Below are 276,221 nucleotides of genomic sequence, written 5' to 3'. Positions count from 1 at the left end.
TTCACATAATAGGTCATCAACTTGTGATTTACAGTTGACCTAGTGCAAAACTGCAAAAATGCTGAAGATCTGTGGTTTGCAGCAGTCTGTCATTATCAGCGATAGATAGATACAGTCTGCTCTAATCTCACTGATTCTGCCTTAAGGGTGCTTCACACATAGCGAGATCGCTACCGAAATCGCTGCTACGGCACGGTTTTGTTGACGCAACAGTGACCTCATTAGCGATCTCGCTGTGTGTGACACTGAGCAGCGATCTGGCCCCTGCTGCGAGATCGCTGCTCGTTACACACAGTCCTGGTTCGTTTTCTTCAAAGGCGCTCTCCCGCTGTGACACACAGATCGCTGTGTGTGACAGCAAGAGAGCGACAAATGAAGCGAGCAGGGAGCAGAAGCCGGCATCTGGCAGCTGCGGTAAGCTGTAACCAGGGTAAACATCGGGTAACCAAGGTGGTTACCCGATATTTACCTTAGTTACCAGCCTCCGCAGCTCTACCGCTGCCTGTGCTGCCGGCTCCGGCTCTCTGCACATGTAGCTGCTGTACACATCGGGTTAATTAACCCGATGTGTACTGTAGCTAGGAGAGCAAGGAGCCAGCGCTAAGCAGTGTGTGCGGCTCCCTGCTCTCTGCACATGTAGCTGCAGTACACATCGGGTTAATTAACCCGATGTGTACTGTAGCTAGGAGAGCAAGGAGCCAGCGCTAAGCAGTGTGCGCGGCTCCCTGCTCTCTGCACATGTAGCTGCAGTACACATCGGGTTAATTAACCCGATGTGTACTGTAGCTAGGAGAGCAAGGAGCCAGCGTTAAGCAGTGTGCCCGGCTCCCTGCTCTCTGCACATGTAGCTGCAGTACACATCGGGTTAATTAACCCGATGTGTACTGTAGCTAGGAGAGCAAGGAGCCAGCGCTAAGCAGTGTGCGCGGCTCCCTGCTCTCTGCACATGTAGCTGCAGTACACATCGGGTTAATTAACCCGATGTGTACTGTAGCTAGGAGAGCAAGGAGCCAGCGCTAAGCAGTGTGCGTGGCTCCCTGCTCTCTGCACATGTAGCGATGTTATGATCGCTGCTGCGTCGCTGTGTTTGACAGCTAAGCAGCGATCATAACAGCGACTTACCAGGTCGCTGTTACGTCACAGAAAATGGTGACGTAACAGCGACGTCGTTGTCGCTGTCGCTATGTGTGAAGCACCCCTTACTCCTTCCACCAGCCCAAAACAGCAGCACATGCAGAACCAGCAGCAGTGTGATCAAGAGGAGCAATCTCTACTATCTGTACTCACAAAAGTATCACTGTATTATCTGTTGAGTTACACGTGACTGCAGGTCACATCTAATACATTATCATCTCAGGGGAGCCCACCAAAAGCAGGGTGCTGCTGGCAGAGATAGGGTACTTTCACACTTGCGTTCATCGCAATCCGCCACTATGGAAAATAGCGCAGTCCGTTAATGGACTGCGCTATTCTCCATAGACTTATATTGACGACGCACTGTGACGCAGTGTCTGCGTTTCATCCGCTGGCCGACACTGAGTCGTTATTTTGACTGAGCACCGGGAGGAGGGAACGCAGCATGTAGCGTTTTTGGTGTCGTTAAAACAACTCACCTTGGCGGATTCTGTTGGAATCCGCCAAAGTGTCTAATGATCGTCTATGGTGGCGGATTCCGCCGCTATGCGCTAAGCACCGGAATCCGCTGATGGATTCCATCACATTCTACTGAGCATATGTACCGCCCCGGGGCTTGGCCGGCTGCCGAGACGCTCGGATCCGGGCTCATCGGTGGGTGGCTCGAGCTTCTCCCGGACCCGGGGGTCACGTCACTCTGAAGGGATGCTGACGCTATGTGAGGGGTGGTGTTCGGTGGGGAGGGCCGAGGTCGCGGTTGTTTTTGGGGGTTAAGTTCGTGATGCCACCCAGTGGTGACTAGGTGACTAGGCTCCCGGGGATGGTGTTGTGCAGCTTGGTGTTGACTCCTCCGTGGGTAGGGGGTGATGGTCCCGGGGGCCCGAGGGTGCTGAGGAGGGGGGATGCGTGCTGGCTTGTTGGTGCGATGCGGTGCGCGGCCCGAGGGAACTGTTGTACTCACTATTACAGACACACTGGAGTCTCTGGTAAACCAAACAAGATGGTGGACGATGCCCACAGCCGGCTGCGCTTCTCCCCTTTTTTAAGGTTGGTGGTTTCCGCCTTTCTCCTGCACCTCACTTTTAGTAGAATGGTGACTCCTATGCCTGAGCAACAGTAGTCCGCTCCCCAGCTTTGTGTGTGCCGGTAGAGCCCGTTTGCCCGCAGACACTGGCCCGTGGGATCTCGATGCCTGGGCGGTGGCTTTCTATCCCTCTGGTTGGGGTGTTGTCTTCAGTCAGGTCTTGGGTGGGAAAGGACCTAAAGTCCAGACCCCAATCAGTGAATTCAACTCGGTCCAGTGGCTTCTGGGCCTCGTACTGGGTCTGAGTACCCCTCCTGGTGCTCTGGTTTCCAATCGGTTCCCCGGTTCGGTACCGGCGGGCCACTACCCGGTGCCGGTTCCTTACGGTTCCACCGGCTGTAATCCCTGCTCCTGTAGGCGGCCACCACCGTCTGCCCTCTGGCCACAGGGTATCCGGGCTCCAACCCAGATCCCTGACAGACATGCACACTTTGCTACCACTCTCCTCCACTCCTGTCACTGAACTCTCTGTTTTTCCCGCCTCAGGCTCTCCGAACTCCTCGGTGGGTGTGGTCAACTGCCTGGCTCCACCCCCAGGTGTGAACATCAAGTCCTGAGAGGGGTGACTCAGGGTTTTAAGGTTGGCTGCTGGTACCTTTTTAGGGGAAGGTGTTTGTGCAAGGGCCTACCTGTGACTACCTGGCTAATCCAGGGCGTCACACATGCTCAGCATGTCCAGCAGAACGATCTAAATTGTTTAAAATCACTCCTGGTCTCTCTATTGCTCTCTGTCGGTCGGTCTCTCCCTCTCACCCCCTCTCTCATACTCACCAATCATGGGCGCGGCGCTGCACAGCTGTCACCATGCTCTGGTGGCTTCTCCTCTTTTGAAAATGTCGGCCGCTCATTATTCCATCTCGTATTCCCTGCTTCCCCCGCCCACCGGTGCCTATGATTGGTTGCAGTCAGATACGCTCCCACGCTAAGTGACAGCTGTCTCACTGCAACTAATCACAGCCGCCGGTGTGCGGGTCTTTATCATGCAGTACAATAAATAAATAAATAATTTTAAAAAAACGGCGTGCGGTCCCCCCCAATTTTGATACCAGCCAAGGTAAAGCCACACGGCTGAAGTCTGGTATTCTCAGGATGGGGAGCCCCACATTATGGGGAGCCCCCCAGCCTAAAAATATCAGCCAGCAGCCGCTCGAAATTGCCTCATCCATTAGATGCGACAGTCCCGGGACTCTACCCGGCTCATCCCAAATTGCCCTGGTGCGGTGGCAATCGGGGTAATTAGGAGTTAATTGCAGCCCATAGCTGCCACTAAGTTCAAGGTTAATCATGGCAGGCGTCTATGAGAAACCCCCCATGATTAACCTGTAAGTGAAAGTAAATAAACACATACACCCAAAAAAATCCTTTATTTGAAATAAAAGGCAAAAATACACCCTTTTTCACCACTTTATTAAAATCCCCAACTACCCCTCCAGATCCGACGTGATCCACAGAGGTCCCATGACGCTTTCAGCTCTGCTAGATGAAGCTGACAGGAGCGGCCACAGACCATTACCGCTCTCTGTCAGCTCCACACAGCAACTGAAGTGAATCGCGCTGTCAGCGGGGATGTCACTGAGGTAGTGCTGGTGTGTGCATTAATGATGGGGGTGGTAGTACCTGCGTGTGTGCGGTGATGATGGGGGCGGTAGTGCCGGTGTGTGCGGTGATGATGGGTGCGGTAGTGCCGGGATGTGTGGCGGTGATGATGGGGGTGGTAGTGTCGGGGTGTGTGCAGTGATGATGGGTGCGTTAGTGCCTGCGTTTGTGCGGTGATGATGGGGGCGGTAGTGCCAGGATGGGGGCGGTGATGATGGGGGCGGTAGTGCTGGGGTGTGTGCGGTGATGATGGGGGCGGTAGTGCTGTGGTGTGTGCGGTGATGATGGGGGCGGTAGTGCCGCTGTGTGCGGTGATGATGGGGGCGGTAGTGACGGTGTGTGATGAGATGATAGGGACAGTAGTGCCTGTGTGTGGGCGGTGATGATGGGGGCGGTAGTGCCTGCGTGTGTGTGATGATGATGGGGGCGGTAGTGCCGGGGTGTGCGGTGATGATGGGGGTGGTAGTGCCTGCATGTGTGCGGTGATGATGGGGGCGGTAGTGCCTGTGTGTGTGCGGTGATGATGGGGGCGGTAGTGTCTGTGTGTGCGGTGATGATGGGGGCTCTCTCTCTCTCGGCTAAAGAAAACTAACGCAACGTGTTATTTCACAGGAATCTGTTGCCTTTATTATCACACTATTTACAACGCATCCGTCACATGCGTCACACAACGCATTGTGATGGATGCCAAACAACGCAAGTGTGAAAGTAGCCATAACTGGTCCTGAAAGCCCCAAAGGCACAGCAGAGAGGTGAAACTCTGTCGCTTGTACCACCTTGTGTTCGTGCTGGGAATGTATGATATGCTTTGCAGTGGTGTAACTAGAGTCCAATGGGCTCCAGTGTGAAATTTGGACCTGCCCCCCCCCCCCCCCACTCACACATGTTCTCACATGTGCGGGCCCTTGTAGTGTTCTAACTTCTATCAAGACTTATGAAGTGCCTCCCCTCCCCCTTCATTATGTAGTAATGTCCTCCGTCCTGGTATATATGGCCATCATCCTGGTGAATATGTCCTCATCCTGGTGTATATGACCCAATGCTGGTATATAAGGTCCTCATCCTGGTATGTATGGTCCACGTTGTCTCCATCCTGGTATATATGTTCCCATCCTGAGTTACATGGTCCCCAATCCTAGTGGGCATTCATGTCTGTTGGCAATTTTCTGTGGACATTTTTCACATATCATGTAAACATCCTCACCTTGCACCTCAAATATCATAGATCTGAAATTTTCTGATGCTGCAATTGGCAATTTTCTGTGTGGGCAATTTTCCATGTGGGCAATTTTCCGTGTGGGCAATTTTCCGTGTGGGCAACTTTCTATGTGGGCAATTTTCCGTGTGGGCAAATTTCCATGTGGGCAATTTTCCATGTGGGCAATTTTCCGTGTGGGCAATTTTCCGTGTGGGCAATTTTCCGTGTGGGCAATTTTCCATGTGGGCAATTTTCCTGTGGGCATTTTTCCTATGGGCAATATTCATGTGGGCATTTTTCCTGTGGGCAATTTTCCTGTGGGCATTTTTCTGGTCACCGTCTGTGGATGTCGGTGAATCTCCCTCTGTCTGTCGGTCGGTCTCTTTCTCTGTCAGTTGGTCGCTCTGTCTGTCTCTCTCTGTCGGTCGGTCTCTCTCTCTGTCTGTCTGTCCCTCTCTCTGTCCGTTGGTCAGTCTCTCCCCCTCTCTCATACTCACCGATCCCCGATCACCAGCGCGGCGCTGCACGGCTGTCCCACTGCTGGCAGCTTCTCCTGATTTGAAAATGCCGGCCGCTCATTATTCAATCTGGTATTCCCTGCTTTCCCCGCCCACCGGCGCCTATGATTGGTTGCAGTCAGACACGCCCCCACGCTGAGTGACAGCTCTCTCACTGCAACCAATCACAGCCGCAGCTGGGCAGGTCTATATCGTGCAGTAAAATAAATAATAAAAAAAAAACGACGTGCGGTCCCCCCAATTTTGATACCAGCCAGGGTAAAGCCACACTGCTGAAGGCTGGTATTCTCAGGATGGGGAGCCCCACATTATGGGGAGCCCCCCAGCCTAACAATATTAGCCAGCAGCCGCCCAGAATTGCCGCATCCTTAGGCTGGTTTCACATCAGCGTTTTTCTGCCGGTCGGCAAAAAAACGCAAAATGCAAGTTACCGGATCCATTGTCTGCTCAATGCAATGTCAATGGACTTGCGGCAACATACGTTTGCATGCGACAGTGTCAGTGTACCGCCCTGAGAGGGCTCGGCTGCTCCGCTGCTCGGGCCGAGCCGCTCGAGGTCCGGGCTCGGGTGGTCGGTGGCTCGAGCGCCTCCGGACCGGGGGGCCACGTCACTCCATTAAGGGGAAGCGGTGGGGGTGGTGGTGTACGGTGGGTGTCGGGTGAGCCGTGACGCCACCCACGGTTTGTGGTGACGGGATGTGTGTCGCCCTGGGCAAGCCAGGGGACACAGGTCACAACACCACCACACCCCACACTCCAGGTAGGCACATCACAGCTAAACTACAAATCCTTGTTGCCTTCCTCCAGGAGTCTGATGATGCACACCAGTGGGTGGGCCAGGCGGTTGGCTCCGCCCACCGAGAAGCTCACAACTCTGGAGGCGGGAAAATCAGGCAGATTAGCCCAGGCAGGGCTTGAGTGCAGTCTAGTCAGGGAGGAGGAAGTGGAAGGAGTGGAGGAGTAGTCTAGACAGGGCAAAAGTCAACAGCAAAGTGAAAGTGAAAGTAGAGAAGTAGAAAAAGGAGGAAAGCAAGTGAAGTGACAGAAGAGAAAGAAAGCCTGAAGGGTCCAGCTTTGTGTAGGGCCAGATCAGCAAGGTCAGCGACGGCGGTGACTGTCTGGAGGGGGACCGTTTGGAAGTTCCTGGAAGGACCCCGTTGGCTGTGTGCCCGGTGGTCTGGAGCAGTGTTCCGAAGGACAGTCAGCACCAGGGCAGGGGCCTCTCGGACCCCGGCAAGGCTAGGAGTCGCCAGATTTGCCGAATCCGTCAGTGAAGGGGACGTAGATCCCCCAACAACCAAGTCCCGATTGAAGGCAACAGCCCAACCTGAACCGGAGAGACACCGCCACCGCCACGGCACTAGTTTCTCAGGGCCAGCACCTGTGGGCAAAGTGTAGAGCTCCTCCGGCCCAGATTGCAGCCGGGGAGCGGGTAACCAGAGGGAATCCACCGCTACCACAAGTCAACCATAGGTGCAAGGAAGAGGGACATCACCGTCACCTACCGGGAGTGCAGGTGCAGCCGTCTGTGGGACCGTCCTACCAGCCGTTTGGTTTACCGTACAAACTGTGTCCACGTCTCAGGCTGAGTGAGTACCACAGTGCCGCAAGGCACAGCGCTGCCCCCGCGTCCCTGCGCCCACCAGGCCGTACACTTTACATCTCTTCACTGGGCCCCGGGATCACCAACCCCTACCCACGGAGGGGCAACACAACACCTGGCTGCTCCGCATCACCATCCCCGGGACCCCCATACTGAGCAGCGGTGGTGCAATCACCACAACCGTGGGTGGCGTCACGAACTATAACAATCCCCACACCCAACAAATCCCTTTCACTCACGGGCGAGGAGTGTCGCTCGAGAAACCCCGGGATCCGGCCCACAGCTCGAGCCACCACTGAGCAGCTGACGGACCCGAGCAGAAGGGGTGAGCGTAGTGTGCCGACACCCTCCTCCCCGCCCGCGACAACTTGGCGTCACGAACAGGATCTTACCGCTCTGCCGTCTGGTAGAGGTGCGCCTTGTTACCGCCGGAGGTATCCGGCAGAAAAATTTCAGAGGCCGCCATCTTTGGCGCGAAAAGTTCCCGCTCGAGCGTCTTCTCGAGCAGTAGAGGCGCGAAAGCCAAAACCCCGCCCCGAGAGAGGAGGGGCCGGAAAGAGCTAAGGGGGACGCGATGGCGGCTGAACGCATGTAGCAGCAGCTATAAAAGCGGGGACGCCAGGACCCTGCAAGCAAACCGTTCCTGGAAGAAAGAGAGGAAGATACCATGTGGATGCCGTCCCGAAACACCGTGGCCCCCGCACCGGGAACCGCAGCGTGGGTGGAAATCCGGACCGCGCAGCTCCATCTAATGCTGCAGGTCAAGATGCAACTCCTCTTGGAGGAGTGGGAGACCGACATGGCGGATGTTATAGCCACCGTGCGGAGACGCGAGGAGGAAGCGGAGGAAGGGAGGGTGAGTGACCCACGCCCCTATGTCCCGGAGGGACCGGTCGCTGCGGCTGAGGGACCCGGTCCAAGCCCTCTCCCCCCGTTGCCTCCCTCGCCACCCGTCTCGGGGGCCGTGACCCCGCCACTAGGCCCGCTACCACCGCAACCGGTAGCGATACCCAGCCCGTCCGCCCCAGCGGACCGACCTGTAGCCGGAGCCCGTAGCAAACCGGAGGTGTTGCCATGGAAGGCCCCGAAGATTGTGCCAGAGACAGTCCCCGAGCAGCTTCCCGAGCCGGAGCCGATGACCCGCTCCGAGCCGAAGGCCCAGCTGCGGAAAGCCCCGGTGCCCATCCCCCACACCTCGGCTGAGGTGGCGCCGGGTTGTTGTTGCAAGGCAGCGCCCAAGGCCATGACACCGCGGGATACGCCGCCCACCTTCCTGACAGTGGGTAACGTTCTGGATGTCCCGCGGGGCCCGACCCGTGCGCCGGCGCTGGCAGCAGCACCATATTGGGACAGGGAGCCGACAAAGCTGGGCCTGGAGATCGCGGAGAGGGAGAGAAGGAAGGCCGAGCTGGTAGCCCGAGCCATTCGGGAGAAGGAAAATCTGCGGCAGGCGACCTTCCGTGTCCGGGGCCCGTTGTATGAAGGGCAGGTGAGGCGGTTTGATGTCCACCGGGGCTATGGATTTATATATGAACCGGGCCTGGAGGCCGAAGTGTTTGTGGCCCGGCGGGACGTGAATGCCCATCTGCCCGAGGAGCATCCTGGCCGTAACCTCATGCCAGGGGATATGGTGCGGTACACCCGACACTGCGGAGAGAGGGGGTGGTTTGCCCTGGATGTGAAGCTCAGGGGCAGCAATGAGAGCAGGGTGAGCTCTGCACCCCCTCCCTCGGATGAAGCAGCAGAAGGACCGGAGTAGGGCAGCGGATGCCCGTTGCACCGTCCCCGTTGGGACCACCACTGAGTTTAAGTTTGCTGTTGTTTAAAAGTTTTGAAGAATGATGAAAATGATTAATCCAAGAAGCAGTTACCAGATTGTCTGATGTGATTGAACCGGCTGGAGCCGGCACCGTTGTCCCCGTGAGGACCGTTAAAAGTTTTGCATAAGGGACTCCTTATGGACAAGCCCGTGAACTTGCAGGGCACCACAAACGTTAAGTGGCTTGTAAATATGTTGGTTACCGTTACCGTTTCCGCTATGCCGCCTCCGGAGAGGCAGGTTGGAGGGAAGGCCCTGAGCAGAGCAGGCTAGGGCCCAGCCACCAAAGGAACCGGTGGCTACCCTCTGGAGGGGAAGGACAGATCCCGCTCGGGTAACTTGTGCTGGACTGTGGGTCAAGGGGTGCTGCCTGGGTTTTAGGGGCAGCATCAGGGCCAGGTTGCTTGGGTGGGAGAGAGCGGAAACCGTGACCGTATACCGTTGCAACGTTTAAGTAAATGTGCCTCCCGTCTTGGGAAGAGTTTTGATTAAAAATGTAAATATGTTGATTTTTCAAATGTTATCTTTTTCAGAAAAATAAAACCGGTGTAGGACGGCAGCCCGCGGACGGTCTGCATTTTGCTAAGGGGGAATGTGTCGCCCTGGGCAAGCCAGGGGACACAGGTCACAACACCACCACACCCCACACTCCAGGTAGGCACATCACAGCTAAACTACAAATCCTTGTTGCCTTCCTCCAGGAGTCTGATGATGCACACCAGGGGGTGGGCCAGGCGGTTGGCTCCGCCCACCGAGGAGCTCACAACTCTGGAGGCGGGAAAACCAGGCAGATTAGCCCAGGCAGGGCTTGAGTGCAGTCTAGTCAGGGAGGAGGAAGTGGAAGGAGTGGAGGAGTAGTCTAGACAGGGCAAAAGTCAACAGCAAAGTGAAAGTGAAAGTAGAGAAGTAGAAAAAGGAGGAAAGCAAGTGAAGTGACAGAAGAGAAAGAAAGCCTGAAGGGTCCAGCTTTGTGTAGGGCCAGATCAGCAAGGTCAGCGACGGCGGTGACTGTCTGGAGGGGGACCGTTTGGAAGTTCCTGGAAGGACCCCGTTGGCTGTGTGCCCGGTGGTCTGGAGCAGTGTCCTGAAGGACAGTCAGCACCAGGGCAGGGGCCTCTCGGACCCCGGCAAGGCTAGGAGTCGCCAGATTTGCCGAATCCATCAGTGAAGGGGACGTAGATCCCCCAACAACCAAGTCCCGATTGAAGGCAACAGCCCAACCTGAACCGGAGAGACACCGCCACCGCCACGGCACTAGTTTCTCAGGGCCAGCGCCTGCGGGCAAAGTGTAGAGCTCCTCCGGCCCAGATTGCAGCCGGGGAGCGGGTAACCAGAGGGAATCCACCGCTACCACAAGTCAACCATAGGTGCAAGGAAGAGGGACATCACCGTCACCTACCGGGAGTGCAGGTGCAGCCGTCTGTGGGACCGTCCTACCAGCCGTTTGGTTTACCGTACAAACTGTGTCCACGTCTCAGGCTGAGTGAGTACCACAGTGCCGCAAGGCACAGCGCTGCCCCCGCGTCCCTGCGCCCACCAGGCCGTACACTTTACATCTCTTCACTGGGCCCCGGGATCACCAACCCCTACCCACGGAGGGGCAACACAACACCTGGCTGCTCCGCATCACCATCCCCGGGACCCCCATACTGAGCAGCGGTGGTGCAATCACCACAACCGTGGGTGGCGTCACGAACTATAACAATCCCCACACCCAACAAATCCCTTTCACTAACGGGCGAGGAGTGTCGCTCGAGAAACCCCGGGATCCGGCCCACAGCTCGAGCCACCACTGAGCAGCTGCCGGACCCGAGCAGAAGGGGTGAGCGTAGTGTGCCGACACCCTCCTCCCCGCCCGCGACAGATGCACCACTGCTGCGGCAGGAGTGGAGGGTATTCCCGGGATCGGTGTTGGTGGCGCAGCCTCGGTGTTAACCCCTCCGTGGGTAGGGGTGGTGCGTCCCGGGGCCTGATGGGGACAGCGATGGTGATGTGGTGCAGGTCGCCGCGCTGCGGTGCCCGGATGGCACTGGTGTACTCACGATTAATCACACTCAGAGTCACTGGTAAACCAAAGTTCGAGGATGGTCGGTACACGCGGCCGGCTTGCTGATGTCCCCAGTGAGGTTGGTGATGATCCCTCTTCCCTGCACTTCTGGTTTTGTTGTTCAGCTCCCCTGCCTGGGCAGTGGTAGCCCGCTCCCCGGCGTTCAGCTGCCGGAGGAGCCCTCTGTTGCCCGCAGGCGCTGGCCCGTCGGGTGGTTGGCCTTTGGCGGTGGCGCTCACCCGGTCTCGGTGGGCTTTTGCCTTCTTTCGGGTCTTGGGGTGAGAATGAACCCGTGAGGTCCAGACTGCAATCAGTCAATTTGCCTACACTCAGTGGCTTCCAAGCTAGGACAGGGTCTGAGTGCCCGGTTTCTGGTGCTCCGGTAAATGGTTGACTCCCCGGTTCAGGTCCGGCGTGCTCCAACTCTGCCCGGTCCCTACGGTTCCGCCGGTCGTACACCGGTACTCCTGCAGGCGGCCACCACCGTCTGCCTGCTGACGTTACAAGGGTCCCAGGCTCCTACCCGGGTCCCTGACAGCTCTGCTCCTCTACACCTCCTGTCACTGTTACTCTACAACTCTGTCTGTTTGTATTTCCTGCCTCAGGACAGTAGTCTCCTCGGTGGGCGTGTCTTTCCACCTGACTCCACCCACCTGGTGTGCCCTACTTGCCCGGAGGGAGGCATCAGGTCTCCCTTTCGGGTGACTGTTGTGTCCTCACTAAGGATGGGGGGGGTGTGGTGTTGGTAGTGTTGTTACCTGTGACCCCTGTGGTCCACGGCGTCACATCAGGATCCGGTGAGTTGCAGTTTTTTTACCTTTTTATCTCTCTATCTCTCTCTCTCTTTTTTTCTCTCTCTTTCTTTCTCTCTCTCTCTCTCGAAACATGCGGCAAAAAACGCTGATGTGAAACCAGCCTTATTGGTAATCATTTCTAAAGTGCAATATGCCGCATTGAATGGTTTGCCGGACAGCGGTCACAAAGGACCTGTCATCCGATCAATAGTGGCCATTGCTCCTCTGAATGCTGGTTTCACACTACGTTTTTTTTAACATGCGTCCTGAACGTTTTTTTGCAGCAAAAGCGGATCCAATGCAAATTCGTTTTCATTTCAATGCATTTGCAATGGACGCGCATCAACATGCGTTGACATGCGTTTGCGTGTGGTATAGTGAGGATCTAGCAAGTTGCAGTATTTTAACATATTTTAACATTTGAGCTGCATCCAAATACTGTTTGTCACCCCTGTCCCGGTCCACTTCGGGTTCCTTCCTACAGCTCAGCTTGTTCCAGCGGTCCCAGAGCTCACTGTCCACTTCAGTTCCCTGAGCTTACTCCTCACTTCAGCTCCCAGACCTTATCTCACACTGCACTCTTCCACAGCAGCCCAGGAGCACCAACCGCTGTCTGCTCTGCTCTGCCTCCCTCCTCCCACTGCTTGTTTCCTCCCCAGACACTTCATAACCCCTGAGTGGGCGTGCCAATTGTCCTGGGGGGGTGGCTGTTTGATTGTAACAGTGTGGGATCAGGTGGATCTACCAAGGAGGAGTGAGTCCTGCACCCTTTTGGTGGATGCAGTCCTCTGTGACAAACTGGTTTTGCCAGGGCGGCACACCTGCGTGTGTTCGGTGATGATGGGTGCGATAGTGCCTTCGTGTGTGCGGTGATGATGGGGGCGGTAGTGCCTTCGTGTGTGCGGTGATGATGGGGGCGGTAGTGCCTGAGTGTGTGCAGTGCTGATGGGTGCAGTAGTCTCTCTCTCTCTCTCTTTTTTTCTCTCTCTCTCCCTCTCTTTTTTCTCTTTTATTTCTCTCTCTCTTTTTCTCTCTCTTTTTTTTCTCTCTCTTTTTCTCTCTCTTTTTTTCTCTCTCTTTTTCTCTCTCTTTTTCTTTCTCTCTCTTTTTTCTCTCTCTTTCTCTCTCTCTCTCTCTCTTTCTCTCTCTTTTTTTCTCTCTTTCTTTTTCTCTCTTTTTTCTCTCTTTTCTCTATCTCTCTTTTTCTCTCTCTTTTTTCTTTTCTCTCTCTTTTTCTCTCTCTATTTCTCTCTTTCTCTCTCTATGTCTTTCTTTCTCTCTTTCTTCTCTCTTTTTTCTCTCTCTTTTTTCTCTCTTTTTCTCTCTTTTTTCCCCTCTTTATTTCCCTCTCTCTTTTTCTCTCTCTCTTTTTCTCTCTCTTTTTTACTCTCTTTTTCTCTCTCTCTTTCTCCATCTGAATTTCCAGTCTATCACGTTCAGTTCCCCTCACTCCCGATCACATGACTCCAATACCCGCCCATAATTTCAAGTGACAGGATCCTGTAAAATAACACATGCGTTTCTCTTTGGAAAAACAGGATCCGCTTTTGCAGCAAAAAAAACGTTCAGGACGCATGTTAAAAAACTAGTGTGAAAGCAGCCTAAGGCCTGAAACACACATCCGTGAAACACGTGCGTGTTTGGTCCGTTTCCGTGTATACTGGAGACACGGCCAAACGTGCACCAATGTTATTGTATGATAAAAGCTCCACGTGCGTTTTTGATGTATGTCCGTTTGTCTGTGTCCGTGATCCGTACCTGTGTGCGTTTTGCACGGCAGCATGTCCGTTTTCTGCACGCAACACGCAGCACGGACCCAATGAAAGTCAATGGGTCTGTGCGCACATCCGAGTGACACGGACGCATCTCTGTTTGCTCCCTGTACGTTTTGTGCTTTTTTCATGTGATGTCGGTCTTTTTTCTTTTTCTGTTTCGTTCTCTCCCTCAGTCCGTCGGTCGGTCTCTATGTCTGTCGGTCGGTCTCTCTGTCTTATCTGTCCCTCTAGCTGTCTGTCGGTCAGTTTCCCCCCCTCTCTCATACTTACCGTTCCCCGATCTCCGGCGCGGCGCTGCACGGCTGTTATAAAAACTTCGGCGGCTTTTACTATTTTGAAAAAGCCGGCCGCCCATTAATCAATCTCGTATTCCCTGCTTTACCTGCCCACCGGCGCCTGTGATTGGTTGCAGTCACACACGCCCACCACGCTGAGTGACAGCTGTCTCACTGCACCCAATCACAGCAGCCGGTGGGCGTGTCTATACTGTGTAGTGAAATAAATAAATAAATAATTAAAAAAAACGGTGTGCGGTCCCCCCCATTTTAATACCAGCCAGATAAAGCCATACGGCTGAAGGCTGGTATTCTCAGGATGGGGAGCTCCACGTTATGGGGAGCCCCCCACCCTAACAATATCAGTCAGCAGCCGCCCAGAATTGCCGCATACATTAGATGCGACAGTTCTGGGACTGTACCTGGCTCTTCCCGATTTGCCCTGGTGCGTTGGCAAATCGGGGTAATAAGGAGTTATTGGCAGCCCATAGCTGCCAATAAGTCCTAGATTAATCATGTCAGGCGTCTCCCCGAGATACCTTCCATGATTAATCTGTAAGTGACAGTTAAAAAACACACACACACCTGAAAAAATCCTTTATTAGAAATAAAAAACACAAACAAATTCCCTCATTACCAATTTATTAACCCCGACAAAGCCCTCCATGTCCGGCGTAATCCACGGACCTCCAGCGTCGCTTCCAGCTCTGCTGCATGCAGGTGACAGGAGCAGCAGAATACACCGCCACTCCTGTCAGCTCCACGCAGCTAATGAGATGAGTAGCGCGATCAGCTGCTGTCAGTCAGGTAACTCGCGGCCACCGCTGGATCCAGCGGTGGCCGCGGGAAACCTCAGTGACAGCAGCTGATCCCGCTACTCATCTCATTAACTGCGTGGAGGTGACCGGAGCGGCGGTGTCTTATGCTGCTCCTGTCACCTCCATGCAGCAGAGCTGGAAGCTGTGTATTTAATCTGGGACCCAGCTGACCACTTTACCATCCACATTGAAGTTTTGACATGACACAAGTCAGGTACAGAATATGTTTTTAACTTTAGTAGGTTAGGGACTGTCTCAGATGGGTACACCGTGACGAGGTGAGACAGCTTCTTACCTTTTTGCAAAAATGTATATACTAAGTACCCTGTTATTAAGCACTTGCAATTTATTTATTTATAGTCAGGGTATTTTTCCTACAATTTTTCTCCTTGGTTTTTTTCTAGTCTTGAGGCTGCAATTCACATGCTTGTAATGTTGCATGTTTATTGAACATTTGTTACAGCTCAGTTTTTTGGTGTTTTTTGTCTGTTATCTTGCTTTTATGCAAGTTGGGGGTGCAGCCCTCCTGATACTGAAGCTGAACAATTACCTGCTTCTCACTTTTTGCTGTGTATTTAATCTGGGACCCAGCTGACCACTTTACCATCCACATTGAAGTTTTGACATGACACAAGTCAGGTACAGAATATGTTTTTAACTTTAGTAGGCTAGGGACTGTCTCAGATGGGTACACCGTGACGAGGTGAGACAGCTTCTTACCTTTTTGGAAAAATGTATATACTAAGTACCCTGTTATTAAGCACTTGCAATTTATTTATTTATAGTCAGGGTATTTTTCCTACAATTTTTCTCCTTGGTTTTTTTCTAGTCTTGAGGCTGCATTTCACATGCTTGTAATGTTGCATGTTTATTGAACATTTGTTACAGCTCAGTTTTTTGGTGTTTTTTGTCTGTTATCTTGCTTTTATGCAAGTTGGGGGTGCAGCCCTCCTGATACTGAAGCTGAACAATTACCTGCTTCTCACTTTTAGCTGTGTATTTAATCTGGGACCCAGCTGACCACTTTACCATCCACATTGAAGTTTTGACATGACACAAGTCAGGTACAGAATATGTTTTTAACTTTAGTAGGTTAGGGACTGTCTCAGATGGGTACACCGTGACGAGGTGAGACAGCTTCTTACCTTTTTGCAAAAATGTATATACTAAGTACCCTGTTATTAAGCACTTGCAATTTATTTATTTATTTATAGTCAGGGTATTTTTCCTACAATTTTTCTCCTTGTTTTTTTTCTAGTCTTGAGGCTGCAATTCACATGCTTGTAATGTTGCATGTTTATTGAACATTTGTTACAGCTCAGTTTTTGGTGTTTTTTGTCTGTTATCTTGCTTTTATGCAAGTTGGGGGTGCAGCCCTCCTGATACTGAAGCTGAACAATTACCTGCTTCTCACTTTTTGCTGTGTATTTAATCTGGGACCCAGCTGACCACTTTACCATCCACATTGAAGTTTTGACATGACACAAGTCAGGTACAGAATATGTTTTTAACTTTAGTAGGTTAGGGACTGTCTCAGATGGGTACACCGTGACGAGGTGAGACAGCTTCTTACCTTTTTGCAAAAATGTATATACTAAGTACCCTGTTATTAAGCACTTGCAATTTATTTATTTATAGTCAGGGTATTTTTCCTACAATTTTTCTCCTTGGTTTTTTTCTAGTCTTGAGGCTGCAATTCACATGCTTGTAATGTTGGATGTTTATTGAACATTTGTTACAGCTCAGTTTTTTGGTGTTTTTTGTCTGTCTTCCGACATGTACTAGTAACGACATTTTGCATCACACACGTACATTTCACACGGACAACACACACACGTCAGTTATTTCACTCACGCACACACGGACATTCCACACGCACATACGGCTAGCATACGGGATACACACGCAGGCCACACATACCATAAAAACGGACCCGAAAAACGGCCCGTTTTACACGGACGTCCTTTTCACGGATGTGTGTTTCGGGCCTAAGATGGATTTTGCATTTTTAAAATCCACCATACGGTTACAGAGTTTTGGGCTATTTAGTGCTAATTGTTATGGTCTCTACAAGAGGGTGTGGCTTTCTGGGTTCCTCAGGAGCGTGTCTTAGGTGGCTCTATTTTATTACCTTATAAGCCACACCCACTTATAAACACCAAAAAGTAACACTAAATAACAAGGCCCATATCTCTGGAACTATATAGTGGAGTTGAAAAAAAGAAACAAAAACTGGCTTACCCAGGAGGAGAAGGGGAAAAAAATTAAAAAATAAACTGGCCACGTGTGACCTGGTAGCAGGTCCTCTTTAATATTCTGTTATCACAGGCAGGCCACACTCCAGAGGCTCACTGATTGATCTGTAACCGATCAGTAACAGATTGTTTAGTGCACAGCGGCTGCCAATGCTCTCAGCGGCACGGGTCCTGATTAAAGAGGACATTGATAATTTGATTTTCCAAATCATCGTTAACGGCAAGTAATTATACTTCCCATCCCCACAGCTGCACCATAGAAAGACGACAAATCAATCCTTTAAGGACAGACCACTTTTCTCCTGAAGGAAAGAGCCCATTGTCAGAAGAAGAGCCCATTGTCAACCGGTAGGGTTTAAAAAAGGTGGATGATGAAGACCAAGTAGCTTTCCTACAAATCTGATCAAGAGAACAATTGGCTCTTTCTCCCCAAGAGGTAGACACTGCACTTGTGGAGTGCGCTTTCACATTCTCAACAGCGGGATGACCGCCTGAAGGCTAACAAAATTTCAAAGGTCCTTCTGCCGCCTGGTCTCTGCTTGGATCCTGAAAGAACAAAAAGTAGTCTTTCCTCAACCAAACATTACCTCCAAATAACAAATTAAACACTTCCTAACATATAGGGAATGAAATCTCGCCTACTTCTCATTCTTGGGATCATCACAAAACGAAGGACGGTAATACAATCTCCTGTGATCTATGAAAACTGGAGGACACTTTAGGAAGAAAAAGCAGGTCTGGTTTAAAGACCAGTCTATCAGGGAGGATATTAGTGAATGGTTGGTTCATAGGGCCTGTAATTCCCCTATTCTCCTAGCTGAAGTAAGAGCTATTAGGACTGTCTTAAGGGTCAAAACTTTGATCTGTATTTTAGCTAATGGCTCAAAAGGGCATCTAGCCAGGGCATCCAAAACTAAATTGAGGTCCAATTGCGGAACCTGAGTTAGAGCCAGGGGTTTAGATCTGCCTATGGACATGATAAACCTCAATACCTGAGGGTTGTCAACAAATTTCTGGTCAAAGAGAACACCTAAAGCCCACTTTACACACAGAGATAAATCTTTGGCAGATCTGTGGTTGCAGTGAAATCATGGACATATTGTTCCATTTGTACACAGCCACAAACCTGGCACTGATTGTCCACAATTTCACTGCAACCACAGATCTGCCGCAGATTTATCTCTGTGTGTAAAGTGGCCTTTAGACTGCCACTTGTATGTTCAAGGTGCTAATTGACAAACCTATTTCGAAGCCTTTTAGCAAAAACTCCAAGAAAGTCTACTATAGAACCGGGTTATTAACCAAGGAATTTAGACTTGAAAAGTCTAAAAACCTTCCTCCATACCCTTGCATAAATATCAGTCGTAACTATTTTCCTACATCCCAACAGGGTGAAAACTAACTTTTCGGAAAACCCCCTTGCTTTATGGAGTTGTCACTGAAATGCCACAGCTTCAAATGATTTGTCATCTGCGGACACCTGAGTGGACCCTGTAGAAGGTGCTCCAGTATCTCTAGAAGAACCCAAGGTTCTCCCACTACCATTAGCCTTAACCAAGCACATTTCAACCAAAAGGGCGCTATCAGTACCATTTGGGCCTAATCTGACCGAATCTTTCTTAACACCAATGGGATCAGTGAAATCAGATGGAAGGCATAACCTAACCTGTGAGACTCTGTAGAAATGCATTCACTCCATATGGGGACTCCCTGGGACATAAGGGGGGAAAAACAAGCTTCCGGACCTTCCTTTTTCATCTGGTTGCAAAGAGGTCTATGAGCAACTGACCCCATAGTAACACAATCTTTCAACAAACCAAAGGATTCAGGAACCAGTCATCCTGATCCAGATGAGGGTGACTCAGATAGTCCATCTGGAGCTTTCCTGATTCGGTCATTAAAGTTCAGGTTCTTGTGCCCCCGTTTGTTTATATAACATACTGCCGTCCTGTTGTCCGAAAGGATCTTTACATTGCTCTCTTTTGCCCATTTTAAGGCCCTTACCAGGGCCAACAACTCTCAAATTTGAGGATGACGTACTCAGAGCTTGGGACCACTGATCCTGAAAGTCTCTGCTGCCAAGAGGTGCTCCCCAACTGAAAGGGCTGGCATCTGTAGTAATCACTACAGGATTTCTGATCTCCCAGGGAGCTTCCTGTGAAAGATTCTCCTGGCATAGCCACCAAACTAGGGACTCTCGAGTTGCCTTCGAGATTTGAATTTTCTTGTCTTGGTGTCCCCTGCAACTCTTTTCTGCTTCCAGACTCTCTCATTGAAGAGATCTGAAATGCAGTTGCTGAAATGTATGACTTCAGGGACCTCAACACCAACACGGCACCCCTAAGAAACTTTACTGAACTCGTGATAAGGCTGGAAACAATCCTGTTTTATTTGACTATTTTCCCTGCTGGAAAGACGGACCTCTTCCTGCATGAATTCAGAAGAATTTCCAGAAAAATCTGTCTGTTATGGAACAATTTTTGATTTTCTCATATACACTTGCCATCCTAAGGATGCCAATATGTCTGATACCTGATCTACTGTCCTACTGGAGTCCAATTTTGATCTTCCCACTACCAGAAAATCGTTCAAGTATGGAATGAACAACACATCTCTTTCTCTGATATGGGACAACTTTTCCGAGGTAACCTTTGTAAATACTCTCACGACCATGGAAAGCCTGAAGAACACCACACGAAACTGCAAATGATGCCAGATCCCCTGAATGTTTACTGCCACTCATAGTAATTTTTGGTGCTCCTGAAATATAGGAATATTGCGGGCGGGGGCCGCTGCCGCTTCCCTGGGGCCCGCTTGGATCCGGGTTCGCTGCTGCGGCTCAAGTAGTGATCGGACCCGGGCTCGCACAGCCGACCGTCCTCACAACCGTCGGAAAAGGGGGTTATGTACAGGGGGAATTGTCTGTGACGCCACCCATGGGTTGCGGTGAGGGATGGTGACACCGCCGCTGCCTGGTGATGGGCGCCCGGGGCTGGTGGAACAGGGCAGCTAGATGGGATCCCCTCCATGGGTAGGGGAGGTGTAGTCCCGGGGCCCTGTGTCGGTACACGGGAGTGATGGCTGCTGTAGGTGGCGCGCCGGATTGGATCGGGGGTTAATGGTGTACTCACGGTTCAGTAATTTCACACAAGTGCAGTGGTAAACCAAGTTGCCAGTGACCGGCTGCCATTGGAGGGTGTATTCGGGTCCCACACCCTGGTTAGTGAACAGGTGTCCCTTCCTCCCGCACATTATGTTTGTCTCTCCTGTTGGACCACTTTGCATGGAACGGAGAAGTCCACTCCCGGTTTTGAATGTATTTGGGAGCTGTGGCCTGCGAAATCTGACCCTTGGGATCGCTGTGGGTTCTGACGGACACCCTATCCCCCGCGTTGTGCTTCCATTTCGCTCTCTGGGCTTCGGGAGGACAAGGCCTGAAACCTCGTCCTCTGCTGGTTAATTAACAAGGGGGCTTGTAACCTTCCTTGTCCTAGGGTCCAGGCACCCCATCTGTGCACGGCCTCCGGACCGGATTCCCGCTGTCAGCACCCCGATCCACTTAAGGTTTCCCGCGACCGGATCTCCGTCGCCTGTGGCCCTGCTCACTGTCTGCCACCTAGCAAGGTAGTCCAGGGGCCCCTACCCCTGACTCCACTGCTGTCAGCACTTGACTTCACTACACAACTCCTCCACAACTCAACTGTCAGCTTCAACTATCAACTCTCTTCTGTTCTGTTCCCGCCTCTGACACCTCAGGACCCTTAGGTGGGCGTTGTCATCTGCCTGATCCCGCCCACTGGTGTGCCCTTATTATCATGAGGGGGTGGCTAGGCTTTTATGGCTGTGTGTTGTACCTGAGTGTGGGTTTCTGGTAGTAACAAGGAGGATGTACACTTTTGTGACTACCTGGTTTTGTGTTCCACCTACCTGGGGCCTGGCATCATTGTGTCCTTGGATGAGGAAAAGGGGGGGCAGTCGGTTGAAAGAATTGAATGCAAAACGTTTCCCTTTTGGACTTTCCATCTCGACTCCATTCCTTGGGGACCCAAACTGTCTCTTTACAGATGGTCGAAAGAACTTCCTCGGAAAGGATCTAGTAGGAAACCCTTTTTTGGTGTCTACCAGGATATCATTCAATACTGGCCTGAATAAGAAATCTCACTGGCATGGAATGCCACACAGCCTACTTTTTGACTATAGATCCTCTGACTAATTCTTCAGCCAAAGAGTCCGGTGAGCTGAATTGGACAAGGTGCAGGAACGAGCTGTAAGCCTTACTGCAGCAGCTGAAGCATCTGCTAAAAAGTCCTCCGCTTTCTGGATTGTAGGGCAACTGACCAAAATTTGCTCATGTGGACCCTTATTCTTAATTTGAGACTGTAGCTGGTCCAGTCATATAATCAAAGATCTAGCTGTACAATTTGCAACCAATATTGGGTTTAAAGGCTGCCACTGCTGTCTCCCAGGACCTTTTAAGAAAATGGTCTACAAAAGTTGAAGCAGATTGCCAAGACACTCGAGAAATGGCCACATCAGTTTTAGGGCTTTTTCCCAATATTAAGGACTATCGGATTCAAAGAGATATTTTCTGTTGACCCATTTTGGAATGAAGCACTTCTTGTCAAGTTTCTTCCATTCGCTTTATGTTTTTAATTAGAGAAGACATGATCTTATGAGCTAGAAAACATTTGTCTTCTAACCTCTAATTCCCCAAACATTACATCCTTTATAGTTTTGGGTTCCTTAAATTCCTCACTTTTCATCTTGGCCCTCACTGCTTTGACCAACTTTTCCATGTCTTCGACAGAGAAACAAGGATGACCTGCATTCTCCAAAGAAGATGATGGGGGTGAAACATCTGAATAGAAGTTTTCTAACTCTTCATCCTCCAATTTCTTCTCTGACGACATAACCCCAAGATGTCTGGTCTTGCTGAAAAAGTGTGAGGGGATTTTGTCACAAGTATCTCTTGCTGCGAGAGATTTATGATGGTTTCGTGTTCCGAGCTTCACATTTACTTGTGAGGCGCTGCATATTAAAAGTATTTGCTTTCTGTTGGCACAGCAAGGGTTAAAAAAAATGTCATTGCTTCTAGCTCTTAACTAGTTGATCTCAGCTGCAGCCAGTTTGTGACTACTCACCTCCCCTTTAAATACTCATATGGTCCGTCATCTGATGCTCCCTATGTAGTTATACTATTCTGACCATCCCAGGAGACAGGAAGGCTCTTGTGGTGACTAAAGTCCTGCTCTTGGAGCTGTGTTGTGTGCAGTCTGGCTTCATCAATTAGTTGTATATTCCTTTTGTTTGTATCCCCCCGTTTGTTTTATTATCCTATTGCTTTATTATTGTAGTGGTGGGACTAGCATTCTTGTCGGCCTGCTCATTAGCCAGAGTGACTTTAGGGCAAACAAAGGGTCTAGGTTTCCTGTTTGGCGAGGGGTTGAAAGAATCTGTATAGGGAAATCAGGGAGTGCAGGAATCTATCTGTACACACTCTTTGTGGGAAGAGGGAATGTATCTTCTTACAGTTCCAGGTGTGATCAAATCTTGTCCCATTTTAAATTTTCCATTTCTCAAAATGGCCACCGGAAATTACTTCGGACACTCCAGCGCCAGGCCCCATCAGTGTGGAAGCCCAGAGACTACTCTAACGATTCCCTTTGCAGGCTTCCAACCAGTCGTCCCTCTCCTATACCAAGAACCCCCAGAGACAGATCCAGCCTAATGGTTCCCGCATACTTCGCCCCTGGGAACCAAACTCGTAGCGACTCCTCCCAAGCAGGTACTGACTCCCCTGGGTGAACCAGCAATTGTAGGATTCATCAAAGGCCAAAAAAACCACTGACGCTAGAAAGCTAGAAGAAAGGCTCCGTCTTTCAAACCTGTAGGTTTCATGTCCTTAAGACGGATCCTCTGTCTCTCTATGGTGCTGTTGTGGGGATAGGAGAATGGAGTTAAAAACCTGAGGTACCTTGATTTTGCAGTTCTTTCCTTTTGTGCCGCATCACTCCATTCGGTGTGTGAAAGCTCTGCTTGCAGACCAACTGAGCATTTTTCAGTCTTCTCTAGGTGTTTATGTTTTCATCCTTCCTTTCAAGATGTAGTTAATTATGGCACAGCAGTTGATTTATCAGCCGCCAACGCTGCTGACCTGTGATTGACAGCATCTGGGAGGGAGGGGTGAAAGTGTGTGTCCCCAGAGAAGACTCTGGAAGATATACACAATTGACCTAAACCCAGCTTTCGTTCATCTCCATCACTGCGACATTCCTCTAAAAATGTATAGGCATTCTATATTAAAGGGAACCTGTCAGCAGAAATGTCCCCTAAAACCTAACAGATTCCCCCTCTGCAGCTCCTGGGCTGCATTCTATAAAGGTCCCTGTTATGATTGTGCCCACTTTCTGACCGAAAAAAAGTGTTTATAAAGTTGTACCTTTTTGGCTTCTGATTCTGTAAATCCGTCACGGGGGCGGGCTGCCTGATGGCCGTTATTCTGCCCCCTGGTCCTGTATGCCGCCCCCATCGCTGATTTCAATACTTCTGGACACCGCCCACTGCTCCAGCCATCCCCGCGCATGCCCAGTGCCCATCTCTCGGGGATGAGCACTGTGCCCAGCGTCACCGCTGGTGACGTGCACGCAGGGTTAAGATTATGGGCGGTGCTGTGATGTTTATTCCTAAGCAACCGCCCATAATCGCGGGACCGCGCTTTCCCCCTCGGCCTGCTTCTTTCTGCGCAAGCGCGCTGCTGCTGACCTCACTTCGCCTCCTTCCCATCTTGCCCCGAGGCAGGAAATAGATGGGAAGAGCGCGGAGCAGTGACTACACCGAAAGCGCGGTCCCGCGATTATGGGCGGTTGCTTAGGAATAAACATCACAGCACCGCCCATAATCTTAACCCTGCGTGCACGTGACGCTGGGCACAGTGCTCATCCCCGAGAGATGGGCACTGGGCATGCACGGGGATGGCTGGAGCAGTGGGCGGCGTCCAGAAGTATTGAAATCAGCGATGGGGGCGGCATACAGGAACAGGGGGCAGAATAACGGCCATCAGGCAGCCCGCCCCCGTGACGGATTTACAGAATCAGAAGCCAAAAAGGTACAACTTTATAAACACTTTTTTTCGGTCAGAAAGTGGGCACAATCATAACAGGGACCTTTATAGAATGCAGCCCAAGAGCTGCAGAGGGGGAATCTGTTAGGTTTTAGGGGACATTTCTGCTGACAGGTTCCCTTTAAAGCACTTTACTGACACTGCTCTAGCGTGCATCCCTCTGTTTTTGAGAAAAAAAAAAAGATTCCATTCTAAAAGTCTCTCTCTAATTTTCTAAATTGAATGGAGTGATGTTAATGGAGGAACTCACATCCACTGTCATTAATTCCTATTACTGTTTTTACAAAACTTGGTGTCATTGGTTGGAATTTAGATCCTCTGCTGAATATCTGGTCCATATTGGGGAAAACTGCCTACCTAACGGCATAGAAGCTGTAGGGAGTTTTTGTGCCTAATGATGGTTACATAAAGATACATTTTAAAAGATACACACAAATGGTCTACAATCTGAAATTTCACATACTGTGCTCCAAAACGATAAATGTAAATATCCTAGTGATGAAGCTATGCAGCACAAAACAGAAAAGTGCCACAAAATCAGGAGAGATTTTTACATAATCTTCAAGGTGAGCGGGTAAGTCACCGAGAATGGCATATGTTCGGTAGCTGCAGTCACGTCCCCTGACGTTATTGACAATCATGTACTACCCGGGTCCTTACAATGCTTCTTCCAGCTTCTCTCCCTCAGGGTCAAAGCTCTTCTCTGTAATGGGCTTGCTGTAGCATCTGCTTTTGGATTGGCAAGCTATTAGGACAGCGCAAATGGTGAAGAAGTTGATTAGCATCAGTAGTAAGCTCTTCATTGGACTAGTCCTAGTCCCCTGGCGAGGTGCTCTATATTGGCTCATCTTGCTCAATAAACACAACCCTGGAATATGTGACTACAGGTCAATAAGGTCATGGTGGCAGTTTGAAAGTGTCAAGAACTCAGATTTCATTTCAAAATATTTCCATTTGGTAAAAAAGCATTTTGACAGCCTATCTCTGTATACCATATAAAAGGTAGGTTTACATGGGTCTAGCGCGGCCGTTAAGTAACACTGATGAGCTACATGTAAAACAGTCAGAGATCATTTCATAGGCTGTTTATCTTGCCCAAAGATACATGCGCACAGATCCATCATTAATACAATTGTTCTTTGTGCATAGAGTATCTTTGTTCTCGGCAGCACGTTTGTTTACGGTGGACAATGTACTGCCAAGAACTATGATCTTATACCTGAATAAACATTATCTCAGCCAACAATCGAGCATGATTGTTACTCGTCCATAGTGTGATTGGCTTGGCAGCCTGTTCTGACAGGCCTGATCTTTGAAAGCTTGTTTCCGATTACTGACCAGTGTAAATGCACCTTATGGGGTGCTATGCAAAGATGGTGAAAGTGGAAATGGCCAACATAAGAAATCACATAACTTCACACTGTAGGCTGTGTAAAGAAACTATATGTAAGCTCCTAGGCTCACTATAGTATTGGATTGATATAGTGACACTCCTCTTCCATGGCTTTGTCTGGTATTGCAGCTTATGTATTTTTACTAATGAGCTACGAGCTCGTATGCTGCAATATCCAACACATCGAATAAACAGGAATGCCAATATGTATGAAAAAAGCAGACCCTTTATCTAAGCTTCAACAAAACTTCAAGTCCATGTGACGTCTGTATTTTACAGTCAGAACCCACCATACTTCATTATTTCATTACATTTTCACATTACTGTGAGCCTCTTGCCAGTTGAGTGGTTGAAGCAACCGGGTAGACATTGTATTCTTACAAACACATAAGAACTGTGCCTGCTATATGCACAACTCCATCAGGTGAGCATGTAGATGTCGCGCCCAGGGATATGGGATACTTGGTCCCGGGCAGTGTATATCCTGGGGATGTCACTGTGGTGGCCATTGCCCGGTTCCGTGCCCTGGGCCCTTTTTGTAATGGGGGTGTATTTATAGGGGATTAGATCAGTGTTCATATGTGATGACACTTGCGGTGTTGCGGCTATATAGATGGAGCCGCCGCTGCAGAATGTCACTACTGGGGCTGGTATTAATTACAGCCTGGATTGTAGGCCCTCCACAAGCAGGGCCGGGCTCCAGAGGATAGGTGATGTGACGGGCGTCGCAAGAAGGTAGTCCACACAGGAGTTTAGTGCAACTGGCATTTACTCGCTGCTTGTTGGTGGTAGCTGGTTACCCAAAGGCCGGCTGGTTTCACCTCCAGGTCCCCTTCGTTCCAGTGCCAGTGTAGTAATCTGATACCTTCTTCCCCTGCACCTGTCTCTGGTTAATGGGTCCCCGTGGCGTCGAGCAACTGGGGGTCACCGTCCAGTGGTTTAGTAAAGTGAACCCCAGCACTCGAATGAAGACAAAAAAGGGAATATGCGTAAGTGAATTTATTGACTGACACACTGCAAAAGGAACCTAACCAGAGCAACAGCACCAACGTTTCGGCATAGAGCCTTTCTCAAGGTTGTTGCATCACTGGTCAGAGTAAGGAAACACGGGTCTCGAAGGACAACCGGAGGTGGACAAATAGAGGTAAGGTTCCACACGTATTGCAGAGTGTGCTCGTAGGTGAAGGGGTGACAGGATCACAATGTGAGGTGAATGGACGCCTGCAGTGGAGGTCCGGAGCTGGCACAGTGGCACAGTGGCAGGGAGAGTGCAGCCATTCTCCCTGCCACTGTGCCAGCTCCGGACCTCCACTGCAGGCGTCCATTCACCTCACATTGTGATCCTGTCACCCCTTCACCTACGAGCACACTCTGCAATACGTGTGGAACCTTACCTCTATTTGTCCACCTCCGGTTGTCCTTCGAGACCCGTGTTTCCTTACTCTGACCAGTGATGCAACAACCTTGAGAAAGGCTCTATGCCGAAACGTTGGTGCTGTTGCTCTGGTTAGGTTCCTTTTGCAGTGTGTCAGTCAATAAATTCACTTACGCATATTCCCTTTTTGTCTTCATTCGAGTGCTGGGGTTCACTTTACTATACTATATGATTCTTTATCCCCATAGCACCTATATTGTGTGTGGTAGAGCATTTAATCTCCAAGTACCGTCCAGTGGTTTGTCCACTTCTGTTCGACTGACGGTAGGGTGCACCTTGTAGGGCTGGAGTTTCTGGTCCTGTCCCCAGTTCTCCCTTTGTTACTGAGTCTTCGGATTTTTAGGGTCAGCGAGATCCTTGATGGTCCCCTCGCTGTGCAGGTGTTAACATGTCGGCTTGGAGCTCCTGCCTGTCCTAGGGTCCTGTACCCTGTCGGTGCGAAGTTCCGGGAGTACTCCACCGGCAACTACTCTCCTGGGTACCAGGTTGCTGTCAACCCCGTGTCAGTGCGTCTCCTTACGTCCACCTTCACTCCTCTCCTCTACTGTTCTCACTGCTCTCCACAGTCTGCCCCTCCCACCTGGTCAACTAGTGGACTGGACTGGCTCCACCTGTAGGCGGCCATCCATTGGTCCGACCCTAGCTTTACACCATTATATGGGGGATTGGTAGGAAACACTGGGATTACCTGGGGTTTTTGTGTGTTACCGGCACTGGTCTTCCAGGGCATTAGGGGGTAGGCCATGCATCCTTGTGGGGATGCAAAACCTGGTAGCACCCTGATAGCTTCAGGGGCGCTACATATACATTTGGGTTAGTTCACTTGGTTATCAGCAATTTCACGTTTTGGAGCCCCCCTGTTTTATCCTTTAGCATTTAATTACAGCACAGGTACTCGTCTGAAAGAAGCATTAGGGGAGCGAAAGTATGTGAACTCCCAGTTCAGTTGAGAAAAGGTCTGTCCTGAAGAACTGCTCCTACTGCTTCTGTGTTGTCCTTTAAGACTTTACATGGTTAAAGTGGTTGTCCAGCCTTAATGTAAACATTACCCTATTGATGGCTTAAAAAATCAGTATGCATCAATTATTCAGTCATCAGTGATCACTCATCACAACCCAGAGAAAAGTTTTTAGGCTATGTGTGCACGTTGCGTAATTACATGCAGTTACGCTGTGCTTTGTAGCGCAGCGTAACTGCATGCGTCCTGCGTCCCCTGTATAATCTATGAAGATTATGCAGGAGCTGTGCGCACGTGGCGTCTTAGAGCGCAGCGCTTCGGCTGCTGCCCGAAGCGCGCGTTCTAAGAAGTGACATGTCACTTCTTCCGTGCGCTTTGCCGGCAGCTCCTGCTCTGTCTATGGGAGGGGCTGCACTCAGAGCGCATGGAATCGGCTTTTTTTTTTCACTACGGACATTTTCTGCAGCGATTTGAAGCGCACGTGTGCTCTTCCGATCGCTGCAGAAATTTCTGCAGTAACTGTACGCAACGTGCACACATAGCCTAAATAAGGCAAGACAACCACTTTCACTTCTTGCTGAATGGGCACATTTTATTTTTCCACTTTACTGTAGCTTTTTCCTCTTCTTCTATGATCCATCCATTTTTATTCCCAATTCCAAGATCCTATCCCAATATGTAGTAGGTGAAATAATAATAATAATAATAATAATAATAATCATCGCAAATACCTCCAATTAGAAATGTAGTATAGTTCTCCTGATATACAGTAGTTATGTCTATGAAAGGACCTCATGTGCAGGGCATTACAGGTTAAGTATCTACGGTTACAACCATGAGCAACTAACTAACTGTCACTATATGAGTGGAGGTAGCTATGGATACCTAAGTTGCAATGCCCTGCACATGAGGTAAGAGACATGGCTATATCAGGAGAACTATACTACATTTCTAATTGGAGGTATTTGCTAATATTATTATTATTATTACCCCTGCTATATATTGGGATAGGATCTTGGAGATGGGAATACTCCTTTAATGTTAACATAGCCATATGAGGGCTTGTTTTTTCAGGACAAGTTGTACTTTTGAAACACACCATTATTCCATATAATGTCCTGAAAAAAACACAAAAACTATTCCTAATTGGGTAAAATTCTGAAAAAAAAAATGCAATTCTGCCATTGTCAGAATTGTCATGTAACAATGTACCTGTAGTGGGTGGGCCTACCCCCTACCAGTACCAGCATAGTTAACCCGGAATTGTAACTAATAAAAATGTTGATTTTTATTATTATATGTTGTGTTAGGGCACCCCTAGTGGCCGGGTGGGACGGCTGTCGCCACCGGGGAGGAGGAGCCGGCTGAATCACAGGGGAGTGTGTGTGTGTGTGAGAGGAGTCGGATCCGGGACGGGAGAGTGTGAACATCGAGGGGCAGAGTGTGTGAGCGGGACCACCAGGGGGCGCCGGAGAACAAGGAGGAGAACGTAACCTCAGGGTGTGAAGCCACTGGTGTGGGTCCGGTGTGCATGAAACCAAAGTGTGGGAGCCCTGCGAAGTGGAGTATCCCGGGCATATCCCCACCAGAGGGTGCGTTAGGGCAGGCTGCCCCCAGCTCCACCGAAAGTGCCTGATTTTACCGCCGGATAGTATTGTGCAAATAAAGGATGTCGTTTGTTACCAGCACCCTTTGTCTGAAGATCGTTTGTACGACGTCCGGCGAATGCACTATCACACTCTGCCCCACCAAGTCAGTCCCCGACCTTGAAGAAGTGGTGAAGCCAGGGACCAGCCTGAAAACTACCGCCACGACTACAAGGCCGGAGGCTCCCCTGGCTCATCACTTCATGTGGCGTAGTCGGCAGGATACGATTCCCCTGCCGGGAACCCAAGAAGCCGGAGATCAAGTGGTGCCGAGTGCACCGTATTGTCACGCTCCCCGGGTCCTCACCCCCGCTCCCCGGCTCACCTGCCACGCTGCCCGCTCCTCAGCCCCCGGATTCCGTCCGTCCCAGGCCCCCTGGTCCCCGATCCCGGCGCCCGACGGCTTCCCAGGACCTGGCCGGCTCTCCTGCGTCCTCCTCTCAGCCTCCTTCCCTGGCTTCTGGCACCCGGGCGGCGCGCATGCGCGTTAGGGCGCGCGCGCGGTCACTGACCCTTTCTTAAAGGGCCAGCGTCCATTAACAGGAAATGAGGTTGAACAGGTACTGGGTATAAAGGGGGTCATTGTCCAAGGGGGCGGGGCCTGATCTTCGTGTTCCCTGAGCTAGGAGTCAGGTCTCCTGGTGTTTATGTGCCTGTACTCACCTATCTCTCTTTGTAGAGCCGTACCTGCCTCGCCATCCAGTCAGCCGTATCCTGAACCCCGCACGCTGTCCGTCTGCCATCTGACAGTCCGTACCATCTCGGATCCCTGCGGTGACCCGTCATCTCGCTCCTGAGGTTCCGGACCCCGCCTGATATCATCTCGGCTTCCGAACCTGAGCTACGTCACCAGGACTACCATCTGTGACTCCGTGGTCCCAGGGACTCCTCCGCTGCCTTCACTTGCACGGACTGTTCTGCTGCCCATCAGTGCTTCAGCTGCCGGACTCCCTACCACCATCTTCGAGTTCGGTCCAGTGGATCCACCTCCTGGGTCTGCCCGACCGCCCGGCCGTGACAGTAAGATCAGGCCATGGATCCCGCTGCAGCACTAGCGGCCTTGCAAGAGGAACTCCAACGTCAGCATGAAGTCCAGACCCGCATGTTGCAATTTATGACCTCCGTGGACACCCGCCTGTACACGTTACAAGCATCAATGACGCCTGCGGCACCCAGGTCCCCAGCTAGGCAAGCCATGGCTCCCGCACCAGTGGCAGCCTCTTCAGATGCTTCCCGTCTCCGTTTGGCGTCACCACCTCGTTATGCTGGAGATCCCAAGACCTGCAGGGGCTTCATAAACCAGTGTTCCCTTCATTTCACGCAGCTGCCACATCTGTTCGCCTCTGACCAAGCCAAGGTCGCCTTTATAATGTCTCATCTGGAGGGCGAGGCGCTGGCGTGGATGAACCCCTTGTGGGAGAAGGAGGACCCCATGACCAAGAACCTTCAAGACTTCCTGCAGGCCTTTCGCAGCACCTTCGACGAGCCGGGACGCGCCTCTGCGTCTGCTTCATCCCTCCTCCGCCTACGTCAAGGAACACTGACGGTGGGCCAATATGCCATCCGTTTCCGTACTTTGGCTTCTGAACTCGGGTGGAATAATGAGGCCCTGACAGCCGCCTTCTGGGAAGGACTCTCGAGTCGCATCAAGGATGAGTTGGCGGGTCGTGACGTGCCCTCCACCCTAGATGCCCTGATTGCCCTAGCCACTCGAGTGGACATTCGTTTCCAGGAACGCTCCAAAGAGCTGTATCGTGAGAGACGTGCAGTACGGCACTCCCCTCCTCCACAGAAGTCCTCTGTGCCTCACTCATCAACAGCTGGGATTCCTGTCCACGAGCCCATGCAGGTTGACCGAGTACGACAGTCTGACCAACGTAGAGCAGAGCGGCTCGCCAAAGGCCTCTGCTTTTACTGCGGAGAGGGCACTCATCTCTTACGCTCCTGTCCGGAAAGGCCGGGAAACTCCAAAGCCTAGGGTTGGTAGGAGAGGCCACCCTAGGTGCTGGGACTCTCTCAGACCCAGTTATGTGGACGGTACAAGTGTCAACAGGAGAGACGCGCTTCACGGCTGAGGCATACCTCGACTCCGGAGCAGCAGGCAATTTTATCCAGCAGGCCACGGTGGACAAGTACCAGCTGCCTGTTACTCCACTCGATAAGCCCCTAGTGATTGCCTCGGTGGATGGGAGACCCCTCTCTGATACCATCTCCTGGATCACCAAGCCGGTGGAATTGCGTATAGGTGCTCTGCACACCGAGAACATCGCTCTCTACGTCCTTCCACACATGTCCCATCAAATCCTGCTGGGACTTCCTTGGTTGCGGACACACGAACCATCAGTCAGCTGGGGTACTGGCGAAATCACTCGTTGGGGCTCTGCCTGTCATGAGAGATGTCTAAAGTCCCTACAACCAATCCGACGTCCCCCGGCTCCAGAGAACCTACCGGAACTGCCCTCGGCCTATTGGTCCTTCGCAGACGTCTTTGACAAGAAGGAGTCTGAGGTACTTCCGCCACACCGTCCCTACGATTGCGCCATCGACCTGCTCCCAGGAACAACACCACCTCGAGGACGGATATATCCGTTGTCTCCAGCTGAAACCAGGGCCATGTCCACATACATCACGGAAAGCCTGGCAAAGGGATTCATCCGGAGATCCTCCTCTCCTGCGGGAGCAGGCTTCTTCTTCGTTAAGAAGAAAGAGGGTGACCTTCGCCCATGCATTGACTACCGGGGCTTGAATCAGATCACCATAAAAAACAAGTACCCCCTACCGCTCATCCCCGAATTGTTCGACCGGCTCAGAGGAGCCCGTGTGTTCACCAAGCTGGATCTTCGGGGTGCCTACAACCTAGTTCGTATCCGCTCTGGGGACGAATGGAAGACCGCATTTAATACTCGCGACGGGCACTACGAATACTGCGTGATGCCCTTCGGTCTGTGTAACGCTCCTGCCGTATTCCAAGAACTGGTGAACGACATTTTCCGGGACCTCCTCTACCTCTGTGTAGTAGTTTATCTGGATGACATCCTTGTCTTCTCTCCGGACCTCCAGACCCACAGAGAGAACGTAAAGCTGGTTCTACAAAGACTGAGAGAGAATCGTCTCTACGCCAAATATGAGAAGTGCGTCTTTGAGCAGTCTTCTCTTCCTTTCCTGGGATACATCATCTCGGGTACTGGGTTGCAGATGGATCCAAAGAAGGTCTCCTCCATACTCAACTGGCCTCCTCCTTCTGGACTGAAGGCAATCCAACGGTTCCTGGGATTCGCCAACTACTACCGCCAGTTTATCCCGCACTTCTCCGCCCTGACTGCTCCTCTCTCCGCTTTGACCAAAAAGGAGGCTAAACCAAAGGACTGGTCACCTGCGGCCGACGCCGCGTTTTGCTCTTTGAAGCGAGCTTTCGCCTCCTCTCCTGTACTCCACCGACCAGAGTTAAACCGCCAGTTCACCTTGGAGGTGGATGCCTCCTCCTCAGGAGCCGGAGCAGTGCTCATGCAAAAATCCTCCTCCGGGAAGATGGTGACTTGCGGTTTCTTTTCTAAGAGCTTCTCAGCACCTGAACGGAATTACACCATCGGTGACCGAGAATTATTGGCGGTCAAACTAGCTCTGGAGGAGTGGCGTTACCTCCTGGAAGGAGCAGTCTACCCCGTGACCATCTACACGGACCACAAGAACCTGGAATACCTGCGGTCCGCTCAGCGACTGAACCCACGGCAAGCCAGGTGGTCCTTATTCTTTGCCAGGTTTGACTTCCAGCTCCACTTCCGACCCGCGGACAAGAATGTACGCGCCGATGCCTTGTCTAGGTCCCTCATGCCCATGGAGCAGGAGGAAGAGACTACCCAACCTATCATCCCTCCTAGCAAGATTGTTCCGGTGGCTCCCGTCACTCTGGCCCAAATACCACCCGGGAAGACCTATGTCTCGGAGACCGACAGGCTAAAAGTGTTACACTGGGGTCATGCCTCAAAAACAGCCGGCCATGCAGGCCAGAAGAGAACATGGGGTGCGATTGTACGCCATTACTGGTGGCCATCCCTTCGCACTGACGTCGCCGCCTTTGTCTCTGCCTGCTCCTCTTGTGCCAGGAACAAGACGCCCAAACACCTGCCCTATGGCCGTCTTCTGCCTCTACCGATACCCTCCGTTCCGTGGCAACACATAGCTATGGACTTTATTACGGACTTGCCATTATCCTCCGGACACACAGTCATATGGGTCGTGGTGGACCGGTTCTCTAAAATGGCCCATTTCGTCCCTATGGCTGGACTGCCCTCTGCTCAGGAACTCGCGGACGCCTATATACAACACATCTTCCGCTTGCATGGCTTTCCATTACACATCGTATCAGACAGAGGAACTCAGTTCACTTCCCGCTTCTGGAGGGCTCTCTGTAACCATCTGGGAGTGACTCTGGACTTTTCATCTGCATACCATCCTCAGTCTAATGGCCAGGTAGAGAGGGTCAATCAAATCTTGACCTCTTTCTTACGTCACTACGTCAATGCCCATCATGACGACTGGTCCGCCCTTCTACCTTGGGCTGAATTCTCCCACAACCACCACTTCAGTGAGTCGTCCTCCAGCTCTCCCTTCCATGTTGTTTACGGGCTTCAGCCTTCCATCCCATTGCCTGTATCCCCCTCTTCGGATGTCCCTGCTGCAGATACAGTAGCCCGTGACTTTGCAAACATTTGGGACTCTGTCAAATCGTCCCTTGGGCGTGCTTCCCTGCGGATGAAAAGACACGCCGACAAGAGACGTCTGGACCCTCCGTGTTTCTCTCCTGGAGACCTCGTCTGGCTTGCTTCCCAGTACGTCCGCCTGAAGATACCATCATACAAGCTGGGTCCTCGCTACATTGGGCCGTTTAAAGTCCTCAGCAAGATCAATGAGGTTTCCTACAAGCTACAGCTCCCGGCCACGATGAGGATACCCAACTCGTTCCACGTCTCCCTGCTCAAGCCGGTTATCCTTGGTCCCTTCTCCGATGCTGCCAGTCCGGCCCCTCCACCTATAGCCGATGACGACATCTATGCGGTAAGGGATATCGTGGCCATGAAGACCGTACGAGGTCGGCAGTTCTTCCTGGTGGACTGGGAAGGGTATGGTCCTGAGGATAGGTCTTGGGAGCCCAGGGAGAACGTGGGCACTCCTCTTATCCGTGCCTTCATGTCCCGGTTGCGGGGTGGGGGGCGTGGGGGGGGGGGTACTGTCACGCTCCCCGGGTCCTCACCCCCGCTCCCCGGCTCACCTGCCACGCTGCCCGCTCCTCAGCCCCCGGATTCCGTCCGTCCCAGGCCCCCTGGTCCCCGATCCCGGCGCCCGACGGCTTCCCAGGACCTGGCCGGCTCTCCTGCGTCCTCCTCTCAGCCTCCTTCCCTGGCTTCTGGCACCCGGGCGGCGCGCATGCGCGTTAGGGCGCGCGCGCGGTCACTGACCCTTTCTTAAAGGGCCAGCGTCCATTAACAGGAAATGAGGTTGAACAGGTACTGGGTATAAAGGGGGTCATTGTCCAAGGGGGCGGGGCCTGATCTTCGTGTTCCCTGAGCTAGGAGTCAGGTCTCCTGGTGTTTATGTGCCTGTACTCACCTATCTCTCTTTGTAGAGCCGTACCTGCCTCGCCATCCAGTCAGCCGTATCCTGAACCCCGCACGCTGTCCGTCTGCCATCTGACAGTCCGTACCACCTCGGATCCCTGCGGTGACCCGTCATCTCGCTCCTGAGGTTCCGGACCCCGCCTGATATCATCTCGGCTTCCGAACCTGAGCTACGTCACCAGGACTACCATCTGTGACTCCGTGGTCCCAGGGACTCCTCCGCTGCCTTCACTTGCACGGACTGTTCTGCTGCCCATCAGTGCTTCAGCTGCCGGACTCCCTACCACCATCTTCGAGTTCGGTCCAGTGGATCCACCTCCTGGGTCTGCCCGACCGCCCGGCCGTGACACGTATCCGGGCTATGAGAGAAGATTTCCAGTCCCATGGTGGGAGGAAGAAGTGCCCAAGGCGTTGGACCGGGCACAAGATGGCGGCAAGATGGCCGCCGTCTGTGAAGCTGAGGAAGAAAAGGCGCGAAGAATTGGCGCCAAAAGAAGAGCCTGGGGCTGGCCGGTGCCGAGAAAGAGGTACAGAGTACTCCGCCTAAAGAGGGGAGGCGCCAGTCCCCGGACGCGAAGAAAGAAATATGAAGTGGGCGGTATTGTAAAGAAAAAGAAGAACCGCCGCGGAGGAGTCAAGATGATGTGTGAGGCTGGGGGTGGAGCCTGTTTAAGAGCGGGAAACATGGGCCCGCCTCCACTTCCTCCAGTCTCAGCATTGACCCCGCCGCCATTGCGTACTACACAGCAGGAGAAAAAGATGGAGACTTCCGGCCGACAGCAGGATCTCGCCACCGCCATGGCCCTGACCAGCCTAAGCCGGGAGTGTCCCAAACACGCTGCCGCAGCAGGAGCGTTCTTGCCAGAGATCCCGACCGGGTCAGGAGACCCAGCACGTCCGGAGAAGGTGACTTGGCTGACCACCTGGGACGCGACAACCGGAGGCACGACCACTGAGGTACGGGCAACGTATGCCACCCAGCTACCGGTGGGGAACCGCCCCCTGGGGATTACCTATTCCCCTGTGGAGACACCTCAGCACGTCGCCACCGCCGCAGCATCCGCAGCCGCAGCACCATCTGTCCCCGTGCGGGAACCGGCCGAAGTGTATGCCGAGCGGCTGGAGCAAGATCACCGGGGCTTCTTTTGGGACCCTGTAGTCCCGTCCTCTACCTCCTATCCAAGGGCTCCGTCTCCGGTGCCAGACCCCGTCCAGGAGCGGTTGCTTGCAGAGACCATCGTCCGGGAAATGATGTCCGGTCCCGGCGGTGAGGAGCTGGCCCTGCAATTCACCACTGGTATAGTGGTGAAGTTCAACCAGCAGGAGGGCTACGGGTTTATCCGCGAAGCAAGCACCGGGGACGATTATTTTTACAATCGGGTCCACCTGGACGTGGAGGGCCTACCCAAGAGGCTTCACACTCTTTACCCGGGCGAGAAGGTGCAATTCTTACCCGAGGCGGGAAGTCGCGGCCTGTTCGCAGTTGGCGTGACCCGGACGCCGACCGCCCGGGAAGCGGCTCAGTGGCAACAGGAGCTGGAGTGGGAGGAGCACCAGGAACGACGCCGGAGCCAGCAGAAACCGACGCCGCTGGATGCCTCCCATTCCCGGCGTACTCTGGCGGTCCCACCGGAGGTGCAGTCTGACCCGGAAAAGGGTACCCCGGTGGTGGCGGTTAACCAAAGTGTCACCAACAGACCGGTGATAGTTCTGGACGTGCCGCAACCTGTGCCTCAACTGCCCCGGGTGGCGACTCCATCGCCTCCACCGGAAACTGAAGAGGCCACGCCATCGGAGCAGCCTTTCGCTCCTGTTTCATTCCGGAGGGTCCGCCGCCAACCTGGGCAGTCCCTGGGCGCCTACATCCAGGCCCAGGCAGCCGAATTGAAGCAGTCCTGGCCTCCGGAGTAGTTCGCTCGAGCTGACTTGTTTAAAGAACGGTATTGTTGGTCGACCGGCAAAAGTTTAAGTTCAGTTGTTAAAGCCCGGAGAGAGCTCGCTGTCAGACTGAGTCAGGTACTCCTCCACAGGGCGAAGAGTTTACGAGTTGATATGCCTGTTGCTCGCCATCGAAAGACCGGGAGCGCTGTTGAGCCTCCAGGCGCCATCAAAAGACCGGGAGCGCTGTTGAGCCTCCGGGCGCCATCACAAGACCGGGAGCGCTGTTGAGCCTCCGGGCGCCATCAAAGGACCGGGAGCGCTGTTAAGTCGCCTGTTGTGGACTGGGCTGAAGGGTATTTTTATGCCATGTTCATTGTTTTAGTATATGTTTATAGTTAGAGCCTTGCCGGGAGGCTCGGATTTTAAGAGGGGAGGCATGTAGTGGGTGGGCCTACCCCCTACCAGTACCAGCATAGTTAACCCGGAATTGTAACTAATAAAAATGTTGATTTTTATTATTATATGTTGTGTTAGGGCACCCCTAGTGGCCGGGTGGGACGGCTGTCGCCACCGGGGAGGAGGAGCCGGCTGAATCACAGGGGAGTGTGTGTGTGTGTGAGAGGAGTCGGATCCGGGACGGGAGAGTGTGAACATCGAGGGGCAGAGTGTGTGAGCGGGACCACCAGGGGGCGCCGGAGAACAAGGAGGAGAACGTAACCTCAGGGTGTGAAGCCACTGGTGTGGGTCCGGTGTGCATGAAACCAAAGTGTGGGAGCCCGGCGAAGTGGAGTATCCCGGGCATATCCCCACCAGAGGGTGCGTTAGGGCAGGCTGCCCCCAGCTCCACCGAAAGTGCCTGATTTTACCGCCGGATAGTATTGTGCAAATAAAGGATGTCGTTTGTTACCAGCACCCTTTGTCTGAAGATCGTTTGTACGACGTCCGGCGAATGCACTATCACACTTTGCCCCACCAAGTCAGTCCCCGACCTTGAAGAAGTGGTGAAGCCAGGGACCAGCCTGAAAACTACCGCCACGACTACAAGGCCGGAGGCTCCCCTGGCTCATCACTTCATACCTACACTGTTATGTCCTAGTACAGAGCCTCTCTTCTCAATGACCAACCTTTCTGGCTGCCAGCGTTGCCCACTATGCAAAAATTGAAGCACAGAATGTAAATATAGAGCACTGTTCCTCTGTTCATAAAGAAATTGTGATGTGTCTGTGTTTCTGTTTTTGTGCAGGTTGTGATTAATTATCCTAACTCTACAGCGCACAGTACATGCTGCTACAGCCATTACAGTATATTCACACTCCGGACTGCAGAAAACTCTCATATATGAATGTTGATTAGAGCCAAGTGTGCAAGTGCGTCCAGCATCGCCCAAAAATATTTTCAAAGGATGATAAATTTGCTAAAACATAATTTTATTTATGCCATTTTATATATATATATATATATATATATATATATATATATACATATACAGGGTGGGCCAAAGGTAGGTGGACAGTGTGTGCAATAGGATTATCAAACATGGTGTAAAGTGAAAAAGTGAAACTGAAGAGTTGTTAGTGATTACTGTGGATAGTATAAACTATAGTCTAGATGAGGGCTGGGGACAGTGCGGCTCGCAGGCCACATCCGGCCTTCTGGCTGTTCCACTCCAGTTCGCGGACTAAGACAGCAGAAGACAAAAAGACTGACTGCACTCACCAAACTGAGGTGTGAACAGGTGCATAACTGAACATGACATGAAAGACAAAAAAAAGGACAGTTTGCACTCTGATAATGCTAAAGTATGGAAACCATGAATGTGTGAACATGGACCTGCATTACTGCTAAGGTAAATCTAAGAAAAATGAGATATTTAGCATATATAAATGGCCATTTGTATATCTGCCAGGTTGCCACTTCACGGCATATCTCGTAACTGGGTACCTACTCTATGCTGAAGCCTCTCTCTGGATTAAAAACCTCCTGTGTATGGTCAAGTAGGAACCTGCTATATAGGATAAGATTACCTGTGGCAAGTGGGGGAGAGGTGCAAAGTCAGAAGGTATGACCCTCTTAATATAGACAAAAAGACTGACTGCACTCACCCAGGTGCATAACTGAACATGACATAAAAGACAAAAAAAGACAGTTTGCACTCTGACAATGCTAAAGTATGAAAACCATGAATGTGTGAACATGGACCTGCATTACTGCTAAGGTAAATCTAAGAAAAATGAGATATTTAGTATATATAAATGGCCATTTGTATATCAGCCCAGTTGCCACTTCACGGCATATCTCGTAACTGAGTACCTACACTATGCTAACGCTTCTCCCTGGGTTAAAAACCTCCTGTGTATGGGCAAGTAGGAACCTGCTACATAGGATAAGATTATCTGTGGCAAGTGGGGGAGGGGTGCACGGTCAGAAGGTAAGACAGCAGAAGGGCTGAAAGCAGTGGATCATGGGCTGAACCTTGCCCTCCCCCATATTCCATCGGCTGCCGCTCGTTTCCTGATGTCACTGCTATTTGCATCCTCAAAATGCAGGTGGCGGTGAACAAGTTGGTGGAGGATGATGCCACTGACTTATTCTGCCACCAATTAGCATGAGACCCAGCAGACGCGATGATGTCACATCATCAAGTGTGCAGTAAGAAGCATAAGTTCTCAAGAGGAGTGCCGGGCGAACTGGAGGGAACTGAGTATGTGTTTTTTTTTTCATGTGCATGGATGTGTGCATGTATGTTGGAGGCTATGGGGGGCTCAGAAATTTATATAGAAGGCTATATGAGGGCTCAGAAATGTATATAGGAGGCTATATGGGGCTCATAATGTATATAAGAGGCTATGTAAGGCTCATAATATATTTAGGAGTCTGTGAAGGCTCATTCTGTATTTAGGAAGCTATGTGAGTCTCATACTATATATAGGGGGCTATGTAGGCTCATAATGTATATGGGAGACTGTGGGCTCAAACTGTATATAGAGGGCTATGTGGGGGCTCACACTGTATATAGAAAGGCTATGTGGGGGCTTACAATCTATATAGAGGAGCTATGTGGAGATTCACATTGTATATAGAGTGGCTATGTGGGGGCTCACATTGTATATAGAGAGGCTATGTAGCTGTTCACAGTGTATACAGAGGGGCTATGTGGGGCTCATCTATATATATAATTGCCTTATTCTGTCTGTCTGTCTGTCTGTCATGCTCCGAAATTGTGTCCTTACGGTGACACAAAGCTGATTGGCCGCTGGGCTCGCCATGGCCCCGCCCCCCACACGGATTGGCCTCTCGCCCCGGCTCTCTGCAGGCCCCGCCCCCCTCACGCAATGCACGCTCGCTCTGGCCCAACTGACATGGAGCTCCGATTCCCAGGTGAGTACACACACACACATCAGATCACACTCACTCTCACACACACCTCACACATCACAACATGCTGGGATATCGCTTGCTTCTACACCGGCTCCGTCAGGATCCCAGCAGCGCCAGACATAACCTTGCGATGCTGGGATCTTGACGGAGGCCGTGAAAGCTGGTAACCATTATACACATCGGGTAACTAAGGTCCCTTAGTTACCCGATGTGTATCATAGTTACCAGTGTACACCGGCTCACACTCACTCTCACACACACCTCACACACACCTCACACATACATCACATCGCATCCACACATCAAGGTCCTGCAGCTGCGGAACATACACACACATAACAGCACACACACATACACACATACACACACAAATCAGATCACACTCACACACAACTCACACATCACATCGCATCCAAATACTCACAACATCCTGGGATATCGCTTGCTTCTCGGCGGCGATACTGTGCTGTTGTGAGCTTCCAGGACCTGCCGGGGGATCACATGGCCAGAAGCATGTGATATCCCCGGATGTTGTGAGTATCAGCGCGTATGTGCAATATCTTCAGTGTGTGTGTGTCTTTGTGTGTGAGTGTATGCGATCGGGTGTGTGTGAGTGTATGCGATCGGGTGTGTGTGAGTGTATGCGATCGGGTGTGTGTGAGTGTATGCGATCGGGTGTGTGTGAGTGTATGCGATCGGGTGTGTGTGAGTGTATGCGATCGGGTGGGTGTGAGTGTATGCGATCGGGTGGGGGTGTGTGTGAGTGTATGCGATCGGGTGTGTGTGAGTGTATGCGATCGGGTGTGTGTGAGTGTATGCGATCGGGTGTGTGTGAGTGTATGCGATCGGGTGGGTGTGTGTGGGTGTGTGTGAGTGTATGCGATCGGATCTGTGAGTGTCGGCAGAGGAGCACGGCGTGCTGGAGGAGGCTGAGAGGAGAGAGGCTGAACCTGGGGAAGGCTGGGATGGGGAGGCTGATGCTGGAGACGGAGAGGCTGATGCTGGCGCAGCATGGCGGATGGAGCACCTTTGGGAGTGCGCAGCATGGCGGATGGAGCACCTTTGGGAGTGCGCAGCATGGCGGATGGAGCACGTTTGGGAGTGCGCAGCATGGCGGATGGAGCACGTTTGGAAATGCGCAGCATGGCGGATGGAGCACGTTTGGGAGTGCGCAGCATGGGGGATGCAGCACGATGGGGAGTGCGGAGTATGGCGGATGGAGCACGTTTGGGAGTGCGCAGCATGGAGGATGCAGCACGATGGGGAGTGCGGAGTATGGCGGATGGAGCACGTTTGGGAGTGCGCAGCATGGCGGATGGACCACGTTTGGGAGTGCGCAGCATGGCGGATGGAGCACGTTTGGGAGTGCGCAGCATGGGAGATGGAGCACGATGGGGAGTGCGCAGCATGGCGGATGGAGCACGTTTGGGAGTACGCAGCATGGGGGATGGAGCACGATGGGGAGTGCGCAGCATGGCGGATGGAGCACGTTTGGGAGTGCGCAGCATGGCGGATGGAGCACGTTTGGGAGTGCGCAGCATGGCGAATGGAGCACGTTTCGGAGTGCGCAGGATGGGAGATGGAGCACGATGGGGGGTGCGCAGCATAGGGGATGGAGCACATTTGGGAGTGCGCAGCATGGCGGATGGAGCACGTTTGGGAGTGCGCAGCATGGGGGATGGAGCACGTTTGGGAGTGCGCAGCATGGCGGATGGAGCACGTTTGGGAGTGCGCAGCATGGGAGATGGAGCACGATGGGGAGTGCGCAGCATGGGGGATGGAGCACGATGGGGAGTGCGCTGCATGGCGGATGGAGCACGTTTGGGAGTGCGCAGCATGGCGGATGGAGCACGTTTGGGAGTGCGCAGGATGGGAGATGGAGCACGATGGGGTGTGCGCAGCATACGGGATGGAGCACGATGGGGAGTGCGCTGCATGGGGGATGGAGCACGATGGGAAGTGCACACCTCTCCCCAACACACACACATACGCGCGCGCGCGCACTGCACAACACACCACACCACACACACACACTGGGAACCACAAACGACTGCCCTACACAGACACCCACACACACAGACAACGCTGCACACACAAATATACGCACATACCGCACAACACGCACATTGCACAAAACATACCTCCCCCCAAAACACACCACACACACACAAACTGCGCAACACACACACAACGCTACAGACACACAGCGCTCCACAAACAACGCAACACACAAACAACACCGCTCTCACCCCTCATCACACCCAGACAACATCCAGAACATGTACAGCGCCCTACACAAACACTTGGTAACTACACACAACAACATCTATATATATATATATATATATATATATATATATATATATATATATATATATAACAAAAATCATACATGAACTACACAATACGTAAATTCTAGAATACCCGATGCGTAGAATTGGGCCACCTTCTAGTACTTTATATAACGGGCTTTGTGAGGGCTCGTATTGTATATAGCGAGGCTATGTGGGGGCTCATACGCTATATAGGTGGCTCTGTGAAAGCTTATCCTGTATATAGGAGGCTATGTGAGGGCTCATGCTGTATATAGGAGGCTGTGTGTGAGCTCATACTGTATATAGGCTATGTGGGGGCTCATACTCTATATAGGACGCTGTGAGTGGGCTCATATGTATATAGGGGATGTTAGCATACTTAATTCTGCTCAATATTAAGTGATATAATGAATATTACTGTAAAATAATTACATGTTAATATTAATAGTAAGCAGAATTAATTTCAGCCTATAAATTCGGCCTCCTACACCAGTCACTGCCTGCCTTGTGGTCTCTAAGGAAAATTAATTGCCCACCCTTGGTCTACATACTAGATATATATTGATACAGACCCGCATAGTAACAGCTGAGATGCTGCCATTAAAGTGACTGTTAGTGGAAACCTGGAAGTAAACAGCTTTTTTACTGCTAAATCAAGCCATTAACAGTCAATTTATATGCAGTCATTGTGGTTTACATCCACATTGTGGCTTCTGAGTGTCTGTACCCTGAACAAAAAGAGATTGAAATGGAATGTACGGAGACCAACATTTTCATAAGCTTTTCCTATTCCAATCAGCCTGTCACGTATTTGCACTCTCTGCCTTAATTGACATGCTAGCTTTCCTCTTCTCACTGCCGGTATGCCACTGTGGGTCAAGATTGCTCTGAACCCTCATCTTTACAGCCACTCCAGCAGGATGGCAGAGGAGGGGGTCCGAGCATTAAGAGCGGTGCTGCTGGATGGCACCACATACTGAACAGAACGAAGAACAGCTGGTAGCTATAGACTGTGACAGGAAAGGCATTGGAGCAGGTGTGTTTTTCTCTGTTGCCTGGCATGTCCATACGGACAACATCTTTTATGGCCACACGGCCTGAAACGCGTAGAACTGTCTATCTGCCGATTATATATATATATATATATATACACTAGACGGTGGCCCGATTCTACGCATCGGGTATTCTAGAATTTACGTATTGTGTAGTTCATGTATGATTTTTGTTATATACATATATATATATAGATGTTGTTGTGTGTAGTTACCAAGTGTTTATGTAGGGCGCTGTACATGTTCTGGGTGTTGTCTGGGTGTGGCGGGGGGTGACAGCGGTGTTGTATGTGTGTTGCGTGTGTTGCGTTGTTTGTGGAGCGCTATGTGTCTCTAGCGTTGTGTCTGTGTGTGTTGCGCGGTTTGTGTGGGTGTGGTGTGTTTTGGGGGGAGGTATGTTTTGTGCAATGTGTGTTTCGTGCGGTATGCGCGTATATTTATGTATGCCGCGGTGTTTGTGGTTCCGAGTGTGTGTGTGTGGTGTGTTGTGTGTGTGTGTTGGGGGGAGGTGTGCACCTCCCATCGTGCTCCATCCCCCATGCTGCGCACCCCCCATCCTGCCCCATCCCCCATGCTGCGCACCCCTCATCGTGCTCCATCCCCCATGCTGCCCACCCACCATCGTGCTCCATCCCCTATGCTGCGCATTCCCCATCGTGCTCCATCCCCCATGCTGCGCACCCCCCATCGTGCTCCATCCCCCATGCTGCGCACTCCCCATCGTGCTCCATCCCCCATGCTGCGCACTCCCCATCGTGCTCCATCCTCCATACTGCGCACTCCCCATCGTGCTCCATCCCCCATGCTGCGCACTCCCCATCGTGCTACATCCCCCATGCTGCGCACTCCCCATCGTTCTATATCCCCCATGCTGCGCCCCCCCCATCGTGCTCCATCCGCCATGCTGCGCACTCCCCATCGTGGTACATCACCCATGCTGCGCACTCCCCATCGTGCTACATCCCCCATGCTGCGCACTCCCCATCGTGCTACATCCCCCATGCTGCGCACTCCCCATCGTGCTACATCCCCCATGCTGCGCACCCCCCATCGTGCTACATCCTCCATCGTGCTACATACCCATGCTATAATAGTTCTCCTATTATACTCAGAGAGGAGTATAATAGGAGGACTATAATAGGAGGAGTAGTCCTGGGGGGAGAGGAGTATAATGCCGGCTCCCTGCACATGTGTACCGGGAGCCGGTGTACGCTGGTAACTATGATACACATCGGGTAACTAAGGGACCTTAGTTACCCGATGTGTATAATGGTTACCAGCGTTCACGGGCTCCGTCAAGATCCCAGCAGCGCAAGGTTATGTCTGGCGCTGCTGGGATTGTGACGGAGCCGGTGTACACTGGTAACTATGATACACATCGGGTAACCAAGGGACCTTAGTTACCCGATGTGTATAATGGTTACCAGCGTTCACGGGCTCCGTCAAGATCCCAGCAGCGCAAGGTTATGTCTGGCGCTGCTGGGATTGTGACGGAGCCGGTGTACACTGGTAACTATGATACACATCGGGTAACCAAGGGACCTTAGTTACCCGATGTGTATAATGGTTACCAGCGTTCACCGGCTCCGTCACGATCCCAGCAGCGCAAGGTTATGTCTGGCGATGCGTGCTGAGGGCCGGGGCGAGCAGCCAATCCATGCGGAGAGCGGGGCCAGGCCGAGGCGAGCGACCAATCCGTGGGGGGCCGGGGCCGAGGCGAGGCGAGCGGCCAATCCGTGCGGGGGGGCGGGGCCATGGCGATCCCAGCGGCCAATCAGCTTTGTGTCACCGTAAGGACACAATTTTGGAGCAAGACAGACAGACAGACAGACAGACAGAATAAGGCAATTAGATATATAGATACACACAGGGTGGTCCAAAAGTAGGTGGACAGTATGTGTAATAGGGTTGTCAAACATGGTGTAAAGTGAAGCTGACTCAGGTGCCCTTAGCAACCAATCAGATTCCATTTTTCATTCTTCACAGACTCTTTGGAAAATGAAAGGTGGAATCTGATTGGTTGCTAAGGGCAACTTAGTCACCCTCTTCACCCTTGAGTGTCGAAGTGGCGATGTACCCCTACTAAGTAGCTTATTAGTGTGACAGTAGTAGTGGCTTTTAGACAGGTAACATGCAATGATGGAATTAATAGTTTGGGGGATCAAATGTAAAGTTTCGAACAGGGGCCCCTATTGCTAACACTGAGGGGAGAGCAGAGAGAGACATAAGGATCAGGAGCACACTCTCAGGAGATACTCAGGGCTTACACTCTGCAGCCACAAAATGATAGGAAGAATAGCCAACACTAGAGAGGAAAGAGAGCGTATTCAAAAGGATCTAGAGACATGTGCCGCCCCCGTGTCAGCGGCCAAGCCGCTCGGATCCGGAGCCGCGGTGGCTCGAGGGGTCTCCGGACCCGAGAGGGGGGTCGCACGCACACTCGATGTGAAAAAGGGGATATATACAAGGGATTTGGAAGTTCATGACGCCACCCACGGTGCTTGGTAAGATGGAGTACCACTTCTGCTGTTGGGGCGCCCGGGGGCAGTGATATGGCAGCAAGGTGTTTAACCCCTACATGGGTAGGGGGTTGTGCCCCGGGACCCGGTGACTGTAGCAAAGGGGTGCTGTTGGGATGGAAAGGGTTTCTGCGTACTCACTCAGTCCAAGAATACTAACACCTGCAGCTTTTAAACCAGAATTCTAAGCACCGCTGCAGCAAAGAGGGAGCACGCTTGGATCCGTGCCCTTGGTGTTGCTTGTTAGCCTGTTACCTTTCCGTGGCACCTTCTTCACTGTTTGGACCCTGTAGTGTGGAACTAGTCGTGTCCCGCTCACCCGTATGGCTAACGGAGTGTGCTTGCTCTCAGGGTTCACGCTTGGGATTTGATGGACTGTGTTTTGGGAAAAGTCCTATCCCCTTGCTGCGCTAGTACCCCGATATTGGAGCGGGTGAGGGATGAATCTTGAAGACTTCACCCTAGGACGCTTGAAGCTACTTCCCGGCCTAGGGTCCGCGTACCCCGTCGTGCCCTTGCCCCTGCCCGGACTTGGCTCAAGGCCGACGGCTGCCCTCCTCGGCAGATCCTTGCCCCTTGACACGATCTCCTACGACCGGGGTTCCAGCTCCTACCAGGCCCAGACCAACGTCTGCTACCTAGTAGACTAAAGGAGCCCTGCTCCAACACGGTGACCTCTCCCTCTGAGAGTCACCACTCCACACCTTCTCCTTCCACTCCTCTTTCCACTTCTCCACTCCGTATATCCATATCGATATATTGGAGCAAGTCCAGAGAAGAGCAACCAAGATGGTAGAAGGTCTGCAAACCATGTCCTATGAAGAACAGCTAAAAGAACTAGGAATATTTAGTTTGCAAAAGAGAAGGCTAACAGGAGACTTAATAGCGGTCTACAAATATCTGAAAGGTAGTCACAATGCAGAGGGAAGTTACCCTCTTCTCATTAGCATAAGGAAGTACAAGAAGCAATGGGATGAAACTAAAAGGAAACAGATTCAGATTAGACATTAGGAAATACTTTCTGACAGTGAGGGTAATCAGACAGTGGAACAGGCTGCCACATGAGGTAGTGAGGGTAGTCAGAGAGTGGAACAGGCTGCCACATGAGGTAGTGAGCTCTCCATCAATGGAAATCTTCAAGCGGAAGCTGAATAAACATATAGCTGGGATGATTTAGGAAAACCTGCACTCGCAAGGGGTAGGACCCGATGGCCCTTGATGTCCCTTCAAATTCTACCATTCTATGATTCTATGGTAGATACATTTTTAAAAAAAAAGACTATTTAGAAAAGTGCTTAACTTGTAAACTTGTAATTAAAGAAATATATGGACAGTTAAAAAAACCCCACAAAAACGGAGACACTGAACGCGGTCTTTAACTTATGTAACCCTATAAACATATAGCCAATACAAAAATAATCATAATAAAAACAGATTTTATTAATGAATAGTTAAAATTATGATTAAAAAGTGCAAATTTGCACAAAAAGGTAGCACGACAGGGGACAAGAATAATTTACAAAATCACAAAAATATCACAAAAAATGTAAATAGTTCCACCACAAATAGTATAAAAGATATATATATATATATATATATATATATATATATGATATGGACAGGATGATGTATATGTATCAAATGATAAATAATTATACAAGCAGCACAGGATTGCACAAAATGCAGCAAACAGTGACAGTGAATAAATAGATATAAATAAGATAAATACAATAAATAGTCACATGCACTGAGTAAAGTGCTGGCTATAGTGCAAAATATCAATGAGGTATGTAATAAATATAAATCTATAAATCCAAGTGGATGTACCGTATGTAAACAATAAATAGCCGTACACAAAGTAAAGTGCAGGATTTGTAACATGAAAACTAATATTGGTAATAAAGTGCAATCGAGTAGTGCAAAAATCATTATGAATAACTCATGTCCAAATGTTAATACATAGTAAATGTGGTGGAAGATAATAAAGGGTCAATACCCAAGCATAAGGTCAAGTGAATAGAAGAGGTGGTGAGAGGGATCTACCTGTAGTCATGTCCCGCTGCCGTGCCGACGCCAAACCAACACGTGTTTCGGCACGTGGCCTTCGTCAGGGAGGTGTGGTCAATAACTTCCAGGGCGTCTGGCTTAAAAAACTCATACTAAATTTCACATTTTGGACTCTTAGAACAAATTGTCACATGGAGTTTTGCATGAACTTCACCAATTGTCACATTGGTGACAGGCTCTTTTCACATTGCAGATTCTGATGCTCCGCCTGATGGTTACTCTGGTGCCTCTGATCTACACAGGCAGACTTGGTCATCGACCTGCTGTGTGCTCAGACATAGCCAGGCTAGAAAGAGTTAACCTCTCCTAGGCTGCTTGTTAGGCTCCTTTGATCACATGTTGTGATGAAGTCAGTCATATCTGCTCCTTTCATATTTATGCTGGATTAAGTTTTCTACTTATGCCAGCAAAAGGTTATACAGTGTTGGTCTATGTGTTATGGTGTCCCACACGATCTAGAAAATGTTTTTTGCCTGGAGTGGCTGTGGAGTTTCCCCATCTTCTTGTTTCCGCACAACTCTTGCTTTCCTCCTTATGTTTTATTGTCTTATACCTCTGTGAATGCGCTCTGTGTGACACAGTTTTGGTTTCCCCTGTCTGTCTATTTTTGTGGGTTTACGCTCACTCCTGTCCCGGTCCCCCCTGGGGAAGGGTGTATCAGATTGGAGCTGCACAGGAACAGGGCCGGGAATGAAACACAGGCATCCCGACCTTTAGGGGCCCTGAGACTAGGGATGGCTAGTGCCCCCTAGCCTGAGGATCAGCTTAGGAGCCCCGGCTTCCTGCTATCCCCATAGTCATAGTGACACAAATATTAATGAGAAAAAAAATGAAAAAGTTTGGATGCTGCTTACAATCTATCAATCATTGGACATGAGCAAGGCTGCTAAGACCGATGTTGAGGAATTTTAGAAATATTACATGCTTGCATATACCAATTACAAAATCAGATTTACACTAATAAAGCATGCATTAATTTGGTCTCCCATCCTCTTACACTAGAACAGGGGTGCTCTAGCGGTAGATAAAGAGAACAGAGTAACAGGAAATTACTAGCGGTGTCAGACCCGTGGCTTTTAACCAGCGATCACCCAGAGATCACATATATTCATTCATTTTAGACAAGGAATGATTGAATATCTGACTCTCCTATTTCTCTGATGATGCTGCAGGTAAAAAGTTCACATCATGTTTGGCCACACATTTCTTACTCCATTATGTATTTTGTCTGTACTCCATGAAAATGGAATTTGGATGTGCCTCGACGGAGCCATAGACGTCAATTAGAGCACAAAACATGTAACTTTGGACTCCTTTTGAGCTTTTTTTGCCGCATCCGTCTTTAAAGTTGCAAGCAACAGTGTAGTAGGAGGACTATGTTATTATTGCCATCTTCTAACACTGATATGGGCAAAAAAAAATTCAATAGGGAGTTCAAGGTTGCATATATTTGTACCACATGATAATTGAAGTCCATGGCTCCATTGGGGGTATGTCCAAAATCTGCTTTTTTTAGTAATAAAATGTAATCCCCAACAGTCAGAGTCATGAATGTGTAGCAGAAATGGGATATGAACCGGGCTATTACCAGGAAGGGTTTCTGAGAATCTTATGTGCCACAGTACAGTCGTGGACAAATGTTTTCAGACTGACACAAATTTTGTTTTTTACAAAGCTGCTGCTTCCCTTTTCCTGGTGGCAATTTGTTATGATGAACGATTAAATGAAATGTAAAACATTGAAAAGTTCTTCCTTGTCATAAATAATAATTTAATCACAAAAACTCTATTTCCACTGAATTTTAACCCTGAAATAAATGAATGTACATGTATCATATTAGTGATCTTCTCGATAACTCAGGAGAACGTGTAAACGAGGACAAGTCATCTGATATTACTCAGTCGATTGAATTAGAGCAGGCTGGTTGATAGGTGGCTGATGCTTTAAATTATTATCTTTTACTGATTACCAAGGTTGCCTTCAGGTGTAGTCATCATTGCGCAGGATCAAAAGGGCTTTACAGGAAAGGACTTTGCTGCTTGTAAGATTGCCGCTAAACCAATAATTTATCAGATCAGAAAAAATGTCAAAAACAAAGTTTAAATTGGTCCAGAGAAGGCATCAGGGCATCTAGGAAAGTCCTGCACGTAGCAGGACCATCTCTGAAAGAGGGTTTAGCTATGGGATTTTTTGATTGTCAGTGCAGAGCTTGCTCACTAATGGCAGCAGGCTTGTGACAGTGCATAAGCATTTGGAGGCTGGCCAGGTGTCAAGAAGTGTAGCAAAAAAGCTATTTTTTTCCAAGAAAAATATCAAAGACAGATTGACATTCTGAATGAGTCACAGGAATTAAATGGCAAGTCTGACGTAAAGTGATTTTCTTTGATCCCTTCGGACTGTTTGGGACATTTGGAAGAATGATTATACTGTCACAATGTGACTGTTGGATAACGAGGGATGGGGCGCTTATACTATCCCTAACACTAGGGGGCCCTATGATACCCCTAACCTCAGGGATACTTCTAATGGTAAAGACGCCCGAGTCCCATTCCTAGCCCTGCTCCAGACCTAATCTGACTCCCCCCTCCTACTAGGGAAGGAGGGGGCAGGAGTGTGATGATAATCATAGATAGAGACAGACAAGGGAAAACCAATACTCTGACACACTGCAAACACACAGAATTAGATAATAAGAGATTCAGGAGATAAACAAGAACAGGAAAGAAACTACAAAAGACAACAAATAAAAACTCCATAACCTCACAAAGCAATAAGTACAACAATGACCAGATAGTGGGGAACACCACACTACGCTAGATCAAATAAGATAAACTATAGCTAGCATAGGTGAAAGTATCCAGCCAGCATATATAGGAGGGAAGCAGATTTGATAGGCTTTCTCACAAAAAGTGATCAAAGAGAAGTGAGACACCACAGAATTCCTCAGGCAGAGTGACAGAATCTGTAGTCTGATTAGAACCTGATGCTGCCACGACAGCGAAGTTTGGGAAAATCTCCACATGACATATACAGAAAAGAAAAGGTGAGTGCTACCATGAGTCTTGTGTTATACCATCAGTAAAGAATCCTGAGACCATTCATGTGTGGGGTTGCTTATCACCCAAGGGAGTTGGCTCAGGCATAGTTTTGAAGAACTGGGATCTAAACATCCTCCAAGAGAAACTTCTCTCAACAATTCAAGAACAATTTGGTGATGAACAATGCTTTTTCAAGCATGAGGCCCTGTACGCATGCTGAGGATTTACTGTGGATTTTGCCGTGGATTTCCGGCGGATTGCTGCAGAAAATGTGTCCAACATTGCTGCAGTCATTCCCCAGCAAATACTGTGGGTTTTAAAAAATGCTGTGTGCACACTGCGTTGTTTTTTACCCGTGGATTTACCCGCGGATTTTACGCTGCGGAATTAATGAGCATGTCACTTCTTTTCCGCAGGTACCTGCGTATTTTTGCTATAGATAATGGTAAAACTCCGCAGGGACCAACTTGCGGAAAATCCGCTGTAAATCTGCGGCAAACCGCAGTAAAACCGCATGTGGTTTTCGTTGGTGTGTTTTTTTTACCGCGGGTGCGGGATTCTTTAAGAGGGTCCGTTTTTTTCTTAAGACAAAGGCACTTTCTAGTGCGTACATAGCCTGAAGAAGGAAATGTCACTAGGCAAAAGTGATAACTAAATGGCTGTATGAAGAACATTGAAATTTTGGGCCTATGGCCATGAAACTCCTCATATCTCAATCCCTTTGAGAACTTGTGGTAAATGCTCAAAAAGCAATAGGCAAACACAAACATATAAATCGTAGAAAATTTCTAAGCACTGATTAGGCAAGAATGGTCTGTCATAAGTCAAGATTAGGCCCAGAAGTTAATATTCGGCATGCCAGGGCGAATTGGAGAAGCCTTTGAAAAATAAGCAGCAACACTGTAAATATTGAGTCTTTGCAGAAATTTGATGTATTTGTCAATAAAATTAAAAAAAAAAAGAAATGTTTAAAATTCAGTAACTAAAGATCTAAAAACAGTGAAGTGGCAAACTTTGTGAAAACAAAAATTTGTGTCAATCTCCAAACTTTCGTCTGTACAATGGATATTGTAGGGGTGATGAAAGTGATGTTAGGGTTTGGTTGGATAATGTAGAAATAGGGTTATACATATATTTACATATATAACCTATAAGTCAATTATACAAACATTTAATAAGAACATGTATCAGTAAACGGTAGATGGTATACCCCCAAACTAAGAAGCTTACCCCACCCACTTCACCACTGCTTCCCACTCACATGATGTATTTAATACTATTAAAATAGAAATCCTCTTATATTGCATTTCACTTACTGTAGGTAATTCCTGGTAGTATATGAACTCCAGAAAGAATTAAATTAGATCCTTCATGGTCAAAAGGCCTGTAATTTCCCCAGAGAAGCTGCTGGAACAGATGCCAAATACCATGTTGTGAAAGTTAATGGACTCATTAGTTTTCTTATTTTGGCATCTGTATATAATTCAATTACTGGTTTCCATTTCCTAAAGAACCCCTTTGTTTGTATCTTTTGCACAGTTTACAATTTGTTCATGTGCATATATTGTTTAATCATGTCTATGTTGTCACTTACCTGGAGTATGCCTGTTTGTAACCGTTTTATCACAAGGCAACTCTTGGCTGCTAAAATTAAAATGTAAGTGTGCCGCCCCTGCAGCAGTCGGCACTGCTCGGATCTGGGGGTTTTGCTGTGGCTCGAGGGTCCCTGAAGCTCAGCGGCCTCTCAAATAAAAGGGGGAAATATTAACAAAGGGGACAGTTCGTGACGCCACCCGTGGTGTGCGGTAAGGGAGTACCGGGGCTGCTGATGGGAGTACCCGGGGTGGATGGAGCGGGGCAGCGAGATGGTGGTCCCTCCATGGGTAGGGAAAGCCCCGGGGCTCCATTGGGATGGTGAATGGGATGGTGGAGGTGATTTGGGCAGGTCAGGACTCAGGGAGGCAAGTTTACTCACTCAGGTTGTGCAGTTGTTAGTGCGGCCAATAAGCAGACTCTGACACAGAAGTAAACCAAGTCTCACGGTGTCGCTGCCACTCTGGGGAGCCCGTCCGGGTGTCTGTTCCCGCTGGTATTGATTAGTGGTCCGGAGCCTGCCTCCATGCACAATTGTGTAGATGTTTCTGAGTGACCCTTCAGCCTGAAGCTGTCAGGGTCCCACTCCCTATATTGAAATAGTGGAGCTGTGCTCTCGATGGCTGACACTTGGAATTTCAGTGGGCTGCATAAGCTGGAAAGCCCTATCCCCCTCGTTGTGTTGATGCCTTCGATCTCTGAGTGTGCCGCCCCCACGTCAGTAGCCGGGCTGCTCAGATCCGGAGTGGCTCGAGAGATCTCCGGACCCGGGGGTCGGGGTCGCGTGGCCGCTCGGAATAAAGGGGGAATATTTACACGGGGTGGTATGTTTGAAGTTTGTGACGCCACCCGTGGTGCGTGGTAAGATGGAGTACCACTGCTGCGATTGGGAGTACCTGGTGGCAATAGTGTGGGCAGCTAGGTGTTTAACCCCTCCACGGGCTTGCTCTCATGGTTCACGCCTTGGGATTATGGAAAGTCCTATCCCCCTCGTTGCGCTAGTACCCCGATTTTGGAGCGGGTGGAGAACGGATCTTGAAGGCTCCATCCTCGTCGGGTTAATTGCCAGGACAACTGAAGCTACTTCCTGACCTAGGGTCCACGTACCCCGTCGTGCCCTGGCCCTTGCCCGGTGATGGCACAAGGCCGCCGGCTGTCCACCTCGACAGTCCGTGCCCCTTCTCACGATCACCTGCGACCGAGGTCCAGCTCCTACCAGGCCCAGACCAATGTCTGCCACCTAGTAGTTCCAAGGAGCCCAGCTCCTGACCTCCTCTCGCTTCTTCCTCCAACACTACACTATTCTGCTCCTGACACTCCTGACTTCTCCTTAACCAATCCCCCAAGTGGGCAACCCTATTCCACTCAGGCCGTCCACTGGTGTGTCTGGTGGGTGTGGTGCAGAGTGTTCCTAGGATTTTGATTAGCTTGGTCTTGGCAACACCAAAGGTCAGGGACCCGTAACCAAGGAGGAGGTGGATATTGTACAGGAGGGCAGAATATGCACAATACCCTGTGATGACCTGATAGGCCAAGGCGTCACATGAGCTCTTGGGGAAAGTTCATAAAGAGACTATCCTCCACAGGTGAATTATCAGGTTACGTGAAGCTACTCTCTGATCTAGGGTCCTGTACCCCTCTGTTCTCCAAAACTAAGTCTGCTACACCTCCTCCAATACCCTGCTACCGAGTCTCGACTCCTCTGGTCCCAGACCACCGTCTGCGACCTAACCAAGGTCACACAGGGAGCTACAACTCCCTCAGCTCCTCACTCTCTGAGGGCTACTACTGATCTGACTTCCTCCCTCCCACCAGTCTGCCTGACCCCTAGGTGGGTGGCCCTTTTCCAGCTAGACCACCCACTGGTGTGCCTGGCAGGGTGTGGTGTGAGGTGTGGTTAAGATTTGAGTGCTGATGGAAGTAATACCAGTAGTTAGGATCCCAGAACCATGGAGGGTGAGTTCTGCACTATAAGAGACAGGGGTGCAGTTCCCTGTGACACCCTGATAGAGTCAGGGGCGTTATATAAGCTACACGTTTCCTGTGTGTGTATGAAAAGGAAAGGCTAGATGGTGAAAAGACAGATTTAGTTGCTACCACTTTTGTATTGGGTTTCAGATTTGGGTCCAGTAATCTGAGGATTTCATATACAACTGCACATCATGATACAGATCAGCCTTCACCATCCCACACTTAGCACAAACAGATGGTCAGCTGTGTCCGATCGTGCAGGTGCCTCAAATCCATATATAGATAAGTGCAAAGGGAATCTGTCAGCAGAATTTCACCCTCCCTCTCCAAACTATTTATATGTGCATGAAGCTCTTTCATAGACACATCCAGCAATACCGTTACAATGCCGGTCCTTTCCTCCATTACTGAGAAAGCAGCGTTTGAATTCATATACAAGTGACACTGTAGATCTGAAGCCTCCGTCACTCCAGCTCTATTCCATTATCCAGATCCCTTGAACTATGAGCAAACTGGGGATTATTGTATATTAAGATTACAATATATGTTGGTTCCTTTCAGCCAATCCCTCCATGTCACAAATGAATAGCTATATTATATTTGTGCACATCGGAAAAGTTAGCTGCTTCTTTTTCCTTTCGCAGTATTCATTTCATTCATTCATTTTACTCTGAACCATCCACGGGTGTTCATGATAAAAATCCTTTCGGGCATCAATTGTGAGCATGATGGGGACAGAAATAATGGGGAGACAGCTTGATGACACCCAGGACCACCAGGACATTATGTTTATTGGACACAACAGCCCACTTTACAAATCCCACTTGATGAGGTGCAACAAGTCTAGGAAGAATTGTAACTAGTCTAAAAGCCATGATCACAGAAATGTCAACTTCAAATCCCAATTTATGATGGAAATTGGTGCATAAGAGGCAGCCAATGTCATATAGAGATGACAGGCTTCGAATGTACTTTCATAGAAGCAGTATTATTAATTGTGGTCTTTCTTTCTATTTCACGTATCCATTCTGTAAGGTTAACACTGGGGTTACTTGCTCTTTAAGATTGTATAAAGCTTTCCTGAATAGCCATCTGTGCCTGGAGCCTTCTGAGATTTCAGTTTCTTGATTGCCTTTTTTCAGTTTGCCTTGTGAGGTAGGCAAATTTAAGATGTGTTCGCCTTCCTCTGTTAACTTGGGAAGACACATGGCCGATAGCCTCTCAGGTGCTGTGTTTGTTAGAATCATATCTTGTTTATGTAGTTTCTTATAAAACTTTCCAAATAACGTAGCCAAGGTGCTTATGACTTAAGCGGGCTTTACACGCTGCGACATCGCTAATGCGGAGTCGTTGGGGGTCACGAAATTTGTGACGCACATCCGGCCGCATTAGCGATGCCGTTGCGTGTGACACCGAAAAGCGATTTTGCATCGTTGCAAAAACGTGCAAAATCGCTAATCGGCGACATGGGGGTCCATTCTCAAATCTCGTTACTGCAGCAGTAACGAGGTTGTTCCTCGTTCCTGCGGCAGCACACATCGCTGCGTGTGACGCCGCAGGAACGAGGAAGCTCCCCTTACCTGCCTCCCGGCCGCTATGAGGAAGGAAGGAGGTGGGCGGGATGTTACGTCCCGCTCAGCTCCGCCCCTCCGCTGCTATTGGGTGGCTGTTCAGTGACGTCGTTGTGACGCCGCACGGACCGCCCCCTTAGAAAGGAGGCGGTTCGCCCGTCACAGCGACGTCGCCGGACAGGTATGTATGTGTGACGGCTGTTGTGCGGCACGGGCAGCGATTTGCCCATGTCGCGCAACAGATGGGGGCGGGTACCCACACTAGCGATATTGGGACCGATATCGCAGTGTGTAAAGTAGCTTTTATGCCCAATTTATTGTGCTACCCTATAAGTATCTCTAACCAAACTAGCCAACAAGCATCCATTTGTTTTCTTGATAGCATCATCTTGCCTCTGCAACCACATCTCAGTTCCCCCCCACCACCTCCTTTCCTTGTTCTGTATTGTAGGAGATATCTGAAATTATGTATATTTAGACCACAGATCAGCACTACGGCAAGTTCTGTTATTTTACTAGATATTGCCTTCTTTTGTTAATTTCCTTCTGGCAGCAGGGCTCTAAGTGCGTGTGCCAGATAGGTTCAGAATGCTATTAACCTGCAGATTAACCCAATATCTGTAGATTAATCTGTAGGCTTTTTTTTCACATGACAGGTTCCCTTTAATGAGTAACTAAATTTCAGTGGTTTTGTTTTTATAAATTTGTCCGGAATGGAAAGTATGAAACTTGTCTGGAGTACAGATGCTAGTGGTAAAAAGGTCAGCACCTGTGTCCTCTGAGGTTCTGCTCATCAGCTTATCCCCAGATTCTCTTAAGTCCGCCGATGCTCCCATCATATTACTGTGCGGCTAGTCTAAAGGGTGCTTTATGCGCTGCGACATCGCTAGCGATTGCTAGTGTGACGTCCTGGGCAAGCCAGGGGTCACAGGTCACAACATCACATGCACCCCACATTCCCGGCAGGTACACCTAGGCTAACCTAAAATCCTTGTTGCCTTCCTCCAGGGGCTGATGTCCACACCAGGGGGTGGGCCAGGCGGTTGGCTCCGCCCACCGAGGAGTTCACAGCCCTGGAGGCGGGAAAACCAGGCAGATCTGAGAGAGTTGAAGTTGAAGTCAGACTAGAGTCTGAGAAGCAGTTCAAGCTAGGGGAGTGAAGTAGAAGGAAGGGGTAAAGGAGGACAGTAAGAGTGGCGACAGAAAAGGGACAGTTAAGAAAGCCTGAAGTTGGTCCGGGTGTGTGCCCCGGACTGAGACAGCAAGGTCAGCAGACGACGGTGATAGTCTGCAGGGGGACTGCTTGGAGGTTGCTGGAAGGACCGCGGACGGGTGGTGACCCGGCGGTACTGGAGCAGTATATGAAGAACAGTCAGCACCAGGGCAGGGGCCTTTCGGATCCCGGCAAGGCTAGGAGTCGCCATAATTTGCCAAATCCGTCAGTGAAGGGGACCTCTGTCTCCTAACAACCAAGTCCCGATTGAAGGCAACAGTCCGACCGTTAAGGGGAGACACCGCCACCGCCAAGGCACCAGTTTCCCAGGGCCAGCGCCTGTGGGCAAGAGAGAGGCTCCTCCGGCTCATGTCCAGGTCGGGGAGCGGGTAACCGGTGGGAACCCATCGCTACCAAAAAGACTTTACATAGGTGCAGGGAAGAGACTGTCACCGCTAACTGCAGGGAACAGCAGCACCATAACCGTCTGAGGGACTCGTCCAACCAGCCGTTTGTTTACCGAGAACTGTGTCGTGTTTACTGGCTGAGTGAGTGTTGAGGATAAAGAATTGAGTATCCAAAAATACTTAATTCAGCCATTTCATAGACTCAGTTATATAGTTCAGTAGATGTGAACTAACACACATATTTGTGAATGCTTTTGTTTGTTACTAATATGTATATATGTATATTGCATATTCAGTGTATTTTCCTTAGACACAGTATATACCACCACATGTAATTGTAAAGTTGGCTGCTATTTCCTGTTCTACACCCAAGACAGATGGACAAAGAGAAATTCCTGGAGCCTAGACTGACCAATCAACGGAGAATATGCAGATCTCTCTACGTCATGAAGCCCTGACAGTTGGCACCCCAGATGGGACCACCGAGAAGGGTGAGTCAGAGCTTCCATTTTCCGGACGTCTGGGGGCTGCTCCACAAGTATCCAGGTGTTGCTCGATATCTAGGACTTGATCACCCTCCGTTTCGCAGGTAACCATCATATACATTGTGTGTGCTGTTTTACCTGTGGTTCGAGAGACACCTGGCGAAAGGGGGTGGTCACTAGTCCGGAGAATGGTAGTGCACCGGAGACCTAACGGTGTGACTGTCACCCGCCGGTGGGCTAGAAGGACCCAGCTCCCATAGGGGCTAGGGGTAGGTTGTAAAGTATCCGGCTGTCTGTATTTCTCGCTGTAAGTAAGGTAGAAATGGGGGGCTTTTGAGTAAGCTGTTGATTTGTATATAAGTGTATGGTTAATCAAGCTTGTGATTTCTCTGTTTGATTCTCGGAGAGTTAATTGTCTGTTATTGTTCACGGAGGGAGAGAAAATGGAGGCTAAGGAGCTGCTGTCTTTGTTCTGTGACAAAGCAGGGGGGGAGGTTAATCACCCACTGCCTGCAGTTTTTTTTTCTTCTTCACTGAGAGCGAAGAGGCAGACTACGGGGGTCTGGTTAAGCCCAGGGGCATCCCTGACAGTCTTTCTATTGAGAACAAGGAATGCGAGAGGGGGGAGCACATCCTTACATTCTTACACTCAGAGGAAGCAAAAAGGTGGGGGCCATATGTCCACCAGCTGCTTGAGACAGAGCGGAGATCAAGTTACACAGCTCGGTCTCTGCTGTCTTTTAGCTGAGAAACAGGGGGGTGGAAGAGTGAAGAGGCAGACGCCAGTGGTCAAAACAGCGCAGCTCTTTGCAGTGAAGAGAAAGGAGGGGTCAGTTGGGTAATATACAGGAGATGGCTGCAGCCTTTGACAAGTGTTATTTTGGTTTGGATTAGAGAGAAATTAATGCGTTTTTCAGTCTTTTTAAATTGTTTGTTTTTTTTAACAGAAGTATGAGAACTAGCGATTCCCCTGTGTTGCGGATAACACAGCCACTGTTTGTTAGATATTAGATATTAAATATTGAATATTAAATATTAAATATTGAATATTGAATGTTGGATAAATAATAGACGAGGCGGGAAGGGTTCTGTTAACTTAAAGTGGATTTAGCGTATTCCCCTGCGGTTCAGGCGCATGTCACTGTCTGCGTGGCAGACGAGGCGGGAAAGGAACTCACTTTAGTTAAGGTAAAAGTGTCGGAATTAGCGTATTCCCTTGCGTATTAAACGTGAGTCACTGTTATGAGGCGGTAGGTCTTCATAACGAGACGGGAAAGAATTTCGGTTGGAGCCGGCCGGTCCAATTAAGCACTGTATACTCTGTTCAAAAGATAAATATGTTGTTTTTAGTAAAAGCTGAGAACACTCTCGCCCTAGATACAAAAAAACGGAAAAAAATATAAAAGATTGCAAAAAGTTGTGTAAAATCGTTGGACTACCACTAGATGGCAGGCTGCAATCCATGTACTGAAGTTCAGATTAATCTCCAGTGAGAGTATCCTGGAGAACAAAGACCTCATTCACTGTCTGTTGCTGTTTGTAGAATCACTAAATGTTTTTCTCTAGCGGTGCCTCATTGTTCTTCTCTAGAAGTTATTATATCTGGTGCTAATCAAATCTCTTCTTTGTATGCTGGAATGCAAATTTACAGGCACTAAAAGTATCCCTGGTTTACTACGTAGTTCCAGCCACTCCCAGTACACCCAGGGAGTCACAACATGGATGCTGCACCCGGAAGTCAGGTGCCTGGAACTTCCTGTGGCAGCCGTCTTGCTACACCCACTAATGGCAGTACACCTCATAAGCCACACCCCTCACAATGGCTCTTTGTTCAAAGCTCTCCACCCATCCCCCGGTGGGAGGTGTTCTGTGGTATAAATGACTAACATATTTGAATAAGTATAAATAGTATATTTGTTTACTCAGCTATCCCATAAATGCAAGTCAAAGATAAGTAAGTGAAACTTTTACAGAATTGATGTGGAAAGATCTGTTCACATAAAATCAATTGGTATTTTAGAAGTCCTGCAGCATTATATCATAAAATAAAATAGAGGAAGGTAAATATATATATATCTTTATACTATGTTAGTTAATTTAAAACAAAAATCGTAAAAAACGACTTACCCCTACTGATGTCAAAATGTATCAAATCCATTTGTAAAAAGGAATTAGGAAAAATGTATCATGCATCCAATGTAGATATGGGTAATGGATGTGTTCACTGCTACGTCTTTGTTATAACAAAGGATGAGGTTTTTTTCTTCTTCCTCTCTCGCTTTTAAGAGACAGGGATGGAATGTGTCTTGATGGAATGTGTCTCTCTCCAATAGTGACGTAAGTTTGGTTTAACCCTTAGAGTTCAGGATTTCCCATTTTTAGTTTGCTGTTTATACCTGAATAGGGAATATTAAATTTTATGGGATGTGCGATATAATTTGTGTTGTTTTTGTTTTTAATGGCGATTTATTTGAACAATATATTTTTATTTTGTGACTCTATCACCTTTTCTGTTTTTACGATTATTTCTAAACAATTTATATATTTTTGCAAGTTAGTCGCCCAGTCACAGCTGTCATTTCATCATGTCTCAGTCGTTTCTACTATGTAAGGTTTTTCTTTTCTTTATGGATACAGTGTTTATTGTAAGGTTTTTAAAATTTCCCAGTAATGTATATTGTTGTGAGATATACGTTATTTTCAGTGTTTGTTCATTTTAGGTTTTAGTATGTGGCTAATTTATAGCCTGCTGTTTTATTTTTTCTTTTAGGGAATACCAGTATAAAAATGCTGAATTTTGCCATATTGGTAAATAAACAATTAAACAAGGGGGGAATAAGGTATTAATTATATTCTCCAGTTTCTTGGAGGGCGCAGCAGGCATATTAGATGGGTTTTGAAGCTGACCTTTTTCCCATAAGTTATGTTTATTAGATTACTATGAGGTATATCTGTTAACTGAAATAGGAAAGTCTTGTCTTATATGTTTATTTGTTTATTTATTTGTTTGTTTATTTATGTAGTATTCTCAGTCATGTGAGGTATAGATGACCACTAACTGTATTATGATCAGAGATGAAGTTATAAGAATGATCTAATGTATATTTTTTAGTTTTTGTTTTTATAGATGAAATCAGATGGTGGTCGATTCTGCACTGGATATGCTGCTGTTTACACCACATGAGGTAGTCTAAATTCGACCACTCCCTCCAATCCTATTGATACAGGAGACAGTGATGCATTAAATGCCTCTCTTGATGGGTAGAACAGGAGTGGGTAAGAGTCTTTAGAGGTGTATATAGGTTGTAGATTTTTTCATGTTGTCAAATGAATTAGGTATGCCGAAAAGAAAGTCTAGATCTGAGCTGATGGATTCGGATGGAGATCCTCGCACAGGTGCAGCTGACCAAGAAGCAGTGAACGGGCCTAGAGTTGAGAGTCTTTCACCAATACCGACCATGCCTTGGTGACATTGGTCACGTCAGTGACTTCTGTCACTCCTTGTGTTCTTAAATCCCTACAGGAACAAGCGATACAACAAGGAATGGAGTGTGACATGCAGGGAGCCAGCTGACTGAGGAAGGTCTGTGGACAAAGGGTGGTAAGCTTTCTCTGCCATGAGAGCTCTTCTTAATGATGGCCCAGGTAACATCTGTGAAAGACAATTGTCAGTGTGTGCTTTGGTGACACCGGGTTCAGTACCCAGGTGGGCAGATTCACCCAGTCTTGTGAGACAAGTGCCTAGAACGAAGTGAGAAAAAACTGTAAAGAGTCCGTAGAAACACCCTGCACCTACTCTACCCATTCTTAGAGACTGCAAACTGATTATAGATGTATATTATGAGCACGTTGTATGCAAGTCTGTGCGTGTTGTGTAAATTTCTCTCCAGGTCTGGTCAGAGGTATTCCAGTGCAGAAAACGACATTATTGTTGAGAAGCACATGAAGGTGGTATGTAAAGAAAAATGTGTTTACAAAAAAGTGTATATTTTATAGAAAAGTGGAAACTAGTAAATCGTGTATAAAATGTATATGTTTTGTTTCCTTTTTGCAATAAGCAGGTCTTTATGTAAGATGTTTTTGGTTTAGCACAGACATGTATATTTTTATATAATTGACTGAATAGTGTGATAAACAGGTGTATTCTCCAATTCCAGATCTTAAATCAGAGCTATTAGCATATGGTCTCCAGTCAGGAAACTGATTGATCCTAAAGGACAAGCGAGAAAGATCCATGAGTCAACACTAGAGGAGCTGATCCAATCCGCAGAAAAATCTATGGATCCACACCTCGCATTGTAGAAGGGTTAATCAATCAGAGCTGCACTGAGCGTTCTGCTCATACTTATCCTTTTCAGAAAACCCTGTACAGTCTTAGACCAGCATTGCCAGAACAGTTAAAAGAGAGGACTTAGAGAACCTTGAGACATGGGAAAGTCCAACTACAAAGGGTGAGGACTCGCCTAGGAGTCCTTGGTCTCAAACCGGTGAAGAAAACCCCTTTCCCCTTTCCGCCCATGTTTCAACGTTCAGTTAGGCAGGTTTTTCAACAGATCTTTCTACCTCTCTTCCTAAGGGAACACAGTACCCTTAGAATTTAGAAATGGCAGAAGTAAGTCTTTAGGGGGGACTGTTGAGGATAAAGAATTGAGTATCCAAAAATACTTAATTCAGCCATTTCATAGACTCAGTTATATAGTTCAGTAGATGTGAACTAACACACATATTTGTGAATGCTTTTGTTTGTTACTAATATGTATATTTGTATATTGCATATTCAGTGTATTTTCCTTAGACACAGTATATACCACCACATGTAATTGTAAAGTTGGCTGCTATTTCCTGTTCTACACCCAAGACAGATGGACAAAGAGAAATTCCTGGAGCCTAGACTGACCAATCAACGGAGAATATGCAGATCTCTCTACGTCATGAAGCCCTGACATGAGTACCTCCGTGCCGTGTGGCACAGCGCTGCCCCTGCGCCCCTGCACCTCCACAGGCCCCATACCCGCCTGTCCACCATACCAACCCCATCACTGGGCCCCGGGACCACCAAAACCCCTACCCACGCAGGGGCAAACCAACAACTGGCTGCTCCATACCATCACTCCCGGGCTCCCCAGAAAGAGCAGCGGTGGTGTCCACTTAATCACCACAACCGTGGGTGGCGTCACGGACAATAAACTCTCCCAAAACCCAATCCCCTTTCACTCACGGGCGAGGAGCGCCGTTCGAGTCCCCGGGATCCGGCCCATCGCTCGAGCCACCGAGCAGCAGCAGCAGGCCGCAGCAGCCGCAGCGGCAGCCGGACCCGAGCAGTGGGAGAGCGCGGCGTCCCCTCCTCCGCCCGCGACACTAGCGATGTCGAGCGAGATAGCACCCGCCCCCTTCGTCCGTGCGACATTTGGTGCTCGCTGACGTAGCGAACATTATCGCTACGGCAGCGTCACACACACATACCTTGTCAGCGACGTTGCTGTGACCGCCAAACAATCCCTCCTTCAAGGGGGAGGTGCGTTCGGAGTCACTAAGCGGCCGTCCAATAGAAGCGGAGGGGCAGAGATGAGCGGGACGTAGCATCCCGCCCACCTCCTTCCCTCCACATTGCCGGTGAACGCAGGTAAGGAGATGTTCGTCGTTCCTACGGTGTCACAAATAGCGATGTGTGATGCCGCAGGAACGACAAACAACATCGTACCTGTGGCAGCAGCCATATTAAGGAAAGGAGCGACGTGTCAACGATCACCATTTTTGAACGATTTTGCAATTCTTGATGGTCGCTCCTTGGTGTCACACGCAGCGATGTCGCTAGCGGCGCAGGATGTGCGTCACTAACGACGTGACTCTGACGATATATCAGTAGCGATGTCACAGCATGTAAAGCACCCTTTAATACCACAGCACCACAGCACTATCTCCTTAAACTTCAGTAAGATCAATAATGTACACTGAGTGGTACTGTACAGAAGACTTGAGGGGGACTTCGGGTATCTTTAGGCCACAGACCTGAACAGGACTACAACAAAGTAGTGCCACTTAGGTCTCGTGATAGAAAGCATTGGAACATGTGTTTGATGATTCTCCTATGGGGTTTCCATGTGTAGGGGGGTCATGGCTACGCCACCCCCTGCTGAAGTAGCTGGCTGGTTAATTGAAGGCTGTCCTGGCACCTAGTCAGGTAGAGCAAGGGTTAAGTGAAAGGAGGAGTGTATTGTATAAATAGGGCAGGATGCATAAGGAGGGTAGTAGAGTCCTCAGTAGGAGAAAGAGAGAACAAGCCAAAAGATTTGATTAAAGATCCTAAAGGTCAACCCTTTGACACTGGACAAGCGGGGTCGTGCTCTTGAGAGGACTGTCGTACTGTGTCCCTAAAAGAGGGGTTGAGTTGGGTCAGTCGAGGTGACGTCTGTCTTTCCTGGATTGGAAACCCAACGAAATCCCCTGCGAGACAGAAGGTCAGCGGGCTCTTAAAGGAGAAGAGTAGGTCCTGGCCAGAACCACGGGCGGAGGAGTGCTGTCACAAAAAGCCAAGGGTAGTCGCAAGAGCATTACTACCCTTGGCTACTCGGTCCTGTTAGCATAAAAGCACGTCCCTGTGCGTGTACTAACATGCTAATGAATGCACAGCGTCAGAGGCATGATCGCTCACCTCTCTGCTGTCACTGCGACTGACACTGGTTTTCGGCTCAGTGCACATGATCAGAAGTCCCCGGACTATGAAGCCGGGTGTACGCGTCCCGGCTTCAAACTGGTGTAGTGCACATAACAGTAATTCCAAGGACTTCTGATTATGCGCACTGACCCTAAGCCCGGCGTTCTAAGGAGGTGCAACAGAATCAGGTACGCGCGTCACTGCTGATGATGATGTTGGGCAATGGGCATTGAATAGCATGTTAGTACGCCCCTATGGGCGTGCTAACTTCCTAAGAGGGGGGAATGAGCGCAGGAACTAACGCACTTGCGAGTAGTCCCTGCGCTCATTGGCAAATCATAAAAGATCATTAAAAATATGTTTTCTAAAGATCTATTTACGTATGTTGCTAGATACATGGACGGTTAGACAGGGATTAGCAATATGCACCCAGAACTGCTTGTGATTCTGAGTGCATATTGCCCCTGACAGGTTTCTGCTACAGCAAGCAGTCCAATAAGCGACACATCATTGGAATCAGGGTCTCCGCCCCTACATAATGCTCCTCTCAGATAAGGTAGTGAAAACCTAAACAGATTCCCTCTATTGTTTATGGTGTCTATACGCGTTAAGCAGAGCCAATTAATACTGTAATGCAGTCCTGTTCTAGAATAGTTTACTCATATTAAAAAGCTAGCTAAATAATCAGCAAATCATAGATTCTATAAGGCATATATACAATGTCTCTATAACCTCACCAGTTCTTGACCAAGCCTTGCACTTTACCTTAATGAGGTCCATAGACGATAAAGCAGAGGCTCCACAGCAAGCCTGAAATATATGTGATAACGCTGAATTTCTCTATTTCTGCTTTGCTGAACAACGATCATTGTCAAATGCTCTGTGATGGCTCATTTCTCCCGGTATCTGGCAGCCATCCTATAGAGGTCGATTGGAGCCATAAAGCAATGTGTGTTCCACATGGATAGAGACCGCTATACACATGGAGGAGGCGGAGGTGACCTTTACTAGAATATATCTTCAGTCTGCAGGACATTAAAATGGCACAGCACAGCTCTCCGGCCAAAAAATGAAAAACTTGGCTGAAATGATAAATCTAAATGAACCGCGATTACATGTGGTCTCTAGATCAGCTGTATCTGATAACACTTATGGTATATTTACACCGTCAAAATGCATTTTTATACAAACTGTGTTTTTTTTAATGAGCCGAAAAAAAACTACGATATGGTATCACTAAGAACAATGACATTGCGCTGTTTACTGACACAACCTGCGCCATCCTCTCCAGGACAGTCCTTTAGGCAGGATACATTGTGACTTTAGTGGTGTGACAAATGCCTAGCAATGTAGGCTTCAGACCTCACATCTCATAAACGTCAATGTCATTTGATTGTCTGAGCCCGCTGGACTTTTGGACGCAGGTTGCATGTAATTTTGATAGCACAGACCTCAGTTTGTTTTTCTTGTGAAATGTCTGCAATTTTTATTACAGCCAAATTGCCCCTTGCACAGCAGCTCGGAGAGGTCCCCTGCATTTTTAGGTTGTGTGACTTATACGAGGTTTGATGTTACTGTATAGCCCTAGCCTTAAGGCCACTTTACACACAGCGACATCGCTAGCGATGTCGCTGTCGATCGTACCCGCCCCCGTCGTTTGTGCGTCACGGGCAAATCACTGCCTGTGGCACACAATATCGTTAGTCCCCGTCACACATACTTACCTGCCTAGCGACGTTGCTGTGGCCGGCAAACTGCCTCCTTTCTAAGGGGGCGGTTCGTTTGGCATCACTAAGCGGCCGCCCAATAGAAGTGCAGGGGCGGAGATGAGCGGGCCGAATATCCCGCCCACCTTCTTCCTTCCTCATTGCGGGCGGTCGCAGGTAAGGTGAGGTTCCTCGTTCCTGCGGTGTCACACATAGCGATGTGTGCTGCCTCAGGAACTACGAACAAACTGCGTCCTGCAACAGCAACGATAATCGGGACAGGAACGACGCGTCAACGATCAACGATTAGGTAAGTAATTTTGATCGCTAACGAGGCCGGATGTGCGCCATGAATTCCGTGACCCCAACAACATCTCATTAGCGATGTCGTTGCGTGTAAAGCGGCCTTTACCCCGGGGTCAGAGGACAGTCTAGAAAATCACTCCCATTCTCATTCAGAGTATCTTCTCACTTGTCCTCCGTGTACAATCCATTTTTTACTCAGCAGCTATTAATCATTACAGGAACATTTACAGTTTCATATGAATTATAATGTATCCATAAAAATGCCAATCTATACTGTGTCTCCGTCTGGCATCCGATTATTTCTCGCATCCGATTATTTCTCGCATCCATAACTTTAATTCATACAACTGTAATTGTATTCTTATGCCAAATAGGTAGGAGAAAAAAAAACGTTCCTCAGCACTGCCGTATTGAATAACATTAGTCCGAGTGCTTTTATTTATATTTTTTATCGGTTTGCACTCATCTAATTTAGACAGTGGTATGAATGAGCCCTAAGGAACACATTGCATTGTTATCCCGATTCATATTGCTTTTTCCAGTGCAGATTTGTCACAAAACCTGAAGGGTTTCCTGATCCCAGCAAAGTGAATGAGAATCCTGAAGTCTCATGCTCACGTTGCTTGTCTTGTAGATTTGGGGTAGATGTAAATCTACAGCATGTCAATTCTTTCAGCATCTTTGCTGCAGATTTCACTCATTATAATGAATGGGAAAAATCTGCACCAAAACCACATTTAAAAAACGCACCAAAAATGCTAGTTTTTGCCTCTGAGTTTTTGTTGCCAAGAGATGCAGAAATACTGCACCAAATTCTAAATGTGTGCACATAGGGGTTTACATGCTACGATATCGTTTAAGTATTATCGTCGGGGTCACGGTGTTTGTGACGCACATCCGGCGACGTTAACGAGATTGCAGCATGTGACACGTACGAGCGACCTTAGTCGATCGCAAAAGTGGCCAAAATCGTTCGCCACAGAGAGGTCGTCCTGAATCAAAAAATTGTTAATTGCAAATTAGCAATGTTGTTCGTCGTTCCTGCGGCAGCACACATCGTTATGTGTGACACCGCAGGAGCGACGAACATCTCCTTACCTGCCTCCACCGGCTATGTGTAAGGAAGGAGGTGGGCAGGATGTTACGTCCCGCTCATCTCCGCCCCTCCGCTTCTATTGGCCGGCCGCTTAGTGACGCCTCAGTGACGTCGCTATGACGCCAAACACACCACCCCCTTGAGGGAGGTATTGTTCGGTGGTCATAGCGAAGTCGCTGCACAGGTATGTGCATGTGACGCTGCCATAGTGATAATGTTCGCTACGGCAGCGATCACACAATATCGCACGTACGACGGGGGCGGGTGCTATCGCGCCCGACATTGCTAGCCGATGCTAGCGATGTCACAGCGTGTAAACCCCGCTTAAGGGTCAGTTTTGAAGGTTACATCAGTCTGCTTAAGGAAAACCAATAAATTAATCATCAAAAAGTTAATTTATTTCAGTAATTCAATACAAAAAGTGAAATACATATAGTCATTACACACAGAGTGACCTATTTCAGGTGTTTATTTCTGTGCATGTTGAGGATAATGGCTTACAGCCAATGAAAAACTAAAAGTTATTATCTCAGAAAATTAGATTATAGTCATAGTAGCCCCCAGTGTTTCCATTCAAGGTTTTGATGGTAATAATAACCCCAGTGCCCCTTTATAAATTATAGCCTAGTGTCGCTTGTAAAGTAGTATTGGCCCCGGATGGCCCTTTATAAAATAATAACCCCAATGTGTGCCGCCCCAGCCGCAGTCGAACTGCTCGTATCCGGGGTTGCTGTGGCTCTAGGTTCTCCGGATACGGGGGCTTGCGGCCAGTCAAATGTAAGGGGGTATTAACAGGGAATAAATGTTTGTGACACCACCTGCGGGTTGCGGTAAAGGGGAATACCATCGCTGCCAAAAGGAGTACCAGGGCAGATGGTGTGGGGGCAGCCAGGTGTCAGTCCATTCGCAGGTAGGGAAGGCCCCGGTCAGTGGGGATTTGGTGAATGGGTGGCTTGGTCTTGGAAAGCAGGGTGCAGATTAATCACTGCGGTAGTCATGGTGCTGGATTAGGTGGAATAAGCAGACACTCACACAGATGTTAAACCAAAGTCTCTAGGCACTGCAGTCTCTACAGGGAGAGGCTGTCCAGGTCCCGCTCCCACCAGTGTCACTTGATAAGTCCGGAGCCCTGCCTCCGTGCACAAATTGATTGACCATTGTGGCCCCTCAGCTTGAAGCTTTCGGGGCCCTACTACCCGTGTGTATGGCAGCTGTGCTCTTGGTGGCTGGCACTTGGGATTTTAGTGGGTTGTGTATTTTGGAGAGCCCTATCCTCCACGTTGTGCTGATGCCTCTAATCTTTGAGCTCTTGGGGAAAGTTCATAAAGAGACTATCCTCCACAGGTTAATTACCAAGGCTCTTGAAGTTCTTCCCTGATCTAGGGTTCTGTACCCCGCCGTGCTCTGTACCGGTAAGGTGGCTGGGCTTTCTGGTGCCAACAGTCCTCCTAGACTGCATCTGTTACACTCCTGTCCAGTGTTCCTGATACCGATCCCCGACTGCTGTGGTCCCGGACCACCATCTGCGACCCAACCTGTTGCCTCCCTGGGAGCTCCAACTCCCCAGCTCCTCACTCTCTGAGGGCTACTACTGAATGGACTCTGCTCTCCACTTCCTCCCTCCCACCAGTCTGCCTGACCCCTAGGTGGGCCCTGCTCCAACCTAACCAACCCACTGGTGTGTTTGTCCAGTTCTGGTGTGAGGTGTGGTTGGGATTTGTAGTGCGGATGTTAGTGACACTGTAAGGGTGGAAACACATCTATGCGAGTAAAATCGGTCCAACTGGGCTGAAAAAAACTCGGCTGATTTTAGTTCACGTTAGGTGCGAGTGCAACGCAAGTGCGATGCTTTTTCTGAATAAATTAATGATTTTACTAGCGTGTGTAATGCGTGTGTAATGCGTGTGTAATGCGTATTTTTTACTATGTCATCTGCCATTCAGCGCTGCTACATGGCCGCTGACAGCAGACACAGACAGCCATGTAGCAGAGCTGAATGGCAGATGACAGCAGACACAGACAGAGCCGCACAATCAGAATGAACTCAGGTGAACTTCACCCGACTTCATTGTCATGCGGCTCTGTCTGTGTCGCGTCCTGATTAGCGGTCACCAGTGAAGGGCTCACCGGTGACCACTAATCCCCCGAGTGACTGAAGTTAGCTGCCCTCTCTCATACTCACCGATCCCCGATCTCCGGCGCGGCACGGCGTTCACACTGCTCCGGCGGCTTTTACTATTTTGAAAAAGCCGGCCGCTCATTAAACAATCTCGTATTCCCTGCTTTCCCCGCCCACAGGCGCCTATGATTGGTTGCAGTGAGACACACCCCCACGCTGAGTGACAGGTGTCTCACTGCAACCAATCACAGCAGCCGGTGGGCGGGTCTATACTGTGCAGTGAAATTAATAAATAAATAATTTAAAAAAATGGCGTGCGGTCCCCCCCAATTTTAATACCAGCCAGATAAAGCCATACGGCTGAAGGCTGGTATTCTCAGGATGGGAAGCTCCACGTTATGGTGAGCCCCCCAGCCTAACAATATCAGTCAACAGCCGCCCAGAATTGCCGCATACATTATATGCGACAGTTCTGGGACTGTACCCGGTTCTTCCCGATTTGTCCTGGTGCGTTGGCAAATCGGGGTAATAAGGAGTTAATGGCAGCCCATAGCTGCCACTAAATCCTAGATTAATCATATCAGGCGTCTATGAGACACCCCCCATGATTAATCTGTAAGTTACAGTAAATAAACACACACACATGAAAAAAATCATTTATTAGAAATAAAAAACACAAACACATTCCCTCATTACCAATTTAATAAGCCCCAAAAAGCCCTCCATGTCCGGCGTAATCCACGGACCTCCAGCGTCGCTTCCAGCATGAAGGTGACAGGAGCTGCAGCAGACACCGCCGCTCCGGTCACCTCCACGCAGCAACTGAGGTGAGTAGCGCGATCTTCTGAGGTGTCACTGAGGTTACCCGCTGTCACTGGATCCAGCGGTGGCCGCGATTACAACACTATAACCTGCCAGAAGGATAAAAGTCTGGCAGCCATTGCAGCTACTTCACACGATGATACAAATACAGTAGTAATAAATCTATTTTTGTGGCTGCAGATATAGATTACAGTCGAGGTCATATTTTAAAAGTTAGCACAATCTGCAGTTCCTCAGATTTGGTGCATGGTGAATAAAAAAGAAATGGACTACACAGTTGTTTTTGCTATTCTATGTAATCCTATGTAAAATTAAGAAATATTATAAATGTAAAAAAATGCTAATTTTATAGCCTAAACTAGGCACAAATAATATATTAATATTCCTTTTTTTATTTTTCATCCACTAGTTCAATCATACGCCCTTTAGGAGCCCTCTCTGTAACTGCTTAAGGTTTTGGGCTTGTTCACATGCGGCGTTTTTGCAGCAGAAAAAAAAAAAGTATGCGCTGTTTTACAATACCAGCAAAGTGAATGAGATTTCTGACTTTGGTTCAAATTTACAAGGAAAAAATAAAGTGATTTGTCAAATCTGCAGCATGTTAATTGTTTGCCATACGGCTAAAGAATTGACATGATTTCTGTTGATATATATTTTCCTGTCAATAGTATGTAATAATTCTTTTAATCCTTCTTGAGCAGCACCTCAATACAGAAGTGCAGTATATCCTCAAAACTAAAAGTAAACAATGCCCTACTAATTCAACTTCCCTACTGTTTTTAGCTTTGCAGTTGGCTTTTTTCAGATCAGTAGTTCGCAGCTGCGCTTCATATATCCAGCCTTTGTTGTTTTTTAAAATTCAGAATAGTGACTATTTATTCACACATAAAAAGAAGGGAATTTTGTTACTTACCGTAAATTCCTTTTCTTCTAGCTCTTATTGGGAGACCCAGACGATTGGGTGTATAGCACTGCCTCCGGAGGCCACACAAAGCAATTACACTAAAAAGTGTAAGGCCCCTCCCCTTCTGGCTATACACCCCCAGTGGGATCACTGGCTCACCAGTTTTAGTGCAAAAGCAAGAAGGAGGAAAGCCAATAACTGGTTTAAACAAATTTACTCCGAGTAACATCGGAGAACTGAAAACCGTTCAACATGAACAACATGTGTACCCGCAAACAAACCAAAAATCCCGAAGGACAACAGGGCGGGTGCTGGGTCTCCCAATAAGAGCTAGAAGAAAAGGAATTTACGGTAAGTAACAAAATTCCCTTCTTCTTCGGCGCTCTATTGGGAGACCCAGACGATTGGGACGTCCAAAAGCTGTCCCTGGGTGGGTAAAGAAATACCTCATGTTAGAGCTGCAAGACAGCCCTCCCCTACGGGGAGGCAACTGCCGCCTGCAGGACTCTTCTACCTAGGCTGGCGTCCGCCGAAGCATAGGTATGCACCTGATAATGTTTGGTGAAAGTGTGCAGACTCGACCAGGTAGCTGCCTGGCACACCTGTTGAGCCGTAGCCTGGTGTCGCAATGCCCAGGACGCACCCACGGCTCTGGTAGAATGGGCCTTCAGCCCTGATGGAACCGGAAGCCCCGCAGAACGGTAGGCTTCAAGAATTGGTTCTTTGATCCATCGAGCCAGGGTGGCCTTAGAAGCCTGCGACCCTTTGCGCTTACCAGCGACAAGGACAAAGAGTGCATCCGAACGGCGCAGGGGCGCCGTGCGGGAAATGTAGATTCTGAGTGCTCTCACCAGATCTAACAAATGTAAGTCCTTCTCATACCGATGAACTGCATGAGGACAAAACGAAGGCAAAGAGATATCCTGATTAAGATGAAAAGAGGATACCACCTTCGGGAGAAACTCCTGAATGGGGCGCAGCACTACCTTGTCCTGGTGGAAGACCAGGAAGGGAGCCTTGGAAGACAGCGCTGCTAGCTCAGACACTCTCCGGAGAGATGTGATCGCTACCAGAAAAGCCACTTTCTGTGATAGTCTAGAAAGTGAAACCTCCTTCAGAGGCTCGAAGGGCGGCTTCTGGAGGGCAACTAGTACCCTGTTCAGATCCCATGGATCTAACGGCCGCTTGTACGGGGGAACGATATGGCAAACCCCCTGTAGGAACGTGCGCACCTTAGAAAGTCGTGCTAGACGCTTCTGAAAAAAGACGGATAGCGCCGAGACTTGTCCTTTCAGGGAGCCGAGCGACAACCCTTTTTCTAACCCAGATTGCAGGAAAGAAAGAAGGGTAGGTAATGCAAATGGCCAGGGAGACACTCCCTGAGCAGAGCACCAGGATAAGAATATCCTCCACGTTCTGTGGTAGATCTTAGCAGACGTGGGCTTCCTAGCCTGTCTCATGGTGGCAACGACCCCTTGGGATAATCCTGAAGACGCTAGGATCCAGGATTCAATGGCCACACAGTCAGGTTCAGGGCCGCAGAATTCCGATGGAAAAACGGCCCCTGGGACAGTAAGTCTGGTCGGTCTGGAAGTGCCCACGGTTGGCCGACCGTGAGATGCCACAGATCCGGATACCACGCCCTCCTTGGCCAGTCTGGGGTGACGAGTATGACGCGGCTGCAGTCGGATCTGATCTTGCGTAGCACTCTGGGCAAGAGTGCCAGAGGTGGAAACACATAAGGGAGCCGGAACTGCGACCAATCTTGCACTAGGGCGTCTGCTGCTAGGGCTCTTTGATCGCGAGACCGTGCCATGAAGGTTGGGACCTTGTTGTTGTGCCGGGACGCCATCAGATCGACGTCCGGCCTTCCCCATCGGCGGCAGATTTCCTGAAACACGTCCGGGTGAAGGGACCATTCCCCTGCGTCCATGCCCTGGCGACTGAGGAAGTCTGCTTCCCAGTTTTCTACGCCGGGGATGTGAACTGCGGATATGGTGGAGGCCGTGGCTTCCACCCACATCAGAATCCGCCGGACTTCCTGGAAGGCTTGCCGACTGCGAGTCCCCCCTTGGTGATTGATGTATGCCACCGCTGTGGAGTTGTCCGATTGAATTCGGATCTGCTTCCCTTCCAGCCACTGCTGGAAGGCTAGAAGGGCAAGATACACTGCTCTGATTTCCAGAACATTGATCTGAAGGCTGGACTCCTGCTGAGTCCACGTACCCTGAGCCCTGTGGTGAAGAAACACTGCTCCCCACCCTGACAGACTCGCGTCTGTCGTGACCACCGCCCAGGACGGTGGTAGGAAGGATCTTCCCTGTGATAATGAGGTGGACAGGAGCCACCACTGCAGAGAGTCCTTGGCCGTTTGGGAAAGGGAGACTTTCCTGTCCAGGGATGTCGACCTCCCGTCCCATTGGCGGAGAATGTCCCATTGAAGTGGACGCAGATGAAACTGCGCAAACGGAACCGCCTCTATTGCCGCCACCATCTTCCCGAGGAAGTGCATGAGGCGTCTTAAGGAGTGCGACTGACTTTGAAGGAGAGCCTGCACCCCTGTCTGTAGTGACCGCTGCTTGCTCAGCGGAAGCTTCACTATCGCTGATAGAGTATGAAACTCCATGCCAAGATACGTTAATGATTGGGTCGGTGACAGATTTGACTTTGGGAAGTTGATGATCCACCCGAACGCCTGGAGAGTCTCCAGTGCAAAACTCAGGCTGAGTTGGCATGCCTCCTGAGAGGGTGCCTTGACCAGTAGATCGTCCAAGTAAGGGATCACAGAGTGTCCGTGAGAGTGCAAGACTGCTACCACTGCTGCCATGATCTTGGTGAACACCCGGGGGGCTGTCGCCAGACCAAATGGCAGAGCCACGAACTGAAGGTGTTCGTCTCCTATCACGAAGCGCAGAAAGCGTTGGTGCTCCGAAGCAATCGGCACGTGGAGATAAGCATCTTTGATGTCTATTGATGCTAGGAAATCTCCTTGGGACATTGAGGCAATGACTGAGCGGAGGGATTCCATCCGGAACCGCCTGGCGTTCACATGCTTGTTGAGCAGTTTTAGGTCCAGAACAGGACGGAAGGAGCCGTCCTTTTTTGGAACCACAAAGAGATTGGAGTAAAATCCTCGCCCCCGTTCCAGAGGGGGGACAGGGATCACGACTCCTTCTGCTCTTAGAGAGTCCACCGCTTGCAGCAGTGCATCTGCTCGGTTGGGGTGTGGGGAGGTTCTGAAGAACCGAAGTGGAGGCCGAGAACTGAACTCGATTCTGTACCCGCGAGACAAAATGTCTGTTACCCACCGGTCTTTGACCTGTGACAGCCAAATGTCGCAAAAGCGGGAGAGCCTGCCACCGACCGAGGATGCGGAGGGAGGAGGCCGAAAGTCATGAGGTAGCCGCCTTGGAAGCGGTTCCTCCATTTGCTTTCCTGGGGCGTGAGTGAGCCCGCCAGGAATCTGAGCTCCCTTGTCCTTTTTGAGTCCCTTTGGACGAGGAGAATTGGGGCTTGCCCGAGCCTCGAAAGGACCGAAACCTCGACTGCCACTTTTTCTGTTGAGGTTTACTTGCTCTGGGCTGTGGCAAGGAAGAGTCCTTACCCTTGGACTGTTTTATGATTTCAGCCAATGGCTCACCAGTCTGTCTCTAGATAATGGCAAGCTGGTTAAGCATTTTTTGGAACCAGCATCTGCTTTCCAGTCCTTTAACCATAAGGCTCTGCGCAAAACCACAGAATTGGCGGCCGCCATAGAGGTACGGCTCGTAGATTCTAGGACAGCATTGATAGCATAGGTCGCAAACGCAGACATTTGCGAAGTTAGGGACGCCACCTGTGGCACTGCTGGATGTATGATAGCATCCACCTGTGCTAAACCAGCTGAAATAGCTTGGAGTGCCCACACGGCCGCGAATGCTGGAGCAAACGACGCGCCGATAGCTTCATAGACAGATTTCAACCAAAGGTCCATCTGTCTGTCGTTGGCATCTTTAAGTGAAGCGCCATCCTCTACTGCGACTATAGATCTAGCCGCAAGCTTGGAAATTGGGGGATCCACCTTTGGGCACTGGGTCCAGCGTTTGGCTACTTCAGAGGGAAAAGGATAACGGGTATCCTTAGAACGTTTAGAGAAACGCTTGTCTGGATGAGCGTCGTGCTTCTGGATTGATTCTCTGAAGTCAGAGTGGTCCAAAAAAGCACTTAATTTACGCTTGGGATACAGGAAATGGAACTTCTCCTGCTGTGCAGCTGCCTCCTCTGCAGAAGGGGCTGGGGGAGAAATATCCAACAGTCTATTAATTGCCGATATAAGGTCATTAACCATGGCGTCACCCTCAGGGGCATCCAGATTGAGAGGGGCCTCAGGATTAGAATCCTGATCACCTTCTTCAGTCTCATCACAGAGAGATTCTTCTCGCTGAGACCCTGAGCAGTGTGATGACGTGGAGGGTCTTTCCCAGCGAGCTCGCTTAGGCTGCCTGGGACTGTCATCTGAGTCAGAGACTTCAGCTTGTGATGCTTGAGACCCCCTTGAAGTACGGATTAGTTCCAACTGAGGGGGACCAGAGAGCATAGCCACAGCAGTGTCCATGGTCTGAGGAACTGGCCTGGCCTGCAAGGTCTCCAGGATTTTTGTCATAGCCTCAGACATTTTATCAGCAAACACTGCAAAGTCTGTCCCCGTCACCGGGGCAGGGTTCACAGGCGTCGCTGCCTGGGCTACCACCACAATAGGCTCTGGCTGACGAAGTGCCACTGGGACTGAACATTGCACACAATGTGAATCATTGGAGCCTGCCGGTAGATCAGCCCCACATGCAGTACAAACAGTGCACACAGCCCGTGCCTTGGCAGCCTTGCGTTTTGCGGATGACATGTTGCTGCCTCCTCAGAGCAGTACAGGGTGTCCAGCCAAGAAGCGACCTACAGTGCAACTATATATATATATATATATATATATATATGGTACCAAGACAAAAGTACACTATATATCACTGAGGCACTAGTGGGGCCAGCACTACTGTGCAGCTTACCGCCCGCTTAGGAGCGGTGTGTGGTCGCCAGAAATCCCTCTAGTCTGGGTCTCCCAGAGCCTGCTGCCTTTCCCCAGCCAGAACGCATGTATAATGGCTGCCGGCGTCCTTGTGGAGAGGGGGGGCGGGCCCTGGGCGTACACCGACGAAGAGCGGGAAGTCTGCTTCCCCTTGTGCCTAGTGAGAGGGCTGGAGCATGTAAATAAAGCTCCAGCCCTCGGCACTGCCTATTGAGCAGCGTCTCTCCCCTACCCTGATTGACAGGGTGGGGGCGGGAACGAAGCGGCGCTAGGCCGCAGAAGCCGGGGGCTAAAGTTAGAAGCGCCGCCGCCGTAAAAGCGCGGTCGGCGCAAAGCCCCCGGCGCACCATAAGTCGCAGCTGCGCCGCCGCTCCAGGAGCGGTCGGCGCAGTAGTTCCCAATACACAACGTCACTCAGCAAAGCTGCAGTGACCTAACCCCCAGCGTACAGCGCCACTGTCCCCGGCGCACTACAACGCTCAGCAGGCCCTGAGAGTGTCCGTGCCTGCCGGGGACACAGAGTACCTGAAAGTTGCAGGGCCTTGTCCCTGAACGGCACTCCCGCTCCAAATCCAACAGGTTCTATGGGTCTGTGGATGGAGCCCGGCCCCAGGGCTTGGGGGCCGGCAAGATCCCACTTCCACAGAGCCCTAAGGGGATGTGGAAGGAAAACAGCATGTGGGCTCCAGCCTCCGTACCAGCAATAGGTACCTCAACCTTACAAGCACCAACCGCGGGTGAGAAGGGAGCATGCTGGGGGCCCTATATGGGCCCTCTTTTCTTCCATCCGATAGAGCCAGCAGCTACTGCTGACTACAAACAGTGGAGCTATGCGTGGATGTCTGACCTCCTTCGCACAAAGCAGAAAACTGGTGAGCCAGTGATCCCACTGGGGGTGTATAGCCAGAAGGGGAGGGGCCTTACACTTTTTAGTGTAATTGCTTTGTGTGGCCTCCGGAGGCAGTGCTATACACCCAATCGTCTGGGTCTCCCAATAGAGCGCCGAAGAAAAGTGTTTTTAAAAACAAATCAATTTTTTTTTCTCCCCACTACAAGCATATCTAATTGCGTTAGAGATAATTATATTAATATGTCTTAAAAGTAAACAATGCCCTAATAAACATAAAAAAACCTTTTTACCCGTGAATAATTTGATCAAATTTCCCAAGCATTTTTTATACACAGTGTGCAGAATTATTAGGCAAGTTGTATTTTAGAAGATTTTTTTATTATTGATCAACAACTATGTTCTCAATCAACCCAAAATACTCAAATATCAAAGCTTAACATTTTTGGAAGATGGAGTGTTTTTTTTTTTAGATTTGGCTATCATAGGAGGATATCTGTTTGTGCAATTACTGTTCAGAATTATTAGGCAACTTAATAAAAACCAAATATATTCACTTGTTTATTTTCACCAGGTAAACCAATATAACTGTACAAACTTTAGAAATAAACAATTCTGACATGCTAAAACAAACCCCCCAAAAAAATTAGTGACCACTATAGCCACCTTTCTTTATGACACTCAACAGCCTACCATCCATAGATTCTGTCAGTTGCTTGATCTGTTTACGATCAACATTGCGTGCAGCAGCCACCACAGCCTCCCAGACACTGTTCCGAGAGGTGTACTGTTTTCCCTCCCTGTAGATATTACATTTTATGAGGGACCACAGGTTCTCTATGGGGTTCAGATCAGGTGAACAAGGGGGCCATGTCATTATTTTTTCATCTTTTAGACCTTTACTGTCTAGCCACGCTGTGGAGTAGTTAGATGCATGTGATGGAGCATTGTCCTGCATGAAAATCATGTTTTTCTTGAACGATACGGACTTCTTCCTGTACCACTGATTGAAGAAGTTGTCTTCCAGAAAATGGCAGTAGGTCTGGGAGTTGAGCTTCACTCCATCCTCAACCCGAAAAGGTCCCACAAGTTCATGTTTGATGATACCAGCCCATACCAGTACCCCACCTCCACCTCGCTGGCGTCTGAGTGAAGCTCTCTGCCCTTTACTGATCCAGCCTCTGGCCCATCCATCTGGCCCATCAAGAGTCACTCTCATTTCATCAGTCCATAAAACCTTTGAAAAATCTGTGTTAAGATATTTCTTAGCCCAGTCTTGACGTTTTATCTTGTTTCTTGTTCAATGGTGGTTGTTTTTCAGCCTTCCTTACCTTGGCCATGTCCCTGAGTATGGCACACCTTGTGCTTTTGATACTCCAGTAACGTTGCAGCTCTGAAATATGGCCAAACTGGTGGCAAATGGCATCTTGGCAGCTTCACGCTTGATTTTCCTCAATTCACGGGCAGTTATTTTGCGCCTTTTTTGACCAACACGCTTCTTGCGACCCTGTTGGCTATTTGCCATGAAACGCTTGATTGTTCGGTGATCACGCTTCAAAAGTTTGGTAATTTCAAGACTGCTGCATCCCTCTGCAAGACATCTCACAATTTTGGACTTTTCAGAGCCCGTCAAATCTCTCCTCTGACCCATTTTGCCAAAGGAAAGGAAGTTGCCTAATAATTAAGCACACCTTATATAGGGTGTTGATGTCATTACACCACACCCCTCCTCATTACAGAGATGCACATCACCTGATTTACTTAATTGTTAGTTGGCTCTCAAGCCTATAAAGCTTGGAGTAGGACAACATGTATAAAAAGTATCATGTGATCAAAATAGTCATTTGCCTAATAATTCTGCACACAGTGTAGTGTCACATAAGTAAAACTGAACTTTCTGGTCCTGAACAATGCAGCAAAACCCATTCTGGAGGCAGTTTTTTTTTTTTTTTAAAAAAAACAACCTGCGTTTTGATTCAAGGGTTTTCTGAAACCGGAAAACCACTTTAAAAAAGGGTTAGTGTCAAAATTGCATTTTTTTTCACAAAGCACACATTATTAATATACAGACTAAGCCCAATATAAAGTTTCTTTCTTGTACTTTTGGATCTTTTTTCATCTCAACCTGCCTCTCTTTGCATCCAGCTTTACATAGCAATGTAAGAATAGGACCACCTATTCAGCTAAGACTACATTTCCCAACAGCACTTGCTGCTTGTCAGTTCTGCAGACACCTCCCCCCATGTACTCCCGACTAGCCCCCTTTGATCCATCATCAAGCTAATCTATGTATAAAATTCACCATATACTTTTGTGTATTGTCTACCTATGGATATTTCTCTGCCTGACCCATTATATCCTCGGCCATCTACATCACTATAGCTGCAGTGTGGTTTTACAGAACGGTTATCTGGTTTCTCTCAGACCTCAACTCACTCCTCCACAATGGAGCTTGTAATTACTAAGTAGCTGCAGAGCTAAGCTGTGTTTGCTGCCTGCTGCTAACAGATCAGTGATGTCAAAATGAAAATTCTGTTCTGTTGATACATATGGCAAAAGAAATTCCTTTGCCTGATGCATCAATAGAGTAGATCAATTCTGCACTGCCTAGATATTACAGGCTCCAGTTAAGAGGCGTGAGGAGAGTTTATCTCTGGTAGCAATCAGCTAACAACTATGTAAAAACACAGCTATACTGATTTAAATGGCAGAAGATAAAAATATGTCAGGCTGGGTACATTACAGTAGCAGACAGTATACAGAAGCATAAAGTATTACACTGGTAGAATACACAAAGTTGGAGGTGGAAATAAAGCAGATCTGTTAGCAGGATGCCAGTTTAGGCTACTTTCACACATCCGGTTTTTGCCATCAGGCACAATATGACTTGTGCCTGACGCAACTGATCTGGTGCAGATTGTGTAAAACTTGATGCGCTGCATCCGGCAAAAAACGGATCCGGCTCATCCGGTTTTTCATCAGTTTTATCCGTTTTTTTTGCCGGATCAGTTTTTATAAAACCAGTTCCAAAACGTTGATTGTCTACTGAAAACCTATATATACAGTGTTTTTACAGCACATTAGACAGCTTGAGGAGAAAGAAGCAGTAATGGAAGCTGTGCTAGCAAACATCATGAGGATCTCTGTGGACTTCAGTTGCGAGGCTAATTGGTTGGCAGTGGTTGTGCTTGAAAAGGAGTGACAGCGCATCATGCGTTAGCGCCGGCAGTGCTTTTTGATACATCCACTCACAGCCGAGAGAATGACACGTGGGGTTTATTCAACTCTATATATGGAGTTAAGAGGAAACCCTGAAACGTTTTGCAGCTATGTGTGGATGACAGTGGAAAACTTCGACATTTTGGTTGCTATGTTGGTGGCAAGATCTGTAGGAGTGACACGTACTGCCATGCCTCTATAACACCAGCGGAGCGTTTGCTGGAGACGCTTAGGTAAGCCATTTTTATTGTTTCTCCTCCTGTTAAAAGAAGACTTTTAAAACTGTAATGTTGTTGCTTGTATTTTTTACTTATTATTGTCTTTCCTTTACAGATTCCTTGCAAATGGAGAATCACTTTCCTCCCTTCACTTTCAGTTTATGCTTGATATTTCAACCATAGCTGAGATTGTCAGACATACCTGCCGCACCTTGTGGGACTGTTTAGAGGAGGAATTTATCCCACATCCCACAAGGGACAGTTGGCTGGAGATTGCAAACAACTTCCAAGAGATCTGTCAGTTTCCCAATTGCTTGGGTGCGGTGGACGGGAAACATATCAGGATTGTGAAGCCAGCTGCATCTGGGTCTGAGTATCTCAACTATAAGAAGTTTTTTTTCATCGTGCTTATGGCCATTGCACAGTACAAGTTTGTAGCGGTTGATATAGGTGCCTATGGCCGCTCAAATGACTCCCAAGTCTATAAAATGTCAGCAATGGGGCGTCAGTTATATGGGAACATCTTTAATTTTCTAACAGCACAACCGCTTCCTCACACCTCTGAGCCACCAATGCCATTTGTGTTTGTTGGAGATTAAGCCTTCCAACTGTCTGAACACCTACTAAAGCCATACTCAAGCAGTGGCTTGACAACAAAAAAAGTCTTCAACCATTGGTGATTACGAGCGCGAAGACTAGTGGAGTGCGCTTTTTGTATTCTGTCCTCCAAATGGCGAGTATTGTTGACCGCGATTAACCTACAGACTGAAACTGTTGATAAGGTGGTTAAAGCGTATTTGGTCCTGCACAATTTCGTAATTTCTAAGGAACAGCTTGCCATAGATGAGAATGTTGAACAAACTACTTTGAGTGATTTTACTAATCTTACTTTTAGAAGTAGTATCGTAGTGTCTAGAATGAGGGACAATTTGCTGATTACTTTAGGTCACCTCAAGGACGAGTTGAATGGCAGGATAACATGATTTGATCTTTGTATGTATACTACCAAACTTGTTGCATTTGTAATATTTCTGATTACACTGAGTGGTTAAAACAGTTTTGTACCTTACCTTGTAAACTTTTTTACCTTTTTACCCAAATTTTACCTTGATACCCAAAGTATTTTACCTTTGCCAAAATTATTTAACCTTACGATTACCAAGTTAATTAATAAATGAAACACAATAAAGCATTTAAACAAAGATTTTTTTATTACATAACAATTATAGATTCATAAAGTTTGGGGTGGAGATATTACTGGAGGGGCTGGGGGTGTCAGAAGGGAACACTTGGACAGTGGGAGTATGGAGGGTGGAAGGTCGTGGTGGTGAAGAAACACAACTAAGAAAAGGTGAAGTGGTGGTGGAGAAACCAAGAGGAAAAACAGGAGATGGGATTTGGTAAGGATTGAGGGGTGGAGTGGAGGGATTGGGAGACAGAAGAGGTTGTGGGTGGAGAAGAGGCTTGCAGCAGGATGGGTGTGGAAGGAGACTGGTGGTACTGGGCAGGGAGTACAGGTAGGGCAGAAAGTACAGATTGGGCAGGGAGTGGAGGCACAGATGGCGTGATTGGGAACTGTTACGGGGCCGGATGCTGGTATTGTACAGGAGGGGGAGGAGTTACAGTGGCTGGAGGGGGGCCGGTGTGGGAGGTATAACAGGGGTGGGTGAAGGGGGTTGGGAGCTAACCTGTGCTAGAGCAAACTAGCAGGCTTGCATTACATGCATCTGCTGGTCAGGAGAAAGTTTTTCCATGCGCGTGAGTACTGCCTGGAAAAAACAATAATTTGGCGACTTACTTGCATCTAAATGCATCAACTCGTGCATACTGTTCTGCATGAGGCCAAAACCAGCACTCGTTTGTTCAGACAGCAGTTTGAGTGTGATCTGAATGGCTGCATTTAGATGCAAGAACTCGGGCGCATAGCTCCTATCCTGACCCCTCTGGTGATGCCGCCAAGAACCCAAAGGTGTTCTACTGAGGGCAGCAGTGTCAGAGGGGTGGGGTAGGGGAAAAGCTACCTAGTCACCAGCAACTTCATGTAATGAAGTCTGACCAGATGCACCAGCGCTGGTGGATGGGACCGAGGGACCAGATGTGAGGGAAGGCAAAGAAGGTGCAGATGGGTCGGGTCTGTCCAAGTGTTCCCCAGAGGCAGACTCCTGTGGGATCGCTCCAGAAGGGTTCGACTCTTGCTCCCGAGTGCTGCAGACGGTGCTGTGGTAGAAAGAAAAAAAAAATTGTCGTTATTATATTGCTATTTCTTGGCCCTGGCTGAAACCCAAAAAAGGTTACACATGTAAACAGTTTTACTTAGTACATGTTGTGGGGAATATTTACCTTCTGCACACCATAGTTGTCCAGAGGAACGATAGAGCCCTTGCATATTTTCACTTTGATATGTGTCTTCCGGATCCACTCTGGGCCTGCATCTCTTTATTGAACTCCTTCTTGAAGCGATCCCGTATTGACCGCCACCGCTTCTGAACTTTTTGCCCTGGAAAGTAAAAGCACAAATTAGGTATACAACACATTACATCCTGCAACATAACCTAATGAACTGTGAATACTTATGCCCTTGATTCTGTGCCTGAGCATCAAGGTCCTGCTAATCTTCTACCACTGCATGGCATTACTTCCTCCCAGATCCGACGGATAACAACTGCATCTGTGTGGCAGCAGTCCCCCATGTTCCACAGAGGCTCCCACTCTCGAACTTCATCGATGAGGAAGTCTGTCTATACATCCAGCCTCCTCATCGTCCGAATCGGGATCCTGCTGTGAACCCTGTTGAAAAAGACAAAAACAAAAATCATTACACTCAAATCATCAACATGGAGTAGAAAGTTTTAAAAAAAACAAACAAAAAAAAAACAAAAACGTACTCTCTGCTGACCGCCGCTCACGCAGACGACACTGGGAGGCGCTTAGAGGGCCTCTAGCTTGAGCCCTAGAACGGGAAGTCTAAAAATAAACAAAAAAAACAAAACCAAACATTATTGATTGGATGTGTTGGGTGTACTGTGATGATGTTTCTGCGATGCATGTAAAAGAAACATACCCGGAGCGGGCGTGCAGAGTGTATTTCTCCACCCCGTTCGTCCCTTTCTGGAAGCACCTCTGATGCTTCAGCTTCCTGTTAAACAATAATTAATGCATTAGGTTTGATTTTTAAAAAAAGATGTTAAAAAAAACCCCTCAGTTCGCTGAGGACGTGAAGGAGGGCTCTCAGAAGAAGACAGTTTGAGCTGCTTGTGCTTGCTGTGCTGGCCATTAGAGCTGGCCTAGGCAACTTTCTGCAAGAAATACACACGATTGTACCTATCACAGACACCATTGCACAGTAAATACACTTTTTTCCCACATTAAAGCCCTAAAACCTTTTAAAAACAACCACAAAGTACCACAGGTGCTTTCCTGTGAGACATAACCCAACAATGTAAAAAGTTACCTTGGTGAAATTACACAACAGATGCAAAGGTTTTGGAACATTTTAATTTTTTTTTAAATCAGGCAAGGCAGGCAAGACCCTCCTTTGGTGGCAGGCAGGCAAGACCCTCCTTGAGTGGCAGGCAGGCAAGACCCTCCTTGAGTGGCAGGCAGGCAAGACCCTCCTTGAGTGTCAGGCAGGCAAGACCCTCCTTGAGTGGCAGGCAGGCAAGACCCTCCTTGAGTGGCAGGCAGGCAAGACCCTCCTTGAGTGGCAGGCAGGCAAGACCCTCCTTGAGTGGCAGGCAGGCAAGACCCTCCTTGAGTGGCAGGCAGGCAAGACCCTCCTTGGGTGGCAGGCAGGCAAGACCCTCCTTGGGTGGCAGGCAGGCAAGACCCTCCTTGGGTGGCAGGCAGGCAAGACCCTCCTTGGGTGGCAGGCAGGCAAGACCCTCCTTGGGTGGCAGGCAGGCAAGACCCTCCTTGGGTGGCAGGCAGGCAAGACCCTCCTTGGGTGGCAGGCAGGCAAGACCCTCCTTGGGTGGCAGGCAGGCAAGACCCTCCTTGGGTGGCAGGCAGGCAAGACCCTCCTTGGGTGGCAGGCAGGCAAGACCCTCCTAGCTGTCAGACAGGCAGGAAGGCAGGCAGGCAGGACCCTCCTGGGTGTCAGGCAGGCAAGCAGGACCTCTTGGTAGGTAGGCAGGCAGTCTGGAGATTGAGGAGTGAAGGGCTTTATATATCTTTCCAAATAGAGCCAAATTAAAGCACTCAGTAAAAGAAAACGGCACCCAGAGGCTTCCAGTGTAAAACACCCCGGATGGATCAGACGCAATGCGTTTTTTTGCCGGAGACAAAAAACTTTACATTCTGCATTCTTTCTGGCCGCCGGACAAGGACATTTTGCCGGAGCTGGCAAAAAATGGATAGAACGCAGAGCCATGCGGCAAAATCCGGCGCTAATGCAAGTCTATGAGGAAAAAAACGGAACCGGCTGCAGCAGACGCCGGAACAGTTTTTTCTGCAAAGCGCCGGATTGTGCCTGACGGCGAAAACCAGATGTGTGAAAGCAGTCTTAGAGAATATATTTCGCACGATCCACCAGGAGCAGTGGAACCACAGGAGGCCAACTAAGTGTGCAGTTGTATCTCTCAATGCCTAAATTTATTGGGCAGGAGAGTATTTCTTGAGGTGTACTTTATTGAAGTGGGCATGCTAGTAACACGCAAGTCAAGTTGTAGATCGAAAAGTTTACTTATAGTATTCACAGAAAAAAAATGGTATAATTACATTTACAATAAAGGGTCTAAAACTTTAATTGTTGGTCTTTAAAATAGATATTACTTGCATAAGTAGAAAACACATGGTCAAGCAAAATATGTTTAATTAATGTATCAGTCATAAATAAATCCAGAGTTATTTTACCAGAAAAGATTTTTTTAATATATATATATATATATATATCTGGGATAAATTTATCTGTAGAAGGATCTACATTCATCAAGATTTCACAAAGTCATTTGTTTAGTTACATTTTTACACTTTACAAATGCCTTCCTATATACATAATATAGTATAGCTCTATAGTCACACACGCAAGGTCATATCTTCCCGGTCAAGAATGCCAAAAGATCATAGACGTTTCTTCAAGATTAGTAAACACTGTATCACTGGTCTTTGGCTTCTCTTCATATCAGGAAGAGTAAATTTAGGGGAAAAAACAGTTGCAATCATTGAGGGGAAAAATGTAGTCATTCACAACATCACACAAAAGAAACACCGCACCAAAATGGCACACAACGCGACATACATAAATCTAAAATGTAAGCCGCAGAATGATGCCCATTCTGAAAGGCTTTGAAATTGTAGAAAAAACAAAAAAAAAAAGACTTTGGTGTGGCCTATTGAAAGGATTGATGTACACCAAAGGCAGGGACTCGGTATTGAGTGGAGCCATTTTTCAAGATGAGGGCTGCTCTGCAAATCCTTGTCACTTGCATATTTGTTGTTGTATGTGAAGTAAAAATTCATAGTAGGAGAAAGACGCCTCTGAACGGTCTTCAATTAAGTGTTGGAAAAATTCAGTCTTTCCAGCACTGTCGTCCCTGAAATGACAAAGATGAATTATTTCTATAAAGCAGAACAAGGCAAGTATTAAATTACTTTCTATTCACCCAACATTAACATTTTGTAGAAGGCTCAAGTGATAGAACTCATTTATTAAAACAAACTTTAGCGTATCCAAGAAAACTATTCCCACATAATGCATACATAAATTAATTCATCATACTTGCTACTAGACTTAGGACATACATTTCTGAGGATCTCACATCCTCAAGAGTGGTAAGATTCTGGATTTGGGAGATGTGACAAAATCGAAAGAAGTTCCAATTTATCACTAAAGTTTCAAACACAATTCTCAAGTGTCACAACATTTTTGCGCAATTTGTAGTCACAGTCAGTTCCAATATATATTTTTTAAAAGTAAGGGAAGCTTAGCCATGGTGGTCATGGCTCAAAATCACCATAATTTACGCCCCCAAAAAAATGGTGTGCGTTATGACAAAGTGCCCAAGTCTCTGATTGGAGTATATTTCGTTAGGTGGCGCATGCCAGATGAAAGATGTGCCACATTCATTAAACGGAATGCATTATTAAAAAATTACCTATAGTTTAAATCCGATTTATGTGTACAAGGGAGTCTGTCACCAGAATTTCACCCACCAAACTATTTATATGGGCAAGCAGCTCTTTCAAAGAGAAGTCCAGCAACACCTTTACATGGCCAGTCCGTCCCTCTGCTACTGGAAATTCAGTGTTTAAAGTTATATGCAAAATCGGCTGTAGAAGTGAAGCCTGTGTCACTCTATTCCCGCCTCCTCTTGCTTGACTGGCAGCCTTTATGCTGGTGTGACTTAAGGCAATGAGCCGTGTGTCAAACAGAAGAGGTGGCTCTGGGCAAGGAATAGGGCTGGAGTGACAGAGGCTTTAGATCCATCATAGTCTTTGTGCCTCATTTGCATATCGATTCAAACACCGATTTCTCAGCAACAGATGAATGGACTGGCCATGTAGAGATATTGCTGTACATGTATTTGAAAGTGTTAAATGAGCATACAAATAGTTTAAAGGGGTGAAATCCCGTTGTAAGAATCACTTTAAATATATATTTAAACATTTTAGACATTCATCCCATTTCACAATCTTGCAGTTTTTAAACTCCTAGCTTCCGGTTGTTTCCACATGTACATTAGCAGCAATGAATAGCGGGGGGGTGGGGGTGGGGGGGGGGGAAGGTCAGCTGTAACATCACCTATTGTGAATTGTAGATGCTGTGTATATAGGTAGGTGTTAGCTGTTATTGTTATCTGTCTCAGGCAATTTGGAGCATTGCTAAAAACTCACCAGTGTGTGAGTGTCTACCAATCTTACACTGTCCAATCATGGCTTAAGCTGGGTTTACACACTGCAACATCGCAAAGGACATCGCTGTAACGTCACCGGTTTGGTGACGCAATAGCGACCTCCCTAAGTCTCTGCTAAGTCTCTGGTGAGCGTTCAAACAGGCAAACCTGGCCAACAACTCAACAGCGATCCGGACCTGCAGAGCGACCTAGCTGGTTGTTTGGGGACGTTGATAAGCAGCCTTTTGAAAGGGAAGTTGCTAACAAAGTCGCTGCAAAGTCTTCACACACTGAAACTTCATGCTGCACAGCGGGAAACAAAGGACCTAGGAATGGTCCTGAACGATTTGTAACGATTACAACTTCACAGCAGGGGCCGGGTCGCTGATAGGTTTCACACACTGCAACATCGCAAACAACATCGCTATTGCGTCACAAAACCGGTGACGTTACAGTGATGTCGTTTGAGATGTTGCAGTGTGTAAACCCAGCTTTACTCTCTTTATATATGTATATACATACACTTAGAAGAAGGGAATTTTGTTTACTTACCGTAAATTCCTTTTCTTCTAGCTCCTATTGGGAGACCCAGACAATTGGGTGTACAGCTTCTGCCTCCGGAGGCCACACAAAGTATTACACTTTAAAAAGTGTAACCCCTCCCCTCTGCCTATACACCCTCCCGTGCATCACGGGCTCCTCAGTTTTGGTGCAAAAGCAGGAAGGAGGAAACTTATAAATTGGTCTAAGGTAAATTCAATCCGAAGGATGTTCGGAGAACTGAAAACCATGAACCAAAAGAAACGATTCAACATGAACAACATGTGTACACAAAAGAACAAACAGCCCGAAGGGAACAGGGGCGGGTGCTGGGTCTCCCAATAGGAGCTAGAAGAAAAGGAATTTACGGTAAGTAAACAAAATTCCCTTCTTCTTTGTCGCTCCATTGGGAGACCCAGACAATTGGGACGTCCAAAAGCAGTCCCTGGGTGGGTACTCTTACAGGTGGGCAACCGCCGCCTGAAGGACTCGCCTACCTAGACTGGCGTCTGCCGAAGCATAGGTATGCACCTGATAGTGTTTCGTGAAAGTGTGCAGACTAGACCAGGTAGCTGCCTGACACACCTGCTGAGCCGTAGCCCGGTGCCGCAATGCCCAGGACGCACCCACGGCTCTGGTAGAATGGGCTTTCAGCCCCAAAGGAAGCGGAAGCCCAGAAGAACGGTAGGCTTCAAGAATCGGTTCCTTGATCCACCGAGCCAAGGTTGACTTGGAAGCCTGCAAACCCTTACGCTGGCCAGCGACAAGGACAAAGAGCGCATCAGAACGGCACAGGGGCGCCGTGCGAGACACGTAGAACCGGAGTGCTCTCACCAGATCTAATGAGTGCAAATCCTTTTCACATTGGTGAACTGGATTAGGGTAAAATGAAGGTAAGGAGATATCCTGATTGAGATGAAAAGGAGATACCACCTTAGGGAGAAATTCCGGGACAGGACGCAGAACCACCTTATCCTGGTGAAAAACCAGGAAGGGGGCTTTGCATGACAGCGCTGCCAGCTCCGACACTCTACGGAGCGATGTAACTGCCACTAGAAATGCCACCTTCTGCGAAAGACGTGATAAAGAGACATCCCGCAGCGGCTCGAAAGGTGGTTTCTGAAGAGCCGTTAGCACCCTGTTAAGGTCCCAGGGTTCCAGCGGACGCTTGTAAGGTGGGACTATGTGGCAAACTCCCTGCAGAAACGTGCGGACCTGCGGAAGCCTGGCTAGACGCTTTTGAAAAAATACGGATAGCGCCGATACTTGTCCCTTGAGAGAGCCGAGAGACAAACCCTTGTCCATTCCGGATTGAAGGAATGAAAGAAAAGTGGGTAAGGCAAAAGGCCAGGGAGCAAAACCATTACCAGAGCACCAGGATAAGAAGATCCTCCAAGACCTGTGATAGATCTTGGCGGACGTTGGTTTCCTGGCCTGTCTCATGGTGGCAATGACATCTTGAGATAACCCTGAAGACGCTAGGAGCCAGGACTCAATGGCCACGCAGTCAGGTTGAGGGCCACAGAATTCAGATGGAAAAACGGCCCTTGTGACAGCAAGTCTGGGCGGTCTGGGAGCGCCCACGGTTGACCCACCGTGAGATGCCAAGATCCGGGTACCACGACCGCCTCGGCCAATCTGGAGCGTCGAGAATGGCGCGACGACAGTCGGACCTGATTTTGCGCAGCACTCTGGGCAGCATCGCCAGAGGGGGAAATACATAAGGCAGTCGAAACTGCGACCAATCCTGAACTAATGCGTCCGCCGCCAGAGCTCTGTGATCTTGAGACCGTGCCATGAATGCCGGGACTTTGTTGTTGTGCCGTGACGCCATGAGATCGACGTCCGGCGTTCCCCAGCGGCGACAGATCTCTCGAAACACGTCTGGGTGAAGAGACCATTCCCCCGCGTCCATGCCCTGGCGACTGAGAAAGTCTGCTTCCCAGTTTTCTACGCCCGGGATGTGAACTGCGGAGATGGTGGAGGCTGTGTCCTCCGCCCACAGCAGAATCCGCCGGACTTCCTGGAAGGCTTGACGGCTGCGCGTGCCGCCCTGGTGGTTGATGTACGCGACCGCCGTGGCGTTGTCCGACTGTATGCGGATCTGCCTGCCCTCCAGCCACCGATGGAACGCCTTTAGGGCTAGATACACTGCCCTTATCTCCAGAACATTGATCTGAAGTGAGGACTCTGTCGGAGTCCAGGTTCCCTGAGCCCTGTGGTGGAGAAAAACCGCTCCCCACCCTGACAGACTCGCGTCCGTCGTGACCACAGCCCAGGATGGGGGCAGGAAGGATTTTCCCTGCGACAGAGAAGTGGGAAGAAGCCACCACTGAAGAGAGGTTTTGGCTGCAAGGGAAAGAGAGACGTTCCTGTCTAGGGACGTCGACCTCCTGTCCCATTTGCGGAGAATGTCCCATTGGAGTGGGCGCAGATGAAACTGCGCGAAGGGGACTGCCTCCATTGCTGCCACCATCTTCCCCAGGAAGTGCATGAGGCGCCTCAAGGGGTGTGACTGGCCCCGAAGAAGAGATTGCACCCCTGTCTGCAGCGAAAGCTGTTTGTCCAGCGGTAGCTTGACTATCGCTGAGAGAGTATGAAACTCCATCCCGAGGTAAGTCAGTGATTGGGTCGGTGTCAACTTGGACTTTGGGAAATTGATGATCCACCCGAACCGCTGGAGAGTCTCCAGAGCGACGGTCAGGCTGTGTTGACACGCCACCCGGGAGGGTGTCCTGACTAGGAGATCGTCTAAGTAAGGGATCACCGAGTGGCCCTGAGAGTGTAGGACCGCCACAACGGATGCCATGACCTTGGTGAAGACCCGTGGGGCTGTCGCCAGGCCGAAAGGCAGTGCCACGAACTGAAGGTGTTCGTCCCCGATGGCGAAATGCAGGAAGCGTTGATGCTCGGGTGCGATCGGCACATGAAGATAAGCATCCTTGATGTCGATTGATGCTAGGAAGTCTCCTTGTGACATCGAAGCGATGACCGAGCGGAGAGATTCCATCCGAAACAGTCTGGTTCTCACGTGTCTGTTGAGCAGTTTGAGATCCAGAACAGGACGGAATGATCCGTCCTTTTTTGGCACCACGAACAAGTTGGAGTAAAAACCGCGACCACGTTCCTGAAGGGGAACGGGGATCACAACTCCTTCTGTCTTCAGAGCGTCCACCGCCTGAAAAAGTGCATCGGCTCGCTCGGGGGGCGGAGATGTTCTGAAGAAACGAGTCGGAGGACGAGAGCTGAACTCTATCCTGTAACCGTGAGACAGAATGTCTCTCACCCATCGGTCTTGGACATGTGGCCACCAGGCGTCGCAAAAGCGGGAGAGCCTGCCACCGACCGAGGATGCGGTTTGGGGAGGCCGAAAGTCATGAGGAGGCCGCCTTGGAGGCAGTGCCTCCGGCGGTTTTTTGGGGACGTGACTTAGACCGCCACGCATAAGAGTTCCTCTGGCCCTTCTCTGGCCTGTTGGACGAGGAGGATTGGGACTTGGCTGAGGGCCGAAAGGACCGAAACCTCGATTGTATTTTCCGTTGCTGAGGTCTCTTCGGTTTGGACTGGGGTAAGGATGAGTCCTTTCCCTTGGATTCCTTAATAATTTCATCCAATCGCTCGCCAAACAATCGGTCGCCAGAAAACGGCAAACCGGTTAAGAACTTCTTGGAAGCAGAGTCTGCCTTCCATTCGCGTAGCCACATGGCCCTGCGGACTGCCACCGAATTAGCGGATGCTACCGCTGTACGGCTAGCAGAGTCCAGGACGGCGTTCATGGCGTAGGACGAAAAAGCCGACGCCTGAGAAGTCAAAGACGCAACTTGCGGAGCAGAGGTACGTGTGACCGCATTAATCTCAGACAGACAAGCTGAGATAGCTTGGAGTGCCCACACGGCTGCAAAGGCCGGGGCAAAAGACGCGCCTGTGGCTTCATAGATGGATTTCACCAGGAGCTCTATCTGCCTGTCAGTGGCATCCTTGAGCGATGAGCCATCTGCAAATGATACTACAGATCTAGCCGCCAGTCTAGAGACTGGAGGATCCACCTTGGGACATTGAGCCCAACCCTTAACTACGTCAGAGGGGAAGGGGTAACGTGTGTCATTAAGGCGCTTAGTAAAGCGCTTGTCCGGAAATGCTCTGTGCTTCTGGACAACATCTCTGAAGTTAGAGTGATCGAAAAACGCACTCCGTGTACGTTTGGGAAACCTAAACTGGTGTTTCTCCTGCTGCGAAGCCGACTCCTCTATAGGTGGAGTTGGGGGAGAAAGATCTAGCACCTGGTTGATGGACGCTATAAGGTCATTTACTATGGCGTCCCCTTCAGGTGTATCAAGATTGAGAGCAACGTCAGGGTCAGAGCCCTGAGCTGCGACATCCGCCTCATCCTCCAGAGAGTCCTCAAGCTGAGACCCCGAGCAGCGTGAGGAAGTCGGGGAAGATTCCCAGCGAGCCCGCTTAGCCGGTCTGGGACTGTGGTCCGTGCCGGAGTCCTCCACGTGAGACCTAAGGGCCACCCCGGGAGCACGCTGCAGCGCAGACCGAGAGGGGCCTGGAGGCGATGATCCAACAGTGCCCGGGGCCTGTGTAAGGACCGATCTGGACTGCAAGGCTTCTAGTAGCTTAGAAGACCATTTGTCCATAGACTGAGCCATGGATTGTGAAAGCGACTCAGAGAGTTTCTCAGCAAAAACTGCAAACTCTGTCCCTGCCACCTGGACAGGGGAAGCAGGCGGTTCTGCCTGAGCCGAGGGTCCCACTAGTGCCCGAGGCTCCGGCTGAGCGAATGCAACAGGGGCCGAGCATTGCTCACAGTGAGGGTAGGTGGAACCTGCAGGTAACATAGCCGCACAAGAGGTACAGGTTGCAAAATAACCCTTTGCCTTAGCGCCCTTGCTCCTTGTGGACGACATGCTGTTGTCTCCTAGGAGAGTGATCACTGAGGGTATATAGCCAAAAGCAAAACAACTCGGCCGAACAGAGAAAATTATATATATATATATATATATATATATATATATATATATATATATATATATATATATATATATATATATATATATATATATATATATATATAACACTTCGGCACCCTAGGGGGACCAGCACCGGGTGACCGGTGTGGCTTACCGACCGCCCAAAGCGGTGTGTGTTTACCAGATTCCCTGCCTTGGGCCTCCCAGAGCTGCAGAGCTCGTTCCTGAAATCCTCCACCGGCAGAATGTGTTGTAAAAATGTCTGCCGGAGCTCTCAGGGGAGGAGGGAGCCGTGGGCGGCGACTAGTAAAGTGCGGGAATCTGGTGCCCCACAGTGATCAGTGAGGGGGGGGGGAGGAAACCTAAAGTATGCTCCAGCCGTCACTGCCGACGTCAGGTCGACCGTCCCGCCCTTACCCCTGACTGGCAGGCCCGGGGGCGGGAGTTATGGTACTAGGCCGCATGAAGCCGGGGACTAAATTTAATACCGCGGCCGACAAACAGGCGCGGTCGGCGCGGAAGTCCCGGTCGTCACAAAACCAGCAGCAGCTGCAGCGTCTGTGAAACAAGCGCTCCATGCACCGTCCCCATGGGGACACAGAGTACCTTTGGTTGCAGGGCCCTGTCCCTGATGATACAAAGTCTCCTGTCCGGCAGATTCCCACAGGGGCTGCGGAGGGAGCCCGGTCCCAGTGAATGGATGACCGGTTAGGATCCCACTTCTCCCAGAGCCTCTAAGGGATGGTGAAGGAAAACGGCATGTGGCTCCAGCCTCTGTACCTGCAATGGGTACCTCAACCTTAACAGCACCGCCGACTTAGTGGGGTGAGAAGGGAGCATGCCGGGGGCCCTCTTTTCTTCCAACCGATAAAATCAGCAGCTGCTGCTGACTAAAATGGGAGCATGAGTGGATGTGTGCCTCCTTCCACACAAAGCTTAAAACTGAGGAGCCCGTGATGCACGGGAGGGTGTATAGGCAGAGGGGAGGGGTTACACTTTTTAAAGTGTAATACTTTGTGTGGCCTCCGGAGGCAGAAGCTATACACCCAATTGTCTGGGTCTCCCAATGGAGCGACAAAGAAACACCTTTTTGTCAAGAAGAATGGTAACAAGCAGCTTTCAATTTATCCATCCTTTTCTAGAAGGAATAACAGAGGAACTGCACAAAACAGATCTAAAAAATAGATGTTGCAAAACTGGTATTTCATGGAAAAGAATAGTAAAAAAAATCTCCTCAAAACACATACTCACTTTAGTACATACAAAACAGGGTTTAAAGGACTGTCTTGCGTAAGCCATGATATAAAATTTCTTGTTCTTTCAGATGCCACGGTGTCCAACTCTGGAAGCTGGGTCTGCAAAAGAAAACACCTGCATCAAACAAACAAACTGCCCTGCACTCAGTAAAAGGAGGATAGAGGTGCACGAGAAAATAGGGGATTACCCTAAGTCACAACAATAAAAAATTCACCGCACTCTCAAGTAGCTTGATGCAGAAGAAAAAGCATTTATTTTTCAATTTTTCATACAAGTGATAAAGAAGAACACTGTGAGCGACATGTCTTGCACTGACGTTTCGACCCTCCCGGGTCTTTATCAAATGGTCGCTTATGGTCCAGGATGGAGACACGAGGATGAGCGTGATGGCAGCTGACAAGCACATTAATTCTCATGCCTCCATCCTGAGATGTATTTACCTCTCCACTGGTTTAGGTTGCCTGGGACACAGACCATAATTCTTTTACAACCCAAGACCATGAGAAAAGCTGTTAACACCCACCCTATACCACCAGAAAGAAGTTACTACTTATTTTTATTGCTGAAAATTGATGGGGTCATAACAACCCCCCCACCAAAAATAATTTAAAAAAACCCACGGTAAATTATGCACTTCAAACTCTTTATAAATCGTATGGGATCTTTTCAGACGAATATTCAACAATCAACTAGTGATAGCTACACTAGCGATATCACTTATAAAAGTAGAGATATTGCTTTAACGGGTTAATGATTCTTATACCATTAATGTTTATCACGGCTCGGGAAATTAAATGTTTCAAGACTACAGGGAGGATTAAAAATCCATATTAATTAAGTATATGGGATTAGATAAAAAATGTGTGCTGCACATTCTGTTGCCAATATGCCTCTATACTTATTTCTTATCTGTAGCAATGTTATAGTTTACCCATCAAAACCATTGTAATTAAAACAGAAGACTCCCCAAGGTCTGTAAAAACAAAATTAACTGGTAGTTCTGTGCTGGATCTAATACTGCTCTTCCAGCAATCAAGTGATCGCCGGACCAAATGAAAGTAATGAGTGTTGTGCAACTACAGGCAGAGGAGGAAAGATTATTTAAAAAAATAAGCTGCCATGCAGATTACTTGTGGTTTTAGGATTTTGACTGCAATCGCATTTCAACAGCGATGGTAAAATGACCAAAAATATATGCATACTTGTACTTACCATTTTTTGCGGCACTGATGCATAGTTAGGAAACCCTAGAACATCCTTCAAAAAATTAGTGTCACAATTCCTTCCAACCCAGAGGTAAAGTGTCTATAGAAGAAAAAAAATATAAAAAATCAGATTTAGAGAGATTACACGTTCGTTGTAAAATGCTACAAAATGTGATGATGAAATACAGAATACAAGTACATGTCTACATTGTAAGGCATTTTCTATCGGGTATGTGCGCACGTTGCTTTTTACCTGCTTTTTACCCGCTTTTTTGCTGCTTTTTCTTCTGCGCTGTTTAATGCCAAAATGGATGTGTTCTTCTATTCAAGCAAAGTCTATGGGAATTTGGGTTTCTTGTTCACACTATGTTGTTCAAAATGCTGCCTTTTTGTGGCAGAACTTTGGTCAAAAACTCAGCTTTGCAGTGCAAAACCCAAATGGCAAAAACAATTGACATGTTGCTTCTTTGAAAAGCTGAGTTTTTGACCAAAGTTCTGCCTCAAAAAGGCAGCATTTTGAACAACATAGTGTGAACAAGAAACCCAAATTCCCATAGACTTTGCTTGAATAGAAGAACACATCCATTTTGGCATTAAACAGCGCAGAAGAAAAAGCAGCAAAAAAGCAGGTAAAAAGCAACGTGCGCACATACCCTGAGTAACTTCTAACTAAATCTACAGTGAAGTCTCATTTCTACAATTTATATGTTTGGAGCACTCGAAATTACCAAACCCTTACACAGAGAAGACATGATAACACAAGGCCTATATATAAATATATATACTCACATAAAAAATAAACAGACACGACACTCAAATAATTTTGATGGTACTAAATGGCTGTGACATTTATTAAAGGTTAAATAACTTATTAAAAATTCTCAATAACCAGTAAATAAACCAAATCTTTATTAATCAATCCATAACCACAGTCCATAAACCAGTCCGCCAGCAAAGTTGACGACTTTTCCCAAACACCAAGGACTAACAGGCCTTGGCTCACCCCACTAATAAACATCACAGCCATTTTTCAAGGCAATTTTGAAGTCCCAAATTGAAAATGTCTAAACAAACATTTGAAAGATGGACTAAATCTTCCCTGTAAAAACCGCTCTATACCCTTCAAGGTCCACAACAGGTCTGTATGTCGACCCATTCAAAATTGGTAAACATTTTTCCATAGCGCGGTTTTACCTTTTTTGAATTTGCTCCCTAAACCTCAACCTACCACAATTCCACTGTAAGCAGGGAACGACTTCGGAAAAGATCAAATCCGCTTGAGGAAACCAAGTCTAAATGATTGATAAATCCCTTCGCATAGCTGCATTTAAATCCAAAGTCTTCACTTTCCCAATCTCATTCTCACCCAAATGCAAAATGATCAAATTAGGAGAGGGCCACAGAGTTTTTAAACAAGACATTTCTTGCATCAATCCATCCCATCTCATTCCTCAAACACTATACCATAATATGTTAAAATGTTCCAGATTGATAGCTAAATTGTCTCCATAAACACCTTCCTGCCGCTCTTCTCTTGGCCCAAAAAAATTTAAGAATGTCCCACTACCCAAATGACAATGGAACCTGAAATAAAAAGAAATATGATGAACATTTACACTAAAAAGTTTGGACGGACATAAATTCTATAACGCTTGGATCACCCATCTACCAATACCCATGATTTTGCTTGCTGGTAACCCCCTTCTAGCTGCCCCCTATATGAAATGAATGGAAGGATAACCTGAGATGCCCCAAGTTCAGCTTACGCAAGCACTTTTTAAAAACAGAATTGAAAAACAGTTAAAGTAATTTCATCCTGATGGAGCAGGAACTCCTCCATCAGATGAAGGTCTAATTTTCAGCCAATTGTCGACGTTGGATATGGGACAGACAACCGAATGCTTTATCCTAACCTAATGCAGACCTGTGTCCCAAAGCTCTCTTGGTCGGACTTTGACCTCCTAATAAAAATGACCTACGATTTATTATTAACATAAACATCTGAAAACTTCAAGCCTCACAACCTGGTCCTACTCACAGAAACTAATTCGCTAATTCTAAAAGCTCCAAAATACACTAACACAAACGCCACTCTAAAAAACGTTGACTCAAACATTAAAACAGATGGCAACGTATACCACAATACCATTAATAAGTCAACTAAAATATGCCTACGGTTATCCGGCATCCACATATTCAGACCTTGCAATGCCTGTTGAACTGGGAAAAAACTTTTTAAATGACAAAAAACAGTGTAGCTTAAAAAAAAATGATACACCCGAAAAAATATTAGAGACCGACCCTACAGCTAAATTCTTCTTGACAAAAATTCCAAAAAACCGAGCGCCAATCTCACATTGCCCTGAAAACAATCAGCTTTGCATAGAGCACAAAAATTCTGCCATTCTAACCATGCGGCCGAATATCTGGCCCATGTTGAATCAGCCACCGACCTCTTAATGACCGAAGGGATTAATCCACCACTACACTCCAAAAATTCTCCGGGCAAAGACTTCCAAGAGGAATCGCCTTTGGGGTAATACAAAGAAGATCCTCTTGATCCTGCTGAGAAAGAGCATTACTCAACTCATTACTCCTACCTGACTCAAACCGCGCTTTAACCCAAATGTTATGCTTAAGGCAAGATAAAACTAAATGCCTCAAAATCTTAATTCCCCAACAACACCAAGCTGACATAGTATTAATGGAGAACACCAGATTCTTATCTGATAACACTAAAATCCTCCGATTTGCAAACTTAGAACCCCAAACCAAAGATTAAGACCAAAACTGGGAATAAAGACAAAGCTGTAACACTACCCGACACACTGCCAACCATCATGCCAAAAATCCAACAAAAATTCACCTTGACAAAAAAACACCAAAGCCAGACCTATTATAAATCAAACAACAACTGCAACTCGTCCGAACTCCTAAAACTCCTAAACTCCTGTTGCCAAACTGCACTACCATTAAAATTCCTGCAAAAATAAAGCCACATAACCAAATCCTCCTTAAGCTGTTGAGACAAACGAATATGCAAATCCGGTGACAGAACTCCTTTAGTGGCCTCGTATAACCGTCTAGAAAAGACCCCTGCCCATCGGAAAAATCCGTTAACTAAAATTCAAAAGCCCTAACAATGACTGCAGGTTCTTCAGAGTTGTCTTTTTGCTGCCAATCATGCTCAAAAGCTCCACTTTCAGCTTAGCAACTTTATCCTGAGGCAACCTACATTCCATCTTGTTAGAGTCAGTGGTGATGCCCAAAAATTCCAAACACTGACAGGGCAAAGTTGTCTTCTCTTCAGCAATAGGAATGCCAAACAAACATCAACTCCCGAAATTTTAATAACCTCCTTAAGCAATCCTCAGACTCTGCTCCACCAACAAACAAAATTATCTAAATAACATAATATTTTACCCCTACCACCTTCAACCTTAACTGCCCAATGTAAAAACGATGAAAAAGATTCAAAATAAAAGCAGGAAAGAGAAAAACCCATCGGGGGGCATTTATAAAAAAAAAATAATGCCCTCTAAACTGAAAACCCAGGGAATTGAAACCCAATGAATTCACTGGTAACAACTTGAATGCGGATTGTATGTCAGATTTAGCCATTAAAGACACTCTACCTGCTTCCCTTAACAAATCAACAGCTTGATCAAATGAGTACTTAACAGAAACTACATTAGCGTCCATCTCATCAAAGAACCATATCTTGGGAAAGATAAGTGGTGAATTAGACGAAAACTACCCTTTTTCTTAGGGACTAAGGGGTACTTCACACACAGCGAGATCGCTACTGAGATCGCTGCTGAGTCACGTTTTTTGTGACCTCATTAGCGATCTCGCTGTGTGTGACACTGAGCAGCGATCTGGCCCCTGCTGTGAGATCACTGCTCGTTACACACAGTGCTGGTTCGTTTTTTTATTGTTGCTCTCCCGCTGATAAGCACACATTGCTGTGTGTGACAGCGAGAGAGCAACAATCTTGAATGTGAAGGGAGCAGGAGCCGGCATCTGACAGCCTGCGGTAAGCTGTAACCAAGGTAAACATCGGGTAACCAAGGTGGTTACCCGATATTTACCTTCGTTACCAGCCTCCGCAGCTCTCACGCTGCCAGTGCCTGCTCCCTGCACACGCTAAGTTAAGCGGTGTGTGCTGGTAACTAAGGTAAACATCGGGTAACCATACCCAATGTTTACCTTAGTTACCAGTGTCTGCAGCTTCCAGACGCCGGCTCCGTGCAAGCGCAGCGTTGCTTGCACGTCGCTGCTGGCTGGGGGCTGGTCACTGGTGAGATCTGCCTGTTTGACAGCTCACCAGCGACCATGTAGCGATGCAGCAGCGATCCTCACCAGGTCAGATCGCTGCAGCATCGCTAAAGTGTGAAGGTACCCTAACCCAAGCGGAGAAAGCCTGAAGTTTGTGAACGGGGGATTAATTAAAGGGCCAGCTACCCTACCTAACTGAATCTTCTTTAATACCTTGGAAGCGACCACAAATTCAAACTTGCTCACTGAAGGCAGATTCTCCACTGAAACACACCCTGACCCTTTAAATTTAGGAACAAAAAACCCGTTCACAAAACCATCAAAAATTAAATTAGCCTTCTGTCTGTCTGGATAACGTCCTAACCATCCCAGCATGCTTTGTAATATCACTGGTGTCCCTGCTTTTAAAAATGGATTCCTTAGTGTTGTGTTGCTGACGTGCACCCTGGTTCTGTTTTTTGAAACATTTGAAGACCGTATGATTGTCCGAGCAGAAGGAGCATTCATGCAGAAATCTGCAATTAGATGTAAATTTACATGTCGACTCGTTGAATGCGAAACAGAAACCTCTTAACAATAGGATTATTCTGAGACAATCTATTAAAATTACCCCTTTGAGGAAGCTCAGCTTAAGATTTAGCCAAAGACTGACGTCTTTTTGGCCCCATTGCTTATTCCGGTGGATGGCTAACTTTTGACGAAAACTCTCGTCATAATTCAGCCATGCAATTCCACCGAAACTGCGATAAGCTTTCAAAATGCTATCTAGGTGTTGAAAAAGACCAGAACAAACCGCCGGGTTCTTTTCCCCCAATACTGAAGAAAAACTAAACAATGCTTGAAGCAAATTATAAAAAAAATCATAGGGACCCTTCTTTTTATCATCCAACTCTGTCTTCTCGTCCTTCTTAACTATATCTCTATTCGACCGAAGCAGAGAAAACAAATTAATAAAATCCCCTTTATAAATCTTATCTTTAACTGGCTGCGGCAAATGAAACCCCAGGGGAGACAAGTCACATGTCAAGGTCTCTTTAAATAAAATTGCCAGGCAATGACATTGACTCCTGACTACCACTAAAGCCTGCATTACTCTCCCTAGCCATTGCCTCTCCTGCTAACATATCACCTTCCTTACTACTGATTCTAAACTAAAAAGGTAGAGGGCCAGCACACGAGAGACAAGGGGACATTGATCATCTCACTCTTTCCTCTGCTCTGCGATCCTTGGCACTCTTCTGGACGTCCAGCTTCCTCAGCAGAGCTGTGCCTCCGGCTCCTGTCCCTGGCTTCGGCTGGCACATCCTACTCTTCAGACGGGGACTCAGACCACTCTTCTAGCCTCTGAAATGATCCGTGCCGGTGAGGCCCTGCTGCATTCAGGATTCTCAAATCCCTGGGTCGTCGCCGACTAGATGACGCACTCTTCCTCTTCCTGGCTGCTCTACTCGGCACAGAATGATGAAGTGCTTCAGCAGCCAGGATAGGCGGGGCCTCTTCAGCTTTGGCTCTTACTTTGTTTTCTCCTGATGCAGCTGGAGGGAAGCTGTGACGCAGGGACTGCCTTCTTTCCGGGATCTCCGCTGTCAGCGCTGCCATCTCTTCCGGTGAGCTGGATAACCGTGGTGTCACATTCCATAGATTCTTGTGCTTCTGCTTGTGCTTCTGCTGGCTGCCTAAATATGTGACTCTTCAGATTTTGTGTTATACCATGCCTGATGAAGAGACCTGAGTAGTCTCGAAAGCTTGCAATTATTACCATCTTTTCAGTTAGCCATTAAAAGGTATCAACCACTGAGGACTTTCTGTTCTTTTAAACAAAATTTTTTTAGACGCCTCCAGGCATTGTCTCAGCCAGGCTTCGCTGTCGTCTTCACTCGCCCTCTTTATCAGCTACTGCAGCAGGCTTTCCATCAGCTGTTCTTCTTGATCTTCAAAATTTTGACAGCCAGCTGATGGAAAGTTGCTGCTTTTATACACAAATTTCCCGCACTTTCTAACAACTGACCAATCAGCTGATAGAAAAAAAAAACGGGAGCGCAAAACTGGAATAAACTGGTTCTGACCAGACTCCACATGGCTACCAACTAATTATTATTAACCCTTCACACACCTAACCTTTAAAATCCTTTATGCATAGAAAATAACTACTTCCATTAAACAATGATAAGGCCTGTGCCATCATGCGTTCGCAAGGCATACTAGATACCATGCTCTGAACATTACTTCTTAGAAAGGCACACTTAAAAAAAACTAGAGCAGCAATGCCCGGCAATGTGTAACATTTACATACATTAATTATGTGGGAATGAAGAGGTTATTAATTCGTATCTGCATCACGGCGTTAGCAATTCTATTACTTTTTACGTGGAGATCGCCACCATTATGTTTAAATCCTTTGTTTCTAAATGTTGCTGGTCAATGTCCACATACATAAACTGAATTATTAAAAAGAATATATACTATATCAATTTATTTTATGAAATTGGACACCTCCTTTCATTGTAAAAAGGGCACCCAGCAGAATGCCCAAGGAAATAAAAGAAAAACCATCTGATTTCTGATTCAAACAAAGCCTTAGCTCTAACATCTACCAAAGATAAAAGCCTACAGGTAATCACCCAAAATGTACACTTGAAACCAACCACATAGCCTTATAGGAGAAGGAGCAACAATACAAATCGTTCTTTGTTTTTAAACTCTTTCCTTCCCTCCCCCCCCCCCAAAAAACAACTTTATTGTAATATACAAATGAAGGCGCTCAGTGCGCTTTTCACATGGATAAATGCCTTGGCGCACTGTTCCACCCACTGTAAGGCAACTTTATCATTTTCTAGAGCCAGCGCAGTCTGAAGATAAACTTTTGTGATTATTGTTCCTGTGTAGAAGAGAGCACACAAATCACTCTCTCCTCGCTTCTGACATTGCTTTTCTCCTTTGTTATCATCTCAGTGCAAAAGAGAGCACACAAATCACTCACTTCTGACATGGTTTGTCTCCTTTGCCATCACTTTAGCGTAGGAGAGAGAACACAAAATCACTCTCTCCTCACTACTGACAATACTCATCTCCTTTGCTATAATTTCAGTGCAGGAGAGCGCACACAAATCACTCTCCTCGCTTCTGACATTGCTTGTCTCCTTTGCCATCGCTTCAGTGCAAGCAATAGCACATAGATCACTCTCTCCTTGCAGATGACAATGTCTACACATCTATACCTTAATGTCATCATCAACAAGAAAGTGGTCACACCAAATATACATTTTATTTAGATTTCTCTTTTGTTCATTCACTTTGATAATTCATAAACTATTAACACTTCTAGTTTGAAGGCATTCTTACTTTGCAGCATATTTTCCACACCTAACTAGAATTTCTGAACAGTATAATGTCAACAAAGAAACAAAAACTGACCATCTTCTAACAGCAGCTTGCACCTAATCATATTTGCTTCATTCTGTGACTGCAATATATAAAAAAGATAAAGCAGCACTCAAGCGTGTGCTATAATTTTTGCAAATGTTGTATATGTGAAATATTTTAAACCACATTTAGGCCCAATAGACTACAATTTTAAGGGTCTGTGCACACTGGGAAATTCTTTTCTTAAGAAAAATCCGCACCCTCTGGCAGAATTCCGCACCCGCAGCAAAAACCGCGGTAAAAACGCACCAGCAATTTACCGCGGTTTTTCTGCGGGTTGGTCCTTGCGGTTTTTTTACCATTATCTATGGCATAAACGCAGAAGTGACATGCTACTTCTTTTTTTGCTGCAGAAAAGCTGCAGAAATCCTGCAGCAAAACCTATAGGAAAAAAAAAAAAACACTGTGTGCATAGCATTTTGGTTTTCCCATAGATTTGGCTGTTGAAGGACTGGAGAAAGGTTATGAACAAAAACTGCACCTTTTCTGCAGCAAAAACCACGGCAAATTTGCGGCAAAAAACGCAGTGTGCGCACAGGGTCTAAGGTAGATTTGAGGTGATTTGCTCTAAAATTGGTCACATCATGTGTGTCCATCAGCTACCAGCAGCTTGCGGCGGAGCAGATGGGCATGGAATAGCGTCCCTTCAGTTGAGGAGTGCTCGAAATGTTGCTGTCTGCGGTTGACAGCAGCATGTAAAGTAGTTAACAGCATTGGTGGTCTTCTGCTTGCCACTGGTAGAGGCAGAAAATAGCGGTGTAACAGTCAGTGTCTGCAGGGAAGGATGCAGTTCTTGAACTTGCATTAAAGACAAGAACCAAACATATAATGTAACGGTATGTCACATGATGGGGAGAGATTAAACGGTATTACTCTTGCTTTCTATGAAAAATATTTGCATACAATCTTCTGGCATTTAAACATTGAACGTTTAGTTACTTTTAAGACCTTTCACCAGTTTTACAGACTATCTCTGGACCGGTTTTATTTTATCATTATCTTGTATCCAAGTGACGTCTCCGGAACGTAATACAGTATTCCAGATGTGGTCTTACTGTCTCCATCTTTCTGTAGGTTATACCTGTAGCCATGCAGCCAAACTTTCAACTCATTTTTCCTACTGCTTTGTTAAAGTGTAGACTCATTTTGCAGCTATACGTTGGGATTTGAGTGATTTTAAAAACCTGTAATTATTATGTCTATGGTGTTTAAAAGAAAATTGCTGGTTCAATTTAGTCTCTAAGGCTAATTTGTACTGATTAGGGCTTAATAACAGTTGTGTGGTGCTCAAACTCTATATACAATATGTACAAACCATAAGATAAGAAGACTAAGTAAACCACTTCCTAGTTTTATAGTCATTAAAACAGAATAATTAATAAGCCGGCATTACTAATTAATTGAACAAGATTAATTAGTCATCAAGAAGGTGGCTGTGGGTGCCCGTGGTGGCTGCTGCTCAGTTTTCAAGGTTTACAAGCTCCACAGCTGCATTGTGGATCAATGGCAATTTGCAACAAAAATTGGATGTGATATATGCCTCATAGTTTGCAACTGGGTGGACAAACTGCTACATGTACGGACCGCCGGATACTGACTGGGATTTCTTACTGCTCCACCACCAAGCAGCCTAAGTTTTTGCAGTATAAAAAAAAGAAAAAACAAAAAAAAAACCCAAAAAAACAAAGAACAACAACAAAAACCACACACAGCAAAAGAAGTATGGCATCTACAAAGTGTGAACCCAGCCTTTGGTTCCTACTAATGGAAGAGTTTCCAATAACAAAAAGCAGAAGTGTGAATACAGGCTATAACTAAGGATCAGTTATATGGAAGGAATGCAAAGTGCAGTTACATAGATCATGTAGACGCATGTTACTAAATGGCCTGGGCATATTTAAACTCCCAGGCAGAATTTATGTTTCTCACTACAGCTCAGCTAATTTCATCTGCAGCTTGGATGTCTGACTCTAGACTGCCCATTAAGGCTGCTTTCACACATCCAGTTTTTGCAGTGCGGCTAAATCCGGCTCTAAAACTTATGCAACGAATGCGGCGAAAAAAACGCATCCTTTGCCTAAGTTTTTACATGCGGCCCGTCCGTTTTTTGCCGCTTGCGGCACGCTACTGAGCATGCGCAGTGCAAAAAAAACGCATGCGGCAGCCGGATGCAGTTTTTGCTGCATCGCACCGCATCCGGCGTGCATAGGCATGCGTTGGAAAAAGCGCCGCATCGCCCGGATGCGGCGCGATGCGTTTTTTTTGCCGGACAAAAAAATTGTGCCAGGCAACGTTCCATCTGGCCACCGCATGGGCTAAATATGCCGCATCCGGCAATAACCGGACCGAACGCAAGGCCATGCGGCACAATCCGGCACTAATGAAAGTCTATGCGGCAAAAACGCAACCGGCGGCAAAAAAAAGGTTGCGTTTTTTTCTGCAAAGAGCTGGATTGTGCCGCACAGCAAAAAACGGATGTGTGAAAGCAGCCTTAGATGCACATTATTCACATTATAAGGGAATGTGCACACGTTAAGTATTTTGTGCATGTCTTGGCAGGAAAAATGGAGCATAAAATAAGCACGTTTTTGGTGCAGATTTTTACTCACTCACTCATTCATTTAAAAATAAAAAAATCTAGAAAATAATTTAATCCATAGAAATCCAAGATTTGAAAATTGAGTGAACTGAAAAAAATATTGCTGGGATTTAATTTCACTAAACAAATAATAAATTGGAATTATTGATTTATAATACTATAAGGGTTACATTAATTATGGGTGACTATAACAATTTTGTTTAAAAAATATAAAAAAAAATGATAAATTTACATTTGATATATAGTTCTATCTGCTCTGATCCATTATATTGTAACATCTATGAATTAATGCCATGTAATATGAATATATTTATCCCATGTATGAATATGTGTTACTTATATTAATGATTTTCCATGAACAAGTATAGAAGGAGCTTTTGCCATCATAGGGTTAAAACATGGGAGGTTTCATGTTTGATTTTAATCCCTTTCCTTCACTTTTTCCTTTCCTCCCCCTTTTTCTATATTTTGGCAGTCTAGCCTTTAGTCTAATAGACCATGTAGAAGGCGCTTGTACGCCGAAACGCGTAGTCCAAGCAGGCTACCACTCCTAATCTTTTTCCTTCACCGCCCAGAAGTGTGGCTCCAATTTTATGGAATTTTTTCAAAATAAAGATTTGCAACTGCAAACTTTTTTTAATATATATCTGCATCCTCAAATTTGTCTGCTGGAGTTAAAGTTTTTTCATTTGGATTTCCCGTGGCTGGCTCCTGCTCTGGTTTTCCGTGCGGACTATCTTCTGGATTGATACTGGAATCCACACACAGGAGTGTACGGGTAAGCTGGCTTTGAAAACTATTTAGTTTTTTGTATTATAAAAATGTCCCGCTGCTGAGATAATCTTGTAAAATATATCACAAATTGAGCACGCCCCACTGATTTTTGGAAATATTGTAATATATTTTTTTCATGAGACAACATTGAAGATCTGACATTATAGATACAATGTAAAGTAGTCAGTGTACAGCTTGTATAAGGCCCTGTGCGCACGCTGCGGTTTTGCTGCAGAAAATGTTTATAACCTTGCTGCAGTCCTTCCCCAGCAAAACCTATGGTAAAAAATAAATGCTGTGCGCACACTGCGTTTTTTTTCACCAACAGGTTTTGCTGCATGTTTTCTGCAGCAAAAAGAATTGCATGTCACTTCTTTTCCACAGGTACCTGCGTTTTTTGCCATAGATAATGAACAACCTGCGGAAAATTTGCGACAAAATCGCGGTAAAACCGCATGCAGTTTTCGGGTGCGTTTTGCTGCGTTTTTTCTTAAGAAAGTTCCCTTTTCTAGTGCGCACAGGGCCCAACAGCGTAAATTTGATGTGCCCTCTACATAACACACAGCCATTAATGTCTAAAGCGTTGGCAACAAAAGTGAGTACACCCCTAAGAGAAAATGGCCAAAATTGTGCCCAATTAGCCATTTTCCCTCCGTCAGGTGTGAATGTGGAGCACGTGTTACATTTGGTATTATCGCTCACACACTCATACTGGTCACAAAATGACAGCTCATGACAAAGAATTCTCTAAGGATCTGAAAAAAGAATAGTTGCTCAAAATAAGAAGATTGCCAACATCCTGAAATTGAGCTGTAGCACTATGGCCAAGGCCATACAGCGTTTTAACAAGAGAGGTTCTACTCAGGACAGGCCTCGCCATGGTCTTTTCGAATAGACGTATGCGTGCTGCCAGCATTGCTGCAGAGGTTAAAGGGGTGGGGGGTCAGCCTGTCAGTGCTCAGACCATGTGCAGTACTGTGCATCAAATTGGTCTGCATGGCTGTCATCCCAGAAGGAAGGCTCTTCTAAAGATGATGCACAAGAAAGTTATCAAACTGTTTGCTGAAGACAAGCAGAATAATAGTATAGATTACTGGAGCAATGTCCAGTGGTCTTACGAGACTAAGATAAACTTATTTGGTTCAGTTGGTGTCAAGTGTATATGGCGGCAACCAGGGGAGGAAGACAAAGACAAGTGTGTCTTGTGTACAGTCAAGCATGGTGGTGGGAATGTCATGGTTGGGCGTGGGAATGTCATGGTTTGGGGTTTCATCAGTGCTGCCGGCTGTGGGGAACTATAGTTCATTGAGGGAACCTTGAATGCCAACATGTACTGTGACATACTGAAGCATAGCATGATTTTCTTCCTTTGGGAACTGGGCCACAGGCGGTATTCCAACATGATAACCACAAACACACCTCCAAGATGAGCACTGCCTTGCTAAAGAAATTGAGGGTAAAGGTGCTGGACTGGCCAAGAATGTCTCCAGACATAAATCCTGTTGAATATCTGTAGGGCATCTTCAAATGGAAGGTGGAGAAGAGCAAGGTCTCTAACTTCCACCAGCTCCGTGATGTCGCCATGGAGGATGGAAGAGGATTCCAGGGGCTCCTGTGAAGCTCTAGTGAACTACATGGTTAAGAGTTAAGGCAGTGCCTTAAAATAATGGTAGTCACACAAAATATTTACACTTTGTGCACAATTTGGCCATTTTCACTTAGGGGTGTACTCACTTTCGTTGCCAGCAGTTTTCACATTATGGCTGTCTGTTGAATTATTTAGTAGGCACACCAAATTTACACTATTATACAGGCTGGACACTGACTACTTTACATTACATCAAAGTGTCATCTTCAGTGATGTCCAATGAAAAGGTATAAAAAAATATTTACAAAAATGTAAATGTAATGGGTGTAGTCACTTTTGTGATATTCGGTAAATGCTAGGTACTGTGTAATGGTTTTGTCTGACTGTACAGGGACATGGTCTCATCAAGGGAGGATGCAAAAGAGTATAGAGACAGAACAACATGGGATCACATATGCTGTTTTCTGTGAGGTAAAATATTTCCTTGTCTGCTTAACTAACATGTATTACCTCATAGAAATAATCAGTTATGATCCCATGCTGTACTGTCTTTAAACTCTTCTGCAGCCTCCCTTCCCAGGAGCTGTGATATGATCAGATCATGTCCCTATACGGTCAGACACAGCCATTACACAGTACATAGGAGGGACACATTGATCAGATTATCTCTGCATAGGAACATTTTTATAACATCCAATTGTGGATCTTATTATCATTCAAAGATCTATTGATTACAAGATTAAAGGGAACCTGTCACCAGATTTGGCGACTATAAGCTGCTGCCGCCACCAGTGGGTTCTTATATACAGCATTCTAAAATGGGTCCGGCACATGAGCAGAGATTCAGGTCCTGTGAAGGCGCACTTTGATCTGCCCTGAGCGTGGCAGATCAAAGTTTTGTAGTGAGTCAGAGAAGGACCTCAATGCCGGCGAGTGTGGATGACGTAGGAGGAGTCATGCACCTAGGCTTTAGAAAAAGGAGGCCAACGATGGCTGAAAGAGGAGGCGCCACACCCAGAGAACGGAGATACCAAATCGACCGGTCTGCACCGCACTGACTGTTTGGTGGGTATTATAAATTGATTTTTATGTTCTACACAGCGGCCTGGGCTCTCATATACAGCATGTTAGAATGCTGTATACAAGAACCCACTGGTGGTGGCCGCAGCTTATAGTCACCAAATCTGGTGACAGGTTCCCTTTAAGTTATGGATTTTGAGCCCCTAATAAGACAGGAATAATCAGCTCCCCAACAGTGAATACGTTAATAAACCTTAAGTCTGATCATGCTCGTTTCAAGCAAGCTTATTGTGGTGTACGCATGGGCTCACACAGATAGCACACCGACCAATGGTAGTCAATGTGGAAGTGCACATGAGCGTGGTATGTGCTCCAGCACATGTAATGCAGGCTGCGCTTGTGCACCAGCTGTCTGAACTTGGACTAATACTGACTAATTAAGTCCTGGCATAGACTATCATAAAGGAATACACAAGAGACACAATAGGAAAGTGAACACATACTGAACCAGCGTCCATGAGAAAGGCACCTTCCCTCTCAAGTTTCTCGGCAGATAAGTGCTGAAGTTGTGGCTGTGGGACAACCAAGTCATTAACAAGAATAGCCCCCTGTGAAAGAATGAAATATGAATCATTATTGGCTATAGTCCTGACTGAGAAAGGAAATAAAACAGTGGAGATTTTAGTCATTTCTAGATTGTATTATACATGTAAATTACAATATGGCTAACAAACATTAACAATATAACTATAGCATATTATATAATGTTATAAATGTTCAGCCAAATATACATAGCAAAAATAAGAACAGAAATAACGAGAAAAGAAAGGCGACCTCTGGCTATTTACAGTATATAACTGGAGCAATATTTTCCTGTATGGAAAAGAAATTCAGAATCTGATCAGTTTCTATGGACAATCGGATTAGCACAAATTTCCCCAGTGAGCTGTAGAATAAGTGATTTTAATACAGAAGTAGTATGAGAATAAAGAAAACAGCATAAAGCACATTTATGGGTAGAGACACAACAGTAATTACATGACAGGCAATCACTATTTCTGCATAGCCCCCCGGCCTATCCTCAAACTGTCTAATATTTCTTGCAGACGCTTCCCCACCTCATCAGTAAGCCTGTCTACTCGGTACAGGCTCGGGTGAATCATTTTCATCACATGAAGCAACGGCTGATATTTCATCTGGCACATTGCAAAAACGCGATCATCCAGACGTGTGCAGGTGCCAGTCCTGAAGGCTTTCTGTGGAGACGGTACAAATAAAATTATTCTTTTCAAATCGCTATCAAGCACATTAACAATGTGTCAAAGATGACGCACGCAATCAGAGCTTAGAGCGCCTGCATCCCATTATCTGGAGTGATGTACCAAATGGAGCAACACAGCGGGAACGCCAGCGGTACAGCAGAATAGCCAGCGTAAAATAAACCAGATTATATGCAGACTTCACAGACGGGCTGTGAGGAAATTGTATAGAATTACAAACATTTCATCTGGGCATAGTATCCATCACCAGGCTCTATAAATTGTGGATGGCACATGGGGGAGGGGAGGAAGGAGTGCTAACAGCGGCTGGCCCACTCACATTGTGCAAGAAAGGCCTCAGCTGCTGGAATTTCAGTTACAAAGGAAAAGTACCACTGGATATTTATTTTCTCTCTATAAAAAACAACAACCCCCCCCCCCCCAAATAATTATATACACATACATTGTATATACACACACAGACACTGTATATTAGTCACAGAGGGTGCTGGCTATAGTGCAAGGGACGGACACGACAGATAAGCTGCTTAGCGTTGTTATAGGTGATCCTATGTTCACATTCATTACAACGGATCCAGCAACAATTCGTTGGTAAAAATTGTTTGTACAATTTTTTAACATGGGAGTCTAAGGAAAAGGGATCCATTAACTGACTGCTATGTAGCCATCCGTTTCTTCTTTTATTTGTACAGGATCCGTGTTTATTACTGGATCAGTTTCAAATGGAAGATAAAAAGCAATCTGTTCATGGATCCATTCTCCATAGACTGCAATGTCCACAAAAAACATTGAGAACGAGAAGAAAGTTGTGTTTGCACAACTTTTTTGCCAACTGATTGCTTGTGGATCTGTTCTTATAGATGATTACTGGACATGTGAACATATCTTGAGATGAAACCTCTTTAGACTAAGGGTTAGGTAAGATACAGTAAGTCCTGCAGATGGGGACTGTGCAGGGAGATCATGCCACTGGATGTTCTGAAAGTCACAATTAGTGAATTAATTTACATCTTATTCAAATTTTTGTTTTCTCATAAGTAAAAAAATTGACCTTTTTTCAGGGTCTTGCTTATGTTTATATAGTTAAGAAAGTAGCCAGCACCTTCTAAGGCTGTGCCCACGGGACTATATACCCAAGGATTTTGCCGTGGAAAACCTACATATTTATCTGGATTTTCTAGATAAATCCACAGGTTTTAGCAAGTACAGACACTCCCCATGTTATCCTATGGGACATGGGGAGTGCTGTGTAAATGCTGCGGTATGTGCGGCTGCGGAATATGCTGTGGATGTCCTGCAGCCACACGTAACTGCATGTCAATTATTCCTGCGGAAATATCTGTCTAAATCCCACCTCTCCAAAGGTAAGTCTCACAAATGTCCGCAGGTTTACTGCAGATATTTTGCTGCAATCCCGCAGCAATGGAAACCTGCGGATATATCATGGGTCGGTGTGCTGTCTGATTCAAAATCGGATAGCGCACAACTGATTTATATATGTGTGAGCCATAAGGCTGGCTTTAATTAGTATTGGGTCCTACATGCCTTTTAAATTTGTAGGCTTTTGGCCTGGGAGAAACATGTCTGATGCAAATGTCTAGGGTCCCATCAAGGAGAGGTCGCCTAATGGTGGCTAGTGGGTAGACACAAATTGGTCAATTTGTGTGCCAAGTACCTTCCTTCATTTACTTTTATACCATGAAAAAAATAAAAAAAAACTGTTCATATAAAATAAAACTGAAGGTTACCAAAACGTATCAAGTGATAAATGGTGAGCACTCACATTACCCACGAATGGCATTCCAACTGCTATCAGCATTGTTAGGCTATGTTCACATGCGGCATCTATTTTGTCAGTGCATCTTGAGTACATCTTAAAATACACCAAAAACGCACCACGGCAAAAACGCATAAAAAATGTAATGCGTTTTTTACCGCGTCTTGCCCAATGCGTTTTTTAAGTCAAATCTATTGACTGGAGGGCTGTAAAAAGAATTGACATGCTGCATCTTGAAAAAAGCAGCCAACAAAAGATGGACAGTGTGGACAGCAAAACAAATCTCAGACTTTGCTGGGGGAAGCAAATGCATGGATTTTGGTAACCATCTTTGTGACCTCAAAAATGCACCAAAAACGCAGCAAAAGATGCCCTGTGTGAACTTGGCCTTAAAAAGCCCTTTCAAGTGAATGGGCGTCTGAGCTGTAAATTATATTGTGTGAAAATAAAAAAAACGAAAAAAAAGACCAAAAAAACAACCCTTCCCCCTTTAGAACGAAAGTGTTAAATGCAGATTCCTACTCTCAGCTCCAACACACAGTATTTTTAAAATATTGAAAAGGCTACATACTAAGGGGTCAATTGATCAAAACTGGTATTTTCTTTTTATAAAGAAAAATTTGCTGGAGTCCACCAAATTTCCTATAAAGTGCGGCCCTCTTAGTGAATGTGTCGCAGCTTTCGGATTGCCTGTTCTGAAGTAGATTTGTCTTATAATTTCTGGCATCTTCAACATGTCACTGTAGATTTTAAAGCCCTTCACAACCTTTTGAAACACATGTACATCAAAAGACATATGCCTGCCTTTGATACGGACTCACACACCCAGCCCACACCTTACGGCTGATTTAATCAGCCATCATGTACCTCGAACATCCACGGGTGGCTCAGAGCTCCCCCTACACTGTTAACCTGTTAAATCCCGATGTCACAGATTTAATACATGCCAACAGGAGGGCGCGTAATTATTCCTGCCCATCAGTGTGACGTGATTGCGGGGCGCCGATGCGTTGTCATTACAGCTGGGGGTGTGCTAATGACTCTTGTGCCGGTCGTCATGGATCCCCTGTGAATGCTGACCTGTGGCCAGCGTTCATAGGAGATCATGATTTTAACCATACATAGCATTACAAGCAATTGGATGATTAGAGCATAAAGTTCCATAAGTAGACTATTAAATAAAAAAAAAAAATCTCACTTTTATTGTAACAAATTATGAAGAAAAAACGCAGCAAAAGTTCATATCACCCTTTTACCCACCCCCTCCAATTAAAAATAAAAAATATACACATTTGGGATTGCTGCGTTTTTAAAAGTCCACTGTATCAAAATATAAAATAAATTAATCCACTAGGTCAACAGCATAATGGGGAAAAAAACAAACAAAAAAGCAAGAATTATGTTTTTTCCCACTACAACGTTACAATAAAATGCAATAAGAGGTGATTGAAACAACGCATCTACTTCAAAATGGTATCAGTAAACATTTGCTTAGGGCACAAAAGCCTTCCCACAGCCCCATATTCCATATTCTGAAAATTGAAAATGTTATGGGCAACTGAAAATGATGACACAAGTTTTGTTTTTCTTACAATTTGCCCAATTTTTTTTATTACTTAAAATAAAACAAACAAACTATTCATGTTTGGTATCTGCGTACTCGTACTGATCTGGAGAATCATTTTACTCAGTCAGTTTTAACATATGATAAACATGGTAAATAAAAACAAAAAAAAACCCACCCCAAAAAACAACTAGAAAAAGACAGTGGAATTGCACGTTTTTGCAATTTCAGAGTACTTGGATTTATTTTCCCTCTTTCCAGTGCATTAAAAATAAATGGAGTTATTCAGAAGTACAAACAACATGTTTTTTGTGGAACACGCCCTCATATGGCTGTGGACAGAAAAAAAAAAAAAAAAAAAAAGTTATGGCTTGTGGAATAAAAAAAGCAATATGTAATAATGGAAAAATCCCCCCGAGGTGAAGGGGATAAAATAACATCTATCTGAAGCTTTTTGAGCTCCACATAGAGAAATAAAAAAAAAAAAAAAAAAAAAAAAAAAAAAAAAAAAAAGGAAAGAAGCCAATGAAAATGATAAAATATTCTGCTTCACGGTCATGAGATTCAAGAAATTAATATATTTAACCCTTTCACGACCGGATGATTTTGCGTTTTCCGTTTTTTTTTCTGCCATTCATCTTCCGAGAGACTCAACTTTTTTATTTGTCTGTCAATATATCCATGTGAGGGCTTGTTTTTTGCGGAACGAGTTGTACTTTTAAATGAAACTATAAGTTTTACCATATAGTTTACTGGAAAACGGCAAAACATTTCCAAATGCGGAAAAATTGCAAAAAAAAAAAAAAAAGTGCGATTGCACGATTTTTGAGATATTTTATTCATTGTGTTCACTATATAATAAAACTGATGTGCCGGTGTAATGCCTGAGGTCGGTGCAAGTTTGTTGACAGCAAATATGTATAGGTTTAATTTTATCTAAAGGGAAAAAAAATAAATAAATCAGATGTTTGGCCAAAAAAAAGTGGCGCACATATTGCGCCACTTTCAGCGACCCGTAGCGTTCTCATTTTTCGGGATCTGGGGCTCAGTGACAGCTTATTTTTTTGCATCTCGAGCTGACGTTTTTAACACTAACCATTTTTGCGCAGATGCTACGTTTTGATCGCCTGTTATCGCATTTTGCACAAAATTTGCAGCAACCCAAAAACATAATTTTGGCGTTAGGAATTTATTTTCCGCTGCGCCGTTTACCAATCAGATTAATTGATTTTCTATTTTGATAGATCGGGTATTTCTGAACGCAGCGATGCCAAAGTTTAAGAGCCATGTAAACTTGACTGCAATTATAATGACGCTGTCACGTTTTGACATTTAAGGGGTTAACAGGTACAGGCAGATCGTGGATTTCTTTGTGCCTGCCAGGCACACGTCAGCTGTACAAATCAGCTGACACGTGTGCGGTCGTTAAGGGGTCAAACGCTCTTACATACTTCTTAAACTCAAACCTGAGTTGAAGGCCTCAGTTAAACATTTATGTAAAAAAATACTAAGGTTTGGTAATAAAAGGTTTTCACTCACCTGCTTCAGAAGAGCCAAAATATACAAGGGGAAAAGTTTCAGAGAATTGGGTGCAATGAGAGTGGCCTGCTGTAGGTCTGAAAGTGTAGACTTGTAGGAAGACAGTGAATCAACCACTGCGTTCACCAAGGCATCTCTAGCATCAGAAAGATTGGATGTAACTGACCGATCTACAGCTGCAAAAGGAGATAAAAAAACAAAAAAAAACAAAAAAAAACCATTAGGCCCCGTGTGTACTGACCGGTTGGAACGCTGTATCCAGCAACTCAGCAGAGTCACGTGCACGGCGGTTGTATGGAGGGTCAATACGAGAAGTCCTCAGGCTCTGCATTGTGGTGCGCCATACACAACCTTATTAGGGAAATAGTAGACAACTTTCCACTGCACTTTGTAGAGATGATGTGCTTTTTCTAAAGAAACCCTGTGTTCATTATTTTTACCCATTTCACCCCCAAACCGGTTTTCACCTTCTGACCAGTATCACTATATGAAGTAACCCTGGAATGCTTCAAAATATTCTAGTGATTCTGAGACTTTTTTGAGGGGACATATTGTACTTCATGATAATGGTAAATTTAAGTAGCCATTTTTTGCGTCTATTTGTATAAATATCTACATTTTGGCGAAAAATGTTGCAATTTTCAAACTTTTAATTTTTACACCTTTAAGCCACAAAGTTATAAATTAGAAGGGTTAAAAGTTTATCCGTATTTTCTCATTTTCCCAAAAACTATGACTTTGAGTGGCCTATGACAGAAAATACCCAAAAGTGACATCATTTTAAAAACCACACCCCTCAAAGTGCTCAAAAACACATTCAAGTAGTTTATTAACCCTTTAGGTGATTTACAGGAATTCTAATGCAGAGCTTCATGGCAGTTCTGATTTTTTGACAAATCACAGCTGTCATTAACCCCTTATATTACCCTGATTGCCACCGCACCAAGTCAATCGAGATGAGCCAGGTAAAGCACCAGGATTGGCGCATCTATCATTTATTTGCATAAACGTACGTCAAATATCGTGAAGGGATTAAATAGTATCAGTATCATTAGTGAAATGTATCACATAGTGAAGTGTTCCAGAGATGAATATATTAAAGAAGCACTTAAAATAACATTCTGTTATAACATCTAATACAGACAGTATAAAAAAAGTTACAATTTAAAAAATATGTCCTACAAAAGGGGGAATAAAAAATAAAAAAAAAGCAAAACACATGGAAAGTGTTCATCCTAGTAAACTATATGTTAACAGATCATAGCAATAACCTCCTTACACCAATAGCACCTGAAAGCATATTTTACTATTTGGTATTAAGCAGATATTTTCAAACTATGACAAGTGTTAAATCTTAATGACATAAATGGGTCATATTGAGAACTTTCTTTTAAATTTCTAATCCCACTTAGCAAGTCCTAGTTATGTCAGAGAAGCTTTGCAAAATTAGCAGATGTTTAGGTAAGTCAGTATTATGGCTTAATTCTCAGAAAGCACTACTATAAAAATTTGATAACAAGTGTATATTATATATATCAAAATATATATAAAAGAAGGGAATTTTGTTTACTTACCGTAAATTCCTTTTCTTCTAGCTCCAATTGGGAGACCCAGACAGTGGTGTATAGCTACTGCCTCTGGAGGCCGCACAAAGAACTACACTTAAAAGTGTAAGGCCCCTCCCCTTCTGGCTATACACCCTCCCGTAGGAGTACGGATTCCTCAGTTTTAGTACCAAAGCAAGGAGGAGGAAAGCCAATAACAGTTTCAAAAACAAATTCAATCCGATAACAAGATCGGAGAACTTAAGAAACAACATGAACAACATGTGCACCCGAAAAACGAAACCCTAAGAACAAATAGGGCGGGTGCTGGGTCTCCCAATTGGAGCTAGAAGAAAAGGAATTTACGGTAAGTAAACAAAATTCCCTTCTTCTTTTTCGCTCCTAATTGGGAGACCCAGACAGTGGGACGTCCAAAAGCAGTCCCTGGGTGGGTAAAAAGATACCACATGAACGGGCTGTCAGACAGCCCTTTCCTACAGGTGGGCCACCGCCGCCTGAAGGACCTGTCTACCTAGGCTGGCATCTGCCGAAGCGTAGGTATGCACTTGATAGTGTTTGGTAAACGTGTGCAGACTCGACCAGGTAGCCGCCTGGCACACCTGCTGAGCCGTAGCCTGATGCCGCAATGCCCAGGACGCACCAACGGCTCTGGTAGAATGGGCCTTCAGTCCAGATGGAATCGGAAGCCCAGCAGAACGGTATGTGTGAAGAATTGGTTCCTTGATCCACCGCGCCAGGGTGGATTTGGAAGCTTGCGATCCCTTATGCTGACCAGCGACTAGGACAAAGAGCGCATCAGAACGGCGTAGAGACGCCGTGCGAGAAATGTAAATCCTGAGTGCTCTCACCAGGTCCAACAGATGTAAACCTTTTTCAAATTGGTGAACTGGATGCGGACACAAAGATGGCAAAGTGATATCCTGATTGAGATGAAAGGAAGAAACCACCTTGGGAGAAAACTCTGGAATTGGACGCAGTACTACCTTGTCTTGGTGAAACACCAGGAAGGGAGATTTGCAAGATAACGCCGCTAGCTCGGACACTCTTCGAAGAGACGTGACCGCCACAAGAAAAACTACTTTTTGTGAAAGCCGAGAAAGGGAAACCTCTTTCAAAGGCTCGAAAGGCGGCTTCTGGAGAGCAATGAGAACCTTGTTTAGATCCCAGGGTTCCAATGGCCGTCTGTAAGGAGGAACGATATGACAAACTCCTTGGAGAAACGTGCGTACTTTAGAAAGCCGTGCCAAGCGCTTCTGAAAGAATACGGATAGCGCGGAGACTTGACCCTTAAGAGAGCTAAGCGACAAACCTTTTTCCAACCCAGACTGCAGGAAGGAAAGAAAAATTGGCAATGCAAATGGCCAGGGAGAAAACCCTTGAGCCAAGCACCAAGCTAAGAATATCTTCCACGTCCTGTGATAGATCTTAGCTGAGGATGGTTTTCTAGCCTGTCTCATTGTGGCAACAACTTCATGAGATAAACCTGAGGCCGCTAGGATCCAGGACTCAATGGCCACACAGTCAGGTTCAGGGCCGCAGAATTCAGATGGAAAAACGGCCCTTGAGACAGCAAATCTGGACGGTCTGGTAGTGCCCACGGTTGGCCTACCGTGAGATGCCACAGATCCGGGTACCACGACCTTCTTGGCCAGTCTGGAGCGACGAGAATGGCTCGATGGCAGTCGGACCTGATTTTCCGGAGAACTCTGGGTAACAATGCTAGAGGTGGGAACACATAGGGGAGTCGGAATTGCGACCAATCCTGAACCAAGGCGTCTGCCGCCAGCGCTCGGTGATCGTGAGACCGTGCCATGAAAACTGGGACCTTGTTGTTGTGCCGTGACGCCATCAGATCGACGTCCGGCGTCCCCCAGCTGCAACAGATCTGCTGAAAACACGTCCGGGTGAAGGGACCATTCTCCTGCGTCCATGCCCTGGCGACTGAGAAAGTCTGCTTCCCAGTTTTCCACGCCTGGGATGTGAACTGCGGATATGGTGGACGCTTTGCTTTCCACCCACGTCAAAATCCGCCGGATTTCCTGAAAGGCTTGGCGACTGCGTGTTCCCCCTTGGTGGTTGATGTACGCCACCGCCGTGGAATTGTCCGACTGAATCCGAATCTGCTTGCCTTCCAGCCATTGTTGGAAGGCTCGCAGAGCAAGATAGATTGCTCTGATTTCCAGAACATTGATCTGCAGGGTGGACTCTTCCGGAGTCCACGTCCCCTGAACCCTGTGGTGGAGAAACACCGCTCCCCACCCTGATAGGCTCGCATCCGTCGTGACCACTGCCCAGGACGGGGGAAGGAACGACTTTCCCTGTGACAATGAGGTGGGGAGAAGCCACCAACGCAGAGAGTCCTTGGCAGTCTGAGAGAGGGAGACAGTCCTGTCGAGGGACGTCGATTTCCCATCCCATTGGCGTAGAATGTCCCATTGTAGAGGGCGCAGATGAAACTGCGCGAACGGGACCGCCTCCATTGCTGCTACCATCTTTCCTAGGAAATGCATGAGGCGCCTCAGTGAGTGCGACTGGCTCTGAAGGAGAGATTGCACTCCTGTCCGTAGCGAACACTGCTTGTCCAGTGGAAGCTTCACTATCGCTGAGAGAGTATGAAACTCCATGCCAAGATAAGTCAGAGATTGGGTCGGGGTTAGATGAGACTTTGGAAAGTTGATAATCCACCCGAAACTCTGGAGAGTGTCTAGTGCCACCTTCAGACTGTGTTGGCATGCCTCTTGAGAGGGTGCCTTTATAAGCAGGTCGTCTAGATACGGGATGACCGAGTGACCTTGCGAGTGCAGAACAGCTACTACTGCTGCCATGACCTTGGTGAAGACCCGGGGGGCTGTTGCCAGACCGAAAGGCAACGCTATGAACTGCAGGTGTTCGTCGTGTATGACGAAGCGTAGGAAACGCTGATGCTCTGGCGCAATCGGCACGTGGAGATACGCATCTTTGATATCTATTGATGCTAGAAAATCTCCTTGAGACATTGAGGCTATGACGGAGCGTAGGGATTCCATCCGGAACCTCCTGACTTTTACGTGTCTGTTGAGCAACTTTAGATCCAGGACGGGTCGATACGATCCGTCCTTTTTTGGGACCACAAACAGATTGGAGTAAAAACCGTGACCTTGTTCCTGAAGAGGGACGGAGGTCACCACTCCTTCCGCCTTTAGAGCGGCCACCGCCTGCAACAGAGCATCGGCTCGGTCTGGAGGTGGAGAAGTTCTGAAGAAACGAGTTGGCGGACGAGAACTGAACTCTATCCTGTACCCGTGAGACAGAATATCCCTCACCCAACGGTCTTTGACGCGTGACAGCCAAATGTCGCCAAAGTGGGAAAGCCTCCCACCGACCGAGGGTGTGGGAATCGGAGACTGCAAGTCAGGAGGACGCCGTCTTGGCAACGGTTCCTCCGGCTGTCCTTTTTGGGCGTGACTGAGACCTCCAAGAATCTGAGCGTCTCTGGTCTTTTTGAGTCTTTTTTGACGAGGCGAATTGGGACCTGCCCGGTCCTCGAAAGGACCGATAACCAGACTGACCCTTCCTCTGTTGGGGTTTGTTTTGTCTGTGTTGCGGTAAGGATGAGTCCTTACCCTTGGAGTGTTTGATGATTTCATCCAAACGCTCTCCAAACAATCGGTCACGAGAAAAAGGCAAATTGGTTAAGCACTTCTTGGAATGAGAATCTGCCTTCCAATGTCTCAACCACAGGGCCCTACGCAAAACAACGGAGTTGGCTGACGCCACTGCCGTGCGGCTTGTAGCGTCAAGAACAGCATTAATCGCGTACGACGCGAATGCCGACATTTGCGAGGTCAATGGTGCTACCTGCGGGGCAAATGCACGTGTGACTGAGTCGACTTGCACAAGCCCGGCTGAGATAGCTTGGAGTGCCCATACGGCAGCAAAAGATGGCGCTAACGACGCTCCAATCGCTTCATAGATGGATTTCAGCCAGAGCTCCATCTGCCTGTCAGTGGCATCTTTAAGTGCCGCTCCATCTTCAACTGCAACCAAGGATCTAGCTGCAAGCCTGGAAATTGGAGGATCCACTTTTGGACACTGGGTCCAACCCTTGACCACCTCAGGGGGAAAAGGATAGCGTGTATCTTTAAGCCGTTTAGAAAAACGCCTTTCCGGATAAGCGTGGGGTTTCTGGATTGCGTCTCTAAAGTCAGCGTGGTCCAGAAAAGTGCTTAATGTACGCTTAGGATATCTGAAATGGATTTTCTCGTGCTGCGAAGCTGACTCCTCTACAGGAGGAGCTGGTGGGGAAATATTTAACATCTTATTGATGGACGCTATAAGATCATTAACTATGGCGTCACCATCTGGTGTATCTAGATTGAGAGCGGTCCCAGGATCAGAATCCTGATCAGTGACGTCCGCTTCATCACCCATAGATTCATCTCGCTGGGATCCTGACCATTGAGATGAATGTGAAGGCCCCTCATAGCGAGCCCGCTTAGGTTGCCTGGGGCCATCGTCCGAGTCAGAGTCTTCACCCTGAGGTGTATGTGCCCGTCCCGGAGCTTGGAGGTAATTCAGCTGAGGGGGACCAGGGGGCAATGATTGCACAGTGTCCGTGGCCTGAAGTACAGGCCTAGCTCGCAATGCGTCAAGAATTTGTGACATAGTGAGAGACATTCTGTCAGCAAAAGCTGTAAACTCAGTTCCTGTCACCTGGACAGCATTCACAGGTGGTACACCCTGGGTCACGTCCAGCAGAGGTCCCGACTGTGCAAGCGCCGCAGGGGCCGAGCACTGCACACAATGGGGGTCAGTGGAGCCTGCCGGTAGAAAAGTCCCACATGCGGTACAGGAAGCATATAATGTCTGTGCCTTGGCACCCTTGCGTTTTGCGGACGACATGCTGTTGGCTCTCTGCAATGTGAGAGAGTCTGTAGCCAAAGGGCGACTAGCGCTATGCAGTACAAAGTATTTGCAGGAACAAAATACTAAGATTACTACTGGCACAAGAGGGGGTGAGCCCAAAGGGCTGCTTACCGCCCGCTGAATAGCGGGTAAGAGGCGCAGATTCCTTGTCTGGGTCTCCCCGGCTCCCCTCTGCAGCTCAGCGTGTCAGCAGGAATGGCTGCCGGCGTCTGTGGAGAGGGGCGGTCCGTGGGAGTTCCCAAACAAAAGTGCGGGAAACAGTGTCCCCTCTGTGCCTATTGTGAGGGCTGGAGTATGTAAAAACGACTCCATCCCTCAGCGCTGATGCACTGACCAGCGTCCCGCCCCTCTCCTGACTGGCAGGTCCGGGGGCGGGAACGAACGGAAATAGGCCGCAAAAGCCGGGGACTCGAGTTATCAGCGCGGCCGCCGTAAAAGCGCGGCCCGCGCTGAAGTCCCCGGCGCACCACAAGTGCCAGCCGCGCCGCAGTCCCAGCGGCCGGCGCGACCTTTTCCCAAAAGTGTGCCTGCTTCAGCAAAGCTGAATGAGGCTATGGCACAAGCGCCGCAGCGCTAATGTCCCCGGCGCACTACAACACCCAGCATGCTGCGGTGTGAGCGCCAAATGCACGGGGACACAGAGTACCTTGAGGAAGCAGGGCCATGTCCCTGATGTACTCCGCTCCATCCAGCATCTTCTCCAGGGGCTGTAGATGGAGCACGGTCTCAGTGCCTGGAGACCAGTAAATCCCACTTCACCCAGAGCCCTGTAAAAAGGGATGGGGAAGGAATCAGCATGTGGGCTCCAGCCGCCGTACCCGCAATGGGTACCTCAACCTTACAAACACCTCCGACATACAGTGGGGTGAGAAGGGAGCATGCTGGGAGCCCTGTATGGGCCTTCTTTTCTTCCATCCGACATAGTCAGCAGCTGCTGCTGACTAAAAACAATGGAGCTATGCGTGCGTGTCTGACCTCCTTCGCACAAAGCTAAAACTGAGGAATCCGTACTCCTACGGGAGGGTGTATAGCCAGAAGGGGAGGGGCCTTACACTTTTAAGTGTAGTTCTTTGTGCGGCCTCCAGAGGCAGTAGCTATACACCACTGTCTGGGTCTCCCAATTAGGAGCGAAAAAGAAATAGCCTGTGTATACATATATGCAATAGAAAGGACAAGGACAGTAGCTTGCTCCATCTACTGACACGTGTTTGAGGGTATTCACATCCTAATTGGAGTAAGGGTTTAGGAACTACAGCTCTTTAACATGTAGCTGTCTCTCTTTCAGGGTACATAAAGACATAAAGTAACTGGATAATTATCTTAAAAGCTCTTTAATGGGCTGCATGGGCTACTCCAACGTTAATCCCTCATCAATCAGATAAAAGATTCGGAGCTGATTCCAGATGGGGCATTCACACTTGGAAGCTGTTGCTGTGAACACACAACACGAGATCAAAGGAGCTCTCAATGGAAGAGAAACAGATCATCAGTAAGCTAAAAAAAAAGAAGAAATCCATCACAGAGATAACAGAAATATTAGGAGTCTCCAAATCAATAGTTTGGTATATTCTGCAAAAAGCGCACTTGTGAACTCAAAAAAGCCTGGACATCCACAGAAGACAACAGTAGTCAATGTTCGTAGAATCCTTTCTATGGCGTTTTTATATCTAAGTCTACAGTAAAGAGAATGACGTCATAAGATCCAAGACAGAGGGTTCACCCCAAAGTGCAAATGTGGCACCCCAGGGTTCAGTTGCGACAAATATACCTGTACCAGGGACAGGGAAGGATCTCCACATCAGGTAATCCCACAAACAACACTACCACTCCAAGCCTTGAGGGGAAGCTCTACAAGCCGCGTTCAGGTGAAGTCCCCTTTAAATCCAGGTTTGGAGGTGGAGTCAGAGAGACAGTTGGAGTTGAGCTCGAGCGAGGAGAGGGAAGACATCAAAATGGAGAGGGCTGTGCTTAGCCCGCACGAGTAGCTGTGTGACAGACTGAGGGATCCAGAAGTGAAGCAAAAGAGCAGTGATCGGGGAGGTGGAGCTAGATCGGTTCATCCCTGAGGAACAGCGCTGATAACCGGACACCCGAGATTGTGAGGGATCTAATCTACAAAGCAATAAAGACTGGAGGCCAGGGAGACTCCAGATCTCCTGGCCGCAGCAGCACCTGAAGGCAAAGCTGCTACACAGAGCTTAGGAACCGCAGTGAGTACAGCAGTGCCCCTCTTAGAGAAGCTCCCGCCGCCTGCAATACAGGTCAAGAGAGTGAGAGGGACAAGGTATAGCTACAGGCAGCCTAGGACCAAGGAGAGGCACAGCGAAGCAGGGAGGCCTCACAACTAACCTGGTGCAGAGATCCTGAACTATTCCCAGATTACCCAGAAACTGTCACATCAGAAACTGAACCCCTTTTTAATAACACCTGCAAGTAAAACCTGGTCAGAGTTAATGAAATGGTGTGACGCACTTTATTTCTCTCATCTGAAAAGCCATAGGCTGCTGCACTAAAGTGACAGTTGAAAAGGCTGTGAAGACAAACTGCCATATTTGTGTAAGACTATAAAAACTGCCCTGGAGATCCCGCTTCACCTACGGAAAAACGTAAACAACTGGCTGCCTAACCATCACCCCGGAGGTCTGACCTGCAGCCCCAGTAACCATACTGGAACCATAGGTGGCGTCACAAAATACTTAATTTTTTTATAATTTTTTTTTTTTTTTATTATTTACTGACTTTCAGTGACCACCAGGGCCATGGGACCAGGCACAGGCCCCCGTGACATAATCCCATTATCCAACGCGCGGAACCGAGTACCCCACGGCCCTGGGGCGGGTCACAAACCAGTAACCAGACCTTCAATATAGAAAGGTCTGATCATCAGCAGTTTTTTTAAAGGTAAAAAAAAGCGTAATATTCTGCAATGGCTGAGTCAATCATCAGATCTCAACCCTATCGAGTATTTTACACGCTTAAGGAAAAACATAAGGCAGAAAAACAAAACCCACAAGCAATAACTGAAGTCAGCTGGAATAAGGGCTCGTAAATGCATCACAAAGGAAGAAACCCAGCGTTTAGTGATGTCCATGGCTTCCAGACTTCAGGCAGTCATTGCCTGCAGTGGATTCTCTACAAAGTATGAAGCATTTTACTTATGGTAAAGTTAATTTTACCAATATCTTTTGTGCCCCTGAAATGAAAAGGTTTTGTAGAAAAATGGTTGCAATAATTAAACATTTCATAAGATATTTTTGTCCAACCACCATAAATTAGACATGAAAGTCTACAATTTAGGAGCATTCCAACGGTTTCATTTTAAATAAAAAATAGTGGCATGCGAAGCCCAAATCCCAGAGACACGGATACTATCTGAATGTTTCTGGACCTATACATAATATATATTCTATAATATAGAGCGGAATGCGTCCTTCTGTCCGAAAGTGGAACGGCAACAGGACATGCCCCCATATACTGTTTGGCTTCAGCAGTGCACAACAGACCTGCCCGTTCAGTCACATGCCATGCTGGCAACACGCACTAAGGCTATGTGCGCACTAGAAATGTCATGTTTCTCAAGAAACTTTCTTGAGAGACATTCTGGGAGCTGAAGATTCTTGCATCTGCGGAAAAAAATCAGCAGCAAAAACGCATGCGGATTTGCCGCAAAATACCCGCGGATTTTTTCCTGTGGATTTTTATGAATGGATAAGTGCAAATCCGGGGGTAATCCGCAGGAAATAATGAACATGCTCATTTTCTCAAGAAAGTTTCTCAAGAACATTTTCTCAAGAAACTTTCCTTGAGAAAAATCCGCAGTGTGCGCACACCTATTTTTTTTTCCATAGGTTTTGCTGGGAAATGTCTGCAGAAAGATTTAACACCTTTCTCAAGAAATTTCCGCGGGTAAATCCGCGGGTAAAACGGTCTAGTGCGCACAAAGCCTAACAGTACACCCTACTCTGCTGCCCGCTTGATACTACTGATCTGAGCCGGCAACATAGAACACGCTGTCATTGTGCAACCCAGTCCCTGAAATGAGTGTCACTAATGATGCTTTGTTTCAGGGAGGAGGCAGACGCTGCGGCAGTGACGGCAGCCGCTGTCCCCAATGACATTTTGTATGAGTACCCCGGGATGCACTGGAATTCTCAAAGCATCATCACACAGGAAGTTGAGAAAAAAAAAAAAGTACAATAACTGCTAGATACTTTAGTTAAGAAATTGTGAATGCAAGCATATTAGAAATTAGTTTAGATTACGACACCAAATAGGCAGGGATTTAAATGACAATTTCTTTGGCCTTCGGACCACCCCTTTAAGAATCCAAATTATGACATTTTATATACAAGATGCTTTGCTGACCATTTTGAAAAATATCTACATTCACATTAAGAAATGCATAAAATCTTACCCATGTTTGCCAACAGACAAGTAGTAGCCTGAACATCTACTCCTGCAAAGACATCAGGTAGCGAATTCACCACGGGCAGGCACAAGGTGTGCACACGTATCCTCCGCTGGCCTGTATGCAGTGAACATATCAAATGTGCAGTACATTTAATGGGAATCAGTAAACTCATCTACCCTCCCAACAGATTATATGTATGCAAATGAGGCTGGAAGTGCTTTAGGCAGAACTGAGCACTTGATGTCTGGGACCCAAGCTCCATTCTCAGCCCCTACTTAATTACTTAGGGGAGGGCGGGAAGAAAAAGAAGGGAGGCAGATAAACAACAAGTAAATTGTACACTTGCTTGATTTCTACCAGTCTATCGTTGCCTATTTTTAAACACAAAAATAAACTTTTAAAGCAACATTCTAGAATGTTCTTTACTGAATAAATATAACATTTTCTACAACCCAAAAAAGCCTTGAAAAATAAAATACCTTTGCTAGATGTGTAAAGAAGGGCCACTTGACAGCATGCCAAAGAACTGTCCGTCAGACTTTCTTCTAAAGACATCTGCACTGCAAATCCAGCATCCTCACTGATGTTGGCAAGTGATAACAGGTCCGTTGACCGCACAAAAAAATTACCATGGAAAGTATGTATTGAAAGGCCTAAAAAAAAACAATAAATATGTATGTATGACAACAATACACTCATGTATATACTACACCAGTATTATTCAATACCAGCATACTATTCAATGGAGTTGTCCAAACAAACTGGATTTTTAGAGTAAACTCATTATGTGCAAGTATTTGGTGGGGAATACACATCTTAATATTTCTTTATAGCAATCTAAGCTATGAATTTTGGCTGTAGATGCCAAAAAACAAGAGGCTTCCTCTAGTCGCCATTACAGGAGCAGAGCCTTACTGCATAGTAAACCACTGGGGTCAATGTATACCAGCAGGCAGCTCGCAGGTAGGCTCCCTCTACTGGTGGCTTCAGGTAAAAACAGGTTACTCTGTACATTTATGACTTGCACCTATAAAAGATGCAATAAGTAAACAAACAGATTTTGGACCTTCACGGTGGACATTCACTTTAAAACATGGCCGCAAAAGAGGAGCTTTATTTATATAAAGGGGACAATTGTGCACTGAAATAATGTTCTCTCCTGGCATTACAGCAATGCCAACTGCATTTTACAGACAGTTCAAGCCTAAGATCCCTTTAGATGTATATACCGTATACAGCTCTGGCAAAAATTAAGAGATCACTTCCAAATTTTCAGTTTTTCTTGATTTTTCTCTCTATAGATATATTTTTGAGTAAAATGTAAATTGCTCTTTTGTTCTATAAACTACTGACATCATGTCTCCAAAAAGAATTAATCGAAAAGGACACAAATTCAAAGAACAAAAATAAATAAAAAAAAAAAAACACCACAAAAAAGCCACCAGCCAACTAAGGTCACAAATTGCAAATGCACTTGCAGGATGCAGTCGGCCCCCCATGATAAAGGTATGGGTAACACAGGTGCAGAATACCGATGAGACAGCCACTCTCAACCTACCAAGCCATGGAGGGGGTGGCTGCTGGTATTCAACTTGCACACTAATGAGGTCTTACATAGGGCACCAGTCACACATGTGCAGTGCACAGTGTCCGGCTCACATCCTATTGATGACACCCTTCTATTAGATCAGGCAGGCTGCCTAGCACTATCTGAGTGCACTAGCACACAGGACAGGCACGCTGAGAGCCCGGCTACATCCAGCAGAAGATTGTGCAGTTTTATGTGTTACCCATACCTTTATCATGGGGGGCCGGCTGCATCCTGCAAGTGCATTTGCCATTTTTGATCTTATTTGGCTGGTGGCTTTTTTGTGGCGAGTTTGGTTTTTATTTTTTTTTTTTCTTTGAATTTATGTCCTTTTCGGTGAATTATTTTTGAATACAGTGTAGGGACTCGTAAGCGTGGGGACCCTTGACATTTGGGTTACGAGCTTATGTATTTTGGCCAAAATATGGACCAATACCTCACATTTATTATCATTTTACTATATATCATTTTTATTGCACAATTTTCTGCTGGATGTAGCCGGGCCCTCAGCGTGCCTGTCCTGTGTGCTAGTGCACTCAGATAGTGCTAGGCACCCACCTGATCTAATAGAAGGGTGTCATCAATAGGCTGTCACCGGACACTGCGCACTGCACATATCTGTGTGACTGGTGCCCTATGGTTCAGGTCTGGAGATTGGGCTGGCCATGACAGGTTTTTGATGTGGTGGTCCTTCATCCACACATTGATTGACCTCGCTGTGTGGCATGGCACATTGTCCTGCTGGACAAAACAGTCCTCAGAGTTGGGGAACATTGCCTGAGCAGAAGGAAGCAACTGTTTTTCCAGGATAACCTTGTATGCGGCTTGATTCATATGTCCATCGCAAAGATATTTGTTGAATTTTCTTGACTTAATTTTCAGCTTTGCCCAACACCTCGTCGTCTAATGGTTAGACGGAGACCTGGAGAAGCGTACAAGCCACAGTCTCTTGCACCCACTGTGAAATTTGGTGGAGGATCGGTGATTATCTGGAGATATTTCAGCAAGGCTGGAATTGGGCAGATTAATCCACAAACCAACATGCTGGAGAGGTTGTAATAGTCAACACTGTACATATTTTTTGGAGCTGCCCTAGAATCAGAAGCTTTTGGCAGAAAGTGTCTAAAATAATAAATTTCATAATACACTCAAAATGAAGGCTAATCCCACAATGAGTTCTCTTATATATAGATTCGGATAAGATAAATATACAATACAGGGCCATCATAATACATATCCTTCTAGTTACCAAAGGTAAACTGGCTGCACATTGGAAATCCGATAAAATTCCAAATATTTACGACATAATAGAAAAAATATCCCTTCATAGGTTCTACGAAGAGAAGCATGCTCTGACTAATAACTCTTGGAACAGATTTCATCAAAAATGGGACCCATGGACTACCTTTAACAGCTACACATAAAATTTTAAATATAACCTAGTTCTGGTTCTGTTATGAGGGTAGTACGACATGATACTTGTACAATTGGTTTGATGAGAGGATTGTTGGACTGCTTCCATCTCCTGACATTTTGATTGAGGGTGTTATGCTATGGAGGGTCTTGGTTCGACTGTATGTCATAGTTTCTGCACATTTTAACATTTTGTTATTTGTTCGTTTCTTTAGTTGTATGTATGTATTATTTGTGTTTGACATTACATAATGTAATGTGGTACAATGTGTTTTGCTTTGTTTTTGTTGTGACTGTTCTATTTGCAAGATTTGAAAACCTAATAAAAATGATTGCATCATAAATAGTTACCAATGACTTACTAACTGCCAAAGTCAAGCGACATTACCTTGTCCTCTACCTTCGGATAAGTAACGAAGCCGGGCACTCCCAAATAGATGCAAAAGAGATTAATTTTATTTGTGCGGCAAATTGAGTGAAAAATAAAGACGTTTCGGTCTAATGTCATACTTTCATCAGTTTCACGTGCTGCCTTGAGACAAACTTTGGTGGTATGAGGATGACAGCAGTGTTTGTCGCTGCTGTGGCGCCAGGTGCACCCTGCCCTATGCTAGAAGTGCCACGATAGGTCATGCTGTCCTCTGCCTTCAACACAGTGAATCATTCTCATCTACTACAGGTTCTTTCATCTCTTAGGACCAAGTCAGTGATGCCATCTTGGATCTCGATAGCTAACAGACCTGAAATTCAGTGTCTCTCACTCACACACCACCTCCTCATCTCACCCCCATCTGTTGGGAGTCCCCCAAGGTTCAGTTCTAGGACCCATGCTCTTAAGCTACATCTTTGCCCTGTGACAGCTCATACAGTCCTACAGCTTTCAGGATCCCCTCTAGGCTGATGACACACAGATCAACTTCTCTGAAGCCGATGTAACCGCTTTACCACCTAGAATCCCACAATTTCTGTCGGCTATTTCATCCTTCTCTGCTCGATTTCTAAAACGTTGCATGGATAAAACAGAACTGATCTTTCCTCCCATCTTACTTAACCCACCCCAAACAGGACTATCCATCAAAGTCAATGACTACTCACTCTCCAGTCTTGCTGCCTCAAGGTAACCCTAGACTCTGCTCCATCCTTCAAACCAAATATACAAGCCCTTTCCACCTCCTGTCGACACCAACTCAAAAATACTTCCCAGATTAATACATTCCTTAACCAAGAATCTGCAAAAAATACAATGCATGCTCTCATCTTCTGCCTTGAGTACTGCAACCTCCTGCTCTGTGGCCTCCCTTCTAACACTCTTGCACTTTACAAAACTAACAAACTCTGCTTCCCAACTAATCCACCTGTCCCCATGCTATTCCCCAGATTCTCCTCTCTTCCAATCCTTTCCCTGGCTCCCCATTGCTGAGAGACTACAGTTCAAAACCCTAACCAAGATATACAAAGCCATCCGCAACCTGTCTCCTCCATTCATCTGCAACCTAGTCTCCCGGTAAAGGTATAGAAGGGCTTGCTTTTCTTCTGGAAGAGTTGTAGATTTTAATGACACCATCCATTATATAATGTAATGAAGAACAGAAAAAAAAATTAGTTTGTGAAATGCTGGAAAAAAAATGGTATTCCACCATTCTTTCTTTGTTTATGCTTTATTGCGTGGTAAAAATTATCTGGAAACAGGATTTTCCAAATCAGTATCATTCAGATATCAAAGTTGCTATGATTTTCTTTTATTCAAGTGGTAGGAAAAATTTAGACACTTATAAAATAATATTTTGGTTTGTGTCTACATTTTTCAAGAGTCGTGATGTTTTAACTTTCCACCAATGGAGCTGTGTGGAGGCTTTTAATTGTGCAGGAAACTGGTTTTATTGATATCAATTTAGAAAACATGCAACATTTAATTCACATTTTCTTAGGGTGGTGTTTTATTTTTTGTTTTGTCTGTATGGCGATTACCATACAAGTTAATTAATTTAAGATTTTGATAGACTGGACTTTTATGGACACAGTGGTACCAAGAATATTTTAAAAATGTTCTTCATTTTAAAACACTTTATTTTTACCTTGTGTTTTTTTTGTCTTTAAGGGGACTTTAGCCTGCAATCATCTGATCACTTATATACTGCAATACCACGGTACTAAAGTACGGTATGTACTTCTGATTGAAAAATCATATTACCTAGATGGCACGGATGAAGGCACATGGATGCCATGGTAAAGTGGCAGGGTCCTATGATCACATCAAACGGGGCCCATAAAGTCGGTGTGTGCACACATCAGCAACCATTCCATTTGAATGCCACTATAAAAGACTGTCAGCACTGCAGTATCTAAATAGCCAACAGCAATAAATGGATCTCACATTTGTTTGCTGCCGTTAAAACACAGATGATGGCAATAAAAGGCCACTTTAATATTTCGCTTTTACCTACTTTCAGGGGTCCTGTTGGAGCTCCCATCTGAACACCTCTGCAAAACTGGTTTCGGACGCATGTGCCGATGGGGCCATTGACTATAGTCAGTGTATGCTCTGTCTTGCACCATTTTCAGGCATATATGCTTTCTGCAGGTGGACACCCAGAAGCAGAATACGTTTGGGTGTCCACTTGCAGAAAGTGTATACACTTAAAATGGTGCAAGACAGAGCACATGCTAACTCCGTCTGCTCCATTATAGTCAATGGCCCCGTCGGCACATGCTCTGAAACCAGTTTTGAGGGAGCATTTGGACGGAAGCTCTGAAGGGACCACTGAACGTAAGTTATAACTAAATGTGAAAACAGCCTAACATACAGCATCTACCGCGTGTGGAGGAAGCCTTCACCACAATCAGGGACTCCCAGTGTTCTCCTGAGCAGTGAAGGCCCTGGTGGACAACACCTTTAACACTAGAACTACTGGACTCGTGACACCTATATAGAAATACATGGTGCAAAGTAGTCAAAATGACTACCTCAGTAGTTCTAGTGTTAAAGTTCTGGTCACATCCTGGACAAAGGTCAACAAAGCCTAATGATAAATACCTTTAGTGCATCGAATTCTCATTACTGCTTCAAAACCAATTTTTCTAGTAAGATAATGATCCAGATCTTGCTTTAGTTTATCAGCTTGAGCTGGGTTGTGCTTATGATGAAATGATGGGTAGTAATAGACGCATCCAGCAGAGTACTTAGACATGCAGGCTGAAAAACAAAATAGCAGAATATTCTTACATTGTTTCATCATTATCTGAGAAGACTTCGTCAGCACCTAAATTAGTATGTAACAAAGATGTGCCGCTGCATAAAAACTCCCAAGACTATATTCACATGCAGCTTTTTTATTCTGCAGGCAAAACCTATTACCTTGGCAGTAAAAACAAGGCATTCAAAATAAATGTTTTGCTGCAGATTGCGTGTGACTTGTCTATACATTTAATAAAGTTAGTTTTATTCTGCAAAAACGGAGAAAAAACAATGCAAAATGTCAGAAAAGCCTATTTGCTGTGTTTTTGCACTCATTGCTTTTCATGGGTGAAAAATGTTGCAAAAAATGCTGAATGAATGGACATGCTGCCAATTTCTAAAACACTGCAGCTCTCAAATTGAGTGAGAAAAAAAACCCGAAAAAAATTGTGTGCAAGAGATTTCTGAAAGCTTAGCTTTGCTGCTACTGTAAAATGTAGCTGCTTTCCTGTAGAAGAAAAAAAAACAAAACACCAAAAACCCTACATGTGAACATAGTGTAAGTCTTCTGTCTATACGTCTTACCTTGGTGCCCACTTCAGGACTTAGTACAAAAAACTAACTGTACCAAGACTAACTGTACCAAGACTATGTGTGAATCTAGCTTTACAAATCATTCAGGCATCGGTGGTTTTCTCATATATATATTATATATATTCTTCTATACATTACATTGTTAATCATGGACTGCACACTGATGCCATTCATCAATTTCACAGACTCATTGACTTATATGGCTAATTTTCATGCTCTGGTATTTGATATTTCTATGGATAATTTTGACTAAAAATTAGACGTCTTTTTGGAGGACACAGTCCACAAAGCACAGAAATGTGAAGAGCCCGAACCACCCTAACAGGTATGTTTTATCTATGATAACTATGGAAAGAACATGTACATGAAAAACAGATGTCTGACGTAGGACTTAAAGGGAATCTGTCAGCAGGTTTTTGCTATATAATCTAATAGCCGCATAACATAGGGCAAAAAAGCCTGAGTTTTCATAAATAACCATTTTGTCTGATGTAGATGTAGCAGAGCTAAGAATTAAACCGATAACCTGGACAACACCCCCGACTGGCAGCTTTCTGTGTACAATGTGAATAATGAGTAAGCTGCCAATCAGAGATGGGAGCAGGGGTTATACAAATTACCTGATCAGTGGTGTGCCTGTAACAGTAGTGATAATCTCCTGCGGATAAATGTTGATTACATTGAAACTAAAGCATACAGCCTAATAAGTGACACATCCCTGGAATTAGGGTTTTGTGCCCTATATTATGCTGCTATCAGATTAAATAGTGAAAACCAGCGGACAGATTCATTATAACATAATATAAAAAAGCTTCTATTAAGAGGTTTCTGTGACTTTTGGAAAGCTCCTCATTATGACATCGGCAGGAATCAGACTCCTCACACCGACACTGATCAGCTAAATAAAGATGCCGTGATGCAATGGAAATACAAAGAAAGAGCTTGCAGCATTATTCCCTGCCACTGCTAAATGTGCAGAGCTGGAAGAAATATCGGAGCGCTGACCATAACCTAGGAGGGACCATGGCACCCTAGATTGCTGTGAGCCTCCATCACACTGCTCCTAAAAGACTGGAATTAATCTCTGGACTGAAATGTTAGCCATCATGTAAAGTGTGGTACTCCTAGACATGAGATGCTGACAGATATAAAGAGAATTTTGTTTACTTACCGTAAATTCGTTTTCTTATAGTTCCGTAATGGGAGACCCAGACCATGGGTGTATAGCTTCTGCCTCCGGAGGACACACAAAGTACTACACTAAAAAGTGTAGCTCCTCCCTCCGAGCATATACACCCCCTGGATAACCAAATATAGCCAGTTTAGTGCAAAAGCTGAAGGAGAATAGCCACCCACAAGTAGAGATAGAGCAAAAAACCGGAACAACCGGAGCCTCTGTCTACAACAACAGCCGGTGATAACACGCGGAACAAGAAACTGCCAACAGGCAACAGGGAGGGTGCTGCGTCTCCCATTACGGAACTATAAAAAAAATAATTTACGGTAAGTAAACAAAATTCTCTTTTTCTTCATCGTTCCTATGGGAGACCCAGACCATGGGACGTCTCAAAGCAGTCCATGGGTGGGAAATAAACAGAAAACTGAGAAGTAGACAAAACCTAACTTCACAAATGGGCGACAGCCGCCTGAAGGATGCGTCTGCCCAAGCTCGCATCTGCCGAAGCATGAGCATGCACTTGGTAGTGCTTCGAAAAGGTGTGCAGACTAGACCAAGTGGCATGAAACCTAGAATAATGTAGCCCCAATTTACCAAAAATAAAGGTGGGGATACAAGAGAGGACCACGGATGATCAAAGTGAAATACAAGATTTATTAATTGTACATAAGGTGATACAGGACACACAGTGGAGGCAGGCTAGATGGAAACAGCCTGCTAGGAAACAACCCACAGCAATCCCAGGACACACCACCAGATGGCAAACCTGCTGACAGGCAGCAATATAATGGAGGATTGTACAAGTTATAATATGGCCCGTGAAGAGTCAAAAGGGACAGTGTGAAGAAAACAGTTATTAATAGGAGATCTGTAGAATCCCCTAGAGAGTCCCAATGGCAAGGGGGCATAAGTAATTAATCAATATTTACCTTGCGTCATGTCAGAGCAGAGATGATGGATGTGTCCGGGCGAGGGGGCGGGGCCTCGACGCGCGTTTCACCAAAGGCTTCGTCAGGAGGCAGACCAAGACCAAGTGGCAGCCTGACAGACCTGCTGAGCCGTAGCCTGGTGCCTGAAAGCCCAAGAGGCACAGACAGCTCTGGTCGAGTGTGCCTTGATCCCCGGCGGGGGAGGCACTTGAGTACACTGGTAGGCATCAGAAATGGCCGACCTAATCCAACGAGCCAGGGTCGGTTTAGAAGCCGAGAGGCCCTTACGCCGACCTGTGGTCAGCACAAAGAGAGAGGTGCACCGCCTAAGAACAGCGGTGCGTGACACATAGATCCGGAGCGCCCGCACCAGATCTAAAGTATGCAACGCTTTCTCAAAGCGATGAACAGGAGCCGGACAAAAGGAAGGCAATGAAATGTCCTGGTTAAGGTGGAAAGGAGATACCACCTTAGGGAGAAAGTCCGGAGTCGGACGGAGGTCCACCTTGTCTTGATGAAAAACCAAAAAAAAGGTGACTCCGAAGAGAGCGCAGCTAAATCAGAGACTCTCCTGAGGGAAGTTATGGCCACTAGAAAGACGACTTTCTGTGAAAGACGAAACAAAGAAACCTCCCTAAGAGGCTCAAAGGGGGGTTTCTGTAAGGCCGTGAGGACCAGATTAAGGTCCCAGGGATCCAAAGGCCGCCAGTAAGGCGGAATGATGTGAGATGCTCCCTGCATAAAGGTGCGCACCTGAGCCAGCCGGGCGATACGCCGCTGGAACAACACTGACAGAGCAGAGACCTGTCCCTTGAGGGAATTGAGGGAAAGTCCTAGCTGCAGACCGGACTGTAGAAAGGACAGGATGGTCGGCAAGGAAAAAGGCCAAGGGGCATGGCCGGAAGAACGACACCAGGACAGGAAAATTCTCCAAGTCCTGTGATAAATTTTGGCCGAGGAAGACTTCCGAGCCCTAGTCATAGTGGAGATGACCTCAGGAGGAATGCCAGAAGTCGTCAAGATCCAGGACTCAAGAGCCACGCCGTCAATCTGAGAGCCGCAGAATTCTGGCGGAAAAACGGACCTTGTGAGAGAAGGTCTGGGCGGTCCAGGAGATGCCACGGCACCTCTACGGACAGATGGAGCAGGTCTGGGTACCAAGCTCCCCTGGGCCAGTCTGGAGCAATGAGGATGACCAGACGGCCCTCCATTCTGATCTTGCGCAGGACTCTGGGCAAGAGAGCTAGAGGGGGAAACACGTAAGACAGACGAAACTGGGACCAATCTTGAACCAGCGCGTCCGCTGCAAAGGCCTGAGGATCGTGGGAGCGAGCCACGTAAACCGGGACCTTGTTGTTGTGCCGGGATGCCATTAGATCCACTTCCGGAGTGCCCCACTTGCGGCAGATTGACCGAAACACTGCCGGATGCAGAGCCCACTCGCCGCTGTCCACGGCCTGACGGCTGAGATAATCTGCCTCCCAGTTTTCTACGCCTGGGATGTGGACTGTGGATATGGTGGACTTGGAGTCCTCCGTCCACTGAAGGATGCGTTGAACCTCCAACATTGCCAGGCGGCTGCGAGTCCCGCCCTGGTGATTGATGTAGGCAACCGCTGTCGCGTTGTCTGACTGGACTCGAATGTGCTTGCCCGCCAACAGGTGGTGAAAGGCTACGAGAGCTAGGAGCACAGCTCTGATTTCCAGCACGTTGATCGAGAGGGCTGATTCGGACGGAGTCCAAGTGCCCTGTGCTCCGTGCTGGAGGTATACTGCTCCCCAGCCGGATAGACTGGCATTCGTGGTGAGAATCACCCAGGACGGGGCCAGGAAGGAGCGTCCCTGAGACAGAGAGAGGGGCCGAAGCCACCACTGAAGAGAGCCCCTGGTCTGTGGCGACAGAGCCACCAACCTGTGCAAGGAAGAAGTCCGCTTGTCCCAACAGCGGAGAATGTCCAGCTGCAGAGGACGCAGATGGAACTGGGCAAAGGGAACCGCTTCCATTGACGCCACCATCTGACCCAGCACCTGCATTAGGTGCCTGATGGAATGACGGCGGGGCCTCAGCAGAGAGCGCACCGCCAGATGGAGGGACTGCTGTTTGACTAAGGGCAGCCTGACAAGTGCCGGCAGAGTCTCGAACTGCATCCCTAGGTACGTGAGTTTCTGGGTCGGAGTCAGAGTGGACTTGGGCAGATTGACAAGCCACCCGAATTGAACAAGAGTGGCGAGAGTGAGCGAGACACTCCGCTGACAGTCTGCACTGGATGAAGCCTTGACTAGAAGGTCGTCCAGGTAAGGAATCACTGCCAACCCTTGGAGGTGCAGAACCGCAACCACTGCTGCCATGACCTTGGTGAATACTCGAGGGGCCGTGGCTAACCCGAAGGGGAGAGCCACGAATTGGAAATGTTCCTCTCCGATTGCAAAACGTAGCCAACGCTGGTGTGAAACTGCAATTGGCACATGTAGATAGGCATGTCGATGGATGCCAGGAAATCTCCTTGGGTCATTGAGGCAATGACTGATCGCAGAGACTCCATGCGAAAACGCTGCACCTGAACATGCTTGTTGAGAAGCTTGAGATCCAGGATGGGCCGGAAGGAACCGTCCTTTTTGGGGACTAGGAAGAGATTTGAGTAGAAACCTCTGAACCGTTCCCGGGCGGGAACCGGTACAATTACTCCGTTGGCCTGCAAGGATGCCACGGCCTGAGAGAAGGCGGCGGCCTTGGAGCAGGGGGGAGTTGACAGAAAAAATCTGTTTGGCGGGCTGGAAGAGAATTCTATACTGTAGCCGTGGGAGATGATATCCCGCACCCACTGATCGGAGACGTGTTGAAACCACACGTCGCCAAAGTGGGAGAGCCTGCCACCGACCACGGACGTTGCTGGCTCGGCCAGATAGTCAAGAGGAGGCTGCCTTGGTGGCAGCAGCTCCTGCGGACTTCTGTGGACGCGGCTTCTGGCGCCAGTTGGGCTTCTGGTCCTTGGCTGAGTTAGTGGACGAGGCCGAGGGCTTAGAGGACGACCAGTTAGAGGAACGAAACCTCGACTGGTTCCTTCCCTGGACAGGTTTCCTGGTTTTAGTCTGTGGCAAGGAAGTACTCTTCCCGCCAGTAGCTTCCTTAATAATTTCATCCAGTTGTTCACCGAACAGCCTGGACCCAGCAAATGGGAGCCCAGCAAGGTACTATTTTGAAGAAGCGTCTGCCTTCCACTCTCGAAGCCACAAGATCCTGCGGATAGCGAGGGAATTAGCCGAAGCCACTGCAGTGCAATGAGAAGCCTCCAGCATGGCAGACATGGCGTAGGATGAAAAGGCTGAAGCCTGGGAAGTTAAGGCAACCAGTTCAGGCATAGAGTCCCTAGTGAGGGAATGCATCTCTTCTAGAGAAGCAGAGATGGCTTTGAGAGCCCACACTGCTGCAAAGGATGGGGAGAATGAGGCCCCTGCCGCCTCATATACACACTTGGCCAGGAGGTCAACCTGGCGGTCAGTGGGATCCTTAAGTGAGGTGCCATCAGCCACTGATACAACTGTCCGGGCTGAGAGTCTAGACACCGGAGGGTCCACCTTTGGTGAGTGAGCCCACTCCTTGACCACCTCTGGTGGAAAAGGAAAACTGTCATCAGAACCACGCTTTGGGAAGCGTTTGTCAGGACAGGCTCTGGGCTTGGTCACAGTGGCCTGAAAACTGGAGTGGTTAAAGAACACACTACTTGTTCTCTTAGGCAAGGTAAACTGGTGCTTTTCTGCCAGAGAGGGTTGCTCCTCTGATACTGGCGGATTGAGGTCCAGTACAGAATTAATGGACGCAATCAAATCACTAACATCTGCGTCACCCTCGGTCAGATCAATGGGGCACATGGAGGTAGCGTCCGAGCCCCCAGTAAAGATATCCTCCTCGTCCTGCGAGTCAGCTCGTGAATCAGAGCCGCGGGACAAGGAAGGAGAGGGGACCCTGCGTCTCCTTTTAGGAGGACGGGGTCTGGGAGCAGATGAAGAATCCTCTGTGAGCTCTGCAGAGCGAGACGTAGCAGCAGAGACGCCCTGAGAAGGGGGCTGATGCATGCTCAGCAGAGTCCGGGGCAACTCTCCCATGGAGTCGGCAAAGGACTGGGAGATGGCCTTAGAGAACAATTCTACCCAAGCCGGGGGTTCAGCCACCGGGCCGGAGCAGCCGGAGGGACCACTGGGGAGACTCCAGGCTGAGGCACCACCATGTTAGAGCAGGCATCACAATGTGGATATGTGCTCGGTTCAGGCAGTACGAGCTTACATGCAGTGCATATTGAGTACAGCCTTGCAGCCTTGCTCCTAGTGTGAGACATGCTGCTGAGGTGGGGGCTCTTAGCCAGATTGACCCCCAGAGAGTGTATAATAAGGTCCACGACCGGAGGTTGTGGCTTACCAGACCGTTTGTGTGCCCTCCGGATCCCACAGCTCGGACCCCCAGACAGATTATGCAGAGATGCTGCAGCCAGCGCCGTCGGTGTGAGAACGCTGATAAAATGGCGCCGGAGCGAGGAGAGGGGGCGGGGCCTAGTCAAAGAGCGGGATCCGGAGGGCCAAGGAGATATACAGGGGAGGGAAACATCTCCTCAGAGAGGAGTGTCCTCCCCTGTGCCGAACGGCCGGTGGGCGCCGCCGCACTGTCCCTCTGCATGACTGACATGCAGGGGCAGTGAAAACGAAACTAGGCCTCAGGCGAAGCCTAAATTTTACAATGCGGCCGGCGCGCAGGCACCCTCGGCGCGGTTCTCAGGTGAAAACCAGAGAACCGCCCGGAAATGTCACAAACGTTAAATAACACACTCTCCCCAACAATAGAGTGCAAGGGACCCCCTGACAATAACGTCTCAAATACTTAGCTTGTGAGACGCAGGGCCAGGTCCCTGAGGGATGAGTGCTCCGTCCGGCAGGATCCTGAAAGGGCTGCGGATGGAGACCGGTCTCCTGCAAGGCAGTGAGAACCGTGCTGGCTCCCACTTCAAGCCAGAGCCCGAGGGATGGTGAAAAAGCGCGGCATGTAAGGCTCCAGCCCTGAAATCAACCTTAACAACACCGCCGACACAGTGGGGTGAGAAGGGACATGCCGGGGGTCCAGGCTTGGACCCGCTTTTCTTCAAACTCTTTAAAATCAAAAATCAGATGAGAATGCATGTGTGGATGTGTGCCTCCTGAACACAAAGCATTGAACTGGCTATATTTGGTTATCCAGGGCGTGTATATGCTCGGAGGGAGGAGCTACACGTTTTAGTGTAGTACTTTGTGTCCCCTCCGGAGGCAGAAGCTATACACCTATGGTCTGGGTCTCCCATAGGAACGATGAAGAAAGACTATATTACTTACCGGTAATGGGATTTTCCTGAGTCCACGACAGCACCCACGAGAGAGGGATCCGCCCCCTTCAGGACAGGAAACCTACAGATAAAAAAGGGGCAGTTCCCCTCCCTCATCAGTTGGTTGCAGAGAACCGGGAGAGGAACCTCCAAGGAATGAATATACAAAATAGACAACTCCCCGGACACCAAAAAAGGTGAAAAAACAAACCAGAAAGGGCAGGGGTGTAAAGGGTGCTGTCGTGGACTCAGGAAAATCCCATTACCGGTAAGTAATATAGTCTTTTCCTTTCGTCACGACAGCACCCACGAGAGACTTAGAGAGATTACACTCAGAGGGTGGGAAAAAAACAGCGCGAAGGGCCAAGCCACCAACGGAAGACAGGCGAAGAACAGAGGCCAGCCGGCAGAGCCCGAAAAGGCGGACGGAGAAGACCAGGGCGCAGCCGTACAATACCAGCGATGGAGACACCGGCCAGAACCACCCAACGCTCAGAAGAAGGAACCGACACCGAGGAGGCCAGAGGAACTCGCCGCACCGCAGACGATGGGGAACAGCAACCCACAGCCATCGGGACAAGGGACGGCACGCCAAGCGAGGACCACAGTCGGAATCCTGAAAGACAAGAACAAAGAACAAAGACCTACCTCCCCCGCCAAGGGGCCGACCGAGCGACAGAGGCGAGGACAGAGCCCCACGAAACGAAGGAACCGAGAAAATACCCCGCACGGGAAGAACCCAAGACACATCGCGCAGCAGGAGAACAACCGGGACCGGAACGCCCCAAGGAGGGAAGGACCAACGGACAGTGACGGACAGGCACAAACACGCCCAGGAGAGGCAAGGGCGACCAAGATACAGAGGAACAGGCACAGCACCGCGCTGGACGAGGAGGAGAAGAGACCCAGAGGAGAAGCAGGAAGCCCGAGGCGCCAGGCCAGGCGGAAGGTCAGGGAGGCGCAAGACCGCAGAGGCGCAAGGCAGGAGCGCCGGAAGGAGCAAGCACCAAAGTGCAAGACCCAGAGACGTAGGAGGAGAACACAGGCCCACACAACCAGGAGGGACCGAGGCACAGAGGCCCCGAGGCACAGAAGCACAGGCGCAGGATGCACAGAGCCCAAGAGGCACAGAGTCCAAGAGGCACCAAGCCCAAGAGGCACAAAGCCCAAGAGGCACAAAGCCCAAGAGGCACAGAGGCACAGAGCCCAAGAGGCACAGAGCCCAAGAGGCACCGAGACCAAGAGGCACCGAGACCAAGAGGCACAGGGTCCAAGAGGTACAGAGTCCAAGAGGCACAGAGTCCAAGAGGCACAGAGTCCAAGAGGCCCAGAGGCCCAGAGGCCAAGAGGCCCAGAGGCCCCGAGGCCCAGAGGCCCAGAGACCCAGAGGCAGAGAGGCGAAGAGGCACAGAGGCGAAAAGGCATAGAGGCCAAGAGGCACAGAGGCACGGAGGCCAAGAAGGAAGAGGCATCGAGGCACAAGGGCCAAGAGGCCCAGAGGCCAAGAGGCACAGACGCACAAGGGTCAAGACGACAAAGACCAAGCGGCACAGAGGCCAAGAGGCACAGAAGCCCCGAGGCACAGAAGCCCCGAGGCACAGAAGCCCCGAGGCACAGAAGCCCCGAGGCACAGAAGCCCAGAGGCACAGAAGCCCAGAGGCACAGAAGCCCAGAGGCACAGAAGCCCAGAGGCACAGAAGCCCAGAGGCACAGAAGCCCAGAGGCACAGAAGCCCAGAGGCACAGAAGCCCAGAGGCCACGAAGTCCCGAAGCAGGAGACACAGAGGCCCAGAGGCACATAGGACAAGAGGCACAGAGGCCAAGAGGCACAGAGGCCAAGAGGCACAGAGTCCAGGAGGCACAGAGGCCAAGAGGCACAGAGGCCAAGAGGCACCGAGGCCAAGAGGTACAGAGGCCAAGAGGCACCGAGGGCAGGAGACACAGAGGCCCGAGGCCAGGAGGCCCAGAAGCAGGGGGTCCGGAGGCACAGAGGCACGGGGCCCCGAGGTCCAAGGCCGGGAAGGTCAGGAAGCCACAGAGGCCCAGAAGCCACAAAGGCCAGAAAAAGCCAGGGGGCCCAGAGACCGGAGGCCAGGAGGCAAGGAAGCACAGAGGCCCGGAGGCCACAGAGGCAGGCGGCCAGGAGCACAAGGCACAGAGGCCCGAGGCCAGGAGGCACCGAGGCCAGGAGGCACCGAGGCCAGGAGGCACCGAAGCCAAGGCAGAGAAGCCCGAAGCCAGGAGGCACAGAGGCCCGAGGCTAGGAGGAACAGAGGCCCAAGGCCAGGAGGAACAGAGGCCCAAGGCCAGGAGGCACAGAGGCCCAAGGCCAAGAGGCACCGAGGGACAGAGGCACGCGGACAGGAAGCACGAGGCCAAGAAGCACGAGACCCAGAGCACGAGGCCAGGAAGCACGAAACCAAGGAGCACGAGACCAGGAGGTACCGAGGACCGAGGCCCTGAACACAGAAGTCCGGAGGCCCCGAGGCCACACAGGCGCAGAAGTTACACAGGCGCAGAAGGCCACACAGGCGCAGGAGGCCACACAGGCGCAGGAGGCCACACAGGCGCAGGAGGCCACACAGGCGCAGGAGGCCACACAGGCGCAGGAGGCCACACAGGCGCAGGAGGCCACACAGGCGCAGGAGGCCACACAGGCGCAGGAGGCCACACAGGCGCAGGAGGCCACACAGGCGCAGGAGGCCACACAGGCGCAGGAGGCCACACAGGCGCAGGAGGCCACACAGGCTCAGGAGGCCACACAGGCTCAGGAGGCCACACAGGCTCAGGAGGCCACACAGGCTCAGGAGGCCACACAGGCTCAGGAGGCCACACAGGCTCAGGAGGCCACACAGGCTCAGGAGGCCACACAGGCTCAGGAGGCCACACAGGCTCAGGAGGCCACACAGGCTCAGGAGGCCACACAGGCTCAGGAGGCCACACAGGCTCAGGAGGCCACACAGGCGCAGAAGGCCACACAGGCGCACAGGCCACACAGGCGCAGAAGGCCACACAGGCGCAGAAGGCCACACAGGCGCAGAGGCCACACAGGCGCAGAGGCCACACAGGCGCAGAGGCCACACAGGCGCAGAGGCCACACCGACGCAGAGGCCACACAGGCGCCGAGGCCACACAGGCGCAGAGGCCACCCAGGCGCCGAGACCACACAGGCACAGCGGCCACACAGGCGCAGAGGCCAACAGGCGCTGAGGCCAAACAGGCGCAGCAGCCAACAGGCGCAGCGGCCAACAGGCACGGAGCGAACAGGCACCGAGGCCAGACAGGCACAGAGGCCAACAGGCACAGACGCCAACAGGCACAGAGGCCAACAGGCACAGAGGCCAACAGGCACAGAGGCCAACAGGTACAGAGGCCAAACAGGCACCGAGGCCAACCGGCACAGAGGCCAACCAAGCACCGAGGCCAACAGGCACAGGGGTCAAACAGGCACAGAGGCCAAACAGGCACAGAGGCCAACAGGCACAGAGGCCAACCAGGCACCGAGGCAAACAGACACCGAGGCAAACAGGCACCACCGAGGCAAACAGGCACCACCGAGGCAAACAGGCACCACCGAGGCAAACAGGCACCACCGAGGCAAACAGGCACCACCGAGGCAAACAGGCACCACCGAGGCAAACAGGCACCACCGAGGCAAACAGGCACCACCGAGGCAAACAGGCACCACCGAGGCAAACAGGCACCACCGAGGCAAACAGGCACCACCGAGGCAAACAGGCACCACCGAGGCAAACAGGCACCACCGAGGCAAACAGGCACCACCGAGGCAAACAGGCACCACCGAGGCAAACAGGCACCACCGAGGCAAACAGGCACCACCGAGGCAAACAGGCACCACCGAGGCAAACAGGCACCACCGAGGTAAACAGGCACCACCGAGGTAAACACGCACCGAGGCAAACAGGCACCGAGCAAAACAGGCACCCGAGGCAAACAGGCACCCGAGGCAAACAGGCACCCGAGGCAAACAGGCACCCGAGGCAAACAGGCACCCGAGGCAAACAGGCACCCGAGGCAAACAGGCACCCGAGGCAAACAGGTACCGCAAACAGGCACCGAAGCAAACAGGCCCCGAGACAAACAGGCAGAAGGGCCAAGAAGCCAGGAGGCCCCGAGGCCACAAAAGCCAGGAGGCCAGGTGGCCACAGAAGGTAGGAGGTCCGGAGGCCACAGACGCCAGGAGGCCATGAGGGCACAGAAGCCAGGAGGCCACAGAAGCCAGGAGGTCAGGAGGCCACAGAAGCCAGGAGGCCCGGAGGCCACAGAAGCCAGGAGGCCCGGAGGCCACAGAAGCCAGGAGGCCCGAGGCCACAGAAGCCAGGAGGCCCGAGGCCACAGAAGCCAGGAGGCCCGAGGCCACAGAAGCCAGGAGGCCCGAGGCCACAGAAGCCAGGAGGCCCGAGGCCACAGAAGCCAGGAGGCCCGAGGCCACAGAAGCCAGGAGGCCCGAGGCCACAGAAGCCAGGAGGCCCGAGGCCACAGAAGCCAGGAGGCCCAAGGCCACAGAAGCCAGGAGGCCACCAGAAGGCCACAGAAGCCAGGAGGCCACCAGAAGGCCACAGAAGCCAGGAGGCCACCAGAAGGCCACAGAAGCCAGGAGGCCACCAGAAGGCCACAGAAGCCAGGAGGCCCGAGGCCACAGAAGCCAGGAGGCCACCAGAAGGCAAGAGGTCCGGAGGCCACACAGGCCCGGAGGCCACAGAGGCCAGGGCCAGGACACAGAGGCCAGGCGGACACCGGAACCAGGAGGCCACGTAGGCCAGGCGGCCACAGGGGCCAGGACCACAGGGCCAAGGTCCACCGAGGCCAGGAGGCCCCAGGAGTCAGGAGGACACAGGGGCCCAGGAGCCCAGAGGCAGGAGGCACAGACGAGTACAGACCCAGAGGGCACCCCGGCGCACACCCCAGGGCAGACACCACCATGACGCCGGCCACAGCACAGCAGGAGGGACGCCGCCGGCAGAGGGACTGACCGAGAAGGGGAGCAATCCCCGGACAGAAGGGCAGGGGAAGGGCTGGCAGAGATCGACAGCCGAGCCCCCCCTGAACCGCAAAAGCAGGAGCACAGTGTTTCGGACACCGACGCTGGACGCAGCAGGCCCAGCGCATAGGCCACACAGGCGGTGAAGACGCAGGCCCGCGTCAGGGAGAGGCACTGGCCCGACCGCCATGTACTCACCCGCACCGCAGCGACCGGCCCGGATGGAGGGGACCACGGGCTTCACTAGGAACCTTTCCGGCCGCTCCCCCGGAAGAGCTCCTGTATTACATCCGGGTCACTTCAGCAGGGAAGCGTGCACCTTCGACGCGGCAGGGCCCCCCCTGCCGCGCACACGTCTGGGAGAAGCACACCCTGCTGCAGGCGCCATATCTCCCGGAGGCAAAGCCGGGCAGGAGAAAGAGGACGAGGTGCACCGGAGGACGGAGTCCACGAGGGGAGCTCCACCGACCGTGCTTCCGGATCCAGAGCTCCGCCGTTCCCTAGGAGACCGCACGGACTCAACAGGACCCAGGCACTGCAGGTTCCTCTCCATGCAGGACAGGAAACCAACTGATGAGGGAGGGGAACTGCCCCTTTTTTATCTGTAGGTTTCCTGTCCTGAAGGGGGCGGATCCCTCTCTCGTGGGTGCTGTCGTGACGAAAGGAAAAATATTCATTACAACCATGGAGTACAACGGTCTTTCCTATATTAATGCACAGAGCTGCTTCTCTTCTGTAGTGCTGACAGGTAGTGGTGTTGGGACTCTGATCCTCAAAGAACTGACATTGAGGATCTAATTCATCAACAATAAGGTCAGGGATTGCCCCCTTTACCAGTGTATTCTTTTACAATCACAGGCAGAAAAAAAACCCCGCACTGCTACATATTGACCAACCTAGTGATGCCAGGTCAGAATACTGAGAACTTAGAAGAAACAAGTCCACAGCGGTTTGTTGTCCGGAGCAATCCAAAGCCAACTTCTTATAGAAATCGGTGGCGGGGCCCAAGTGCTGTATCCCCTGAAAAAAAAAATAAAGAAAAAATCATGCAGGAATAGATTGTGGAAATTACCTCCCATCACCTTAAAGAAATATAATTTATTACCACCACAATTCATCATTACCACCACAGGGGTCTAAAAGTGGTTGTCGGTTGTCCACCTTTTTAATTCTTTACATAAAGCTAAAAGTATTTTTTCAATTGGGTTTCTTTAAAAATTGTGCATTATTTTCCTTTTACAAACTCTTTATTGTCCTGCACATTCACCTTTGATATGGTCTTTGCTCAAAAATTAACTAACAGTTGCTCAGAAAAAGACAAATTTCCCATTAGACAATTTTTATTGGTGCCCAATTATAAATAATTTTACCTCCCAATACAGGAATTTAAGTAAAAAAAAAAAGTGTCCGAAAGGTTGAACAATTAAGATTTCCACAATTTTGTGCGTGGGATAAGGACTGAGTTCTATGTGGGATTTTAGTTTTACATTTCTCACAACCACAAAAATTTGTGAGACCATAAAATCTACGTAATGGACATTGTACCTTTAGGCTGGATCTTTGGTTCGGATCTTCTCTGGATTGCAGAAGGCCAGCTCCTAAGGACGGCAGCTGAGTCTGGAATACTGATATTCTTCCCCCAGTGGGAGACATCAATTTAAAAGCTCCTTGAAGAGCGGGCCCAAGAGCACTGTGAGTTTCTCTTGTGCAAGTAAACATGCCAGGTAAGGCGGTCAACAGATCTTTGATAAGCTAGGCAGAAAACCATGTAACAACACTCAGTACTCAATGACATAAAAAAACATTAGTAATCAGGCTTTATCTTTTATAAGAATTGTAGTGCCGAGAACTCTATTTCACTCATGGACACCAGAGCCATACCTGACAGACTGCATCAGAAGTAAATTTTCGCTTTATGTTTTATTGTTCAAGATTCACAAAAACCAGTTGAATGAGTTCTTCAGGCCATTATGGTCATATGGATACTGAATATGTGTAGTTTTTTGTTACATGTATAACAACAACAACATAAAGTATTTTAGAGGAGAAAGAAACAACTGATTATTTTGTGGTGGGGACTTTTTTTTTTTTTAATACGTTTTATAGAATGTTAAAGGGGTGGTCCACTACACAGCATAGTGACCACACATTGATGTAAAGCTCATAATGAAGGCTTTTCTCAAATACCTTGTGTAGTCAATTGTACCTCTGAGCGGCACTATTGCGTTCTGCTCATCCCCATCACGTGACCCTCGGGCTCCATGGCCTCTGAGAGCCGGTGAGGTCACGTCAACTTCCAGTTGACCCGATATCACCGAGGCGGGTCCCAGTCTCCCTGAGTGACTGTGCAGTGGGGAAGTCTCATCACTCGTCACAGACCAGCATCACTTCTGCTTGTGGCGCTCTGCAGCGAAGGAAGGAGCGTGCGACATGCTGGGCTGTGATGAGTGGTGTAACGCCGCCCACACCCCCGGTCACTCAGGGAGACTGGGGCCAGCCTCGGTGGTGTCAGGTCAACTGGAAGTTGATGTAACATCACCGGATCTTAGAGGTCATGAAGCCCGGAGGTCACGTGATGAGTATGAGCGAACCGCAATAGCACCACTCAGAAGCACAATTGACTACACAAGGTATTTGAGAAAAGCCTTCTTTTTGAGCTTTACATCGATGTGTGGCCACTATGCTGTGTAGTGGACCACCCCTTTAATTTTACATAGTGGTACAAGAGATTGAAGGAGCACCAGTTGCAGGGTAAAACAGTCCACTGGTGTGACAAGTCACTGGTAGAGCTGATCTGTGTCTGCTAGGCTGGGTAGAAACCCAGCTCTCACGTGATGTCAGGTCCTATAAAAGCATCAGCAGTGCCAATGCTTCTTCACTCTACATAGTGCTCATTAGGCACTATAAAGCCAGCAAAATAGAAAACAGAAGTTGTAATAGACCGCATCTGTCTTAACCTCAAAGTCAGTCCCTGGAAGTGTCTAATAGTCAAGCAGTTGACCCAGAAACAATCACCATATATTTACGGTGCTTGATCACTATGAAGTAAAACTATCAACTGACAAAAGCTCACAATATACAGTTCCCACAAGACAAAACAATCACTGATCTCGGGGAGACCAGCCAGAGAAAACATTGCCGGCAGCCAGCAAAGGCGCCCAACACAGTGAAATCCTAGGTGCATTTCCCCCTAGGATGTATGCAAATCAAAAAAGTCCATGGAGCCTCTGTTGGAAGTCTCGACACGGAAAATAGCCAGATATCCCTTCGGCAAAGGACCTAGTCTAGGAGTGGCTCTTTTAGTCAATATCCAACTCTTGACGCGTTTAAAGATATGACAAGGGAAATAAGGCCAGGTATCCATCCACAGAAAGCTGTTTCGGGGTACTGCCCCTCATCGGTGTGGAGTAGGATTCTGGGCATGTAGGAGCAATGCCTAGTAATTCTTTTAGGAGACCAGGTGCGTATGGTGGTCTCCTAACAAGAGTCACTCCTTGGCTAGGTCCTTCCTGGAGGGATATCTGGCTATTTTCCATGTCGAGACTCCTAACAGAGGCTCCATGGACATGTTTGATTTGCAGTCTACTAGGCATTGCTCCCACCTGGCCAGAATCCTACTCCACACTGATGTGGGGCAATACCCTGAAACAGCTGTCTGTGGATGGATACCTGGCCTTTGTATTTCCCTTGTCGTATCTTTAAACTTGTCAAAGAGTTGGATACTGACTAAAAGAGCCACTTAATATGGTGGTTATGGTGGTCTCCTAAAAAGAGCCACTCCTTGGCTAGGTCCTTCCCAGAGGGATATCTGGCTATTTTCTGTGTCGAGACTCCTAACAGAGGCTCCATGAACTTTTTTGATTAATATACAGTTCCCAGAAGAAGTTGGCTTAGTGTAAATATGTGACTAGCATCCAACAGGAAAAGGTGTGCCAAGCTTTACAACAGTCAGCTGCCAATCACCCCATCAGAAAAAAAAAAACCAAAACATTCTTACCCCCAAGCTCTCGTGAAGATTTACAAGTAAGCCATCAGGTGTAGGTAAGAATATTTCTGAAAGAAAACAGAACAGTCATTTAAGCGACAAAAACTCCCATTTACATTGAATAACACGCAACGCATACAAAAAGGAGGGGAATCTGTTAGCAGGTTTCTGCTACCCCATCTGACAGCAGCCTAATGTACATACAGAGACCCTGATTGCAGGGTAACGTGTCACTTACTGAGCTGTTTGCTGTCATTTTGATAAAATCAATGCTTTCTCTTCTGCAGATCTATCAGTTATACAGAGCTCATGAATATGCTGGACTAGCAGACAACACGCCAAGTAATCCTTTAATGATAATCTCCTGCTGTTTAAACCGTGATTTCATCAAAATTACACTAAGTAGCCCAGTAAGTGACACACTGCTGGAATCAGTATCTCTGCCCCTACTTTATGCTGCTCTCAGATTAGGTGGCAAGAACCTGGTGAAAGATTCCCTTTAATCAAGGCCTGTGAGTAAGTAGTTTTTTTGCACACAAAGTAGCACAATTTGTTGTTTACTTGTCTCTTCTCGATTTTATAATGCTCCCATCGCTTTTTCCCCTAAAATCGACAAGCGCTGAATGGAGAGGAGCAAGGCCAGACACAGCCTGACAAGTTCACTTGGCTTCAATTTATGATGACTGTGGTTTGAAATACCAGCTTCTGAAAATTCCCCAAATGTGTTTCTATGCAAAAATATTTGAGACTAAAAAAGTTAAAATTAAAAACTATGGAGGGTGATATGTCAATCTTTTTTTAATCAGAGCAATTTCGTATTCGCAAATAACAAAGGAATAGGAAAAACAAAGGGATAAGCTATAAATCTCCTTGCTGCATTCACTTCTAGCTAAAAAAAAACACCCATTAACCTGCAGCAAAAACTCTTTCCATTTTACTGTTCATTTAGCCTAATAATATATACAGTAGAGAGTAGTAATTATAATAAGTAAGAAAACAAAAAAAAACAATAAAAAGAGGAGCAAGTGGAGCTTTGTAAAGGCAACGCTCCTTGATAGAGAAAATTATAGTAAACTAAACTAGATTTGGCTCAAAAAAGTAAACGGGTGTATGTGACACTGCAGACATTAAATGATGATCCCATGATACCGCCACACAAATGAACGGTGTACACTGCAGGGGTAATTGTACCCTAGCTTATAGAAAAGAAGATTTTGGTTACTCACTGTCAAATCTCTCTCAGAGCCTTCATTAGGGGACACAGGAAATCATGGGTGTAGGCTGCTGCCACTAGGCAATAAATAATTTAGCGCCTACTCACTAGAATATACCCACCAACCGGAGCCAAGCTGATCAGTTAGTGTGAAAGCAATAGGGGAAGCAATGTAAACTAAAATACAGACTGGCATAATAGAACAGAGGCATTCAAAAGGGTGGGTGCTGTGTCCCCCAATGACGACTCCAAGAAAGATTTTACGGTGAGTACCCAAAACCTTCTTTTCTCTATCGCTTCATTGGAGGACACAGGAAACCGTGGGATGTATGAAAGCAGTGCCCAAGGGTCGGAAGACAAAAGACAAGAGAAATGTAAAAGCAGAGGCGAGAATCTCGGGTCGGAAACCAGCAAATGAAATATACCAAACCACTCTGCCCAGGCCCGAAACCACCAGATAAAAGAGTAAAGGGGGCTTTACACGCTATGACATCACTAATGCAAAGTCGTTGGGGTTACGGAATTTGTGACGCACATCCGGCCGCGCTAGCGATGCCGTTGCATGTGACACCCATGAGCGATTTTTCATCGTCGCAAAAACGTGCAAATCGCTCATCAGTGACATGGGGGTCCATTCTCAAATATCGTTACTGCAGCAATAACGAAGTTGTTCCTTGTTCCTGCGGCAGCACACATCGCTCCGTGTGACACTGCAGGAACGAGGAACCTCTCCTTACCTGCCTCCCGGCCACAATGCGGAAGGAAGGAGGTGGGCAGTATGTTACGTCCCGCTCATCTCCGCCCCTCCGCTTCTATTGGGCGGCGGTTCAGTGACGTCGCTGTGACGCTGAACGAACCGCCCCCTTAGAAAGGAGGCGGTTTTACGGTCACAGCGACGTCGCTGGGCAGGTAAGTACATGTGACGGGTCTGGGCGATGTTGTGCAGCACGGGCAGCGATTTGCCCGTGTCGCACAACAGATGGGGGGCGGGTACCCACACTAGCGATATCGGTACCAATATCGCAGCGTGTAAAGCCCGCTTAAGGTGAGTAAGAAACAATACAAAAAAGTAAGAAGCTCACCACGCTGTGTATAGCAGTTTCAGTCTATTATGCAGCATATGGGTGCCAGATCCTCACGCAAGGTGTCCAGCAGAAAAATTGAAACAAGGAAGTGAGAGAACAGCATCTTCCAAGGAGCGAGGAAAAAATTATTCCAAGCATGTTAAAAACACTGAAAAAAATTGCAGCATGATGACACCCAATGCGTTTCTGGTGCACAAAAAGACACCCTTAGTCATAGGAAAGTGAAAAGAAGAATACGAATGCAGAAATACAAAGACCAAATGAAGGTCAGAGTGTAGGGCAACAAGACAGGGCTGCCAGCTTAGAGACTGGAAGTGAATGTCGCTGGAAAGACTTTTCCGGGAAAAGAAGGGAATTTTGTTTACTTACCGTAAATTCCTTTTCTTCTAGCTCCTATTGGGAGACCCAGACAATTGGGGTGTATAGCTTCTGCCTCCGGAGGCCACACAAAGTATTACACTTTAAAAAGTGTAACCCCTCCCCTCTGCCTATACACCCTCCCGTGCATCACGGGCTCCTCAGTTTTGGTGCAAAAGCAGGAAGGAGGAAACTTATAAATTGGTCTAAGGTAAATTCAATCCGAAGGATGTTCGGAGAACTGAAAACCATGAACCAAAAGAAACGATTCAACATGAACAACATGTGTACACAAAAGAACCAACAGCCCGAAGGGAACAGGGGCGGGTGCTGGGTCTCCCAATAGGAGCTAGAAGAAAAGGAATTTACGGTAAGTAAACAAAATTCCCTTCTTCTTTGTCGCTCCATTGGGAGACCCAGACAATTGGGACGTCCAAAAGCAGTCCCTGGGTGGGTAAAAGAATACCTCAATAAAAAGAGCCGAAACGGCCCCCTCTTACAGGTGGGCAATCGCCGCCTGAAGGACTCGCCTACCTAGACTGGCGTCTGCCGAAGCATAGGTATGCACCTGATAGTGTTTCGTGAAAGTGTGCAGACTAGACCAGGTAGCTGCCTGACACACCTGCTGAGCCGTAGCCCGGTGCCGCAATGCCCAGGACGCACCCACGGCTCTGGTAGAATGGGCTTTCAGCCCCAAAGGAAGCAGAAGCCCAGAAGAACGGTAGGCTTCAAGAATCGGTTCCTTGATCCACCGAGCCAAGGTTGACTTGGAAGCCTGCAAACCCTTACGCTGGCCAGCGACAAGGACAAAGAGCGCATCAGAACGGCGCAGGGGGCGCCGTGCGAGACACGTAGAACCGGAGTGCTCTCACCAGATCTAATGAGTGCAAATCCTTTTCACATTGGTGAACTGGATTAGGGCAAAATGAAGGTAAGGAGATATCCTGATTGAGATGAAAAGGAGATACCACCTTAGGGAGAAATTCCGGGACAGGACGCAGAACCACCTTATCCTGGTGAAAAACCAGGAAGGGGGCTTTGCATGACAGCGCTGCCAGCTCCGACACTCTACGAAGCGATGTAACTGCCACTAGAAATGCCACCTTCTGCGAAAGACGTGATAAAGAGACAACCCGCAGCGGCTCGAAAGGTGGTTTCTGAAGAGCCGTTAGCACCCTGTTAAGGTCCCAGGGTTCCAGCGGACGCTTGTAAGGTGGGGACTATGTGGCAAACTCCCTGCAGAAACGTGCGGACCTGCGGAAGCCTGGCTAGACGCTTTTGAAAAAATACGGATAGCGCCGATACTTGTCCCTTGAGAGAGCCGAGAGACAAACCCTTGTCCATTCCGGATTGAAGGAATGAAAGAAAAGTGGGTAAGGCAAAAGGCCAGGGAGCAAAACCATTATCAGAGCACCAGGATAAGAAGATCCTCCAAGACCTGTGATAGATCTTGGCGGACGTTGGTTTCCTGGCCTGTCTCATGGTGGCAATGACATCTTGAGATAACCCTGAGGACGCTAGGAGCCAGGACTCAATGGCCACACAGTCAGGTTGAGGGCCACAGAATTCAGATGGAAAAACAGCCCTTGTGACAGCAAGTCTGGGCGGTCTGGGAGCGCCCACGGTTGACCCACCGTGTGAGATGCCACAGATCCGGGTACCACGACCGCCTCGGCCAATCTGGAGCGACGAGAATGGCGCGACGACAGTTGGACCTGATTTTGCGCAGCACTCTGGGCAGCATCGCCAGAGGGGGAAATACATAAGGCAGTCGAAACTGCGACCAATCCTGAACTAATGCGTCCGCCGCCAGAGCTCTGTGATCTTGAGACCGTGCCATGAATGCCGGGACTTTGTTGTTGTGCCGTGACGCCATGAGATCGACGTCCGGCGTTCCCCAGCGGCAACAGATCTCTCGAAACACGTCTGGGTGAAGAGACCATTCCCCCGCATCCATGCCCTGACGACTGAGAAAGTCTGCTTCCCAGTTTTCTACGCCCGGGATGTGAACTGCGGAGATGGTGGAGGCTGTGGCCTCCGCCCACAGCAGAATCCGCCGGACTTCCTGGAAGGCTTGACGGCTGCGCGTGCCGCCCTGGTGGTTGATGTACGCGACCGCCGTGGCGTTGTCCGACTGTATGCGGATCTGCCTGCCCTCCAGCCACCGATGGAACGCCTTTAGGGCTAGATACACTGCCCTTATCTCCAGAACATTGATCTGAAGGGAGGACTCTGTCGGAGTCCAGGTTCCCTGAGCCCTGTGGTGGAGAAAAACCGCTCCCCACCCTGACAGACTCGCGTCCGTCGTGACCACAGCCCAGGATGGGGGCAGGAAGGATTTTCCCTGCGACAGAGAAGTGGGAAGAAGCCACCACTGAAGAGAGGTTTTGGCTGCAAGGGAAAGAGAGACGTTCCTGTCGAGGGACGTCGACCTCCTGTCCCATTTGCGGAGAATGTCCCATTGGAGTGGGCGCAGATGAAACTGCGCGAAGGGGACTGCCTCCATTGCTGCCACCATCTTCCCCAGGAAGTGCATGAGGCGCCTCAAGGGGTGTGACTGGCCCCGAAGAAGAGATTGCACCCCTGTCTGCAGAGAAAGCTGTTTGTCCAGCGGTAGCTTGACTATCGCGGAGTATGAAACTCCATCCCGAGGTAAGTCAGTGATTGGGTCGGTGTCAACTTGGACTTTGGGAAATTGATGATCCACCCGAACCGCTGGAGAGTCTCCAGAGCGACGGTCAGGCTGTGTTGACACGCCACCCGGGAGGGTGCCCTGACTAGGAGATAGTCTAAGTAAGGGATCACCGAGTGGCCCTGAGAGTGTAGGACCGCCACAACGGATACCATGACCTTGGTGAAGACCCGTGGGGCTGTCGCCAGGCCGAAGGGCAGTGCCACGAACTGAAGGTGTTCGTCCCCGATGGCGAAACGCAGGAAGCGTTGATGCTCGGGTGCGATCGGCACATGGAGATAAGCATCCTTGATGTCGATTGATGCTAGGAAGTCTCCTTGTGACATCGAAGCGATGACCGAGCGGAGAGATTCCATCCGAAACTTTCTGGTGCTCACATGCCTGTTGAGCAGTTTGAGGTCCAGAACGGGACGGAATGATCCGTCCTTCTTTGGCACCACGAACAAGCTGGAGTAGAAACCGTGACCATGTTCCTGAGGGGGAACGGGAATCACCACTCCTTCTGACTTCAGGACGCCCACAGCCTGAAAAAGTGCACCGGCCCGAGATGGGGGCGGAGATGTTCTGAAGAAACGAGTCGGAGGACGAGAGCTGAACTCTATCCTGTAACCGTGAGACAGAATGTCTGTCACCCATCGGTCTTGGACATGTGGCCACCAGGCGTCGCAAAAGCGGGAGAGCCTGCCACCGACCGAGGATGCGGTTTGGGGAGGCCGAAAGTCATGAGGAGGCCGCCTTGGAGGCAGTGCCTCCGGCGGTTTTTTGGGGACGTGACTTAGACCGCCACGCATAAGAGTTCCTCTGGCCCTTCTCTGGCCTGTTGGACGAGGAGGATTGGGATTTGGCTGAGGGCCGAAAGGACCGAAACCTCGATTGCATTTTCCGTTGCTGAGGTCTCTTCGGTTTGGACTGGGGTAAGGACGAGTCCTTTCCCTTGGATTCCTTAATAATTTCATCCAATCGCTCGCCAAACAATCGGTCGCCAGAAAACGGCAAACCGGTTAAGAACTTCTTGGAAGCAGAGTCTGCCTTCCATTTGCGTAGCCACATGGCCCTGCGGACTGCCACCGAATTAGCGGATGCTACCGCTGTACGGCTAGCAGAGTCCAGGAGGGCGTTCATGGCGTAGGACGAAAAAGCCGACGCCTGAGAAGTCAAAGACGCAACTTGCGGAGCAGAGGTACGTGTGACCGCATTAATCTCAGACAGACAAGCTGAGATAGCTTGGAGTGCCCACACGGCTGCAAAGGCCGGGGCAAAAGACGCGCCTGTGGCTTCATAGATGGATTTCACCAGGAGCTCTATCTGCCTGTCAGTGGCATCCTTGAGCGATGAGCCATCTGCAACTGATACTACAGATCTAGCCGCCAGTCTAGAGACTGGAGGATCCACCTTGGGACATTGAGCCCAACCCTTAACTACGTCAGAGGGGAAGGGGTGTGTCATTAAGGCGCTTAGTAAAGCGCTTGTCCGGAACCGCTCTGGGCTTCTGGACAGCATCTCTGAAGTTAGAGTGATCGAAAAACGCACTCCGTGTACGTTTGGGAAACCTAAACTGGTGTTTCTCCTGCTGCGAAGCCGACTCCTCTATAGGTGGAGTTGGGGGAGAAAGATCTAGCACCTGGTTGATGGACGCTATAAGGTCATTTACTATGGCGTCCCCTTCAGGTGTATCAAGATTGAGAGCAACGTCAGGGTCAGAGCCCTGAGCTGCGACGTCCGCCTCATCCTCCAGAGAGTCCTCAAGCTGAGACCCCGAGCAGCGTGAGGAAGTCGGGGAAGATTCCCAGGGAGCCCGCTTAGCCGGTCTGGGACTGTGGTCCGTGCCGGAGTCCTCCACGTGAGACCTAGGGGCCACCCCGGGAGCACGCTGCGGCGCAGACCGAGAGGGGCCTGGAGGCGATGATCCAACAGTGCCCGGGGCCTGTGTAAGGACCGATCTGGACTGCAAAGCTTCTAGTAGCTTAGCAGACCATTTGTCCATAGACTGAGCCATGGATTGTGAAAGCGACTCAGAGAGTTTCTCAGCAAAAACTGCAAACTCTGTCCCTGCCACCTGGACAGGGGAAGCAGGCGGGTCTGCCTGAGCCGAGGGTCCCACTAGTGCCCGAGGCTCCGGCTGAGCAAGTGCAACAGGGGCCGAGCATTGCTCACAGTGAGGGTAGGTGGAACCTGCAGGTAACATAGCCGCACAAGAGGTACAGGTTGCAAAATAACCCTTTGCCTTAGCACCCTTGCTCCTTGTGGACGACATGCTGTTGTCTCCTAGGAGAGTGATCACTGAGGGTATATAGCCAAAAGCAAAACAACTCGGCCGAACAGAGAAAATATATACATATACATATATATACATATACATTATATATATATATACACACACACATACACACACTTCGGCACCCTAGGGGGACCAGCACCGGGTGACCGGTGTGGCTTACCGACCGCCCAAAGCGGTGTGTGTCCACCAGATTCCCTGCCTTGGGTCTCCCAGAGCTGCAGAGCTCGTTCCTGAAATCCTCCACCGGCAGAATGTGTTGTAAAAATGGCTGCCGGAGCTCTCAGGGGAGGAGGGAGCCGTGGGCGGCGACTAGTAAAGTGCGGGAATCTGGTGCCCCAAGTGATCAGTGAGGGGGGGGAGGAAACCTAAAGTATGCTCCAGCCCTCACTGCCGACGTCAGGTCGACCGTCCCGCCCTTACCCCTGACTGGCAGGCCCGGGGGCGGGAGTTATGGTACTAGGCCTTATGAAGCCGGGGACTAAATTTAATACCGCGGCCGACAAACAGGCGCGGTCGGCGCGGAAGTCCCGGTCGTCACAAAACCAGCAGCAGCTGCAGCGTCTGTGAAACAAGCGCTCCATGCACCGTCCCCATGGGGACACAGAGTACCTTTAGATGCAGGGCCCTGTCCCTGATGATACAAAGTCTCCTGTCCGGCAGATTCCCACAGGGGCTGCGGAGGGAGCCCGGTCCCAGTGAATGGATGACCGGTCAGGATCCCACTTCTCCCAGAGCCACTAAGGGATGGTGAAGGAAAACGGCATGTGGCTCCAGCCTCTGTACCCGCAATGGGTACCTCAACCTTAACAGCACCGCCGACTTAGTGGGGTGAGAAGGGAGCATGCCGGGAGCCCTGTGGGGGCCCTCTTTTCTTCCAACCGATAAAATCAGCAGCTGCTGTTGACTAAAATGGGAGCATGAGTGGATGTGTGCCTCCTTCCACACAAAGCATAAAACTGGGGAGCCCGTGATGCACGGGAGGGTGTATAGGCAGAGGGGAGGGGTTACACTTTTTAAAGTGTAATACTTTGTGTGGCCTCCGGAGGCAGAAGCTATACACCCCAATTGTCTGGGTCTCCCAATGGAGCGACAAAGAAAAGGAAGTATGACTAGAATGAATACAAAGAAAAAGTGCTGAAGAGTGCTCAACACCTGATGGGGTCCAGAGAGCCCCAGAAAGCTACATGCGTGCAAACCTCACATAAAATCTCAGAATGGGAAACCAGTTTCCTTTGAAAGGAAGGTAGAAGCTTGACTTTAGGGAGCTGAGGAACAAACTAGACTCAAGATCCAACAACAAAAAGGCCTGGAGGGAAGGAAGGTGGAAGAGATCAGAGGAATTCCAAGCGGATATCACGATCAGGAACGTGATCAAAGGAACCAGAAGGTTGAGCGCTGTAGTCCGCGAGTTAGGCCATGTAATTGAGAAAAAACAAGTTCTGGAGGAAGGAGAATGGATCTGGCAAACCTATTTGGGAGTTTCCACACAGTCTGCGAGAAAATAGGTCACTTTGGAACTAGAAGATGAAGGGAGGACAGGGGAGGATGGAAAAAGCAGGAGACCACTAAAGCATTGGGGAACAACTGCTGAGAGATTTAGAACATGAATGTGGACTGAAGGACCCCGTAGAACATCCTGGAAGACATCTTATCAAAGCATGTCAAGTTCCGCAGATAGCGGCTATAGATGAGAACTTTCTGATGAGACAACCCCTCTCCTGTCAAAGTCCTTAAGCAGGAAGGAAGTCAGAGGTTCAAAGCCTACTCTAGGCATGTCAACTGCTGCTGGAAAAGAGCAGCAGACCTCTACAGTCCATGACCAGATACCTCTGCTGCGATCAAACATGAGAGGGTTCAACCTTGGAGAAAGAGTAAAGAAGCTGCATAAATGAAACAGATGCTGAAGGCAACTCAAAGAGAATCCTGCCAAGGAGGAGAGGAAAATGAATGGCTCTGAGTTTGAGATGAAGGGGTGAGAAAGTCAACCTAGTCTACCAGTGACCCTGAACTGTGCGAGACTGGAATAAAATTCCGAATAAGGAGAAAAAAAGTACCATAAATGAGGGATCGCCAAATAAATCAATAATTATAAATAAGTTTATTACATATCAAAAACATTTTTGTGTCACACAGCACCTATGGTGTGGAACAACCATAACCAAACCATTAAAAACATTTAAAAAATGCAAAAGCACACAAGAAAACCAGGTGATCCCCAATATAAAATGGACCAGAATTGAATAAGCTGGCTAGTATATAAAACCAACACACAATAAATGTTTAAGGAAATACAAAACACACAATGAATTAGCGAAAATACATTACAATAAATGTGTTTAAAATTTTTCCAAACAGTTACGGTGTGTTTAGGCTCTAGTCACAGCTAGACATAAGGTCACGATAAACCATGATGTTATAAGATGAAACAGCCTAGTAAAAAATAAAGAGACCCCAACGTCTCCAGGAGACAACACCCCAGGCTGTGCTGATGCAAGTGTGCACAAGAATCCTGGATTTAGATCATACTGATAGCTTGCCCTAGATATATTTGAGGACCATGGGAAATCTCACCCCAGACGCTGATATCCCAGGCTGTACTCACAAAATGTGCACACCATAGTAACTGGGGCTAGAAAATGATGGTGCAAAACACATGGCTGAATCAGAGGTCCAGGGGATCACCGTTACCCGACGCGTATCGTCCCACTAAGGTGACTTTCTCAAGGGCAAAAAGCAAGTAGGGTAACAACGCATTAGGTTGTTTAAATAAAAAACACATGAGATTAAAATCAACACTCACCACCTGAGACCGATAATCAGTATTTGCATTTCTGTCTAGCAGGGATCCTGTGCAAAAAGGACCCCTGCTAGTCAGGAATGCAAATACTGATTATCGGTCTCAGGTGGTGAGTGTTGATTTTAATCTCATGTGTTTTATTTAAACAACCTAATGCGTTGTTAAGGCCCCGTCACACTAAGCAACATCGCTAGCAACATCGCTGGTAACGAACAACTTTTGTGACGTTGCTAGCGATGTTGCTGTGTGTGACATCCAGCAACAACCTGGCCCCTGCTGTGAGGTCGTTGGTTGTTGCTGAATGTCCTGGGCCATTTTTTAGTTGTTGCTGTCCTGCTGTGAAGCACAGATCGCTGTGTGTGACAGCGAGACAGCAACAACTAAATGTGCAGGCAGCAGGAGCCGGCTTCTGCGGAGGCTGGTAACCACAGTAAACATCGGGTAACCAAGAAGCCCTGTCCTTGGTTACCCGATATTTACCTTTGATACCAGCCTCCTCCGCTCTCACTGCCTGTGCTGCCGGCTCCTGCTCTGTGCACATGTAGCTGCAGCACACATCAGGTAATTAACCCGATGTGTGCTGTAACTAGGAGAGCAAGGAGCCAGCACTAAGCATTGTGCGCTGCTCCCTGCTCTGTGCACATTTAGCTGCAGCACACATCAGGCAATTAACCCGATGTGTGCTGTAACTAGGAGAGCAAGGAGCCAGCGCTCAGTGTGCGCTGCTCCCTGCTCTGTGCACATTTAGCTGCAGCACACATCGGGTTAATTAACCTGATGTGTGCTGTAACTAGGAGACTGGGGGCTGGTCACTGGTTGCTGGTGAGCTCACCAGCAACTCGTGTAGCCACGCTCCAGCGATCCCTGCCAGGTCAGGTTGCTGGTGGGATCGCTGGAGCGTCGCAGTGTGACAGCTCACCAGCAACCTCCTAGCAACTTACCAGCGATCCCTATCGTTGTTGGGATCGCTGGTAAGTTGCTTAGTGTGACTGGACCTTTACCCTACTTGCTTTTTGCCCTTGAGAAAGTCACCTTAGTGGGACGATACGCGTCGGGTAACGGTGATCCCCTGGACCTCTGATTCAGCCATGTGTTTTGCACCATCATTTTCTAGCCCGTTACTATGGTGTGCACGTTTTGTGAGTACAGCCTGGGATATAAGAGGAGACCGATATACAAAAGAATTGCTTGCTCGAGAGAAGCATGGAATAGAAATATCACAGAAAGAGTTCCACTAAAAAGATTTGAGAACTTATCTACAGGAAGAGGAACTCTGCTTGTGTGGGACAAAACTGCACGCATGTCCAGGATGAGTCAACAGGGTCGGGATAGGAGAAGACTTCAGCCTGCTGAAAGTCGGACCCGAGCAAGAAGTGTGGTTTGAGAAACATGTAAAAATCTCACGGCATGCTGGAAAGAAGAGCCTTGGCCCGTATGTCATTGGAAGGAAGGTGAAGTTCCTTCTGGAGCATGGAATGGCTACACCACTGACGTGATCCTGGAGAAGAGGCTAAGCTGAGTGGTAATATTGGGAGCTGACCGAGAGATTCTGGCCTCTTCGGTAGGCATAATCAAGCTTACTGGAGCAGAAAAGGCCATATATTGCAGAGGGTTATCACATCAGTACTTAAGCCAAAGGATCTAAAATGACAAAACCCTGAGTGGCCAAAGTAAAGCCACACAACCCTGGGAAAAAAAACCCTACAAAACACCCTGAAGGGTTTGTCTAAGGTGGGATCTAAACCCAGAACCCAAGTGCTGTGAAGCAACAGTGCGAAGCCGAGAGCCATCATGGTGCTAGAGCTAAGTTAAGAAAAATGCCTGAAGGCGAAGAAGCCATCACTAATGAGGACTCAATATTCGCTAGGACGACTGGTCCAGGTTATGGAGACAAGTACTGATAACTTGAGGCTTCTTGGGTAGCTCTTGTCTGTCCTGGACTAGAAAGGCGATAGTCAAGAAAGGAAGGGAGGAAGATCCTGGCTTGAGGAAGCTCAATCTTGCCATGAGCAACAACTTGACAGATTATCCTGATGAGGTGCAGAACTGTCAGGTGCTGTAAGAGAAAACAGCCAAGCTGCAGACACACAGACATTGTGCTCTGTGAGGTCCATATGCTCTGTGAGGTCCAACCATTCGAAGAAGGACCCCAGAAGGGTGCCTGTCACAGGAAACTGGGCAGGCATAAATGGACTCACCAGCACAACCAACTGGGAATGAGTGCTGACCCAGTGAATCGCAGGGTCAGACTTAGCCAAGGATTCCATATGCTGGTATGGACTGTCCAGGTGAGACAGCGCTGAACCTGAAAACCATGATCTGATCACTGGGAGGGAAGGATCAGAGTACAACATTAAATCCGGAAAAGTATATACTCCTTGCAGAAGGAGAAGATTTGGACATCAGATACAACGTTGAAGAGTCTCTTGTACTTTGTAGCGTGCAAAGGACAACAGCGGATCTCATTTCTGTTAGAGAAAAAAAAAAGGTAAAGTGCCAATAAACAGAGGCTGAGGCAATGAGATCGCTTGAAGTCCCTTGGACAACGCTGCAATCAGCCCTGAGGTTCATGGCAGATGTTGACTCTGGCTCACTGGGTAGTTGGCAGAGTACTTGAATCGTTGTTGCTATCAGCCATGTGGTTCACGGTAGATCGAGGTTCTGACTTACTGGATAGTGGACAGAACATTTTTAACCACTGCTGTGATCGGCCATGAGGTTCTTGGTAGATGTTGGATCTGACTCCCTGAATAGTATACAGAGCACTTGAACCGCTGCGGATATTAGCCATGTGGATCATGAAGAAGGCGGTTCTGATTCACCAAGTCGTGGACAGATTGTATAGATCATGGTTAAGGCAGTCATGTGATTTTAGGAAGGTCTGACATAGCAAAGGGTGGACAGAGCACCTAGACCACAACTGTAATCGGCATGAGGGGCATGGAAAAAGGGGTCTTACTAAATAGCGGACATACCATTGGGATCGTTGCTGTAGTCAGTCATGTGGTGCGTGGTAGATGGTACGTCTGACTTGCTGGATAGCGAATAGAGCACATGGGCCACTGCTATGATCAGCCACGAGATACGTAGTAGAAGGTGCATCTAACTCACTGGATAGCAGACAGAGCACATGGGTCACTGCTTTGACCGGTCAAGGAGTATATAGTAAATTGTATATCTGACTCCCTGGACAATGGGCAGAGAACATGGCCTGCTACTGCAATCGACCAGGTGATAGATGGTGTGTCTGACTCAGTGGATGGATAGCGGACAGAGTACTAGTACCGCTGCCACGTTTCACCCTATGGTACATGGTGTCTGACGTCGTAGGCATAGGAAAAAATAAACACTCAATAGCTGCAGATGAGGTATGGACACCATGGTTGGATCTGACAGATCTAAACAGAGTAGCAGCCCATGAAGTAAGGAACGCACTATAGTGATGAGCTTCAGGAGTTCCATATGGGAAGGCCCTTGCGATATTGTATGCATAGGCTAAAGGTAACAACTGATGTCTTTCCTGAGTCTTGTCCTGTACTACTAGTTTATTCACTGAAATTTTGGGGAGGGTGGGGTTGAGGGCTCCTGAGGGTATTGAGGAGAGAAACAATAGCAGGTAGGCTCTCAGGACGACGATGCTTACACTCTGAGTAGAGCTGGTGACCCTGACTCTATAAATAGGAGAGAGGCACTCGGGGTTGTGGAGAATGCAGGCAAGGTAATGCCAAATAGGGGGTGGCCTAAAATAAAAAAAAATAAAAAAGTGTGTGGTGTTCCCACACACCGAAGGAGCAAGATGCGCTATAATCAGGTTGGTGGGGAGAGCGGGAGAGCCCACATGTCTGATTGGCCAGATTGGCTGGGGGTGTATCCTGACCCCGAGCCAAGCCAAGGACAAAATGTTGAAACCTGGCCACCGGGGAAGAACCAGGGTGGTGTGGATTCCGGGGTTGGGCCGGAAAATAGAATAAACATAATTGTGAGGGACTAGCTCTGACCTTCAGGGAAGATGGTGGAAATGAACTAAAATCACCGACCTCCTACTGACACTGATCAACTTGGCTCCAGTTGGTGTATGCTACAGAGGAGGAGATAGCTTTTTTTATTGCCTAGTGTCAGCCTCCTAGTGGATATACAAGTCCACATACACGTTTTTTCCCCCCCCATTTTGCTTTAATAATCGGTGAGCGTGAGGGCAAATAAAGAGCGTTTCTGAGCATACCAGGTATGGAATGCAGAGAGCTTGTGAAAAGGGCTATGCTGGAGTTCTCTGCTCTGTACGTCGCCAGAGGAAATCTCTGTAGAAAAAAAAACGTGAAGCGGCAGCAGCAGTGTTACTTGTGTGGGTCTTCATTCTAACGCTGGGAGTCACTGCTGTCAAAAACTCGAAATCAATAAGTAATGGAAAAACCACTTGATTGTTTTCGTCAATCTTAAAATTGTGGCTTGGGAGACTTTATGATAACAAGCAGTAACTCCTAACAAAAAAAGAGAATTTTGTTACTTACCGTAAATTCTTTTTCTTGTAGTTCCGTCATGGGAGACCCAGACCATGGGTGTATAGCTACTGCCTCCGGAGGACACACAAAGTACTACACTCAAAACGTGTAGCTCCTCCCTCCTAGCATATACACCCCCTGCTAGCCAGTCCTAGCCAGTTTAGTGCAAAAGCTGAAGGAGGACATCCACCCACAAGAAGAGACAGAGTAAAACCCGGAAGAACCGGAACCTCTGTCTACAACAACAACAGCCGGTGAAAACACACGGAACAAGAAACCTGCCAACAGGCAATAGGGAGGGTGCTGGGTCTCCCATGACGGAACTACAAGAAAAAGAATTTACGGTAAGTAACAAAATTCTCTTTTTCTTTAACGTTCCTATGGGAGACCCAGACCATGGGACGTTCTAAAGCAGTCCATGGGTGGGAATAAACAGACAAACTGAGAAGCAGGCGAAACCTAACTTCACAAATGGGCGACAGATGCCTGAAAGATGCGTCTGCCCAAGCCCGCGTCTGCCAAAGCATGAGCATGCCTTGGGTAGTGCTTCGAAAAAGTATGCAGACTAATCCGAGTGGCAGTCTGACAGACCTACTGAGCCGTAGCCTGGTGCCTGAAAGCCCAAAAGGCACCGACAGCTCTGATCAAGTGTGCCGTGATTCCCGGCGGGGAAGGCACTTGAGTACACTTGTAGGCATCGGAAATGGCCGACCTAAGCCAACGAACCAGGGTCGGCTTAGATGCCGAGAGACCGCTACGCTGACTAGTGGTGAGCACCAGAGAGCGGTGCACCGCCTAATAACGGCGGTGCGAGACACATAGATCCGGAGCGCCCGCACCAGATCCAGGATATGCAACGCTTCTTCAAAGCGATGAACAGGAGCCGGACAAAAGGAAGGCAGGAAAATTGCCCCGGATAAGGTGGAAGCAGTAACCACCTTAGGGAAAAAGTCCGGAGTCGGACGGAGACCACCTTGTCTTGATGAAAAAGACCAAAAAAAGGGGTGACTCCGAAGAGAGTGCAGCCAAAACTCTCTGGCGGGAAATTATGGCCACTAGAAAGACTACTTTCTGTGAAAGATGAAACAAAGAAACCTCCCTAAGAGGCGCAAAGGGGGGTTTCCGGGAACCGTGAGGACCGGATTAAGGTCCCAGGGCTCCATAGGCCGCCGGTAAGGCGGAATGATTTGAGATGCGCCCTTGAAGGAGCGCACCGGAGCCAGCCGGACGATACGCCGCTGGCAGACACTGACAGAGCCGAGACCTGTCCCTTAATGAGGGATAGTCCTAGTTGTAGACCGGACTGTGGAAGGGACAGGAGGGTCGGCAAGGCCAAAAAGGCCAAAGGACACTTTGGAGCTCGAGTCATAGTGGAGATGACTTCAGGAAGGATACCAGAAGTCGTCAAGATCCAGGACTCAAGAGTCACGCCGTCAATCTGAGAGACCAGAATTCTGGCGGAAAAAACGGACCTTTTGAGAGAAGGTCTGGACGGTCCGGAAGATGCCATGGCAACCCAACGGACAGATGGAGCAGGTCAGGGTACCAAGCCTGCCTGGGTCAGTCTGGAGTATGAGAATGACCCGACGGCCCTCTTTACTGATCTTGCGCAGGACTCTGGACAAGAGCAAGAGGGTGAAACACGTAAAAGAGACGAAACTGGGACCAAACATGAACCAGTGCGTCTGCCGCAAAACCTGAGGATCGTGGACCACGGTTGGACAGCTGAAAAAGTCTGCCTCGCAGTTTTCACATCTAGGATGTGGGCTGCGGATACGGTGGACTAGGAGTCCCTCGTCCACTGAAGAATGCGTTGAGCCGCCAACATTGCCAGGCGGCTGAGTGTCCCGCCCTGGAAGTTGATGTAGGAAAACGCTGTCACGTTGTCCGACTGGACTCGAATGTGCCTAGCCGCCAACAGATGGTGAAAGGCTTAGAGAGCTAGAAATACAGCTCTGATTTCCAGCACATTGATCCAGAGGGCTGATTCGGACAGAGTCCAAGCGCCCTGCGCTCCACGGTGGAGATATACTGCTCCCAAGGCGGATAGACTAGCATCCTGGTGAGGATCACCCGGGACGGGGCCAGGAAGGAGCGTCCCTGAGACAGAGTGGCCGAAGCCACCACTGAAACGAGCCCCTGGTCAGTGGCGAAGCCACCACCCCGTGGAAGGAGGAAGTTTGCTTGTACAGCGGAAAACATCCAGTCTCAGAGGACGCAGGAGAAACTGGGCAAGGAATCGCTTCCATTGACGCCATTATCTGACCAGCACCTGTATTCGGTGCCTGAGAGTCCCTCCGCTGGCGGTCGACGTCGTTCTAAGAGCAGCTTCACAAGTGCCGACAGTCTCGAATTGCGTCCCTGGGAACCTCTGGTTCGAAGTCAGAGTGGACTTGGACAGAATGACAAGCCACCCGAATTGGTTAGAGTGGCGAGAGTGAGCGAAGCACTCTGCTAAGAGTCTGCACTGGATGAAGCCCCGACAAGAAGACCGTCCAGGGCAAAAGATCACTGCCAATCCCTAGAGGTGCAGGACCCTAATCACAGCTGCCCCAATGAGAATACTCGAGGGGCCGTGGCTAACCCCAAGGGAAGAGCCACGAATTGGACCACTCCGATTGCAAAACGTAGCCAACGCTGGTGTGAAACTGCGATTGACAACTGCAGATAGGCATCTCTGATGCCGATGGCTGCTAGGGAATCTCCTTGGGTTCTTTATTGATCCGGTGAAAAACACACGGAACAAGACCGAGACTCCATGTGAAAACGCCACATCTGACCATGCTTGAAAAGCTAAAGATCCAGGTCGGAAGGCACCGCCCTCTTCGGGGACTAGGAATAGATTTAAGCAGAAATCTCAGAACCGTTCCCAGTCGGGAACCGGTACAATTACTCCATTGGCCTGCAAGAAATGCCACGGCCTGTGAGAAGGCGGCGGCCTTGGAGCCGGGGGGAGTTGACAGAAAAAATCTGTTTGGCGGGTGGATAGAATTCCATCCTGTAGCCATGGGAGATATAATCCCACACCCACTGAACGGAGACGTGTTAAAACCATACGTCGCCAAGTGGGAGAGCCTGCCACCGACCAAGGACGTTGTTGGCGTGGCTAGATAGCTCGGAGGAAGCTGACTCAGTGGCAGCATCTCCTGCGGTCTTCTGAAGACGCAGCTTCGAGCGCCATTTGGGTCTATGAACCTTGGCCGAGCTAGTGGACGAGGCCGAGGGCTTAGAGAACGATCAGATGGAGGAACGAAACAACCGAAACCTCAACTGATTCCTGCCCTGGACAGGTTCCCTGGTTTAGGTTTGTGGCAAGGAAGAACTCTCCCCGCCAAGAGCTTCCTTAATTTCATCCAGTTGGTTCCGAAGAGACTGGTCCCAACAAAAGGGAGCCCAGCAAGGAACTTCTATAGAAGCATCTGCCTTCCATTTCCGAAGCCACAGGAGCCTGCGGATAGCGAGGAAAGTAGCCAAGGCCACCGCCGTGCGGTGTCCAGCATGGCAGACATGGCATAGGATGAAAAGACTGAAGTCTGGAAGTTCAGGCAACCATTTCGGGCATAGAGTCCCTGTGAGGGAATGCATCTCCTCTAGAGAAGCAGAGAAGGCTACAAAAAAACCGCACTGCTGTAAAGCTGAGGAGAACGAAGCTCCTGCCGCCCCCATACAGATTTGGCCAGAAGGACAACCTGGCGGACCGCAAAACCTTAAGTGAGGAGCCATCAGCCACTGACATAACGGTCCGGGCTGAGCCACCTGAGGTGAATGAACCCACTTCTTGACCACCATTGGTGGACAGGGAAAAAACAGTCCTCAGAATCACGCTTCATGGAAAGCGACTGTCAGAGCGGACCCTCGGCTTGGTCACAGTGGCCTGAAAACTGGAGTGGTTAAGGAACACACATTGTGTTCTCCTAGGCAAGGTAACTCCGGCGGATTGAGGTCCAGTACAAAATTAATGTACCGTGGGATCCTTATAGAGGTGCCGTCAGCCACTGATACAACTATCCGGGCTGAAAGTCTAGACACCGGAGGGACCACCCTTGGCGAATGAGCTCACTCCTTGACCACCTCTGATGGGAGGGGGAAACAGTCAGCAGAACCCCGCTTTGGGGTCTGACAGGACAGGCTGTGGGCTTGGACACAGTGGGCTGAAAACTGGAGTGGTTAAGGAACACACTCCTTGTCCTGTTAAAGGTATACTGATGCCTTTCTGCCAGCGGGGAATACTCCCCTGATACAGGCGGATGGAGGTCCAGTACAAGTATAATGGACGCAATCCAATCATTAGCATCTGCGTCACCTACGGACGGATCAATGGTACATAAGGTAGCGTCCGCCTGGTAGAGACATCCTCCTCGTCCAGTGAGTCAGCTCGTAATCAGAGCTGCGGGACGGGGAGGACAGGGGACCCTGCGTCTCCCTGTCAGGAGGACGGGGTCTGAGACCAGAAGGAGAGTCCTCTGTGAGCTTTGCTGAGCGAGCTGTAGCAGAAAACGCCCTGAGAAGGGGGCTGCATGCTCAGCAGATTCCGGGACAGCCGACCCCTGGAAATAGGGGATTCTAGTCAAACCAGGGGTCAGCCACCGAAGCCGGAGCAGCTGGAGGGACCACTGATGAGCCTCCAGGCTGAGGGGCCACTGTGTTTATGAGCTCGGTACAGCCGTACGAGACTACATGCAGTGCATAATAAAAACAGCCTTGCAGCCTCGCTCTGTGAGACATGCTGCAGAGGTGGGGGCTCTGTCCTAGAATGGCCCCCAGCATATACAAACAGATAAAATAAGCAGCTGCACAAACCGGAGGTTGTGGCTGCCAGATCGTTTAAAACAGACATCTCTGTGCCCTTCAGTCCCTCAGCCCAGGCCCCCACTTGTCACAATGTGGAATCTCTGTGCCTATGCAGGCACAGAGAACGCTGAGAAAATGGCGACCGGAGCGAGGAGAGGGGGCGGGGCCTACTCAGAGCGGCAAATGAGGTAGCCAGGGGAGGGAATCCTTCCTCAGTGAGGAGTGTCCCTTCCCTGTGCTGCACAGCCGCTGGGCGGAGCCACACTGTCCCTCTGCCTGACTGACATGCAGAGACAGTGGAAACCGAAACTAGGCCTCAGGCGAAGCCGGGGCCTAGAGTAAAACATGCGGCCGGCGTGCAGGCACCATCGGCGCGGTTCTCCAGTGAAAAATGGAGAACCGGCCGGAAACGTTAACATAAACATAAAACACACTCTCCCCAATAAATAAAGTATAAAGGACCCCTGGAAAGACCACTTTCTGTGGTAATAACGTCTCATATACTTAGCTTGTGAGACGCAGGTTGCTAGGTCCCTGGGGGGTGATAGCTCCGTCCAGCAGGATCCTGAAAAAGGGCTGTGGATGGAGACCGGTCTCCTGCAAAGCAGTGATAACCGTGTTGGCTCCCACTTCAAGCCAGAGCCCCAGGGGATGGTGAAGGAGCGCGGCATGAGAAGGCTCCAGCCTTGGAAAATCAACCTTAACAGCACCGCCGACACAGTGGGGTGAGAAGGGACATGCTGGGAGTCCAGCTGGACCCGCTTTTCTTCCAAATCTTTGATCCAAAAGGAAAAATCAAAAATCAAAATCAGAGAATGCATGTGTGTGAGACCTCCTGAAACACAAAGCATTGAACTGGCTAGGACTGGCTAGCAGGGGGTGTATATGCTAGGAGGGAGGAGCTACACGTTTTGAGTGTAGTACTTTGTGTGTCCTCCGGAGGCAGTAGCTATACACCCATGGTCTGGGTCTCCCATAGGAACGTTAAAGAAACAAGATGTAACAGCTCCATTCAGAGTTATTACTAAACATATCAGGTTTGTTGAGGTGGATGCCAATTTTTGAAGAGACATCAAAATGTTGGCTCAGAGCCTTTAATTACTTTCCCTATAAATACAATTATTGTGCCTTGTGATTACTCCAGACTTCTGGAAACTAACCTTCTACATCAGACACGATTAGCATTTGTGGCTGAGAAAGACCTTCCTGTAGATTGTAGAAATGCACAGTGCTATCAAAAGTTATGAACCCAATCTTTGTTCTTGAATCTCCCCGTAACCTTAAAACAAAGAAAAGGCAATTAAACATAAACCATTACTACGCATTATACTACTGATATCCAAGTCTCCATTAATAAGGATTACTATATAGAAAGTTTTATTCCATTACAACGTTAATGGAGAGTACTTGTTCTAGCAGGGTTTCAGGATTAATTTGGGCTTTATTTTTTATAATTCCAGATAGAAACGCCAACAGCACGACATCATGAAAGCATACTACACTGTTCAGATATTATGCACATGAGCAGACAAAGGGGTTATTAGTTCTACCATTTAATCGTCTAAAACAATGAAATATGCCAACTGGTAAACCTACTTGTCTAGATTATCCAAAAGTGACTGAGAAAGATATTGAAGATACCCAGACTCCACAGCGTTGTACGATACATCTAGAACAAATAGATATACTGCCGGAGGTGGAGGGCGAAGCTATGGCAAAGATTGGAAAAAAAACAAAACAAAACAAAAAAACACGAAACATTTAATCCAAAAGACAAGTGTACTTACAGTCCTATAAAGTAAAAACAGTTTTCTGAGATTTTTCACAATTGTATCAATAAGGGTAAAAGCATAAAATAATAAAGCTAGAAGACAGATTACTTACCTGATAAATTTACCAATAATCCAACACTGCCACTCCCCCCCCTCAATCTGTCACCCCAGGCTCGGTGACCACTGCAGCCAATCACTAGCCAAGGCAAGGCCAACATATCATCACTATAACCAGTTCTCAATGTGGTGGCCATATATTGTTCAGTTGGACAAATAAGTACACATTAGGGAAGGCCTGGGCAGTTACAGAAAAGGAGCAGTAGTGGATCAGTAGGCTGGGTAACCATTCCATTAAATTTACACCATTCTTAACTTCAACATTTTGCAAAGATTTATATGGACAACGTCTATTAATGAATGGAATCCATTCTTGGTAGCTCTACTCTGGCTTGTATATAGGGGAATCCTGAGATAGACCACTACCTAGGATGGCCATATGCAAGTGTATAGACCGGGGTAGTCAGAGAAGACAAAGCCATCAATGGTCAATGTAAAAGCGATGGAAGAAGATGTTACAATAAGGTTTGACTACAATTAAAGAAGGAGTAGAATATAGTACACAAGAATTGCAAGATACACGTACCAGTGTGACCGCCACAAACATCGCAATTGCTTTACTTTAAATACATATTATGAACCATACTTTTAAGTTATAGTCCAACCTTGTAGAGTAATAAAATATTCATGTATAAGTTTGAGATGACAAAGTCGTGTAAAGTAGTGCATACAATCCTACCATGTAATCAGATGAAGCAATGAACTCCACTGACGAATTCAGAACCTCCGGTCGTTTATGCGGCTCCCCATAGGATCGAGTGATGGGATTGTACATAAACTCTTCTGGTACTTTAAATAAAAGAACATTTCCACAAGTCATACTTAATGGCAAAGAGAACAAGAAAAACAGGATAAAATAAGAAATATCTAGTACAGATAAAGCATGTCAGGGTATATACAAAGTCAGAAAAAGTCTTGTACGAGAAATAAACTGCAATAGAAAATAACATTGAGTGGTCTTCACATGGGGTCTACAGGAGCAGTTCATCCTAGTGCAAAGCACGTGTACTGTACTAGACATTCAGAGAAAATTAAGGGTATGGCATAGGACAATACTTATGATATTCTACCTATGTACAGAGTAGGAAATAATATATTTAGTATGAAATATAATGATGAACTATACGCACCATCATTCACCCTGTAACAAAGATTACACTTCCACCTCCTCTGGTCAATAAAAGACACAAATGGATTGATGTACGTCCTGCAGCTTCTGCAACGGACAATGGTGCTAGGCGATATAGTGGGGATACGCTGGGTTACAGGAGAAAAACAAGGTCAACACAAGTTATATAGACACACCAGTATAGCAAGAAGATGAGCAACCCCCTCCCCAACCCCAACCTTTCTAAAGATCTGAAAATCCTTACCGGCTTGCTTTTGAAAGGATGAAGAAGTAATCCCAGGGGAAGCTTTGCTTTATTCAAAAGTGCCTGAGTCTGTGGGACATTTGTGAGTGTGCACCTAAAAAACCTGCAGAAAACACAACATAATGCTAGATGTGGTTTCATACCATAAAAAGTATATACTCAAAAACATATCTAACCAGAAAAAAAATATAAGGAAATAATTATAATATGGATAAAAACCTATATGGAACAACATTCAGCTAAAAGCAAGTAATAAGGGTCTATCCAAGTGTTGTAGATGGTCTGCATTCATTAACACAGCTATCAGGACATTTTTAAAACTCCACACAACTCCTTTAACAATAGATTTGGTGCACTGACTACTTCTATAGGTCACTGCAAGACTGGGATTTAGTTATACCCCTTAGGTGGCAGAAAAGAAGAAATCCCCCATAAGTGACCCCATTTTAAAACTGCACCCCTCAATTAATTCAAGTAAACTGAGTTCCCAGTGGCAAACGTGATGCCACCACTGATAGGTACACCCGCACGAACACGATGGTGTACCTATTAGTCATTAGAAAAGAACACCTATCCGACCATGACATATAGGTCAAATGTCATGACGGAGTTGGCGTATTCCCACCTCATATTTTCTGGATATGCCATAAATGTATAGTAGATGGCAGACCCTCCAATATAACTTGCATCTATATTGAGAGCAGGACCCAGATGTGCACCGCTGTCAGTGAAAAGGTGGCCAAAAACCCCATTCACTTGTATGAGAATTCTGATCACCTCTCCAATTACAGGAGCAAGAGCAGGAGTTCTCAGGAAAGATGTGGGTCCAATTAGTGGGACTCACATTTACTACTCATTGGGGTCATTCCATGTCACGTGGACCAGTGGTCCCCACTCGACCTTCTCCGATTTTGCTGAAAATTTATAAGGATGTACATGTATGTTTGAAAAGAGGTTCTGTAAATTTTTAGGGCCAGATCTCAAATACATTGGGCACTGTTTACCTTTCACTGGAGGTCCCACCAAGCCTGCGGCTTCAGCTAAGAGGATTTTGCAAACTTTGGCACATAGCCATTAGAGGTCTATACTGGCTATGATGATGAAATTTGGCATACTAGCTCAACTTTTGCTGCTAAACACGATAAAATTATTACCGGCTATGACAAAACAATATTTCGGCCGCAATTTTGTGTCAAAGTAGCTTGTAAAACGCCTCGCATAAAATGTATGCCTAACTTTGCCCATATATAACTCAAGACCAAAAACCAATAGTAACTGGTGCTTTACCCTGTACAACAAACATCTACATGACTTTGCATTGCTGCAATATCACGGTCAAAGCATATGTATTTGTGGAAATATTCACACCCACATATGATGAAAAACCTAAAAAAACAAACGAATTTTACCTATTTTTAGGTCAAATTTCTCAAAAACGGTACCCCTAAAATATATTAATTCTGATATCATTAGAAAGAGCACAATTTTTCTCTACAAGGATCATTGTTTTTTATTTATGGGAGTCTCTCAGTTTAAGAAAAGAAAAATGCCACTGAACATGGTGTTATTTATGCACGTAATGCATTGATTTTGTGTTTGATTTTCAGATTCTTATCACATGTTAGAGTTGTATTGTTGCTAGCAATGTCTATTATAATAAAAAACCTCTAAACCTTTTTATTTATGAAAAGTTATTGACTAATAATAATCAGTGATTGCTCACGACATGACACAGTTGCAGTCCACACTTTCTTAACAGTAATTGTGGCGTATCTCAAGACTCTCATCTATGGGATTCCTCATATCCACTACTTCAGCGATGGATCTGCAGCCCAGTACAAAAATTTCAAAAATGTTCTCAACTTGTGCCACCACAATGCTGATTTCAATATCAGCGCTGAATGGAATTTTTTTGGTACCAGTCATGGAAAGTCGCCCTGTGATGGGATTGGAGGGACAGCAAAGAGGTTGGCAGCTCGTGCCAGTCTTCAACGCCCAACTGAAAACCAAATACTGACCCCGGTGGATTTATTCAACTTTTGCAACGAGCAACTGCATGGAATCAAGTTTTTTTTTTTGTTCCAAAAGAAAAAATTGACGAAATAGGGGTAGTTCAAGAGGAAAGGTTCAAAGATGGACATACAATTGCTGGAACAAGAGAAAATCACCAGTTTGTGCCAATTGATGACAAAAAGATTCGCATTTCAAGGGTGTCAAATGAGCAATCATCTTTCATTGCCCATGTAGATAGATCTGTCAGATCAGAAATGCCTTTTGTGCCAATTGCAAACCTCCAGCCAGGGCAATACATTGCCTGCATTTACGATAGGAAGTGGTGGATTGGAAATATTTCTGAAATTTCAGTCGACGACCATGATGCATTAATACATTTTATGCATCCTCATGGACCAGCTAGCTTCTTTCACTGGCGTGTGAGAAATGATACATGCTGGATTCCTGAGCAGTCAATCATTGCAATAATTCCAGCACCAGCCGCAACAGCAATGGGCCGACAATACAGATTCTCTGAACCCATTATGTTGCAAATTCAGCAACAATTCCAGACCACTGAACATTATGGCTTGGGAACCAACAAAAGATACCCAATATTAGGGTTAGGATCCTAGGTAAAGACACCCACCCTCAGGCTTCGGAACCTGCGATAAAGAGACCGCCCGTGGCTGGCCTTGCACGGCTATCGGCCATGGCTCCTAGGCGATGGGGCTGCTAATTCTCGAAAGACAGCATTATTACAATTCTTAATAGGATTATAAGACCAATTCTTAGTGATTTGGTTGTGGTATAACCACCATGGACCAACGCAAGGGTTTGAATAGTGCAGTTACCATTCATTGCGTATCAATAAATAACACCAAGTTCAGTGGCATTTTTCTTTTCTTAAACTGAGAGACTCCAAAAAAAACCCAAGGATCCTTGTAGAGAAAAATGTGCTCTTTCTAATATTAGAATTAATATATATTTTAGGGGTACCCTTTTTGAGAAATTTGACCTAAAAATAGGTAAAATTCGTTTTTTTTTAGGTTTTTCATCATATGTGGGTGTGAATATTTCCACAAATACATATGCTTTGACCGTGATATTGCAGCAATGCAAAGTCATGAAGATGTTTGTTGTACAGGGTAAAGCACCAGTTACTATTTGTTTTTGGTCTTGAGTTATAAATGGGCAAAGTTAGGCATAAATTTTATGCGAGGCGTTTTACAAGCTACTTTGACCCAAAATAGCGGCTGAAATATTGTTTTGTCATAGCCGGTAATAATTTTATCGTGTTTAGCAGCATCAGTTGAGCTAGTATGCCAAATTTCAGCATCATAGCCAGTATAGAACTCTAATGGCTATGTGCCAAAGTTTGCAAAATCCTCTTAGCTGAAGCCGCAGCCTTGGGGGGGGGCCTCCAGTGAAAGGTCAACAGTGCCCAATGTATTTGAGATCTGGCCCTAAAAATTTACAGAACCTCTTTTCAAACATACATGTACATCCTTATAAATTTTCAACAAAATCGGAGAAGGTCGAGTGGGGACGATTTTTAAAACTGGTCCACTTGATGTGGAATGACCCATTGCTGATGTATCCAGTGGATATGCCACGAATATATAGAATGGGAATATCCCTTTAAAAGAAGCTGAAGATTAACTGATATGTCTGGTACTGGAGATATTACTAAACTTTCTACAGCCCCTGACAGATAAAGTGGTTTATTCATGCAAAACTACAATTTTTGCTTCCGTATCTCAGCAAAACTAAGCTGGTGGCAGCTGAGCCGGTAGCCATAGTGGTGGTTAGGCTACTTACATGGAAATACAGGAGAGAATAAATGAGGTGTATGTCCATTAGGAATACACATATCTACCAGTAAAACACTAAGACAATCTATATACTGTACATATAAAGGAGAAAATACAAAACTATTTTCTCCCGATTTGAGTGAAATTTTCCACAGCCCAACTTTTACACCAGAGTAAAAATACTGCAAACATTAAAATTCAAAATCTCCCCCCTTCATGAGAGCAACACTGCTGAGGTAAAGTGAAATCTGAGCTCTGATTGGTTGCCATGGACAACAGAACTGTGACTGTGAGGTAGTTTAAGCTAGGAACACACGAGCGTATGGCATCCGATGTGAGATGCCAATGACCCTCGGGCTCCTGCTCTGCTGCGAGCGTGATCCGAGTGTCATTTACTGTGATCCAATTCTGCGATCTGATCACAGCTGCAGAACAGAGAGAGGGAGCTGCAGAGGAGAGAGAGAGGGATTAACCCCTTAACGACTGCGGGCAATAAAATTACGTCCTAAGCGGTCATAGTGTAATCCTCGCTGGCTGCCGGCGGGGATCCGTACATATGTCAGTTGATTTGAACATCTGACGTGTGCCTCGCAAGCACAAGTGGATCTGCGATCTGTTTGTGCCTGTTAACCCCTTAAAGGGAACCTGTCAGGCCCAGTATGCACCCAGAACCACAAGCAGTTCTGGGTGCATATTGCTAATCCCTGCCTAACCGTCCCTGTATACACTAGCATAGATAAAGAGATCTTTAGAAAAACTATTTCTAAAGATCTTTTACCGTATGCTAATGAGCGAGGGCAGTAGCCCCAATTAGCATGTTAGTACGTCCTTGTGAGCATGCTAACATGCTAATGAATACGCAGCATCACAGGATGATCTCACTCACCTCTCCGCTACCATCACCGCTTGATACTGGATTTCAGCTCAGTGCGCATGACCCCGGAGTATGGGTCATGTGCACTACTTCAGTTTGAAGCCAGGACGTGTACACCCGGCTTCATAGTGCGCAAGACCCAAACTCCTGGGTGCGAGTGAATACGGCTCTCGTATACACCTGCAGCATGCTGCGATTGCGCTTGAGAAAAATAAAAAAAAAAAAAAAAAAAAAAAAAAAATCACAGAAGGTAACTGCCTGATTAGTAATATTGGTCCAAGTCGAATGCAATTTTATATCACATTCCACTTGTCCAATTTTACTCGCCGTGTGTCCTAGGGTCATACTAAGGACTGTTTTTTAAAATGTCACCCAAAAAACATTCATCTATTTGGCAAGTTATTTGAAAAGATAAGAAAGCAAAACTGTCTCAAACAGCTGAGGCAAGTGAGCAAGGAGAGTCCCAGCTTGAAGGGAAATGATGAGACAGGCTGAATCAATGGCAGATGAAACTGTTAACCCCAAACTAACAAAAAAAGATGAGTTTTAAAAAAAAACAATTTAAAACGCTGAAGATGTCAACTTCAGGGTGAAACCGAAAATGTAACCTTAGCAAGCGTAACCAACAACTGAACACATTTTCCGGGAGCGAAGCCGTGGGTATATTGCTAGCTAATTATAAGGAATCCATTTACAAATGTCCCTGGGGTGAGAGCTTGGGGAGTCCGGGGTAACAACAGGACAGATGTAACTGAACACAGACACTATATAAAGACGACGCTTACTCTGGATTGCAGTTTAATTTCTTCAGGTCTGCATTGAGATTTGGGGCTGGAGGTGGCAGCGGTGACACAGGGAGAAGATTACGATCCTTAGTTAGGTTCACAGGTCGAAGGCTCTCGGGCTGCTGGGCTTGTTGGAGACTTAATCCTGCTAGTGAGGCGGGTAATTGATTCATGCCACCGTACTGCTAATTCACATGGGAAAGGGGAAAAAAAAAAAAAAGACATTCAATTGTCTCAATAGCATTTCCCAGCAGATTACAATTATACACAAGGTAATAAAGGTGTGCCTATCAGTGGCATCTTTGCCAAGTAGTGTCCTTTTAATAAACTGTTTAGACAAGCCGACAGTGCCTCTGATGTGAGGGAACTGGTCATTAGATTCTTGTAGAATGAATCAGGGCTTGGATGTGCAATTACAGACAGGTATGTCCATCCCTAAAACAATGCAACGGTTCAGAGAAACCATAGCTTGCAATTTCAGCTGGGGACGATCGGGAGAGACCTGTTTAGTATGCGACAGCCTCTAACCTACTACCCCTCCGGCACTGTATCAGTTAATTGACAGGTCTCTACAGAGGAAGAGACCTGTCAATCAAGTGAAGAGGGGTGCAGAGAAGCTGACCGTGGACTGCATTGAACTAGTCAGGTCTCTCCTTATGGTCTGGCTGACCCCGCAAACTATATTTTCTCTGAAACACGGCAGCGCTTCAGGAGATAGATGTTACTGTCTACGGTAGCCCAGCTAAGCTCCGATTCATGCTGCACAAATCTAATCATAGGATCCCTTTAATACAGCATTCATAAGCTGCCATTCTTCTCTGCAGCTTGCCTTGTTTAAGCAAGAAAATGCATGCTGCCGAGAACAAGGATTTTTATTAAGCAAGCTAAAAATAATTTCATCCAATGAACAAGTGTTTTGCTCCCTCATCAGGTGATTGGCAGCCAGATTACACTGGCAGAATATGGGGAACAAGCAGTCCTAGGAACACTTGTTCCAGTGTAAATGCACTCTTAGCCATATCACACGTACACTGGTACATGAAAAAAGGACATAAGCCAATGTACGTGGAGCCCTGAACATCACATCCACACTGCAGCATAGCCAATGGAGCCCTGACCATCACATCCATACTACAGCATAGCCAATGGAGCCCTGACCAGCACATCCATACCACAGCACAGCCAATAGAGCCCTGAACATCACATCCATACCACAGCATAGCCAATGGAGCCCTGAACATCACATCCATACTACAGCACAGCCAATGGAGCCCTGAACATCACATCCATACCACAGCATAGCCAATGGAGCCCTGAACATCACATCCATACTACAGCACAGCCAATGGAGCCCTGACCATCACATCCATACTACAGCATAGCCAATGGAGCCCTGACCAGCACATCCATACCACAGCACAGCCAATAGAGCCCTGAACATCACATCCATACCACAGCATAGCCAATGGAGCCCTGAACATCACATCCATACTACAGCACAGCCAATGGAGCCCTGAACATCACATCCATACCACAGCATAGCCAATGGAGCCTTGACCAGCACATCCACACCACAGCACAGCCAATGGAGCCCTGAACATCAAATCCACACCACAGCACAGCCAATGGAGCCCTGAACATCACATCCATACCACAGCACAGCCAATGGAGCCCTGAACATCACATCCATACCACAGCATAGCCAACGGAGCCCTGAACATCACATCCATACCACAGCATAGCCAATGGAGCCCTGAACATCACATCCATACTACAGCACAGCCAATGGAGCCCTGAACATCACATCCATACCACAGCATAGCCAATGGAGCCTTGACCAGCACATCCACACCACAGCACAGCCAATGGAGCCCTGAACATCACATCCATACCACAGCACAGCCAATGGAGCCCTGAACATCACATCCATACCACAGCACAGCCAATGGAGCCCTGAACATCACATCCATACCACAGCACAGCCAATGGAGACAAAAACATCCATACCACAGCATATCCAATGGAGCCCTGAACATCACATCCATACCACAGCATAGCCAATGGAGCCCTGAACATCAAATCCACACCACAGCACAGCCAATGGAGCCCTGGACATCACATCCATACCACAGCACAGCCAATGGAGCCCTGAACATCACATCCATACCACATCCATACCACAGCATAGCCAATGGAGCCCTGAACATCACATCCATACCACAGCATAGCCAATGGAGCCCTGGACATCACATCCATACCACAGCACAGCCAATGGAGCCCTGAACATCACATCCATACCACATCCATACCACAGCATAGCCAATGGAGCCCTGAACATCACATCCATACCACAGCACAGCCAATGGAGCCCTGACCAGCACATCCATACCACAGCACAGCCAATGGAGCCCTGAACATCACATCCATACCACAGCACAGCCAATGGAGCCCTGAACATCACATCCATACCACAGCACAGCCAATGGAGCCCTGGACATCACATCCATACTACAGCACAGCCAATGGAGCCCTGAACATCACATCCATACCACAGCATAGCCAATGGAGCCCTGAACATCACATCCATACCACAGCACAGCCAATGGAGCCCTGGACATCACATCCATACCACATCCATACCACAGCACAGCCAATGGAGCCCTGAACATCACATCCATACCACAGCACAGCCAAAGGAGCCCTGGACATCACATCCATACCATAGCATAGCCAATGGAGCCCTGAACATCACATCCATACCACAGCATAGCCAATGGAGCCCTGAACATCACATCCATACCATAGCATAGCCACTGGAGCCCTGAACATCACATCCACATCACAGCACAGCCAGTGGAGCCCTGAACATCACATCCATACTACAGCATAGCCACTGGAGCCCTGAACATCACATCCATACTACAGCACAGCCACTGGAGCCCTGAACATCACATCCATACTACAGCATAGCCAATGGAGCCCTGAACATCACATCCATACCACAGCACAGCCAATGGAGCCCTGAACATCACATCCATACCACAGCACAGCCAATGGAGCCCTGAACAGCACATCCATACTACAGCATAGCCAATGGAGCCCTGGACATCACATCCATACTACAGCATAGCCAATGGAGCCCTGAACAGCACATCCATTCTACAGCACAGCCACTGGAGCCCTGAACATCACATCCATACTACAGCACAGCCAATAGAGCCCTGAACATCACATCCATACCACAGCACAGCCAATGAAGCCCTGACCATCACTTCCATACTACAGCACAGCCAACAGAGCCCTGAACATCACATCCATACCACAGCACAGCCAATGGAGCCCTGAACATCACATCCATACTACAGCACAGCCAGTGGAGCCCTTGTACATCACATCCATACCACAGCACAGCCACCGGAGCCCTGAACATCACATCCATACCACAGCACAGCCAGTGGAGCCCTTGTACATCACATCCATACCACAGTACAGCCACCGGAGCCCTGAACATCACATCCATACCACAGCACAGCCAGTGGAGCCTTGTACATCACATCCATACTACAGCATAGCCAATGGAGCCCTGACCAGCACATCCATACTACAGCACAGCCAGTGGAGCCCTGAACAGCACATCCATACTACAGCACAGCCAATGGAGCCCTGAACATCACATCCATACCACAGCACAGCCAATAGAGCCCTGTACATCACATCCATACCACAGCATAGCCAATGGAGCCCTGAACATCACATCCATACCACAGCACAGCCAATTATTCTGCCTATATATTAACACTGCATCTTAACAGTGCTAAATATATCTGACTGCAGACAGGACAGAAATTTGACAAAGCAATGTAATGGAAAGCAGCTTCCACAGCGAATGTTTATTTCAGAAGACTGCACACTTATGTATCTCAGAAGCTTTCAAAAGCTTTGTCTATACGCAATTTAGAAAAGTGGGTAAAAATCTGCCAATTTTGGCAGGACGGACTCTCCAAGAAGTTAGGGAAAAAGAAAGGTCGGACATGTTGCAGTTATTGCCACCGAAGAAAAGCTGCTGCCGCAGAGATCTGGCAGTGGCTTATGCCCCTTTGAAAAACCATTCAAGAACAAAAATAGTGCTATTCGCTTTATCTAGGCTTTCATCTGACCTGGTTTTTAGAGTACACCAGCCTCATCAGGTCTAAAAGTTCTATTCACTAATGTATGTAGTTGACAGTGTAAAATCTGGTAGTAACAGATCCATTTTCAATGAAACACATGGCTTGTAACGAACAATATACAGAACAACTTATTGTAGCTGACTATATGATGTACTAACTTACTGAAATAAGATTCTATATATTGCAACATTAATGGACACTAAGCAAGGTCTGCATACTACCTAACAAGATTGATAGTATCTACATAATGAAGAAACAAAACCATATGCCCCAGGGTAAGGTAATGACAGGGGCACTTAGGTATAAGCTACTTTAAAAGGCAGATACAATGGAAGCTGAAATTTGTACTAATCAACTTGATCAGGGTATACACAGGCCATTTATACCAGAACATGTCCTTACAGGAGCATACGGTGAGTAATTTGGCTGAACAGGAGTACTTGGCTGGGAGCTGTGGGGACTTGCTGCATTTTGATATCCAGGTTGGAGAGTTGGGTATCCATGACCAAATGGTTTGGATAGTCTAGATACATGAGAAGCTGCATTAACGGGAGCCTGGATGTTTGAGGCAGCGGGCGTCTCTAGAAATGTGCAAAAATAGAAAAGTGGTTACTGAGAGAAACAAAAGATATCAGTGAAAACCATGGGAAATACTGTGATCAGTGACAATGTAGAGCGAGGTGCACCTGGATATCTGCCTCCTTCCAACACATCGTAGTTTCTGGGCTCAGATGACACGCTGCTGGTGGTGGAGGAACTCTCATCAATGCCTAAAATACAAAGCAACAATTAACTGTAAATGCCATTTGTTGGGGCTGGAGATTCCCTTTGGATTTATTAATCAACTTATGTTTTTATAAAGGTACAATGATATTATGAGACATGTAATATTACAACTACCAGGTTGTGTCATGACACAACAAAAGACCAATTACGAGACTCAGCCGGGTGTCCCTTTAAAAGCTGAACTCATGAAATACCTACTTTACAGGAGATTCACAATTTTCCAGTGATTTGCCATTTAGCTACACAGAAAAAAAATACATGCACAATGTCTTGGCGGTTACTGCCACAGCATTAGTGGGTCTATACCTGCAGACAGATCAGTTATCAGGTGGCAAGTGCAACGTCATTCCTATCAAAATACGGGCAGGTATAAAAAAAAAAAAAAATAAAAAAAAAAAAAATCGCCTCAATAATGTATAGGTACTAGTGATGGGGTAATAGTAACTATTTGTGTTTAGATTATTGCAACAAGTCCCAAAGTACTATTCCGGTATTCATCATGAAAAATGAACTTAATGCAAGTCAATGGGGAACCCGAGCGTTTTTCTCGCAGTGTTGGATACTGGAATAGTACTCAGTATTTGGGAAGCATTATCTGAACACGAAGAGTTACTATTCGCCCATCCTTAATATGAACCTTACATGTAATATACACTGCACCTTCGCCTTTAAGGGGAAGGTGTCGAAAAAACAAAAAAAATTTCAATAACTGAAAAAATGTAAAGAAATAATGTTTTAATGTTTTGTTTAAATTTTGTTTTTAATTGAGCAAAATATATATATATATAAAAAAAAATAAAAAGTTTGATATTTTCCACTGTTAAACACTAGGGGGAGCAGCTGCTGAAATCCTACAGAAATCCCACTGTAGAAAAAGCTCACATTACAGCTGCAGTAAAGTGGGCAGAGTCTGCTCTCCTGTGTGTGATGTCACAGCTCCCCCTCCTAATCTGAGTGTTTACAACAGATAACAGAGAATGACATGTAGGGACATAGTGCAGAGCCATTTTATTGGTGACCAGAAATGTCTAAAGTGTCACCAAGGACAGCAGGAGTATCACACAGGATAGGATTAGATACACGGCTCAGCAGACAGTATCACACACTATAGGATTAGATACATGGCTCTGCAGACAGTATCACACAGGATAAGATTAGACACACAGCCGTGCAGACAGTATCACACAGGAGAGGATTAGATACACAGCCCTGAAGACAGTATCACCAGCACACACACAGGCCGACAGGTGGCAGGCGGAAGTGGGGGGGTTGAGCGGGGGGGGGTGTGTGTTTGGAGACGGTAGCAGCGGCGGTACTCACGTGCAGTGGCACACAGCGGAGGGAGGGGGTGTCAGAGACAGTAACGGCGGGGGGGAGGGGCAGCGGCGGTAGCAGTAGCTGGGTAGAGCGGAGGGAGGGGGTGTCATCGGAGACAGTAACGGGGGGGAGGGGAGGGGTGGCGGCCCGTACTCACACATCCCGGCGGTTGACAGGGGTAAAGTGGAGCAAACAGCATGGCTGTGAGCTCCACAATGATGGCGCTGATCTCCTCCCTCTGCTGTGATCTGGACAGCCCAGGGGGCGCGTCCAGGACACAGCAGACGCCTACTGTAATGATACTGATGGGGTCGGATCCCGACTACTGTTCTCTATGCACAGGGGCTGCCATAAAAGAGTGAGTAACTGTCGTTATGTCGTTAAACACACAGCAAATCCAGCATGGCCCCCAGTGCCTCCAGTAAAATTAGAATTAAATAAAAACTAAATAAGCAGCGATTTTCATTTTGTATTAAAAATACTTGATTTCATAATCACTATTTGTAATACAAAAATAAAAAAACGCAACACCTTCCCTTTAAAAGCGGCTTTCTGCTACTCTAAGGCCACGTTCCCACGTTGAGTACTTGATGAGTATTTGTAGCCAAAACCAGGAGTGGGTAATAGAAACATAGCACCACTTCTGTATTTATTCTACTTTTCCTCTGATTGTTCCACTCCTGGTTTTGGCTACAAATACGGATGTAAAAAACTGAGCAAATAGGGAACGTGGAATAAAAGTTATCCACACAATGGGTCCAGGATAGGTTAATGAAGAAAAACAAAAATAAAATCCTATACTCACCTCTTAGACCAGCACCTTGATAGTCACTACTATGTCCACGTGACTGCTACAGCTGAGCCAACTTCTGATTGGACGGACTGTGAAACCTGCTGCTGATATGGATTGTGATAGCCCGAAACTGGCAAATGACACAGTGGTAATTGCAGAATGGCGCCAGTCCATGAGGGAAGTATATTAGGGTAAAGACATACCGGGAGGTCTCCTTCCCCCAGAAGCCCCCTCTGTGAGTCAGAACAAAGACACTACATACAAGTGGCTTGGGCTACCTTTCCTTTTTGCCAGTGGCAATGGGAGAGAACAAGTGGTGATCAGTAGGGGATGACCTCGGTAGTCAAATTTTAAAAGTTGTTGTATCTAATAATATGCCTGAATGTCAGACAATGCAAGCAACTAAGGGTAGTTTCACATTTGCATTGTTTTGACGGAAACGGGACCTGTCACAAATGCAGTACAGTTCATTTATTTACAGTGGAAGCGTGACACCATGTGGACACACGCGGGTTGTGTATGAAGCACACAACCGCATGGTGTCACGCTTCCACTGCAAATAAATGAACTGTACTTCATTTGTGACGGGTCCAGTTTCCATCAAAACAACGCAAATGTGAAACTACCCTAACAAATCTGAAAGTTCCTGGGGAATAATGATGAAAGTATTGCAGAACTGAAAATGTGTGGGCAATATGCAAGATATTCTTATAGTGACACGGAAGATATGCTTCCAATACCTTATTATGGAACGCAGAAAACTCACCCTAAACTGCCAACCAACTGCCCTAAAAGGAGTCTGTCTCCCCCAAATCTGAAATTAAACCATTTATACATTTATATAGGAGTCTTAACCCCTATAAACATATCTATAATGTAGCTTTTACTTATTTAGTTTTACATAAAACAGTTTTATTAGACATGTGAATGTAGTTTCTTTGGTGGACCCTGGATGCGGCCAAGATGTCAGAGCACTGCTTAGCCCCCTCATATTACAATCCATCACTCCCCCCTCTTATGTTGACTGTTAGTGTTCACTTTGGAACTCTCCTCAAATTGAATCCTGAAGGCCCGCACACCGACACTGAAGGCACCCAGTGCACCCACAGCGTCACTGTGTGCACGCATGTTCTCATTCTCCACGTCAGTGGTCACTACAAACATTCACACAGTAGTGGGTGACCGATGCTGACAGCAGAGTGGGATAAAAGTACACACACACACGGACACTGAAGGACCACAGCGCCATGTGCATTTTCATCCCTCTCATCCGTCAGCATGTGGTCTGCTGTGGTGTGATCCTGTAAGCAGCAACCGGCCACTGCTGACACTTAGGGGATGAGAACTCGGCCCCTGCACACACTGACACTGTGTATGCACTCGGTCCTGCAGTGTCAGTGTGGGCCTGCAGGGCTGAGGATTCAATTCAGGCAGCATTTCAAACCAAATTCTGTCAATATACACAAGAAGAAATCCAAAGGATTACCATTGAGGGGGCGAAATGGCACAAAGTTCTTGGCCACGCTGACTATCCACCGAGGGCCTTTCATTTACACATCCAATAAAATGTTTTTGTACATAAAATAAAATAAATAAGATCTACACTACAGGTATGATTTTTAGGAAGGCTAAATCCCGTATATGAATGTATAAATAAAGAGAATTTTGTTTACTTACCGTAAATTCTTTTTCTTGTAGTTCCGACATGGGAGACCCAAACCATGGGTGTATAGCTAGCGCCTCCGGAGGACACACAAAGCACTACACTCAAACGTGTAGCTCCTCCCTCCGGGCTATATACACCCCCTGGATGACAATCTACCCAGTTCAGTGCAAAAGCTGAAGGAGGACATCCACCCATAAGTAGAGATAGAGTAAAACTCGGCAAAACCAGAACTCTGTCTACTAACAACAGCCGTGAAACACACGGAACAAAAAACTGCCAACAGGCAACAGGGAGGGTGCTGGGTCTCCCATGTCGGAACTACAAGAAAAAGAATTTACGGTAAGTAAACAAAATTCTCTTTTTATCGTTCCTTCCATGGGAGACCCAAACCATGGGACGTTCCAAAGCAGTCCATGGGTGGGAAATAAACTAAACTGAGAAGTAGGTAAAACCTAACTTCACAAATGGGCGACAGCCGCCTGAAGGATGCGTCTGCCCAAGCTCGCATCTGCCGAAGCATGAGCATGCACTTGGTAGTGCTTAGAAAAAGTGTGCAGACTGGACCAAGTGGCAGCCTGACACACCTGCTGAGCCGTAGCCTGGTGCCTGAAAGCCCAGGAGGCACCGACAGCTCTGGTCGAGTGCGCCTTAATCCCCGGCGGGGGAGGCACCTGAGAACACTGGTAGGCATCGGCGATAGCCGACCTAACCCAACGAGCCAGGGTCGGTTTAGATGCCGAGAGGCCCTTGCGCTGACCCGTGGTTAGCACAAAAAGTGAGGTGCACCGTCGAAAAACGGCGGTGCGAGACACATAGATTCGGAGCGCCCGCACCAAATCCAAGGTGTGCAACGCCTTCTCAAAACGATGCACAGGGGCCGGACAAAGAGAGGGCAATGAAATGTCCTGGTTAAGGTGGAAGGAAGACACCACCTTAGGGAGAAAGTCCGGAGTCGGACGCAGAACCACCTTGTCTTGGTGAAACACCAAAAAGGGGGATTCCGAAGAAAGCGCAGCCAAATCAGAAACTCTCCTGAGAGAAGTTATGGCTACTAGAAAGACAACTTTCTGTGAAAGTCTAGACAAAGGAACCTCCCTGAGAGGCTCAAAAGGGGGTTTCTGTAAGGCCGTGAGGACCAGATTAAGGTCCCAGGGATCCAAGGGCAGTCGGTAAGGAGGGATGATGTGAGATGCGCCCTGCATGAAGGTGCGCACCTGAGCCAGTCGGGCGATACGCCGCTGGAACAATACCGACAAAGCCGACACCTGTCCCTTAAGGGAATTGAGGGACAGACCCAACTGTAGACCTGACTGTAGAAAAGACAGGATGGTCGGCAAAGCGAACGGCCAAGGAGCATGGCCGAAAGAGCGACACCAGGACAGGAAAATTTTCCAAGTCCTGTGGTAAATCTTAGCCGAGGAAGACTTCCGAGCCTGAGTCATGGTGGAGATGACCTCAGAGGGAATGCCTGAAGCCGTCAGGATCCAGGACTCAAGAGCCACGCCGTCAATCTGAGAGCCGCAGAATTCTGGCGGAAGAACGGACCTTGAGAGAGAAGGTCTGGGCGGTCCGGGAGATGCCACGGCACCTCTACGGACAGGCGGAGCAGATCTGGGTACCAGGCTCGCCTGGGCCAGTCCGGAGCAATGAGTATGACTCGACGGCCCTCCATTCGGATCTTGCGCAGAACCCTGGGCAAGAGCGCTAGAGGGGGAAACACATAGGCCAGACTGAACTGAGACCAATCCTGAACCAGTGCGTCTGCTGCGAAGGCCTGAGGATCGTGGGAGCGAGCCACGTAAACCGGAACCTTGTTGTTGTGCCGGGAAGCCATTAGATCTACTTCCGGAGTGCCCCACTTGCGGCAGATTGATCTGAACACTGACGGATGCAGGGCCCACTCGCCGCCGTCCACGGCTTGACGGCTGAGATAATCGGCCTCCCAGTTTTCCACGCCTGGGATGTGGACTGCTGATATGGTGGACCTGGAGTCCTCCGTCCACTGGAGGATTCGTTGAACCTCCAACATCGCCAGACGGCTGTGAGTTCCGCCCTGGTGATTGATGTAGGCAACCGCTGTCGCGTTGTCCGACTGAACCCGAATGTGCTTGCCCGCCAATAGGTGGTGAAAGTCTAGGAGAGCTAGAAACACAGCTCTGATTTCCAGCACATTGATCGGGAGGGCTGATTCGGACGGAGTCCAAGTGCCCTGTGCTCGGTGATGGAGAAATACCGCTCCCCAGCCGGAGAGACTGGCATCCGTGGTGAGGATCACCCAGGACGGAGTCAGGAAGGAACGTCCCTGTGAAAGGGAGAGGGGCTGAAGCCACCACTGAAGGGAGTTCCTGGCCTGTGATGACAGAGCCACCAGCCTGTCCAAAGAAGAGATCCGCTTGTCCCAACAGCGGAGAATGTCCAGCTGCAAGGGACGCAGATGGAACTGGGCAAAGGGAACCGCTTCCATGGACGCCACCATCTGACCCAGCACCTGCATGAGGTGTCTGATGGAATGACGGCGGTGCCTCAGCAGAGAGCGCACCGCCAGACGAAGGGACTGCTGTTTGACTAAGGGCAACTTGACAAGTGCCGGCAGAGTCTCGAATTGCATCCCTAGGTACAAAAGTACCTGGGTCGGGGTCAGAGTCGACTTGGGGAGGTTGACAAGCCACCCGAACTGAATTAGCGTGGTGACAGTGAGAGAGACACTCCGCTGGCAGTCTACACTGGATGAGGCCTTGACTAGAAGGTCGTCCAGGTAAGGAATCACTGCCAATCCCTGGAGGTGCAGGACCGCAACCACTGCTGCCATGACCTTGGTGAACACTCGAGGGGCCGTGGCTAAGCCAAAGGGAAGAGCCACGAACTGGAAATGTTCCTCTCCGATTGCAAAGCGTAGCCAGCGCTGGTGTGAGACCGCAATAGGCACATGCAGATAGGCATCTCTGATGTCGATGGATGCCAGAAAATCTCCCTGGGTCATTGAGGCAATGACCGATCTCAGAGATTCCATGCGAAAGTGCCGCACCTGAACATGCTTGTTGAGAAGCTTGAGATCCAGGATGGGTCGGGAGGAACCGTCCTTTTTGGGGACTAGAAAGAGGTTTGAGTAGAAACCGCTGAACCGTTCCCGGGCGGGGACCGGAACAATTACACCGTTGGCCTGCAGGGATGCCACGGCCTGAGAGAAGGCGACGGCTTTGAAGCAGGGGGGGGGTGGACAGAAAAAATCTGTTTGGCGGGCTGGAAGAAAAAGGTATCCTGTAGCCGTGGGTGATGATATCCCGCACCCACTGATCGGAGACGTGTTGCAACCACACGTCGCCAAAGTGGGAGAGCCTGCCACCGACCAAGGACTTTGCTGGCACGGCCAGATAGTCATGCGGAGGCTGCCTTGGTGGCAGCGGCTCCTCCGTTCTTTTGAGGACGCGGCTTTGCGCGCCAGTTGGATTTACGATCCTTGGCGGTAGTGGACGAGGCCGAGGGCTTAGAGGATGACCAGTTAGAGGAACGAAAGGAACGAAACCTCGATTGGTTCCTGCCCTGGGCAGGTTTCTTGGCTTTAGCTTGTGGCAAGGAAGTACTCTTCCCGCCAGTAGCTTCCTTAATTATGTCATCAAGCTGTTCCCCAAACAGCCGGGACCCAGTAAAAGGGAGACTCGCAAGGTACTTCTTAGAGGAAGCGTCCGCTTTCCACTCTCGAAGCCACAAGATCCTGCGGATCGCGAGGGAGTTAGCGGAGGCCACTGCCGTGCGGTGAGAAGCCTCCAGGATGGCAGACATGGCGTAGGATGCAAAAGCCGAAGCTTGAGAAGTTAAGGCATCCATCTCAGGAATAGAGTCCCTGGAGAGGGAATGAATCTCCGCCAGAGAGGCAGAGATAGCCTTAAGAGCCCACACTGCCGCAAAAGACGGGGAGAAGGAGGCTCCTGCCGCCTCAAATACAGACTTCGCCAGAAGGTCAACCTGGCGGTCAGTGGGGTCCTTAAGAGAAGTGCCGTCAGCCACAGCAACGACTGTGCGGGCTGAGATTCTGGACACTGGAGGGTCTACCTTTGGGGACTGGGCCCAGTCCTTAACCACCTCCGGTGGAAAAGGGAAACGGTCATCTGAACTACGTTTCGGAAAACGTTTGTCAGGACAGGCCCTGGGCTTGTTAACGGTTGTCTGAAAGCTGGAGTGGTTAAAAAACATACTCCTAGGTTTCTTAGGAGAGGTAAACTGGTGTACCTCTACCAGAGAGGGTTGTTCCTCTGACTCATGTGGGTTGAGGTTCAGTACGGAGTTAATGGACGCAATCAGGTCACTAACATCCGCATCACCCTCAGACAAGTCAATGGGGTACATAGAGGCAGAGTCTGAGCCCACAGTAAGTGAATCCTCCTCGCCCTGCACCTCGGCTTGTAAATCAGAGCCGTGGGACGAGGAAGGAGAATGGTCCGTGCGTCTCCGTTTAGGGGGACGAGGTCCTAGGACATGCTCTGAGGGCTCTGCAGAGCTCGGAGCCGCAGAGACACCCTGAGAGGGAGGCTGATGCATAGACAGCAGCGTCCGGGACAGCTGCCCCATGGAATCGGCAAACGACTTGGAAAGAGCTTGTGAAAAGGATGCTACCCAAGCCGGGGGCTCAGCCACCGGGGCCGGAGCAGCCGGAGGGACCCCTGCGGAGGCTCCAGGCTGAGACACAACCATATTAGCACAGGCATCACAATGTGGGTATGTGCTTGGCTCTGGCAGAATGAGCTTGCACGCAGTGCATATAGCATACATGTTTGCAGCCTTGCTCCTAGTGACAGGCATGCTGCTGTGGAGGAAGTTCTGCAGCCAAAACACACTCCTGTAGAAAGCCTGAGAGTGTAATAAAAGTCCACAACCAGAGGTTGTGGCTTACCAGCCCTGCTCTCTGTGTGTCCTCCGGATTTCACCGCTCCCCTGTGAAGTGTCAGCCTTCCAGATAGTATGCAGCTGCAGCATCCAGCGCTTCCCAGTGTAAGAAACGCTGAGAAAATGGCGCTGGGAGAAGGAGGGGGGGCGTGTATAAGCCCAGGAGCGGGAAAAACAGAGGGCAGAGAGACACAGGGAGGTAGACAGGGGAGGGGACATCTCCCTAGAGAGGAGTGCCCTCCCCTCTGCTGGTCGGGCGGTGGGCGGCGCTGTATGCAAAACATGCAGAAGAAGCCAAAAACGAAACTAGGCCCAAACTGAAGCCGGGGCCTAGATTTTAAAGTGCGTCCGACGAGCAGGCACCGTCGGCGCGGTTCTCATGGGAAATTCCCAGAACCGGCCGAAATTAACAGTAACGCTAAGGCACATACTGTCCCCCTATTAAAAGTACCCGGGACCCCTGAAAAAACGTCTCAATACTTAGCTTTGAGACGCAGGGCCATGTCCCTGAGTGGGGGTTAACGCTCCTTCCAGCAGGGACCAGACAGGGCTGCGGATGGAGACCGGTCTTCTGCAAGCAGAGAGGACCGTGATGGCTCCCACTTCAAACAGAGCCTCGACAGAGGATGCAAAGGAGCTCGGCATGTGAAGGCTCCAGCCTTATTAAAATCAACCTTAACAGCACCCCACAGAGTGGAGCGTGAAGGGACATGCCGGGAGTCCAGACTGGACCCGCTTTTCTTCCAAATCTTTAAAAATTAAAATAAAAATATCAGGAAATGAAAATGTGTGTGATCCTCCTGGAACACAAAGCGTTGAACTGGGTAGATTGTCATCCAGGGGGTGTATATAGCCCGGAGGGAGGAGCTACACGTTTGAGTGTAGTGCTTTGTGTGTCCTCCGGAGGCGCTAGCTATACACCCATGGTTTGGGTCTCCCATGGAAGGAACGATAAAGAAAGCTTCATTTGAGCTTGGAGGCAGACAGACTCTTTCAAACTGTAAAGTTTGCCACTATATGGTGCATCTTTAAGAGGCAGACAAAAAAAAAAAAAAAAAAAAAAAAAATCCATTTACAGTGGAACCTTGTATTAAGAGTAACTTGGTTTGAGAGCAACTTGCAAGACAAGCAAAGCTTTTTAAACATTGTAACTTGGTTTAAGAGCAATGCTTTGCAAGAAGAGCAAATACTCAGTGTCCTTTCACCGTGCTCTGACCCGCTCTATAGGTAACACATTACATATGTAATGTATACCATACCCAGCATACCATGTACAGCACAGTATATACTATATAGTATGTCTATCAATTTGCATTTGTGGATACAGTACTGTACTTTCTTTCTGCTAGCCAGTACAGCACATTGCTTGTACTGTAATCAGTATTCCTACCTTACATTTGGCTTAGTTCTGCCCTTATTTTGGGGAGAACAGATTTGGGGTGTGTTTTTTGTGTATTGTGCTAGAATAAAGGTTTTCATATTTATACATCATTTTTTCTCTCTATATTACCTTCGGCACTCCAACAATTCTATTACACGCTAACGTGCAGTTAAATTTGTTTTGTTTTTTACTGTACAGCATTTTGTATTAGTGTACTGTAATAATTTTATAGGAACAAAGTACATTAGTTTGTTACTGTAATAAATTTATATAAATACAGTGCATATTTTTGGGTTCTAGAATGAATTGTCTTCGTTTCAATTATTTCCTATGGGAAAATTCGCTTTGATATAAGAGTAACTTGGTTTAAGAGCTCACTCCCGGAACCAATTATGCTCATAATCCAAGGTTCCACTGCATAAAATAGCTATATATTTATAGTAGTACAATACATTTTTCCATAATACTGAATATGTGATGCTGGAAATTAAAAGAATCTATTATATAAAATGATGTTCTTATGTATGAAAATACTGTTCACTTTCCATAAAAAGTCTGCAAACACCAACAAGAAAAAGAAGGAAAACAGGGAACGTTTCACAAAGATGTCAAGTAAATGTTCTGTATGAAAGCATTTCATGGTGATGCCCACATACATGATTATTATGGCTGCCATGCCTACAATTACGCCTTTCCTAGGCTCCTGAATGGCGACTCTTCCTGGTTGTGTAGTGTGAAACAGTTATTGTTAAAGACTCCAGTAAAACTGGGTGAATGTCAACCCCAAGGAAGCAGTGATGAGTGGATCGCGATAACACTGCTCAGAGGCAGAATTAGCTGAACAAGGTACTGTATTTAGAAAAAGCCTTCCCTATCAGTTTTAAAGAGAACCTGTCACCACTTTTTTTGGCTCTAAGCTGCGGCCACCCCCACCGGGCTCTTATATACAGCATTCTAATATGCTGTATATAAGAGCCCAGGCCGCTGTGACTACATAAAAAACACTTTATAATACTTACCCAACGGTCGCGCTGCGGTGGAATTGGGTCACGGAGGCGTCTCCGTTGTCCAACGCCGGCTCTTTCGGCCATCTTCGTCCTCCTCCTTCTGAAGCCGGGGTGCATGACGCGTCCGACGTCATCCACACTCGCCGGCATTTAGGTCCTGAGCAGGCGCACTTTGATCTGCCCTGAGCAGGGAAGATCAAAGTATTGTAGTGCGCTTGCGCAGGAACGGCGAGTGTGTATGACGTAGACGAGTCATGCACACAGGCTTCAGAAAAAGGAAGACGAAGATCGCTGAAAGAGGCGGCGCCGGAGAAGCCTCCGTGACCCAATTCCACCGCAGCGGGATCGTTGGGTAAGTATTCTAAAGTGTTTTTTATGTAGTCACAGCGGCCTGGGCTCCTATATACAGAATGTTAGAATGCTGTATATAACAGCCCTATGGTGGTGGCCGCAGCTTATAGCCAAAAAAAGGTGATGACAGGTTCCCTTTAAAGAGATGTGGCCACTATTGCAGACTTGTGAACCTCCTCTTTAAATTGAGAAGTCATCCATCCCTGACTTGTCCAATTAACATTGGAGTGATCTGACAGGTCACGAAAAGCAGAAAATGAAGAAGATTGTAACTGGCAAGTACGCACTCATGTGCTACAGTGCATTATTTAACTGATCAAGGTTCGACAGACAAGTTTTTCTAGTCATGCTCCATCCTTGGCAGGATCTGGTAGGCTGGGGAATATGGCAGACATGGAGGCTTTTCTGAGCCCTTGTACTTACCATTACAACTGTGAGGATGCCAATGCGCTGACAAAGGTACCTTTGTCAAATCCTTCACTTGCCGCTTTCACTACTGACAGGGGCATGTGAGGGGTTTAAAGGCTAAATTAGGACATTTTCTGGTCAAATCAGACAGAGCAGGAGTTCCACTGTTTACAATAGGAAACTCATGCTGTGGAAGGGTAAGGGCACAACTCTCTGATGTAACTGTATACCGGATTTGCGGAAATCATCTGCAACCTTGACATACAATTACATCATAAACTGGAAAACTCGTTTCAGCAATATGAAGAAAAATCTGCATTTTTTTTGGTATAGTGGTCTTCCGAGGAAGTTTGTAATAGTAATCTGAAAATGCCAACATGGTTTCCTTGTTCCACCATCATGCCAACGTGGACTAGAGTAGAGAAACTGATGAGAAATAAAGTACCAACATGAGCTCAGATTGCATTCAGGTTCAGCCATGGAAATATTGCAGTATGTTAGACACAGCCATGTCACAGAAGAGATGATGTTAATGATTAGGTTTGTAAAAAAAAAAGCTGAAGCAGACCTGCTTCCTCATCCTCCTCCTCCTCTTCCTCATCATCTGAGCTGGATGACAAGGGAGTTGGTGCACAGTTAGCTTGATTATTGACATATCCAGCATACTGCATGCCTGCAAATTATAGAAAGTACAAGAGAAGTCAGACAGGCAGGAAATCACAGCAAACAGGACAGAAGACTCACACAACGTTAGCTCTTCATCATAGCACTCAAAACCATGCCGCCATGTCTCTGACACCCTGCGATGCTAGATATAAGGCTTCCCAAACAAGAAAGCCATTAGTGTAAGGAGTGTGAGGCAATTCCATTATACCAAGAATAGAAAGAAAAGTCTGCTCTTTCTCCTTTATCTAGTGACCGCAGAGTACAATTTATTCCTAGAAAGAAGAGAGACTTTTTCCCTAATTCTGGATACCCACAACTAATCCATGGGGGCATTATTCATCCTCTGAATGTTAAAGGGGTATTCTCATCTTGCCATTTATGAGTGAGAAGGAAATACCTGTTTATACTTTAAGAACTAGACAAGCGGGCAGTGCTCTGCTGTTTCTGTAACTTGTATTTCACTTCTATCGGCTTTATATATCGCACTCGACTGTTTCCATAATACCACTGAAGGAAGATAGGAATTTCCATCTTGGACATGAAGGGCTGAGATGAAGGTATCGCTAAAGTGAGAATGTTTCTAGTCACCAAGCAAGCAGAGGTGATTTTAAAAAAACGGGAAAAGCTACTTCATCTGAGAGCAGCATAATGTAGGCAAAGAGATTCTGAAACTAACCATGGTTATCTTAGATCACTGTGTGCAGCCCTTCTGACTATCTCAGAATTGAGTGAAGCAGAGCTGGGAGATGTCCCCGCCCACACTAGGCTCTCAATAGAGATTGTGCATTGACTATGAGGTGTCAATCACAGCAGGGGGTGGTGTGACTCCTCAGCACACCACCCCCTGCTGTGATGTTAAATCATAGAGCAATTAACCCATTTGAATGAGTAAACAATAGCTCACACAGATAAGAGAAACATAGATGTTTTTACTTTTTTAACCCTCCCAGCATGTGGGCCTCAGGTTACATTGCAAAATCCTGGTGAGAGATTACCTTTAAGGTGTCAAAAAGCAAAAGTTAGTAGCCACTAGTCAAGTGAAACAGCTAAGGGCACCATGTTGATCATGCAAGTGATTATTTCCTTTCCATAGAATTTTCAGGCCAATTAAAAAATTAAAAGCAACATTTAGGGGCCATGTTAGACAGGCTAATGATACTCAGGCTAGCGCCATAGATTCTGTGAAGCAGGACATTACGCAAGTGGGCAACAGAGCAGATGATGCAGAAACTGACACAGCATAAGGCTATGTGCACACTTTGCTTTTTTACCTGCTTTTTCAACTGCAGCATTTTAATGCCAAAATGCATGCGTTCTGCTTTTCAAGCAAAGTCTATGGGAATTTGGAATTTCTTGTGCGCACTATGCTGTTTAAAACGCTGTGTTTTTGTGGCAGAAAAAGAGAATTTTGTTACTTACCGTAAATTCTTTTTCTTATAGTTCCGTCATGGGAGACCCAGACCATGGGTGTATAGCTACTGCCTCCGGAGGACACACAAAGTTACTACACTGAAAACGTGTAGCTCCTCCCTCCTAGCATATACACCCCCTGCTAGCCAGACCTAGCCAGTTTAGTGCAAAAGCTGAAGGAGGACATCCACCCACAAGAAGAGACGGAGTAAAATCCGGCAGAACCGGAACCTCTGTCTACAACAATAACAGCCGGTGAAGACACACGGAACAAGAAACCTGCCAACAGGCAATAGGGAGGGTGCTGGGTCTCCCATGACGGAACTATAAGAAAAAGAATTTACGGTAAGTAAAAAATTCTCTTTTTCTTTATCGTTCCTATGGGAGACCCAGACCATGGGACGTCCTAAAGCAGTCCATGGGTGGGAATAAACAGACAACTGAGAAGCAGGAAAACCCAACTTCACAAATGGGCGACAGACGCCTGAAAGATGCGTCTGCCGAAGCCCGCGTCTGCCAAAGCAAGAGCATGCCTTGGATAGAGCTTCGAAAAAGTATGCAGACTAATTCGAGCTGCAGTCTGACAGACCTACTGAGCCGTAGCCTGGTGCCTGAAAACCCAAAAGGCACCGACAGGTCTGATCAAATGTGCTCTGATCCCCGGCGGGGAAGGTACTTGAGTACACTTGTAGGCCTCGGAAATGGCCGACCTAAGCCAACGAACCAGGGTCGGCTTAGATGCCGAGAGACCGCTACGCTGACTAGCAGTCAGTACCAGAGAGAGAGAGGTGCACCGCCTAATAACGGCGGTGCGAGACACATAGATCCGGGGGGCCCGGACCAGATCCAGGATATGCAACGCTTCCTCAAAGCGATGAACAGGAGCCGGACAAAATGAAGGCAGGAAAATTGCCCCGGATAAGGTGGAAGCTATAACCACCTTAGGGAAAAAAGTCCGGAATCGGACGGAGACCACCTTGTCTTGATGCAAAAGACCAAGAAGGGGGTTACTCAGAGAGTGCAGCCAGAACTCCCTGGCGGGAAATTATAGCCACTAGAAAGACTACTTTCTGTGAGAGATGAAACAAAGAAACCTCCCTAAGAGGCGCAAAGGGGGGTTTCCGGGAACCGGGAGGACCGGATTAAGGTCCCAAGGCTCCATAGGCCGCCGGAAAGGCGGAACGATGTGAGACGCGCCCTTAAAGGGGCGCACCGGAGCCAGCCGGACAATACGCCGCTGGCAGATACTGACAGAGCCGAGACCTGTCCGTTAATGAGGGATAGTCCTAGCTGTAGACCGGACTGTGGAAGGGACAGGAGGGTCGGCAAGGCTAAAAAGGTCCAAGGACACCTTGGAGCTCGAGTCATAGCGGAAGACAACTTCAGGAAGGATACCAGAAGTCGCCAAGATCCAGGACTCAATAGCTACGCCGTCAATCTGAGAATCCAGAATTCTGACGGAAAAACCGGACCTTTGAGAAAAAGTCTGAACGGTCCGGAAGATGCCATGGCAACCCAACGGACAAAAGGAGCAGGTCAGGATACCAAGCCTGCCTGGGTCAGTCTGGAGTAAGAGAATGACCCGACGGCCCCCTTTTTTACTGATCTTGCGCAGGACTCTGGGCAAGAGGTAGAGACGAAGCTGGGATCAAATATGAACCAGTGTGTCTACTGCAAAACCTGAGGATTGTGGACCACGGTTGGACAGCTGAAATAGTTTGCCTCGCAGTCTTGACATAGGATGTGGGCTGCGGCTACGGTGGACTAGGAGTCCCTTGTCCACTGAAGGATGTTGAGGCGCTAAGATTGCCAGGCGGCTGAGTGTCCCGCTCTGGAAGATGATGTAGGAAAACGCTGTCACGTTATCCGACTGAACTCGAATGTGCCTAGCCGCCCAAAGATGGTGAAGGCTTAGAGAGCTAGAATACAGCTCTGATTTCCAGCCCATTGATCTAGAGGGCTGATTCGGACAGAGTCCAAGCGCCCTGCGCTCCGCGGTGGGGATATACTGCTCCCAAGGCGGAAAGACCAGCACCCTGGTGAGGATCACCCGGGACGGGGGCAGGAAGGAGCGTCCCCGAGACAGAGTGGCCGAAACCACCACTGCAAACGAGCCCCCGGTCAGTGGCAAAACCACAACCCCGTGGAAGGAGGGAGTTCGCGTGTACAGCGGGAAACATCCAGTCTCAGAGGACGCAGGAGAAACTGGGCAAGGAATCGCTTCCATTGACGCCACCGTCTGACCAGCACCTGTATTTGGTGTCTGATAGAATGACGTCGACCGCCAGCGGAGAGACTACTGAGCGACTAAGAGCGGCTTCACAAGAGCCGACAGTCTCGAATTGCGTCCCTGAGAACCTCTGGTTCGAATTCAGAGTGGACTTGAACAGAATGACAAGCCACCCGAATAGGTTAGAGTGGCGAGAGTAAGCGAAGTACTCTGCTAAGAGTCTGCACTGGATGAAGCCCCGAAGAAGGCCGTCCAGGACAAACGATCACTGCCAATCCCTAGGGGTGCAGGACCCTAATCACAGCAGCCCCATGAGAATACTCGAGAGGCCGTGGCTAACCCTAAGGGAAGAGCCACAAATTGGACCACTCCGATGGCAAAACGTAGTCAACGCTGGTGTGAAACTGCGATTGACCCCTGCAGAAAGGCATCTCCAATGCCGATGGCTGCTAGGGAATCTCCTTGGGTTCTTGATTGATCCGGTGAAAAAACACACGGAACAAGACTGAGACTCCATGTGAAAACGCCACACCTGACCATGCTTGAAAAGCTAAGATCCAGGTCGGAAGGCACCGCCCTGTTCGGGGACTAGACATAGATTTAAACAAAAATCTCAGAACCGTTCCTAGTCGGGAACCGGTACAATTACTCCATTGGCCTGCAAGAAATGCCACGGCCTGAGAAGTCTTGGAGCCGGAAGGAGGTGACAGAAAAAATCTGTTTGGCGGGTGGACAGAATTCCATCCCGTAGCCATGGGAGATATAATCCCGCCCCCACTGAACGGAGACGTGTTAGAACCATACGTCGCCAAGTGGAGAGAACCTGCCACCGACCAGGAGGAGGTTGGCGGCTAGATAGCCCGGAGGAAGCTGACTGAGTGGCAGCATCTCCTGCGGTCTTTTGAAGACGCAGCTTCAAGCCAATTGGTTCTATGAACCTAGGCCGAGCTAGAGGACGATCAGATGGAGGAACGGAACCACCGAAACCTCAACTGATTCCTGCCCTGGACAGGTACCCTGTTGGTGGCAAGGAAGAACTCTCCCCTCCGAGAGTTTCCTAAATGTCATCCAGTTGGTTCCGAAGAGACTGGTCCCCCCAAAGGGGAGCCCAGGAAGGAACCTCTATAGAGGCATCTGCCTTCTATTTCCGAACAGGAGCCTGCGGATAGCGAGGAAAGTAGTCAAAACCACCGCCGTGCGGTGTCCCGCATGGCAGACTTGGCAGAGGATGAAAAGACTGAAGTCTGGAAGTTCAGGCAACCGTCTTGGGCATAGAGTCCCTATGAGGGAATGCCTCTCCTCTGAGGAGTCATCAGCCACTGACATAACGGTCCGGGCTGAGCCACCTGAGGTGAATGAGCCCACCTCTTGACTACCATTGGACATGGGAAAAACAGTCCTCAGAATCACGCTTCATAGGAAGCGACTGTCAGAGCGGACTCTGGGCTGGTCACAGGGGCCTGAAAACTGGAGTGGTTAAGGAACACACGTTGTGTTCACCTAGATAAGGTAACTCCGGCGGATTGAGGTCCAGTACAAAATTAATGTACCGTGGGATCCTTATAGAGGTGCCGTCAGCCACTGATACAACTATCCGGGCTAAAAGTCTAGACACCGGAGTGGCCACCCTTGGCGAATGAGTACACTCCTTGATCACCTCCGATGGGAGGGAAAACAGGCAGCAGAATCCCGCTGTGGGATCTGCAGGATAGGCTGTGGGCTTGGACGCAGCGGGCTGAAAACTGGAGTGGTTAAGGAACACACTCTTCGTCTTGTTAAAGGTATACTGATGCATTTCTGCCAGCGGGGAATACTGCCCTGATACCGGCGGATGGAGGCCCAATAGAATAATGGACACAATCCAATTATCCGCATCCGCGTCACCTACGGACGGATCAAAGTACCTAAAGTAGCGTCCGAGCCCCTGGTAGAGACATCCTCCTCGTCCAGTGAGTCAGCTCGTATCAGAGCTGCGGGACGGGGAGGACAGGGGACCCTGCGTCTCCCTGTCAGGAGGACGGGGTCTGTGAGCTTTGCTGAGCAAGCAGAAAACGCCCTGAGAAGGGGGCTGCATGCTCAGCAGATGCCGGGACAGCCGACCCCTGGAAAACAGATTCCCCCAGGGGTCAGCCACCGAACCCGGAGCAGCTGGGGGGACCATGAATGAGCCCCCAAGCTGAGGGGCCACAGTGGTTAGGAGCTCGAGCCGTACGAGACTACCAGCAGTGGATAATAAAAACAGCCTGCAGCCTCGCTCTGTGAGACCTGCTGCAGAGGTGGGGGCTCTGTCTAGAATACCCAAGACAGGGGTTCAGCCTGGGGAAGACTCCAGGCTGAGGCACCACCACATAAGAACCATTACAGTATGATCTATGCCGGTTCAGGCAATATTACAGCCTTGGAGCTTTGCTCCTAGTGAGACATGCTGCTGAGGAAGAGGTTCTGTAATAAAGAATTAACCCCTTCAGAATGCCCTGATAGTGTATAAAAAGTGCACAACCAGAGGTTGTGACTGATCAGGCCGCTATTGTGAGTGCCCCCCCGGGTTCCAAGCCTGGACCCCCAGCCAGATATCCCCCCCCTCTGCACTGCAGAGCAGCCATCGCCGATCAGCGTACTAAGAACGCTGAGAAAATGGCGCCAGAGTGAGGGGGGGGCGGGGGTTAACGCAGGAGCGGGAACGGAGGGCTAAGGAGATGTACAGGGGAGGGAATCAGCTCCTCAACAAGGAGTGTCCCCCCCTGTGCAGGGCGGCCGGCGGGCGGCGCTGCAGTGTCCCCCTGCATGACTGACATGCAGGGGAACAATAACGAAACTAGGCCGCGGCTGAAGCCGGGGCCTAGAGTTATGCACGCGGCCGACAATCAGGCATCATTGGCGCGGTTCTCAGTAAAAACTGTGGAACCGGCCGGAAACACATTAAAAAGCAGCGTTATCAAAGAAAATCACTGTCCCACCAATAAAAGTGCCCCACATTGCAGAAGGACCCTTAAATAACGTCTCTATACTTAGCTTTGAGACGCAGGGTCCAGTCCCTGGTGGGGTGGGGGTCCAGTGCTATGTCCAGCAGGGTCCTGCCAAAGGGCTGCGGATGGAGGCCGGTCTCCTGCAAGGCAGTGAGAACCGTGTTGGCTCTAACTTCAAGCCAGAGCCCCTAAGGGATGTTGAAGGAGCGCGGCATGAAGGGATTTCTGCCCTGAAGTCAACCTTAACAGCACCGCCGCCAGGGGGGTGTGAAGGGACATGCCGGGGGTCCAGTGGACCCGCTTTTCTTCCAAATCTTTAGAAAAAATGAAAAATCAAAAAAGGATGCATGTGTGTGTGTGATCCTCCTGACACAAAGCATGAAACTGGCTAGGTCTGGCTAGCAGGGGGTGTATATGCTAGGAGGGAGGAGCTACACGTTTTGAGTGTAGTAACTTTGTGTGTCCTCCGGAGGCAGTAGCTATACACCCATGGTCTGGGTCTCCCATAGGAACGATAAAGAAATTTGGGCAAAAACTCTGCTTTAGGCTATGTGCTCACTTTGCGTCGATGTACTTGTAGTTTAAAACGCAAATGGCAAAAACAATTGACATGTTGCGTCTTTAAAAGGCAGAGTTTTTGCCTAAATTTCTGCAACAAAAAAGCAGCGTTTTTGAACAGCATAGTGCGCACAAGAAATCCCAAATTCCCATAGACTATGCTTGAAAAGCAGAACACATGCATTTTGGCATTAAAACGCTGCAGTTGAAAAAGCAGCGAAAAAGCAGGTAAAAAAGCAAAGTGCGCACATAGCCTAACTATATCAGAGAATTGACGAACAATACCTCATTATAGGTGAACATATTACTCAGATCTTGGGCCTTTTAATACTTATATTCTCCATAGCTGTGGTCTGTCTGAGGATATGCCTTCCCATATGCTGGAGAAAATGGTTAACACCTTATTATTTATTGCTTACTTGGGAGGAAGGAGAACAGAAATTAAAATGGACATAATTCACAGAACTCTTGGTCCTAAATCCACCATGGCTTCCAGACCACATGATGTTGTTTGCCATATCCATTTTTACAAGGAAAACAAAGCTATCCTGCAAACTGCAAGGGCTAAAAGAATATCCAATTGGAAGGATGTGACATTGTTATTCTCCCAGATCTTGCTCAGCATACACTCCAAGAACATTACAATCATTTAATCAATTACTTTGAGACCAAGGTATCTTTTACCGGTGGGGGGGATCCCATTCCAGCTAATAGCAAAAAAGGATGGCTGCTCTGCTTTATTTCAGAATTTGGGGATCTCCCTGGAATCCTATCCATCTTGCCTGAGATCTTGTCGTGACGGTCACCTCAGAAACATGAGATCCATGACAGGATGACTGGTTAGCATATGTGGCCTTCACTAGGCTTACAATCCGGCTGTTATTAGTGTTGATCAGTGTTGTATATAGGTGGTTGCCGGGAGGTGCCTCTGAATAATCATAAATTATATATTTGGTTCTTTCTTGCATCTATTCCTCCATCATCAATTTCTTTTCCTCCTTTCCTTGTCTAATCTTTTCTTCTCTATATTATGTCTTTGCTGTTGGGTATACTACATCCACATTGGTTATTTGAGTAATTTGTGTCTCTTGCAGAGGCCATCTCTTCATGGGTTCCTCAACCCCACTTGGGTACCGGGGCCTGTCAATAGGTCCTCTGTTCTCCTGCTAAGTTTTAATAGTTTAATTTGGCTCACGGACGGTGTCTCTTCCATTATACTATGTCTCCCCATGTTTGTCATGTCTGTACCCGGTCTATCTCCCTCCCTTCTATGTTCATTATGGCCAAGATAACATTTACGTCTTTTAATGCGAGGGAGTTCAATAGTCCTATGAAAACAGAGGCGGCTATTGTATTTTTTACACAATAGCTATGAATCAGGAAACACACTTTAAAGTTTTTATCTGTTCTTAAGTGCTTAAATAAGTACTACAATATCTGGTCCCATTCTACTAATCCAAACAATAAAATGAAAAGGTTACCATTGCTTTCCACAAATGTCTTCCCTTTCAGACTCTGGAGTCAAGGGCTGATTAGGAGGGTAGATACATTTTAGGCCCAGTCACACACAACGACTTACCAGCGATCCCGAAAACGATGCGACCTGATAAGAATCGCAGGTAAGTCGCTGGGAGGTCGCAGGTGAGATGTCACACAGTCACATCTTACCAGCGATGCAGGAACAATACAGGTTGCAGTAGCCACCTGTATAACGATCTCAGCAGTCACACAGTATCAAACACAGCGATGGGTCCTGCCCAGCAGGACATCGCCTTTGAAGAAAATGGCCTGGACCATTCTGCAACGACTACGGATCTCACAGCAGGGGCCTGATCGCTGGTAGGTGTCACACATAACAAGATCGCTAACGGGATCGTTACTGTGTCACAGAAACCGTGACTCAGCTGTGATGTCGCTAGCGATCTCGTTATGTGTGACGGTACCTTTAGAGTGTCTATTGCTAAAAAGAACATTGTAATTTCTATTTTTCCTCAAAGATCAAAAACCATTTAGAAATAAAGTCTTACAGGCATTGGCTGAATTCACTGAGGGTTACTCTCATCTTGGGAGGAGATTTTAATATTCCCTTTGATTCTTCGATGGGCAGGTAATGTTTCCTTTTCGTAGTATCAAGAAACAACTTGTGAAGCTTCACTTAGTAGACTTCTAGCGTGTACTCCATCCGGGTCAAAAATACTTCAGTCATCACTAAGTTATTCACAACACTTATAGCCATCTAGATTATATTTTCATTTCTCAATCTATTGGACTTCTCCCACATGTTCTATTGATATTTCTATGGTCTGATCACGCACCAGTTTTGGGGTCAATTGGCGTATCTTCCCATACTACAAGGAGTTTCTGTTGGAGACTTAATTATTTTTTATGAGATCAAACATGCAAAGAGATCAATGAGTGTATACAAACATTGTTTTGCCAATCACAAAAATGACGCTACCAGTCCTATCATTAAATGGGAGGTGTAGAAATTATTATTATTATTATTTATTATTATAGCGCCATTTATTCCATGGCGCTTTACAAGTGAGAGAGGGTATACGTACAACAATCATTAACAGTACATAACAGACTGGTATAGGAGTAGAGGATCCTGCCCGCGAGGGCTCACAGTCTACAGGGAATGGGTGATGGTACAATAGGTGAGGACAGAGCTGGTTGCGCAGTGGTCTACTGGACTGAGGGCTATTGTAGGTAAATAAGTCTTTAGAGGGATTTTTATAACTCAAAGCTCTAGAATTAAAAAGAAGAAAAGTCAGAAGTTCTTAGAACATTTTTTTACCTCTCTTGCCCAGTTGAAATGTACTAAACACCACCAGACCCTCTCATGCCATTAAAAAGGAAATGTTTGATGTACAGAAACAAATCCTCCAAATATTACATCGCAAATCCCTGTGTCTACATGACAAAATTCCTAAGGGCTATTTTGAATATGGCAACAGGTGCGGCAGGTGGCTTTCTCGAGCTCTTCATCCCCGAATATTTACACATATTATGAACATTAATTTTCCAACAGTCAGGTTTATTCCCCTTTGGACATTTTAGAGGACTTTAGATTATACTGCACTACTTTGTATAACATCGGTGGATCCTCTAAGGAGGAAGTCGATAGAAGTAAAAAGGTGTTCTAACCCTATCTGGATCATTTTGCTACTCCCTCCTTAGAGACATGTCAATCACAGGAGTTGGAGAGCGATTTCCAGTTGAATGAGGTTTTGGGGGTGAGTAACGATCTAAAAGGAAATAAGAGCCCAGGTCCTGACATTTTTTTTCCTAGATTCTTTAAGCCATTTAAGGAACATTTGGCTCCAATTTTATTGCTCTCTTTTAAATCCATAGAATTGGGGAAGAAGTTTCCCATGCAATCATTACTAGCTCATAATATGGTTATCCCTGAGGCAGATAAAGACCACACACATTGTAACAACTTCTGACTAATTTCATTAATTACGGTAACTTAGATCTAAACATATATTCCAAGTCTTAGCTCTTAGGTTTCAACCCCAGATTGCGGGCATTATATATAAAGAACAGGTAGGTTTCATTATGGGCAGGCAGGCCATGGATAAGACAATCAAGACCGTGACCATTATTGAGAGGGTGCACCCTCAGGAGATCCCATCCTGCCTAATGTCTCTAGATGATGAGAAAGCTTTTAATGAGGTGGGGTGGGATTTTCTGGGGACAACGATGAGTAGCCTTTACACCTCTCCTATGGCCCAAGTTAGGGTCAATTGCAGTCTCTCTAAACCCTTCAATATACCTAATGGCATGCGTCAGGGTTGTACTCTGTCCTTTCTTCTTTATATTTTGGTTATGGAGAAACTGTCCAATGCTCTTAAAGCTAATCCTTCTATATTAGGGATTGCAATAGGTAATAAAAACACATTGTCCATTTTTGCGGATGACCTCCTACTATAGGTCATTTCTCCTAGGATTTCCATTCCAGTGATCTTAGCTGAATTTAAACATTTCTCTTTATTATCGAAGGCTAAGTTCACACAACCGTTGTTTTTTCCAACCAGGCACACTCCGGTTTGTGCCTGATGCAACGGATCAGTCTCAGATTGTGTAAAAACTGATGCGACGGATCCGGTAAAAAAAAAAAAAAAAAAAAAAATAAAAAAAAAAAAAAAAAAGGATCCTTTCTTTTTCTCTCTTTATGCTGAGAGACCCCACCATCATCGCACAAAAACCGGCACTACCACCCGCACCATCACCATCACCACACACGCAGGCACTACCGCACGCATCATCACCGCACACATCATCACCGCACACGCAGGCGCAGGCACTACCGCACGCATCATCACCGCACAAACACTGGCACTACCGCACGCATCAAAAACGCACACGCAGGCACTACCGCATGCATCATCTTCACACAAACACCGGCACTACCGCACGCATCATCACCGCACAAAAACCAGCACTACCGCACGCATCATCACCGCACACGCAGGAACTACAGCACGCATCATCACCGCACACGCAGGCACTCCCGCACGCATCACCACCGCACACGCGGGCACTCCCGCAAGCATCATTACCGCACACGCAGGCACTCCCGCACGCATCATCACCGCGCACGCCCCGGCACTACCTCGGTGACGTCACCGCTGACAGAGGTTCACTTCAGTTGCTGCGTGGAGCTGTAGAGAGCGACGGTGTTCTACTGCCGCTCCTGTCAGCTTCATGTAGCAGAGCTGAAATCGTCGTGGGACCTCTGTGGATTACGTCGGACCTGGAGGGGTATTTGGGGATTTTAATAAAATGGTGAAAGGGGGTGTTTTTTTGTCTTTTATTCCAAATAAAGTATTTTTTTGAGTGTATGTGTTTATTTACTTTCACTTACAGGTTAATCATTGGGGATGTCTCAGACGCCTGCCATGATTAACCCCTTATTACCCCCGATTGCCACCGCACCAGGGCAATTTGGGATGAGCCGGATAGAGTCCCAGGGCTGTCGCATCTAATGGATGCGGCAATTCCGGGCGGCTGCTGGCTGATATTTTTAGGCTGGGGGGCTCCCAATAACGTGGAGCTCCCCATCCTGAGAATACCAGCCTTCAGCCGTGTGGCTTTATCTTGGCTGGTATCAAAATTGGGGGGGACCGCACGCCGTTTTTTTTTTAATTATTTATTTTACTGCAAGATATAGACGCGCCCACCGGCGGCTGTGATTGGTTGCTGTGAGACAGCTGTCACTCAGCGTGGGGGCGTGTCTGACTGCAACCAATCATAGGCGCCGGTGGAAGCAGTGAATACGAGATTGAATAATAGGCGGTCGGCATTTTCAAATCAGGAGAAGCCGCCAGAGCTTTGTGACAGCCGTGCAGCGCCGGTGACCAGTGAGAGTGAGTGATTGATTTTCTGACAAGCAATGAATTTATATCACCTCTGGGCATGCTCAGAAGTGAAAACCGGATCCGGTACATGCTTCCGGCGTTTGACGCATGACACCGTATCCGGCGTGCATAGACTTTCATTATGCACCATGCCGCACAGCGCCGCACCCGGCGTTATGCAGTTTTTTGATGCTGGGAAAAAAACGTTCCTTTCTGCGTCCTGTGCGGCCGCCGGAGAGACGATTTTTGCCACATCCGGCAAAAACCGGATCAAACGCAAGTACATGCGGCACAATCCGGCGCTAATAAAACTCTGAGGAAAAAACGCACCCGGCGGCAAAAAAAAAAAAAAAAAAAGGATGCGTTTTTCCCGCAAAGCGCCGGATTGTGCTGCACAGCAAAAACCTGATGTGTGAACATACCCTAACTGTAAAGTGAATATTTCTAAATCATAGATCCTTAATATTCATATATCGGGGGCAGAGGCCTTATTGCTTAGCTCTTCATTTCCCTTTAACCCGTTACTTGCTCAATTAGCAATTTTCTTTTTTTATTAAATGACAGATTTTTAATGATTTGGGTCCTAATGAATCAGAAACATAATTTGACAAATTATAATTATTTTATTAATAATTATTAATAATTAATAAATTAAAATAATAATTATTGGACCGAATTATAAAATCTTAGTTGCTAGAAGCAAAAGATTAGGCGTCCCAAAAAAAGGACATTGGTAGATAATAGGTTAAGTGACCGTATGAAATATTTAGGGATCATTATCCCAGCTGATCGGCACTATTAATTTCTTACCTCTCCTCCGTGGGGATTTATTGAACTGGTCCTGGATTTGTTTTCATGGTTTGGTAGGGTTAACATTCTGAAGATGGATGTCTTACCAAGGATACTTTATCTTTTTCAGACTATTCCATCTATTCTTCAGTTTATACAAGCAAACAAAAAACACATCTCAACTTACTAGAGTATATAGATGTGGACAATGAGTCATGGAGCAAAATTTTGCTATATACAGAAAACAGATACAAAACAAGAAGAAAAAATTCTGTATCACAGCTAGGGTTAAAAAAGGTTTCTTTATTGAAATTGTTTTTGTAAAAAGACTAACAACAGTCAGCAGGTGGCGCTGAAGTTCTACAGAGGGAAATGCTGCAACATAATGGAACAAACACTAAAAGGACTCATTTAAACTCACCAGTGGTGATAGTGCGGAACCACTATAACACATCAACATATCAGTGTATATATATACCATCACCAATGGAGCGCATCATCAAAGGAGTCCTTACAAACATATTATACAAAATATTAAAGCAGTATATACCTCGTATAGATAGAAGCGCCCAGCACACTCCCTACATACATGCACGTTTCGGTATACGCCTTCTTGTGAAACGTGCATGTATGTAGGGAGTGTGCTGTTCGCTTCTATCTATACGAGGTATATACTGCTGTAATATTTTGTATAATATGTTTGTAAGGACTCCTTTGATGTTGCGCTCCAATGGTGATAGCGTGGTCCACGTTTGGATTCATATATATACACTGATATGTTGATGTGTTATAGTGCTTCCGCACTATCACCACTGGTGAGTTTAAACACTACGAGTCCTTTTAGTGTTTGTTTCATTATGTTGCAGGATATCCCGCTGTAGAACTTCAGCACCATCTGCTGACCGTTTATGGTTTGTCTTTTTACAAAAAAAAAATTTCAATTAAAGAAACCTTTTTTAACCCTAGCTGTGATACAGAATTTTTTCTTCTTGTTTTCCATCTAATCTTCGTATATCCCTCTTTCTTAGGCTTAAAGCTTTATCATCTAAGTTTGAGGCACCACGAGGCCTAGGCTCTCCTACTCCGTCTTGAAGCGCTCTAGAGCGCATGGAGGGCCTGGTGTTCCAGATATTTTGGAATATCATAAGGCCTCATCGCTTACCGTAATTGTATCACATTCTGCGTGATGGAGTGGCATTTTTGTCACCCTTAGGCTATGTTCACACACTGCATCTTTTCTTAACCACAAAGATGCAGCGTTTTTGGCCCCAAAAAACGCACCTGCAACAAAAACACAAAAAAGCATGCATTTTTGACACATTTTTACTGCATTTTGCATAATGTGTTTAACCCCTTCAGCCCCCGGGCACTTTCCGTTTTTGTTTTTTGCTCCCCTTCTTCCGAGAGCCGTTACTTTTTTATTATTCCGTCAATCTTGCCATATGAGGGCTTGTTTTTTGCGGGACGAGTTGTACTTTTAAATGAAATCATAAATTTATAGTGTACTGGAAAACGGCAAAAAAAAATTCCAAGTGTGAAAAAACTGCAAAAAAAAAGTGTGATCGCCCAATAGTTTTTGGGATATTTTATTCACCATGTTCACTATGTGGTAAAACTGATGTGTGGGTGTTATGCCTGAGGTCGGTGCAAGTTTGTCGACACCAAACATGTATAAATTTACTTGTATCTAAGGGGTTAAAAAAAGTTTGTCCAATAAAAGTGGCGCACGTTTTACGCCATTTTCTGAAACCCGTAGCATTCTCATTTTTTGGGATCTATGGCTCAGTGACTGCTTATTTTTGCGTCTCGATCTGACGTTTCTAATGGTACCATTTTTGCACAGATCCTACGTTTTGATCACCTGTTATTGCATTTTGCGTAAAACTTGCAGTGACCAAAAAACGCAATTTTGGAGTTTGGAATTTTTTTGCTGCTACGCCGTTTACTGATCAGATTAATTGATTTTATATTTTGACAGATCGGGCATTTCTGAACGCGGCGATACCAAATGTGTATATTGTTTATTTTTTTAACCCTTTAATTTTCAATGGGGCGAAAGGGGGGTGATTTGAACTTTGTTTTTTTGTAAACTTTTTTTTTTTACTTTTCTTTTTTAATTTTACTAGTCCCCCTAAGGGGCTATAGCGATCAGCACTCCCATCGCTCTGCACTATCTGCAGATCTCACATACAGAGCTGAGAACTGCAGATACGGTGCTTTACTTTCAATGCCGGCTGTATTCCGGCATTGAGAGGAAGTGAGTCATGTTAGCTACAGGCATCATCACATGACCCTGTGCTACAATGGCAACCACCGAAAGTCACGTGACTTCCGGTGGGGGCGGCGGTAAGTGAAAATCATGGCCGCGCTCATATACATCTCACTGCCAGACTTTGGTAGCGAGATGTAAGGGGTTAAATGTTCCGGGTGGAATGCGATTCCACTCGGAACATGCAGGCACACGTCAGCTGTTAAAAACAGCCGATATGTGCGCGGATCGCCTCATCCTACCGGCGGCAGGGGGCGGGGCTTAACCTCACACGCTCCATGATGGATAGATCCGTCAAAGGTCATGAAGGGGTTAAGTCAAATATATTGATGGGAATGGCTCAGAAACACTGGCAAAAGCGCAAAAAGAATTGACATGCTACATCTTGGCTGCATCTTCAAAAACGCAGCCAAAAAAAGATGACCAGTGTAGACAGCAAAATAGATATCTCAGACTTTGCCAGGAAAAGGAAATGCATCCATCCTTTTGACCTAAAAAATGCACCAAAAACGCAATAAAAGATGCAGTGTGTGAACATAGCCTTATAATCATACTCCCTTATCTATCTAGGATCTTGTAATATATAAAATACAATATTTCTTCAATACACAGTCCTATGTCTCCGCACTTACGTGATTTTTAGAATTCTAATACTTTTATATTACTGGGTTTGGATCAAAATTCAATTTCTCAGATGAGGCATGTTACTTTGGCACTGGGTTTACAACCTATTGAAAATCTAATATTACCTAGTCGCTCTTACAGTCAAGCCTGGATGAAGTACGGTCGCATATCTAGTCTCTTTCAATCAATACTGTGTCTAGAGGTATGGATAAGACCCTTAGCGGAGTTTGACAAACTTTGTATTAAAGGAGGAAATTCCTTCTCATTGTTTTTCTCTATTGTGTGGATTGTTGAGGGAAACAGAGTTTAGGTACCTTGGTTCCACTTCAGGGGATGAGGGAACAGAGAGGTTCATTACTCTTACACATAACATCTCCATATCTAAGAAATTATAACATTTTATCCAGGTGGTATAGGACCCCTGACTGCATTCATCCAATGTTCCCTGATAAGTGTTGGAGATGTGACTCAGCTCTAGGTGATTGATTGCTCTCATTGAGAGAAACAAAAATAAAATTTTGGAGTTGTGATACCTTTTAATGGCTAACTAAGATAAAAAATAAAATATGATGTTATAAAGCAAGCTTTCGAGACATCTCAGGTCTCTTCCTCAGGCATGGTATGACAAAATAGCTGAAGAAACACAAATATATGCACAAAACAGGGCAGAGCAATGCATAGTAAAAGGACATTTAAATAAACAAACACTGAGCTTGGAAAGTGAGTCCTTAATTAGCTTTGATTAGTGGTGTGAGTTTTATTGTCCAAAATATCCATGTAGGATCAGAGGCCTGGTGCCCTTGTAGTCTCTGGAGCTGACCTCTCAGATTTTATAATGAGTCATAAATCCTTCTGAGAGATTGAGTCCTGTGTCCACAGAGTTAAACAGTGTGATGAATTTGTATTCCCAGACCCTGCGATGGCTCTGTGATCTGAAGTTGCCTTTTAATATGACAACTTTCATGTGGTTTATGTTGTGTCCTGGAGCACAGAAATGTTTGGCCACAGGTAAATGGATTTTTTTGTCCATAATTGTGTGCCTGTGAGATCTCATCCTTGCTCTCAGTCTCTGTCCTGTTTCTCCAACATAGAGGCCCCCAATAGGACATATAGTGCACAGGATTAAGTACACCACGTTGGAAGAGGAGCATGTGAATGTCCCAGGAATCTTATAGTCCTTCTGTGTGTTAGGGATCTGTATCCGGTCTTTGGTCTCTACATGAGTGCAGGTTTTACAGCTCTTTACATTGCAAGGATAAGTTCCTCTTGGTGTGTCTGACGGCATAGAACTTCGGATCATGATGCTCCTTAAATTAGGAGGTTGCCTGTAGCACAGTAATGGAGGATCTTTGAATATTGTTTTTAACCGGTCATCCTTGTGTAGAATGTGGTGAAGTTTCTTGGCCGTACTCCTCAGCACCTCAAGCTGTGGGTTGTAGGTCACCACCAGAGGTACTCGACTATTTTCCTCTTTTTGTTTGTATTGAAGCAGTTCACTTCTAGGGGTCCTTGTGGCTCTAATGATCTGATCATCAATTGAGGTGGGGTGGTAGCCTTGGTTTAAAAAAGACATTTTTAAACCAAGGCTACCACCCCACCTCAATTGATGATCAGATCATTAGAGCCACAAGGACCCCTAGAAGTGAACTGCTTCAATACAAACAAAAAGAGGAAAATAGTCGAGTACCTCTGGTGGTGACCTACAACCCACAGCTTGAGGTGCTGAGGAGTACGGCCAAGAAACTTCACCACATTCTACACAAGGATGACCGGTTAAAAACAATATTCAAAGATCCTCCATTACTGTGCTACAGGCAACCTCCTAATTTAAGGAGCATCATGATCCGAAGTTCTATGCCGTCAGACACACCAAGAGGAACTTATCCTTGCAATGTAAAGAGCTGCAAAACCTGCACTCATGTAGAGACCAAAGACCGGATACAGATCCCTAACACACAGAAGGACTATAAGATTCCTGGGACATTCACATGCTCCTCTTCCAACGTGGTGTACTTAATCCTGTGCACTATATGTCCTATTGGGGGCCTCTATGTTGGAGAAACAGGACAGAGACTGAGAGCAAGGATGAGATCTCACAGGCACACAATTACAGACAAAAAAATCCATTTACCTGTGGCCAAACATTTCTGTGCTCCAGGACACAACATAAACTACATGAAAGTTGTCAAATTAAAAGGCAACTTTAGATCACAGAGCCATCGCAGGGTCTGGGAATACAAATTCATCACAATGTTTAACTCTGTGGACACAGGACTCATAAAATCTGAGAGGTCAGCTCCAGAGACTACAAGGGCACCAGGCCTCTGATCCTACATGGATATTTTGGACAATAAAACTCACACCACTAATCAAAGCTAATTAAGGACTCACTTTCCAAGCTCAGTGTTTGTTTATTTAAATGTCCTTTTACTATGCATTGCTCTGCCCTATTTGTGTATATATTTGTGTTTCTTCAGCTATTTTGTCATACCATGCCTGAGGAAGAGACCTGAGATGTCTCGAAAGCTTGCTTTATAACATCATATTTTATTTTTATCTTAGTTAGCCATTAAAAGGTATCAGAACTACAAAATTTTATTTTTGTTTCTCTCACTGAGAGCAATCAATCATTTTTCAACTGGCTAACACGGTACCAAAACCTTTTTCTTTCAGCTCTAGGTAACACGGCTCATATACGGTGGGCTTGTCCTGATCTTGATTAACTCTGGGACTCAATTCTTGACCTCTTTAATTGGCTCTTTGGTACAACGTTATGAAATTCACCAGAAACAGCATTACTCTCTGTTCTTCAAATGTCTACTTAATCTATAAAGGGAGGACCCTTTCCAATATTTTTGACAGTCATCCCTAGACATTGAAGATCATCTACTTTCCCTTCTAAGCTAGAATGGGTTAAATCTGTGGACTTTTTAATACATCTGGAAGAACTAATAATGTGAGATCATTGGCGCCACGTCCTATGATTATGAGGGCTTGGTTACCTTGGTCTTCCTTAAAGGGAACCTGTCAGCAGAAATTTCGCCCAAAACCTAAAAGATTCCACCCCCGGGCAGCTCCTGGGCTGCATTCTAGAAAGGTCCCTGTTATTATTGTGCCCCATGTGAGACCAAAATAAAGACTTTATAAAGTGGTACCTTTTGGTATTCAGATACTGTAAATGTGACACGGGGGCGGGCTCTCTGGCGTCCGTTACTCTGCCTCCTGGTCCTGTATGCCGCCCCCATCGCTCCTTTCCATAGCTGATTCACCGCCCACTGCTCCAGCCATCCCCACGCATGCCCAGTGCCAGTCTCACGGGACTGAGCAGTGTGACCGCTGGTGACATGTGCGCAGGCAAGTGATTATGGTTGGGGCTGTGATTGTTATCAGCAAGTACCCACCCATAATCTCGTGAGCGCGCAAACCTCACCAGCGGTCACACTGTGCTCAGGGTAGTGCTAGACTGTATGGGCTGCTTCCAGGGATGACGTCCCTTTTGTCACGTGATAGTATTTTGAACACGCCCCTATCACGTGACAAAAGGGACGTCATCCCTGGAAGCAGCCCATACAGTCTAGCACTACCCTGAGCACAGTGTGACCGCTGGTGAGGTTTGCGCGCTCACGAGATTATGGGCGGGTACTTGCTGATAACAATCACAGCCCCGACCATAATCACTTGCCTGCGCACACGTCACCAGCGGTCACACTGCTCAGTCCCGTGAGACTGGCACTGGGCATGCGCGGGGATGGCTGGAGCAGTGGGCGGTGAATCAGCTATGGAAAGGAGCGATGGGGGCGGCATACAGGACCAGGAGGCAGAGTAACGGACGCCAGAGAGCCCGCCCCCGTGTCACATTTACAGTATCTGAATACAAAAAGGTACCACTTTATAAAGTCTTTATTTTGGTCTCACATGGGGCACAATAATAACAGGGACCTTTCTAGAATGCAGCCCAGGAGCTGCAGAGGGGGAATCTTTTAGGTTTTGGGCGCAATTTCTGCTGACAGGTTCCCTTTAAGGAGCTCTCCTGCCTGAGACCGGGTTAACCACTCTACAGAGAGTCTAGCAATGATATAAGCCATTTTGTGTTTGAATGCGTTCTCTCCTTCTCTTACTGTCATTCTTTAATATGTTTTCCCACTCATTTTCTTCCCTACCCCTTCAATTCCTCATGTTTAACATTGTTCAATAAATATCACACAATATTGGCTGCTATGGGGTTTTATTAGTAGACTTAGAAAATAATTCTATGATATCGCAATCTTCTATGGAAACATTCTATGGCTTTCATTTGACTTGTATATCTGTTGATGATTGTTATTTATGATTTGAAAAATAAAAACATTAAACCATAAAACCAAAATGTAATTATATACAGAGATCAAGTATCAATGTTAATTACATAGTTTTTCCGAGCAAAAGTAGAATATCAAGCAATTGTATGAAGCAGAGGCAGCTGGCCAGGCCATAAAGCCTTACCTATAGGTCCCCACCGATGGTGGCATCCAGCCTGCTCATACATACAGCTCCACGACAGTGAAAATCTGTTATTTCCTATAGAAGCTCCCAAGTGGGCCGTAATTATGGCCCAGAACCTGAACATGCAGGGAGACTGCAGACACGATCAGCCAGAAATCACACAGGGATCCCATGACTGAAGTGGACGGCCTAAACACGTACCTAGTCTCCAAGAGTTTGCTATATTTTCAGCCTCAGACCAAGGAATTGCTTTACTAATCACAACCATGTAAATGATATAAAGTGATCGGTACATGAATTCTTTGTAAAAATAAAAAGGAAACTTATTCAGAGTTTACAGAAAAAAAAAGTTATAAATTAGATAAAAACTCCACAAAATGTAATTAATATAATAAGAAATAATACACAATGAACAATTTATCTTTCCAGGAAGGATGGAGATCCATCGGTTCTGTCTATCACATTTGTGACATGTATATGCACTGGAGATCAAAATTCGAGAACAATGTAGGCTCACTCACTTTTCTTTCCAAAATAATGGAATCTGCATTGGAAGGTTTTTTGTAAGGGGTACGCCATGCCACTAGAACAAGGTTTTACAAAAGATCCAAAGTTTATCACCATAAACCCTTAAAGAGGTGGCTCATCCCTTTCCATTACTGATATGTTGAGAAACAAGGTTTCTCTCAAATACATTGTGTTGCCAATAGTGCCTGTGAGCAGCGCCATTGCGGTTCACTCACCCCCTTCGCGTGACCCCCGGGCTCCGTGACCTCTGATGTCACGTCAACTTCCTGTTGACCAGACATCACCGCCGTCGCCCCCAGTCTCCGTGAGTGACCGGGCTGTGGGCAGCGTTTCACCGTTCACCACAGGGCAGCGTCGCTCCTGCTTGCGGCACTGTGCAGCAAAGGAGGGAGCAGGGAGATGCTTGGCTGTGACAGACCGTGAAACGCCGCCCATTCACAGCCCAGTCACTAAGGAAGACTGAAGCCCGCCTCAGTTGACGTGACATCACTGGACATCAGAGGTCACCTGAAAGGGGTGAGTGAACCGCAATAGCGCCGCTCACAGGCACTATTGGCAACTCAAGCTATTTGAGAAAAACTTTGTTTATCAACATAATATCGATATGGACAGTGATTAAAAGGTGTGAATAACCCCTTGAAGCAGGGGTTGTCCAGTAGCGAACAATCCCATTATCGTTTCTCAATACATGTATGTGAGATTCCCCAGTATCTTTGATAGGTCAGTTCAATTTCTTGTTTGGACGATTACCTTGTTGTCCTGTTGGTTGAGGTGTATGTGCTGCAGCCACTGGAGGGGAGGATCCAGATGACTGGTTTACAGGATGTGGATATGCTGCCATCGAGTTAGTAGCCGATACAGCCGGACTAGGTTGTCCACGATCTGACGTCTGACCGGTTACAGCAAATGCAGGAGTCCCTGAGGGGAACAATAACACAAGTTAGTATAGTCTTTAATCCCTGACCACGGAAGTACAATGTGCACAGTATTTTTGTTTTCCAACAGGACCTGCGCATCTAAGGAATATTCGTTTTCTGGTTTATTATCCGCTTACAATCCCCAATTAGGCCTTGTTCACACATACTGTAAATACCGCACTTTCTTGCACATAAAATGTGCTGTGTTTAATAGTTCTAGACGTGAATTCATGAACATTGTCCACTGTGCGTTTAAAGACGTTACTGAAGTGGGATATTTTTTTTCCCCCCTTATTGGGTTCTTTAGAGAGACTGGTCAATATATATGCAAAAAATGCAACTGTTTTTGTGAACACATCACACATTAAATAAGGCATCACATCGTCACAGCTACACCAAAAGGCGTAAAAAAAAAGGGCTAATACAGCAAAAACAACAGGAGATTGTGATTGCTTATTTTGGTGCAGACACTTGAAAAGAAAAAAATTCAGTATTTTCACAAATGTGAGCATGAACTATTTTTTTTTTCTAAAAAGTGGATATGGAGTACATGTTGCATATATGTGGATGAGATTGATTTATATCTTCACAGTATAGGCATCATAATATAGGGGCAGATAGTCTTATTCCAACAATGTGTCAATTTCTGGGATGCTAGTTGCAATTTTAATAAAACCACTTTCACCTACTGCAGATCTATCAGTGCTCTGAATGCTGAGCTGTTTATAACCACTGACTATCAGCTTACTGTGCATAGGCAGAAAGTTGTTCATCAGGGATGGGGCGGGGTTATACAGAGCTCATGAATATGGAGGACTTCATGGCAGCAGGTTTACTAGTCCTCTACTGAATCTCCTGCTGATAAAAACCACAACAATCAGCCCAGTAAGGCCCCCTTAACATTTCCGTGAAAATCAAGCACGTGTTTCACGGACGTGTCAAAGGTGCGTTTTCCCTTCCGTGAGCCGTGTTTATGGCACTACGTGTGTTCTCTGTGTGTTATCCGTGATAACACACGGAGAACGAGAAGTTTCTGCTCACCTGTCCCTGGCGTTGGTGTCCGTTGTGCTGATCTTGGGTCTCCGGTCCTGCTGACTCCCCGCTGCTGCAGCTACCGGCCGCAGTGAAGTGAATATTAAATGAGCATAATGAGCGGTGGTCGGCAGCAAGTGACAGCAGCGACAGAGACAGGAGGGCTGGAGGTGAGTAATGATTTGTATTTTTTTCTGACACGTGAGTTTTCTCCGGTGGGTGTCACACGGGACCGTATCCACACTACATCCGTGTGGTCCGTATACGGGCCGTGTGACACCCGTGGTACCGGAGAAAACGTGGACATGTCTACGTGTGGATCACACGGACACACGTTCCATGGCAAAACACGCACGTGTGCGCAGACCCATTGATTTTAATGGGTCTACGTGTGCTCGTGCCTCCGGTACATGCAGGAACAAACCTAACACGTACCGGAGACACGTGCGTGTGAAGGGGGCCTAAGTGATACACAAGAATCACAGGGTCTTTACATTATGCTGCTCTCAGATTCGGTGGAGAAAACCTGGTGACAGATTCCCTTTCGGCTGCAGAACATCTTTCATGCTGTCCAGCAATGTAATTATTCCTAAAAAATTTAATGTATTAATGTTTTAGAAAAATCTAATTAAATAAGTAAAACAAAAACCACAACCAGAAGCATTAGTGATGTGGCTATTCGCTGAAATATTACAATAAAATGTGAGAAATACATAGAACTCCTATTAGCACAGATCTGTATGGTCTTATAAGATGTGTCTCTGATGAAAAGTTGTAACCACAGAGGCTTAGCCACACAGCGCACTTGTAAAGTGTTCTAATTCACAGGCCTTGATCCACTTCAGGTCATTTAGAAGATGTAATCCACGGCAGCTTACACAGACCCTGGTGTAGTTAATGCCGAACACAACATCTGTCACCTAGTCATTGGTATAGGCATCTGCCAGAGTCTGCAACAAACTGTCCTGACCTGAAGACGCTAAGGTGCCAAACTCCGAGCACAAGGATGTATATAGTTTATAGAGTACACAGTTAGAGCCATACATATTTGGACAGTGGCTGAATCTTCGTGATTTCAGCTCTGAATGCCGCTATTGTGGATTGAAAATGAAACATCTGAGATGTACCGTAATTCAAGTGGAGACTTTCAGGATTAATTAAAGGGGTTGAATAAAAAATATCCTGCAAAACATTTAGGAGCTTTCACCATTTTTCTACAAAGCCTTCTCTATTCAGGGGCTCAGGAGTAAAGGCCCCTTTACACACAGACACTTTCTAGCGATCCCACCAACGATTACGACCTGGCCGGGATCGCTGGAAAGTCTCTAAACAGTCGCTGGTGAGCTGTCAAACAGGCAGATCTGGCCGACGCAGCAGCAATACGGACCTGCAGAACGACCTCGCTGGTTGTTGGGGACGTGTCACACAGCAGCTTTTTGACGACTCACACCTATGTTAGGGGCGTGGTGTTTGGCGCTGGAGCCACCTAGGTGTCCTTTTTACACGCCCCCTCAGCTCCGATTGGTGATCGCTAGTGCGTTCTTATTGGCGACCCCGAACTTTGAAAGATTGGCAAAAGGTGCGCTTGTATATCCTTTGTTCCTGAGCTTCTGTTGCTTAGCGGATCTTTGTAGAGCTCTCTGCGCGGCGACTCCACACTGGTTTATCTATACAGCATCAATACAGCTTCAATCAAATGATGCTTACCGTATAGGCTTTATAGTATTGCAGACTGGAGAACTCTCTAATGATCCGCAAACCAGCACGCTCAGGAACAAGGTAGCTTTGCAACAAAGGACAGAAGCGCTAAAGTTGCCTTCTTTTCAGTGAAAGACGCCCAATCTTAACGCAAGAGCGACCACCAATCGGAAGTAAGGGGGCGGGAAAGGGGACGCTATAGCACGCCTACAGGCTGGGTTCTAAGTCGCTAACGATGTCGTAACGGTGTCAAACACACCGATGCATGCTGCGCAGCAGGAAATAAAGGACCAAAGAATGTTCCTGAGAGATGTGTAGCAATCAGCGACCTCACAGCAGGGGCCAGGTCGCTGATGCGTGTCACACACTGCAATGTCGCTGGGGAGGTCGCTATTACATCACAAAACCGGTGACGTTACAGCGATGTCGTTAGCGATGTTGCAGTGTGTAAAGGGGACTTAATTGTGCAAGTTTTCTTTACTGTAAATAAAATGATCATTTTTAATCCATTCACCGCTCGGCGATTTTCTGTTTCTCGTTTTTTTCTCCCCCATTTTTGATTTTTCCGTCAAGGTAGTCATATGAGGGCTTGTGTTTTGGGGGCGAGTTGTACTTTTGAATGACATCATTCATTCTGCCCCATATTGTATTGTAAAACAGGAAAAAAATGCCAAGTGCGGTAAAATTGCAAAACAAAAAAAAAATTCCATTATTTTTTTTTTTATTATTTACCATGTTCACTATATGGTACAACTGACCTGGTATGATTCTCCAGGTCCGTACGAGTCCGTAGATACCAAACATGTATTGTTTTATTCTTAGCTAAGTGGAGAATTTCTTTTTAGAAGTTTGTATAACAAAAAAAAAAGAATTGCACTTTTGTCGCCATTTTTGTACCCGTAGCGCTCTCATCTTCCAGTATCTGGGCCTCATTGACGGCTTATTTTCTGTCTTGAGCTGACTTTTTAATGATACTATTTTTGTGTGGGTGCAATGTTTTGAATGACTGATTGCATTTTAATAGAATGTTGCAGTGATCACCCAAAAAAAAGGTAATACTGGCATTTTGATTTTATCGCAACGCGCTTTATCAATGCAATTAATTGATTTTATATTCTGATAGCTTGGGCATTTCTGAAAGCAGTGATACCAAATGTGTTTTTTTATGGTTTCATTTTCAATGGAGAGAACGGTGGTGGGGGGGGGGGTGTGACTTGAACTTTTTAAAAGATTTTTTATTTTTCCTTATTTTCAAAAACTTATTTTCCATATTTTATTGATTTTACTTTATGCCTGTACTAAACGATCACTTCTGCTAATCTGAGCGATGCTTCGGCGTTGCTCTGATCACCAGAAATACTGATCTGTGAATGTCGGCGCTCTCACAGGAAGTGCCATTACAGCAATAGGGGTCATCAGCTGACTCTGCATTGTCATGACAACCCACTGGCGCCCTGTGATCGCTTCAATCAGATCAGCAGACATGTGTGGGGAAAGATGTAGGCTCACCACATGTGCCCACATCAAAGGGAGGGAGGAGACCTGGGACACCCAGGTGGTTAAGAAGGTTAATACTTTGTAGATAATCCTTTGCAGGCAAAGACTGCCTGAAGTCTGGTGGCCATGAACCTCACCAAACGTTGGGTTTCGTCCTTTGTGATGCTTTGCCAGACCTTTACTGCAGCTGACTTCAGTTGCTTGTTTTTGGGTCTTACCTCCTTACATTTTGTCTTAAGCATGTGAAATGCTCGATCCAGTTGATAACTCAGCTATTGCAGAATATTTTACTTATCTTAATAAACTCCTAGGTTGCTTTCGCAGTGTGTTTTGTGCCATTGTCTATCAGTACTGTAATGCAATGTTAGCATGTTGAGAATTTAGTACAGACATTTTTTGCACCAAATCTGCATCTTCTGGCAGAAAAATGCACAAATAAAAATCGATGTGTTTTTGCCATGCATTTTTCATAATGAAGTCAATGGGTGGAAGGGCCGAAAACGCAGACAAAAATACACCAAGAATTGACATGCTGCACATTATTCTCTGCACCAAACCTGCAAGGAAAAAATAAGCAATATGTTTACAACATGTCAGGATAGGCATGCAGATTTGTGACAAAAAAACACTGCAGTGTGTGCACATGGCTTAAAGCGCCGTCCAATCCTTTCTGCATTCGGTTAAATTTGACTAAAGTTTAGTCCTATACAGGTCAGATTTTATTTGGCTGCTTCTGTCACATCATCAATAAACTCTAGAGACCCAGTGCCACCGGACACCATGTATGCCCATGCCATCACACTAACTGCACCATGTTTAACAGAGGATGTGGTGTGTTTGGATCATGAGCCGCCAAGATTTCTCCAGACTTTCTTCTTCTCATCATTCTGGTACAGATTTATCTTAGGCTAGTTTCACACTTGTGTTGGGTTGAATCCGCTGGGTCCGTTGCTGCGTCGTTTTGAAGCATCCGTTATTTTGGTGTTGTCAATGGATGCAATGGGTCCGTTATTTCACAGGAATCAGTTAGCTGATTCCTGTGAAATAACGGACCCGTTGCATCCGTCTGGCGTCCGTTAGGCGTCCGTCTAACGGGATGTGTCGGCTCCATTTTTTTTTTCCCTTTCATTTTTTCCATTCTGGGCATGCTCAGTAGAAATTAGTGGAATCCAGCGGCGGATTCCGTTGCAAAGCACTTTGCAACGGAATCCGCCACCATAGGGATCCATTATAACTTGACGGATGTAACGGAATCCGCTGCTTGGCGTCATTTTAACGCAAACAATTAACGTTACATGCTGCGTTCCTTCCGCCCAGCGGAAGCAACGCAGCGTCGCCCAGCGGAAGCAACGCAGGTCCATCACTCGCAATCCGTCGTCCATACAAGTCTATGGGAAGCAGAGGGATCCGTTAACTGTTTTCCAAAACGGCGGATTGCAACTGAAAGAAAACAACGCAAGTGTGAAACTAGCCTTAGTTTCATGTGTACAAAGAATGCTTTTCCAGAACTGGACTGGCGTCTCCAGAAGTTATTTGGCAAAGTCTAATCTGTCCAATTTTTAAGGCCGATTAATCGTTTGCGCCTTGTGGTTAACCCTCTGTTTGGTCTCATGAAGTCTTGTCTTTATATTATATATTTATATCAGCTGTAGACCTTTTACCTGATTAATTGATTATGAATTAATGAGGGATTGGCCCATAAAGCCCATTAAAGAGCTTTTGAGATAATTGTACAATTGCTTTTGGTGCCAAGAAAAAGGCAGCTACATATTAAAAAGAGTAATTCATAAACACTTACTGCAATTTGCATGCGAATACCCTAAAATTAAAGGGAACCTGTCAGATCCCCTATGCCCTCGAACCCAGCAGCATTCACATGTGTATGCCAAAATTCCTTGCCTAACAAGCCCTGTATGATACTATTTACTAAAATCAATGTTTAAAAAACAACATTTATAAACTGTTCCTATGCTAATTAGGCCTTTGACTAGTCGAAGGAATGTTGTTCCCCAGACTAGTTAAGCTGGGTTCACACATAGCGACATCGCTGTTACGTCACCATTTTCTGTGACGCAACAGCGACCTTGTAAGTCGCTGTTATGATCGTTGCTTAGCTGTCAAACACAGCAGCAGCGATCATAACGACACGCGTCGCTGTGGAAGCCATGCTGCACTTGGTAACTAAGGTAAATATCGAGTAACCATTACCCGATATTTACCTTGGTTACCAGCGCACACACTTAGCGCTGGCTCCCTGCTCTCCTAGCCAGGGTACACATCGGGTTAATTACCCGATGTGTACTCCGGCTCCGTGTGCAGGGAGCCAGCGGTGTGCTCTCACGCTGCCAGTGCCGGCTCCCTGCTCAGTTAGCTGGAGTACACATCGGGTAATTAACCCGATCTGTACTCCAGCTACGTGTGCAGGGAGCCGGCACTGGCAGCGTGAGAGCGGCGGTGCTAGTAACTAATCTAAATATCGGGTAACCAAGGAAAGGGCTTCCCTTGGTTACCCGATGTTTACCTTGGTTACAGCTTACCGCAGGCTGCCAGAAGCCAGCTCCTGCTCCCTGCTCGCTTCATTTCGTCGCTCTCTCGCTATCACACACAGCGACGTGTGCTTCACAGCGGGAGAGCGACGAGCAAAAAATGAAGCTGGACATTCAGCAACGAGCGTCGACCTCACAGCAGAGGCCAGCTCGTTGCTGGATGTCGCACACAGCGACGGGACGTCGCTGCTACGTCACAGAAAATGGTGACGTAGCAGCGACGTCGTTGTCGCCGTCTGTGACACCACCATAAGTCCTCTTTCCATGTTATCATGCCCCTGTGTGTGTGATAACATGATTTGCACGAGCTGGGGTCACTGCCAGCTCCTGGAAATCTAGCACATGTGTGCAGCTCATTTTGGCAGCGTTAGTGTGCCTCAAATGCCCAGTGTACATATTCTAACTTCAGAGAGGCGCACTGCGCATGATCATAGGTGCAGAAGCCGATAGGCTGTGGGTCGTCTGCTTTTGTTTTTTGTTTTTTTAATATGTTTTTTTCATTAAAGTTGTGTTTTTATGACAAGCTGCTGGACTGGGAGTGCAGAGATTTTTTTCTATTTTGTCACTACTGTAGTGTTTGCTTTATAGGGAAGATGCTGCTACTAATATAAATCTTGCCTGAAGGAGTAGGAGTAGCGAGAAGTGCCAGTAGCTGGCCTGTGAACGTATGACAAATAATCTACCCTACTGGCATGTCTGCTCTGCTGTGATTGCTTCAGGGACAAATTACATTGGTAGCACATAGGATTTTGTTGCTCAGAGCTCCATTATACAATAGTTTAGAAATGTACTGTGTAGATTGCATATACACTGCACTGTACTGTACTTATATTATAGAGGGTTCAGAGCTACTCCGGTGATCATCATAAAGAGGTCAACAAAAAAAAGCATGGAAGGCTCATCTACTGACACGCTGCATTTATATAAAATGTACCACAGATAGAAGACAACAATGGGGGGAGAACACAGTGAATGAGATTTTAGAAAAAAGAAAAAAAAAAAAGTGTAAAAAGCGCTACATGTGAACAAGTCCTAATACATTTTCTAAGTATAGAAACCACAGTAAGGATGATAACCATTTATTTACATAATGTTTGAGAGGAGAGAATGTACAAACCTAATACAATACACGCGGGCCTGTTTTCCTAGCCGGCGATATTGCATCATTGTAAGAGCTCTTGGGAATATACCCTACATCAGACACCTGCACACACAACCGCTCTATCACACAACCGCTCTATCACAAAACCACAAGTTTCTGTTAGAGGTTATAAACGAACGATACACGACACACAAACATTAACCTCACGCACGTCACAACGTGGAGATGAAATAAGCCAGTCTGTAAGGTGCATTGTATAAGGAGCTCACAGGAATGACACTATGTAAAACTGTACCCTTATTCATTTCACTTAAAAGACCAGTCAGTCCCAAAGCAATTTCTGAAAGACAGCAGTTTTTTTTAACCAACAGCCGTAGTGAAAAACAAAGAAAAGTGAATTAGAAATTGCACTACTGGTACTAGGAAGGCGGGGGGGGAGACACAAAAAACCCAAGCAGAATCCCTATACTTTTCCTCTCTCCACTCCTGCCTATCTATGGAGAATGGCACCCTCAGGATCCAATACGGCGCCCCTGATGAACAATGGCTGACCCTATCTGACTTGAGAGTAGGTATCTGTACTTATGAGGTTTAATAAATGGCAGTATATACAATGTTTTACGCTGTACTCCACACTAGTCATGTTGTTGCTCGTTACTCTAGTATACGAACTCTGGTCTTTAAGTGGAATAAAAGTAGTTTTAATTGGTGTCATTCCTGTGAGCTCATTATGGCCGCATAACATGGAAATACATTTTTTACGGCAATTCCTGTATTTTATAGTGCCATTCCCGCCTCAGAGACACACAATATGGCAGAAATGTTTGATAGATGGGGGTCCCACCCCTGTGACACCCAAAAATCTCTAGGCAGAAAATGAATGCTTCTCATATGTGCAGCTCTCACCATTTAAAGGGAACCTGTCATCAGAAATTTGGCTTTCAACCTAAATGTTTCCCCCTCTGCAGCTCGTGGGCTGCATTCTAGTAAGGTTTCTATACTTTTTGTGCCCCCTTTTAATCCAAAATAAATACTTTATAAAGTTATACCTTTTGCTATGAAAATCTTGTAAATTCTCCATGGGGGCGGGCCGTCTGGTGTCCGTTGCTGTCCCTTACGCCGTCCCCCCACGCTCCAAATCATCCCTCAGGACGCCGCCCACTGCGCCCGAGGTCCCGTGCATGCCGGGACACCTGGTGACGTGGTCGCAGGCACGAGAGTATGGGCGGCGCTGTGATTGCATCGCAAGTGCCCGCCCATACTCTCGTGGCCGCGCTCTCCCCTCTGTACGTCGCTCAGATCCTCTCCGCTCCTCCCATCTATTTCCTGCTGCAGGGTACGATGGGAAGGAGGTGACGTCGGGCCGGCACAGAACGCTGGAGGCAGTGGGGAAAGTACGGTCACGAGGTTAAGGGCGGCACTTGCTGATGACACTCACAGCACCGCCTATAACCTCGTGCCTGAGCAAAACGTGACCAGCGGTCACACGTGCACGCAGTGCACAGTCCCGCAGCGCATGCGCAGGACCTCGGGCGCCCAGGGGCGGCGTCCTGAGATATGAAATTCAGCGTTCGGAGGCGGCGTAAATCGGCAGGAGGACAGTAACAGAAACCAGGCAGCCCGCCCCAATGGATAATTTACAAAAAGGTACAACTTTATAAAGTGTTTATTTTGGTATAAAAGGGGCCAGAAAAACTAGATGAAGCTTGCTAGAATGCAGCCCAGGAGCTGCAGAAGGGGGAACTTTTAGGTTTATAGCTAAATTTCTGATAACCGGTTCCCTTTAATTCAATGAGCGCTATAGAAACCTCCAACCTGGCTGAGACCACAGACAGTTATGGCTTATCCTCTGGATATGCTACTAACAACTAAAATTAGAAAAATTCCCTTAAATGTAATGGAAATGTTATTCTTAGCCACAACAGGAATAAATCTGATGATGGTAAATTCTAAAAGTGAAATACTATCTCAAAAAAAAAAAAAATCTTAGCCCCTCTCTTTATAGCTATGTGACATTTTCCAAGACGCCCTGCATGCATTGTCTCTCTGAACACACAGGGCTTGCTCAGCAGACTGACCACTGCACCCTCTGTGAATGCTGATCCCCTCCGCTCCAGGCTGACTATATTTATTTTGCCCACATGCCATGTTAAACATTTAAATGCCCCATATAATGAGATATATTTTTTTTTCTTCAAAAAGTCTTCGAACCCAACTTTTGGGTAAGGGCTTATATTTAAAGAGGTTGTCCACTACTTTTACACTGAAGGCCTATCCTTAAGATAAGTCATCAATGTCTGATCAGCCAGGATCAAACACCCGGCACCCCCACCGATCAGCAGTACACTGTCAGCGGCAGGAAGTCCCCAAGCTGTCCCGTCTTCTGTTAGCGGCCGCATACTGCACATCCGCCTCCTATTGATTTGAATAGGAGGCGGATGTGTAGTACCTGCCCGCAGCCGCTATCAGAAGACGAAGCAGAGAATTTCCAGCAGTCTGCTACCATCAAGAACAGCTGATCAGTGGGGGTGCGGGGTGTCGGACCCCAGCCAATCAGATATTGATGACCAATCTTAAGGATAGGCCATCAGTGTTAAAGTAGTGGACAACCTCTTTAGGGAAGATCAAGGAGGGAAAGTCCCTGCAGCTTAGAGCCTTCACCTTGCAGGACTGATCACTCCTGGAAGCACTGCATCCCCATAGAAGAGCTTTGCAATATGAGATCCGACAGAGCAGCGAATGAAATCAAACCTCTGTATAAAAATAAGAGGCATAGCACACCCTTGTAGGTATGTATAGGTGCCATACTATGAGGTTGTACTAATCGACAATATGATAAGATAAATGTACACATCAGCCCTAAACTAATCCATCCCATATACATTAAACCAATGTCTGCCAAACCCGCCGATATCGACAGCTTTGGTCAACAGCCTAATGAGTTTGAGGGAACCTGTCATGAATACTGGGGGAGTTAGGTAACTGGCACAACTGAATTTGGATTGCTGATCCTTTTGCCCTCCCTGGGATAAGCTGCCTTAAGATATACCTGGCAAGCAGCTTTTTCCTAGAAAATACAAGAGTGAACAATAGGCAGAGTGAGCGCTACGGTATAAGGGAGAGACTACTGAAATTGCTGCCAGCCGAACCATCATTTGGCCAACAGCCTTCTAAGTTATATGGGGAGGGGGGGCTTAAGATTACCTATAACATACATTAGTGGGTTCCATATTTATGTATGAGCACTGGCGGTGTTCACAGATTAACACAAAATGACATGTTAGTACACTTCCACTCACAGTAGCATAACTTACCTGCATTGGCTTGTTGGTGGTTAGCAGCCACATGGCCATCATGAGCTCTGTGATGATCAGCGCCTGGAACACACGGTGCACTTTGGCTGTGCAAATCTTGGTGAAGTTGGTGAGGGTGAGCGGTTAGTGGCGGTCTCTGTGTATTGTTGGTTACCGGAGTGCCAGTCTGAAGGCCATGGATAGGGATCACTTGTCCATACTGACTACTTGCAGGCATGGAGGAGTACGGTGCCCCTTGATATAAATGACTGGATGCCACGGGTGCAGAGTAGTGACTGGAATGAGAGGATAATCCCTGAGGAGGAAAGGATGAGGTGGCAGAATATGTATAATTGTAGTCACTAGTGAATGTAGGATATGGTTGTACAGGAGGAGCTATACTTTGGGGATGCTCTTGTGATACTGGACCACAATCCCTTTGAGAAAGTCCATGATAAAACTGGTGGGAACCTTGACTTGTGTTGAGATGGTTGGTGTGCAGAGGTGGGATATTGGTAGGCGGTGGTGGAGCTGCATAGTTTGAGTGATAGTCAAACCCATACTGGTTATTTGTGTATGATGGAGTAACTTTACTCGGCACTTGGGAGCAAAATGCTGGAGCGCTGCTAGCTGACGGATATAGTCTGTAGCCATGAGGGGGCTGGGGTGGCGCTGGGCCTAAAATAAAGAGGACAAAAAAAATAATACATTTTCAGTTGTCACAAGAATCCTACTTTATAAAGAATTTACACAAGCAGGCAGAGAATGTGTAGACATATGCTGTAGTGTGGGAACCGGGCCTGTATACCATTTACACAAATATATAGAAGAGGAGAGCATGCCCTTATCCTCCAATGTGTAGTGTTGTATTACAATCGTATCACTACCTTCCATCCGTCTCCTACACAGTCTGTAGGAAAGGGGGCAGATGGCAGAAAGCAACAGGGACTGCCGGATTTAACTACACAGCGATTGTAGGTAGGAGATTATTAATCAATTTAGCCATTTCCAGCTGCTTCATTTGTCTGATTTTACATTTCGTGGCCAATAACGATACAAACTCGATTTTTGTGCTACTTCCCCATAATTTCTTTAAAGTTAATGGGAGAATTACTGCTTACATAAAACAGGCCATAAAAGGGGTATTCCCATATTGTACATTTACTGCATATCCAAAGGATGGGAACAGTATTGCAGATGTGGGACCCTCATCCACCCAGATTATGGGGTCTTTTTTTTTTTCCATGCATGGCACATGACTACAGAGGACTTGTGCCATGCATGGAATTGGCTGCAGATTGTCTTATCATTCATGTGACCGCTGCAGCCACACAATTGCAGGATTGGTGGAGCCCGCCAGAATGGTGGCACTCTGCTGATGTATGTGTATTGTATTATGTAACAAGTAGATTTTCCAGCCGATTCTTCATTTTTTTTTTTCAAAAAAAACTTATTTCATAATGTAAAATCCTCGAAAGATAAAAAAAAAAAATATCAGCAGAAGATTGATCAGCAGGAGATTATCAAAACTCCAGCAAGCAGCCCAGTGTGTGACATATCGCTGGAATTGGTGTCTGTTTCTATATTAGGCTATGTGCGCACATGTGCGTATTGCATGCAGTTATGCTGCGTTTTGTAGCGCAGCGTAACTGCATGCGTCCTGCGTTCCCAGCACAATCTATGGAGATTGTGCAGGGGCCGTGCGCACGTGGCATATTAGAACGCAGCGATTCGGCTGCTGCCCGAATCGCTGCGTTCTAAGAAGTGACATGTCACTTCTTCCGTGCAGTTTGCATGCTGTCTATAGGGAGAGGCAGCATGCAGAGCGCACGTTCTCTGCCGGCACCATGCGCTTCAGAACGCAGCTGTTCAGCTGTGCTCTGAAGCGCTCCTTTTAGGTGCGGTGCAGAGCGCACACGTGCGCACATAGCCTTAGGGTGTAAAGGACACTTGGGAGCCAGGTCGCACAGTCAGATGGTAAATATATAAAAAATGTATCATTCTTTATTTCTTCAGAAGGAAAAAAAGCACGGAATTCAGCTACAACAGCAGATTAAACTGACGCGTTTCTGGCGCCATGTGCGTCCTAAGTCATAGTATAATCTGTAGCATGACGGGAAGCATATTATATACATGTGGAACATAATTATGCAAAATCAAAAAGATCTGTACAAAATCTGCACTATAAACCCCCGCATTTGCATATATGAAAATATATAATAAATCCCTCTTTGGTTCATACCATTTGGAAATTTCATGTTACAGGTCAAATTTCATGATGAATGAGCTCTCCCATGCTCTGTATATGAGATATATTGGTTGTGCCACCTTGAATCCCAAGTTTCCTTTACATGGGTGTGCTGCCCCAGCAGGAGTGAGCACACATCGGTTAGGCTACACGCGCACACATCGGTTAGGCTACACGCGCACACATCGGTTAGGCTACAGGCGCACACATCGGTTAGGCTACAGGCGCACACATCGGTTAGGCTACAGGCGCACACATCGGTTAGGCTACAGGCGCACACATCGGTTAGGCTACAGGCGCACACATCGGTTAGGCTACAGGCGCACACATCGGTTAGGCTACAGGCGCACACATCGGTTAGGCTACAGGCGCACACATCGGTTAGGCTACAGGCGCACACATCGGTTAGGCTACAGGCGCACACATCGGTTAGGCTACAGGCGCACACATCGGTTAGGCTACAGGCGCACACATCGGTTAGGCTACAGGCGCACACATCGGTTAGGCTACAGGCGCACACATCGGTTAGGCTACAGGCGCACACATCGGTTAGGCTACAGGCGCACACATCGGTTAGGCTACAGGCGCACACATCGGTTAGGCTACAGGCGCACACATCGGTTAGGCTACAGGCGCACACATCGGTTAGGCTACAGGCGCACACATCGGTTAGGCTACAGGCGCACACATCGGTTAGGCTACACGCGCACACATCGGTTAGGCTACACGCGCACACATCGGTTAGGCTATACGCGCACACATCGGTTAGGCTATACGCGCACACATCGGTTAGGCTATACGCGCACACATCGGTTAGGCTATACGCGCACACATCGGTTAGGCTATACGCGCACACATCGGTTAGGCTATACGCGCACACATCGGTTAGGCTATACGCGCACACATCGGTTAGGCTATACGCACACACATCGGTTAGGCTATACGCACACACATCGGTTAGGCTATACGCACACACATCGGTTAGGCTATACGCACACACATCGGTTAGGCTATACGCACACACATCGGTTAGGCTATACGCACACACATCGGTTAGGCTATACGCACGCACATCGGTTAGGCTATACGCACGCACATCGGTTAGGCTATACGCACGCACATCGGTTAGGCTATACGCACGCACATCGGTTAGGCTATACGCACGCACATCGGTTAGGCTATACGCACGCACATCGGTTAGGCTATACGCACGCACATCGGTTAGGCTATACGCACGCACATCGGTTAAGCTATACGCACACACATCGGTTAGGCTATACGCACACACATCGGTTAGGCTATACGCACACACATCGGTTAGGCTATACGCACACACATCGGTTAGGCTATACGCACACACATCGGTTAGGCTATACGCACACACATCGGTTAGGCTATACGCACACACATCGGTTAGGCTATACGCACACACATCGGTTAGGCTATACGCACACACATCGGTTAGGCTATACGCACACGCTGCAGTATTTGTCGCTTTTTTGGTGCAGTTTTGTTGTCAGAACTTTCTCACTTTTGACTTCCCCAGCAAAGTCTATGAGAAGTCAGATTTGCTGTGCGCACGTTGCAGTTTATGTCAGCAGGTTTTTTTTTACAACATTTTGTGACAAAAAAGAAGCATGTTCATTCTTGCGTTTTTGTCAACTTTTGTCACCTATTGAAATCAATGATCAGGGATAAAAAATGCATGACAAGACGCATGGTTACAAATGGTTTGCGTTTTGCATACGTTTTACCCACAATTTTATCAATAAAAACTCAGCTCACTAACATAGTTCCAGAATGACAAAATCAATGCTGGAGTGATTTTGGGGTGTCAGTGCCCCTCTCACTCTGCCTCTCCAATCACTTCATACTCACCGATCACCGGCGTGACGTGGCCATCACACTGCTCCTGCAGCCTCTCATTCTTCTTCCCTACACACTCATTAGCCTCATTACATATTCACTGCACCCTCTCAGACTCATACACATTCGCTACTTCCCCAGTCTGTGATTGGTTGCAGTCAGACGCGCCCCCATGCTGAGTGACAGCTGTCTGACTGCAACCAATCACAGCCGCTGGTGGCCGAGTATATCGTACAATACAATAAATAAATAAAAAAAACCCAAACAAACAAAAAGAAACAAAAAAAAAAACAGCTTGCGGTGACCCCCCAATTTTGTCTCAGGCTGGGGAGACTCTCGTTATTGGGAGCCCTCCAACCTAAAAAAAAAAATCAGCCAGCAACCGCCTGAAATTGCAGCATCCATTAGATGCAACAGTCTCGGGACTTTACCTGGCTCATCCTGATTACCCTGGTGTGGTGGCAATTGGGGTAACAAGGAGTTAATAACAGCCCACAGCTGCCAATAAGTCCTGGTTTAGTGATGGCAGTCATCTATGAGACACCCCCCATTACTAATCTGTAAGTGAAAGTAAATAAACACAAACGCCCAAAAAATCCTTCATTTGAAATAAAAGACAAAAAAAGCCACCCTCTATCACCACTTTATTAACCCCCAACACCCCTCCAAGTCCAACATAATCTACACGAAATCCCACAACGCTTCCAGCACTGCTACACCTGACACTCACAGTGAACGCCATAGAACAAGACTGTCCGCTATGAGCTCCATGGAGCAACTGAAGTGAGTCGCGCTATCAGTGGTGACGTCACTCAGGTTAGCTACAGCCACAGCTGGAGTCCTCCACCTGTGCCAGCAAATCCCCCAAGTGACTGAAATTAGCCACGCGATCATCCACCTGTAACATCAGGCCGCGAATGAAGTGAGCGGCAGATGGAGGACTCACCTGAGTGACGTCACCGTTGATCACGCGGCTCACTTCAGTCACGGTCTGAACCAAACAGCGGTGAACCCGTGATGTCACTGCCGCAACACATACCGTACTGCTGCGGAGCCCACAGCTGTGACATCAGGGGTTCACCTGAGTTCATTCTGATGGCAGAGCTGTCTACACTAAGGGGCACTTTGCACACTGCGACATCGCAGGTGCGATGTCGGTGGGGTCAAATTGAAAGTGACGCACATCCGGCATCGCATGCGACATCGCAGTGTGTAAAGCCTGGATGATACGATTAACGAGCGCAAAAGCGTCGTAATCGTATCATCGGTACAGCGTCGGCGTAATCCATAATTACGCTGACGCAATGGTCCGATGTTGTTCCTCGCTCCTGCGGCAGCACACATCGCTGTGTGTGAAGTCGCAGGAGCGAGGAACATCTCCTACCGGCCTCACTGCGGCTTCCGTAGGATATGCGGAAGGAAGGAGGTGGGCAGGATGTTTACATCCTGCTCATCTCCGCCCCTCCGCTCTGATTGGCCGCCTACCGTGTGACGTCGCAGTGACGCCGCACGACCCGCCCCCTTAACAAGGAGGCGGGTCGCCGGCCACAGGGACGTCGCACGGCAGGTGAGTGTGTGTGTGAAGCTGGCGTAGTGATAACTTTCGCTACGCCAGCTATCACCACATATCGCTGCTGCGACGGGGGCGGGGACTATCGCACTCGACATCGCAGCATCGGCCTGCGATGTCGTAGTGTGCAAAGCCCGCCTAACAGCTGGCAGTCTTGTTCTATGACCCTCACTGACAGGACAGGGATGTAGCAGAGCTGAATCGTCGTGGGACCTCGTGTGGATTACGTTAGACCTGCAGAGGTGTTTTGGGATTAATACAGTAGTGAAAGAAGTGGCTTTTTGTATTTTATTCCAAATAAAGGATTTTTAGGGTGCTTGCCTTTATTTACTTTCACTTACAGATTAGTGATGGGGCGTGGTCTCAGACGACTACCATCACTAATCTAGGACTTAGTGGCTGCTATTAACTCCTTATTACCCTGATTGCCACCGCACCAGGGCAATCAGGAAAACCTGGGTCCAGAGCCAGAATTGGCGCATCTTATGGATGCGTCATTTCTGGGGCGGCTATGAACTGCTATTGATAGGCTGGAAAGGGTCAAATAACGATGGCCCTTCCCACCCTAATAATATCAGCCCCCAATTGTCTGCTGTACCTTGGCTGATTTCGGAAAAATAGGGGGACCCCACGTCATTTCCTTTTTCTTTAAATGAATACTTAAAAAAAAAAAAGTGTGGGATCTTCACTATTTTTCATGAACAGCCAAGGTACAGCAGAGAGCTGAGGGTTGCAGCCTTCAGCTGCTGTTCCTGTGCTGGATATGAAAAATGGGGGGGAACCCCACAACTTTTTTACCCCCCAAACAAAACAAAAAAACAGAACAAACATCTAGACAAGCTAGCTATCCCTCTATTGAGCTATTCTGTTATTTATTTCTATATTTTCTATCTATCCATCAATTATCCTATGAGGTTTTGTTTCTGCTTTAAAAAACGCATTAACAAAATCGCACCTACATTACAAGCTTTTTTTACATTTCCCGTCTCTCTGTGACAAGGTGCAGGTTTGGTTGCAGTTTTGTGCAGAAAAAAACTGCAGCGTGTGCATATAGCCTTGCTCTCCCTGGCCTGTCATTCCTCAGGTCTGTCTCTATCGTATGCTGTAGATTAGGTAGCAAAAACTTGGCAGATTCCAGTTAATAGCGGCGATCATTTAGTTTACATTCTCCAGTAGGCTCTGTTGACACTGAAGTTTTAAATGTGATCTCAAACAACAGGCTTATTAAAGGGAATCCTTCACCAGTTTTTTTGCCCCCTACTCTGAGAACAGCGGTGTGATACCTAATGGGCTGTTAGCTTTCATTTTGATATAATCCCTGTTTAATCAGCAGTAGATTATCATTAGAGGGCTACTTGGCGTGCTGCCAGGTAGTCCAGCAATTTCATGAGCTCTGTATAACTGCTAGATCTGCAGCAGAGAAAGCATTGATTTTATCAAAATGGCAGCTAACAGCTCAGTAAGTGACACATTGCTGGAATCAGGGTCTTTGTCTTTACATTATGCTGCTCTCAGATTGGGGAGCAAAAACCTGGTGACTGATTCTCTTTAAGAGGAAACACACATTTTTAAAGATTTTTCTTTCTTAAAAGGAATCTTCCACCAGAGTTGTGCTACCCCCTATAAGCGCAGCATAATGTAGGGACAGAGACCCTGATTCTAGCGATATAGCACTTCTTAGGCTGCTTGCTGAACGGTGATAAATTCAGTTTTCTCTGCTGCAGATCAATGGTAGCAATTATTTGAATGTGGAGCTCTATAACTCCGCCCACACATCTAATTGGCAGCAGTCTGCTTGGGTGGTAGTCACACTTGTGAGTGACTAGGGCAAGTCTCGCATCGGCATCACCCGGCATGGCCTGATTTGACTCAGGGAACGTCATAGACTATGTTTGAGGGGAAAATGTAACCCCGTGCTTTACAGTTATTCATCAAAAAACCTGCTTATATTAAAGTCAATGGAGCTGGGAGCTACAGGTCATTAATAGGAGCTCTGGTTGGTTGCTATAGGCATCAAAGGACATTCTTAGTATAAGGCTACATGCGCACGCTGCATCTTTTTGCAGCCAAAACTGCACGTTATCAGAGAGAGCCTGGAAATGTCACAAAAAATGCTTGTGTCGCAGGCGGAGGAGGGGACGCCGCGCTCTCCCACTGCTCGGGTCCGGCTGCCGCTGCGGCTGCTGCGGCCTGCTGCTGCTGCTCGGTGGCTCGAGCGATGGGCCGGATCCCGGGGACTCGAGAGGCGCTCCTCGCCCGTGAGTGAAAGGGGATTGGGATTTGGGATAGTTTATTGTCCGTAACGCCACCCACGGTTGTGGTGATTAAGTGGACACCACCGCTGCTCTTTCTGGGGAGCCCGGGAGTGATGGTATGGAGCAGTCAGTTGTTGGTTTGCCCCTCCGTGGGTAGGGGTTTTGGTGGTCCCGGGACCCAGTGATGGGGTTGGTATGGTGGACAGGCAGGTATGGGGCCTGTGGAGGTGCAGGGGCGCAGGGACAGCGCTGTGCCGCACGGCACTGTGGTACTCACTCAGCCAGTAAACACGACACAGTTCTCGGTAAACAAACGGCTGGTTGGACGGGTCCCTCGGACGGTTACGGTGCTGCTGTTCCCTGCAGTTAGCGGTGACGGTCTCTTCCCTGCACCTATGTAAAGTCTTTTTGGTAGCAATGGGTTCCCACCGGTTACCCGCTCCCCCACCTGGACATGGGCCGGAGGAGCCTCTCTCTTACCCGCAGGCGCTGGCCCTGGGAAACTGGTGCCTTGGCGGTGGCGGTGTCTCCCCTTAACGGTCGGACTGTTGCCTTCAATCGGGACTTGGTTGTTAGGAGACAGAGGTCCCCTTCACTGACGGATTTGGCAAATTATGGCGACTCCTAGCCTTGCTGGGATCCGAAAGGCCCCTGCCCTGGTGCTGACTGTTCTTCGTATACTGCTCCGGTACCGCCGGGTCACCACCCGTCCACATGGGGGGGGAGGAGTTCAGAGACGTCACAGGGGGGGGGGAGGAGGAGTTCAGAGACGTCACATGGGGGGGGAGCCCGGCTATGAGGTCAGAGGCATCCCACGGGGGGAGCCCCGGCTATGAGGTCAGAGACTTCCCACGGGGGGAGCCCCGGCTATGAGGTCAGAGACTTCCCACGGGGGGAGCCCCGGCTATGAGGTCAGAGACTTCCCACGGGGGGAGCCCCGGCTATGAGGTCAGAGACGTCCCACGGGGGGAGCCCCGGCTATGAGGTCAGAGACGTCCCACGGGGGGTCACCATGCAGGATACAAGGACCGGGCACAGTAGTGGGTCACCATGCAGGGTACAAGGACCGGGCACAGTAGTGGGTCACCATGCAGGGTACAAGGACCGGGCACAGTAGTGGGTCACCATGCAGGGTTGGGCACAGTAGTGGGTCACCATGCAGGGTACAAGGACCGGGCACAGTAGTGGGTCACCATGCAGGGTTGGGCACAGTAGTGGGTCACCATGCAGGGTACAAGGACCGGGCACAGTAGTGGGTCACCATGCAGGGTACAAGGACCGGGCACAGTAGTGGGTCACCATGCAGGGTTGGGCACAGTAGTGGGTCACCATGCAGGGTTGGGCACAGTAGTGGGTCACCATGCAGGGTTGGGCACAGTAGTGGGTCACCATGCAGGGTACAAGGACCGGGCACAGTAGTGGGTCACCATGCAGGGTTGGGCACAGTAGTGGGTCACCATGCAGGGTTGGGCACAGTAGTGGGTCACCATGCAGGGTTGGGCACAGTAGTGGGTCACCATGCAGGGTACAAGGACCGGGCACAGTAGTGGGTCACCATGCAGGGTTGGGCACAGTAGTGGGTCACCATGCAGGGTTGGGCACAGTAGTGGGTCACCATGCAGGGTTGGGCACAGTAGTGGGTCACCATGCAGGGTTGGGCACAGTAGTGGGTCACCATGCAGGGTTGGGCACAGTAGTGGGTCACCATGCAGGGTTGGGCACAGTAGTGGGTCACCATGCAGGGTTGGGCACAGTAGTGGGTCACCATGCAGGGTACAAGGTCCGGGCACAGTAGTGGGTCACCATGCAGGGTTGGGCACAGTAGTGGGTCACCATGCAGGGTTGGGCACAGTAGTGGGTCACCATGCAGGGTTGGGCACATATGGCCGAGGCCTCCTAATATTTCTGCTCATGAGGCACACGGGACCGGCCTGTGATGTCAGCAGTCCGCGCCGGCCGAGCCCGTGTCAGCCGCTCTCCCTCACCACAGACCGCTGTTCCCACTCACCGTTGTGCTGGGCGGCAGGAGGCCCCGGAGCGGACATGACTTCGGCAGTTCGCGCTGATGTTGCGTCACTAATAGCAGCCCGGGGCCGCAGGACTCTCCCGTCACCACCGCAACCGCCGGCTTGTGGGAGGAGCCCGCTACCACATCGCTGTGCTCGGAAACATCATGTGATCCATAGGCAGCCCATGCCTTACACAAGACTGCACTGAGGAGTAGGGAGCGTGCGCCCTCCAGCGGCCGGAAGAAGCTGCTCTCACTGCCGGGAACGTAGGAGGGAACAGAAATACCTACGGCTGTGAGTCTGCAGTTTCTATGGAGGGGATGTAGCTCAGTGGTAGAGCGCATGCTTTGCATGTATGAGGCCCCGGGTTCAATCCCCGGCATCTCCACATTTTTTTTTGTCCTGAGACCATGTATATGTGCTATTATTATATTATTGGTCTTAGAGATTACAAAATGTCTGTGTGAGGTTCTCAGAGCTGTCTAATACGCGGCCATTATTCCCGCACGCTTCAGACATGAAAGCAGTGGGTCGGGGGCGGGGCTCGTGTACAGCATTACTGCTCATGGAAGCGCTTTTCCTGGTGTAGAGCCACCTCTGTATACACGTTGTATGAGGCCGATATACAAAAACTCAGGGACCGTCCGAGAAGACGTCACCAGCCCTGAGGAGAGCCGAGCTCACCGGCTGGGGATGTAGCTCAGTGGTAGAGCGCATGCTTTGCATGTATGAGGCCCCGGGTTCAATCCCCGGCATCTCCACTTTTTTTTTTTTTGTCCTGAGACCATGTATATGTGCTATTATTATATTATTGGTCTAAGGCTATGTGCGCACTTACCGGATTTTGCCGCGGATTTTCCGCGGATTTGCTGCATGTTTCGCTGCAGAAAATGTTCATAACATCTCTGCAGTGAATCACCAGCAAATCCTATGGAGAAAAAAAATCCTGTGCGCACTGGGCGGAATTTGACAGCTGCGTGTTTTGCTGCGGGATTCCCGCAGCAAAAACAAGTGCATGTCACTTCTTTTCCGCACATCGCTGCGGGATTTCACTCCATTGACTCCAATGTTAATCATGAAATCCCGCAGGGAATAACGCAGGCAGCAAATTCTGTGCGGTTCACTGCGTTTTCCTGCGTTATTCCCTGCGGTATTTCGCGGTTTACCTCCGGTAATGTACATCGCCTGTCTGCGATTTTGCAGGGAAGTGATGTCATTACAGGAAGAGGAAGCCGTGCAGAGAGTAAACACACACAGATCACACTCACACATCACAGACACAGACATCACAGACACATAGAACACATAGACACAGACACATAGAACACACATAGAAAGAAAACAGAAATATAGAAAACAAAGCACGTGGGCTCCGCTGTATATTTACCCTCCAGCCGAGGTAAGCACACAGCGGCGGCCCGGTATTCTCAGGCTGGGGAGGGAGAGGGGCAGGGATAATGTCCCCCGCCTCACTCCCCCTCCCGCAGCCGAGAATATCAGCCGCAGCTGCCCCGGGACTGTCGCATGCATTATGCGGCAGTACCGGCGTGTCCTCGGCTCTTCTTGCCACCGTGTAGCAGTGGCAGCAAGGTAATACAAGGGGTTAATGATGGTGGGGGACCACCGCCATTAACTCCAGGCTTGATCATGGCAGCGTCTATGTGACAGCTGACATGATCAACCCGTAAGTAAAGTGAAAAAAACACAGACACCGAAAAATCCTTTATTTTAAATAAAACAAACAAGCCTCGTTCACCATTTTATTAACCCCTCCCGCACCAAAGCTCCAGCGTAATCCATCGCTCCGGCATAATCCACAGGTCCTGCGCTGCTTACATCCAGCCGCGACTGTCACAGACACAGCGCTGAATGAAAGCGGCAGACAGCAGAGGTAATTACCGGTCATTTCCCACGGCCGGTAATGTGAACTCACTGCCGACCGTGGGAAATGCAGCGATCTATCTATCTATCTATCTATCTATCTATCTATCTATCTATCTATCTATCTATCTATCTATCTATCCCTCTGTCTGTCTGTCTGTCTGTCTGTCTATCCCTCTATCTATTCTTCTGTCTATCTACAATCTCAGAATTAAATGACTTTTTTTTTTTTCAATGTGCTTTATTGCATTGAATGCAATAAAGCACATCCCAACCCGCACGCGGCAAAACCGCGGCAATACCGCGAATAATACCGCGGTAAAACCACAGCAAACCGCGGCAAACCGTTTTTTTTTACCGCGGGTGCGGTAATCTTTGAGAGCATGCGTAATTTTCTCAAGAAAACTCCATTTCCCAGTGTGCACAAGGCCTTAGAGATTACAAAATGTCTGTGTGAGGTTCTCAGAGCTGTCTAATACGCGGCCATTATTCCCGCACGCCTCAGACATGTAAGCAGTGGGTCGGGGCTCGTGTACAGCAAGGTTCATGGAAGCGCTTTTCCTGGTGTAGAGCCGCCTCTGTATACACATTGTATGAGGCCGATATACAAAAACTCAGGGACCGTCCGAGAAGACATCACCAGCCCTGAGGAGAGCCAAGCTCACCGGCTGGGGATGTAGCTCAGTGGTAGAGCGCATGCTTTGCATGTATGAGGCCCCGGGTTCAATCCCCGGCATCTCCACTTTTGGTGATTTTTATGCTTGGTTATCACATGATGAGATTTGTCGCCTGTGACTGGCACCATTCATCCATCTGTGTATAAATATGAGATCAGTGTGATGCTTTCTAGATTTAATCCTTCTTGAGATCAGTCATCCATCTATTCTTACATCTAAAACTAGGTTCACATTTCCATTGTTTAGGATCAGTCACAATCCGCCGCTCTGATAAACAACGCAATCCGTTTGGCGGGTTCCGTTGTTTCCCATAGACTTGTATGAGCAGCGGATTGCGACTGATGCCCTTGCGTTGCATCCGCCGCCCGACTGATCATGCTTTTGTTTTCACTGCGCATGCTCAAATCTTGTGTTTAATCATTCAAATGAATTCAGCTGATCTCCCGGACACCAGCTTTTGAGAGCGATCAGCTGATTGTTCACAATAGCTGGCCACCGGGAGATCAGCTGATCGCTCTCAAAAGCTGGTGTCCGGGAGATCAGCTGATCGTTCACAATAGCTGTCCGCTGGGCGATCAGCTGATTGTTCACAGAAGCCGGCCGCAACAATCACCACAACCAAACTCTCCACTGTAAATAACCCTTTATTGAGTTGTGAGCGATGGGCTGCTGCGCGAGCCCCGGATCCGGCTGCAACTCGAGCCACAGCCACGATCCCGGATCCGAGCGTCTCGAGTAGCCCCCCTGCCATGGACTGTGCCTCTGCCTGCTACAACTTTTCTGTCTTCATGAACAGGATACTTACCCCATCCTCTAACCTGGGTGAAGTGCGCCTTTCCTGGACTGCTACCCCGTGAAAAGCTCAAAGTTTCGGATCGCCGCCATCTTGCCTGCCATTTTGGCGCCAAAAACAACAACTTCACCATCTTCATCCCCGAAAAGAGCGTGACTCTGAATGTCCGCTCATCTCCTGTGACCGCAGCCGGAACCCGGTGATCTCCAGAGCAGGATGCCGCAAAGGATAATTGGTCCCGTGAGACTACTGTTGAAAACCATGGGGGAAGCACCGTAAAGATGTCGACGCCTGATGATGGTAGCAGAGCCGCAGCTCCCGCAGCAGTGCAAGATGACGGAGAAGCAACAGGTCCCGCTCTGGTTGCAAGAGCGGCGGACCCTGCGGTCACTCCCTCGTCCATGAAAGCTGCTGCCGCTGAGACACTGCCCGTAGTACCGGCAGTGCGTCCCTTGACTTCAGATGAAGGTGACTGGCCTGCGGCCTCTGACCAGGATGACCCGGTTGCCGAGAACTCGGAATCGGAGGAGCTGGAAGAAGGTGATTCGGGTTCCAGCACCCCAGAAGCTGCATGGGTGCCGCGGTTTGGAGGAAACGGCTACAAAATGTCCCTCGTCACAGGCGATACGTGAATGGTAAATGTTTGAAATTAAAACGATGTCCACTTCTGAGGAGGAGCTCCCAGCCGCCGCTATTGATGTGGTAGTGCCTGTATGCTGTCGCTTTGGTCTACCCGGGCACTTCTCCAGAGTGTGTTCGGGAGGTGCCCGACGTTAAAGGGACCGGAAGCTGCAAGTTTTCAAGTTATGTTTAGACTGTTACCCTTGTTGAACGTCCTCGTGTTCCGTGAGGAGGCCATCTGGATCCCAGGTGGAGGGTGGCAGGAGAGTTACAAAGTTAAAGAAGTACCATTCTTGTTGAACCTTTTTACCCTGCAAGTTAAAGATAAAAAGGCCATCAGGATCCGGAGCTGCGTGCCACGAGGAGGTGGTACCCGGGACCCTCGGTGGAGGATGGTGCAGAAGTTAACCAGTTAAAAGTTGAAGAAAGGAAGGCAGCTGCACCCGTACCGAAGGCAACTCGAGGGGGTTCCAGGACAGTGCGGCACCATGAGTGAAGGTGGCACTGGGGATCCATGTTGTTTGGGTGGCGTTTTGTGAAGGGAGAAAAGCTGCAACAGGAGGCTGCCCCGGCAGTGGTGGTAAAATGTTGTTGTTTATGGACCATGGCCTCAGGACTGGCAGAGGCTGCCCAAAAACTCTCTTGGGTTATTGTACATATCCCAAAGGAAGGGCCTGCGGTAGATTTGGCCGAGGCCCAGTCACTACAAAAAATGGTGGCTAACCTCCAGGCCAGAGTGTTCTGGACTTTGGGACTCTTTGGGGTGGACTGGTGGGGAAGGGACTGTTACGTAACATTCAAGAAATGTGCCTCCCTGTAAAGGGATGAAATGTTTAAAAGTTTAAAATGTTATAGTTTTATGTTTCAGAAGCAGAAAAATAAAAACCGGTGCCGGACAGCCCGAGGACGGGCTGTGTTCTACCAAGGGGGAGTGTGACGCCCTGACAAAATCAGGATGTCACAGATCACTGCACCCCTCTCCAAGTACAGGATTCCCTCCTCCTTGGCCCTCCATCACAACCCCACACACAGGTGCAAACACCAGCCACAAAAGCCTAGTCACCCCCCCCCCCCAAGGACAATAGGGACACACCAGTGGGCGAGGCCAGGCAGATGGTGACGCCCACCTAGGGGTCCTGAGGTGTTAGGGGAGGAAACAAGACAGTTGAGTCGAGGAGTGGAGTAAGACAGTCAACTCTCACAGTGGAAGTAAGAGGAGTGAAGTGGTAGTCGGGGGGTTGTTGCTCCCGGACTGCTGGACTACCTGAGCTGACTAGGTGGCAGACGGCAGAGCAGGGCCACAGGCGACGGAGATCCGGTCGTGGGAGACCTTAAGTGGACCGGGGCAGAGTTGTAGCCCGCCGGTGCCGACAGCGGGAATCCGGTCCGGAGGCTGTGCACAGTCAGGGTACCTGGACCCTAGGGCGAGGACAGCTTCAAGCACCTTTCCAGTTAACCAGCAAGGGACAAGATTCCAAGTCTTGTCCCACTAGCAGCCCAGATAGAGCGAGACGGAAGCACAACGCGGGGGATAGGGCGTCTGCAAGTGCCTGCAAAAATCCCAAGGGTCAGATCTCGTGGGCGACAGCTCCCACAGCAAAGACACCGGGAGTGGACTTTTCCCGTTCCATGCGGACTAGTCAACACACAAGACACCAAACTAGAGTGCAGGAGGAAGGACCCCTGTTCTGTTCACCGGTGTGCAGGACCCGAGCACACCCCTAGAGGGGCTACCGGTATCCGGCACTTGGTTTACCATCTGGACTCTGTGTGACTTTATTCAAAAACAGTGAGTACACCGGTATCATCAGGTCCAGCCCTGCAGACTGCATCCCAGCATTCCACTCCACCTACACCTGGGCCCCGGGACTACACCTCCCCTACCCGTGGAGGGGATACCATCCTGCTGCCCCGCTCCATCAGCCCCGGGCATCCCATACCATGGCAGCGGCGGTGTTACCAACAATCACCGCAACCCACGGGTGGCGTCACTGACAAACTTTCCCCTGTAAATAACACTTTTATTGAGTTGTGGGCGACGGGCTGCTGCGCGAGCCCCGGATCCGGCTGCCACTCGAGCCACAGCCAGGATCCCGGATCTGAGCGTCTCGAGTAGCCCCCCCTGCCGTGGACTGTGCCCCGCCTGCTACATGTACACTAACATAGATAAAGAGATCTTCAGAAAAAGTATTTCTAAAGATCTTTTATCGTATGCTAATGAGCGCAGGGACTAATCCCCTGGGCGTTACTTCCCTTGCCAGTCACCCCCATTAGCATGTTAGTACGTCCCTGTGGATTTGCTAATATTTTAATGAATACGCAGTGTCAGAGGATGATCTCACTCGCCTCTCCGCCGCCATCGCTGCCCGACACTGGATTTCGGTTCAGTGCGCATGACCATGGAGATTCGGTCATGCGCACTATAAAGCCGTGTGTATGCATCCTGGCTTCAAACTGAAGTAGTGCGCATGACCCAAACTCCAGAGTCATGCGCACTGAGCCGAAATCCAGCATCTGGCGGCGATGGCAGTGGAGAGGTGAGTGAGATCATCCTCTGACGCTGCGTATTCATAAGCATGTTAGCACACCCACAAGGACATACTAACATGTTAATGGAGCTGACTAGCCAGGGAAGCAACGCCCAGGGGACTAGTCCCTCTGCTCATTAGCATACAATATAAGATCTTAAGAAATACTTTTTCTAAATTTCTCTTTATCTATGCTAGTGTATACAGGGATGGTTAGGCAGGGATTTGCAATATGCACCAGAACTGCTCGTGGCTCTGGATGTATATAGGACCCGACAGGTTCCCTTTAAAGGGATTGTAAAGGATTATTTTTTTCCTATGTGCCTAATAACTTACAAGAAGGTAGTTGATAACTACCTGTCTGTGGTGCCCGACGCCGAACACACAGACCATCATTGACTGCTCTTCCCGGTGTTTCTTCGGCTTCTGCTATCCTCACATTGACTGAGCAGCAGCTTCTCTTCTGATCTGCTGCATTGATGGGGCACTACTGCCGATATCATGCTGATTGATAGCTGTCTAACTGAGGGAATCGGTTATCCATCAGTATGATGTTGGCAATCACGCAGAGAAAAAAATTAGTTCTGGACACTCCTTTAAAGGGAATCCATCAGAACATTTTTGCTATGTAATCTGAAGACAGCATGCTGTAGGGTTAAAACACAGAATTCAATGTTATTTCTCTTATCAAGCTCCTTGCTGTTATTTACTTGTAATAATTGTCCAACACGACTCCTGTGATTAGCAGCTCACTGTCTATAGACATTGTACATTGAGAGCCTGGTGTGGACAGGGTTAGCTTTCTCAGCTCTGCGGCATTGCTGAATCTAAAAACTCTTATTATCTCAGAACAGCTGCACCCAGTAAACTAAGTGATACATCGTTGTATTCAGGGGCACTTTGCCTATGTTATGCTGCTGAGGTAGCAAAAACCTGCAGATATTTTCTCTTTAAGTATAAATGCAATGGTAGTGCGCATGGTCGACCCCAACATGTTTGGGCACCTACATTCACACAGTACTTCAGAGCACCAGGTCAGTTTTAGAACCCCCAGCGATTGGTTTTCAGAATTTTGGTGGGTGTCCCATCCGTTGGTCCCCAGTGATTGAAAAGTAAGTTTCTATCCCATCGTGCCAGGGATCCTGGAAGATAAGAGATTTGCAAACCTCCCGTCCGGCGGTCGTAGAGCACTGGCCTGCACTGGAGTCCCGAGAATCGATTCGCCCAACTCGTCCTTAGTCCATGAGCGACCTTTCCTGAAAATATATTCCTAGAAAGATAATCTGTTCTTTGCCCGGAGTCATTGAACTTTTATAGTCAGTTTTAATGAACAAAAACAAAAAAATCTAAAGGTCATATTTTCTGTCAACAAGCCTTTTATGAACCAGTGGGAACATAATCTGTAAAATAAAAATACAGATAACACAAAACAAAAAGTAAATAAACAAAAAATGAACCCACTGCCATTTCTAGGTTTGCTTCCCAACAATACTAGAAAACAGACAAAAAAAAGTAAACAATATATTGGTGCCATTTTGTGTTGTAAAAATAGCATTTTTCTTACATATTTTTTGTTAACATTTTACATTGATGACACAATAAATACAAAATCTAATATATAAACCTGAGATATGAATGTGTTTGTGTATGTATGAGTGTATGTGTGTGTGTGTGTGTGTGTGTATGTATGAGTGTATGTGTCTGTGTCCACTAAAGGAATCCGTACCATTGCATTTACAATCACAAAATTTTGCACAGCCACCTCATTGGACTCAGGGAACGTCATAAACCATGTTTTGAGGGGAATTTTAACCCCGTACTTTACAGTTATTCACCAAAAAACTTACATTGAAGTCAATGGAGCTGGGAATGGATCTGTTAGTATAGACTCCTATTATGGACAGAGAAAGAGACACACAGAGAGAGACATACACACACACAGATATGCACAGAAAGAGACACAAATGAAAGAGACACACAAAAAGAGACAAACACAAAAAGGGACACACACAGAAAGGAACACATTGAAAGAAAGAGACATACACAGAAAGAGACTATATATATATATATATATATATATATATATATATATAAGAGACACATACACAGAAAGAGACACACAGAAAAAGGCAAATAGAAAGAAAGAGACACAGACAGAAACACACAGAAATAGAGACACACACAGAAAGAGACACACACAGAGAAAGAGACACAGACAAAGAGACACATAGAAAGAAAGATACAGACAAAAATAGGCAAATACACAGAAAGAGACACACAGAAAGAGACACATACACTGAAAGAGACACATAGAAAGAGACAAACACAAAGAAACGCAAACAGAAAGAGACACTCAGACAGAGACACATACATAAAGAGACACACACACACACACACAGAAAGACACACACACACACACACACACACACCAAAAGAGACACATACACTGAACAGACACACACAAACCGAAAGAGACACACAGAAAGAGACACACAGAAAGAGATACATAGAAAGAAAGAGACCCAGACAGAAAGAGACACATACATAGTAAGAGACACACACACACACACAGATAGAGACACACAGAAAGAGACACACAGACAGAGACACACACAGAAAGGGACACACAGAAAGAGGCGCACACACAGAAACTGATTGGATGTTTAAGGTAATATATTGGCTGTTTTCACAGTTACCCTGGATATCTATCAGGTGGCCTATAGCAACCAATCACAGTTCTGCTTCTATTTTGCTACAGGACATTAACAGGAGCTCTGATTGGTTTCTATAGGCAATGAAGGATATTCTTAATATGAGACAGCTTATGTGTCAGTTAATATGATTTCAGTGGAGAGAGACAGAGAGATAGACAGAGAGCAAGACAGAGAGAAACAAAGAGACAGAGAGAGAGACAGAGAAAGGGACAGACAGAGAAAGGGACAGACAAAGACAGACAGAGAGACGAACAGAGAAAGGGACAGACAGAGAGACAGACACAGAGGCAGAGAGACAGAGAGAGACAGAGATACAGGCAGACAGAGAGACAGACAGAAAAAGAGAGACAGATACAGACAGAGAGAGGGAGGCAGACAGAGAGGGAGGGAGACAGACAGGCAGAGATGGACACAGACAGAAAGGAAGAGTGGGAGAGGGAGACAGACAGAGAGGGAGAAGGAGAGAGAGGGAGAAGGAGAGAGAGGGAGAAGGAGAGAGAGGGAGGCAGACAGAGAGGGAGTCAGACAGAGAGGGAGACTGACAGACCGAGAGGGAGACAGACAGACAGAGAGGAAGAATGGGAGAGTGGAAGACAGACAGATTGCTCACAGCAGCCAATAATGTAGAGATAGACCTGGCTCACTCAACGTGGGGGTGCTCTGGAAAAATAAGTCCAGTATAACAAAAATATATCCGGCACACCACTATGTAAGAGAGGAATCTTGGAATTGGTTTGAAAAAAACATGGATTTATTGTGTATGTACAGGAAAAGTCCGTCCAACGTTTCGATCCAAAAGGATCTTTCACAGGGACAATGGGACCTGAAGTATAAAAGGGTTGTCAAATCGTATCAGTACAGGTAATGATGGTCATCAAAGTATACCAGAAGGATGCGTAAGCGGTCTCAGTAATTCTACTTAGTGATACAGTGCTAGGGGAGTGTCCAACAAGAACGTGCTGTGGTCTTGTGTATAACAAGGAAGAATCCGGATCAATGGAACTGATAAATGTTAGTCACACAATGTCAGATGGGGAAACCGATCATGCCACTGAGGGGGTCACATTAATGTAATTCTTTTATATAACGTGATCGGAGAAGGGGAAACCTTGCTGGTAGATAGGGCATTCATATTAGGCGTGGAGTGGCACTCTGACGGTCACTGGTAAGGGGAGGAATGGCATCTCCTGTGATGGCGTCACAGGAGATCCACATTCCCACCAACGCAGTTGCAGGCTTCCGTTCACCTAATCTCAGCCGGCAGCACTGCCATTCCTCCTCTCTGGAAGCATTCCTGCTCTGCTTGCTATAAGGGAATTTCCTTCAGACAAATTGGATCCCTCTCCTGTAGGGAACTGTTATATGTTTTTCCAATAAAAATCATTACCTACAAACCAGTCATATACCCAGTGATACACACTAGAATTACTGATCCATGTTTTTTTCAAACCAATTCCAAGATTCCTCTCTTACATAGTGGTGTGCCGGATATATTTTTGTTATGCTCACAGCAGCCGGCCGCCGGGTGAACAGCTGATCGCTCACAGCAGCCGGCTGCCGGGTGATCAGCGGATCAGTCGGCCGCCGAGAGAGAGCATGCGCAGCAGAATCAAAAGGATCCCGCTGCTCAAAAAACGCTACATGCTGCGTTCCTGCCGCCCGACGGTCAGTCGTTCCACAACTGATCAGTCGGGCGCAGGATGCAATGCAGCATCATTAGTCACAATCCACCGCTCATACAAGTATATGGGAACAACGGAATTCCACCTAACGGATTCCGTTGTTTACCAGAGCCGCGGATTGTGACTGATACAAATTGACGGAAATGTGAACCTAGCCTTAATGACAGGATAGGCCATCAATGTAGACGTAGTAGACAACCCCTTTAATGGGCTATAGCAAAGTCAGAAATAGACTGGATACCCATCTGGAAGCAGCATATTATCATTTATGTACTAGGGATAGTACATAAGTGATCAAAGGATAATCCACACAATGGAGCACGACAGAGGAAGGCTACAATACAGATTTACTCTTACGTCCTATGGCAAACTGCACTGCCCAAACTCTCCACATGATGGCAAAGTTGCATTAAAAAAAGACGTGTGTTGGCGAGTAGAGTTGGTGCGAATCAATTCACAGAGCCTGGTCCATCAGTTCCGGCAGTAATCTTTGGCCACTGGACAGGAGCCCTAAGAACCATCTTTTACCTTACAGCATCTGCTGCTCCTTTTCTGGGGCGACATTGTCGTCGCAGCGTGATGCACATGTTGTGCCAGGTCGGCTAATCAAGGAAAGAGTCACAGATGCTGGTTTGTAGGGCTCCTGATCAGTGGCCATAGATTAGTGACATGGCCGATGACTTGATTCACACCAACTCTAGTGAACATCTTATTCAAATAAAATATCCCTTCTTATATTCAAATTGAGGAAGCAGTCTGTGAATCACAAAACGCAGGGTAGGAGCAAGTGTATGGTACCGTTCATTGGACACATATTCCTAGCCCGGCACATTTCTGCCGGGTGTGTTAGGCTACTTTCACACATCAGTTTTTTTCCATCAGGCACAATCTGGAAAAAAACGGATAAAACGGATCCGGCATCGGATCCGTTTTATCCCTATTGATTTGTATTAGCGCCGGTTTGTGCCTGATGGCCTTGTGTTGCATCCGGCTTCGTAATTGGCTAATGCGGCGGCCGGATGGAACGTCTCTTATAACGTTTTTTGTCTCCAACAAAAAAACGCATTGCGCCAGATGCGACGCGATACGGCGTGATTTACAATAGAAGTCTATGGACCCCGGATCCGGCGTAATGAGACAAAAAACGGATGCAGCCGCTGTATCCATTTTTTAAACTGAGCATGCTCCAATTTATTGTAAAAAAACGGATCCAGCAAAAAACCAGACAAAACAGATACAAACACGTATGCGCCGGATCCGTTTTTTGACGGATCAGATATACCGGACTGCCCACGCCGAAATGGACTGCCCACGCCGCATGGCCCAATCAATACTTCATTGTCAAATATGGTAGGGTCTTCTTAAAGGGAATCTGTCACCAGGTTTTTGCCAGCTGATCTGAGAGTAGCATAACGTAGGGCAGAGATCCTGATTACAGCTGTGTTTCACTTACTGATCTGCTTAGTGGAAATTTGAAAAAAAAAATCACTGTTTTATCAGTGAAACCTAGTAAACCTACTGTCATGTTGTCCTCCATATTTGTAAGCTCCTTATAACCCCGCCCCACCACTATGCACCGTGTACACAGAAAGATGCCAATCAGTGTTGTGGGCAGGAATATACAGAGCTCAGTGAGAACTAGTGGATCTGCACCAAATAAAATTTAATAAAACTGACAGCAATCAGCTCAGTAAGGGACACATCACTGGGGTCTCTGCCCCTACATAATTTTGATCTCAGATGGGGTAGCAAAAACCTGGTGACAGATTCCTTTTAAAAGGAATCTGCCACCAGATTTTCCATGTGTGTACTAAGACTAGCGCCTTCAGCACCGCCTGTGCTGCTTTTCATAAAGGTGTATATTATCCCCTGACTCCCCCAGTATACCCCCCACTATATTATAGGTCTGTATGTAAATCTGGATGGTCTGATCCGATGGCATCCTTGCTGCGGCGTCTATGTGTCCTCTTTGCCGCTGAGCCTTTTCCTCTGATTCACATGGATAATGCCTCCTGCATCATCGATATAGCCAAGGGAAATCTCACACCTCTGCATACATATTGCTGGCTTGCACATGCTCAGTTTCTTCTGCCCTACTGCGGCAACGTGTCTGCACAGGTGTGAGATTTCTCCCCGCTACATCGTCATGCACATAGCTTGGGTAAATCTGGCGCCTGCGCAAACACATCGTCGGCTGACGCATGTGCACTTATGTTTCAGGCTCTGCCCACAGTAGGGCAAAGCAAAGTGCGCATGTGACGTGCCAACGGGGTCTGGGGGGTTATTCGTCACCGGGCCGGTGTAGGTTTGCGATGTCAAAGCGGCCAGGCCCGGCTCCGTGACCCCAGTGGTGTCAATAAAATGGGGGGGTGGTGATGATAGTAGTTTTTCGTGACGCCACCTGTGGTGTGCAGCTATGATATGGGAGCCGCCCTGCAAGGGGTTTCCTCTGAGGGCCGATGGTAGTGCAGCTAGGTTGGTACAATATATGCCCTTGGAGAAAGCCACGGCGAAACGTGTCAGGGGGTCTCATTGGTAAGGCTTTGTTAATATGTAGCAATATGGCATAATTTATTTATTGGCATTTGTTAGTTTATCCTATGTTCACATGTTGAATACAATTATTGTTGCCTATTTGTAGCCTGTAACAAAGTCCATGTTACTTACTATACTTTAGGTTGTATAGTGTGAACGTTTGTAGAAATTCGTACAAGAATGAACATGCTGAAGATTTGAAAACAGCAGCGGTGTCTGATTTTGTATGGCCTTTTAGCACAATATATGAATAGTGTTTTGAGAACACTATTAACCTATTGTACTCTGAACTGCAGCAAATTTATGGGGTAGAATCTTCACTGCAAACTCACAGAAAAATCCTTAAAGGGGTTGTCTATTATTTTAACATCGATGGCATATCGTTAGGATAGGTCATCAATATTTGATCATCTGGGGTCCAACACCCGGCACCACTATCAATCAGCTATTCCAGCCAGGAATGGAAATGCTCAGTTCCAGAGCTGCCCCATCTTCTGATGTGCAGTACCCGGCAACAGCCACTATCAGAAGATGGAGCAGCTTCGGGACTGAGCATTTCTGGCTGCCTGCTGCTGCCACCGGCACCGAGGGCAGCTGATCGGTGGCGTTGCTGGGTGTCGGATCCCAGAAGACCAGACATTGTATTGGGGGCACTTTAAGGGCATCATACTTTGCTGCAGGCAATGTGGAGGAATCATATTGTGTGTAGATGAAGCATTTTTGGGGGGCAATCATTCCGTAAAAGTGACATAAAAGTGGTATCATAGTAGATGAGAACAATAAAGGGCTTCAATAAGGGCACTATTACTGTGTTCATGTAGCAATACATGTATTTTGCTCTCTTTAAAAGTTGTAAGGCAGGCCTTTCTGTCACTGCATAGATGCACCACTACCCTGGCTACTCCACTTTTTGCCTTGCTCCTTGAAGCCTTCCCTAGGACACTACTGGTGTGATAAAATGGTGTTTTAACCCCACTAGTGTAATTCAGAACAGTGGACATTATGCCAGATCCGGGCAGGTATTGATCCCAGTTATCTGGTCAGATGCCGGTCCCCATATAAATCTATGGGGACCAGAATCCAAAAATTAAAAATGGTGGTAGAAGGGATAGGGGGATAGCAGCAAATGCTTCATACTCACCAAGGCTCCGGCGTGGCTGCACACTGCTTCCTGGCCGCTCATTCACTTCCGGGGCCGCTCATTTACCTGCATGCATATGCACTGCTTTCTTCGCTCACCGGCATCTGTGATTGGTTAAAGCCAGATGCGCCCCCACCCTGAGTGTCAGCTGACTACTTCCAATCACAGATGCTGTGAGAGTCCAATTGCGGTATAAAAATAAATAAAACAATGGCGTAGGGTCCCCCATATCATGATGATACCCCTACACATAAAGCCTACCCTCATCTTGGCTGTGTATACAATTAAGAGGAACTGGATGCGGCTTTTTTTTTTGTAAATATTTAAATAAATAATTTAAAAAAAACAGAGAATGTGTTGTCTTTATCTCAACTGCAGCACTTTTGGGCCACGCCCTTCCGCTATCTATATGCACTCCTGTCTGCCTTCCAGTGCTGGTTATATTCTTTATATTGACCCATTTGAAGGAGTCTGTCTCTGGAGATGCTTAGGAGTTCATTGCTGTTGCACAGCGAAGTTCTTGCTGGAGCATCTAAATATTGTTGTTTGTTGTATATTTCCCCATCTGTCTGTCTTACCTACCTCGTGATGTCTTATTATAGTAGTGAGACTAGTGTCTTGCTGGCCTGCACACTAGTCAGGGTGAGTCCAGGGCTAGTGAAGGCCTAGGCATGTGACAGCGATGGAGTGAAGGACCCAGGGACTTTAGGGGAGTGTTTGTAGGTAACCCCTTGCTCCCTCGCTCTAATGCCAGGGCCTTCTGCTATCATCTTCCCTGGTTTTCCCATCTGTGTTGTGCCACATGCGGTATGTTCCCTAACCTGGACATGAGAAGATCCTTGTGAACAAGGGACAATATTGGATGCTCTGATATTTGGACTCTCATGTGACACTGCATTGCAAACAGATACAGTATGTGTGAGTCATGCAAATCGCTGCATGGGCTCTGGAACACTTCCAGAAATCATGGTCTGTGAACACAGTTTGCCATGCTCTATTATGCAAAGAAGAAGCCATATATCAACATGTAGCGCCCAGATAAGGGGGTACTCGGTCCCGGGCAGTAACAAATGGGAATGTCACTCTGGTGGCCGTTGCCCGGTCCCCTTTTGTTAATGGGGGGTATTTACAGGGGAGATAAGAGTTAATGTTCATGTGACGCCACCTGCGGGTTCCGGTTATGATTGTGCAACCGCGGCTGCTTAGGTGGGTACTCCCAGGGCTGGTGGTAGTGGCAGCTGTGGTGGTAGGCCCTCCACAGGTAGGGCTGTGCCTGGGAGATGTAGTGGGGGCAATAACGGAGACCAGTCTGTAGATTGTATTAAACAGTCCTTACTCATCCTGGACCCTCGGGTGCTGGTTCCGGTCCCAGTATTGCCAGTGCCAGTCGGTGACCTGGGTGCTCTTTCTGGAACTTTGGGGGTCCCCCAGCTGTGATACAGCAGTCTGTCCGTTTGGCTGGCAGTGCAGACCCTGCGGAGAGGTAAGTGTCCGAACCCCGATCCTAGTTTACTGCTGATGCCCCTGGATCTGTAAGGTCAGTGAAGCCCCTGGAGAGCCCTCACCGTGCAGGTAATTGCCAAATAGTGTAAAACTTGCGCTTGACCTAGGGCCCTGTGCCCCGCGCGTGCCCAAATTCCAGTGGTGCTCCCTCGTACCGTCCCTGGGGTCTTGACTCCAGCCCAGAAGGCACACTGGGTGCAACTATTTACATGACACAAGTTTGTGTTGGCTGCTGCCAGTCCTGCAGCTATGATCCATTTTTATCAAACATTATTAAGCAATTTTGCAGACAATCACCATCCTGCTCGCCAACTCCCACCAGGCTCTGGGGAGTCCCTGATGGCCCTTTTCAGCCATAGTAACATAAAAAGAAAAAGGTTCAACAGGGTGGCAAGTCAGGGTTAAACATTCAAGGAATTATTTCTCACCCCTCTCGCGGGGACTGGGTACTCTGGGAGCTTCCGGGTCAAGTCACTGCCGGCTTCCGCCCGCGCTCTCATGGTTCGTGGGCAGGGCGGTACAGGACCAAGGGGGTAGGTCCTATATTCCCGAGAGGATGCAGTTCCCTGTAGTGCCCTGAGTGGCTCAGGGGCGCTACAAACACAATCTACAAACAGTGCCTGTCATGGGTGACAGACAGTCATATGGTGTCCAGCAAAAGAAGGTCACAGCGTTTGGCTGTGCAAACTGCTCCCTGACCTTTAATCATTTCTGTTTGATGTATTTGATATCCTATGTATATCCTCTGCTTTATTTTCATCCCTTTCCCTTTAGGACCCTACGGAGTTCCTCACACTTTCAGCTGTGTTTCATCAACACTTCCTTGGTGCCTATAGTTACACTCATTTTCCCATACTCAGTGCTGGTGATAAGTCCTCTACAATTTACAAGTCATCAGTGCAAGCAGTCGGCTCAAATTCTTCTGGTGCAACCTGGTTGTTGTTTGCAGATCCTCTTCCTGAGGCATCTGGACATAAGTTGTTGTTTCCTTCTCTTGTTTGTTATCCTTGTGTGTCCTTTAGTGCTCAGTGGGATTGATGAAGAGTTCATCCCACCCACTCTCTATCTAGGGCAGGGGTGGGGAACCTCCGGCCCGCGGGCCGTATATGGCCCGCCATGCCCTTGTATGCGGCCCCCGGGCAGATTCCCGGGGGCGGCAGTGCTCGAGCCGCCACCATCATCTTGTGGACCGCCAGCCATTTAAATCCGCACATGTGCTGCTGTGCTTTCCAATGTGTTCTCCCGCTGGCCAGTGCCAGCAAGAGAGGACTTACTTTGTGGGCGGGTTAAGTGTTCTGCGTTGCCCGCCCCTCAGCCCTCTTAGCTGCGTGCCCGCCCCCCGGCCCTCTGAGCTGCGTACCCGGCCCCCGGCCCTCTGAGTTGCGTGCCAGCCCCCCGGCCCTCTGAGCTACGTGCCCGCCCCCGGCCCTCTGAGCTACGTGCCCGCCCCCCGGGCCTCTGAGCTACGTGCCCGCCCCCCGACCCTCTGAGCTGCGTGCCCGCCCCCCAGCCCTCAGAGTTGCGTGTCCGATGCCTGCTCTCTGGTGCTGTGAGTCCGGCGCTGCTGTGTGTCCAGCGCCAGCCCTCTGCTGCTGTGTGCCCTGTCCAGTGCTTTGTGGCCCCCTCCCCTCAGTTCTGTGTGCCCCCCAATGCTGTATATCACCCCAGGTTTGTGTGTCCCTCCTCCTCCCCACTGATGTCAGGGCTCCGCAAGTGATATCTGTGCCCCCCCAGTGGTGCCTGCACCCCAGCCTCTCTTGTGTGGTGCCTGCGCCCCAACCCCTCTTGTGTGGTGCCTGCGCCCCAGCCCCTCGTGTGGTGCCTGCGCCCCAGCCCCTCTTGTGTGGCACCTGCGCCCCAGCCCCACTTGTGTGGCACCTGCGCCCCAGCCCCTCTTGTGTGGTGCCTGCGCCCCAGCCCCTCTTGTGTGGCGCCTGCGCCCCAGCCCCTCTTGTGTGGCGCCTGCGCCCCAGCCCCTCTTGTGTGGCGCCTGCACCCCAGCCCCTCTTGTGTGGCGCCTGCACCCCAGCCCCTTTTTTGTGGCACCTGCGCCCCAGCCCCTCTAGTGTGGCGCCTGCGCCCCAGCCCCAGAGTTGCGTCTGCGCCCCAGCCCCTCTTGTGATGTGCATGTCCCCAGCCCGTCTTGTGATGTGCATGTCCCCAACCCCTCTTGTGATGTGCATGTCCTCAGCGTCTCCTGTGACTTGTACATCATAGGAGGGGCTGGGGGCACATACATCACAGGAGGGGCTGGGGGCACATACATCACAAGAGGAGCTGGGGGCATATACATCACAAGAGGGGCTGGGGGCATATACATCACAAGAGGAGCTGGGGGCACATACATCACAGGAAGGCTGGGGGCATATACATCACAGGAGGGACTGGGGACATATACATCACAGGAGGGGCTGGGGGCATATACATGTCCCCAGCCCCTTGTGTGATATATATGTGCCCCCAGTGTCTCCTGTGATGTATATACAGCAGTCCCAGTGTCTCCTATGTGTTATATGTGCCTCCAGTGTCTCCTGTGATATATATACAAAGTCTGTTATGTGATGTATATGATTTACCAATCTTATCACAAAGAGTTGACTGCGCTCCAGACCCAGACAAAAATGAAAAAGCAGCTGTGAGAAGAAACATGATTAGTATCACCAAACATCACAGCTGCACCAAAGAGAAGCAGCTCTGACCACCACAGTAGAGGTAAGTTAATTAATTGTTTGACCAAATATAGCAGAGTCATTTTCACATTGATAATTTTGTGCAGCCCCCGAAGGTTGGTAGAAATTTCCAAATGGTCCCCGGCTGAAAAAAGGTTCCCCACCCCTGATCTAGGGCCTAGATAAAGGGTCAGCCTATGGGCAGGTATCCTGCTCAGCACCTAGGTGCGCAAGTTATCTAGGGGTGGTGAGGGAACCCAGGGCCCAGCGGTAGGTTTGGTCAGGAGTCACCATCTCCCCTTCCCTAGACACAGGGTTTCCCTTCCCTTTCGCTTGATTCTTGCCTGTATCTAGTGTGACACTGCAATCTTCACTGGGCTAAAACTTGTTTACACTGACAAGCAAAAATGTAATAATGTTTTGAACTTTGACTTTCAGGCTCCATACCTCACCATCCACTACAGAACTGAGCGTGAGAGTGAGACTACCTTCATTTTATAGAAAATCATCTTGGCTATCCCATACATATAATTGACTTGCATCTATTTTGCATATGATCAGTTATGCAGATTCTTGTCATGTCAATGCATTATTACTGTTTTACTAATAAAAATTAAAATTAAATTTATTTTGTTAATATTTTGTAAATCAACCTTTGGCTTTCATCCTTTTTATCCTTCTGGACATGCTGTCAATCATATTCAAGTATGTCTTGTTCAAAATCTGATCCAAGGTCTCTTTTACACGTTCCAATGTTGGTGCATACTCGTCAACTCACTTGGGTATGTATACAGCTTTTTCTTCAATTATAGCCAGACACTATGTCATCGTCTTCATACCTATAGTACTCGAGTGTATGAAGTAACTTGTCTTAACAGCATTGGACTCCGTTTTGACACTCCGTCCGATGGTTTCTCTTGGGCATCGACCTGCTGTGTGCTGATTCATAGGCTGGCTAGCAAGAGATAATCTCTGCTAGTTTGCTTGCTCCTTTAATCACATGTTGTGAGGAGACCTATCATATCTGCTCCCCTCCTCTTTATACTGATAGAATCCTTCTACCCATGCTAGCTACAGTTTATTCTGTGTTGGTCTGTGAGGTCTGGTGTTCCAGACTCTCTCTGGTGAATGTTGTATTTAGTGCTGCTTTTTGCTTAGTGCGGTTGTGGAGTGTACCCCTGTTGTTTTTTACTTCCTTCCTGCTCTTGTTTTCCTCCTGAATCTCTTATTGTTTTATCCTGTGTGTGTGTACTGTGTGACAGAGTTTTTTTTTCCCTTGTCTGTCTTTTTCTTTGGTTTCAACACACTTCTGAACTGGTTTGGAGCAGGAATATTAGATAAATATGCTCGGGCACACATACATGACAAAAAAAGGAAGGACAAGAGATTGTATGTTTTTTTTATCTGCTGTTATTTATTTGTGCAAAGCTTCAGAACAAAAAATCTGACTTTTCGGCCCCAGCTCCGGACCTTTGTCAAAGAAATTAAATCTATATAATACAAACAGAAAAAATTCACAATGAATGCAAAGTCTTATGGTTGACAATGAGTGTACAATAAACTGAACAACAAAAATATAATAGAAAAATAGTATTCACATCAAATTGTATTAAAATACAACCATAAACATAGCGTTCATTAAAGTTGAAAAACAAGATATCCTTGAATACAATCAATGGAGGAGGGAAACCTCTTTACAAATTGCTATGTAAATGTATTTTTACCTACCTAAATGAACATAGAGGAAAACTAGTAGGAGGTGAATTAATGTTCACTTGTACGTAGGTTTTTAATGAATGGGATATACCTAAAATATAAATCATAATAATTAAATTTAAGTCAAAATGGCGGACAAAGTTGTACTAGAGGCCCTATCGTGGTCTGATGAGTAAATTATGGGAGGAGAGTGAGAGAAAGGGCAATATAAGTAATATTTTAGAAAGATAATAGTGATGGTGATACTGAAAAATTAAAATTCAAACATCATGATAACTACCTTTGCTGTGTTCCAAGATCATATATTAATAGGAGTAGTTATAGGCAATGAATGTTTCGACATGAGTGCCAGGGCTCATAGAAGCATTGTCTAGAAAAGTAGTATTAAAGTACATACACCATGTGTTAATGTTTACAGCTGAATTTACCATTGTGAATATCCCATGATATAATAGTAATAGGTAGAAACCTTTAGTGTAACCTACCCCAGTGACCAAGTTATATGATTATATGATAGATAGAAATAATATGTAGAGCTTAGATAGGGATGGCCCCAATGAATCCCAGGAAAAACAGCGTATGTAGCCTATTGAAAAACATTCAAATTTTAATGGCCCGATTGAAAGATAACCAATTAGGTACATGCAGACTGGGTACCATACCTAAGTACTAGCCTGTACTGAAGCCAATTATATCCATAGAGTAAAACGTCTATAGCTAGAAACATATGAAATGTGTCCTGCGTGGAATTTGTAGCACCCATGGGGCAAGGGTTAAATTACTCATTGCCAGGTCTGGTGGTGTCAGGTCTGACGATGTCATGGGGTGGCCCATTCACCTGGTTTTGTGGCCCCGAGGTGTACAATAAAGGAGGGGGTAGTAATAAAGGTTTGATTTCGTGACGCCACCTGCGGTATGCGGCCAGGGGATAGCTGACACTGCTGTCACTGTCCTCCGGGGCGGATGGTAGTAGCAGCTGAGGTGTTTCTGCTCCCCACAGGTGGAGCAGGCCCCGGGGAGGATGATGAGGGGAGTGGTAATGGCGAGTGCCGAAGCGCGGGGTGGCGGTGCCAGGAATGACAGGCGGACACAGTCTCTGCAGGTTCCAGGTGTTTTACTCACAGTTTTTTAAGTAACCCGGTTGCCGCTTCCGAAGCACCGGCCACTGCTGTGATTGGCCCCAGCCGATCCCGAGCAATTTGAGGTCACCGTTCCCACTGTGAGTCCTTTCTGTTCAGGGTCCCTCCAATCCCGGCGTGGAATATAGAATGGATCGCGGGTGTTTCCTGCACTCACCGCAGACCCTGGAATCCCGTGTAGCTGTAGAGAACCCAGGCTGGGCTGGATGCTCCAAGTCTCGGGTCCTATGATGCTCCCAGAAGTTTGAGTAGAAGAAGATTGGACCGAGGTCCCAAGTGTGTGTCTCACCCAAAGCTGTGCCCGGGGCTAACTGACTATGAGTGAAGATGCTCCTTCCCTTTTCCCCAAGTGGTGCCCGCCCCCCAGGTGGTTGTCCCAGTGACCGGGAAAGTCCCATGCTTCGTGATGGCCACCCCCTTATCTACCCCAGGCAATCCCCCCAGTGAGAAGGCACCTGACTGTTTGTGGTGTGTGAGTGGGAGAATCACCAGCAATTAACCTCTCCTTATCCGGGATGAGTACCACATCTTAAAGAAGATGCAGTACCCTGTGATGACTGCAGCCTCAGGGGCCCCACAAATCCACTAAATTACATCAATTCTTATGGAAACAAAATTGATAAATAAAAATGGTATATCCCACACATGAAAAAATTAATATCATTTGCAAAATTACACAAAGCTTGATGTGCAGAATGGAAAAAAAGGGGAGAGGACAAGAAGCCCTGAATGTAATTAAGGCTAGACACCTATGGAAACAAATGTAAACTATTTACATATGGAAAAAACATGGTGAGTATATAATGTAGCGCCCAGAGAAGGGGGTACTCGGTCCCAGGCGGTAACAAATGGGAATGTCACTTTGATGGCCATTGCCCGTTCCCATGCTCTGGGCCCCTTTTGTTAATGGGTGGTATTTCCAGGGGAGATAAAAGTTTTTGTCATGTGACGCCAACTGCGGGTTGCATTAAGGGATGGAGAACCGCCGCTGCTTAAATGTAGGTACTCCCAGGGCTGGTGGTAGTGGCAGCTGTGATGGTAGGCCCTCCGTAGGTAGGGCTGTGCGTGGGAGATGTAATGGGGCAATAATGGAGACCACACCAGGTTGTCTTTAACAGTCTCTACTCACTGTGGACCCAGGGGTTGCTGGTTCAGGTCCCAGGAGGACCAGTGCCAATGTAGTGACTCAGGTTGCTCTGTCCCGGCACTCTCTGTAAATTGAGTCCCCGTAGCATGGAGCATTTGGGGACCCCGACTGTCCCTTTTGGGGTACAGTCCCCTTCTCTGTATGCCGGGCAGTGCATACCCTGCAGGGAGGTAAGTGTCCACACCCCGATCCTAGTTTACTGCTGATGCCCCCGGATTATTTGGTTTTGTGAAGTCCGTGAAGGTGTCCTCACCGGGCAGGTATTTGCCAAACAGTGTAAAACTTGTGCTTAACCTAGGGCCCTGTGCCTCATGCATGCTCCGGTCCCAGCGGTATCTCGGTACCCTTCCTGGCGACCTCTCTCCTGTGCCCCCGGGGTCACCGTTACACGGACCCAGCTCAGGCACGTCCGCACACCCCTCCTTTGTGCTACTCGACTCCCGTCTCTCCTCTGACTGTCTGACCCCTCCCACCAGGATGGCTATACCCAGGGACTCGTTCCCATGGCGGCCATCCCCTTACGTGGTTAACCTTCTATGTCCAGTGTAGAGTGAAGAACTAGGATTTAAATTGTGTGTATGGGTGGAAAAGGCACTGGTACTCCAGGTCCCAGGGGGTAGGTCCAGCATCCCCTAGCGGATGCAGGACCTTGTAGTGCCCTGAGGGTCTCAGGGGCGCTACAATAGTATTGACCAAAGCACATATGTTACCTGTTGTTAGGACACTGTTATAACAACTGTCATAGTTTTGTCACACTTTCTATACTGACAAACACATGAAGTCAGAATTGCCAAAAACGCAACAAAAAAGCATCAAAAAAGCAACAAAAAAGCAACAAAAATGCACCATCATTGCAAGGTTTTTTTTTACATTTCCAGGCTGTCTGTGACAAGGTGCAGTTTTAGTTGCAGTTTTGGTTGCAGTTTGGGTGTAATTAAAACTACAGTGTGCGCATATAGCTTTAAGGAGTCTATGACATGGCCCAAGGCATTTTTTAACTTTTTTCACTAATTCATGAATATGGAATTTCAAACTCTTCAAATTCAATAGTGCCTGCAAATGTCATCTAAAAGATGATTCTCCATGCATCGATTTGATCATCTCTAGTTAGTAGGGTCTGTTGGGCACCATTGATGTTGAATGACTATTTCATGATTTCATTTTATGACTCAGACTATGATGTAAATGCAAAATGAGTTTTAACTTCCATTGGCATAATATATAGAAGACGCTTTAGCACCCTAGCGGCTGCCCACTGTTTTTTGACGGTGGGCAGTGCTGGTGCCTAGTCTACAGTGGTCCATTGGTCTTATGACATGTCTGCAGAAGAGGCTACAAAGTAATTCAGTGATGGCTCTTTCTCTGACAAGTTATTACTATTCTTAGAGCAGCAAAGTTTCCCAGTAACCTCATTGCAAATACTTTGTAGTCTGCGCAGGGCTGTATATTCAGTAAACTTTCTGTATAAAATAAGTATAACATAATCACTTAATTGTAAAAGAATAACTTGTTAAAAAATAACAAACATGCTAAAAATAAGAAAAATAAACTGTAAAGCGGGCTTTACATGCAACGACATCGCTAACGAGATGTCGTTGGGGTCACGGAATTCGTGACGCACATCCGGCCTCGTTAGCGACGTCATTGCATGTGACACTGCAGGAACAACTGGTAACGATCAAAAATACTCACCATATTGTTGATCGTTGTCCAGTCGTTCCTATCCTGATTATCGTTGCTGTTGCAGGACGCTGGTTGTTCGTCGTTCCTGCGGTAGCACACATCGCTACGTGTGACACTGCAGGAACGAGGAACAACATCGTACCTGCGGCCGCCCGCAATGAGGAAGGAAGGAGTTTGGCAGGATGGTCGTCCCGCTCATCTCCGCCCCTCCGCTTTTATTGGGCGGCGGCTTAGTGACGCCGCTGTGACGCTGAACGAACCGCCCCCTTAGAAAGGAGGCGGTTCACCGGCCACAGCGATATCGCTAGGCAGGTAAGTATGGTGTGACGGGTGTTAGCGATGTGCACCACAGGCAGCAATTTGCCTGTGATGCACAACCGACGGGTGCTGGTACGCTCGCTAGCGATATCGCTGCATGTAAAGCCCGCTTTAGTCTTAGTAAAAACTATACTTTTTTCCTATGACTAAGAACGCTGTGAGCATCGGACATGCTTCAGGGTCACATGATGTGTGTGCTTCGGCACCATGTTGTAAGATTTTATCCATGTTTTCCATAAAGAAAAAGATACTTTTTAACAATACAGGATATGCTGGATTTCCTAATTTTTTTATATACTTTTCATTGTGCATACATTACATAAAACAACAACAAAAACCCTACACATATTTTACCAGTCTAAGGAATTATTTTAACATGGTATGTAAAAAAATAAGTAAAAGAAACCGATGTATAGTGCTATGTGACGCCCTGGCACAGCCAGGTTGTCACATAAAGAGTTAATCCTCCTTGGTAATATGATCTCACACCGGTGCAGCCAGACAAGCACAGCCCCCAGTGTAAGGGAAAAGCAGAGGAGAGGGGAGGGGCTGGAGCAGAGAGTGTGTGGAGGCAGACAGGACAGAGGTCTGGAGTTAGCTCCCAGGCTGGGAGTGAAGTGTTCTCCAAAAGGGCCGGGGCAGGCCGTAGTGAGGAAGGGGCCAGAACAGGTAGCCGGAGCCGGGCGGTGGCCCCTCGGTACCTGGGTACCCGGATCACTACAGGGGAGTAGATTCCCCGTTCCCGGCTGAGGAGAAAGAGGAAGAGAGAGAGGAGAAAAAGGCACTTTGCTGCAGGGAAGGAAACAACAAGGGCTGCTGCACCGTGTGTGGGACTCTAACACCCCCGTACCGGAGGCCACGGACACCGGCAATTCTTAGTTCACCAGTGACTCCGTGTGACTTTCTTGTGAGTACACCCGTGCCCTCGGGCACCGCACTGCAGCACTGCGCCCTGCTCCCTGCTTACCCCATCACAGGGCCCCGGGACAACCAACCCCTTCCCACGGAGGGGCAACACAACATCTAGCTGCTCCACTTCACCATCCCCGGGATCCCCGTATTGAGCAGCGGTGGTGAAATCACCACAACCGTGGGTGGCGTCACGAACTATAACAATTCCCCTTACCAAATCCCCTTTTTCTGTGGAGCCTGGGATCACAGACCGGGTCACGCCATCGTGATACCCACAGAAGTGACTCTGTGGCCCGGATCTGAGTACCCCCTGGTCCCCGGGCGAAACAGCTACATGCTGCTAAATGTCCCCCTCTGGCTTCCCCCTAACTGGCTCAGATTGATTGACAGTTCTTCTTTTATATGCAAATAGGAAGGAACCTGTCAATCACGCTGAGCCTGACATGGAGAAGCCTTTGAGAGGCCGACCTGTGGACACATCTCCCCGTGCCCAGCTCTTTTTAAAACAAAAGTTTTCACTGAGGCGCAACAGTGTTTCAAGGAAAAGCAGATTTCTTTAAAACAAATAATTTTAGGTGTTTTTAATGCTTTTTTGCCTTCCCGTATTACTATCATCTGCTCCCTATTGCTGGAGAGCTTCATCTTTTATTTTCTTTACAATATCAGCTAAGACAACCGTTTCCCCTAGTGCAGACTGTAGTGCTAATCACAGGAAGCCTACTTAACCATAAATAATTATAATCCTCTGGTATCCTGTACTGTTATTAATATCCTTTTGTATTTCTTAGGTAAACTAACAGAAGAACAAAGTTTAACCAGGGTCTTGCCTAGCTACACAACATTCATTGTATTCCATGGAGCATAATGGACCTTGCCTTGAGTTTACAGAAACCCGTGATATCAGAATGTGTCTTAGTTTATCATAATATATCTGCAATTCTATAACATAAATATTCCAGTAACATAAACCTTACATTAGGTTCATTTGGGGAACGTGGACATATTTTAACATTCCCATTGTATTAATGTGATTCCCAATTGCATGCAATGCATGTAAAGCAATACACTGTAATTGTCTAGTGAAGATGTGTAATGCTGATTGATATTTTCCTCAAGTTTTCTGTTCTTGACGTGGTTTTCCAGAAAAAGTATATTGCATCTACATTTTGAAGATCTCTCCATGACCTGAAAAATGAAATAAAATGACTTAGAAGTAATTGATGGGGACTCTATCCAGTAGCTTCAGTAGGTCAGCAATCAGTAACCCGTTAAATCGAAACGTTCCTTCATGGGAAAGACAGGATTTTGTACTGGAATTTTTTTCCAATGGCCTTGATCCAAGTCTGCTTGGCTGGATGACATGAGTTGAACTGTTGTGTTAATGACTCGAGATCTCTGTGGTGTCAGTTCACTCTTTCAACGGATACTATCGGTCTTGTGTGACCCCGGTGTTGATTTAGTTTCAAAGCACATCCAGCAAATACAGGAACATCTAAAGTATATTTACATGTTTCATACAATGTTCTATTTTTTTTTCAAGTATGCATTTATATACTATTCAGAGACTGGACTGCTCTGCTAAATGTTTACTTTCGGTAAAATCCAGATGGTCAGGCACTCAGTGGTATTTGAGTAGCCTGGTCTGGAAGATAAAGTACTCTAAGGGCATTTTTGTTCTATACATATGTTTTCGATAATGTACAAACAAGCTTGAGGACAAGGTGCATGTTAGGTGTAGGGAAACTAAAGTTTCAGTATACTTCTGATGGATTCACTCATATCAGGTGACCGTGCTCTGGCTTTGTAACCAACACTTATTTATGATTTCATTCATTCATCTCCATGAGCAATTATGAGTAAGTAACTACTTAAAGGAATCCCTCGAGAGCTACACCTTTACTTTTTCTCTTGGGTGAAAGTCGAGAAAGGATACACCAAAAAACAGAAAACATATTTTCTAAGGCTTTTCTAAAACTATCCACAGGGATAGTGTCCTGCGGATATATCCGCAGGACATTCCGCAGGAGCTCCCAGAAACTACAGCAAAACTTTGTTTTAATGCTGCGGATGTATTGCGGAATGTCCTGCGGATATGCTGCGAGCATTCTGCATTGAGGATACAGTACCATGGCTTGGACACTGCATCCTCAATGCAGAACAAGTGCTGGAGTGATTGGTGAGTTCATACTTACCTCCATCACGCAACACTTCACTTTCCGGCCTTGTCTGTCTGCACTTTGCAGGAGAAGGTGGGCGGGCCTGAACTAGTTCAGGCTGTCACATTACCGGAGCTTGTGCAGGCCCCACCCACCTCCTGCTGCCTGCTCCTGGCTCCACCGTGCTTCTCTGCACCGGAGGAAGTGACTCCGGTGTCTTCTATCAAGGCAGGTAAGTATGGGATCGTGCAGAAAAATCCGCAGGAATAATTGACATGCTGCAGATTTTTCCACAGGGAAATCCGCATTATTTCCGCTGCGGAAAAAAAAACGCAGCATGGGCACAGCACCTCCAAAATGCCATAGAAATGGCTGGGGACTCGCTGTACTGCGGATTTTTGAGAAATCCAAATTCCGCGAATTTTCCGCAGCGTGGGCACATAGCCTAATACTATCATTAGAGATGGGCAAGCACTAAAATGCTTGTGTGCTGGGTCCCCGAGCCGAGCAGGTCAGATGCTCTCAAAGTGCTCAACTTGAGTATCGAGTTTATTGGAAGTCACTGATTGAGCAGTTTGTCTCTCTGCCCATATAAAGCCAACCATAAAAAGAGCTTTTTGCAGGGGAGGGTGTTTTCTTTTTTCATTTGACATACTACATCTGAAGACGTTGTTTTAACCCCAGTGAAACCTATTCAGAGACTGTGAATGCCTGTCCCTGGCTTACCTACAGACATCATGCAGTGAAGTAAGCCTGTGCATTGTGGTCATTATGTCATGAACGAAATATCCAAACACCCGCGATACCCAGCCAAGGTCCGCGAGTGCATGAGCACCCTGATGCTTGATCAAGTACTGAACAGTATCATTAACTACCATCATTCTGACGTCTCTTGAAACTTTGACAATGAAAATGCAGTCTCATATGCCAGTAGCTTAAAGTGAATCTGTCAGCAGGATTTTACACTCCAAACTAATTATATGTACACGTAGCTCTTTCAAAACAAGTCAAGTAATACCTTTTACATGACCAGTCTGTTCCTCTGTTACTTAGGTAATGATGGTTGACCTCGGGGAGATCAACATCCAACACCGTGGAGACACCATCATGTGTTTCTCAACGCAGTGACACTAGAACAAGGCTCCCTGGGAAAATATGCAAAACAAAAATGCCGCAGAGACACAATCACATGTTTCTCAACGCTGGCAGGAAACTAGCCAGGTCTTTCACCGGGAAGGAACAACCACGGGAAGGCAGTCTCCCGTCAAGGAAACCACCTATACCAAAACATGGTATCCATCCACAGACAGCTGTTTCGGGGTATTTGCCCCTCATCATTGTGGAGCAGGAAACTGGCTAGTGGGAGCAATGCCTAGTAGAAGACTACATAGGTAAGGAAGGTTGACCTCTGGGAGATCAACATCCAACACCGCGGAGACACCATCACATGTTTCTCAACGCTGGCAGGAAACTAGCCAGGTCTTTCGCAAAACAAGAATGTAGTCTTCTACTAGGCATTGCTCCCACTAGCCAGTTTCCTACTCCACACTGATGAGGGGCAAATACCCTGAAACAGCTGTCTGTGGATGGATACCATGTTTTGGTATAAGCGGTTTGCTTGACTAGAGACTGTCCTTCCCGTGGTTGTTACTTCCCGGTGAAAGACCTGGCTAGTTTCCTACCAGCGTTGACAAAAATGTGATGGCGTCTCCGCAACATTCTTGTTTGCATATGTTCCTCTGTTACTGAGAAATCAGACTTTCAATTGATATGCAAATGATACTGAAGGAATTTGGTAGATCTGAAATCTCAGTCACTTTATTCCCAGCCCAGTGCTACCTCCGTTTGCCTACCTTAGCTGTCATAAAAAAGCCAATGTATAAAAATGTCATAGTATCTGCAATACCTACGTATAGTGCCTTACAAAAGTATTCACCCCCTTGGCTTTTTACCTATTTGTTTACATTGCAACACTTGTTTAAATATTTCTGTAATCCAATTTGTGTATGATGTATCAGCACTAAAAAGTCTAAATTGGGGAAGTGATACGAGAAAAATATAGGAAAGAAAAATAATTTATGGGATAAAATAAAAATTGCCATGTGCATATGTATTCACACCTTTTGCTTGGAAAGCCCTGAAAATATGTGTGGCAAGCAATTATCTTCATAAGTCACATGCTTAGTGAAAGGAAGTCCACCTATGTGCAATCTAAGTGTCACCTGGCCTGTCAGTATATACATACCTTTCTGAAAGGCCATAGAGGCTGCAACACCATTAAGCAAGAGGCACCACTAACCAAACAACACCATGAGAATCAAGGGGATCTCCAGAGACAAAAGTTATTGAGAAGTACAAGTCAGGGTTGGGTTCTAAAAGAATTTCCCAATTTCTGATAATCCCCCGGAGCACCATCAAATCCATTATCGTCAAATGTAAAGAACATGGTACCACAACAAACCTGTCAAGAGACAGCTGCCACCAAAACTCTCAGCCTGGGCAAGGATGGCTTTAATCAGAGAGGAAGCCCAGAGACCAAAGGTAAGCCTGAAGGATCTGTAGAGTTCCTAAGCAGAGACTGAAGTATCTGTCGATACGACCACAGTAAGCTATACCCTTTATAGAGCTGACTTTTATTGAAGAGTGGCCAGACAAAAATCTTTTACTTACAGCCAAAAAAACATGGAGGCTCATTTTGATTTTGCCAAAAGACTTATAGGACTCCCCAAATGTATTGAGAACGGTTCTGTCGTCTGATGGGACCAAAATTTTACTTTTTGGCCACCAAGGTAAACGCCATGTCTGGTTCCAAACCAACAAAGCTCATCACCCAAAAAACACTATCACGACAATGAAACATGGTCGAGGCAGCATCATTCTGTGTAGATGTTTTTCAGCAGCAGGGACAGTGAAAATGGTCCGAGGGGAAGATAGATGGTGCGAAATACAGGGATATTTTTGAGCAAAACTTGTTTTAAGGGGGCTTTACACGATAGCGATATCGGTACCGTACCCGCCCCCGTCATTTGTGCGTCACGGGCAAATCGCTGCCCGTGGCGCACAATATCGCTAGGAGCCGTCACACGTACTTACCTTCCTAGTGACGTCGCTGTGGCCGGCGAACAGACTCTTTTCTAAAGGGGTGGTTCGTGCGGCGTCACAGCGACATCACACGGCAGGCGTCCAATAGAAGCGGAGGGGCGGAGAACAGCCGCATGGAAGTGATGCCCACCTCGTTGCCGGAGGACGCAGGTACGCTGTTGTTCATCGTTCCTGGGGTGTCACACGTAGCGATGTGTGCTGCCTCAGGAACGACGAACAACCTGCGTTCAGAACAAGGAACGACATTTGGGAAATGGACAATGTGTCTGTCACAAACCACCGGGGGGGGTCACTCAGAAATCCCCCGCGCTGGCTACCAGTACGTCACAATCGGGGGGTAACAAGTGGGGGTCACCCCTCCTTTATACCTCCCGACCGACAGACAGAGCACGTGACGCGCTCTCTAGCGCCCCTCTTATAGTCAGGCCAATTATGGAATTGCCCGACCATAAGCAAGGAGGCCGCTATCCTACTTATGCCGATTATTGAAGGGTCCCCGGTGAGAGTAAGGTATATATTCCCCCGACCTCCGCGGGCGGAATATATAAAATCTCCCCGAATCTCACTGGCCTCCCCACAATAATCCTTGGCACAATTCGCTGCCACCAACCGATTTACGGTAACTATTAGCCGAACACACAGACGTGGGATTCAAGATCGAGATAACAGAACAGCCCAAGATTAATTATATAATTTAATCAGCCTAAAGCACACTAGAAACTACAATATATACAATAGGGAATCTACAGAATATACATATGTCAGAGTACAGTTACAATCAAAGCATGGGTTACAAACAGGCATACACAGTTCCAGCAGTTACCTTGTTGCGTCTGGCCACAGGGGGGCGCTGTAGACCAGGTTTCCAGGAACTCCCTCACAGGTCTTTCCCAACCAGGCCCCCGAGCAGAAGAACACTGGAAAATGGCCGAAGTAGGGTTATCAACCTGGGCAATCCAGGTCCCCTCCTACCTTAGTGACCTCACAGGGAAGCACTGCCACTCCCCCTGCATGGATCAGAATTATCCAGCAAAGGGGATATTGGCCATAACTTTGCCTGGGAGCGTCGTAGGCAGACGCCAATGCTCTCATTGTGACAGTTATGAATTTAGCTACAGAACGAGGGGACTCATGACCTGTCTGCCAGTTCCCCATTGGCTGATATCACGCCTGGGGCATTTCCCAATGTCCTGCTCCCATAAAAAGGGGGTGCCGGCATCGTCCACATGCGGAGACACCATTTTTATGGTTGCCATATTTATCGGAAATATGGCTTGCGAGATATGAACCATTTTTTACTGGAGTCGTTCTGTCTGGCTATTTCCATAGCCTTGCTAACTAGCTAGCAGCTCCTACTACAGGGTGACGGCAGGGAGTCATCCTGTGTCCATTGTCCTAAAGCCACCTAATTTCCATATCACAGGACATGGCCATGGGATTTGTTGCTAAACCAGTTGTGTGAAGGAAAGGGGGGGTGACACCAGGAGAGGGCTTCCTGACATACTTGAATATCATGATTTATCGTCATATCTCCGGATTTACCTCACAGTGTCAACAATCAACGATTTGGTGAGTATTTTGCATCGTTAGCAGTCACTCGTACGTGTCACACGCAACGACGTCGCTAACGAGGCCGGAGGTGCGTCACGAATTCCGTGACCCCAATGACATCTCGTTAGCGATGTTGCGTGTAAAGCCCCCTTCAGACCATAATCCAACTGAAAATCTGTGATCAGACTTGAAGATTGCTGTTCACCAGAGGAAACCATCTAACTTGAAGGAGCTGGTGCAGTTTTGCCTTGAGGAATGGGCAAAAATCCCAATGGCAAGATGTGGAAAGCTCATAAAAAACTTATACACAGCGACTTGCAGCTGTAATTGCCACAAAAGAAAGCTCTACAAAGTTCTGACTTTAGAGGGGTGAATAGTTATGCACACTGAAGTTTTCTGTTATTTTGTCCTATTTGTTTGCTTCACAATAAAATGTTCACAGTTGTAGACATGTCCTTTACATGAACTGATGTAAACCCTCAAGAAAAAAACTGCGAAATTCCAGATTGTGAGGTAGCAGAACATGAAAAATGTCAAAGGCACTGTACACATACTATTTAAGGCACTAAGATTCTTTAGGAATGCTTCCGTAAGTTGGTACCTCACATTTGCAGCAGGTCTAGCTGCTAAAGACGTTTGTCATGGAAGGGTTAAAGAAGGGCATGCTCATATGATCATATATATCGGACAAGTGTCATCTAATGTTTTATTAGATACCATTTGGTCAAATGTTAGGCTATGGGGCAGGGCTGACCAGTGCTTTTTTTCTCATGCCGATTTAGCATGAGAGAAAAAACCCCATCATGCTAAGATTGACAGCATATACTGTATCAGACGCCACACACCCATTCAAGTCTGTGTGCAAAACATCGGACTGCACTCCAAGAAGTCATCTGAAAGCAATCCACTTTATGCCACACTGATTGAGGCCCCTTTCAGATGTCCATGTTTCAGGTGCGTCTGACATCCATTTTTAATATGGATGCCACGCAAACCCATGTCATTCTATGGTGTTACTCACACGTTCGTGCTTTCACACGGACCATGTGGCACTGCACGTACACACAGAGACGTGTCTGTTTTTTGTCCGGCAGCACAGGTGTCACACAGATCGCACACTGATATGATCTGTGTGAGATCAGTGTGAAATGTTGTCACGCTCCCGGTGTCCCAGCAGCCCTCCTTACCCACTGAGCCGGTTCCTGCATTGCACCACCGCTCCATACCCACTGATCCAGTCGTACCTGCATTGCACCACCGCTCTGTACCCACTGATCCAGTCGCACCTGCATCGCACCACCGCTCCGTACCCACTGATCCGGCCTCACCGTCATTGCACTGCTCCTTACCCACTGATCCACTCCACGTGTCCACCGGTCATGGCTGCCGCTCCCGCTCGTGCTCTCCTGTGTCCTGCTCCTGGTCTCATGAGTCTGACTCTGAGTATTAGCCTCAGGCCTCTGTATAGGACCAGGCCGCGCCCACTCTCCTGGTTTTATGGACCCAGCACACCTGAAGCAGGATGTGACATACGGCTGTGCTGGATATATAAGACTGGCCCTTCCATAGGGGCGTTGCCTGATCAACGTGTCTGGAAGCTTTGTCTTTTGAGCTAGGTGCTCAGGCCACCTGGTGCCGTGTCCTGTAGACTTCTTGTCTTTGCTCCCTGGTACCTGTGCCTGTTTCCTTACCGTCCTGAAGAACTCTGTGACTCTGCTGACCTGGTTATACCTGTCCCTGCCACGCCAGTGCTCCGGCTGCCGTGTACCCTGCCCCCCGGTGGGATACTCGGTCCAGTGGATCCACCTCCTGGGCCCATCTGTCCTCCCGGTCCTGACAGTTTGATCAGGCCATGGATCCCGCTGGAGCACAAACATCTGAGCTGGCCGAACTACGCCAGGAACTGGTGCAACAGCGTGACACCTTACACCGGATGCTGAAATTCCTGGCCTCCATGGACCACCGGTTATATACACTGCAGACCGCTGCCTCGTCTGAGTCCACGCAGCAACCAGTCTCCGGCTCCGAACCAGTTTCCGCCACGGCCTCGCAACTTCGCCTCGCTGCTCCGCCTCGCTATGCAGGGGATCCCAAGTCCTGCCGCGGCTTCTTGAACCAGTGCTCCCTGCATTTCAAGTTGCTTCCTCATTTGTTTGTCTCAGACCAGGCTAAAGTGGCATTCCTGATGTCACACTTGGAAGGCGAAGCTCTAGCCTGGATTAACCCCCTGTGGGAGAATGAGGATCCAATGACCACTAACATCCGGGAATTCTTGCACGCTTTCCGAAGTACATTCGATGAACCCGGACGTACCACCACAGTGACCTCTTCGCTCCTCCGGCTACGCCAAGGGACCCTGACCGTCGGCCAATACGCCATCCAGTTCCGCACGCTCGCCTCTGAGCTGGGCTGGAACAATGAGGCCTTGACGGCGGCCTTTTGGGAAGGACTCTCTGGCCGCGTCAAAGACGAGCTTGCTGGCCGTGACGTTCCACGCACCTTGGACGCTTTAATATCCTTAGCCACCCGGATTGACCTCCGTTTCCAGGAGCGAACCAAAGAGGTATTCCGGGAGAAGCGACCACCCCGTCACGCCTTGTCCCCGCAGAGGCCTACCGCTCCTTTGCCCCTGCCTTCCTGTGACATGTTTCCGGAACCCATGCAAATTGACCGACTGAACCAAGCCAAGCAACGCCGTGCAGAACGGCTCGCCCTGGGCCTGTGCTTCTATTGTGGAGACGGGTCACACATGCTTCGGACATGCCCTGAGAAACCTGGTAGACCCCAGGCCCAAGGGATGGTGGGAACCGCTACCCTTGGCACCGGAATCCCCTCCGTTCCACTTACACAGACTGTCCAGGTGACGACGAAGACCAGGTTCACAGCAGAGGCCCACATCGATTCTGGGGCAGCGGCTAATTTCATACACCAGTCTGCAGTGGACCGATACCAGATACCTGTGATCCCGCTTGCCAAGCCCCTCTGGTTCGCCTCCGTGGACGGCAAACTGCTATACGAACCTGTCCGATATACCACTGAACCAGTGAGACTCCAGGTTGGCCCTTTGCATACTGAGACCATCATCTTCTATGTGATCCCGAGGATGGCTCCTGAGCTCCTGTTGGGCCTACCCTGGCTTCAACTCCATGACCCTGCCATTAGTTGGCACTCTGGCGCTATTACTCGCTGGGGGTCCTTGTGTCATGACCACTGCCTACAGCCCGTTCCTCGGCCCCTGTCACCTGAGCCTGCTATGCCGCAGGAAGAAGAAGAGGCGACGACTCAGTCCAGCGGTGTACCACAGCTCCTGGCACTTGTGCCTGTGGTGCCACCGGACCCAGAAGCAGAGTCGACGCAGTCCAGCGTCGTTCCACCATCCCTGGCACTTGAGACTTTGGTGCCCCCTGCTACTGAGGATGACACACTATCCTGTACCCGGTCCGAGACGCCCGAACCGGTCGCCCACGACTCCAGTCCTGCTTCTGACTGTCTTCCCCTATCCGTTGCCTCCGTTGCCGCTGACTTGGGTTCTCCGATACGGGACATAGTGGCCATGAAAACGGTCCGGGGTAGGCAGTCCTTCCTGGTCGATTGGGTGGATTGCGGTCCCGAGGCTCGGTCCTGGTTGTCCCGGAAGTACGTTGCTGCCCCTCTTCGGCGCGCCTACATGTCCTGGCCGCGGGGAGGGGGGCTTCAAGGGGGGGGTACTGTCACGCTCCCGGTGTCCCAGCAGCCCTCCTTACCCACTGAGCCGGTTCCTGCATCGCACCACCGCTCTGTACCCACTGATCCAGTCGCACCTGCATCGCACCACCGCTCCGTACCCACTGATCCGGCCTCACCGTCATTGCACTGCTCCTTACCCACTGATCCACTCCACGTGTCCACCGGTCATGGCTGCCGCTCCCGCTCATGCTCTCCTGTGTCCTGCTCCTGGTCTCATGAGTCTGACTCTGAGTATTAGCCTCAGGCCTCTGTATAGGACCAGGCCGCGCCCACTCTCCTGGTTTTATGGACCCAGCACACCTGAAGCAGGATGTGACATACGGCTGTGCTGGATATATAAGACTGGCCCTTCCATAGGGGCGTTGCCTGATCAACGTGTCTGGAAGCTTTGTCTTTTGAGCTAGGTGCTCAGGCCACCTGGTGCCGTGTCCTGTAGACTTCTTGTCTTTGCTCCCTGGTACCTGTGCCTGTTTCCTTACCGTCCTGAAGAACTCTGTGACTCTGCTGACCTGGTTATACCTGTCCCTGCCACGCCAGTGCTCCGGCTGCCGTGTACCCTGCCCCCCGGTGGGATACTCGGTCCAGTGGATCCACCTCCTGGGCCCATCCGTCCTCCCGGTCCTGACAAATGTACCGGAGAAAAAATGTG

General features: G+C 47.8%; 1 protein-coding gene, 1 long non-coding RNA gene and 3 other non-coding genes across 8 annotated transcripts; 3 read left to right on the top strand and 2 right to left on the bottom strand.

The window, feature by feature from the left end:
* Positions 1 to 82,758: 82,758 nt before the first annotated feature.
* LOC142291713 (uncharacterized) lies at positions 82,759 to 85,846 on the bottom strand. Of its 2 annotated transcripts, XR_012750531.1 has the most exons (4): positions 84,583 to 85,846; positions 84,407 to 84,485; positions 83,862 to 84,308; positions 82,759 to 83,738 (listed from the first exon to the last, which is right to left on the bottom strand). It is a non-coding gene; the product is annotated as an uncharacterized LOC142291713 (long non-coding RNA). The 2 variants fall into 2 exon arrangements; XR_012750530.1 differs by having other exon boundaries at positions 84,407 to 85,846.
* A 549-nt stretch (positions 85,847 to 86,395) lies between these two features.
* Positions 86,396 to 239,528, bottom strand: SEC24B (SEC24 homolog B, COPII component). 3 transcript variants are annotated; one of them, XM_075349283.1, is made up of 24 exons: positions 239,378 to 239,528; positions 229,452 to 230,108; positions 218,096 to 218,263; positions 196,026 to 196,130; positions 183,554 to 183,637; positions 183,270 to 183,448; positions 178,699 to 178,883; positions 173,234 to 173,336; positions 172,991 to 173,117; positions 172,540 to 172,649; positions 171,568 to 171,680; positions 171,132 to 171,250; positions 150,272 to 150,327; positions 147,820 to 148,026; positions 147,171 to 147,294; positions 133,088 to 133,246; positions 127,532 to 127,705; positions 127,056 to 127,166; positions 116,172 to 116,347; positions 111,130 to 111,267; positions 110,515 to 110,619; positions 96,337 to 96,429; positions 95,119 to 95,222; positions 86,396 to 87,052 (listed from the first exon to the last, which is right to left on the bottom strand). In XM_075349283.1, the coding sequence occupies exons 1-24, from the start codon at positions 239,412 to 239,414 to the stop codon at positions 86,938 to 86,940; spliced, it is 3,549 nt and encodes a 1,182-aa protein (XP_075205398.1). In that variant the 5' UTR covers positions 239,415 to 239,528; the 3' UTR covers positions 86,396 to 86,937. The 3 variants fall into 3 exon arrangements, with proteins under 3 accessions (XP_075205398.1, XP_075205407.1, XP_075205417.1); XM_075349292.1 differs by having other exon boundaries at positions 178,699 to 178,880; XM_075349302.1 differs by lacking the exon at positions 196,026 to 196,130.
* Positions 239,529 to 239,694: 166 nt separating this feature from the next.
* TRNAA-UGC (transfer RNA alanine (anticodon UGC)) lies at positions 239,695 to 239,766 on the top strand. Its single transcript has one exon. It is a non-coding gene; the product is annotated as a tRNA-Ala (tRNA).
* Positions 239,767 to 240,067: 301 nt separating this feature from the next.
* Positions 240,068 to 240,139, top strand: TRNAA-UGC (transfer RNA alanine (anticodon UGC)). Its single transcript has one exon. It is a non-coding gene; the product is annotated as a tRNA-Ala (tRNA).
* A 1,790-nt stretch (positions 240,140 to 241,929) lies between these two features.
* TRNAA-UGC (transfer RNA alanine (anticodon UGC)) lies at positions 241,930 to 242,001 on the top strand. Its single transcript has one exon. It is a non-coding gene; the product is annotated as a tRNA-Ala (tRNA).
* Positions 242,002 to 276,221: the final 34,220 nt, after the last annotated feature.

The sequence above is a fragment of the Anomaloglossus baeobatrachus genome, chromosome 1 (assembly GCF_048569485.1).
Source record: "Anomaloglossus baeobatrachus isolate aAnoBae1 chromosome 1, aAnoBae1.hap1, whole genome shotgun sequence".
NCBI lineage: Eukaryota > Metazoa > Chordata > Amphibia > Anura > Aromobatidae > Anomaloglossus > Anomaloglossus baeobatrachus.
This window is presented reverse-complemented; position numbering and strand designations above follow the sequence as displayed.

Excerpts from the sequence above, each read along its gene's own strand:
- SEC24B (XM_075349283.1), bottom strand. The coding sequence starts at position 239,414 with ATGTCCGCTCCGGGGCCTCCTGCCGCCCAGCACAACG. Across the intron at positions 230,109-239,377 it reads TCCTGCCGCCCAGCACAACG|GCCCAGCGCCACCCCAGCCC; the intron begins GTGAGTGGGAAC and ends TCTTTATTTTAG. Across the intron at positions 196,131-218,095 it reads TCAACCAACAGGACAACAAG|GCATGCAGTATGCTGGATAT; the intron begins GTAATCGTCCAA and ends TATAATTTGCAG.